Source organism: Canis lupus, chromosome 9, assembly GCF_048164855.1.
Source record: "Canis lupus baileyi chromosome 9, mCanLup2.hap1, whole genome shotgun sequence".
Taxonomy (NCBI): domain Eukaryota; kingdom Metazoa; phylum Chordata; class Mammalia; order Carnivora; family Canidae; genus Canis; species Canis lupus.
In genome coordinates, this window is record NC_132846.1 from 49,815,525 (window position 1) to 50,036,409 (window position 220,885).

The window sequence follows — 220,885 nt, forward strand, 5'->3', positions numbered from 1 at the left end:
CTTCTGAGCTCATTCTGGTTGTCACAGACTTTATTTCCTCATGATTGTATACCTAAGGCCTGACTTTCTGCTGGCTGTTGGCCAGAGGCCACTGTCAGGTCATGGAGGCTGCTTCCTCAATATGGCCACTCACTTCGTGAAGCTTGTGAGGAGAACCTACTAGTGTGTGCTGGTAAGATAGACAGATAGATCTCCATTACGTAGAAATAGATATATAAACATTGCATATTACATATCATAGGAGTAACATCCCATCACCTTTGCTATATTCTATTGCTGAGACCTAAGTCTTAGGTTCCACCTATACTCAAGGGAAGGGAATTCCACAAAGGCATGGACACCAGGAGATAGGAATTACTAGGGTCATCCAAGGGTCTGTCTTCCATAAAGGGTCACATTATCTGCTGAGAATTTATTTATTTTTTTAAATTTTTAAAAATTTTTTATTTATTTATGATAGTCACAGAGAGAGAGAGAGAGAGAGAGAGGCAGAGACATAGGCAGAGGGAGAAGCAGGCTCCATGTCCCGGGAGCCCGACGTGGGATTCGATCCCGGGTCTCCAGGATCGCGCCCTGGGCCAAAGGCAGGCGCCAAACCGCTACACCACCCAGGGATCCCGAGAATTTAAAAGTAATAAAAAATCCAAATAAAGTTGGTTTGCTTTATTAATGCCACAAACTGCCAATTTTAGATATGACGAAATACTCCTTCCTGAAAAAAGTCTTTTGTTTGAACAGTTGCTGGGAGGGCTGTTGAGTTTTCATAATGCATAGGTAAGCTTCATTTTAAAAATTACTTATCCTTTAACACCTTGTATTCTACATGGAAGTAAACTCCCAGTTATACTAAGAGTTGGTCCCCAACACATGGACTTAGGTATATGCCTTCACTTTAAGAGTAAGTCTGTGATGGTTCAGAGTCATTTGAGATTGTTTTGGGTGCCAGGCCCGTCTCCAGCGTTATGGTACTACACGGTACTGTGTTTATTTTTTATTTTTATTTTTTAAAGATTTTATTTATTTATTCATGAGAGACACAGAGAGAGCCAGAGACATAGAGGGAGAAGCAGGCTCCCTGAGGGGAGCCTGAAGCGGGACTTGATCCCAGGACCTGGGATCACCACCTGAGTCAAAGGCAGATGCTGAACCACTGAGCAGCCCAGGCATCCCAGTACTGCGTTTAAAGAGGTCTGAAAAAAATGGGGGCAACAATGATTGGAAAGACTGAGAAACTGAACAGGAGTTCCTTCGGTTCTGTTATTATATATGACCGTGTGGAGTTTTTGTGTTTGAAACTTAATACTGTAAAGCGATGCAAACTGAGACGAGTGATGTTTTTATTTGGGAAATGCACATCTCAGTTGACACAGGAAACACTTTCCTAAACTTTATTTTTTTTTTCCTCCTAAACTTTAATATTAACTTTAGGATGGAAAATTCCTTTACAGTGACTTACTGTAAAACTGAAAAACGAATCGAGAAGACAAAACATTACAACACTATGATTTAGCAGTTGCCTAATACTCGATGAGCTACTGTTTTGCTGCTCAGGAATAAAAATAGCTAGCACTGATTTGGCTCACCATGTGCTAGACTCTTCCAAACACACACGGACACACGCTCCTATTTGTAATAACTCGTGAAAACAACCCTAGCAGGTAAGTCCTGCTATGAATCTTACAAAAATAATCCGACGCACAGAAGGATGGTGACCTGCTCAGGATCATCCAACTAGGGTGGCAGCGCTGGAATGTGAGCCGGGGTCATGCGGCTCCAATCCCTGAATTCTTAGCCGCTGGTGAGACCAGACAAAGCGAAACCAAGCTCCCCAGCAACCCTGCAGGCCGATGGGAGCCCTTCCAGAAAGGACAGGAAGGCTTCTTTGCTTCCATCCAGGAGGGCTCCTTCCTATTCCAGACCGGCCCCTGCTGGCTCCGGGGCAGAGGGAGAGCCGGCTCCCCGCAGCCGCCCCCCCCCTCCCCCCTCCCCCCTCCCCCGCCCCCGGCCAGACCCAGGTCTCTCCTGGCCCTTCCCAGCTTCCGGCCGTCCGCTCCAGGCCAGGTCGCCGGCAGGGTCAGGCGCTGCCAGGAGCTCGCGAGTCCTCTATTTACTGTTTGGTTTCCATGGTGACACGTCGGGCGCCGTCAGCGCCTCCCGTCACAGGCCCCGCAGCGCGGCCCCCACCCGGCGCCGTGACGTCAGCCGCCGCTTCCGTTCTGCCCATATTTGGCGCAGCCGGCGCGTCGCCCGGGGAGGAGGCTGGGAGCCGGCCTCCCGCCTCGCCGCGCCCCCGGTTCCCGACCACGCCCCCGCGGGGTGCTGGCTGCGGCCCCGCGTCACGCGCCCCCCGCCCCCCCGCCCCCGCCTCTCCCGCGCGCAGACCCCAGGTGTGGGGGGCGGGGGACGAGGGCGTTAGGGACCCCTAGAGAGGGCGTGGCCGATGGGACGCGCTCGGAGGTCCCCCGCGCTCCTGGACTCGGGAGGCCGCTCACGAAGACCGAGGGCTGTGTCGTCCGTCCCGGGTGGGTGAGCTCGCAGCACCATGTCCTCGCCCGGCGCCGGAAGTCCTGGAAACAGCCCTCTCTCGCCTAAGTCTGTTTTATGTTTATGGGCTCGAAGCTGACATCTCGCCCGTGGCGCAGCGGAGAGCTTTGGGGCCGGAGGAGCTGGGATCAGTGTTGTCCCTTGGGGGAGGAGTGACCTTGGGAAGGTCCTTCCCGTGCCCGGCCTGGTAAACTGAGCTGTGGGCGTGGGTGCAGGGAGCGTAACGCCCGCGCAGTGTCAGCGAGGCCGGCGAGGGTGTGTGGGGTCGTCCGTCCCCTCCGACCCACCCCCTGTCCCCTGTCCCTGACCTGACCGGGAGGTCAGAGGAGCTCTGGGGGCCCCGGCAATCCTGAGCCGCGTGCACAGTAGGCGCATTTGTGCGGCTCTTGGCTCTTGGAGCCTTGCTCCTAGGAGGCGCTTAATGAACTCCGTCAACTGATTATTGAATGAATCCCGGGCACATTCCCTCCGGATTTCACCTTCATAAATCCGGATCCCCGCAATTCCTCTTACAGGCGGAAGGAAGAATATTGCGATGATTAATAATCGCGCAGCAGGGTTGCTGATGTAAAGCGATTTGCAGATGTAAAGGGCAATAAGCATTCCTGGGAGGAATCCAACGAGATTCCAGAAATCTCCGAGGGAGGGAGGGAGGGAGGGAGGGAGCGAGCCGTGGGTGTGTGCCCGGCCGTGGGCCGTGGGGCCGGGGGTGGGGCAGGCAGTGCTGCAGAGGCCGCGGCTGGGGCCTCGGGCCTCGGAACTGGCGTCTGGGGCTGACCCTTGAGCGGCTCGCCTGCGCCCCCCTCACCCCCCTCCTCCAATTCCTCAGTTTCCTTGGCCAGAGAACTGTGTGTTTTCCAGAATAGCAGAGCTGGAACGCACGTCAGACATTTCCCCCTAATCCTGCCCCCCCCTTTTTTTTAATCTCACAAATGGGAAAACAAAGGTTCAGAGATGTTGGTTCATCCATCCAAACTTGCACAGCTAGTGCACTTAGGGACATAAAGAGGATTTCTGGCTTCAAACTAGAGTTCTTTCTGCCTCACCTCTAACCTCTTGTGCTCTTGTGTCTTGGGGACCCTGCTGCCTGGCTCAGATGAGGGGGTGTGTGCAGTAAAGCTAAATACTGATTGCAGGGGATCCCTGGGTGGCTCAGCCGTTTGGTGCCTGCCTTCCGCCCAGGGCCTGATCCTGGAGACCCAGGATCAAGTCCCTGCATGGAGCCTGCTTCTCTCTCTGCCTGTGTCTCTGCCTCTCTCTCTCATGAATAAGTAAAATCTTAAAAAAAATAAAAATAAAAATAAATGCTGACTGCAGGCCTCCTGAAGGAGGCCAGGGGCACACCTGCTGCTCCACACAGCCCACAGCCCCACAGCAGGGCCTGTGGCGCTGGCCAGGAGGTGTGTGCTTCCAAAGCCACAAGCATTCCTCCTAAGGTAGCTGGAATGGCTTCTTGTCTAGGGAGCCCGAGGTGGCTGTCCTGAAACCATCTTAGACTAGCATAGTTACCCAAGCCTTGCGTTAATTAAGCTTTTCTCAGCCAAAACGAACAGCAGAAGATGCGTAGCCTGAACCCGTGGGAACCCTTTTCTGCTCATCGGAGGGTCTTTTCATGGGGCTTGGAGGTTAGATTCTGGAGGGGGAATGCCTCTCGAACGTCTCTGTCTCTCTTCCCCTCATGTCTCAACCAACTTCTCTTACATCCTACATTCTATTTCTTCCCTGATGTCTAGACTGAGCCAGAAGGCAGCTCAGACTGAGAAGGCTGGTGCCCACGGCTGGCCTCAGTCACCCCAACCGGCTGATTGGAGGAGTCTGGGCCAAAGCGGTAGAAGCAGAGGCTCTCCCCCCGGTGGACACGGGAGGCACAGCGCCCTTCTCCAGTGCAGAAGCAGCATAGTGGTGCAGTAGAGGAAGTACTCTGTTCGCTCTGATACAAAGAGCAAAATTTGGCAGAAGAAAAATAATCCCAGCCCTTGCTTTTTAAAAATATTTTATTTATTTATTCATGAGACACACACACACACACACACAGAGGCAGAGACACAGGCAGAGGGAGAAGCAGCCTTCCTGCAGCGAGCCTGATGTGGGACTCGATCCCAGGACAGCTGGGATCATAACTGAGCCAAAGGCAGACATTCAACCACTGAGCCACCCAGGTGCCCCAATCCCAGCCGTTTCGCTTTCTAGTGTATTTCTGAGGATCTGGTCAATTGGGATGCAGAAGAGACTTCTGTTGTTTCTCTTGCCTGGACTGTATTTTTCCTTCCTACTATCCAAACCCTGTCCCCTTTTCAGCCCCTATGTCAAGTTCTACCTCTTTCATAACAGCTTTTCTGACTCTCCCGTTCTGTATATCTTCTAAATACAGCTGTACACAGACCCACACACAGAAGGCACCCTTATCTATCATTAGCGTTGTTTCCCTGTGGGTGGGAGCCACGTTTTCTGTGGCTTCATGTTCATAGACTCCGTAGTGCCCAGCACAGGGCTGGGGACAGAAAGTGCTCTCAACAAGCTCTTGCTGATTAACTGATATATTAACCGATTAATCTATGCAAAAGCAAACTCTAAGCCTTCGCTTCGACAAACCTTCCAGAACTTAGTTCTTTGGGGGAATCTAGGTAGTGACCTAATTAAATATAGCCTTGCACAATAAGTGGTTCCACCAAACAATTTCACAAGAGAACACCACCGCCACCCAGAGAGGGATGAGGAAGTTTGGAGTGGACTCTCAGACACAGAGGAGGGTGACACTGTGGAAAGGTCAAGGGATGAAGGATTAGGAGGGAGGTCCCTACTCCTGGGTTCAGACAGGCAGCAGAAGCTCTGGATCCAGGTTTATATCCAGATTGCGCCACCTGCTGTGTAGCCTCAGACAAGTTTACTCCCCTCTCTGTGTGTCACTTTCTCATCTGTAAAAATAAGTACCTAGCTTCTTAGCAATATGATGAGGATAAATTGAGTTGATATTTGCAAAGTGCCTGGCACATAAGTGCTAAGTGCTATGTAACAGTTTGTAAATTAATTTTCCAGCTCAGGTGCCTTGTAAATGGGATGGGGAACATGATAGGATCTCTCGATTCCTTTCTGTCCCAGCCTTCCAGGACAGTGCATGCACTTTAGGGTCAGGCAGGCCTGAGTTGACTCTTGTCCCTGTCAGCAGTTGCGTGACTTTGGGCAAATCACTTTACTTCTTGGAGCCCCGGTTTTCTCATCTGTGAAATGAGGATAGTTGTATCTAGATTAAAATGCTGTCCAATTGCACGCTGGTAAAATACCCGTCATATAAGGAGCTTAAGAAACAGAAGCGATGGTTATTATTGATGAGAAGAGCCATATATAAAGGAGAACAGGGTCTCCAAAATCTTTGAAGTTTCAAGAATGAGTGAGCATATCGAATGGCGATGAGATCATCTCAACCGTGGAGCTCAGGGTGGAGGGGAGGCCCTGGGTCTGGGCCATGACTGGATATCACAGGCTCTGAAGAATGGTTTTACTTGCACACAAGCTCTAGGAACATTTTCTGCCCAAGGGTGCACTGAGGGTGTGGACGCAGTGGGGCTAGATGCCAGCTCTAGGCCTTTCTACCTCCTTCCCAGGAGAAGTGACTTTAGTAAGAGAGGGTGTGGGCAGGGTGGGCCTTGGAAACCTGTTGTTGTGGAGTGTGTGTGTGTGTGTGTGTGTGTGTGTGTGTGTGAATGGCCCAGGGACATCCTGCCCTGTGACCCGGACTTCCAGGACTGGTGTGGCCTCCTTCACAGCAGAACCTGTTGGCACAGCTCCTGGAAGCTGCCATTCCCAAACCTGTCTGAGGACACCTGGGACAGGTGCCGGCTCTTCTCCAAGGGGTGGGGGAGTGGGGGGAAGAGGGGTGATGATAGTCTTAAAGCCAAATTAACCTTACTTCCCTTCAGCTGCATGTGTGGAAAAGTACTAAGTGGGAGATGCAAATGTTGCTTGTAGTCCTTTGAGTTCTTTTCAAAGAGGGGGAAGGAGGGTTGCAAAATCCAACAATGATAGGGTGTTGCAATCCCAAACACGCTGGGAATCACTCTTGTGGTCCTCACACTTGATGGCTCTTGCCCTGTGACCCACAAGAAGCTGTGTGCTCCCCAGTGGCAGGGTCTATACTAAGGGAGTCACTATTCCGGGATCTCAGACACAATCTGGGACCTGGACAATCTGCCTTACGGGCTGTTTGGGGATCACACAGGAATCTGTAAGTCCCCTTCCAGCCTCATATGGCTCGTGATGGCAACAGGGTGGGCCCCAGTGACTAGCATCTCGAGCAGAATTCAAAGAAATTGTCTGTAAAAAAACAGGACCTATGCAGAGTCACAAAGGTGCTAGTATTGGTTGTCTGCGGGGAAGAGGGAATATGTTTTTGTTCTTTTTGCCTGTTTGTACTTTCTGATTTTTTATTTTTGGCAAGCGCCCATTGCTTTTGTAAGAAGAAAAGATTTTTTTTTTAAATGTTCCCAGCAGAGTGGTTTGTTTGTTTTTTTTTTTTTAAAGATAATAAATGAGAAGGTTCAAATACCTTCTGATTTTTTCTTTTTCCTTTTCCTCTCTCTCCAAAAGAAAAAATGCTCATGGTGAAAGCTTTGAAAAATCAGACAATCAAAATAAAAAATAAAAAATCACTTGTAGTCTCATCACAGAGATAATGACTGTCATTACTTTTTATTCTACCTTTCCTGTACACTTTAGTTTTATACTCTCTAGTTTCTATGCTGTGGTTTTTATGGAAATAGGGTCACGCTGTAATAATGTTTTGTAATCTGCTTTTTCTATACTGTAGATCATGAACATATTTTTCTTTTTCTTTCTTTCTTTTTTTTTAATTTATTTATGACAGTCACAGAGAGAGAGAGAGAGAGAGGCAGAGATACAGGCAGAGGGAGAAGCAGGCTCCATGCACCGGGAGCCCGACGTGGGACTCGATCCCGGGTCTCCAGGATCGCGCCCCGGGCCAAAGGCAGGCGCCAAACCGCTGCTCCACCCAGGGATCCCTTTTTTTTTTTTTTAAAGATAATTCATGAGAGACACACGGAAAGAGGCGGAGACACAGGCAGAAGGAGAAGCAGACTCCATGCAGGGAGCCCAATACGGGACTCCATCCTGGGACCCCAGGATCACGCCCTGGGCCGAAGGCAGACCCCCAACCGCTGAGCCACTCAGGTGTCCCATGAACATACTTTTCTACGTGATCAAATTTAATAGCTAGTTACATAGGAGTCTAGTTATAAGTGTCCCGCAATTTAACCAATTCTGCATTGTTGAAATATAACCTTCAGGTGGTTCCATACTTTTTTGCTATTGTAGACAAGGCTGCAAATATCTTCACGGCTAATTTTTTTGTGTGTGTACTTTTGGGGCGGGCCAAGGGTGCCCTCCTTCTTAAGGCTTTTGAATTGCAGCTGCTTGGTCAGTACAGACAGGGTCACATAGTAGAGTGCCCAGTGACAAATGGGAAGGTAGTATTGGCTCAACCAATTTACAGCTGTGTAACTGTAAAAATTATTTACCTTTTTGACACTTCAATTTCCTCAACTATAAAACTGAAATGATAGTAGTTATGTAGTTAAGACAGTTGTCAGGACCGGCTGGAAAAAATGTGTGAAGTGGTGGCTGGCACAGCACTTGAGGATCCCTCCATACGTGGAGCCCTCAGTAAACTTGTGGTTTTTGATGTATGGATTGTCGTTTCTTCTGGGGAAGAAGTTGTCCCGAAATCGAGGTCTGGTTGCCTGGAATGGTTGGAGGGGGGATCTCAGGCAGGTTTAAATGGTAAATGGTGAACATGTTAGAGAGGGGAAGGTAGAGGTCGATGAGTAGCAGAGGAGTGGCTGGTGGAGAGGAGGGTGAGGAAGGGTTAGAAGAGGAGAGAGTGGGCTGTCAGGGAGAATGGGACTCTGTGGGCAGGGCTGAGATGTCCACATGGATGTTGGTAGCAGGGCTGTGCACCAGTCACTCTGGGGGGAAGGAGAAGGAGGGGGGGATGCAGAGCCTCTACCCTCCACTCCAGTCGCCTCCCAGGCTGCTTTCTGCCTCTCTTGGAGCCCCACATTGCTTCACTCCTTGCCAGTCTTCTTTCAGTTCCTTGAGTGCGATGCTCCCCTCTGTCGTGTGACCTTTGTACATTCTCTTCCCCTCTGCCAGGAGCTCCTCCTCTCTGCCTGGCTAACTTTTAGGCAGCATCAGAGTGCAAGCTTAAAAGCTCACTTCCTCAGAGAGGCCTTCCCTGACCGTTTGGTATAAACCAGCTCCCTTCCCTCTGGTGACTGTCTCCTGGCCCTCGGTACCCACAACAATGATAGCAACATCAAGGTTTGCAGTTATGTGTGTGATGATTCTCCCGTAGCATCCCCACCAGGCTGAAAGCTCCACGAGGGTCTTTTTTTTGCTCACTATCGTATCCCTGATGCCCAGGACATAGTAGGGCCTCAATAAGTATTTATCAAAATGGAAGAAGCAACCCAATGCTTTGTGACCTGTAAAATGCTTTTACACCCATCCTGTGGCTTCAGTCCCCTCTTGATTGATGCTGGCTGATTGGCTGAAGGAACAGGAGATGTGGGGACTGGAAGGGATGCTTTTAGCCAGTTCCTCTCCCATCCTCCTTTCCCTGGAGGAAGTGGGCTTCTCTTTCTCAGACTAGAGACTTAAAATCAGTGCTTCTTGGGGATCCCTGGGTGGCTCAGTGATTGAGCGTCTGCCTTCAGCCCAGGGCATGATCCTGAAGTCCTGGGATTGAATCCCACATCCGGCTCCCTGCGTGGAGCCTGCTTCTCTTTCTGCCTATGTCTCTGCCTCTCTCTCATGACTAAATAAAATCTTTTAAAAAAAAAATCAGTGTTTTTTAAAAAAATATTTTATTTATTTATTTATTTATTTATTCATTCATTCATTCATTCATTCATTCATGAGAGAGAAGCAGAGATATAGGCAGAGGGAGAAGCAGGCTCCCCATGGGATCCCATTGTGGGGCTTGATTCCAGGATCCCAGGATTACCCTGAGCCCAACGCAGATGCTCAACCCCTGAGCCACCCAGATGTCCTTTAAAATCAGTGCTTCTTTAAGTTATGTTGTATATCAATTACCTGGGGATCTTCCTCACATGTGAATTGTGATCATGGGGGTCTAGGATCCTCCCTAGGCTCGGGTCCAAGATTCTGCATCTCTAACAAGCAACCAGATCAGGCCCCAGTTGTTGAACAGCGAGGCTTTCTATTCCGGGGGCCTCTGTGATGCCCAGGCTGAATGTTGAGTCTCTCTGCCCTCTGTCGGCCACTGCCGGGCATGGCAGTCCTTGACCAAGTAGATCAAGGGCGCCTACTGGAATTTCTAAGTCACACCAAGTTCTTGGGGGACAAGATCTTCTGCTAAAAGCAGATGGCACACAGATTCTGAAAGCAATAGGAAATGTACTGTTAATGCACCCTGGGGGCGCCTGGGTGGTGCGACTGACTCTTGGTTTCAGCTCAGGTCCTGATCTCAGGGTCATGGGATCCAGTTGGACTCGGCACCCAGCCCAGAGTCTGCTGGAGATTGTCTCTCCCTCTACCTCTTCTCCTCCTCCTGCTCGTGCCTGCGCACTCTCTCTCTCTCTAAAATAACTCAATCTTAAAAAAAAAAATTGCTCTCTGTAAAGGATCCTGCCATACTGAGGCAAAAGGAATTCCCTGAACTGAAGGATGTTAGGGCTAGGAGGGACCCTAACACTTAGCTAGTGACTGACTTTCTTCTCTCATTACTGTTTGCTCCCCCACTCCCTTTCTCCTTTTTTTTTTTTTTTAAATTAGCAGAGGCCTTTCTTTTTCTTTTTCTTTTTCTTTTTTTATTTTTTTAGCAGAGGCCTTTCTTCATATGGGCTGCATAAAGACTTCATGGGCCCTAGGTGCTTTTGGTCTCTGTGGGCTCCTTCCTCTAAAAAAATTAATTGAAAATTGTATTTTATGATTGTATTGGTATAAAGATAAATATGTTAACATATATAATATATTATAATTTTTCAGTGTGTTAATCTTTTTCTTCTGATTTTCAAAAGAAATTAGAACATTTCCTTGGATTTGTGAAAATATCATGGGCCTTCAACATCAGGCCTTTTGTATCAGCCCTTTTCTCCCCGCAGTGCCCAGGTTATATCTCTCTACCATGCCCAAGGCTGTAGGAGATGCCTCGAGGGCCAGATTGCTTTTAAAGCAGGTGACAAGGAATGCCTGGATGGCTCAGTGGTTGATCATCTGCCTTCAGCTCAGGTCATGATCCCGGGGTCCTGGAATCGAGTCCCACATCGGGCTTCCTGCATGGAGCCTGCTTCTCCTTCTGCATATGTCTCTGCCTCTCTCTCTGTATCTCTCATGAATAAATAAATAAAATATTTAAAAAAGAAATAAAGCAGGTGACCAGATAGGACATGTTAAAGGACTTATACAAAATATGAAGTGTTTACTATATACCAAGTGCTTGAAACATACTCTTTAAGTTTCAGAAAAGCCTTGTGAGATAGGAGTTACTACCCATGTTGTGCCCCCAGGGGGAAGTCAGAGTTGAGAAGGTGATGTCACTTTCTTGACATCACAGCCTAGTAGGTGGCAGATCTGGGATTTGAACTCCAGGTTGGTCTGATCCATCCAAAGACCATGCCCTTAGACAGGATGTACATTAAAGTTCCTGCCTGGATATCTTACCACATGTATATTACAGTAGCAGGGATGCTGGAGGGTAAGATGTTCAGGGGGGGCCAGAGGCTCTTTGGAAAGAGGGAGAATTGAGACTGGCTTTGGAGCAATCACTGCAGTGCTGAAGTGGCAAGACAAGGCACTTGAGGCCACAGAGATAGACAGGTGGGGGCCCTTGGTTCGGGGGACCATGAGGAGATTTCCCAAGCAGGAGGGAACTGAAAGTTAAGAAGTAGAGGGCGAGGAGGCAGGGTGTGGTTACAGAGAGTGAGGAATTTGGGCCCAATCTCATGTTCAGTGGGAGGTTTTTTTGTTTCCTTGTGCCCTAAAAACGAGTCCCAAATTATCAATAATGGGGGTGCCCTGGTGGCTCAGTCAGCTAAGCATCCACCTTCAGTTCAGGTCATGATCCCAGGGTTGTGGAATTGAGTCCTGCATCGAGCTCCTTGCTCCATGGGGAGCCTGCTTCTCCCCCTGCCCTCTGCCTGCTGCTCCCCCTGCTCGTGCTCTCTCTCTGTCAAATAAATAAATAAAATAAATATTTTGATAACGTAGTAAAGTTCTATCTGCCGATCCTGACTCAGTTAAGATCTTATCCATCAAGGGCAGCCCCGGTGGCCCAGAGGTTTAGCGCTGCCTCCAGCCTGGGGTGTGATCCTGGAGACCTGGGATCGAGTCCCATGTTGGGCTCCCAGCGTGGAGCCTGCTTCTCTCTCTGCCTCTCTCTCTCTCTCTCTCTCTCTCTCTCTCTGTGTCTCTCATGAATAAATAAATAAAATCTTAAAAAAAAAAATCTTATCTGTCAAGTGGGAGTTCTGAACTTTGCCCCACACTCTCAGAGTTGTTAGGAAGTTCAAATGAGCATCAGCTCCATAAGGATGGGGAAGCCCATGTCTGATTCAGGTGGTATCTCCAGGGCCTGGCACTCAGCCCTTGGTTCATGAAAGACTGGTGGACCTCGATTCTACACATCTCTCTTTTTTTTTTTAATTTTTTTTATTTTACACATCTCTTTAAAAGCAGTAAGTAGGGAAGTAGCTGGCTGGAGAAAGGGCCCTTAGCCAGAAGAGGGCGCTGTTCAGCGAAACAAGGTTTGGTATTAGGAGCCGCCTGGATCTTCAGGATTGCAGATGGAGAATTTGCATCTCTGGGTTTTGCTCTAAACTCGGGGATTTAGGTGATCAAATCATTCTACATTCTTATATTAACTCTTCTTTTTTTTTTTTTTAAGATTTTATGTATTTATTCATGAGAGACACAGAGAGAGAGAGAGAGAGAGAGAGAGAGAGAGAGGCAGAGACACAGGCAGAGGGAGAAGCAGGCTCCACGCAGGGAGCCGGACTTGGGACTCCATCCCAGGGCTCCAGGATCACCCCCCCGGGCCGACGGCAGGCACTAAACTGCTGAGCCACCCAGGCGTCCCTTAACTCTTGTCTTCTAACTAGGAAAAGTGGCTAAGATGCTGTTTAGTCCCTCTATTTCATGTTCTCTTAATGCTTTAGGCACTTAATAACGTGAAATTATTTTTTTGGGGAACAGTACCTAAAACAGCAACCAGTTTATTATATCTCGAGATTTTGTGAGTTAGGAATTAAGACAGGCATTAGCTAGGAAGTTCTGTTCAGTATGGCACAGACTGATGATGTCCTCTGTGGTATTTGGCTGGGAGGTGGGCTGGTTTGGAGGGTCTACAACACAGATGTAATTTTACATTTTGTGTGATTATTTTTGTGTCTGTCTCTCTCACTAGTGCAGAAGCTACCAAGGCACTGGAACTGTGTGTGTTTCTATCACTTTATCACTAGTGGCTAGCAAAGCGCCTGGCCAGTTGAGACTTAGTAAATATTTGTTAAATAAGTATTTGTTGAATCAATGATGTAATTTTTATAAAGAGTGTCAGGATCCTCAGAAAACAGGCATCGGTGGAAGTCGATGATGATAATTGCTCAGTAAGTGCCAAGACTAAGCTAAGTATTCTACAACCTGGGTAGCTGGCATAATTCACCCCTGTTTTATAGACGAGGAGCTGAGGCTGACTGACCTGACACAGCTTCAAAAGGTGACACACGAGAAGCCCCTTTTATACCACAAATCAGAGAATCTGGGGATAAACTCAGGAACCCTGGAGTCCAAGCAAGTTACTAAAATGAGTTATTTGGGAGAGAATGACCTGATGAAATGGCAAAAGGCTAGTCAGTGTGGTTTCAGATTGGTCCCAAACAACGTTCCAGATTCCTGCTTCTAGAGTTATCCAAATAGTAGAAGCAAAACCACCCCAAATGTTGAGGGGAAAATTCACTTGGATGTCTATTGCTACATTCACCTTCCACTGTTCCTCAGAAATCCACATAATTGTTTCTTCTTCTTGGTTTTATTTATTTATTTATTTATTTATTTAAAAAGATTTTATTTATTTATTCATGAGAGGCACAGAGAGAGGCAGAGACAGGCAGAGGGAGAAGCAGGCTCCCTGCAGGGACCCTGATGTGGGACTCGATCCCAGGACCTGGGATCACACCCTGAGCCGAAGGCAGATGCTTGGCCACTGAGCCACTCAGGTGCCTCTGGTTTTATTTATTTTTGATGTTAATGCATAGTTGGATTGTTCTGTCAACATGGTGTGCTGCTTCTTCAGTTTCATGAAACAATGAGCTGGCCTTTGGTCATGAGTGTGGCATCAGAAAACCAAGACGAGTCAGTAGGAGTGTCGTTGATTGAAGTTGTCCCAAGGATCAGAGAATTAATGGATTCTCTGATACCTCGGCTTCCTATAGGCTTTGCTTTGCCTGAAAGGCTCTTCTAGCTCTCCCTACTGTGATGGGGAAATACCCCAGGGTGCCAGGAAATTCCTGCCTGGGCAGGGAGCTGACTTCCTGGTTAGTAACCCAGGGAGTCTAAGCCCAGCCCCCTGCAACCAATCAGCAGCAGAGATGCCTCAAACTGACAAGCAAAACGAAGCCCAACAAAAGCAGCTGGAACTTGAACAAACAGATTTGGGTGAGGCTGGGAGGGGAGTCAGGCCTGGCGTCATCCAGGCTCTAGGCCAGGCCGTTGTCTTGGTGACAGCCAGCCCGTTTACCAGCGGGCAGCAGAGCCAGTTTTCTGAGGGGGAAGCCTAGGGAGGGGGGCTGGGGTGCCCAAGGTGGCCTGCACTTCTCTAAGTAATGGTAATCCAGAGAAGGCAGGGCCACTTCCAGAGAGTAGTGCCTTCTCACAGGACCTGGGTGGGTGACCTGGGGTGCCAGGCAGTGGGCTGGGAGAGGCTGGCCAGCTTGGGAGGGAGGGAAGTGGCCACTGAACTAGCAAAGAGGCCTTTGGAAAGGCTGGAAGGCTTTCCGGGCAGAAAGGATTTGCAGCTGTTTTAGCTTTCTTGGTGAAACATGAATTGAAGTAGATCACAGAGTTCTCTAAAACAAAACAAAAACACAAAACAACACAACAACAACAACACACACACACAGGCCACTGGATGGGGGTGTGTGTCTTTGGGAATCTCAGAGGTGAGAATGTCTTGTATCCCTCTCTAGGAGCTCTTTTGCTTTTCCTTTTTTTCTCCCCTCCTCTCCCCTTCCCTTCCCTCCCCTCTGATCCTCCCCTCCCCTCTCCTGTGTCCCCTGTCATAACTACCTCCCCTGTTCTCCCCCCACCCTTTTCTTTTTTGCTGATGTCCGCAAGTCAAGTAATTACTCGGAGGGCAAGAGGAACGAACAGCATTCAGCGTAAAACAAATGTTAGCAAACATCTGCTTTGCAGCGCAGGGCCTGTGAGGTGTTCGCGTCCATGAGGGTAGGTTACTTTAGGGTAAAGAGTAGACACCTTTCTGCCCTCCGAGACATTGCAGATGTGGTGGCTGCTGTGTCACACTTGTGTCATTAGGTGGCAGAAAGAGAAGCTTGTCTACGCTGAGTGTTCTGGCCCATGAACATCTGGATAATTAATAGTCTGACACTTGACTAAAAAAAAAAAAGGCATTCTTTCTGGCTAATGTGCAATATTAGCAAAACAAATGCAGTGGAGGAAAGAATCCTGGTATGTCCTCCTAGAAATCTTGCTGCTAAAGCGTCTGCCACGCCAAAGGACAAGCACTGTGTGAGTCCTCTTAAGGGAGGGACCTAGAGCAGGACCTTTGCAGAGACAAGATGTAGAAAGGTGGTTCGCAGGGGTCAGGGAAGGGAAGGTGGGGGTTAGTGCTTCATGGGTCAGAGTTTCAGTTTGGGAAGGTGAAAGGGGTTGTGGAGATGGATGGTGGTGAGGGCTGCCCAGCACTGTGAATGTGCTTAATGCCACTGAGCTGTACACTTGACAATGATCAAAATGGTCAATTCTGTGTTACTAGATTTTATCACAATTTAAAATGTCAATTAGAGGGGCACCTGGGTGGCTCAGTGGTTGAGTGTGTCTGCCTTTGGCTCGGGTTGTGATCTCCCGGGTCCTGGGATCGAGTCCCGCATCAGGCTCCCTCCAGGGAGCCTGCTTCTCCCTCTTCTATGTCTCTGCCTCTCTCTCTGTGTCTCTCATGAATAAATAAAATCTTGGGCAGCCCGGGTGGCTCAGCGGTTTAGTGCCGCCTTCAGTCCAGGGTCTGATCCCGGAGGCCTGGGATCGAGTCCCACGTCGGGCTACCTGCACGGAGCCTGCGTCTCCCTCTTCCTGTGTCTCTGCCTCTCTCTCTCTGTGTCTCTCATGAATAAATAAATAAAACCTTTAAAAATAAATAAATAAATAAATAAATAAATAAATAAATAAATAAAATCTTAAAAAAAATGTCAAGTAGAGACTGCCTTCTCATTGTACCAGGAGACAGGGGCATTTGTTTGAAGGCCGATGCCTGGGGTTTGCTGGTTTACCTCCTGTGCCTTGGCTGTGCCATCACAGAGAGGACTTTCGTCTCCCTTCAGCCAGTAATGAGGAATGGACTTGAAAGCACCGAGTGAGCAGAAAGGCACCACAAGGACGTGAAATATGGCTAAGATATTATTTCAAAGCTCCTTGTTAAGGTACCCAAATGCCCGGGGGGGAAGCTGAAGGGAGGAAAGGGAAGCTTTGGAGGAAACGAAGGAAAGCATGATATTTGGCAATCACAGGGGCTGGAAAAAGCCCAAACACCATGGGAGAGGGAGAAGAGAACTTGGGGCTCCTTCTTAGGGACCAGAAGGTAGGACCGACTTGGGCTATCACAGCGATTTAAAACACTTCTCCCTTTTGCCTGGCCTAAATTGAGAAACAAGTTAAGCCCACCCATAAGGAGGAAATGAAACGAAATGAAACAATGTCAAAACATCACCTCTCAAATTTCATGAAGGGAAATGGTACAGTTACAAAACGATGCTGGGTCAAAGTTTATGGGTCTGGAACCCAAATGTGCTGGTGGAACTCAAGTCACCATCGGTTTCATTAACAGTTAACAGTTTAGTCAGAGTGACTTTTTTTCATCCTGAAAGAAATACTCAAATTCATCACCACCACCATTTACCCACCACATGTTATGTTAGCATATATTAGGATGTGCTCAGCACTCATCTAAATGTGGTTCATACCTTATCTTTTCATTTCTTTTTTTTTTTTTTTATCTTTTCATTTCTTATAACAACCATGCAAGGTACATCTTTGAGGATAACAACATGAGAGTCCTGTTTAGCGTTTGTTCTTTTTGGTTCTTTGTTTCCTCATCTATAAAATGAGGAAACTAGCTAGCTAACAGCTAGAGTAGTTTAGCAGCTTGCCCCTAGTCACACAGTTGGTAAGTAGTAATGGCAGGATTTGAACTCATGTCTGACTCCAGAGCTCTCCACCAGAACACCACACTACACTGGAGAAGACACTATTGCTGAAAAGCTTCTTTTCTTTTCTTTTCTTTTTTTTCTTTTCTTTTCTTCTTTTCTTTTCTTTCCTTTTCTTTTTTTCTTCTTTTCTTTCTTTCTTTTTAAAGATTTTATTTATTTATTCATGACAGACACGCAGAGAGGGAGAGAGAGAGGCAGAGACACAGGCAGAGGGAGAAGCAGGCTCCCTGCAGGGAGCCTAATGTGGGACTCGATCCCAGGACCCTGGGATCATGACCTGAGCCGAAGGCAGATGCTCAACCACTGAGCCACCCAGGTGCCCCTCTGAGAAGCTTCTGAAACAAACTGGTAATGAATATTTTGCTCTGGGAGCAATTTGAATGAGCAATTGGTAAATTGCTTTATCGTAACATTGCATGATGTCACATTGACATACAATGGGGAAGAGCAATGAGTACCATGAGTGTGTCTTCACAGCAATCTGGCTCTAAAGTTGCATGAAACCACCAAGTACAGAGTATAGAAAAATGCTTGGCTGTGTTATGTGTGTACATGTGCATGTGTTGTGGTGTCTTCTATGTGTTATTCTGTGTTGTATGTTGTATGTGTTACGTGTGTTATGCATATATCACATGTATATCAGTGAGTTGTGTAAGTGAAGGAGACTTGCCTGATGCCTGATTTCTTCAACACTGAAGACCAGACGTTCCAGCAGCCAACACTTTCTTGGTGCTCGCTATGAGCCAGGCACTCCTCTCAGTGCTTCACATGTAATCACTTGTTCATCTTTGCAACAGTCCTGAGCAGTAGTTACTAATAGTATCCTCATTTGATGAATAAGGAAGTGGAGACACAGAAGCATCAATTACCTTACTCTAAACCACCCAATAGTAAAAAGTGGAGCTGGGATTGGAACCCAGGGAGATTGGCTTCAAACTATGTGGTCTTTTTTTTTTTTTTTTTTTTCTTTATCTTAACTGGTGCTCCCAAATCACCATGCAGAAGAGGACAGAATTATCCTCATTCTGTGGTGAAGAGCCTGTGGACCATGTGAACACAGGTTGACTGAGACAATCAGCACTCTCCAGTTAGACGTTAGCCGAGGTGAGACAGTCATTGCTGGCCTCGCAGCGCATGTGTGATTGCTATCAATTTAATGATTATTAAGAATTGAGAAGGATTGTTGTCAAAAATCACACTTGTGAAATCTGTACAGACAAAATGGTTTCATTGATTTGTTTCCTCTTAAACTCTACCTAGAGATGACAAGTATCTATGGATCAGATGTTCTCTGGTTCATGAGGATGGACTGTGATTTATTTGAGATAGGATGGCATTTCTTCTCTTGTCTTTCTTCACTTGCCTTTCTGGGGCCTGTCACTTGGAAGTTGAGGATAACAGAAAAAGGTCTTTGGTAATGCCATTCAAACATTTTTTTTTTATTTTTTTAATTTATTTATGATAGGCACACAGTGAGAGAGAGAGAGGCAGAGACACAGGCAGAGGGAGAAGCAGGCTCCATGCACCGGGAGCCCGATGTGGGATTCGATCCCAGGTCTCCAGGATCGCGCCCTGGGTCAAAGGCAGGCGCCAAACCGCTGCGCCACCCAGGGATCCCGGTAATGCCATTCAAAGTGGAGGAGGAGACGGAGCCTGTTATATAACAACACAAAGGCAGTGGTTATCCATCCATCCATCCTTCGATCCATCGATCCATCCATCCATCCATCCAACAAATGTCTACTGAGCACCTGTTTTATGTCAGGTACTGTTTTAGGTGACAAACACTCAGAGATGAATGAGATAAAGTAGTTGCTTTTGTGGAGCATCTATTCTTGTGGAGAAAGAAGACATCAAACAACTGAATAAATATAAACACAAGAGAAGTCTAGACAGAGATAAGGGCTATGAAGAAAATAAAGCAGGGGAAGGGGAGAAGAGAGTATGGCACGTGGCCACAGGGGATTATCTGAGGCTCTGCAATGTGGTTAATCTAGCTATGTAAAGAATTATCTTAAAAAAAAAAAAAAGAATTATCTTAAACATCCCAAGCCTAGACCCCACTCTCAGTGGACTGCTTTCTTCTTGTTTCCCTCCTCCCACAGGATCTGAGGGTAACCCATGTTCTAAGCCCTCAGTGGCAGAATGGAGGTAGACGAGGGACATTTAAGCAGGGAATGAGGAGAAGGAAAAGCTAGACCCTAGCGAGGGGAGCAAAGCATTCGAGGGCTTGGGGCCCAGGGGTTGAAGCGTCAGTGGTTGTTCATTGATTGCCTACTCAATATCCATTCCTCTTCTCTGTAATTCCTACTAGCACTCATATCTGCCTCCTAGGTTTGGGCGGGATATCAAGGGGGTTCCTGACTGTCCTAGTGATCAGCATAATCTCAATCCTTTTGTCTCCGTGATCAGTTCAGACTGGGAAGTGTGACACTTGAGTCTTCTGATGGGTAAAGAAGTGAAGTTCTCTCCCCTCCTGGTGTAAGTACAGATACAGGTAGCCCCGAGACCATCTTATGACCTTCATGGAAGCCACCTTGAGGACAAAGCCAACACATGGAAGAAGGCAGCGAGCAGAGAAGTAGAGCCAGGCTTCCAGTTGCTCTTGAAATGCATAGCATTGGATTTTTCCCCTTGTGAACCGATTCATGCATTCACAACATTTTGAGTGCTTATGATGTGCTCAACACTGTTCTACGTGTTGTTTGGGAAAAATCCCTGTCCAGTTTTTGTTGGTTTTTCTTTTACTAGCATGGGAGGGGGGGTGGGCAGATGATCATCAGAGTCAGTCTGCCTAGGTTTTAATTGTGGCTCCACGTCTCCGTGGCTGTGTGACATCAGACAAATTATTAAATCTCTCTGTGCATCAGTTTCCACATACAAAAAGGAGATAATTCTAGTGCCTACCTCATAGGATGGTTGACTATACTCTCACTTAATTTAAGTGGGGATTAAGTGAGAGAATGTGAAGGGTGTAGGACAAGACTGGACATGTAGTATGTGCTTGCTGTGGGGGCTCTGATGTGTCACCCAGTCCACACTTTGGGAATAGAAGACTTATTTCCCCCAACCACTGGGAGTCTTTTAGAAGTATTGTCCCAGGGGAAGATGACCTTGTTACCCTAAGGCCAGGGTCTCTTTCCGGGAGCAGTCTACATCCAATGACTGATCTATGAGGAAGTATAAATGGTTAGATCCCTTGCCTCAACTTGGGACAACTCTGGAAGGTCACACAGGTCCTGGACCTCTCCCTGGGGTGAATGGAAGCCTTTGTTGGGCTTCCTTCTTAGCTCAGCTTCTCCCTCTGCCCACTTCTGCTTCTTTTTCTTCCCTTTCTGTGGACATGGATCCAAGCAGCACATCGTGCATGCTACTCTTTGAGTTTCTTCTCAGGAACCCAATGTCTGACTCAATAAATGTTAGTTGTTATCCTCACCCCCATCCTCATCTAAAAGCATCCTAAGTTATAGAGAAAATAAGAGAAAGTGTATAAAGGGGAAAGGCCTTCCTACCAACTAGGAAAGGGTGACCACATGGTGCGATGCAGAATGGCAAGAACAAAAACCCCATACCTTTTGGGGTATGAGCTGAGGGGTTGTGCCTGGAGTAGGGAGTCCTTCCCAATCCTCATCTCCAGTTCTGTGTGGATTGGAATTGGTGGCATGAACCTCAACTAGAGCTCTGTGTATGAGCTAGACTGGCCAACAGTAAGATTTTTATTTCTTAATGGATTGTACCACCCTCTCCCTTCCAATATTAAGGGTGTAGTACAGGGTTACACTTTTACCTTGTTATTCAATTTCCTGCCACGGCTATTCTGGGAATTTGGCAAGCGCTTTTCACCTATAAAAGCTCAGCTTTTAGTGCTGTGATGGGTGGACTGGTTGGAAAGGGACAGAGGCTCCTGGTTTTATAGTCACACGGGGGCAGGAGTTTGCTTTCTTGAATCTGGAGAGCTATCAGGACACTGGTATTCACAGGCTGAATCTGGCAAATGAAAACCAGGATTTAGCACATACCCCATTCATAGCTTTGCTGGAGGGGGAAGCTTCTTTCTGTCCTCTGGATTTTTAAAGCCAAGTGATGGTGACACAGGAAAGCAAACTGGTTGTGCTCTCTCGAACGTGCTAATGGATACAACTGAACCCCACAACATCTTTCAAGGGCTCACCACGGGCAAGCACTGTGTGTGTGCATGTGTGTCCGTGTGCGTGTGTGTAAGACAGAGAGAGAAGACAGGTCCCTACCATCTGTAGGGGTGGTAAGCCATGTTGCTAAACAACATGTTACCCGGCACAATGGATTTAGAACCAAACAGATCAGTGCTCAAAACCGGAGTCGAACCCGAGTCAAGTTCTAGCTCTGTTATTGAAAGATGCAGTTTTATATTTGGGGCGACATAAAGCTCTGGCGACCAGTGGGTAGGAGAGGTTAACCCTGGAGAAAGGAACTGTCTTGTTTGCCATGTTATTTATGAATATTCAATTTTGCTATAGAAAATGAGAGAAATTAAATATAGAAGCAAGTAGCTTATGAGATTTTTTTTTTTTTTAGACAGAGTTAAAATAAATAGAACATATATGGGCTGGATATAGATCAAATCAGAATGTTACTTATAGACAAGGGATGAGAAGACCAAGTAAACCTTAAATATTTATAAGGCACGGATCACGTCTTCTCCAGATTGAAGCAATGTGACTCCTCTGTTGGCCGCTCAGTGGTGATGCTCCAAGAAACCTAGCTAAAACCCACAGCTGCTCAGCAGCTTACTTGGGGTGCTGTAGTGTGAACAGGTGTACTTGGCCCTGAGTCGTCCCAATAGGAGCTCTTTTGTGTGTTTATTTCAGGTGCCACCTTCAGCTGTTCCCGGGGCTTGCCCTCAACACTGACCTCCGTAGCCACACCAGCAGGAGAGAAGGCTGCTGTGGCAGAGAGAGAACAACATCTGTGGACGTTGTGTGACCCAGGACTGAGGTAGGGCAGGCCTTTTACCTGCTTGCCCTCATCCTAAGTGTGTTCACCCGTCCCATCTCTTTGCCTTGCTTCTTTTCAGTGCGTGCTCTAAGTTGATGAAACGAATGGTGTGATTGAAGCATCTTAATTTGGCCCATGAGCCTTTGTGTTCTGTGACCTCTGGTATAGGCGGCCTGGAAGGAGAGTTAGAAGCTATCATTGCCTTCAGGTAACTTCTCAAATGGCACAGGAGTCGTAGCTTGGGTTTTCTGGAAGCATTAGCTCAGGCTTCCTGGAAGCAAAGCCCAAGACATCAATTCTTGTGCAAGTGATTTATGAGGGGGCTCCGTCTGGAGAAAAAGTCTGTGAGGAAGTGAGAAAGACAGGGTGGGAGAAGGGAAGAGGTCACACAAAGATGAGGTCCAATTGAAGTAAAACCTCAGTCTGGCCCCAGGGAGAGCTCTGAAGCATGGATGGCACTGCAGGTTTGAGCTTCCTTGAGGCAAGAAGGCCAGCCTTTTGTACCTTGTGTCAGGGAATGGATGCACCAGCCGAGGGAAGGAGGTTTGGGGGGGGGGGGGGCACACCAGTGGCATCTGCTACATGTGGTTGATCTAAACTCCCTCCCGGGTGGCTTCTGGTGGCAAGGGAGTGAAGAAAGAGCTTAGTAGGTTGGGAACGTTGTGGGAGAAAGGACTGGAGATGGATGGTACAATATGACTTGGAAGGGTCTGAAGCCAGAGGCAGGAGTCATGGGCAGGAAGCCATAGGGAGCCACGGTGTGTTCTTGAGCATATGTACGATTTGGAGCAATGCTTAGGAAGAGAGCCATGTGACATTGGTATGTGTTGCAAGGAAGCTGCTGGCAAAGAGGGCAGCTGGGCCTGGTCTGGGCACTACTACAGGTAGCTTGAAAGTATCTCTCTCCTCTGTAGCCTTTGGGCAGCTCTATATGCTCAGAAGCCTACTTTACCAGGGTCTAGTTTTGCAGCCCACTTCCTGGTCTTAATCTCCCATGATTCCCTTGTCCCGAAGGAAAAGGGACAGATACCACATGCCTAGGAGGTGGGCCTCCCTAGACCAGTGTAGGGTGGGCGGGGTGGGGAGAGGTGCATTGCTGGAGGTTCTCCCTTGGAGAACACCTCATAAAAAGCTCAGCAGAGATCTAGGCGGGCTACAGAGGGCTGATGAATGCTGGAGTCCTACAAACCGATCTGGCTCCAAGTAAGGTTACCTGATCTCCAAGTAATACAGAGCTTTTAAGCCTCTGGCTTTTGTCCGAGGCACTGTAGCCACCTGATCAGCAGCAGGCTGGAGATTCTTGGCTTCAGACCCAGCCAGCCTCCAAGCAATGATCCCTCCTCAGGGCAGAGGTTTTGATTGTCTATCAAAACTTTAAGGGCAGTGGTCCCTCAACTCTAACATGCAAGAGCACTACCTGGAATGCTTTCTGAAAGCACAGACTTCTGGGCCTCACCTGCAGAGATTCAGACTTGGTAGGTCTAGCGTGGGGGTGAGGAATTTGCAGTTGAAGTAGGCACCCCCATGACCGGGAACAGGCTGTTGCAAGGGTCATCAGTGGAGAGGGGGGAGATCCAGCACAGATTTACTCAGGAAACCACGCAGCCCTGTGAAGTAGGTGATATGATTTTCAGTCTTCTCAATTTATAGATGGATAAACTTAGGCTCAAAGGATTTAGCTAAGCTTCCCAAACTCTCAAAACTAGTAAATGACAAAGCTCAGATTCTAATCCACTTACGTAGAGACTGTGCTGCTGTCTGAGATCTGGAGAAAGAATCATAGGGGGTCTAGCCGCATCCACATCTAGGCTCATCTCCCGACACCCCCCAATATGAGCCTTCCGGAGCCAGGCCAATGGTATCAGGGAGGAACAGGCGAAGTTGTGCCGCAGTAACAAAGGAGCCATGGGGTTCCTTTCTTGTCCACACTACGTGGCCATTCAGACCAGCAGGGGGCTCCATTCATTATAGTCACTCAGGCATCCAGGCTCATAGAAGCTCTACGTTGGCATGTGTTTCCTCGAAGATCAGATCGAAGATCGCAGAGGTAGAGAAAGAGGACACTGGCTCCTGAACCATGCACTTCTGTGGAAGTGAATTGGTGTCACTTCTACTCAAATTTCAGCAGCCACGGAAGTCCCACAGCCCTGTCTGAATTCATCGGGGTGTGGAAATGTCAACAAGAACATGGTCCACCACACCAGTATCCACTCATAAGAGCTGAATGTGCTTTTTATTTTATTTTGATTTATTTTATTATTTAAAAAATATTTTATTTATTTATTCATGACACACACACACACACACACACACACACAGAAGCAGAGACACAGGCAGAGGGAGAAGCAGGGTCCATGCAGGGAGCCCGACACGTGACTTGATCCCGGGTCTCCAGGATCACACCCTAGGCTGAAGGCAGGTGCTAAACCGCTGAGCCACCTGGGCTGCCCCCCCCCTTTTTTTTAAAGATTTCATTTAGGGATCCCTGGGTGGCGCAGAGGTTTGGCGCCTGCCTTTGGCCCAGGGCGCGATCCTGGAGACCCGGGATCGAATCCCACGTCAGGCTCCCGGTGCATGGAGCCTGCTTCTCCTTCTGCCTGTGTCTCTGCCTCTCTCTCTCTCTCTCTCTCTCTGTGTGTGACTATCATAAAAAAAAAAGATTTCATTTATTCATGAGAGACATATACAGAGAGAGGCAGAGACGCAGGCAGAGGGAGAAGCAGGCTCCATGCAGGGAGCCCGATGCGGGACTCAATTCTGAGGCTCCAGGATCACGCCCTGGGCTGAAGGCAGGCACTCAACCGCTGAGCCACCCAGGCATCCCATGAATGAGCTTTCTTTTCTTATGTCTTTGCACATGCTGTTCCATCTGCCTGTTCCATCTGTCCTGTCCCTGCTTCTCATCAACTCAGTGTCTAATTCTAGACTCCCCTGCCATCAGCTCTGGGCAGCCTTTCCTGAACTGTCCTGGCCTCCAGCCACCAACCCCCCCCCCGCCCTCCCGCCCCACAGCCCTGAGCTGATCTCTGTTAGGACGTATGTCATATTACATTGCAACTGTCAGTCTGTCTGTCCCCCACCTACTGGACCGTGGGCTCCTGGGAGACGAGAACATGTAGTAGAGACAAGCCCCACAACCTCCAGCCCCTGGGAGGCAGGAGGTGTGCAGATGCTCAGGGGCAGAATAAGGACGGAGGAAGAGCTGGATTCTGGAGGTTTCGTGAACCGCCTCCTCCTTTTCCCACAGGAATAGGGTGTCAGAAAATGGGGAAGAGGAAGGTAAGAATTCTGTGACTTCAGGATGAGCCATCTCATGTAGGAGAAGGAAACCCCCTGCAGCAGGGGGCTTTTTCCAAAGCTTCATTGCCCCATCATGGAAAGACTCACCTCAAGCCTGAGTTAGTCACTGCCCGGAGCTGGCTGTGTCACCACAGGGGTGAATTTCAAGAGACCCAGAAGAGGACATTCTGCAGCTGGGGAAAAATCCTTGTTGTCCCCGCTCTGGGGCCCCTGGGGCCCATCAGAGGTCATTGTTAGCCAAGGGGCAGGTGTTCATGGGCTTTCCAGTGGAGTTTGCCTGGGTCCTGTCCCACCACAGCCTCTAGCATTGGGGGAAGGCCATTTGGGTTCTCAGGGACAGGGGATCAAGTCCTGTTCAGCAAGGCAGTAACCTGACTCTGATGTGGGGATCTGCAAGGTCTAGGTTGCTTGTGGGGTGCCCATACCTGGAGTGGCCACAAGAGCGAGGCAAAGGAGCCCAGAACTGTGGGTAGAAATGAAGTTTCTGCAGTCCTGGGCTGCTCCAGGCGGGATCCATTACTGCCAACCCGACCTCTGGGGGCTCAGTCTTCTCCCCACTTCCCGCCTCACGTCTCTGGAGGATGAACTTGTTTTCAGTTCTTGGGATACCCCCATGCTCTCTCACGTCAGGGCCTAGGTGTGCATTAACCCCGACACACATCTCCACGTCCTCAATCCATTTCTCATAAGAAACTAAACTCTTCGAGTGTCTTGCCTCTTTGTGGTGTGGCTTTTCCTGAGGTCGGAGGGAGGGGACCATTCAGGGTAAGAGCCCTTGGGCAGTGCCCAGCACTCAACTCCACTCCCTCTTCCTTGCCACCCCTCCTCCACCTGGATGCCCACAGCTCCCAGCCCCTCCCTCCATCCTTGAAAGCCTCGGGGTTGCACCCCCTGGACTTAGAGGTATCTTGATTCAAGACCTTTTCCTGAAGACAAAATTATTCTTCCCCAATAATACTGTTCCCGTTCAGCTGCTGAGATAACACATATCCGCCTCCTGGTATCGATTTCCTTTGCCTGGTCCTGGGGTCCCACTAGACCTTGCTATGCCCCACCCCGTTGGTCTCAGCCCACCAGGGTGCCTTGAAAGAACCCATTGTTCAATTTTCAGGAATTTTGCGGGCTGGTTGTTAAACTCGGCCATTACTCAAATTCAAGTATGGTAATAAATACTAAAAAGTCGCCATTTCCTAATCACTTTTAGTACATCTTGCTATTACCCATGCCCTTGAAATTCCATCTCTTGTATCCATAGGCTGGAAAATACTATATATGTTTTGTAGGCTGCTGTGCACCTCTTCCCAAATCTTCCTTCAGTGGATTACACTGTCTTAGTCTGTTCTGGCTTCTATAACAAAATACCATAGATGGGGTAGTTTATAGACAACAGAAATGTATTTCTCACAGTTGCAGAGGCTGGAAATCCAAGATCAAGGTACCAAGCTGGTTGTCCTCTGGTGAGGGCCCTCTTCCTGGTTTATAGCCAGTGCTTTCTTTCTTGTGTGTCCTCACATGGTAGACGGGGTGAGGGATCCCTCTGGAGTCTCTTGTGAGGGTACTAATCCCATTCTTGAGGGCTCCACTTTCATGACCTAACCACCTCCCAAAGGTTCCACGTCCTAATACCATCACTTTGGGGGTTAGGATTTCAACATATGAATACTCAGACCATAGTCCACTGATAGCTTGAAATCAGTCTTTGTATGTATATCTACACCGTGAAAGCCAGCAAAGCCTATTAACTGGGGATTAATTTACTGTTGTGCTGATTGTCTAAACTTAAGGAAGTGATGGAGAAAACACAGATTTAAACTCAAAAGTGTGTTTGTAGCCATGGTATTGTGACTAGCACACACACAAAAAAATCAAGAAACTACTCATTTGGCATTTAAAAACTACTATCTAGTTCTGCAAAAATGTTCATGTCACTGACAAATAGGTGAAGTTCCACTATATGTTTTTTATCTCAATTTTGTCTTTCTTATTAACATAAACAAGAATGTCAGCAAATATTCTGTTGCAATCACACCTGCTCATCAAATCCAACTAATAGATTGGCTCCAGATTCACGTGTTAGCAAAAGTCAACAAAAGTATTCTGTGAAAATCAATTGGTTGTATGGAATTTACAATATAGAGTACTGTATATTTGTTATTATTTATTTGTAAATTATGTGCTATACGTCTTTCATGGCAGTAAAACTCATAAACACACACATAGTTTTCTGGAGAGCCAGTTGCTAAATATTTGCCAGTACACTACAACCCAGAGTCTCCCATCTTGCCCCCATGGTAGAACTTACCTGCTGTGCCTACAGGAAGTATTTGCTTGTTGGTATCCCCTCAGGACTGTGGGCTCTGGGGTGGGGAGGGTGATCTTATTAATGTGTGGATACTCACGTACTAATCAGGACTGAATGCTCAGGCGTCACTCAATCCATACCCGTTTCATGAATACAGTAAAGGCAAAAATACTTCTGGCTCCTAATGGAAAGACAATGATTCTTGTCCTGTGTGTTGGCCCATGAAGTGGAGGTGGGCATTTAATCACGGTGTCTTGCATGACAGGTCCTACAGCTGGTGGCCATACAGGCTGTCCCTTCTCTCTGCTTTTCTGTCCAGATCCAGAAAGTGGCCCAGGGTTGAGTGGGCTCTCTGAAGTATCCTACCTGCAGCCGGATGATTCTGAGACCAATGTGGGGCTGGTGAGGAGAATTCAGGATAGCAAGTACATGTATGTGGACACGAATGGGATACAGTGGTCCCAGGGCCAAGCTGCAAGCCCGTTGAGGGCTGAGGGCAGATATCATTACTGTCTCATCTCTCAGACCTGTCCTGACAAGGGCCAACATGGTCCTACAAAATGGAGCCCACTCCTCCTTCTGCTCGCCTCTGCTTACCTCTTCTGGCCTCGTCTCCCCCTCTCCTTTCCGCTGCGGGCATATTGACTCATGGCTCTTCCTGTATCATGTGTCCTCCTGCCTACTATTCCTGAACTGCTCTTCCCCAGAAATCCACATGGCTAGTCAATGAAGTCCGGGTTCTGTCCAAATCTCACCTTATCAGAGAAGTCTTTGTGACCAGCATGGGCTTTGGTCGATGTGTCCTGTTTCTGTTGTCCCGCTTAACTTTTCCTCACTGGCCTCTCCCCACTGAGGGAGTATGCACTGGGTTATTTTCCACTGTCTCTCTCTCAACTGTAAACTCTATGGAACAGTATTTTTTCTGTTCTGTCGCTGGCTTTATCCCCAGGGTCTAGCATGGTATCAGTAAATGTACAGTCATCACTGAAGTGATGTCTGCTGACTGACTCAGCCCACGAAAATAAAGGGTCTGTGGTTAGAGAAAACTAGATACCATTCTCGCCCTTGGCTGTCTTGTCCAATTTGGACTTAGCCCGTGTTCTTCTCTGACCTGTAATCTGAAGACCTGTATATCTTTTCTTATTTCTCTGGAGTTACCTCCCCAGCCCAATGGGAAGTGTCCTCTCTTTTCTAGGGAGACCTGAAATCCATGACACTACCAGGCAGCATTTGCAAGAGGCACTTCTGGATAGGCTGGGTGGCCCAACCCTGACCCAGGTGACCCCTGAGGCCTAGGGCTCAGGCTGGTTGGCCACACTCAGCCTGGGGGGGTGTTCTGGTCGACCCGCCTGCCTTCATTTGATTTCACCATTAAGGTGAATCCAACATTCAGAAGTGGAGCCATTTCACAAGACAGTCAGTAGACCCGGCCACGGTGGGCCTGCATTCAGGCATGGCACAGCCCTCGGAGCTGAAAAGCTGGCCCTGGTTCAGCTCAGCTCTCCGATTTGCCATGGTCCTCACCACTCATGCATAATTTGTTTTGGTGCCATCTGAAATAAAGTCCACACATGGTAGCTGCTTTCCTCACACGAACCATGGGATTTGAGCAAGACTCTTAAATTCCCGAGACCCCTTCATCTGCAAGTCAGAGTTCCCAATGACCCTCTGAGCCCGTGGTGAGGCTTGGGTGGGAAATTCCTTGGTAAGCAGAAGCACTCTGCCCCTCCCCCAAGTGCTGCTTTGCCACTTCCTCTTCTTTTAGGTCCCCTTCCCAGATGCCACCCCTTCTGTCCTTGGACGCTGCTGTTTAGCCAGCCCAGGTGGGTCCTTGCTTAGCAGCTAAATCTGCCTTCCCAGGTGGGGAGAGATGCAGGCTGCCACTTACTGCTACACCTGCATCAGTGTGAGGTCTCCATTCAGGGAGGACGCATATGTCGCACTGATAGCGTGATGGGATACAGGAGGGCTCGGAGTCCTAGCAGTGCTTGGCCTCAGAACAATGAAAAATGAGATTTGAGCCGCCAGATGGGTGATTGCCACTGAAAAGTCTTCTTTCTTCAGTCCTAAGATCTTTGTTCTAGAACCAGGTGTCACAGCAACTGCCTGTGAAGTCAGCTGGGTTTGCTCAGTTTTACTAGAAAAAGCTACTTCTTCCCTCCTGGGGCTATTAAGCTCGTGCACCTTTTTAAAAGGTTTTAAACTTTTATTGCTTCTTTGAAATAAAGCATTCCTCTCATTCCAAAATGAAATGCATTGCAAATGGATTTCATAAGATTTTATTTTGATTACAAAAGTAATCTGTCCATGGTTTTTATAGAAAAATTGGGGAAATATATAAAGATGCAGAAGGAAATGAAAGCCTCCTATAATCACTGTTAATATTTTGGTTTATGTCACTCTAGACTTTTCTGTATACTCCAATCATTCATATATATGTACTACACACACACATATATACATGTATTTACCACATATGATGTTAGAGTTTTATTATATATGCTATTTTATAATGCACAGCATAAGATTTGGAAAACAGTAGACAATAAATAAATATTGTCACTGTTAGCAAGTATCATTTATTGAATGTCTGTGATATGATATGCCAGGCATGATGTTAGGTGTTTTATATGCACTGTCTAACTTAATCCTCAGAATGGTCCTATGGCACAGGAACTGTCTTCCTCATGTTTTATAGACAAGAAGCTTGAGGCCCAGAGAGATTATGTTACTTATCAAAAGTTACAAAGGTTGTCAATGAGATAGACAACTACGTGTTTCTCTCTTTTTGTATGAACAAAGTACACATTTACAGGTTTAAAAGTTTTTCAGAAGTTGATTTAAGAAGCACCTTACTGCCACTCAGATGGGAGTTTTCACTGAGAATGATGTAAAAACAGATTTTGGTCTTGGAGACAGGAAATCTGGCTCTGCCACTGACTACTTGTATGATCTGGAGCAAGTAACTTAACCTCCCTGACCCACAGAATGGGATTTGTGTGGAAAGAAGGGTTAGCCCTGTGCCCAGGATATAGGTGTCTTTGAAATGATTAACAAAAGTTGATGGCGATTGGAAAATGCGAAGAAACTGCAAAAGCATATAACACAAAGCTTGCTTTGAAAAAGTTCACTCATGCTACTTCATGGAAATATTAGCCAACGTGGAGCTGGTGGGTGTGACCTTGGTCAAGTGTAAGTCTCGGTGAGACTGTGCTTACTTCCTAGGGAGGAATGCTGGGCTGCAAAAAGACTGCTTATCAATGTGTCATTGAAAAACAGGTAATCTATGGTATCTAAATATGCCCAGCTCCTAAAATAGCACATTTGTGTCCCTAAAATCTTTGCGGCTCAAGCAAATATCAGTGGCAAGGGGAAAATGAAAATGCACAGTTATCTGAATCTGAATGAGCTTGAATGGTGTGGGAATTAGGGGTCTCCCAATTTTACCCTTTTTCCATGGTATGTTAACTTCTCTGAGCTCCAGGTTTGCCAAGGGTCAACTGGGAGTTGTAATACCTTCTCTCCAGAATAGCGTGGTGATGAAAAACAGTCTGTGTAAAGGTGTTAGCTCAGAGTCTTGGTCATAACAATACCCTTTATGAGGCCATATATATGAGGGGTCTGGACAGGCTCTGAGGTTAGACATGAGTTAGAATCCTGCATCTGCCATTCACCAGCTCTGTCACCCTGGGCTTTTTATTGAGCCTCTCTGAGCCAATCTCATGAGGTTTGTAAAAACTAAGCACTAATGTTTGTGCTACTCGGTGCAAAGCAGGCATCCAACATCAAATATTACAGTGAGGTCCTCCTTGCTTTCCCCTGGTCACATGACTCTTGCCTTTTTGATCCTTTTAAAGCCTGAACCGCATAATGTAGCACTTGATTATATGCTGCCTTGTACTGTCCTCTAGTTTTTTTCTCACGTGTTCACTCTGGTTTTTTTCATGGGCCTCCGACCCTTGAGGGCACCATCTGGGACATAGATTTCTTTAGTATTCCTTCTGGGGACTCATGTATGTGCATGCTCAATAAATCTTTGCTGCCTTGCATCGCATCTGATTGATGGCTCTTTCCCTGCTGACTTCTCAAGGTTTCACCCAGATTGAACTGAAACCCTTGGGAAAAATTGCAGCAGCCTGTCCCGGTCCCCAGAGACCTGAGCTCTTGGCTCTGCTGAGAATGACAAATGGAGGAGCTGAAGGACCCAAGTGCCACTGCAAGCATCTGACAGCTAAAGAGAGGGGGCCCTTCAGCACCCCCTCCGTGCCCCTCCCAACCACCTGACTCAACAGCAGTGCCTGTGGCTTTGTGGGACAGCTGTGGCCTTACATGGCACCAGAGCTTAAGCTGCTTCCCTTATTTACATAGCTTCTGTTTTAAAGCCTGGAACATGTCCTTCTGCATTCCCAGTAGGTAACGGGGAGGAAGAGTTAGACATGAAGGAAGACGGGGAGGGGCTGAGGAAGGACCTGGTTGTAGATTCTCAACATTTGTGCTGAGTATAAGTCACTGAAAAGGGGAGCTTGCCACCCTCCCGGTTGCTCAGTTATCCCAATGGTTTATTATTAAAAGAGGGACTAAAGACTCATTAAAGTAATACAATTGACCTTTGATATAGGGCAGCCCTGAGGAAGGGAGCTGTGTTAATTTGTCTATCAATAGTTTTCTGTGAGTATAGTTTCATAACTCATGGCTGTTTATGAGTATCGGGTTCCTTTTTAGATCTCATTTTTTTTTTTTTGCTTGTTTGATTTTAGGGGTTGCAAAGTCACACATTAGTTCATTTAACAAATATTTATTGAACTATGGACTAGGTCCCATGAATACAAAGTTTCCTGCTGGGTGAATATTGGCTCAATATCCTACATGCAGGCTCCATGTCGGGTGCTGGGGAGAGAGCTATGGCCAACATAGACATGGGTCCTAGCTTTGCTGACCTGCAGCGGAACGTGAGTCAAATGAATGACTAGTTATAACATGAAGTGCAAAGTGCCATGTTACAGGATGGGATGGAAGTTCTTAGCAAGAGTCCCATACTGAGACTTGGGAGTCCAGGAGAAAAGGACAATCAAGCTAAGGCTGATAGGAAAATAGAAGTTGGCCAGGTGTGCAGGTGAGTGGTAGAGAGCCAGTATGGAAAATCCTTATAGGTGGAGCGGAGAGTATATGAAAAGAACTGGAGGGGATACGGTAGGTGATACCACAGGACAAGAAAACCTCACAAACTCCAGGTCGCCTAACACAAGGAAAGCCTGTTTCTCATTCAAGCAAAGTTGGATTTGCATTCAGAGCAACTGGCCTCTTAGGGACTTAGTGATCTAGGATACTTTCAGCTTGAGACCTCATCAACTCAACATATGGTCAGGAAGACAAAGAGAGAGCAGGGAGGTACACTGGAGGTGAGCTGCTTTAGCCTGGGAGTAAGCACATTACTTCTGCTGCTCTCAACCCATTGGCCAGAACTAGTCACATGGCTGCATGCAATTGCTGCCAGGTTAGAAATGTAGGAAGAGTAATCCTTTGGGAAACTACCCGTTGTTCTGAGGGGCGGGGCCTTATTGCATGTGTGTATTGGGGGCTGGTAGGCAGGGGTGGGGAGGGAAATTACAGGGAGATAAGCTGAGACCAGTCACCAAGGGCCCTGCAAGCCATGTTACATGTTGAGGAATTTGGACTTTAGGGAGGCACAGAAGAATTTTCCTAGGGCGTGATAGAATTATATTGACATTTTGGAAAGATTATCTTAGAAAGATCAGGCTTGGGCACTTGGGTGGCTCAGTGGTTGAGCGTCTGCCTTAGGCTCAGGTCATGATCCCAGGTCCTAGGATCCAGTCCCACATCAGGCTCTCTGCAGGGAGCCTGCTTCTCCCTCTGCTGTGTCTCTGCCTTTCTCTCTCTCTCTCTCTCTGTCGGTCATGGATAAATAAATAAAATCTTTAAAGAAAAAAAAAAAGAAAGAAAGATCAGGCTTTCTGTGGAGAGTGGATGGAGGGAGCACAAGTAGAGGACAGTTAGGAAGATTTTGCACTGCCCAGCTGAGAGATGATGGTTCTCAAGTAAGGAAGGGTTTGTGAGCATGGTGGAGGTGGGCACATCCAAGAACTATGTGGGATGTGGAATCAACAGGGGGGCTGAAGGAGAGGCGAGGTGCAGGGGGAAGCCCAGATGTGTGGGTTCAGCAGCAGGATGGAGAGTGGATTTGTTCACCTGCAAGGGCTAACAGGAGGAGCAAGTTTAGGAAAAAGACATGTTCAGTTTGGGATCCACTGAATTTTAGGGGTTTAGAATATCCAAGGGGAGAAGTTCAGGGGGCATTGGGATCTTTATCTATGGTTCTGGTGCTTTGGAGAGTCTGGCTCATGATATTAATTTGGGAGTTGTGAATGCATAGGTGGTATTTGAAGTCATGATGATGGAATGTTGAATAAAAAATTATCTCTGCTCTTGAGTAGCCAAGAGTCTAGTGTAAGATGGGGGCCAGGCAAATAAACAAATATTGGAATTCAAGGTGAACAGTATGACACAGAGCCATGTACCAGGTTCAGTGTGGGCACAAAGCCTGGGAGCATCAGAGAAAGCTTGACAGAAAAGGGGCCAAGGCTGAGTTTGGCACGGGTGGGTGAGGGAAGGGTGATTCACATGGAGGGAGCAGCATGTGCAAAGGCATGGAGATATAAAGGCAGCACTGCCTAGCCAAGGAAGTCCTTGAAGCATTTTCTAGAGCATTTCAGTATCCTTGTTTGAGAGAGGAGGCAGCAGTGGCATTTGGAGCCTTTGAGGAAACACCTGTCACCAACATGTAGGCAGTGCACGCCAAGTGCAGCAGAGCAGATTTACACAGTTGAAAAGTCCCTGATAAAGTGACATTCAAAAAAAATTTTAGACTTTTTTTTTTAAATCATAGAAGTTTTCAAATATATATAAAAAAAACAGAGAAAATAATACAGCAACAAACCATAAGAGACTCTTGGGTGCCTGGGTGGCTCAGTCAGTAAAGCATCCTCTTTAGCTCAGGTCATGACCCTTCTTCAGCTCAGCTCACAATTTGGGTCCTGGGATGGAGCCCCACATTGGGCTTCCTGCTCAGCAGAGAGTCTGCTTCTCTCTCCCTCTGCCCCTCCCCACTGCTTGCTCTCTCTCTCTCTCTCAAATAAATAAATCTTTAAAAAAGGAGGAAAATGAATTCATTAAAAAAAAACAACAACACAATAAGAGACTCTTAATCATAGGAAACAAACTGGGGTTGCTGGAGGGGGAGTGGGGGGAAGGGGTAACTGGGTGATGGGCATTAAGGAGGGCATGTGATGTAATGAGCACTGGGTGCTATATGCAAATGATGAATCACTAAATTCTACCCCTAAAACTAATAATACAGTATATGTTAATTAAGAAATTTAAATTAAAAACTAAAACCACATAAAATTTTAAAAATGAAAATAAAAACATAGATCTGACCCTGAAAAAAATACAACAAACCCACGTGTATTCATTACCCAGCTTCAGTGATTATCAACATTCTGTCAATCTTTGTTTACTCATTTCTCTCTTTTTTAAATTTTTTTATTATTTTATTATTTTTAATTTTTATTTTTTTTATTTATGATAGTCACACAGAGAGAGAGAGGCAGAGACACAGGCAGAGGGAGAAGCAGGCTCCATGCACCGGGAGCCCGACGTGGGATTCGATCCCCGGTCTCCAGGATCACGCCCTGGGCCAAAGGCAGGCGCTAAACGGCTGCACCATCCATGGATCCCTCTTTCTCTTTTTTTTTTTAAAGATTTTATTTATTTATTCATGAGAGATACAGAGAGAGAGAGAGAGAGGTAGAGACACAGGCAGAGGGAGAAGCAGGCTCCATGCAGGGAGCCGTACATGGAACTCAATCCCAGGACTCTGGGATCATGCCCTGAGCCAAAGACATCTGTCCTTTTCTTTTTCTTTTCTTTTCTTTTTCTTTTTCTTTTTCTTTTTCTTTTTCTTTTTCTTTCTTTCTTTCTTTCTTTTTTTTTTGGGGGGGGGCTTTGTGTAGACGGGGGATAGTCACTCTGAAGCAAACAAGCGAAATTACTTAGCATATATTTAAAATCACGGGGATCCCTGGGTGGCGCAGCGGTTTAGCACCTGCCTTTGGCCCAGGGTGCGATCCTGGAGACCCGGGATCGAATCCCACATCGGGCTCCCGGTGCATGGAGCCTGCTTCTCCCTCTGCCTGTGTCTCTGCCTCTCTCTCTCTCTCTCTCTGTGACTATCATACATAAATAAATAAAAAAAAATAAAAAAAAAATAAAAAAAAAATAAAATCACAATTGCCCTCTAACAAGGTTGAATCCTATTCAGTGGAGGGTCTGGGACTGACCTGGGTAAGAAGTTTGCAGATAGGCAGCAGGAGAGTCCTGGGGTATTAGAGGGGGGAGCTTTTTTTTTTTTTTAAGATTTATTTATTTATTCATTCAGAGAGAACTAGAGAGAGGCAGAGACACAGGCAGGGGGAGAAGCAGGCTCCATGCAGAGAGCCTGACGTGGGACTCGATCCCGGGTCTCCAGGATCACACCCCGGGCTGCAGGCGGTGCTAAACCGCTGCGCCACCGGGGCTGCCCTAGAAGGGGGAGCTTTAGGAACTCCAGGGCAAGAACTGGGGGGCAGACGAGGAGCAGAGACAGGCAGAAGGAAGATTCACACTTCTGTAAGTAGAGTCCCTCCACCAGCAGCATCAAGATCTCCCAGGAATTTATAGAAATGCACATTCTTAGGCCCTCCCCTGATCAATTGTCAGGAACTCTGGAATGTGTTTGTTTTAACAACCCCTGCAGATACTCAAAGGCTAAGCCACCCAGGCGTCCCATCATTTCTCTCTCTTTTGATTGCCAGAGCACCATTTTAAAACTTTCTATTATGGAGAAAGTAGACAGTGGGGTGTAATAAACTCTCGTGTGCCCATCAGTGAATCCTAGGAGACTTCAGCTGGAGATCATTCCTTCATGTCCAAGCTCCCACCGGCCTGCTCCCCTCCCACTGCAGCATTTCATCTGCAAATATTTCAAAGAATCTATCTCTAATAGATGAGGACTTAAAAACATAACTGCATTATCATTATCACACCCAAGGCAATGGACATTAATTCATAAGGTGGCATTTTGAAGACTTTGGGCAGGTGTTTGCCAGAAAATCCTATGACCATGCAGAAGTGCACTTCAGGTAGCAATTCCGGATGTTCAGGTTGGTATAGACCAGAATCCCTTACCAAGACCCCACTGGACAAGCCAGGTAGAGAAGGAACTAGAGTGAATCTAGGTCAGGAGCAGCTCTGGGGATGCCAAGAGAACCTTCTCAGCTCTCCTGGGTGTCCTGGCAGGCAGGAGGCAACCATCCAAAGGAGAGAAAGTGGCAGAAGAAGGGATGGAGCAGGGAACAGAAAGAAAAGGAGGTGAGAGGAAAGAGGCTGATATTGATAAAGAAAAAGAGGAAGAGAAGAGCAAAAATAATCACAAATACCCACAGCATGCCAGGTGTCAGGTGCACTGCCTCTGCCCCCTCCAGGTTTCCAGGAGAGGGGTTCCCCCAAACCTGCCTCGGCTTCTTGCTCACCCCTTCAGTGAATCACTGTTGGTGGGATGAGAGTAGGGGCAGGTGTGCAGGTTTGTGTGTACTTACGAGGAAGGAGGGTTATGCCAAGGACACAGGGCAGGGCTGCAGCAGTGAGGGCGGGACCTTGGCAGAGCCGAGCAGGTGCCCAGGTGTCTGTGGCCTCTGCAGGATGGCATCTGCCAAAGCAAGGGAGAAGGAAGGCCACGGAAATGAAGGGGTTGGTCCTCGCGTGGGAGGGGTGCCGAGGGGCACCAGTCTGTGCCCAGAGCCTGATAGAAACTGCACCCCAGCGCCCTGCACCCACGGAGGGCGGCCTCCCTGCCTGTGGCCACCGTGACCCTTCTGGGGGGGCGGGAGCAGCACGGGGATAACCTGGGGAAGTAGCGGGTCCTGGGGTTTCTCCTGGGATTTGGGGAAATCGGTGGATCACCGGGAAAGTGTGGAGCTCCAGGCAGGGGCCGGCCCGGGGCGCACCGCGCGGCTGTGGGGGTGCCATCCTGCCCCACGTCCCCCCCGCTGGAAGCGCTGCGGCTGATGTCACCCATGGAAAGGCGAACTTGGACGACTGCCCCGAGGGGCTCAAGCCCCCCCCAGCTCCCGCAGATCCTGAGGAAGTTCTGGGCCCTGCCCCGCCCCCTCCAGCTCCGGGGGTGCAGAGGTGCAGCGGTGGGGGGCAGGGGGGCTTTCTATTCCTTTCAGCCAAGCGCTCATCCTCATCCTCCAATCCCAGGTGGATGCACCCCAGGAGAGCAGAAACTCTGTTCGCCCCCCAGCAGACCCCGTTACTTAATGGCCAGTCCGCCTATTGCCACTGCCCCGCGATTACATTGGTCTGGCGCTTCTTTCTGGGACGTCGTGGGGCGGGGGGGGGGTGGGGGGGGTGGGGGGTGGGGGACGGGCGGTGCAAGAGGCCTGTGGTCCAGTGAGGACCCTGAACCGGAGGGAAATCTCTGCCCTTTCGTACTAGAGGAGTAAGTGGGCTGGAGGTGAGCCGCATTGATTAGAATCTGCACGGTGGCTGGTGGTCACATGCAGCGGGGGGACGGTCTCAGTGGCGAGGCTTCCCATCCCCTAGCTGATGTTGGTGAGCTCACTACAGAAGGACATAGACCCAATAAACCGGATCTGAGGACTTGTCTTCATTGGTGGATAGTGATACCCAACACCTGGAATGCTTCTTATGTGCCGGGCGGCACCGTTCTTAGCATTGCTCTCATGCATCTCATGCGTGTCCTAAACATGCACAATCTAAGTTCATGACATTCCTGATTTTATAGTTGAAGAATCTGAGCCACTAGGAGATGACATCACTTGGCCAAGGTCATAAAGCTTCTGGGGCCAGTGTTCTGTTTTGCCTTTGTGAAGAAGAGGGAACATGGCACTGTGTGTTTCTGAAGCAAAAACAAGCTGATGTCAGGGATTCTTTCAGAAAAGCAAATTTCAGGGCCATTGTTGAGATCACCACCCATTCAGCAAATGTCCCAAACCCTGAATGCACTTCTGTGTCTCAGCCCTTGGCATAACTGATGTTCATCATCATGAGCTTCAACTACCGAAGAAAGGTTAAATTCTATTTTGCAAGCTCTGTTTAATAAAGCAGGGGGAGGGAGGAACAAGCTTTAAAAGGATCTGTAACAAAACCAAATTAGCAAAGTTAAATTGTTAAACGAATTAACCCTTCTCTCTGAAAGGCTTGGTTACTCTGCTAAGTCATTCTAGAGGACCCTTGACTTTAAACACTCTTCCTTCTGGGGACGCCTGGGTGGCTTCGCGGTTGAGCATCTGCCTTTGGCTCAGGGCATAATCCCAGGGTCCTGGGATCGAGTCCTGCATCGGGATCCCTGCGAGGAACTTGCTTCTCCCTCTGCCTCTGTCTCTGCCTCTCTGTCTGTGTCTCTCATGAATAAATAAATAAAATCTTCAAAACAAAAACTGCCCCTCTGGGAGAGACTCTGCCCTTATGCCACTGGTGTCGCCACTGCATCTGTGCGTCAGGAGCCGGCGTATCTCACCGTTATTTCCCTGACAGTACTCTCCGAAGATGGCGGGGATCACATGGCGAAGTTCTCTTTCTTCCCCTGGCCTCGGTCTGAAATTCCCCAAACGCTTGGGGCTCTGCAATGCTGGGCAGCAGGCAGTGTCCCCAGCAGTTGCCCTGGCATCCTGCCCCCTTTATACAAAGCAATCACTGTTGCAGAAAATGAGGGTCCTGTGACCATTTGGCACCATCCCCTGCCTGGCATTCGCGTGGGAGAAGGAACTTTCTCTCTCCCTGACAATAGATTCTGATCACAAACCAGGCCCCTTTTCAGAGAAACGGCTTCCCATAGAATGACTTTGCCTAGAGGTAAGAACCGAGTGAGGGAACAGAAGTGGTTTCTTGCAGGAAGCCTGTTAATGTCACTGAGAGATCACTCAGTCCAGGAGGCCTCAGACAGCCTCTGCCGCCCCCTCCTCGTGGCCATCGCTCTGTCCCTGGCCGCAGTGACACCTGCGGCGCCCTGTAGATCGTGGCCTAGACCATCAGCCTTACCTCTAAATGCAGGTGTGGTGATCCCTTCCTACAGAGAGCATTTCCCTGGGTGACTTTACTGAGAACCTAGCATTGCTCTAATACCATTAACTCAACTACAGATTTTACTGGGATTCCCCCAGTTTTCCTACCAATGTCCTTCTGCTTCAGGATAGCGAATCGCACCAGGTCTCCTGTCGTCTGTGAAGATTTCTCGGTTGTTCCTTTTTTTTTTCTCCCACAACTTTGACATTTTTCACGTATTTTACTGAATGTCCCTTGATTTAGGCGTGTCTGAAGTTTTCTAATGGTTAGGCGAGAGTTGTGAGTTTTCTGAAAGAATACCGCAGAGGTGAAGTGCCCTTGCTTTTCACGCTCTATCAGGAAGTGCATGATATCAACATGACTAATTAGCGGTGAGGTTAACCTTGATCACGTGGTAAGGTGGCTCTACCAGTTTCCGCTGCTGTAAGATTAGCATTTTCCCCTTTCTAGATTCTACGGATTGGAAGTGAATCACTAAGTCCAGCTCCCACTCAAAGGGAGGGAAATGAAGCTCTACTCCCTGGAGGAGGAAGAATTTATGTATATAACTTGGAATTCTATAAAGAACATTTGTCTCCTCTCCTTAATTAATTAATTAAATTGAGAGAGAGATAGATAGAGAGAGAGAGAGAGAGAGAGAGAGAGAATAAGCAGGGGGAGCAGCAGAGGGAGAGGGAGAAGCAGGAAACCCAATACAGGGCTCCATCCCAGGACCCCAGGGTCATGACCTGAGCTGAAGGCAGATGCTTAACTGACTGAGCCACCCAGGTGCCCCCGTTATTTACTTGTCTGTCTATCTATCTATCTATCTATCTATCTACCTAATTCTTTATAGCAATATGGACTTAGGGATATTTATTTTATTATTTGAGTTAGAAATGCAATACTTTTTCAAATCCTTGCTCAAATTGTTCCAGCTTTGGTTACTGGGTTCTGTCTCAGGTTGGCTCCGGTGTCTTTTTCACATGCAACCCCCCTCCCTTTTCCCCACTATCGTACTTTCTGACACTATACAGTGTGCCAGGCTCAGCTGTCTTTTCCCTGCCTTAGAATCAGTTTTTTCTCCAGGGAGCCCTGCTTCCTTTATTGGAAGATGGTCTTTGGAGACCAAGTTCTGAGTGCTGGGTGTGCCCGCTGCTACAGGGTCATTGCTTTATGCCCGCTCAGTGGACACAGGAAGCTTCTTCACGGAGGTTAGCTGATGTATCTGCACATACCTACATTTCTACACCTGTCTCGGTATATACTTAAATAAAAGTAAGTTTGCACCAGTATCTCCAACTCGCATCCAGCACCCCTGGGTTTGTCCTGTCCTTCTGTCTTTCCTTATTGTCCCTCCTTCCTCTGACAGTGCCAAACCTGGCTCCCGGTCTGCAATTTACACACTTACTTGTTCAACTTTACTATGCATGTAGTTTCAGAATTGTTAATCCATAGCCCTATGGAAGAAATTTTTGAGGATACAGTGTTTTCATCTAGTTCTTTTAGTCGTTAGCTTTACAAATCCCTGTCAAAACACTGTTTTCCAAGTTACTTAGCTCATCCCTTTTCCCTTCCTTCATGATGGGTGCATCTTAATATTCTCAAAGCATTTCCATAGGACGCTTCTCCTTTGATCATATTGCTATGGTTGTGTGGGGGAAAAAGTAGCCATGACGTGTAGAGGAGGAGTTGGCTGCTCACGATCAGCTGGATCCATGATGACACCTCGGGACTTGGGGCTTTCCTGGATCTCACTACCTTTCCTTGGAGCTGCTGTTGGCTCGATGGGTCCAGGCTACAGAGACAGCTGTGACACACAATGTCTGGTCAAAGGAGGAGATGAAGTAGGGCTGAGCTGCTGGCCTCTTCCTTTAGGGAGGCAGAATTGTCAACTGTCAGGAAAAAGAAGGCTTGGAGTTCTCGTGGCTCAATTTCCCTCATAGATGGAGAAACTGAGGCCTAGAAAGGCAATGTAACTTGTTCAAGATGAACTAGCTGGCTAGAGCCATAAAGGGGGAACCAGATCCAGGGCTCTGCATTCTCGTGTCTGCACTCTTCTCGCCTCCCTGTGTGGGCTACAGGGCCAGAGGTCACCAGTCTGCAGAAAAAAGCCCCTATGAAATTGTTTAAACAGGTGGGAAAATTCATCACCCATCCCTGAATAGAGAGGTAGATCCTGGAACATCTCTTTGAAAATCTGTGCATTCTGAAATGGGGGGGGGGAGTGGATTTAGAAATGATTGGGGAGTCTGCAAAGTTGGTCCCTGCATGCCACACACCAGTGGCCTCATTCAAAAGTGTCAACATGAAGGATCTCGTGAATTCCAGAGCTACCCTTTTTTAAAAAAAAATTTAAATCAGTGTCATATTCTCTCTCTCTCTCTTTTAAAAAAATATTTCATTTATTTATTTGGTAGAAAGAGCATAAGCAGAGGGAACAGTAGAGGGGGAGGGAGAAGCAGGCTCTCTGCTGAGCAAGGAGCCCGACATGGGGACCGACATGGGGCCCGACATGGGGCCTGATCCCAGGACCCTGGGATCATGACCTGAGCTGATTACAGTCACTTAACCAACTGAGCCACCTAGGTGCCCAATGTCATGTTCTCTCTTAACTGTCATGCCTCCTAGTGCCTAAAAAATGGAGAAGATTCGTGTCTGTCTTGCCCAGGTCAGGGGGTCATTTTAAGGCTCTCTATCTAAATGGAATGAAGGAATCAAACCTTTTTTTTCCTTTTTCTTTACTAACTACTGATTTCCTAATCCCACCATAGTACATGAAACACTGTAGGAATTCAATAAATATTTATGGGATGAATGAATTAAGGATCACATGAGATGTTTCAGGTAAAAGGACTTTTTCATTTCTGAAGCCCTAGACACATGTAAGGGATTGTTAATGGCATTAACTAATGCTCTGAGCTTGGGCAAATTGCCTAACCTCTCTTGACTTCAGTGTCCCAATCTGTCCTGTAAGATGCTCTAGGCTCATCTTGTATTTGGAATTAAACTAGATGATCTCTAAGGTCCCTTAGAGATCAGATTTGTAATTCTGTAATTTTAGTGTTCACTGTTATTATAAAGAATATTGTGAGAATTTCCAGATAGATTTAGGATATAAAAGTATCTCAAATCTTCACGTGATAAAAGTATCACAAAGCAAGGATGACAAACTGATTTCTTTCCCTGTGTGAATTCTAGTTGATTGGTAGTGGCTGCCTGGAATGAAATGTTGAGAAGGACCCTAGATATAGGACTATAATGATTGATTAGTGATGTCTGTCATGGGCACAGAATAGAAGGCAGTAGCAAGCATGTCAAATATCTACATCTCCAACCTAGGTGCTCAAAATAGTAGCTGCCCTAGAATTTCTGAGGGCAATGTTATTTTTATTTGATTTTGCATGATAATGTTGACACCCCTTGGGTGAGGCCAGGGTTCCCTGGAGGTAAACCCAGAGCTCTATAGGCTTATAGTAAAGCACCCTTCTTCCTTTCATTGCTTCTCTTTTTTTATTTATCAGGCAAATAGTGCATATTAACACGATTAATTGATGTTTGAGAAGCGAAATCTAGACTTGGAATCTTTCTACCACCCTGAGACTCAAACAGATATATGGCCTCTGTTCTTGAGAAAATTGAGAATGTGGAATAATATAAAAATTCTACACATAAATATGAACCCATTCACTCAATAAAGAAGTGTTGAACACCTATAGTGTTCAGGCAAATGCATGACACTGAAAACATAGATACTCTTTCCAGAAGTAAAGCCTTTCCTCTTTCTTGTTTCCACTGACCGGTCATTATGTGTGGGTCCATGAGCTTTCTGAATGTAATCTGTGTTTCCCTCCTTCTACCCTCGTGGTAAGGAAGTGGTAAGTTTTGGGTTTAACTCCCAGGATTCCTGAAGGAAATATGCCAGTGACTTGCCTTCTTCTTCTTCCTCCCCTCCTCCTCCTCCTCCTCCTTCTCCTTCTTCTTCTTCAAGATTTTATTTCTTTATGCATGAGAGACACACAGAGAGAAGCAGAGACATAGGCAGAGGGAGAAGCAGGTCCCCTGCAGGGAGCCTGGTGAGGGATTTGATCCTAGGACCCAGGGATCACAAACTGAGCTGATGTTCAACCACCGAGCCACCCAGGTGCCCCCACACAGTGAGGTTTCTTAAGTCTCTCATTGCATGCAAGGGGACGCTACCCAGTCCTGGAGAGACCTTCCCAGCCCTCAGGTATCATCCTGTTGCTCAGTATGCTCTTGAAACCCAAAGATGCTGTGAACATGGGGATGCTCTCATTCTTCCCTATCCCTAGAAAGCCTCTGTGTCTTGCTTTGGGGGTCATGTGTATTGATTCTCACCTGTCATCACTTCATGGTCATCCAGAAATGTGTCTCAGTAGAAGAGGGAGGTAGGCAATCCCGTCCCCTCTTCTCCTTGCTGGGTGGTATGCATTTGCCATAGGAACATTGGCTTCTGGTTACCCTCCCTCAGGACTGGTCTTTCTCCACTCTCTAGGCAGTTCCTAAAAAGGCTGCATAACTGACTGAGTGATTACTTCAGGACTTGAAACAGCTTTTTTCCTGTCCCAGATATGACAGTCACTTCCCTAATAGAGCCATCACTCCAAGAGGAACAGGATGTCCTTGTAACAAAGCCAAGGGGGTCACATGATCAGATAGGCGAGGGGCCTCCTGAGACCTTGTTTTCTCTTAAGCCATTGCCCAGGAATTGTCTACAAAAGCCTATCTATGACAGACCCTGGCAAGCGATTCCCAGTCTGCCCTCTTATAGGGTTTCAGTCCAGAACAATTTCTCCAAGGAATAAATGTTAATGAATGAATGTCTAGTAGGGTGGAGAGAATTTCCGTGGAGCATCTTTGGTGGCCTCATGCATGCACATGGTTCTGCACTAGAAAAATCAAGGGATCCCCATGGCTTGTTACCTTTGCCCCCAACAACACCCCTCGAAGAGGCCATAAAGTTTGGACAGGCAGCCCATCTTGCTGATTGGGGAATTCTTGGCCTAGTTTGGAGCCAGTTGGAGAAGAGAGTATGAAGCAGGGAGAGGAAAGATTTTCCTTAGGATTCAGGGTCAGATGGGAGAGAAAAAGCATCTATGAAGGATGAAGACCAGCCCAACCCCAGGCCCAGACTCCCAGACCTCACAGACATGGCTGAGTTTTGTTGGGAAGTTACCAGGCACTCCAGGAGGAAAATATGACTTAGGCAGCCATACAGGAACAGGGGTGAGAGAACTAAGAAAGGTCTTCAAGAGGCCCAAAGAAGGGGAAAATTAGCTGAGTCAGAAGCCGACAAGAGGAACCTAAACCAGAGGAACTTGGGTCTGTAGAGTCAGAGACAGCCTCACACTGCGAGAGAGAGTGGGGGATTCTCCCCCACTTTTTTTAACTCATGAATTTCCAGGGTCATAAAAATCTGTAGGAAACACAAAGTGATCTTGCATTTACCTAGCTAAACCTTCCAGTTAATGAAAAGTCACCTTTTGGGTGAACGGGAGAGTCCCCCATCAGATTAGGAAAAACCTCCGGAATGCCAGGAGCCTGGGCAGATTTTCCAGGGCCATCTGGTTTTGCTGCTCACCCCCTTCTCTTCTTTCTAAGAGTGAAATAGCAGATAAATCCAAAAGCTCCAGGGATTTTGACCTCTGGAAGAACTGAAGCTGGCTGTCAGCCAGAGGAGGCCACATAACTTCAATTCATCCATGGGATGTGGGGAAAGCTATCAGGGCTGCATTAGAGTGCACAGTTGCAGACAACAGAGTTCACCGTACCTACTCTGAAGCAGGAAGGGATTTAGCTGAGGACATTGGGAAGCTCTCAGAATTGGTACAAGAGCTGGAGGAAAAGGCTCTAGGCTGAACCTCTAGAAACATCTCCCAGAGCCATGCTGTAGGATTGAGTTGGCAGGAAGTTGCTGCTCCAGCCACCTCTGACCTAACAAACCTGTTGTTCCTGCCACCTGCTGAACCCACAAAATATGTGCGTGCATCCCTCCTGTTCCAAATCAAAGTCTCAAGGATGTACATCTAAGTTGCAAAATCTAAGCCGCATGTTTATACTCAGCAGCAAGGGAGGCTGAGAAATGTCTACACATAGGCACACATGTGCACACACACACACATGCACAGACACACATAATGTGAATATCCTTAAAACATGAAGGGATTATACAAAGACTTTCAAGATGTGAGGAATGATGGAGATTGGCTAGAAGGGGTCTGTGAGCTGTGGCCTGGGCTACTCAGGAAAAGGCAATGTGAAAAAAGTGCCCCACAGTGTGGCTGAAGTGATGGATTCCCTGGTAGGCATCCCTCAGTAGAATTATGCTCAATTGGTCTTACGCAAAATGGAGAAGTAAGAAATACTTGTATTCTAGATTCTTCACACAACCGTCATCACCATTCATTCATTTTTAAGATACTTCCAAAAAGAGATTTGAGTCACCAGGATATTGTTTTACATACTATAATACTAGCCCATGGGGCATTCTGAAAGGCACAAACAATTAAACACATGGCTGCTGGTCTTGATGGGGAGCCAGGAAAACAAACTCACACCAACTTTATAGAAATAGCCATGTTATGAAAAGGCACCAAATGAATGGTGCAGACAATGGCAGTCCAGTTGCTCAGAGGAAAGCTGTAGTTTGGGTGGTCAAGATGGCTGGACCCAAGAGGACAGGACAGAAACTTGGCCTTGAATAATGGGAGGATTTAGACAGTCCGGGAGTGTAGGGATCAGGTGAGCATTGCTTGGAGTGGGTGGGTGTGTATTTCAACACGATCCATTGGAGGAATGGTCAGTTATGAACTGACTAGCAGTGCAGGCATGAGTGGAAGAATTGTGGGAGATATAATAATAGAAACTTAAACTGGGACATTGTTTCGGAGAATTTTTTATTTTTTTATATTTTTATTTATTGATTCATGAGAGACACACAGAGAGAAGCAGAGACATAGGTAGAAGGAGAAGTCGGCTCCTCGCAGGGAGCCCGATGTGGGACTCGATCCCTGAACGGGATCATACCCTGAGCCAAAGGCAGATGCTCAACCACTGAGCCACCCAGGAGTTCCTGTTTTGGAGAATCTTGATTGCCCCATGTATTAGTCAGAACTACTTTCATTTCCAGTGATAGAAATCCACTCCAGGGGCACCTGGGTGGCTCAGTGGTTGAGCATCTGCCTTTGGCTCAGGGTGTGAGCCCAGGGTCCTGGGATCGAGTCTCAGGCTCCCCATAGGGAGCCTGCTTCTCCCTCTGCCCATGTCTCTGGCTCTCTCTCTCTGTCTCTCATGAATAAATAAATAAAATCTTAAAAAACCCCAAAGAAAATCCACTCCAAATTAATTTAAGATAAAGGGAATGTATTGTTTCATCTAATTAAAAAGCCAAAGGCATAAGTTTGAAATACGGCTAAATCCAGGTGCTCAGCTGTTGTCAGCACTCAGCTCTGGGTTCATCTGTGTTGGTTTCACTTTCCAGCAGGCCTTCTCCATGTGCTGGTTCCTGGCAACTCCAGGCTTACATCATCTTGGTTCAGCAATCTCTTGCTCAATGTTTCTAGCAGAATTCTCAGAATTCTCAGGGATGAGTCTTGTTGATTGGCTCTCCTGGGTCATGAGCAACTACTCCCTACCCCCATCAGAACTAGAACTATGACCAGGGGAATAAGGGGGCTCTCACTGACCAGGGACATGGCCTGAGAGGACCCATGACCATAGGGAAGGATGGTTACTGTAACAGATGCTGTTGATGCCTCATCCTTATTCCCTTGGCCATTTTATTCCCTTCCCATTTTAGTGGACGTTGGCTCGATTTCCAGCTAACATCAGCATCTCTTTGCCTTGAGGGCTTTCTGTGACCACCAGGGCCCCCCTCCACACATTCAAGACTGGCCAGAAATGCCAGGCAATTAACTGCTTCTAGGAGCAGTCTTCCACCGATGACACACTCTCATCCTCTTGTCTCCTGGATGGGAAAACTCTGAGGTTCTTGATCTATAATGTTTTGCAGAAGTCCCCAGTGGGATTAGTTCTAGTTGTCCAGAGCCATCACTTGAAGGCTAGTGCACCCTTTATTGAGTGCTTCCCCTTTCCCAACCTCACTTTTCTACTTCCCTGCTGGTGTTTCCTGAGATCACCTCCTAAGGAAACCACTCACCCTGGGATCTGCTCATCCAGAGTCTGCTCCTGCAGGAACCTACACTGAGAGATTCCCCAATAGAACAGCAGAGTGCTGTTGCCAGAGTAAAGGGGAATGGATACTGGGTAGGCGGGAGCAATGAATGTCTACTTCCCTTGGTCAAAAGATTGGGCCTCTTTTGTTTTCTTGCCTCTAATTTGTCGACTTCCTCTTAGGAATGGGAAGCGAGTTCCTTGAGAGAAAGGACCCAGCTTGTTGGCTGTTGTGGTGCACAGCAGATGCGAAAACAATGTTTATTGTACTGAGTTGAGTTTTATAGGCAAAGAACAATGACAAAAGAGTTTCCTGAACCCACAACTGGCGGAACATGTTTTGTTTTTCCACTAAGATTAAATGAAGTGGAGACGGTGTGCAATAAACGTTGGAGGGAGGGAATCTAAAGACATACATTCGGCAGCGGTCATAGTAGTTTGGGCTTGAGGTGGTAAAGGTCTCTGGCGTAGTGACTAGCACACCCTAAGTGCTCAATAAATGTTTGTTGAATGAGTGAAGGCTAGCAGTTGTGTAGGGGTCAATGTCATTAAGCGGATACTCAAGACTAGGTTGAAAAGCTGAGGTTGGGCTGCGTGCTTGGGGAGAAGGCTGCAATTCTTCAGGATGTGGGGCCTCCTGGAGAGTCAGGCTGCAATCTGAGCACTGTAGGCTGAGAGCTCTTGGTTGCAGGTTATTGCTATGTGTTCCCCAGCCCCACTTTCTTTCCTCCGAGGCACGTAGCTAGTAGACTACACCCCCAGTCTCTCTTAATTAGGTGGGGACATGAGTGAGTTCTGACCAATGGAAGGTGGGTGACAGTGCCATATACTACCTCTAGCCTTGGTCCCTAAAACAGTTCCTGTGATCAACCATGCTCGCTCTTGTCTTTCATTTGCTAGCTGGATGCTGAGAGGCAGTGCAGGACCCCAAGGCCATAGGAGGTGATAGAGACCCTAGGGTGAAGGGGCGTGGGGCCCTGGATTGCTGGGTGGAACAGAGTTCATCACCCTTAGTTTCTCGCTGGTCTGGAATGAGAATGAGAAATGCACCAATACTCTGTGAAGCCATCCAGATTTCGGATTGCTACAGAGTGGTCATTTGCTACCTTATTACAAAATAACTAATTTGAAAAAACAAAAAAAGAACCTCATTTGAAACTAGGGAGAGGGACGCCTGGGTGGCTCAGCGGTTGAGCGTCTGTCTTCAGCTCAGGGCATGATCCTGGGATCTGGGATCGAGTCCCACATCGGGCTCCTTGTGGCGAGTCTGCTTCTCCCTCTCCCTATGTCTCTGCCTCTCTCTCTCTTTCTATGTTTCTCATAAATAAATAAAATCTTAAAAAAAAAAAAAGAAACTAGGGAGAGAGAGAGTGGAGGCCAGCATCACCAATTAGGACAGAGTCCTGGCTGTGATTTTCCTCCCATAAACTGAAAGCAGACAAACATGCCCATAGACCTAGGGGGTTGGGAGAGAGGGCTGATTATTGGGTAGGTTTGGGGCCCCATCTAAGCATGAAGGCTTTGAGGTGACAGAGTTATACATCCAAGTGGAAGTTCAATGGGAAGTTAAAAAGAGGCCTGAGATATGGTTAGAATCTATCCTTGCAGAAGTGGTCATTGAAGCCAGGAGAGGAGTGATTGACCTGAGGAAGAGCTGGTAAAGGGAGAGTAGTATGGGGTCCCAGATGGAATCTTTGTGACTCTCCAGACTCGACAGATGGCAGAAAGAGGAGCTGGTAAAGGTGTGGTCAGGAGGGTAGGAGATGCCTGTGGGGACACACAGGCTAATGGTAGAGGAAGATACAAAGAGATTATATTTCATCTACTGAAGAGAGCCGGAAAGGGCCTTACTTCTCCATGGACTAAGATGACCTGAGAGGAAGCTCATGATGTGAGAGTGGAAGCAGGAAGGAGCTAAGAAGAGAAAGCAGCCATCTCTGAAACCCAATAAAGCTGCCCATACCACGATCAGCTGGCAAGTGTGTGCAGCAGGAGCTGAGTGATTCTGCTTCACCCTGTTGGCTAAGCTTGTTGGGTGGAGGCTCTGCGGGCATCCCCTGGACTGGTTTGCACCAGGAGACAAGGAATAGGGAGTGGCTTTTTAAAAAAAAGATATCAGAAAGAGGGGAGAGAGAAGGACAAGGGATGGATAATGTTAGGTTCCAGTGAGCAGAAAGTGGCCAGGACTCAGCTAAATTGGGGTATAACTGCTCATGTGCCCTCATGTGGCACACAGAGTCTGGCCAGGTCCTGGAGGCTCCATGGGTTATAAGGCTGGATGAGTATGTAACACAAAGCAAGCTGTTCCACTGTGCACTAGCCGTGTGGATTTAGGCATATTTGATCTTACTAAACCTCAGTTTCTTCTTCCATAAAGTGGGGCCTAACCCAAAGGACCATTGGTAGTATTAAATTCAATAACGTTCAATAATACATATAAAACACACGATGCAAAGTAAGAGATTCAGTAAATGGTAGCTTCATCTCATCTCGCAGCTTGACTTCAGGGGGGTTGGAAATAATAAGTATTAGTAAGTGACATTTTGTGGAGAACTTTGTCTTGTACAAAAATTTTTCATATATATGAAATAATCCTTTGGCTCTGAGATTGTATTCCTTATTTAAAATTCACACAGTGGGGCAGCCTGGGTGGCTCAGTGGTTTAGCGCCTGCCTTCAGCCCAGGGCGTGATCCTGGAGACCCGGGATCGAGTTCCACGTCAGGCTCCCTGCATGGAGCCTGCTTCTCCCTCTGCCTGCGTCTCTACCTCTGTCTCTCTCTGTGTGTCTCTCATGAATAAATAAATCAAATCTTAAAAAAAAATTCACACAGTAGTAGGGGGATGCTGATTTTAAAGAAGACGAAACCTGTAGTCGTTCTGATTCACATCTCCTGAGGTTCAGTTCAGCAGGAAAGGGAGCGTGTGCTCTCCCACAGACCAAAGGGGAGGCCTGTGCTCACTGGTTCTTATGGAGCCATGATCCGTCCTTGGACCAATCGCTGTGGTGAAGAGAATGGAATGTGGTGGTTGGTTGAGACCCAGGTCACATGCTCCACTGAGACACCAGGAGAGGTTTCCTCTGAAGTGTTGGGACTGGGAGCTGGGGAGCAGGTTCTCCAGGGGTAAATCAGGGAACGTTCCTGAATATAAGTGTGAATGAATCTAGGTGGTAAAACCAGCTGATGTTCTTGAGGGTCAGTGCCTTTCAGAAGGGTAAGGGTTGCCATCCGGTTCTTGGATATGTTTTCCTGTTTCTCTAGTACAGGGATGTACTATTAGTAGTCTTTGGATCTCAGCTTCTTGGGTAGGAGCTGAAAGACCTCACACCTTGGCACCAGAGTGCTTAAAAAGGTCAAGGGTCTTATACACAGTGAGATGAAGGTCCTGGAGTCTGTAGCAAACATTTTGAGGTCACTATGTGTGCCAGGCTCTGTGCCAAGGGCTTTTCTGGATTATCATATTGCATTATCATCAGGCACACTCCACAAGGTGGGGACCATTACTCATCTCCACACTGCAGAAGAGAAAGTAGCTCACAGAGATCGAGCAATTTTCCCAGTCAAGGACGCAGGTCAGTCGGTGCCAGATCAAGAACTTGATCCAAATGTTTTGGCTTTGAGACCTCTAAAGACTGATCATCCTGGGCAAACTGAGGCTGCACCTGGGCGATACTGGCTATTGGGGGAGGAGCCTCCTCCCCTCCCAACACATAGGGGATTGCTATGTTGGTTTAAGGCATCTGGAAACAATCTTAAGTAGGCAGCACTTTAGGACAATCAATGACTCCTTTGCAGCTGGTGAAGGAAGGACTTCTGGAAAGTTCATTCACACTCTACCAAACACTCTTTCCGGAGAGGGACAGATAATGAAAACCCACCTCCTCCTCCCCTCCCCATCTCCTCCCACTCTGTGTTAAGTCACAGCTACTAGTTCTAGAGAGTGTCCCACTCTAGACTCAGCCCTCTTAACTCTGGGTATGCTGTGGCCTTCATTAGGGAGGCCTTATCCAATCCTCCAGCCTAGATGGAAGCCTCTTGTTCCCTCCCCTTACTTTATTTTTTCCATGGTACGCGATGTGTTGTACGTTATTGTTTATGTATTATCTGCCTCCCTTAATGGAATGGAAGCTCCAGAGGAACAGGATTTTATTTTGATCAGTTGTATCCCTAGTGCCTAGAACAGTACTTGGCACACAGTAACCACTAATAAATATTTGTTGAATGCGTGCCTGTTTCCCAAGCGCTGTGCTAAGTTCTGCCCATGCATCGTCTCATCGAATCCTCAAAGGCCTGTGGTTTGCCCACACTGGGCTCTGGAACCAGTTTCAGGAGATAGTGAAGTAGATATGACCCCTCACACCCCTCCCTGCGTCCTGCTAGTGGGACCTGGGTGTAAGGAGCCCTAAGGCTGGACCAACCAGAATTCACAGGCTGTGAAACTCACAAGGCTGGGAGTTCAGTGGCCTCCACCCCAGCTGCTGTTAATGGCACCATCTGATCCCAGCACCTTCACACCTCTCTTGGTGTGAAAGTTTTAGGGTACAGGACAATCACAGCTCCCAGAACCTTCTTTCCAGAAATTAGCAACAAATCAAAGAAGAGAGAGCCATCCATGGATGAGTGTGTAGGGGGGGGGACTTCAGCCCCTGCTCCATGTTGACCCTGGGGAGGGTGATCTCAGGACAGTGGGGTTGGGGTGGGGGAGCTTGGAGTGGATAAAGGGAAGTTTTTTGGCTTTCTCCTCTTCTTAATTCTTGCTGCTGCCCTCCACTGCCTCAGCTTTGGGTAGGAGGGCGGGGCGGGGGGGGGGGGAGGAGAGAGAGCTTTGGCCGACCAGTAGTTGCCCCAAGGAGAATTGGAGTGAACTGGCCAGTCCTCACCTAGTGAGGGGCTCCTTTCCAAAGCTGAGCCTTTTCAGAAAGTGGAGTTATCATGTCACACCCTAAGAGCTGATATTTCACCCCCACCCCCCACCATAAAATGTATTTAGAGCTTTGGGTGGCAAACAGCAGCCTAGGGTGGCTCACAAGATTTCTGGGGTGAACGTTTATAGTTCTGGGAAGGGGACACTGATTTGCCATGTAGAGTAGTCCTCTTTCCACTTCCTTCTCAATTTTGACTGTAGTGGTCTCCTTTTCTCTGGCCTGATCCTCCCCATTCACTATTCATTGAAAATAAACTTCCTGGGATGCCTGGGTGACTCAGTGGTTGAGTGTCTGTCTTTGGCTCAGGGCATGATCTTGGGATCCTGGGATCGAGTCCCACATCAGGCCCCCTGCAGGGAGCCTGCTTCTCCCTCTGCCTATGTCTCTGCCCCTCTCTCTGTGTGTCTCTCATGAATAAATAAATAAAATCTTAAAAAAAAAGAAAATAAACTTTCTCTCACTCAAAGGCTACTTGGTTTTTGGTTAATTAACAAACAAACATACAACAAATATTTATTGAAGACTCCTTGGATGTGAAGTTACGCCCACAACAGTGGGTAAGGCTGATGAAACTGTGGCCTTCTTGGGGTTTATAATCCAGGGGAGAGGAATTTCTTCAGCCCCTGCTGCAGGCCTACTTCGGTGTTCTTAGCATATCCTGCTCTGGCCTGGTATGCAGCAGGAACACATCCATAACTTATTAGAATTGTAAAAACGTAACTCAGTCATGCAGAAGCCCCCACCCCCTCCACACACACACTGTCCACAGCACCTCACACAGCTTTCCTCTCTTCCTCTTTAATCCCGGAGGCTGCATTTAGGTTCCATGAACACCAGGGGCTTTTTTCTGACTGTGTGGCCAACACTGCAGCCGGCAGGCATTTTTAGGGGCCGCCCAGCGCTAGCTGCTCCAAGAGGGTGGAAGCTGGAAGAAAAATCCATCCTCACCCTTGCCCTGGGCTTGCTGTCTGGGCCTCCAGGAGTATGAAGTTGGCAGGTGAGAAAAGGAAGAATCATTGGTCTCAGCAAACATCTTCAGCTTTTCCTGCAGTGGGGTGAACATCACACCATGAATTTGCTGTGTGGTTTGGACAAGCTTCCCAAGTTTTATGCCTTTTGTTGTGATACTATCCCCTGTTCCCTCATAGTTTCAGGGTAGGAACAACACTCTGTTTATCCTCTGCAGCACAAAACTCCACGGGTTTGTGTACACAGTAGGCCACCAAATGTCTGGAGAAGGAGGAGTGAGGTGAGAGGGTGCTGACCTTGGCCTAAAGGTCATCATGACCATGGACATCATGACAGCCTAAAGTGACCCGGGCTGGTCAAGAGGTAAACTCCTAGGTGTTCAGCATGGAGCACTCTTAGACATGAATTTGGCTTCCCTCCTGCCTTTTCTCAGAGCAGCAGACTGAGTTTCAGAGAGGGTGAGTGTGACCAACTTAGCCTTGGTCACACAGTCAGTGGGACAGCTGGTCTGGATTTGGGGATGCCTATCCCTTAACTCACTGCGCTTCCATACCCATTGTATATTTGGCCCATAGTAATTTAATGTCATACAGATACATGCCTACATGATCAAAAGTACAAGTAATTTTTTTTTTTGGATAATAGGTTTAAATATTCCCAGGAGCCCCAAAAGAAAAGAATACAACTTTCCCCATTGTTTGCATCACTTCCTCGGAGGGACAATATGACCCCATACAAATGTCAATGGAGCAAAACTTGAACTGGTGTACTGAACAGTGCTTTAAGACCTGGTCCAACTCCTACATCTTTGGGAGGTATGCATGTACCCTATGTGGATACTCATGTGCGCATGTATACATACAACAAAGGGATTTTTTTGTTGTAATAGTTTTAATAGCATCAATATCTCAAGCAAATTTCTGGAAGAACTCACTTCTTCTAAAAGTGACCATTTTTGGAAGAATCTGTTCTTTCGATGCTCAGGTATTCTTCATTGCCAGTGGTGGTCAGTGTTCCCAAGTCTTGCTTTTCACATGTGCAGGCGATACTGGGTAGAAAGTACCCAGCTTTCTATACCAGAAGTTCTATTATAAAGTGGTTATGGGAACTGGGAATACATTTTCTCATTAAAAACAACATTATATATGGCTGTGTGGTTTAGTTAATCCTTGAAACTTGTTTAACTTCATATATAGTTGAAATTTTGCCCATTTGGAATTAATGTGAGTATGAAACACTACTTTTTCACCATCAGTGCTTAAATAGAAAAACTATAAAACCAAATAAGAATTCCTTTTTAATTATCATGAATGTTGGTGGTAGGGGTGAGCACTTTTATTAGTCGCAGTGGCAGATGAAGACTTTCTGAGAATTCTAGATGGGGATTTTAGATATTCTAAGGGCTTTGGGAGTAATGGTCCTGTTTTTTTATTATGGCTCATTTGACTTCTAGACTATGGCTTTCTCTTTCTTCTCTAAGGCACAGCCCCACTGTTTAAGTTAATCAGATGTGATTAGGCTTTGCTGACAAATGGAATAAAATGAAGGAAGAGAAAAAGAGGGAAACATTTTCCCACTTGAGATCACTAGATAGGAGTTGGAAGAAAGTAGGCAAATGAACTGCCTGTGTATGTGAGCAGGGATGCCCTACAATGTATGGATCCCCTGGCACTGATTTTTTTGGAGGGAAAGGGAGGAGGAGAGAGCTAATGCAGAGCCTACTCATGTCTCAAGTCCAATGGTCAGTGGTAGCCCAGAGCCCTGAACTCCCCCCTGTGTCTGATGTGAGTCACCCCAAATCAGCATGTCAGCACCATCGTGGCAGCTCAATCCTATGCAGTCCCATGAAAAAAATATCTTGCTAGCCAAAATGAGTGATCCACTTTCCCTAACGCCTTCCTGAAATGTGAACCCAGTCAGAACCCCAGAACAACTCTATAGACATGAAGTCTGGAGCCCTTCAGGACATCTGATCAACACCATATGTTTGGGGATTGGGAAGAGGATAGGGGAGGAGGTGGATAGAGGGATTTGAGAGCATCCAAAACAGAAGATACAGGATCTGACTCAAGAGAGGTAGACTTAGAAAATTTCCAGTGGGGGCATAGCTGCACTCGTCTAAAGGCAGCACTGTGTGAGAAGCTATCTGGAGGTAGACTTTGAATGGCAAAGAAAGAAAAGGGGAAAAATTGGCATTTCCAATCTTCCCAGTAAGAGAAGAAAGGGACAGAGGAATGAAGTGTGGTCAGTTCTCTGCACTGTCCATCAGCAATATTGGTCCTACCCCTGGCTTGGCTCAAGTTAAAGCAAATAGAATGATGCTTAACTGACATCACAAGTGCTGGTCAGGGAGAAAACAACCACAAACTCATTGTGCTGACAAATGCTGGGGTTAAAGAAATAAGGTTTGATGAGGATGGCCCGAAGGTCATAAAGTTTATCAATTGTTTTCGTTCTTAAAATCTATCCACAAATCACACCAGCTGTGGATCTGAACCACGTGCTTTTTGGTCTCTAGTGGAAATGCTTTTGACAAATTCAGTTTTCTTAAGAAGTCATCAGCCTACATTGAGGGATTTTTTTTTTTATTTTTTATTTATGATAGTCACACAGAGAGAGAGAGAGGCAGAGACACAGGCAGAGGGAGAAGCAGGCTCCATGCACCGGGAGCCCAACGTGGGATTCGATCCCGGGTCTCCAGGATCGCGCCCTAGGCCAAAGGCAGGCGCCAAACCGCTGCGCTACCCAGGGATCCCCTATTGAGGGATATTTTAAGCGACAAAATTGTGGAAGTCCCTGTCATTATAAATGGTAAGAATGTTATATTCTTTATAGTATCCAAGATCTATAAAGAACTTATTAAACTCAACACCTAAGAAACAAAAAATCCAACGTGATATGGGCAGAAGACATGAATAGAAATTTCACCGAGGAGAGACATGGCCAACAAGCATGTGAGAAAATGCTCTGCATCACTTGTCATCAGGGAAATACAAATCAAAACCACAATGAGATACCACCTCACACCAGTGAGAATGGCAAAAATTAACAAGACAGGAAACAACAAATGTTGGAGAGGATGTGGAGAGAGGGGAACCCTCTTGCACTGTTGGTGGGACTGCAAGCTGGGGCAGCTACTCTGGAAGTGTGGAGGTTCCTCAAAGAGTTAAAAATAGAGCTAGCTTATCACCCAGCAATTGCACTACTGGATATTTACCTCAAAGATACAGATGTAGTGAAACGCCAGGACACCTGCACCCCAACGTTGATAGCAGCAATGTCCACAATAGCCAAACTGTGGAAGGAGCCTCGGTGTCCTTCGACAGATGAATGGATAAAGAAGCTGTGGTCTATGTATACAATGGAATATTACTCAGCCATTAGAAACGACAAACACCCACCATTTGCTTCAACGTGGATGGAACTGGAGGGTGTTATGCTGAGTGAAGTAAGTCAATCAGAGAAAGACAATCATCATATGGTCTCACTCATATGGGGAATATAAGAAATAGTGAAAGGAATTAAAAGGGAAAGAAGGTAAAAGGAGTGGGAAAAATTAGAGAGGGAGACAAACTGGGTGATGGACACTGAGGAAGGCACTTAATGGGATGAGCACTGGGTGTTATACTATATATTGGCAAATTGAACTTCAATAAAAACAAAACAAAACAAAAAGAACATTGTATTCTTTATAAGGATCAATGGAAGAAATTTCTCTGAGGTCTTTGTTCTAGGAACAGTTATTTTTCTCCTAAATACCTGGATTTTATTTTATGTATACTCAAAATCATATAACTCACCATGTTTCCTTTTTGATTGCTTATATTAAAATTTGAAGTGATCTTGAGTGAATGTAGAGACCTCACAACCTGCAGAACTAAAATCTCACTGTTTACATATTCATCTTTTTTTTTCTTGTTTCCTTCTTTTCTTTAATTTCCTTAGGTATCTATTGTTTTTGCCTTCATCATATTGCATGTATTTTTAAGAACTCATCTTAAATTATTCTGGGAGCAACATGGTTAACTAAATACAAAGGTGGTGAAGGGGTGCTAGCTCACACAAGTCCATTTGCTGACTGTGGTTGGGTGGCTTGAACAACAGGCTATTCATAAGTACAGGAAATTTGCAAGACTGATGTTAGAAACTCTGGAAGTACCTGCACTATTTATAGTTGCATTTTTAAACAAATTCTTGAATCTGAGTAGTGAATATGTGCCATTCTAACTGGAAAGGTAATTATTAAATACCTTAGTAGTCATTTGGCCATAGTATAGAAGTACCTCTACACTCGGGGGAGCAAGAGACTGGTGATTTCTTTCATCTAAGCAGCACTGTTTTCTTTTTAAGGTTAATTCCATTCAAAGATCAAAGTCTAAATACTTAATCAAAACCACTGATTTTGCAAATCCTCAGCCAATCTTGGACTAGATTTGCAACCACCAAGTAGTGAAGAAAGCAAAATGAAATGGGACCAGGCCCTTAAAAAATACATTGGATATTGAACATTTTTTTTTTTTTCTAGTTAGTACTCAACACTGAACCCTATTGCTCTTCAAGTTATCTTTCTTCTTGACTGGGAAAAGAAACAAGCTAAGCTAGAAATGGCTTGAATGGGGCAAAGAAGGGTGTTTATTTTCTAAATATGGTTTACCCTTGAATAATACAAGTTTGAACTGTACAGGCTCACGTATATATGTTGTTATTTTTATATAAATACAATACACTCCTATAAATGTATTTTCTCTTCCTTATGATTTTCTTAATAATGTTTTCTTTTCTCCAGCTTACTTTATTGTGAGGATGCAGTATATAATATGTATAACATACAAAAAATGTGCCAACCAACTGTTCATGTTATTAGTAAGGCGTCCAGTCAACAGTAGGCTATCAGTAGTTAAGTTTTGGGGGAGTCCAAAGTTGTACATTGATTTTTTACTGTGTGTGGGAGTGGTCACTCTTAATACCCACGTTATTCAAGGCTCAGCTGTATCTTTCCCAGTCCAAGTATCCATTCCGTTTCTCCCTGTGTCATCTGGTCACAGGAGGGAATGGTAAGGAGCCTACCTGTTCACAGATGGTACAAGTATTGGATACAGCTCAGCATCCTGGGGGTGGACAGGACACATGTGTCATTTGGGGAAGGGATTCACTCTTCTTGGGCTTGCTTCCTATAGGACTAACCAACCTGAAGCCAAACTGGGGAGAAGGAAAAGATTGGTCCTCATTCCTTTGGGCCCTTTTCCATTGGGAGTGATTTTGACTCTCACCTGCTTTGAATCTAGGGTGTCAGGGAGATTTTCTGGTACAAATATTAATGGTGCAGAAAATTGGTCCAGAGTATGGAGAGGAGTTGGAGAAGGAAAGAATGAAGTCCACGGTGTTCTTATGACTTTGAAAAAAATCAAACTTGTAATTTCAAAAGACCATCTTCTTTCCAGTTTTTTCTTTATGAGATATAGATATAATAAATACTCCTTTGTACACATTTGCCTTAAGAAAAGACCTTCCGAGGGGTGCCTGGGTAGCTTGGTCGGCTGAGTGTCTGACTCTTGGTTTCAGCTCAGGTCATGATCTCAAAGGTTGTGAGATGGAGCCCCATGTTAGAAGGTTCTCTCCCTTTGCCCCTTTTCTCATTAGCACACAAGAGTAGGCTCTCTCTCTCTTTCTAATATAAGTAAGTCTCAAAAAAAAAAAAAAAAGAAGGAAAAGAAAAGACCCTCTGAAATACATAGTGGTGGGATTTTAGGGGATTGTTTTTCCCTTGTTTGGATCTAAGGTCCAATTTCCCCACAATATATAAGCGACAATATGGTTGGATGTTAAGTGGGGTCAGGTTCTCAAGTCCATAAGTAAAGAAATAAATCATGTCCAGGAAAATTACCTCAGAAGATAATTTCCCTACCACGATAGGATGTATGTGGCTTTGTGCATCACACACTAATTGCTTTCATTTAGGGGCAAAGATGCATGAAAAGATGTGCGTATTTATACACCAGAATCCACTTAAGGTAACAAGCAGTGTTAAGCTTTGTGAGAGCTGAAACTGGTCATGGAAGAGATACCTCCCATCTTGTCCCTCAGCCTGAGAAGCCCATCCTCACGGAGTGAGGGCCTCAGGAAACATCTCAGGGGCCTCAGGAAACATCTCCATTCTTCAAATTGCTCTCTGTCTCTTTCTCTTCGCAGGATGCTGTGTGAGGCCTCATCTTAAAGCTGGGTTTGCAGGACAAGCCATTATAGTCACTTAGATTGCATCTTGGCAGATCAACAAAATTAGCATTTTATTTTCAGGTGGACTTATTTCATGAATTAAATTTATTTTTTTATTTTTATTTTTTTAAAGATTTTATTTATTTATTCATGAGAGACACACACAGATAGAGAGAGAAAGGCAGAGACACAGGCAGAGTGAGAAGCAGGCTCCATGCAGGGAGCCCAACACGGGACTCGATCCCTGGTCCCAGGATCAGGCCCTGGGCTGAAGGCAGCACCGAACCGCTGAGCCACCTGGGCTGCCCTCATGAATTAAATTTAATGTATTAAATTCTAATGTGAATTTATTACCACTTCACCTAAGATTGAGAAAGCCTGAAGGTATGGGGTGGTAGGAACGGAGGAGATCTGGTTATAAATGCAGGGCTTTTTAGGAGGCGATGAGGGTAAAGCCCAACCTGGAAGCTCTGGGCTGTTGCAGCAGTAGAGGTCATCTGTGAGGACGACTCTTAACCATGGCTCACTAACCCTGCTCTGGTTGGGTTGGGGTGGAGTGCAGGAGAAGAGAGGGGTTGAAGGGATGGGACTGAGTCCTTTCTCTGTACCCCTGTACTTTGCTCCCTCATCCCCAAATAGACACAGGTGTCCACAAGACTGGTATGCCACTGAGAGGTGTCTGGGGGCCCAGGCAGAAGGAACATTCACCGAATGCCCAACACATACTGATTGAGCATCTGTGAGGTGTGGGGTGTCTGGGACAAGCATCAAGTTTTCTTGGTGGGGAGCCTGTATAGCTTCCTTCTCCCCTGCCATGGAGGCAGAAACAAGGTGATAGAGACGACACAACTACGGCTGCTCGGTGCCCTCTCATGCAGTGATATGTCCAGCCTTGCTGATCATGTGGAGCATCAGTGGGGTTAGGACGTGGGTTTTGGAGTCAAACAGACCTAGGTTCAAATCCCACTTCTGGTACTCATGGGCTGAGTGATGTCTAACAGGTTATTTGGCCTTTCTGAGCTTCAAGTAAGTTATTGAAATAGTCTGTTAATGGGAATGATACTTACTGAGCACCTGCTATGTGTCAGGTACCAATGTTCTCTGCCCAAGAACCTTACAGACTATGGGGAAGAATGGTATGCGTGTTTATAGGGATGAACAAACCATAGTAAGTGCTCCAAAGGGGAAAAGAAGAATCCTATGAGATCATGTAACCTTGGCCCTAATTTGGGTCTTTTTGGAGAGAGAGCTTTAAGGGAGGGCTCTCTTTTTTTTTCTTTAAGATTTTATTTATTTATTTGAGAGAGGGAGAGAGTGCACATGAGTGGGGTGGTGGGAGGAGGGCAGAGGGAGAAGCAGGCTCCCTGATTTGGGGCTCCATCCCAGGACCCTGAGATCATGTGACCTGAAGGCAGCTACTTAACCAATGGAGCCACCCAGGCACCCCAAGGGAGGGTTCTCTAAAAAACTGTCATCAAATTGAGAGCTGTGAGATGAGAAGGTTGCTAGCTGGAACAGTGAGGGAGAGAACGTTCCAGCAGGATATAAAGGGTTCGACTCACCTCCACTGATGAGACCCCCCTGCCACTTCCCCTGGAGCTAAAAAGAAACTTGCCAAGCCTCTGGGGAAAAAATCCTGTCACTGCCCAGAGCCCTCCAGAGAGACGATTCTGTGGCTCTAACCCTCTGTGTCCCACCCCACAGGATGTGTGGGGCTGGTGGTCCTCAAATGGCAGCCCCCAACCTTCCCAGCTATTTTCACCTCCCTGAGAGCATGTTTCCAGTGAGGCTGGGCTCCCAAGCTGGGCGCCCGCCAGTCAGTCTGGCCAGGGAAGGAACTATTTTGGGAATTTTTATGATGGAACAATATTTTTTTGGTAAACAAATGGAAAGCTGTTAAACAGGGACGCTCACCCCCTAGCTCCTGGTTCACCTTTCCCCATGTAAAGGTGTCACAGAGGCAGCACTGTCCGGTGGGGAGAGTGTCCCAAGGGCTACCTACCTTCAGCGCACACCCCATCATTTCTCTCAGGATACACATCTGCAGAAACTGGGAGGCTGCCCCCTCCTCACACCCTGCCTTGGGTACCTTGGGGAAAAAAACCAAACCTTTAGTGCAGTCAGAGGTGGTAGGGGCCATGTCTGATTAACCCCTTAGGGCTTGAGGATGGCCTGGACTCAGAATGTTAGCTCTCACAGGGACCTGAGAGAACATTGCCACCCCTTTCCTTCCCCCTCTACTGGGAGGGCACTAAGGCCCAGAAAGGGGAGGGCCCTTTCCCAAGGTCACAGACCTCATCAACTGCAAATAAGGCTGGAATCCAGGTACCAGACTCTTAGTCCTCTTCTCTTTCTTCAGGAATAGCAAGCCACACCAACGGTCAGGAAGAGGAAAGAGTGGGCTGCGAGCTTGGTATTTTGTGGGGAGCCCATGAACAGTACACCCATGGTCAATCCTGACTACTAGGGTCCTCAGCACTGACCCCACCCTTGAGCTCACCTGACAGAGGACTCTCTTTACTTTTGAGGACCTGTCCTTGATCCTGGCCCTGTCTTGCCCTGGCTGAGCTTCTCCAGGGGCACTCGTCTCTGACTGGGTGCTGTGGTGGCTGGGACTTTTGGGGCCCAGGACCCTCTCATTGATGCTGGGACTACCCCTACTTGAGCTCTGTCCCTCCAGCAGTTACATCACCTCTTGTTCTACCTACAGCTGTCTGGGCCTCTTTTTCTCAGACGGGGCTGCCGTCATTTTTTATGTTTGAGTTGAGAAAAGTTAATTAGGGTCCCAACTGACAATAGGAGGGATGCATTACCTTTTCCTTACTGGCAGGGCTAAGAGGCCACTGCATTATTATAGTCATGATAGCTACCTCTTACTGAGCCTCCATCGGACCCTTATAGACATGTTTTCATACAGCAGGCATGCCTGCGAGGGATTATTTGACTCGCTTTACAGATGAAGTTACTGAGGGCCAGAGAAACCCCAAATCACATGGCCAATGAGTAAGTAATGAAGCTGGATTCAGTCCGGCCTCCAGGAGAGCTGGCTTTAGGAACAGCTTGATCTAGGATAGTATTTCTTCTTCTCCTCCTCTTGATACCACACGATGGTATCCGTGGTTGCTGGAGCCCCAGAATCATACTCTCTCAGCAGAAAGGGACAATTTTCTTTCATAGCTTCAGTGAGAAAATCACAGAAGGACTCCAGTTAGCTGGCTTAGGTCATGTGCCCATCTCTCACCAATCACTGTAGACAGAGGAATGGAGTCTTCTGATCCCGGAAACGTGCGCCACACAGGATGCACTGCCCACAGGGAAAAGGAGCTTGGGTGGTGGAATGAGGGGAGGAAAAGTATGGAAAGACAGAAACAACAACACCCCTTCCTCTGTAGGCTTGGAGACCAAGAGAGTGTCAGCAGCACTGATGATCAGAGGGAAAATTAGGAGGAAGGGTTACACAGGAATAGTTATACTAACTCTAACAGTACTCGGCAAGATTTATTACTTTACAGCTTACGCAGCCCTTCCGATACCTTATTAGCCCTCATGTAACCCTGCAAGGCAGGTGGAACAGGTGTTGTTACTGACCTCATTTTACAGATGAGGGACAGGTCTGGAGAGGATAAATGATATATGCTTGTGGCTGGCAGGGGGCAGGTCTGAGACCCGGATGGTAGACTCATGCTCACTTTCTCTGAATCCCAATTCAGGAAAGAAGATATGCTGAGTGTGAAGTGCCTGCTATCCTGGAGGAAGATGTTACCTTCAAGGTGGTAGGCGCACCTGAGCATCAGGTCACTTTGGGGTCATTCAGCTTAGTATGGTCCCCTGCTAGGTGTTATGTGCCATGTGGGCAGGGACCTTGTCTAGTTCACTGCTCTACCTTAGTGACGAACATATGCTTAGCACTCAAGAGGCTGAATACAAAGTGATCCAATAGTGCCCTGCTGAGAGGCTGAGTCTCTGCTGGGGGACGGAGGGTGGGGACCAGAGTCACAGGCCAAAGACTGAGCCCTGGGAGGGAATATGGAGCGGGAGCCCAATGTGCAGAGTGGTTGGTCCCAGCTCCAGAAAACCTTTGTCAAATGCACTGCAAGTCTCACATCTGCCGGGCAGACCAAGCTGGCCATGTGGGATCTATGGACTCTGAAAATCCCATTGGTGTAATAGGACTGGGTTGGCACCGGATGTGTTGTGCCTTCTGGGGTCTGTCTTTGCTGCACCTGACTGCACTTCTCTTAAGTGAATCAAGCTCCTCTTATCGAACACCACTATGTGCCAGGCATGTGCATATATAGTGCATGTATGGTGATAAGTAAGATACAATTCTGCCTTTTTAAGTCATTTATTCATTTGACCCTCATTATTTCCCAGGTACTGTGTTAAGCACTTGGGTGTACAAGATTTGGTGAAATTCTGATTTTAGGTAGGTTGACACATTCATGACCAAGTGATCATAATAAATACAATGTATAAGTGGTTTGGTCTACATATAAAAAAGTGCTTTGGGATTATAGAGATAAATGTGACCAATTTTTGTTCAGAGATTCAGGGAACTCTTGATAAGCAGGTGTCTGAGCTAGAATAGTAGAACAAAGGAAAAAGGTAAGTGTGTTCCTGGCATGCTCAGAGGATGGGTTGGTGAGCTGTTTGGGTGGGGAGAGTCGGTACACAGGGGCAGATGGTCGGAAATGGAGGGTGGGCAGCAGGTCAAGCTTGAAGACCAGTCTAGTCCAGGTGTTTTCACTCGATCCTTAGATGCCCTGGTCCCTTGGAAGGGAAACCCTTGCCCGGGATATGTGTCTAGGCTTTGCCTTTTACTCATCTGTTGGTTTCATACTTTGTTCTCTGGTCAGCAGCATGTCCTGTTTGTGTCTAGCTTTGTTGCTTCTTAAACCGTAAGCTCCCAGTGGGCAAGATTTTTCCCAGTTTCCGTGCATTTTTTCTTTGCCCTGAGCTCAGTGACAGCATGGATAATAACCAGGCCCCCTGGTGCTGCTGTGGGCCAGGTATATCACAGGGAGAGGCTGGCCACAAGCTCTGCTCAGTGACTGGGGAGCGAACTCCAGGACAATCAGAGTTGCTGAGAATGAGCTCTCCCTGGGCTTCCCTTACCTACCCATGGGGTCATCCATGGTGTGTATGCTGGAGTGTGCTGCTTGTCCACTGACATAGGTCCCCCCTCATCTGGTGTTAGAACTTCTGAGTTTGAGCTGAGCACACCCCACCCAACCTCCCTTGCACAACTATAGCAAGCCACAGGGATATGAGTGGAAGTGACCCACATTTGAGTTGGCCCTAAAAGGAAGGCATGACCCTTCCCCTGCTTGGTTCCTCTTCCTATAGTAGGGGATGAGGGCCATGGGAGAAGTGATCTTTGACACAGCAGTGGAAGCCGTGTATTGAGGATGGCAGAGTTGCTTATTGGCCTGGACTACCTCTCTATGCACTGGTGTATTCTGAAGCCTCTTTATTACAACAGCTTCGTCTGTACCTAAATCTGTTTAGTGGAAGGAACCTTCTTTGCCCTGTGGTCTTGGACAAATCACCTTATCTTCTTAGACCTCTGTTGCCACACCTGTCAGAGGGGAATATGAATAACTCTTCCCTTGCTCATTGAGAAGCATCTAAGAGCTACAGATGTGGCTCTGATTTGAGAAGTGTGGGAGCAAGGCAAAGGTGTGTGGGAGCGTTTTCAGGGTGACTGAGTGATAGTCTCTGATCAAAGTTTATTGCTTTGCTCTTTCCTCTTTGGGAATGTGTGAGTGGCTCAATTAAACCACTGGCCTAGCTAATCAGAACCAGTGTGTGTGTGTGTGTGTGTGTGTGTGTGTGTGTGTGTGTGTGTGGTGGGGGGGTGGGCTCTGTGTTCACCATCTGCCCAGAATAATTCTCCCCAACCTTTAAAGTGCTCAGAAAACACAAAGTTTGTCTTGGCTGTAATGGGCCAGACCTAAGGAAGTGATCTGGGTCAAAAAGCTTTTACACAATTGTAAGTAATGGAACGTACTGAACCCAGTTGAACCTCATTAAAATGCCATGGCGGGTTGAGTGTTTATGTTTCATGCTCATGATGTTTGAATGTTTAAATTCACATGAAAAACATAAGCACCGAGATGAAATAACTGGCAGGGTCTGGGCCACTATTTCAAGACGAAGCGTACTTGATGGTGACAGCGGTGTTGACAGAACACATGGACTCTGAAGTGCAGGGAGGGCCCGGCTCACACGGGCCCTGGGCTTCCCACTCCGCAACCCGCACGTCAGCACGATTCGCCTCTTCTCGTGGAAACTGGCGCTGTGCAGGGGGCTCGCTCAACACACACCTGGGTGATTTACGATACACGAAGGACAGAGCCCACGTGATTTAGGAGAGGCAGGCAAAGAGCAGAGTTTAGGAAATTTAGGAATCATTCAATTTAGGAAATTGAATGAAAAAGAGGTGGGGGAAAAAGGAAGGATGTCCAGGAAAGAAATAAGACAATGTGTTTGAAAAATTGGAAACAGATTCCTTAAATACCTCACAGTAGAAGATGAGTAAATAAAATTAGGGGCCAGTCACTTATTCCATTTGTGAAACGATATTTGTGTTGTCTGCCGTGCACTGGGGTCCTGGGTCAGTAGATTCTGGGATGAAATCCCCTGACATCAGATTAGGCAGCTATTTAAAGTGATGGTTATGGAGCCTTGGTAACAACTTGGAAAATGCATATCATATGAATTTAGCAGAAGATGCAAGGGTCAAAATTTAGGTACAGTGTGATGACAGCTAGCTTTAAAAAACCCCAGATGTGGTGGAGGAGGAAGCAAAAGGAAGCATGGCTAGCAGGCTGTGCTTATGTTAGGGTGGTGGGGTTAGGCTAACTTGTCTCTATTCTTGAAATTTCTGCGCTGTAGTTGTATTCCATTCATAAATAAATTTTCTTTTCTTTAAGTAAGAAGGGCCATCACCTGACAAACTGACCCTCCCACCCACGTTAACCATCGGTCCAGCTCGCCTTCGAGGAGTACTTCACATGGGACAAGCCCATCCTCCTGTGCCAGCCTGGCTGCTGGCATTCTCCAGGTGTTGGGCCCTGCTGCTAGGAGTCCAAATCAGAGATATTAAAAGTTTGGGAGGAGCCAGGATATGCCAAAGGGCACCCCTGTTCTTAGCGATGGCAAATCTAGCAGCTCGCCAGTGGAAACAGAGAGGCCCCCAATCCGGCACAATGCAGGGGCCGATATTTCCCCCAACTCTCGGGGCCGGGTGCCTGTCCATTTGGGGCACGAGATGAAGGAGTTGGCCAGCTTCCCACCTGGGGAATGGAAGGGCCAGGCATCGCATGCCATGCCCAGGCCAGGCACTCACAGCTGCGCCTGCCTCCACTGGAGAAAGTGAAGGTTCTGTATGTCCTTCTCCAACTAGGCCTGCTTGGGGCATGACTCTGGGATGTGGCTTTGGAATCAGACAGACCCAAATATTTTAAGACTTTACAAATATTGAATTGAAGAACTACATGCACATGGTTAGAAAAATAAAATGGTACAGAAGGGCTTATAGTTCAAAACAGATTTCCATTCCATCCCTTGGATTCAGTCTTACCTCTCAGAGGCTACGGCTTTTCACTGCTTCAGTTTTGGGTTTTGCCAGCTTGCCTTCCTGTCGCTAGGTAATATGTGAATACTGCTGTGTTCTGGTGGATCCTCTGGGGGACATTAGCTGTTGTCTCCCCACTCTGAGAAAGTAGGATTTAGCTCATGCATATACTCGGGGAGACATAGAAAAGCACCATCCAGACTTGCAAAAATGGACTTGCCTCCCAGCTGTAGGGAGCGTGGTCAGCAGATGGCCACCACTGCCAGCTCCCACATGGTCAGCCCCCGAGGTACCGCGAGCCACCTGGCCCCAGGTCGCACCCTTCGTGGGGCTGCCTGCACCCAGCAACCCAGCACAGAGAGGGAATAAGGCCGTTTCAGCCCAACGTGGGGCCCTAACTGGGAATGCTCACTCCAGTGCTCTGGGCCGACTTTGTTGGATAGGCATCACCGTTGACTTCTCTCTCTGCCCAATTTTTTCTTTCCCCTTCTTGTCACGGGTGTCCATCTTTTTTTTTTTCCTTAGATTAATTAATTTATTTATTCATGAGAGACACAGAGAGAGGCAGAGACATAGACAGAGGGAGAAGCAGGCTCCTTGTGGGGAGCCCCATGTGGGACTCGATCCCAGGACCCGGGGATCATGACCTGAGCCAAAGGCAGACACTCAACCACTGAGCCACCCAGGTGCCCTCCCAATACCTTGATGACTCTGTTTCATCAGCTCTGAGTTGTACCCGGCTCCTTACCCTGTAAGGACACCATCCTGTCCTCCAGCCTCTTCAGTCAGGTCATTTTTTTATTGGATTAAATAAAAAAATCCACTAATAGTGTCACTAATAGTGACATCCACTATTATCTTTGTTTCAGGAGTACAAGGTAATAATTTGATATTTCTGTACATTGTGAAATGATCACCACAAGAGGTCTGATTACCATCTGTCATTGTACAGAGGAGTCGCTATGATGTTATTGACGATTTTCCCTGTGCTGGACTTTTTCTTTCTGTGATTCCTTTATTTTATAACTGGAAGTTTACTCTTCTTAAGTCTCTTCACCCATGTCACCCGTCGCCCCTCCACCCCCCTCCCCTCTAGCTACCACCAGTTTGTTTTCTGTGTTTATGAGTCTGCTTTTGTTTTGTTTTGTTTGTTTACTCATTTTTTAGATTTCACACCTAGAGAAATCATATGGTATTTGTCTTTGTCTGCCTTACTTCACTTAGTGTAATACCCTCTAGATCCATCCACCTTGTCACAAAGGGCAAGATTTCATTCTTTCTTATGGCTAATATTCTTTGTGTGTCTATACCACAACTACCTTATCCATTCATCTCTTGATGGACATTTAGGTTGCTAAGTGCTTCTATTAGCTCTTTTTAAATTTCTACATTGTCAGATATGGTCACATCATATCCCGTCCTAAAATCATAGTGAACTTTTCCCTTCTTTGTTCACGGTCAATTTGAAAATTTGAAGACCAATGAATGAGTAACAACCGGAATAGTGCATTTTGTGTGGGTAAATATCACGGGTCCTGGTGATGGCCTCTGATCGTATTTCTTTCCCCGAATGTCCACAGGAAGACACCTGTGTTACTCAAAGGACAACGTTCTGAGCCCCAAGATCAGAGAGATGTTTTATGTGCCACCATTTGCTCAAATTCATCTTACCTCTTTCGTTGTTTCATTTTTGGACTGCAACATTCTTGATTCGTGGCTTGCTTTTCCCAGAGTTTTTGATTACTTTCTTGTTTCTGTTTGGGCAAAGAAAGCTAGGTCTTTGCTGTCGTGCCCCAAATATTTCCTAGCTTTTTACTCATTTTATGTGTGGCTTGGGATCTGTTAGATTCTTCTAAAAGATTTTCTCCTTGGGACCCATTGACATTTTATTGGACACCAATTTCTTTTGAAGCAGCTATCATGCTGGGATTTTTTTTTCCCCCCATTGGACTCTGGTTAATTCCACCATTTCTTGTATTTTTCCATTATCCTTTTGTTCCTTTGATGTTCACTCCAGTTTTGTTGGAGTACCTTCTCATTTTGCAAATCTGCAAAGTATGTACAAGAAGGAAATATCAAGTACTTATTTGGGAATTTAGCTGTGTGACTCAGGGAAGTCCCTAATCAATTTGTACTAGTCTCCTCAACTGTGACATGGGGATTATGTCACCCACGTCGGGGAATCGTGGTGAGGATTGCGTGTGATAACACTGATCGAGTGCCTGATCTTTGGGGCTGAGCAAATTTTGGTTTATCTCCCTAATTAAGCTACCTTATTCGCTAAGAGATCTTAAAATGCTCCCATTGCCTATGGAAGAGTCCAAACTCTTTAGCCTGGCCCAAGACCCTCCACAATTGAATCCCAATTGACCTTTTCAAATTTATTTCCTACTACCACCTTCATATACCCTTTGCCCTGCCAAACTCTCCTGCAGCACATGTGTGTCTTCCAGCCATCAGGCCTTGACTCTGCTCCCTCTGCCTTGAAAGCCGTCCTGAGCATAGCATCTGTGTGAGCAAACCCACTTCCCTTCTCAGGTGCTCCCTCTGCCACCATCCTCCCCTAATCTCCAGCTATACACACAGTCCCACTCTCTCTTCTGGCTTTTGCCCCTTCCCACTGCCTCTGAGAGTTGTTATGGCCACACACTTGGCTGGCTGCCTGTGGATGGACCAAACTCTTTCAATTTTTCTCTGCAGCTGGGGCAGCCACAGTGTTGAATGATCCCCTTTTTGCAGGCTGGGAAGAATCCAGGATGCCTCTAGGCAACGTTTTCAGAGAGCCAAAACCTACTGCTTCCTTCCTCTCTCCTGCCAGTGTAGCTCCCCCACCCACAACAGTCCCTCCCCACCCTCCTGCCCCATGGAAGGGCAAACTTTACTTTTAGGGCAGCCACCTATTTGGTGAAGTCTGATGGCCGTGGGAAAATGCTCTGCCATCAAATATCTCTTCTACTAGGATTTAGTAAGGGAACAAAATGCTCATACCTCTGGGAGGGCATCATATTAAGTATACTTCAGTAGCATTAGCATTTGCTCACTCACTCACTCACTCACTCACTCACTCACTCACTCAAGTGTATTAGATGACTCTGGTGTGCCAGGCACTGTGGAGGGCTTGGGGACACAGAGAGAAGAGATATAATCCCTGCCCACAGGGAAAAAACATGAAGAGCTTCATTTAAGATCACTTTCCAACCATGAGGTGTAGCTGACAGCAGGACATTGGGTTGGGTATGAGGGTTGGGATAGTGCAAGAGTGTGAAGGCCCTGGGCGCCTGAGTGGAAGAGGAGCCACAGAGTAGTGGGGTGCCAGAGACAGATTTTTCTCTGTGCCACAGCTTAGCCCTATGCTATGCTGTCTCCTGAGGCAAGAAGTTGGGGAGAGGATGGAAGGGAATACGATGCGGCCTCTGAGTACAGGGTTGTACCCATCCCATTCATGCTTGATTCTCTCTTGACCCTGAGGGAGACGCCTCCGCCCTGGACAGCTCTTGTCATTGTAGCTGTGAGGAAATACAGAGAAAGGAAAGTCCCTCAGCTCACCGAGATGTGTTCCCAGCCATTTCCGTTCATTTTCAGGATAAGCATGGGAGGAATGGGACAAGAAGGATGGCCCAAGCTGGTGCTCTCCCCAGGCCAGACCCAGTCACTCTGACCTGCACTGATGCGCAGGGCAGCCAGCCCTGGAGGAGCAAAAGCTTGCGGTTGTGTGTTTCTGAGCAGACATTGCAGCCTATGAAAGGTTGAATTCCGTCTGGTGGTCACATCCCGCGCCGGCTGCCCCACGGCACACAAAGCTCCTTTTGTAGCCAGTGGGACCAAGGGAAGGGGGAAGCTGAGTTCTTAATGCGACCAACCAACTTCCAGCTTATATCAATAAATTTCTCCCTGAACCTTTCCAAAACAAAGCTTTGCTAATGTGGAGCGGTGGGAGCCGGCTCAGCTCTCGCAGAGTCCGCAGAGTCCACAGGCCCAGGTCCTCCTTACTCTTGGCAAGAGCCAGCTCTGGCAAAAACGGGGGCTTAGGCTACGGGGAAACTGGTGTGCAAGTTGGTTAAATAACTGCCCACAGGTGGTGGGGCCAGTAAGTCTCTGGTAGAGCTGATTTGAACCCAGATCTATGAAATTCTTCTCATTGGGCTTTTGTGCTACCTGCCCTATCCTGGAGGAAGGCTGTCCAGGGAGCCCACCTATAGTCAAAGACCACAAGTTCTTGCAGCTGGAAGGGTCCTCAGAGCTAGCTGGTCCAACTCTTTTATTTCATGGGGAATGGGGGATTTTGGATCTCTCTGAACTACAGAGACAGTGGTTGGGATGGGGCTCAGCTCCAGGTCTCCCCATTCCATATCAAAACATCTTTTTGCTTACACTACATATCCTTGGGAAATGTGCATGCTTCAAGAGAAGGACAAAAGGCACTTAACTCTAGGGAACCAACAGATGATGGTGGCAGCTAAAACGAAGTTTCCCCACATCATTCTACAGACCACAATCTGGAGACAGAGGGAAGTGACAGTGTCATTCAGTTGGAGTCCAAAAGTCCTGAGAGCCAGGGGAGCCAAGGTTGCAAAGTCCAGCCCAAGGGCAGGAGAATACCAATGTCCCAGCTCAAACAGACAGGCGGGATAGAAAGGGGGCAAAATCCTCCTTTCTCCGCTTTTTGTTCTGTTCAGGCCCACCAATGGATTGGGTGATGCCCACCCACAGTGGAGGGAGCAATCAATTTTTACTGAATTCACCAATTTCAATGCTAATCTCATACAGAAACACTCTCACAGGTACATCCAGAAATCATGTTTTACCAGCCGCCTGGGCATCCCATGGCCCAGACAACTTGACGCATGCAATTAACCATCACAATGTCCTTGCTTTATACCAATGTTGTAAGTCTGCTTTCTTTCTTTCTTTTTTTTTCCCCCGGATGGGAAATTTGAAAAGGAATCAGCTATAATTCTCCTTCCCCACGATACCTTCCACACAGTCTTGGGGCTTCCCAGTGATGCAAGGGCTGACTGGTTGGAAACAAAACCACGGAGCTCACTTATGGCACAATTATAGCTGCAAATACCCTTTGGGAAGTCAAACCTAGCCAGTGGTTCTGTGGCTATGACAGCAAAGAATAGCTTTCTGGGGGCCAAACCAGTAAATCATTTCAAGGTCTTTGTGCACATTGGATGAGGCAATGTAGTCAAATAGTTTAGAGAATTGTCAAGGGAGCCAGGTAAAGATCTGGGTTCAAATCTTGGTTCCGCCATGGTTTACAGGCCCTGTGACCTGTAGACACTTACTTAACCAAGTTGTCTACCAGTTTCCCCATTTGCAAAATGGGGATAATATTAGGATTGGTTAAAAAAAAATATTAGGATTGGTTGGGAAGGTTAAATGAATCCATCCATGTGAAGTCCCTAGAACATTGTCTGGCACATAATAAATGCTCTATATGTGGCAGCTATTATTATTATTGTTATTATTATTATTATTATTATTATTGGAGGAAAAAGTCAATACCATAAACATTTGTTGAGTGTTTGAGTGAGGTTTGTGGATTCCAGGATCTTTAGAAGATACAAGAGTTAGTAAGAATAAGACATGGGCCCTGCTCTCAATGTGCTTTCAATCTACAAGAGGAGAGAAGACACTGATGTGAAAAGGGAGACGTGTCACGCAAGTGAGAACAATAAAGAAACCTGCATTTTGAGAGAGGGAATCAGATCTCAGAATAGGAGGAGCAGAATCAGGCCAGAACTTGAACACTCTGAGCTTTAAGAGATGGGAAAATCACCTTGAGCAATTTGGGGCAGTTGAAAGGAAAGTTTTTTCAGGTTAGAGGCCTAATGTGTGTGTGTGTGTGTGTGTGTGTGTGTGTGTGTACCCACTCACAAAAAAGAAAAGCTACTTTTTTTTTTTTTTTTTTTTTTTAAGAAAAGAGAGAAAAGAACTTTTCCTCCACCTCCCTGTAACCTCATTCCACTAGGCGGCTTCATGAATTCATTAGCACATCAGCTATGGCAACTCTGTTTTAGCAATCCCAGCTCCCAGGGTACGTGAGGGAATTCTGCAAGGCCGGCTTTGACTGTCAGAGAGAAAAGGAGCTGAGCAGAGATTTCCAGGTCAGAGGAGAGCTGGGTGCCTGTCCCTAAAGCAGCAGACTGGGGCCCCTGCTTCCTGGTACCAGGAAGAGTAGGGCCCAGGGGTCATTGACGTGGAACAGGACTTATGCATGAATTTCTAAATTAAGGTTTCTTAAACAACAACTAAGAAAAAGAAAGGAAGACTTCAACCTGATTTAGAATCTCTTCACTCAGTTATTTTCAGCCTGTGTAATAAGACCTCAATTCTTTGGAACCCCAGAGGGATAAGTTGTTCTAAAGGGATAAAACTTGGGTGCCCAAACTTAAATTTAAATCATTTTGATGGGTTTGAAAAAATGTATGCATGCTTTTTTGCTTTGTTTAATAGAATATTTGGAATGTGACTTGGGGTGCCTACTGCAGGACTCTGTTGCCCTTTTGCTCTTGTGTACAGGATGACTTGAGGCCATACTAAGCAGGCTCAGACTACTATGTATTTTAAATTTTTTTGGGAAAAAAACACCACTACCACACCATGGAATTCTAGATTCAGCTCTGGCATATAAAAAGCTTAGATGCTGTCATTCTTGTCCTTATAACAAGAAAAAGCTGTACAAACTAAAAATCAACAATTTTTTTCTTGAACTCATCAGAGAATTGGGGTTGCAGAGCAAATCACCACCTTGAAAGCTGGAGAGATCAGTGAATTCTGGAATGTGTGGCTGGCATCGGCCTACCTGAAGCCAATGCTGCCAGAGCCATAAACTGGCAGGGACACTTACCCAGGTACCACAGCCTGGGTGCCAAAGTCATGTCGTTTAAACTTCTGATGGTCTCATTCCTTCCAGGCTTAGCTATGCTCTGTGCCAAGCTTCACATCTATTCTTATTTTTTAAAAAGATTTTATTTATTATTGATAATTATTTATTTTTTGATTTGAGAGAGAAGAGCAAAGGAGAAGAGCATGAGTAGAGGGAGGAACAGAGGGAGAGGGAGAAGCAGACTCCCCACTGAGCAGGGAGCCTGATGTGGGGCTCAATCCCAGGACCCTGAGATCGTGACTTGAGCCAAAGGCAGATGCCCTACTGACTGAGCCACCCAGATGCCCTATATCTGTTCTTAATGCAGATAAGGTAGTTAGCAAATGGGTGATGGGTGGCAGTGAGCAGCAGACAGACAGACAGGCAGATGGACAAAGCCAGAGGCAGAGTTAGATTTTGGGTCTTGGTTTCTGATCACCTCTCAGCTTTACATGGTTCAATAGTTTGATATTATCAGTTTAGATGAAAGTAACCAGTGCCAGGGAAGCATCATCCCATAGAAATATGGCTGCCATACATGTACTTCAAAATTTTCTAGAGGTAATATTTTTTCAAAATAAAAAGAATAGATTAACCCAATATATTTCAAATGTTATCATTTCAACATACACTCAATATGAAAGTCATTAATGAGATACTTTACATTCTTTTTTGGTATAAAGTCAAAATGCAGTGTGGACTTCTCAATTTGTCCTGGCCACATTTCAAGTGCTCAAAAGCCACATACATGTACAGGCCCGTACAGCTCCGGGGGATTCTATGAGGCTAGAATTAGGTTTGGCTGCTAATATCAAAAGTGACTTAACACAGAAATGCATTTCTCTTATATAAAAGTTTGGGTAGGCAATAAGAGCCATGTGATAAGGCACTTTGTATTCAACCCAGGCTCCTTCTTGTTGCTTCTATCATCCATCTTGTCCCCTGATACACGGCTTCATTGTCAAATTCCTCAACAGTCCAAGATGACTGCTTCAGCTCCAGTCAGCACATCCACATTCTAGCCAGAAGGAAAGGAAAAAGGAAGAAGAAATCCTCTATTAATGGTGCTCTAAGAAGTTCCACACATATTACTTTTACTTACATGCCTTTGGCCAGAATTTAGTCAATGACCCTACCCAGCTAGCTGCAAGGGAGCCCAAGAAATGTAATCTAGATTTTTAAGCAACAATGTGACCAGCTAAAATTTGAGGATTTTGTGACTAGGGAAGAAGGAGAGGGCATATATTGAGAATCAACTGGTAGTGTTGGTCTCAGACCAATTCACACTGAAGAAATGCAGATTAGAATGGTAAACCAGAATGCCAATTTATTAAGACTTAATGGGACTGTAATTGCCAGCCAGATGGGAGTGTCTGGGTCTGCTGACTGTTGCAAACTCTTCCCAGTAGGATCATCTAAATGGTTGAAAGATTGGTGGATTAAGATATTATGGCCTGATGGACCCCTTTCCATTTAAGGACTCACCACCCTGACAAGAGAACTGAAACATTCCTGCTAGTCTTGCGGGAGCCCTCTCTCTGGGATAATACTACAGACCCTTGGAAAACTCCTGCCTTCACTGGTCCTTTATCTGAGCTTCAGGGGGCAGGGGGTACTGTCCTTTCCCCATCATAGCTTTACATAGTACAACTCTGCTTACATTTGTTACATTTTAGACTTTGAAAGGACAAGATTTTGAAGATACATGAGCCCCTTGTCAACTTTGGAAGTACTACTGTCTCATCAGCAACACTCACTCACTTGACAAGTATTTATTGAGCATATATTGTGCACCAGATATTCTATTCTGCTGAGAGTCAATGAGAACCTGACTTCTGTCCTTTTTTTAAAAATTTTATTTATTTATTCATGAGAGACACAGAGAGGCAGAGACACAGGCAGAGGGAGAAGCAAGCTCCATGCAGGAAGCTCGATGTGGGACTTGATCCTAGGACCCTGGGATCATGTCCTGAGCCAAAGTCAGATTCTCAACAGCTGAGCCACCCAGGCATCCTCTGACTTCTGTCCTTAGGGTGATCACAATATCTAAAGAATAGGGAAGGTGATGATGGGCAGGGTTAAAAAATAAGTAGGTGTTCACTGAGCAAGAGGAATGAAAAGGCATCCTGGGTAGAAGGAACAGTATATGTAAAGGTTTATAGACATTGAAGAACACAAAGTATTTGGGAGTAGTGCATAGCTGGGTGGGATTTGAGGAGAGGAGGTGCTGGAAGGGTGCTACAGTACACACTGTGGTGGTCTCCTCAACATCCATTCCCTCTTGGTAACTATGCCATTTTCCGTTGGGTATGCACCCTCCCTACACTTCCCACACACTTGAGGAAGGTGATTCCACCCTACCCCTAGGGGTAAAATGAATAGTCCCAGTATAGACTCATCAGCAAAATCCCTTTTTGCCTAAGATGAGCAAGTGACCCACTTCTAACTGAAGAGACTGGGAAAGACTTTTCAGGCAGCTTCAGAGAAAGAATCTCTCTCTTTCTCCCTCTACATGGTGCGGAGTGCGGGTATGAGGTCAGGAATTGTTGCAGCCATTTTGTCACCATGAGGGAAACCTAGCAAAGGATGAAGACAACACCATGGAGGGGAGAGGGAACATCCTGAAAATCAGGGGCTTTGATGACATAGTTGAGCCATTGAGCCAAACTTACCCTGAAGCCCATTCTACCCCTAGGGCTTCAGCAGGTTTAGGTCACAGCATGAGAGAACTTGGGGCTTAGCCTTTATTCTGAGGGCAGGAAAAAACTATAGAAGATTTTCTTTTCTTTTTTTTTCTTCTTTCTCTCCTTCCTTCCTTCCTTCCTTCCTTCCTTCCTTCCTTCCTTCCTTCCTTCCTTCCTTCCTTCCTCTTTCCTTCAACATTGCATGCTTATTAAGGACTTACATGGGCAGGTATTACCCCAAAGAAAATTATATTAGTAAGGAATTCTTAAATGGTCCCTGCAAACTTTATTTCATATAATTATTTATAAGGAGAAAGAAAATAGATTTTTTTGGTACCTTGTTTTGCTTCTTTCACACCTCCATTTGGTCATTTTTCAGGTGCTAATCTCCTCCTGCTTTGTAGCCTCTGTTTTCCTTTCCTCCACCTTCCAACCACAGGTCTGAATATCCTTATGACCATTAATTGCACTTCAGTTTCTGGTCCTCCTACGGCCTCATTGGCTGCCTCTCCTCCCAAGGAAGGCTTTCGAGCAGGGCATGAGCTGACGGACCCACATTGTAGAACGTTGCCTTGGCGTGCTGAGGTCAGAGAGCCTGGACCAAGGCCAGAAATGAGTAGCTGAGCCAAGACTGGAGAAGAGGGGCGAGTTTGAGCACCACTCAGATGATGGAGGCCAGGCTGACTGGACCAGAGGTCGTGAGGACCAGGGTGTGCTTCAGGAAGACTCAAACTCATCACCTGACTATAGGAAGGGAGACACTCTCCTTCCTCCTGCCACCATCATCGTACTCCCATGAAATCACTTCCACTGCCAGATTCTTTATTCTCCTCTCTTGCAGGATTCATGCCTCTGATTATAATTTCTTATGGGCACAGCTGTCTTCTTCCCATCATGCCTCGTCATCTTCCCATCTCCAGGATGTGGCACGTGGTTGGCACTGGGTCAGTGCCAAATTGGATTGATAGCATACTGGTTCTTGCTGAGCTAGGTGTTAGCTGCACCCTCCTCCTGCTCCCAGGGCTGAGTCATCTCTTTCATAAGTAGCCTCCAAAGCTGCAACCACGATACCCAGCTTCCTTGTTGTTGGCAGGTGTTGGCAGCCTGAGTGCCAGAACACCAGGGAGGCAGCCACTAGGAACATGCTGGGGGTTCGGGTGTGGAGAGTGAGCCAAGTAATCAGGCCTCATATACATTGACATGAGGAGTGTGTGTGCTCCCTGGGAGATCTGTAACAACACCCCCTTTCCGGGAAGCAGAAGCCAGGACTCCTTCCTTTCTCTTTTCTCACCTGTCCTGTCTTGTGGCCAGAAGTACATTCACTGGCTTTCCATGCTTCTAAAATAAATTAATTTCAGGACCATAAGCTCCCAAGCTATCCCAGTTTTGCTCCTTGGGAGCATTAACCCCTTACCATCCCACTGGGCCTCCAAGGCTTTGGATCCATTTCACAAAATATTAACACTTTCTCTCCTTTCTGAAGAGGGACCTCAGTTTTCCTGAGAACTGTCTGTTCCCCACCATTTCTCACTCTGCCAATAACTCATCCCATAGAATGCTGTGTTAGGGGATGGTCATGAGCTACATGGCCTTTGAGGGAACAATATTAACCTTTTACAACTTTGCAGGGCACCCCTCCTTATCTCTTTTATATCAACCTCCACTGGGTTCTTGAGATGTTCCTGGTTCCTCCAAACCCCACGTTTTCCTCATCACCTCTCCAAGATTCCAGTTCTTCCCCTGGTCTGTATCATTATGGAAATTCCTGGTCCTGCTAGCCCGCACTTCTTAGCAGGGCTCTGAAATTCAGCTCTCATCTGCCCCACTGTTATGTTGTTTTCCCTGTCGCTATGGCAGGGATTAAGACTCCAGCCAGGGAAGGAGGGTGGAGGGAAGAAAGTTGAGCAGGGAAAAGCAGGAGGATGATGGGAGAGAGCCTGATTGGAGGGTGTCAGAGTAGGAGGAAGCAGAGAGAAATAGGCTGAGCATGTCAAGGGCGGAAGAGGGATTCCTGTTTTGTTCTATTTTGGTTTTGGTGTTTTAGTTTGGGTTTGTTTCCGGAGATGAGGAGACATACATTTAGTGCTGGATCCTGCCCCCGATGCAGAGTCACGGCTAAAGAAATCCTCTCCTATAGTCCGTAATCCAGAGGCAATCTCCAGTCCCCAGATCAAGTAGGAAAAACTCTCAAAATAACTTTTAGTTATTCCTAATTTACTTTATGGACAGGCTGGCTGGGTCAGTGTGACTATGTGATTCAGTACAACCCTGAGACCCAGGTAAGGGGGGCCTGACCTTCGGAGATCCCTGCCCTAGCTTCTTTGCATTTCTGGAGTGAGATATCCTCAGGACTAAGGAAGATGCCCAACCAGAGCCAAAGCCTAGACCCACACCCACCCTGGTCTAGAACTTGCCCCTGGTATTCAGGACCCTAGAATCTCTGCCCACAAGGCCCAAGCCTGCTTCCAGGGCCCATGTGGGCCTATTAGCAAAGTCCTCCCTCCCAAGGGTGGCTTGTGTAGCCTGGAGCCCAGAGGTGGCTACTTGGGGCAGTTGGACAGAATGTGGAAGTGCAGACTGGTGTTAGGAACATGCATGTGGGTAAGGCCCCTCGCTGAGGAGGGAATAAAAGGGAGACTAACCATCATCTGGGATAGCCTGTCCCTGTGGTTCTCACTTTCTGGTGTGAGGAGTCGAGAATTCTAAATTTGCTCTTGGCCTTCCAGAAGTCAAGGAAGGTATGTTTGTTAGGGTAGAAGGATAAGACATGGTTTATTTTATTTTATTTTATTTTATTTTATTTTACTTTATTTTTTTTTTAAAGAGAGAGCGTGCCTGCATGCATGAACCAGGAGGTGGTGGAGCACAGAGGGAGAGGGAGAGAGAGAATCTCAAGCAGACTCCACACTGAGTGCAGAGCCCAACACAGGGCTTGATCTCACCACCCTGATTGTGACCTGAGCTGTAAGCAAGAGTCAGACACTTAACCAACTGAGCCACCCAGGTGCCTGAAGATATTTTATTTAACAATTTGTTAGCTTGACTAATAGTGTTTAAATATTTAGATATATGGTATTTGGGTCTTAATTTGAATTCTTGCCCTAGTCCCACAAGTCTGTGAGAAAATAAAAGATTTGTCCAGTGTGAACACCCCTATTTCCAGCTGTGCCTCCAAATGTCTTTTTCTCCATGTCCCCAGTCCTCTGGCAACTGACTTCATTCAAAGGCTCTAGTGCTGTGTGACTCAGTTACTTAGTTTCCCATAGTTATAGTAAGGGTAGCAGTAATGGAGTAGTGTTCTCTGTTTATTTTTTATGGTTGTCTAGCTTCTGAACCCTCTTTCTGTGTTTGGGAAATATCTCTATCCTGCATGCGTGTTTACACATGTGTACACACACACGCATATGCACACTTTTATGAGCCTTGATAGAGAACAGAGCTCACATCCCAGTCCAGAGGACAAAAATGCTAGGAACTTGCTATATCAGATGCCACCAGTCATCTCCTGTGATATCTATTCTCTTCTTTAGTAAGAGAACCCCCAATTTTTAGTTGGGGACATGGCTACCTGGATGGATCAAAGACTACCTTTCCCAAACTCTTTTCTGCTAGATGTGGCCAAATGATCAAATTTCAACCATTGAAATGTAAGCAATGCATGTGATTTCCAGGAAGTGGTTGTAAAGAGAAAGGGTGGTTCTTTCTCTTTCCTGATAGCTGGGATATGGACTTGATGGCAGGTACTCAAGCAGCCACATTGGTCCATAAGGAAGCATGTGAAGGTCTTCAAAGGTGCTTCAACAGCAATCTTGCACTCTTTGCCTTCACATTTTTTATACAGAGTGAGATACATTTCTATTTTTCTTTAGCCACAGTTATTTTGAGTTTTCCATTATATGGTGTGAAAACCAAGTGTGAATAATGTATTTGTCTTCACAGCGTCTCTTGCAGCTAGGGCACAGCATGTGACCAGGCTCTACCTCAGTCTCTCTGGTCAAGGCAGCCTCAGCAGGGAGCTTGAGTTCCTAGAGTAGTGGTTGCATCCAATGTCCATTGTGAGGCAAGATGAAGTACCCAGTGCTTGGTGATGGCAGCAGGTCTGCACTAGGCCAATTCTGCCTCATGATTTGGGATACTATTCTTGGCTGCATGGTTTCAAGCTGCGTCTTCCAGCAAATTATCCAATCTCCTGTTAATAAATTCCCCTTCTGTTCACATCTGTCAGAGTTGGTCAGTAACCCACAGTCAGCCCCTGTCAAAATACTTTATAGAAGTAAGATTTCACCAAGAATGTTGGTTTTTGCCATCAAATGAGTCCACTGATGAGTCTGTAATCTGTTAACTCAGACTCAACATGAGGCATGAATTTCATTTAAAAGTCAGAATTTTCTAACACACTTGTTTCTAAAGATGCTTCAGATGGGGGCAGAATTAAGTTCTTTTGAATATTTGGTGTCTCTTGTCACAAGGATATGTGCCATCTGCTAGTTGAAGCCACAGTATTTTGGGAAGAGACCAGCAACCAAAATTAAATATGAATTTAATTAAACTTAATACAAAATTAAATCAGAGGCATATTCAAAGGGCAGTAGCACTTCACTTATCCAGAGGTGATTTATACAGCCAACCTCAATTATTTGGAACAGGAAACAGAAAAGGAGCAAAAATAAACAAAACTCCAAAACCGATGAGGAAACAAACAACCACTTTCAAAACAAAACAAAACAAAAGAATATTTGCAGCCAAAATCAATGCCACAGGGCTCATCCCTCACAGTTTATGCATCTATTCAGAGGCAAGCCATTTAGACTCTCCTTTAGTTCTACTCTTTGTGTAGACACAATTCCAGGGAAAATTTGGGTGGTGAAGAACTTCCCATTCCAGAGAAGATTTGAAAAAGCACCTTAGGGGGCAAGGGGGAAGGGAAAGCTGCTGGAGATTGATAGGAAGGAGATGTTTGTTGGTTTGTGTTAAAGGCAGAAACAAGGCAGTAGAGCACAGCACTGCCTCTGAGCCCCTTCAGTATGACAGTAACCACCCTGGGTTACAATCCATCCAAGGGCGGGGGCTGTGTGTGCTGTGGTCCAAATGTTTGTGTGCCCCCCAAATTCATTAGTAACTCCTAATGCCCAAGGTGATGCTATTAGGAGGTGGGGGTCTTTGGGAGGTGATTAGGTAATGAGAGTGGAGCCCTCACAAATGAGATGAACACCCTTACAAAAGAGGCCCCTGAGAGATCCCTAGTCTGGCCACCGTGTGAGGATTTAATAAGGAGTCGGCAGCCTGGACAAGGACCCTCTCCCAACCAGGCTGGCTCCCTGACCTCAGACTCCCAGCCTCCAGAGTGGTGAGAAATAAGTTTCTGTTTTTATATACCACCCAGGCTGTGGTATTTTGTTAGGGCAGCCCAAACAGACCCAAGACAGTGCTATTCAGGAAAACCCTGAGCACCATGGAAAGTTAGGAAAAATTCACAAGTGGGCCAGTATCCAGTGTCGGTGGACACGTAGAGCAATGTGAGTGGATTTCCCCACTGCTGGAGGGAAAATAACCATTTAGGAAACTGGTTTGGTAGCACTTTGGAAAGCCTAGGCTGTCAGAATCCTTGACCCAGCACTTCCTCTCCTACTACATACAGATGGTCCCGACTTACAAGAATTTGACTTATGATAGTTTGACTTATGATGGTTTCGAAGCCATATGCATTCAGTAGAAATCGTACTTTGAATTTTGATTTTGATCTTTTCCTGGGCTAGCATATGTGGCACGATACTCTCTCCTGATGCTAGGCATCAGCAGCAAGCAGCAGCTCTCAGTAAACCATGCAGTTGTGAGGATAAACAACCAATACCCATACAACTATTCTGCTTTTTCACTTTGGAGGATTCAACAAATTTCAGACTAGGCTAAACTGTGATGTTGGGTAGGTTAGGTGTATTAAATGCATTTTCGATTTATGATATTTACAACTTATGATGGATTTATTAGTACATAACCCCACTGTACATTGAGGGAGATCTGTATAGAAAGAACCCATGGCCCATGGTCATGGAAGACATGAGCCAGAATATTCACAACGTTCAATGAAAGGAGCTACTCCTAACAAAACACACAAGTAGGATTCAAGTTACATAAAGCTCAAGAACAGGTGAAACAAATTCTACTGTTTGGGGCTACATTCCCATGTGGTAAAACAATAAAGAAAAGCAAGGACAGGATTAATGGAAAGAGGGGGCTCCTGAGGTACTATAGTGATATTCTTTTTCTTATCTGGGTGGTGGGTCTACTGGTATCTACTTGATTTATATTCTTTAAGTCATATATGCATGTTTTATTCATATATATGATATATCTCACCAACAATGTTTTTAAAAGAAGGAAGAAGAAAAAAAGGAAGAGTCAGGTTTTGTCCAATTTACCCTGTTGAAGAAGGCAAGATAGCACTTAATAACACTAGAAACATTTCTGCCAATACACTTCAAAGGAAAAGGGTTTGGGCACCTGGAGGGCTAAATTTCAGTGATCTGGAAGGTTCATTTAAACACAATAGCTGCTCAGCTGCTTCTCCAAACAATGGAGATTGATTATAGGTAGTGACCTGGAGCCCCATCTCTTTTTCAGTGAATTTCTGAATTTTGCATTGGCTTAAAAAAGAAGGAGGAGTCTTCGTTGGGGCTCCTTGGGGATGGCATGGAGAACTTTCACCAGTCAGCTTCAAGCCTGCATTTTGGCCTCCTTCCCTCTGGCTGCCTCCCCACCTGGAAGCTGGTTATAAATGTAGAATCTCGGGCCCCACCCCAAAGCTACTGGATCAGAATCTACTTTAAATGCACCCTGAAGTGTGAAAAGCACAATTCAAACCTAGACCATGACGGGACCAGATACTGGATTCTTCATAATTTCAGGAAAACCCTCCCTTTAAACAGGCCCAAGGCGGAAACTCTCAGTACTGATCTCCATGCTGCAATAAATAGTACGCCAAAAAATTGGAATGTGTGCATTCATTCAATTAATATTAGGATGAAATTACCATTTTCTTCGTCAAAAATGGTTGAATATGGTCAGTTTGATATGGTTTAGCTCTGAGTATTCATTGAGCTTCTATTATGTGCCAGGCACAATGCTAGTATTAGGGACAGAGCAGTGGGCAAAGCCAGCCTTGGTGGCTGCCTTCATAGACCTCACAGTCTACCAGGAGAGACAGACATGAATTTTTTAAAAAATTTACACAAATCATGTAAAGTCACAACTGTGGCAAATGCTATAAGGTGGAGGTCCCTGGTGCATGGATGGTCCATGAGTTGACATGTTTCACAGTGGCAGGCATGTGGCCAGAACAAAAATCTCACAGGTGAGGATGGCTTGGGAGTGAGAGGTTCCGAGCAGAGGACGCAGCAAGTGCTAAGGCCTCCTGTCATTGATTCTGGGAGGCAGAAACCCTGACCCGAGTGCAGGACCCAGCTGGCTTAGTCTGGATCTCTTCTCTCTCCCAAAAGACAACCAGAGAGGTAGCCGAGTTTGTCCTTGGCACTTGCCCACACTTTCTGCTTTTCCTGCAGCCTCTGTGTTTGAAGAGGTTGCCAGGGCTTTTCTCTCCTCCATGGGAAGGGATTGGAGACCATGGTTAAATGGTCCTAGAGTCAGATTCAGTCACTTCACATCTGTGGGGCCTGCTTTTGATCTTTGTTTGAATAAACTTTGGTGGCCTTGGGAAACTTCTCTCATTCCCTGAATACCCATGATCATCCCTCTTGCCACTAGGACTTCACACTTGCTGGTCCCTCTGCCCAGAGCACTGTATGGACAGCGTGCCCGCCTCTCTCCACTCCAGATACCTGGCTTACCCCTCAGCATTGGCAGCACCCATGCAGGAAGTCCTCTTTCCCCCTCCCCCCAAGTTCCTGTGCTCCTACACATAGTCAGCCAGCACATAGTCAGGCCAAGCATGCATCACCTCAGCACCAAGTGTGATTTTACTCATCAATCTTCCCAGCACCCAGCTCAGGGTACAGTAGATGTTCAACACTCACTTGTTGAAAACACATATGAAACATTATATTTAACCAGATGCACAGCTGTGGCTGACACTGTGGGTTGGCTGGGTTGGCTTATTCAAATGCTCTTTTCTTCTCTTCTCTCTTCTCTTCTCTTCTCTTCTCTTCTCTTCTCTTCTCTTCTCTTCTCTTCTTTCTCTTCTCTTTTCTCTTCTCTTCTTTCTTTCTCTTCTTCCTTTTCATTCTTTCCTTCTTTTGCTGTGATGCTGGAGCTGCAGTAGCCATGTTTTAACCATGAGAGAAAAGCCAACAAAATCAAAGAGACAACAGTACCGTGCCGCAGAACCAGAACCAGTGGCTACTTATCTCTGGATTTCTCCTCATTCAAGGAAAATGAATGCCCATTTAGTCCACTGTTAGATTTTTCTGTTATTTGTAGCTGGTAGAGTGCCTGATAAGATATGTCTCAGTGGCTGCCAGCAAGTGTGTAGGGAGGAGAGACTAGAGAGTCTACTCTTTGGCTTGTCAAAGAAAGAAGTTAACATTTTTTGAACATTTTTACATTCTAGGTTATGACACTAGTTGTTTCATATACATGACATTTAACCTCACAATCCATCCAAGTAGATTTATTCTATCATTACACAGATGAGGCAACAAAGGCCCAAGACCTGTGTGAATCCCCCCTGACACACAGCCGGTGGGGTGGAGATGGTATGGTGGGGCACTGCTCTCTCTACTCTGTCCCACTGGGGCCCCAAGAGAAGGGTGGTGGGCTCTTAGCAGAGTTTGCCAAGTGTTACTGGGGTGAGGGCCGTGGGGGTTTGTCTTAAATCTAGATCTCCCCCAAACTGACTAGGATCCTTCTAGCTCAGCATCCTTTCTGTCTAGCAGCTATTCTAGCTTCGTAAAAGCCAACCATTGTAGTTAGAGCAGAAGTCGATCGCTTTGCGGGATAGCTGGTTCTGCATCACTAACCTTAAAACTGGCGCTGTCACTGTCAGACACATTCTGCAGAGAAACAAGTCCTTTGCCCACAGCTCAAGCATTTTGCTCAACATTGCTTGCGTCTCAGGGGTCCCCAGGTTAAGCAGTGACTGGGCAGGTGGTCCTCACTGCTTCCCTTTCTCTGGTCCCTTTGGCACTTTCTCTCTCTCTCCCTTTCACTAAGTGCCGAGTGTTATCGTGTTTTCTCAGTCTCCTCCATGGAGAGGAAAAAACCAAATTTATAAACATAATTGCAACAGAGTGTTGACTATTTAATTTGTTCCCTCTTTCAGGTCCTCTAGCACAGGTTTCCATCCCTGGGAGCTGGATGTAGTGCTCCTGGTAAACACCCAGCCCAAGTCCAGACTGTCAGAAGCAATCCTTGTCTTTGGCTGGGGGTGGACAACAGTCTTCTTGGCTGGTCCTACTTTGAGGCCTTAGACATTGGGCCAGGCTCTGTGCCAGGCTTTGTGTTAACAGCAATATGACTTAAGTCTTATGAGTCCATTTTAGAGACATGAGAACTGAGTCTCTTACCTAAGGTCCATACATGGGAGAACTTAAAGCCAAGCTTCTTGGACCTCAGACCTGAACTATATAGTCTTTTTGGTAAGGGCACTTCTCACTTGGTCTTGCCGCCACCATCCCCCTACTACTCCTCCACACCATCACTCCCAGGGAGCCCAAAGCCCAAACCCCATTAAAAGACTTATGCCTTGAGGCTGAAAGCATTTTGATTTTTCCAGAGTGTCTGTTGAAATGCAAAAGTCCCAGGGAAGTGTAATCCCCTCAACCTTTATAATATCAAAGTAGGGAGAGTTTAATGGGCCAGCCCTGGGGGAGGTCACAAGTGAGGCCTGGGGGCATGGAGGAGGGGGACAGAATAAAAGTATTTAATTGGCCCAGGGCCCCTTTCCCCTGGGGTCTTAATGAGACCAAGGTTAGCTCTCTACCTGATTCCCAGGGGCCTTAAGGCTGGTCATTTTCAGCAAGCTGCTTGGCGTGGGCAATTATTCTGAGAGCACCTTCATCCCTGTCAGATACAGTTAATAAGGCTTCGTTAGGGAAGGGAGCTTGGAGTTCTCCATGGACAGGTGGCAGCAGGGCCACTTGCTCTCTCCTTGACTATGAAACCCAACTGCTGCAGCGCAGAGAGCCAGGTCCTTCCAAGGTAGGTCTCAGCATGTGTGAGGGGAGGGGTTCAACTCTACCAGCTGACCTAGCATTCTGGGTTGTTACGGCAACCTCTCCTTGAACCAATCTCAGATGATGTGGATGTTTCTGGAGGCAAGCTGATAACTCAATGGCTGACAGCATTGATTTAGGCTGGACCTAAAGACCTTCTAGGTTAAGGGACCATCGCATTTCTGGCTTTGTCACCTTGGGCTTCCAGAACTCAACCTTAAGAAACAATATTTGTGGGATCCCTGTGTGGCTCAGCGGTTGAGCGACTGGCTTCGGCTCAGGGCATGATCCTGGAGACCCGGGATCGAGTCCCACATCGGGCTCCCTGCATGGAGCCTGCTTCTCCCTCTGCCTGTGTCTCCTCTCTCTCTCTCTCTCTCTCTGTGTGTGTGTCTCTCATGAAGAAATAAATAAAATATTTTTTAAAAAAAGAATTAATATTTATATTTCTGCCTTGGCACGGAAGTCCCTTTGCTGACCAGCAGGCATAAAACTGCCCTTCCACACTCTGAGTCAGGGCCTAAAGGCAGGTGAAAAACAGCCCCCCCCCCCCAATTGGGGGAGCGATGTTTCTTGGATTCCCCTTTGCTGGCTCCCTTCCTCCTTGCTTTGGTACTGGATCCATGTTGACTGCTCCCTTTCCTTGCATATTTTCCAGGAAATAGGATGCAAGTTATCCTCATGAGGACTAAGCAATAGTTTATCCACATGCTGGGCATTGTGAGAAGCAATTTACACGCCTCATTTACCCTCTCACTACAGCCTCAGAACGTACAGGGGAGACCTTGTGTTGCAGGGTGGGGGGCACCGATGTTCAATGTTAGGGGAGAGTAAGTGGTTTGCCGGGGGTCAAGGAGCCAGGCTGTGGAAGGAACCTGGAATTGAGCCCAGGGTGTCTGACTGTCCGGGCTGGAACTGCCAGCACTGCCTCTCAGTGTGAGTCCTGTGAGCAGACCCACAGGGCAGCAAGTGGTATATTTACAGGGAGATGGATAAATGTAGCCTGGGGAAATACAAAGGTGACCCAGGTTAGAGGGGCCTTCCCTGTTGCTGCCATTGTGCCTTGCAGGCCCTGTGGAGAAAATGTGTAAGAGGCACCCCGCCCAGGATTTAATTATCTGGAATAAATATCAACTTGCCTCCTCCAAAGTTCAAATTTGGTTTAAAATAGCAACACAGTGATTTCCAGTCTTTTTAGATTTGTAATGCTCTGTTGCTTTTGCTTGTTTCTTGTTTCTTTCCTTCTTTCTTTCGATTTTGTAAAAAATCCCTTTTGTTAACAGACATTTATCTGTGATGTGAAATTTCATTAAAAAATGTTTGCAGGGGATCCCTGGGTGGCTCAGCGGTTTAGCGCCTGCCTTTGGCCCAGGGCACGATCCTGGAGACTCGGGATCAAGTCCCACGTCAGGCTCCCGGCTTCTCCCTCATCCTGTGTCTCTGCCTCTCTCTCTCTCTCTCTCTCTCTCTCTCTATGTCTATCATAAATAAATAAATAAATCTTAAAAAAAAATGTTTGCCTTACGGTGACTGGGTGGCTCAGTCAGTTAAGCATCTGACTCTTGATTTCAGCTCAGGTTGTGATCTCAGGGTTGTGAGATGGAGCCCTGCGTCAGGCTCTGTGCTTAGCGTGGAGTCTGCTTGAGATCCTCTCTCTCTGTCTCCCTCGGCCTGCTCACATGCTCTCTCTCTCAAATAAATAAATAGGGGTGCCTGGGTGGCTCAATCGGTTAAGTGTCTGCCTTTGGCTCAGGTCATGATCCCAGGGTCTTGGGATCGAGCCCCGCAATTGGGCTCCTTGCTCAGCAGAGAGCCTGCTTCTACCTCTCCCTCTCCCTCTGCTGCTCCCCCTGCTTGGGTTTTCTCTCTCTCTCTCTCTCTCTCTGTCAAATAAATAAATACAATCTTTTTTTTAATAAATAAAATCTTTAAAAAAATGAAATATATACATCTTTAAAAAAACTTTGCTTTGAAATCTTCAGTGAAACCCCTTAAGATAATGGGGAGACGCCTAAAGCTGCCGTTAACTAAACTAAGTGGACCAGGTTACTAGGTGTGTCCACCTTGTGAACATTCATCGAGTTGCACACTTAGGATCTGTGACTTCCATGGTTGTTTGTTATACTTCAGTAAAACATTCACTTAAAGTACAGAAAAATAAAAGAGCAAGGGCCCGCTCTGAACAATGTGCAAATGAGAATGAAGGTATGGGCATCTACGATCTCAGTTTTTTTGGTAGAGCTGATGCTGGAGCTCTGGGCCTCCTGTATAGCTCTCAGGGCCCCTCTAAGGCTTGCCTTACAGTCACACCTTTGTGAAGACTTTTCTCATGACAGCCTGCTGGGGCCCCATATCCCTGCCTTGTAGCTTTCAGGGGCTCGAAACAGAGTTTGTACAGAGTTAAGTATAAAGACCTCAGAGCACATGTGTACTTGCACACACGTGTGCAAAACAAAGAGGCTGGCCAGCAATTCTGAAAGCAGATAGATTGTTTTTATTTGGGGGGCAGCTATAGCACATAGTAGCTATGTGACCCTGGAGTTCCTCAACCTTTCTGAAACATAGTTTCCTCATTTGCAGAGTGGGGATGGTAATAGGGCCCATATCATAGAATTGCAGAAAGAAGAATTATGTAGGATAATTCACACAAAGGGCTTAGCTCAGGATCTGGTACACATAATCAACACTAACAATGCATGGAATCAGAATACCCAGGAATGGGGCTCAGGCATCCAGTTCTTAACAAGCTCTGTAGGTGAGGCTGACACACAGCCAAGCTTAGGATTACTCTTGGACCTGGCCTCTGCCCCCACCACTGCATGTGGGAGATCTAGAATGTTCATTCCCTTCTCTCCCTCTCTCACAGATTAAAGCAGAGGTCAGAGGGGCCTTCCCTTTGGAAAGGGTGCATGGATGCCAAAGGAACGTCATTCCTTCCTTCCTCCCACAAGCACTCACTGAATGTGTGCCAAACACCGTGTGGGGGAAGGACAGGCAGATGGTCAGGTGTGACTCTTGTCCGTGGGGGGCTAAATGCTCACAAAGGAAACTGCCTGATGACATGCACTGTGGTGAAGGAGCACAGAGTCCCTGGGCTCTGGTTCCAGATTTGCCCCATTTGAGCTTCTCTGAGCTGTTGTTTTTACATCTGGAAAATGAGGGGGATGGACTGGATGATTTTTGAGGCCTTTCCATTCCCGAAATTCTGTGAATCCATAAGTGCATCCCTAAAAACACTGTATGATAAAACTCAATGCAAAGAAAATATCAACTTAATTAAAAATGGCCAAAAGATCTGAATGGACACCTCAACAAGAAAGATACACAGATGGTAAATAAGCATACGAAAAGATGCTCCACATCTCAGATGATTACAAATTGCAAATTAAAACAACAGTAAGATACCACTGCACACCTATTAGATTGGCCAAAACCCAAAACACCAATGACACCAAATGCCGGCATTATGCAGAATGTGGAGCAAAAGGAGCCCTCATTTGAAGCTGATGGGAAGGCAAAAATGGTACTGCCGCTTTGGAAGACAGTTCAGCTGTTCCTTATAAAGAGAAACATCATCTTATCAGACAACCTAGCAATTGGTAGTCCTTGGCATTTGCCCAAATGAGTTGGAAAATTATGTCTACACAAAAGCCTGCATGAGAAATGCTTATAGCAGTTTTGTTCCGAAACTCAGAAGCAACCAAGATGCCCTTCCATAGGCAAATGGACAAATTGTGGTATATCTGGATAATGGAATATTATTCAGTGTTAAAAAGAACTGGGCTATCAAACCATGACATGGAAGAAATTTAAATGAATATTGCTAAGTGAAGGAAACCGATCTGGGAAGGCTATATACTGTATGAGTCCAACTATATGATATTCTAGAAAAGGCAAAATTATGAAGCCAGTTAAAGGATCAGTGGTTGCCAAGAGTTAGCAGGGAAGGAGAATGAATAAGGGTAACACTGGGAATTTTTTCGGACAGTGAAACTATTCTGGATAATACTGTTGGCAGATATATGTCATGTATTTGTCCAAATTTATAGGATATACAATGCCATGAGTACACCCTAAGGTAAACCATGGACTTTGAGTGATAAGGATGTGTCACTGTATGTTCATCCATGTAACAGGTTCCATTCTGGTAGGGGTGTTGTAATGGGGGAGACTGTTGGGAGTGTACAGAGAGTATAGTTGACCCTTGAATAACACAGTTTGAAACTACGTGGGTCCGCTTATACATAGATTTTTTTCAATAAATATAGTACAGTATATAAATGGATCCTCTCTTCCCTATGATTTTCTTAATAATATTTTCTTTTCTGTAGCTTACTTTATTGTAAGAACACTGTATATAATACATATAACACATAAAGTAGGTGTTGACTACATTTTCGGTAAGGCTTCTGGTCAACAGCAGCCTATTAGTAAAGTTTTTGGAGAGTCCAAATTTATATGCAGATTTTCAACTGCATGGAGGTCAGTGTCCCTGACTCCCAAATTGTTCAAGGGTCAACTATAAGTGGGAAATATTTGTGCCTTCTGCTCAATATTGCTGTGAACCTAAACCATTCTAAAAAATAAAGTCTATAAAAAAATCAAAACCAAAAACAAATAAAATGCCAAATAGTGTATGGTTAAGGCTTTGGAGTTCAACTGTTTGAGTTTGAGGCCTGGCTCTACCTAACTAGCTGTGACCAATAGCAAATTAGCTCAACATTCTGTGCCTCGGTTTCCTCATCCTTAAGATGGGGATGATAATAGTGCCTGCTTCATGAGTTTTTGTACAGATTAAATGATTTAATAAATCTAAAGCACTTAGCACAGTGCTTGGCATTGGGTAAGTGCTCAATCAATATTAGCTGCTGTTAAAAGATAAGCGAACCTTTGAAAGAACTGATTCCAATTGATTGGTTGCCTTTTGACCATAGTAATCCTTTGGATTGTTTATCCCTTAGGATAAATAATCAGATGCCTCATGGGATGACTTCTCTTTGCTGTATGTTGGGGTAGAAGATCTTTTTAAGAGCCAGAGCTTCCAAGCCCATACATGTTCTGAGGCCCAGAGAGCATGCCTCTAGATGGGACTATGCCAATGAACCAGGCAGAAAAAGGAGTGATGTATCTATGTCTCATTGGCCTGAGTGACCTGGCAAATCCCCCTGTCCCCATTCTTTCCTTCACCAACCAAGCATTGTTGTGTTTCTGATGTTACTCTGGGAAAGAAAGCTCTGTGCTTGATTAAACTAAGATTGGTATTTAAGCTTAAAGTCATCTTACTATCTTTTGACTGTAGCAACTGGCCTTGAGCACCATGGGCCGTGAGGCATGAACTCATCAACCAGTGATGAACTTGGGACACTGTGTTGCATACTTAAAATGCATTTAATAGTTATTAGACATTTTCCCAAATAGTTCTAATGGCATTATTGTGTTTGGAAATTATGCATATATACACCAATACAAGTAGTTTGCATTTCGATTTAGGATTTTTTTTTTTTAAAGGAAATGTTCTTTTTGGCCGTAAGAATCTTAAATGATATATAGTGCTTATTGAAGTAATTAAGAATTGTAGGCACCACCGTTGACTTTGGCCAAAAAGGGTCACCTTACACATTGAGTAGGGAAAAGAAACTGTCTTTTTTCTCTGACAGGCAGAATTCTATATTTCCCCTGGATTTATTTTATTTCAATCCTACTTTGTGTGCTCATGGTCCTCTTTTGAAGAGCACCTGGCTACCTTCTTTTGAGTCTGGGCCTGTAGGCCTTGGCTCATCTCTGGATGACTCCCAGCCTGGGTCTATGGTTTGATGGCACTTGGCAGCATCTGCACATGGGCCAGAGGCAGGGAGCTCCCGCTACCCTTGGCAGAAGGTACGGCTGTGCAGGCTGGATGTGCCTGAGTGGCTGGCCCAAGGGTAGCATTGTGGACTCCGGCCCCCCATTGCTCTCAGAGGAGTCTGAGAACCAAGCCCCTGACCACGGAGGCACTTCACCCTGATGCTTTGGTAACAATGGGAGGAGGGGTGACAGATGATGATGCCCTCTTTCAGTGAGCTTCCTCTGTGAGACCATGATTACTAAGCACTGTGGCTTGGAAAAACCCTTTCTTCTTTGAGAGGCCCCATCCCAAATAAGAAACCTCCCAAAATCAGAAACTAAGGTTTTACACATGGACCTCAACACTTCTGTTCCTAGTACCTTGGCCAGTTTCCCAAATGGGTTTAGCAATCTCCATTGGAGGGTAACATTAACAGCACAGAACGATTGCATGGAATTTCTATTTCCAGAGTGAGTCTTCTATTGGTTCACTTTATTCTTTTGTCAAGCCAATAAGAAGGTAAGGAATTATCAACAAGTCCTGTGACACTGGGAAATGCCCTTATGAATACATACCCAACCATCCGCAGACAGTGGGTTAGGCACATCATATGTGGCCTCATTAGTCCTCATGGTGCCCCTACACAGTAGGAATTCCTACCTTCACTTTACCTAAGAGTATAACGAATCCCAGAGAAGAGACTAAGTCTTGGGGCTGGGATCTGAATCTTGCCCCTGCTGTGCATGTCACATGACATTTCTGGGTCTCAATTTCCTTACATGGAAAATAAGGGGCTTATTTTTTTTAAAAAATATTTATTCATGACAGACACAGAGAGAGAGAGAGAGAGGTAGAGACATAGGCAGAGGGAGAAGCAGGCTCCATGCAGGGAGCCTGACACGGGACTCGATCCCCGGTCTCCAGGATCATGCCCTGGGCAGGGGGCGGCACTAAACCGCTGGGCCACAGGAGCTGCCCTAAATAAGGGGCTTATAATATGGATGCTCTAAGGTTTTTTTTTTTTTTAAACTTTTTTTTTTAAAATTATTTATTTATTTATGATAGTCACACAGAGAGAGAGAGGCAGAGACACAGGCAGAGGGAGAAGCAGGCTCCATGCACCGGGAGCCCGATGTGGGATTCAATCCCGGGTCTCCAGGATCGCGCCCTGGGCCAAGGGCAAGCGCCAAACCGCTGCGCCACCCAGGGATCCCTGTAAGGTTAATTTTACTTCAAACTCCATGATTCTATGAATATTATCCTCTGCCATAAAAAAATGGAATTGAAGTATAGAAATGATCTTCACCTACTGCCACATAAAAAGCTAGAGGGGTAAGTGAGTCCTCCTCCAAACCAGATCTCTGGGTTCCCTTCTTCTTGCTCTAGCGATGAACAGTTGGAGTGGCTCCTGGTATTAGGGAATTGAGATCGATGTGTTGCATATCCAGTTGGCTTCAGTGCCCTTGTCTGTTTAGCTTCTGGGCAGTCTTCATTGCTGCCAGTACCTTGTCTCTTTTAAAAAGTTCTGGCCTCTCCTCCCAGGCAGGCAGCAGCCTGAGACTCTGACCCAGGCTAGGTTCCAGGAGCCAAGGCTGGACACCTTATCAGGGGCGATCCAAACTCTAACATTCAAGAGCTCCCTTCCTGGGGTGCCTGGTGGCTCAATCAGTGGAACATGTGACTCTTGATCTCAGGGTCATGAATTTGAGCCCCATGTTGGGTGTGGAGCCTACTTAATACAAAATAAAATATATTATAAAAAAAAAAGAGCTCCCTTCCTGAGCCCTTACTTATTTTAAGCACTGTTCCAAGAGCTTTCCAGGAAGTAACTCTTTATATATTAATATATAAATATATGTATATCTTTATAATACCTCTATGAATTGGGTATTATTACACTCACCTCATTTTAATATTAATGAAATTGAACACAGAGAGGTTAGGTAACTTGCCCAAGGCCACAACAGCTAGTATGCATCAAAGACAGGAACAGGGATAGTCTGGTTCTGGAGCTCACTATGCTATATTGCCTTGCACGATGCACTAGCCTTAAAAGACCAGGTTAGCTACCTGAAAACCACACCTATGGCCATGGATGACAACCTGAGACACCAAGACAGTGAACAAGTCTGAGAGCATTAGGGCTAGGCAGTGGAGTCTGAAGAGATACCCTGGAGCACTAACTCTTTGAACTAAGTGTCCAGGAAGGAGACTTTTTTTAAAGTGGCTCCACACCCACCGAGGAGCCTAACACAGGGCTTGAACTCACAACCCTGAGATTAAGACCTGAGTTGAAATCAAGAGTCAGATGCTTAACCAACTGAGCCACCCAGGTGCCCCTCCAGAAAGGGTTTTTTTTTTTTTTTTCCAGAAAGGCTTTAAAAAATTTATTTATTTATTCATGAGAGAGAGAGAGAGAGAGAGAGAGAGAGGCAGAGATACAGGCAGAGGGAGAAGCAGGCTCCACGCAGTGAGCCTGAAGTGGGACTCAATCCCGGGTCTCTAGGATCAGGCCCTGGGCTGAAGGCGGTGCTAAACCACTGAGCCACTAGGGCTGCCCCAGAAAGGCTTTTTAAAGTACATTTCCCCCTAAGTTCGTGAGTGGGATAAGCCTGGGGCACCAACCTGATTTGGATTAGAGTTTCTGACAAATTGAGGAAGGTTGATTCTGATGGTTTCTCTATCTGTCTCATAACACCCCTTAATTCTCCTTTGCACACGTGCATTCATGTAGTTAATTAGCTAATGATTCATTCACCAAAGAACTGGGCCAATCTTGTTCATAACTGTATTGCTATAGCCCTGCACGTACAGATAATCCAGTATTTGTTGAATGAATGAATGAATGAATGAGTGAATGAATGAATGAATGAATAAGTGAAAGTCCGGCCCTGTGGTCTGAAGTGTCCTTTCAGCCAGAGCTCTTGGGGAAGGCTTTTGGAGGGGAGGGTGCAAAAACAACAAGCTGGCATTTAAGGAAGTATTTGAAAGGAAAGGCAGGCTTTAAAAAAGAGGAAGGAGAGGATTAGGGAGGTGTATTTAAGAGATAGAGAAACACTGGTGGAGGCGAGGGTAGGGAAATGTGGGCATAAAACCTGAAAGGGAGCCTGTGAGCCTGGCCAGGGCTACCAAAGGAGCCCTTGTCCAGAAGCCTCCCTCTGTGGGACTGGACGCGTGGCCTCCCTCGAGCCTTGTCCTGAGGCCAGCCCAGAGATTTCTCCTGCTACAGAAGTGAGTTCTAATCGTAACTTTCTTCTCCTCAACTGCCCAAGGACACCAGATTCCCCCTAGGTTCCTGACGTGGTAAACTTTTTTGGTCCCTGGGTGAGTTTCCTTGAGTCTGGCCTGGGGACTCCCCCAGCCCAGGTACCAGAGCTGCCAGAGGGGCTCTCTGGAAAGCACAATCGGGCCAATTGAGGGCAGCAGCTTGCTTAGAAAAGCAGGCACCAAAACCTGGTCTGGATTTCCTTGGAGCAGGAAGAGCTTTCCTAGAAGTGAAAATCCCAACCCTCCCCCACTGACCGGGCCCACACAACAGCCCAGTCATTGGGCCCCCTTGGCTCCTTCCCACACCTCTCTCTACCACACCACCAAATTGTTGAGTGTAAGAGGAAACACCACCTCCCGCAGAAAACCTAGGGGACTTTTTTTCCCCTTTAATAAACATTTGCTGAAATAACTTTTTATTGGTGGTTGTTTTAAAACACATAGCATGAAAAGCGTCCTGAGAATTATTCCCATCATAACTTTTGTCTGGCTAGATCTGTGTCATCAATGGGGGGCCTCCATTTCCTCGCCTATAAAATATGGTCCCTTTCTCATGTAATATCCTACCAGCGTACACTGCACCAGGAGTGACTGGTCATTGCATTCTGCTCAGCACCTGTTCAGTGAATTTTCTTTAAGTGCCAAGGGCCTAGACTGCTTTCAGCATTATTGGAGATACAAAAGAAGTTATGTGTTATTTCTTATCCCCTGCTCTTCATTTATTGGAATGCCAAGTGTAAACTCAGTACATGATAGGTGCTATTGAAGTTAAAAATGTAAGTTGTTGGGCACCTGGGTGGCTCAGTAGTTGAGCATCTGCCTTCTGCTCAGATCATGATCCTGGGGTCCTGGGATTGAGTCCTGCATCAGGCTTCTTGTAGGCAACCTGCTTCTCCCTCTGCCTGTGTCTCTGCTTCTCTCTCTCTCTGTCTCTCATGAATAAATAAATAAAATCTTTTTAAAAAATGTAAGATGTTGGGCAGCCCGGGTGGCTCTGCGGTTTAGTGCCACCTTCAGCCCAGGGCCGGATCTTGGAGACCCAGGATCGAGTCCCACGTCGGGCTCCCTGCATGGAGCCTGCTTCTCCCTCTGCCTGTGTCTCTGCCTCTCTCTCTCCCTCTCTGTGTGTCTGTCATGAATAAATAAATAAAATCTTAAAAAAAAAAGTAAGATGCTGTCACTACCTGTGAGGGAACTTCAAGCTCACTGGAATGACCATACATGTATGAAATAGAATCATTTGAAATAGTGTATGATTTTGTTTTTTTAAGGAGATAGAAGTTTATTGAATACACTGGAGGGAGTGATGCGCAGGATAGTAGAGGAGAGGCTGTCTGCAAAAATAGCATATGATTAATGTTAGATGGACAGGGAAGTGCTACTTAAGTTTAGAAGACGGAGAGATCACTGTGAGTCTGATAGATCTAAGAAGACTCCATAGAAGCAGGGCTTGGGTTGGCTAAAGTGTGATGTTGATGGTGGTGGTGGTGCTGCTGCTGAATATAGCCACAGTTATTGAACTCCCAGCATGTGGCAGCTATTGATATGGTGCTTAATAAGTATCTCATTTAAGCTTCCCACCAACCCACTAATGTAGGTACCATCATTACCCCATTTAACAGATGGGGGAACTGCAGTCCACATGTTTTATTGAGGAATCTGACCAAACTATAGTAACACCTTCTGGGAGCAAAGGAGGCAGGGATTAAGAAGGAAGGAAAGAATGGAGAAGGGTCTTCAATCCCTCTAGAAGCAGTATTAATATGGATTCTAGGTGGAAACAACTTTGTAGCATAATGACTACATTTGCAGACTAAAATCCCTCTTTTAAAAATGGCTTGAGGCTTTTTGAATATGCATCCCTACGGTAATAATGTACCTTTCAGATCTGAACAAATGCAACCGACTCATCTTCAATCTGATGTCTCTGTGATATTTGACCATACTGACAACACACTTTGGTTTCCCTGGCAGTGGAAAGCCTATACCACTCCTGTTGTTGAGGGAGGGAAGATTTGAGGAACCTTGAGGTTTTATGATCCTTCCTTTCTTCTCTCTTCTGCGGCTCCCTTTGTCTGCTAACTTCTTTGCTTCCTCTTATTTCTCCAGTTTGTTCATTATTAGCATCTCCTAAGACTGAGTCATAGACCAGCTTCTGTTTACTCATTCATTAACTCAGAATTTGTTAATCACCTGTTATTTGAAATTTCAGATTTCTAAAAATCATCTTTGATCTGAAGGCGCTTGGTGATTCTATCTAACAATCCTGTTGTTAATCTCAGGGAGCACCAGTATATGAATGCCTTACACAACACCACCCCCAACATGGATCTTTCATCTTTCTCCCCGGGTGTTTTCAGAACAATTTTGAGATATAATATTCTGAGTGCAGCATGTATCACATTTTCCTTAAAGCACTCAGGTCCTTATTTTCCCCATTTTTGTGAACATCATTCATCTTCCTGGGCCTCTAGTCTGTCATCCTTTCTAGGCAGGGATGATACCTTCTTTTTGCTTTGCCTTCTCAAACAGAATGGCAAATGGTGTGTGGTTCATAGCAAACATTCAAACAAGGTTGTCTGACTAAATTATTTAAATGACTAACTGAACCCTGAGCTGTAAAAAGACAGCTCGGTGCAGTTCTGTATTTAGTCTCGGATGGTTGAGTGGCATTTGATGGATGAGGCAGGAATAGTAAGCAGATAAAATTCCCCAGTGTCAGTTCAGCTGTCCTTTATAAGCTTGACTTTGGGGCCATTTTATTCATGTATTCTTCAGCTTTTTTTTTTTTTTTTTTTGGTGGCAAGTGTCAGAAAATCCAACTTAAAGTATCTTAGCAAGCAAGAGAAAGGAGATGTATTGATTCCATCACTGTGAAGTCCAAAGACTTAATTCAACATAGTCTCATGGCATGTTAGGTTCAGGGACTCATGATGATCTCACAGCTGTTTCTCTTTTTGTATGTGTTGGCTCTCTTTTCTGTGTGTTGATTCTGTGCTCAGTCAGATTCTTGTCACATGACAGGAAAGATAGCCACCAATGGCCACCAACTACATTCTCACACTGGTGTTTTCAAGGAGAGGAGTGCCCCTCTTCCTTAACATTCACATATCAAATCTCAGGGAAGACTCAGATTGGCTCTGTTTGGGTCACGCGCCCATCCCTGAATCAATCACCACAGCTTTGAAAATGGACTACTCTAATTGGGCAGCTCTGGTCACATACCCATATTTGGTAGAGGTGGTGAAGGGGCACCAGGATTGAGACTCCTCCAGGGCCACAGAGAGAAGGAGAGAAGTGGTTCTTCAAAAAAAAGGAATGCTGAAGAGAACAACATACACCCACTACACTTCTCTCCCTAATTCCACCTGGCCCAGAATTTTAACCGGAGAATTTACCGTCTCTTCACCCTCCAAAGACTTATTGTGTTAGATTAAGGAGAAAGTGCTGGGCTTTCCCCAGAAATGTCTACATTTCTATGGGTGCCAATTTATTATTAAACTTTTAGACATGGGAGTCTGGATGGCTCAGTAGGTTAAGCACCTGACTTTGGCTCAGGTCATGATTTCAGGATTCTGGGATCAAGCCCCATATCAGGAGTCTGCTTGTTCCTCTGCCCCTGCCCTCTCATGCTTGCACACACACACACACTCTCTCTCTCTCAAGTAAATAAGATCTTTTTTTAAAAAAAATTGTTTAGACATACCTGTTGTTTTATAAAATTCTCATTGATTATTGGAAGAAAAGCCTTCTCATTCTCAACTCACAAATTTTCTTCTCCAATACTTCAGCCTTGGAAAAAATATAACATATATATTTAATATATATCATATATGATAATATATTTCAATAATATATAATATATAAATGTATATTTTATATGTTATATATATTTAAATATATCACATATATGTATCTTTTAAAACTTTAAATCAAACCACTCCTCAAAATCACTACCATGGAATTTCTTCTCTCACCCTAGGAAAGAGTGTGGGAGGCTTATTTCTCCTGGTAGGTGTTTGCTTGAGCAAGGGAAGGGCAGGAGGAAGAAACCATCATGAACAGGTCTCTGTAATTTGCAATATTTAACAGCTAGTTTCAACTTCTTGTTTGATTTCATAATACCATCCTGCCCTTCAGCATAGAATTCTTTATGGCATTTTCTTTAAAATTAGCAAATTAAAAAAAATACCCATTTTTGAAAAATTTGTGATAACTCCATGAATGACCAGGGACACAGAAAAATTAATGCTGAAATTGGCTTTGTGTGTACCAGGAACTGCAAAATCAAATGCCCCCAGGGGCCCAGCAGGTCCTGTAAATGACCTGGCAGGCTGGGTGGAGACAGTGTCAAGCTGGGCTGTTTAAGTCCCATCTCAAGGAGGCGGCTTCTAGTGGGCTGCAACCCACCGCTGCCATTCAGGAGTACATTCTGTGGTGGATATTAATTATTCACTCCTACATGATTTCTTTCTCCTCCATGGTACCTGGGATGACTGAGCTTCCTTATCTCTTTGAGATTAAAAAATGGTCATGTGACTTGCTTTGGCCAACATAAGCTAGAGCGACATGTTTCACTCCAGGAGGAAACCTTTAACTGCTGGTGCCTGGTCCTCTCCACCTCTCTCTCTTTCCCTGCCACTGTGGCCATGGATAACACCTGTTGATACGATGGGGCAATACTGAGCCATCACCGTAGGACTTCTGCCCTGGACAATTACCTGAATCCACAGATGTCTCAGGTAGGTAAAAAATAAGCCTTTTTTTGTGTTGAGCAGCTGAATTTTGGAGGATGTTTGTTAATATGGCATAACCTATTTCATCCTATTAAATGTTTCCTGACTCATCTTTCTTGACAGAAGTTAGAGATCTAGAGTTTTGTGTGAAATCTTTGGTACGTTAAAAAAAAAAAAAAAAAAAAAAGTAAGGTTGAGTCAGCAAAGCCAAATTCAACCTGCCAGTTTGTAATTTTTGGCCTACACGGTTTGAATGGAACAACTGATGAATGTTTTTTCTATGGTGCAGCAATCTTGTCGGGACTCCTACAGTGCTTATCATCTGTGTCACATAATCAGTTCTTCGTTACTCTCAGCCTTGCTGTTTGTTGGTGTTCAAGACCTTATTCCTAACTAGATAGGAGGTGGGGACAAATGAGGAATCACATCTTAAACCTTGTGTACCTCACAGGCACATGACTAGTTGCTTGGTTGATTTCTCAGAACTTCCTTCTTTAATGTTGGAGAAACAGTTCTAGCCATTTCACTTTTTTCCTGTCTGCAAAGAGCTTTGGAGTCACTAATGTCCATTAAACTTTCAAAGGCAATTGTCCAAATAAGTCAGAGATGCAAAACTCAATGTGTTAATCAGGACTTTTCTAGTTGCACTACAGATCTTGCTTGACTTCCAGTGGGGTTACATCCCAATAAACCCGTCATGAGTTGAAAATATCAAAAGTTGAAAATGCATTTAATACACCTAACCTACTGAACAGCATAGCTTAGCCTAGCCTTAAACTTGCTCAAACACTTACATTAGACTACAGTTGGGCAAAGTTACCTAACACAAAACCTATTTAATAATAAAGTGTTGAGGGTACCTGGGTGGCTCAGTCAGTTAAGAGGCTGCCTTCGGCTAAGGTCATGATCTCAGGGTCCTGGGATCGAGCCCCACATCAGGTTCCCTGCTCAGCAGGGAGTCCGGTTCTGCTTCTCCCTCTGCCCCCTGCTCACATTCTCTCTCAAACCAGTCAATCAATAAATAAAATCTTAAAAATAGTAAAGTTTTGGATGGCTCATGTAATTTGTTGAGTACTGTACTGAGAATGAAAAACAGAATGGTTGTATGGGTACAGAATAGTTGTCAGTGTATTGGTTGTTTACCCTGGTGATCAAGTGGCTGACTGGGATCTGTGACTGTCAATGCCCAGAGTCACGAGAGAGTATGGTGAGCATATCACTAGCCCTGGAAAAGATCAAAACTCAGACTCTAGTTTCTAATGAATGCGTGTGGATTTTCTACCATCATAACACTGAAAAATCATAAGTCAAACCATCATAAGTTAAGGACTGTCGTAATAGGAAATCTAAATTCAAACTGCCTTAGTTAGGTTGGATATAATTTACTGATTCCTTCAGCTAAAAATTCCAGAGGGAATGATGACGTCAGGCACGGCTGGCAATGCCATCTGAGCTTGATGTGTCTCACTCTCTCTTGCTTGGCTATCCTCTACTCTTCTTTGCATTAGCTTCACTCTCAGTAGTGCACCTCTGGCAGTTTCAAGTCAAGCTTCTGGCAGCTTCTCTTCCCAGCAGATCCTCAACATTCCTAGCCTCATCAGACCCACTTAGGATATGTGATAATCTCTCAGTTTGGCCATTGGCCAGGGTTTATTAATCAGGCCTTTTGTAGTTGCCAGTGATAGGAAAGCTACATTTAAACTGTCTTAGGCTGGGTCTCTTGCCTGTCCCTAAGAGCCAGTGGTAGGTCAGCTCCATCCAGCAGGGTTGGAAGAAGTAGGCCAATATCTCCATAAACAAGTTGGTGTATGGCCTCTCCCTCCAGCTACTTCTAGAGGCAATGACTAGGTAGAGATCTGGGAGGGGGCAATGTGGCTGGAAGGGAGAGCTTGAAGCTGTGTTTACATGGCATTTCATATACAGCTGAAAAACATCTGTATGAAATAATGGAGAAGACCTAATGGATAGGACAGGGAGGTGGAGGGGGCTAAAGATCGCCAAGTTACTCCTGGGTGCCACCCCTGTAGCGTATTTAATTCGTGGGGGAAGCAAAGGCCCAGCAGGACTGCCGGTGGCCCAGCTATGTCCAAAGCAGGCCCTGGAGAGGACTTGCTCTAACCACACACACTAATTATTAGCCCCCACACATAGATCAGTTTAGTTTTTTCAAAGCCCCAGACGAAGACGCATAAAGTAACGTTGCCCCTGTTCAATGTTTTCTTCCATATAAACGTCCAGACCTCATTTTCGTAGGGAAACATCATAAGGCAGTTTCATAGTACCCACTTTGATCTCTGTGCTGTAGTAAAGGTGTAGTTGGCCTTTCTGGGGCTCAGCGTCATGTTCTTCCACAAGACTATCGGATTTCTACTCATTTTCCACTGTATATTCTTTCAGGACCTTACTTTGTTTTTACTTGCTAACTTCAATGTTTTGAGGGAGACTGCTGATGGTGAAGGTGAGAAGGGTCAGTCAGTGTCATGGGTGCTCGATCCTGCCCCCACGTTCCCCAGCGAGACCAGTCCTCTCATCCAGAAAGCTTCCACCGCCCGCACTGGGAAATAAGCAGAATAAAACCTGACTGTACTCACACCGAAGAGACAGGCTCATTCCGTTTTGCTCATCTGCTCCCATCTGTCTCAAGTCTTGTTGTTTCTTTCACTCTGAGCATCTGTGCTCCAAGAAGGCATGAACTTTTTCTTTCACTTCCTTTCTTCTCTGGGTGATGACCTGACATCACTCTGGGAAGGAGGCTGAAGGTTACTGAATATAAACACTGTCACTCACTCCCATCTGGCTTAGGCAGAAAGGTAGGCTGGGCATGCCGGGGGCTTGGAGGTAGGCAATGCCAACCGTGGTGCCAAGGCCTTGGGAGCCGCGTGTATGCAGGAGGGCTCGGTGTCTCGGTGCCTTTACGTCCTGGAGGGCGCATTTCCTCTGGAGTCGCCATTAACCATCGACCACTCGAGGAGGATGAAAGGTGGGAGTGGGTTGGCCGTGGAAGCCCTAATGGGGGCAGAAGGCCCCCGGGTGGGCCGAGGGCTGGGTCTGCTCGGGGCAGTGTCCCGAGCCGAAGGGAGCCCGCAGGGGCCGGACGGGAAGCCCAGGGGTCAGCCTGCGGCGTCCCAGGGAGCGCAGCGGGGTCGGCCGCAGGCCCGGAGGAGGGCAGCCCGCTGCGGGCAGCCCCGGGGCTGAAGGGCGCCCGCGCCGCCAGGTGGGCTAAGGTGGGGGTGATCCCTCCGCCCACCCGGCCTTCGCCCCGGCTCGCCACGTCCTCCCCTCACTCGCCCTCGGTCCTGCCACGTCCGAGGAGGGGAACATGCCGGAATGCCCTCAGGCGGGGGGCGAGCGCTGGGGCGGCCGAGGGCCCGGCGAGGCTGGGATGCTGCCGGGCCCGTCCCGCCGCGCCTTCCGCTGCCTCTCCCGGGCGCCGGCGGCCGCGTCTCGCTGGGAGCCCCGCGCGGGGATGCTCTTACATAACCGCCGCCGCGTCCCGCTTCCCCGGGGGTGGGCGCCCGGGGCGGCGCGCGGGGCGGCGGGCGGCGGGCGGAGGGCGCCCGGGGCGGCGGGGGAGGTGAAGGTCAGCGGGTGTGAGCTCCGGATCCACACCCCCTCCTCCCTGTCCCCTCCTTCCCTTCCTCTCCGTCCCCCTCTGACGTCTGGAGCTGGCAGCTCGGCGGGTTCCGCATTCCCGACCCCTCCCCGCCGCCCAGGGGCCGCTATATAGCCGGGGCTGATGCAACCCGTCCCGCCGCCCGCCACAGCCTGCGGGAGGGACGCTCGGCGGCCGCGACGGGGGGCGCTGGCGGCGGCGGACGCTGCAGCGGCGGCGGGGCTGGCGCCGCGGCGGCTCCCGGGCCGGGACGGGCCTGGGCACCGGGCGGAGCTCGGCGGCCGGGCGGCAGCGGCGCTGCGTGGGCACGGCGCCTGCAGCCGGGCCCCGGCCCCGGGGGCGCCGCCTCCGCCTCCGCCCGCGGCTTGTGCACGGTGGGTGCGAGGGCGCGCGCCGGGGGGCGCCGGGCCGGGCCGGGCGGGGCGGGGCGGGGCGGGCCGCGCGGGGCGGGAGCGGCGGGAGGGGCGGGAGGGGCGCGCCGGCCGCGGGCACCTGGGGACCGAGGCTCCCGCAGCCGCCGGGGCCCGCGAGCTCCGTCCCGGCGGGGGGCGCTGCAGCACGGGCCTCTCCCGCCGGGCGCCGCGCCGGGGAGCCGCTGGCTGCCCTTTGGTTCCCGCCCTGGGACGGGAGGCTCCGTCCGCTCCGCGAGCACCCGGGGCGCTCCCTCCGCCTCCCCCCCGCGCTCTCCTCCCCCGTCCGTTTGCAGGGAGGTGCTCCCTTCGGGCGGCCGGGAACACGGGTGAGTGGGGGAGCAAGCCGCCCGGGGTGGGGGTGGGGGTGGGGGTGGGGGTGGGGGGAGACGGGCGGTGGGACGTGGGGTGGAGGCCGAAAGGCCAGGGAGGTGCAGGGTGCCGGCGGTGGAGGGGTGACAGGGACCTGCTGGCAAGTCGTGCCGGCCCCCACCCCCCTCGCTGGGAGGAAGCGCTGCTCTTACAGGACCTGGAGAAGCGCTGGGGCTCTCGGTCCAATGAAGAGGGCTCCTCTCAGGGCCATTGCTCTGGGGTTCCGGGCAGGGAGCGGGCCTGGGGGCGGCCCGGGGGCCCTGTGGGCTCCCCCTGGCTCCCAAGCCAGGTTACATAAGGAAGGAAGCCTGCTCCCCTAGGTAACCTGCCCCTCCTCTGCTGCCCAGCCCAGTTTAGAAGACTGTCTTCTGCCCCGCCCCTCAAAGGAGCTAGAGGGATTGGGCCATAGGGCCTGGATCCCTAGACCCTGGGGTGGCCGACCCAGGCTTTGCCTGGGTCAGTGGGAGGAGCTGGGGAGATGGGAGGTCTTGGCTCTCCTGGAGGGATGGATGGGCCATCCTCGTAGCTGGAGAGGCTGGTGGAAGAGGAACTCAACTGACCGCTTGATTCAGCTCCAGTTGCAACGTTGCCTGACCCTTGCTCAGTGTAAGGCTCTCGCTACAGTGTAAGTCCAGGGCATCCAGCTATGACCTGACCGCATGTGCTCAGGGCAGACGTGCTGGGGTCTGTCTCTCAGAAAAAGGGCTTGCGGACTGTGAGGGTATGTGTACCCAGGTGTCAGTCTTGGTGGACTCTCCTCAGGGTCTCACTCTGAGGAGCATCTCATCTGAAGCTTTGAACTGTGATTGGGTGCCTGCTTGTCCTGTAAGCCCTTGCTATGAACTGTGTTCCCATATCATCTCCCTTCCCCACCCCAGCCCACCTCCTTTCCCTGAGGGTTTTTAAAAACACCTCCCATTGCTTTCATCTTTCCAGCAAATCTGGCTGCAGCTTGGATGGACGCCTTATCTTCCTTTGCAGGTTTCTAGGGGAGAGTTTAACTAGGTATCAGGTGTGAGCATGGCTCTGGTTTTATATATAAACCTGAGGACTGGGGCCGAGAAGCAAGATCTATTCTCGTGGTGCCTCTGGCTGGTGAAGGTTTTGCCTTGTTTAAAATAGGGAGGACAGATTTCTCAAAGACTCTTCTGTTCCTCTTCTTCTTTGGCTTTGGTTCAGAGCTGCCAGCAGCTCCAGAATCTTCCTGAAGAGCTGGGTGCTGTGAGATTTTGAAGGGCTGTTGGAAGGCATGCGTGTTGAGGCCTCTGACTTTCCTCCTAGGTTGGTTGCAGTCACCTCCAAGGAGATGTGTTGGTAAGTGCTAACAGTGTCCCCTAAAGAAGGATTTGGTCGAGGATCTCTCTACTCAATAACTAGCTTTTGCGGCCACCAGGGTGTGTTGTCTCCCCTACCTGTTTGCAGGACCTGTGGGCATCTTTTCCAACCTGCAGAATCCTTGGCAGGATGGGCAGGGCTAGGCTCTCTGGGCCTTGTTTGTCGCGGGGCTGCTGGTATTGCAGCAGGCCGCCTCTCGCACCGGTGTCTCTGTTTCCAGCTGCGCTCTGGAAGAGAGGGGCCCGTGCGATTCCAGGTTGGCCTGCTCTGTGTTCATTCTGCCCAGCTCAACTTGAGCAACTAGAGCCAGGGCTGAGGGCAAGCTACATTCTTTTCTGCTTTTCTGCTGCAGGATGCAGTTTGCTTTTTTCCATGCGAATGAATTATGTTTGAAACCGAAATGGGAGGAAGAGAAAAATACAGTGAATGTGTATGGGTATGTGTGTGTGCATACCTATATAGGCTGGGGGGGTGGGGTGGTTAGCAGACACATTATTTTTCCATTTTCCTTTAATTAAGGCTCTGTGGAGGTGTGTTTGAAAACAGAGGGTCTCCTATGCCTTTGAGGAGGGTGAGAACACTGTTTTGGCTGCGTCCCGGGCCATATGCAGCATATGGTGGCCAATGAAACTGGGCCTGGCTCGTTCTGTTGCTTGTCTTGGCAGTCGGTTCCGTGGCTTGTGTTACCAGCTCTGGAACTTACGGGCTGCCAAGCTCTGTGTGCCTGTGTGTGTGTGTGTGTGCGTGTGCGTGTGCGCGCGTGTGCACTCTTGTGCGTGTGTGTGGTTTGGCCTCTCCAAGCTCAGCAGAGACAAATGCCTTAGCGACCCAGGGTTGGATTTTTCAGTCTGTGTTTCTTTACACTCATTGCTAGCTGTGGGAGGCCCGGCCAGAGCTCACCGTTCTGGCTTTTTTTTTTTTTTTTTTTTTTGTATTTTATTTATTTATTTTTAGTCTGTTTTCTTGCTGCAGCCTATGGGATTCCATTTGTGGAGTTGCATTTCCAAAGCTTTAGCTAGCCAATGGTATTTTTTAAAAAGGGCCAAGAATTTGTCACACACTATGTGCCTGTCTGTGTTATGTATCATACTATGAACTATTCACACCGATGAGCAGAGATGGGGTGAGTTGGGAAGAGAGGATGGAAAGCTTACCCAATGGTAATCTTCTCACTCTTCGCTATTTAGGACAAGGATCTTGGCAGAAATGCCTTAATGTGTATTTATTGAGCATCTACGATAGGCAGGGGAGAAAGCTGTGTTTACAGGCAGGGCCTGATCAAAAGCATGTCTCTGGTCTCCAGGGAAGAATCTTTCCTGGGGGGAGATGTTCCAGTTTCTTCCATGGCTAGATGGTTCTGCCAGGGTCATGCATGCCAGTGTGTCACTCGGGTGGCTTCTCCCAATCCCTGCCATCCCTATCACCCCTCTCCTTGGTGAGGATATAAGGACTGACCCCTCCTAAGCAGTGCAGGAATACAGTAGGTCCAAGGACACAGAAGATGCTGGCCCTCTGCCTCTAGAGGCAAAGGTGGAAGACACTGGTCGTGTCTTATTGCCAGTGATCTCTGCCCCTGGAGGAAACCTTAGGAGAAACCAAGGCAAAGGACAGATGCTGGGCCTCCTTCCTGCAATTTTGTACCCAGTGCTGATCTGGCATCCTTTTTCCTTTTTTTAAGATTTTATTTATTTATTTAAGTGAGAGAGAGCGCAAGCAAGGGGACAGCAAGAGAGAGAGAGAGAGAGAGAGAGAGAGAGAAGCAGACCCCCTGCTGAACAGGGAGCCTGACGAAGGGCTCCATCCCAAGATCCTGGGATCATGACCTGAGCCAAAGGCAGACGCTCTCTCGATGGAGCCACCCAGGCGCCCCGATCTGGCATCCTTTGTTTCTCTTCTGCAGTACTGGCCTGGATGCAGGATGGTCTTGCAGGTTGGGGTTTACAGCTGCAAAGTGGGATGGCAGAGAGCCCTCTGGGGAAGAATCCTCTTCACAGCCATAGGAGAGGGAGATCTATGCTAGGTGGGAAGTGTGAGGAAGGGATGTCGAGGGGTCATCCAGCACTGATATCCCTCCAGGAAGGAAGGCCTTCATGACTACACTGACTTCACGCTCACTAGGTGCAGGCGCGGTTCCAGGTACTTTCCAAGTATTAGCTAATTTAATCCACTTCTCAGCCTTACAGGGCAAATAACATTATTTATGACTCCCACTTTACAGCTGAGGAAAGTGAGATGCGGGGACATTAGGGAACTCGCCCAAGGTCACACAGCTAGCACAGGGCAGAGATTGCAGTCACCCTCAGCTGATCGGGCTTCAAAGTTCTTACTCTTAACCGGCAACCTCCGCCCCCCCCCCCCCCCCCCCCCCCGCAGAGTTGAGGCAACCATCGGAGACCCTTGTGCCGCCGCCCCTGTTCTCAGTCTCACAGATTTCTCCATTCTTTTCCTCCTTGCCTTCTGGATCATCTTATCTTTTGGAAACTGATTTACCCACATCATTTCAGATTCCAGGAGAGAGATCATTCTGGATGATTCCGTAGCTCCAAGAACAGGTTTGCTATTTAACTCTCTGAGATTCACGATAGTTAGTACTATGTTTTGTGATCACTGGCCTGCTGCTCACACCCCTTCCTGCCCAGGGACTTCTGTCCCCTCCCTTCCCATTTTCCTCCTGGGAATCTATCTTCCCAGGCTCTGGCTCCCAAGAGCTCCCCCCCCCCCCCTCGCTGATTCTCAGTTGCTGGTTACCTGCCCTTGACTTCTAACTGCCCTAGAGTCCCTGGGGCCTGACCTGGAGCAGCCTTACTCCTTAACTTGCCCCCCCACTCACTTCCACTTTCTCTTAATGCTGAGCTTTGTGGCTTTGGGCCTTTTGCGCTCATCACACACCCAATTCCTGGCTCCTGACGCCAGGCCAGGCCAGTGATTTGCCTGGGTGAGGGGGTGCGGGGCCGGCCTTCTCAAAAGAGGCCCAGGGACCTTCAAGCTTCCCTTAAACTTTTACTTCTATGGACAGAGAGTTCAGGATGTGGATTCTAACTTTCTCTTAATCTGCCCTCGTCCCCTTTTCGTCCGTCTTTGCCGTTCTATTTGATGATGACGATTACTGGGCACTTTCTAACAAGAATAGCCACCACTTGACCCACCACTGCAAGATTGTTACTTATTTGTAGATATTTGCATTGAAAAAAATTTGATGTCTTACAGGGTTATATACAGTAACCAAGAGAGGAAAATCAGAGGAGAAAACTTAGGTTACCTCTACCTCTCCTTTCAGCCAAATTGACTGTTCATATTAGGATCTTTCAAGGCGACCCAATATCTGGAACTGAAGTGTATTATGGCTTTTCTTCTGCTTGTATAAGGCAGCACCCTGACAGCGTGCCTGTGAGCCCCCAAGGACGTCAGAACAGGGAAAGACAGATGTCACATCTGTCACATCTTTGTTTTAGGTTCTTACCTCTTAGACCCGTCTGGTCCCTGTCTTTTCCAGGCCCACTTTTAGGGAGCTACGTCACATTTCTCCGAATCTTAGGCTCAAGAACAGCTCAGGGTCCACTATGACCTCCTGAGCATTTTCTATCTCATCCATGCCTTACTTGTCAGTCTCATTCAGATCCTTGCATTACCCAGTTTTTCTTCGCTGGCTAGTTTCCAAGTTGTTCCTGGTCAATGTCCCCAGTCGCCCAGATCTTTTTGGATTCTGGGCCTGTCTTTTGAGGTCAACCCCCATCTGCCAATTTTGGTCTTCTGGCAACATATAGAGCTTGCTCTTTATTTATGCATCACAGTTACTAATGGAGACATGGAGCATATTTATCTTCCATTCCGACCTTCTGGGCCCTGAAGGGAAAAATCTCCGGGTTCTTCCCCTAAAGCTTTTAGTGCGTAGCTCTCCTTTTCCTCCTAAATTGTTTCCGTATGGAACAAGCAGTGGGGGAGATGATTTCACCTCTTGTCATCTTTCCTATGTCTTCCTTGAAGTGGGTAAATTCCTCCTGGCTGCTGTTGGGTCTCTGCCACTGCCCCCCGCCCCCATTTTTATAGATCCCTAAATCACATCAAATTGTTTTATTTTTCAAATCACCAAAGTTGCCTTTCAACCTTGGATCGTCAGCCAGCTTTTCCAGTTAATGAGGACCCGGTTATGAAAGGCAGCCGCTCCAGCTCCTCCATCTTCTGCCCCAACACCCCCCCACCCCCACCCCAGAGCCGTTTAGGATGACTTCGCGCTGGTGAATGTCAGCTGTTGTGATTGTCTGCTAGGAATGGCATGTGTTAAGGACTTTGTGGTTTGTATCTGAGCAGTTAGGGGCGCCCTTGTTGGGGGGAGGAAAAGGAGCGGGATTTTTTGCTTCTGCAGAGGAAAGCGTGGCGTCTGATCCTCTGAGGCTTGCCACTGGGATGGGTTCATGGGGGAGCAAGAATGGCAAGAATTTATGGGGCTGCTGCTCCCAGGGGGTACTAACCCCTCTGAGGGGGTTCCACAGTAGCAAAGAATCCATTATATTTTGGGATCATTTGTTAGTGTCTCATTTATACCATCTGTATGAAAATAAACAGAAGCTGCAAGCAGAGCCTATCATTCCCGGAATAGAGTGGGGTCTGGCTTCCATCTTCCTGAGATGGCTTAGGCAGGGGAAACATACAGAAGCCTCTGGAGTATTTTTCTTGGGGTCTACTGTGGGAACAAATAATCTGGAGGTGGATAATGAGCATCTAAACTCCCAGAGATAGATCCTTACCCCACTTACTGAATTTTGCCCCACCATGACTTCTTTATTGTTTGTTCATTCATTCATTCACTCATTCATTCATTCATTTTAATTTATGCATTAGCTCAGCAAGTATTTGTTAATTACCCTTTCTGTGCCAGCAATGATGCTAGGCACTGGGGTGCCATGGGACAGCAACCAGCCATGACTGGGGCTTCTGCCTTGAAATCACCCCTATGCTTGCTGAGTGGCCACATGGCATCTTTTGCCCCCACAGGAATTGGCTCTTATAGTATGAGAAGGTTCTGGGGCTTCTGGCCAAGCAGGAGATTTTGCTCTGTATTTTTGCTTGGCTGCACACCGGAGGTGTGGTGTCCCCATCCCATTAAGTGTTTGTGTCTATCTGAAGTACCAGGCACAGAGCATTTCCCAGCCTTTCATTGCCTGTCTGTTTTGACTAACTCAAGCATCCTTTTGGGGGTGGTGGTGGGATCACTGACTCCTTGTGGCATCAGTTCAGGTCTGGCAGAGCAGATTTTGGAAGGTTCTCTCCTCTTCTGGAAACGCGATATGAATGACCTTTGTCAGTTTAGATCAGATAGCCTGAAATCACTCCCCTCTGCTTGCGAAGTGTTCACATGGCTGGGCCCAGGCATCACTTTGCCACCTAGGAATGAATCCTTCCATTGGCCCCTTTCTCATTCTCCCTGGAGGAGGCCTTGGGAAACATGTAGCTCATCCACTCTGCTCCAGAGCCACTTTCTGGTGTGGAAACCTGCAGCCCTCTCTGCATTGCAGGCCTGGCTCTGGAGTGTGGCGGGGTGACTTCAGTCCAGTTCAGGTTTAGGGAGGGTCATAACACCTTGACCCAGCACATATGAGATGTCTCAGGGGCCATGTCTAGGCTCCCACCCAGGCTACCTCTGAGTGAGGCTTGCCACTGGGATGGGTTCACAGGGGAGCAGGAATGGCAAGAATTTATGGGGCTGCTGCTCCCAGGGGGTGCTTACCCCTTTGAAGGGGTTCCACAGTAGCAAAGAATCCATTATATTTTGGGATCATTTGTTAGTATCTCATTTACACCATCTGTATGAAAATAAACAGAAGCTGAGTTGGTTGTACCATGGGGTTATTCAGGGAATTTCCTAAACTTAGATCTGCATGGAAGGCAGAGTAGAGGGTCCTCTGTACAAGAGAGTGATCTTCTATTAGGGGCTAGTGTCTCAAAGTCCATCATTAAAAGGTCATTAATATCTGCATATATATCTCTTGAACCCTAGGAGGGGAGACAGAAAGGACAGGGTGAGAAAGCTTTGGTTCTAAAACCCAGGGACCAGGAGTCCAGCCCTGGCTTTTCCCCCCTGTGTTACCTTGGGCAAGTCATTTCACCTCTCTGAGCTTTAATTTCCTCATGTGCAAAATGAGGATGTGGTTTAGATAAGTACAGGGTCTCCTCCAGCTCTAAGACTATAACTTGATGTGAATGAGTCTCAGATCCTTTTCTGAGATGGCCCGAGGGACACTAGGTGCTAAGGAGGGGAGAGGACCTGGGTGTGGGAGGCAGAGCAGGTGGAGAACAGACAAAGGGCTTGGGGTACCTCGTGAACTCAGGTATGCAGCAGCTTCTGTAAACAGCTTCATAGGCAGGTGCCCTGGGGTACTGTTGGTGAAATGGCAGGTCCGCTGTTCACTCACATGCATGTGTCTTTAAGGAAAGTGATGTCCAGCAGAAGTCTTTGTGTTTTGAGGGTACAAACCCCTCTCATGCTTTTCCCATCAGAGTGCAGGACCTATTGAGAAAGGGACACAGGGTTGTACAGGGAACCAAATTTCACCTTTGTTTATTATTATTATTTAAAGATTTCATTTATTTAGAGAGCAAAAGAGCACAAGTGGAGTGGGGGTGGGGGGCAGAGGGAGAGGGAGAAGGAGACTCCCCCCTGGGCAGGGAGCCCACCATGGGGCTCCATCCCAGGACCCTGAGGTCCTGACCTGACCCAAAGGCAAACACTGAATGGACTGAGCCACCCAGGTGCTCCCGTTTCACCTTTAAAAGAGAAACAGAGATGGAGAACATGGTATGCACTTGTGGCCAAAAGGGGCTCCCTAGTGGACCCCTCTCCTGCAATCTAGATCTGGAAGCCTTCATGGGGAAAGAGAGTTGTGGGTTATCCCCCCAAGGCCACTCTTATGGGAGGCAGTAAGCCCAAGACAGTGGCCATATGAGAACATTAATGCCGCCCAGGAGGGAAGTGTGGTCCAATGGATATCACATCTCCCCTGTCCCACCAGATACATCCCTCTCCATGGGAAGAGACTGATGGAGATGGAAGGGTAGGACAAAGCTCCCCCAGGATTTCCAGGCCAGTTGAGGTTTTGATTTTCTGGCCCTGTGCAGAGAGGTGGGAAGGGAGAGACATTCCCTTTGCAGGACTGGAATCCAGGAGCAGCTTTGTACTAAAATGTGCCTTACCAGGCTGTACACATCTGATCTCCATATTCTCAGTGCCTCCTGGCTCTTGGTGGTCAACAATGGGAAGGATGGGTGGATAGATGGATGGATGGTTGGATGGATGGATAGATATGAGCCCTGTAAAGGACCAGAGAAGCCTGGATTTCTGGGCAGACATGCTCTCTTTACTGCCGTGTCCTGAAGTGACCATTTCTTATCCGCGAGCTTCTCCCAGCAGAAAGACGGAATAAGAATTCTCTGGTATTGCCGTGTTTAACTTAGTCCTTTCTTTCATGCCTGAATCTGTCTTCCTTTGCACACCTCCTGGGTCTGGCAGAGCAAGAATATGTATTTGCTTTGAGAAAGAAGGGACTGGGAGGACTTTTCTGATCCCCGGGCTCCACTGGGAAAGCACATGCTCATGTACTTCATCTTTGCCTCAGTATCTTCCCCATAGACACCAGATGCACACACTCACACACACACTTACCTTGAACTTCGATTTGCTTCATTTCGTATTCAGGGTGTCTTAACAAGTATGCAGAAAGGGATGTGTGATTTGAGGGGAGGCACCGTGCCAGAGCAAAAAATAGCTCCCTCTCAAACAGGTGCGAAGGTGCTTGAGATCCCACCATTGTAACCCGTTTTCTTTGGCGGCAGTATGTTGCAGTTTAAATCCTGGCCACTCCACTTTCAACTGTGTACAGTCTTGAGCGAGTTATCTAAGCCTTGGCTTCTTCCTCTGTGTGATGGGTCTGATTCCGTCTCGTGGGGCTATTGGAAGGGTTACCGCAGTGCCAAGCACATAGCAAATACTGAATCGATGTGGCCTGTGCTTGGGTTAAGCGTTGCCTTCCGTGCCATGAAGAACTTTGATGGGAATTAATTGATCAGAGCTCCCCTCTATAACAGAATGGACTTAAGGGCAGGAGGAGCAACTGGGTGGGGAAGGGGTTCAGGGCAACGTTAGTAAAAGGAAAGAAGAGACCCCAGCCAGGCGTGGGGGCTGAAGCCCCTCATGGATCCCCAGACCTGGCTGACGATGTATGTCCTGTCTTCTCCCACCCACTCCAGGCTGGGCTGCCGCTCCTCCTGCTATGATGCCTGGGCAGATTCCAGACCCTTCCGTGACTGCGGGCTCTCTGCCAGGGCTCGGCCCCTTGACCGGACTCCCTGGCTCGGCTTTGACTGCAGAGGAGCTGAAATACGCCGACATCCGTAACATTGGGGCCATGATCGCTCCCTTGCACTTCCTGGAGGTGAAACTGGGCAAGAGGCCCCAACCCGTGAAAAGTGAGGTGAGCAAGCCTTGTTCCTCCCGGCAGAATCCAAGCATAGGACGCCCGGGTTACAGCCCCAGTGTCTAGCCCACGTTCACCGAGTGACCTAAGCATTGCTGCTCAGCGTGGGGTCTGAGGACCAGTAGAATCGATGTCACCCTGCAGCTCGTTAGAGATGCAGCATCTCGGCCCCGCTCCAGAACCTCTGCATCAGAATCTGCATTTTAGCAATCTCCCCCCGGGGGAATTCATGGACGTGTTACCGTTTCAGAAGCTCTGGGCTAGGACAGGATGCTGAACCTGTGTCTGGTTCTTCCAGGGGCAAAGAGTGATTAATAACAGTAATGAGTAATGATATATTGGCAGTCTCTCTGCGATGTTGGGAGGATCAGGGGAGATCGTGGAAACATGCACATGCTTTGGAAACTATACAAGAGAATGCCAATCGTGGATTATCTTTAAAGATTATTATTTTTAGTCACATCATTGCCTCTACCCCTCTTGGCCACAGGCTGGAGTTGAAGGTAGGCACTTGGGGAAGGGGTGGTGTGGCATCTCTTCCCCCAGCAGCTGCCAGGGATGGGCATGGTGGCGGTCACTCAGCACCATCTGCTTTAGATGATGTTTGTAGAGGACCCACAGGTGAAGCACTCCCTCCTCGGGTCCCTTGAGGCTGCAGCTCCCACAAGCCTTCCTTGCAGAAGAGCAGCGTTTCTCTGGGGACTGGTGAGAAGCAGAAGTCCTCAGCGTGGGTGAGCTTCAGTGCTGTACACGCCCCCAGCCACTTCCCCAGGGGTGGCAGTTTGTCCGGAGACCTGCCCCACTGAAGTCCCCAGCAAGGCCATTTCTTTAGAGCCTGCAGAATAGCTGCCGACTTGGAAGGGAGAAGGGGCCAATGGTGGGAGAGGGAGGAGGGGAGGAGGATGTGGGAAGCCGCTAAGCATAGGTGCTCATTCATAGGCGAAGGTGCAGCTGGATGTGGGTCCATCCCATGGCATGGAGCACAGAGGGCTGGACATTCAGGAGAGAGGGACTCTTGAGTGGGTAATGGTGTCTGGGTACTGCATAGGGTTTATTATGCAGCTACTGCTCTGCTCACCCTGCCCCAAACCCCAGGAGTACCATCAAAACTGCAAAGAGGGGCCACTGGGGGCTTGGTCAGAGGGTGGCAGACTGGCCCTTTGCGAGCTGGATCTGGCTCTCAGATGTGTTTTGTTTGGCCCGCACAGTGTTTTAAAAGAAACCTGAACCAACATTTCACCTCCAAATTTGGATTTTAATCTTTGATTAAGAAATTGGGAGATCTGGTCACATTGTACCCCGTGCGGGCCTGGCAATAGCTACATGGAAGGCAGAGTCCCACCTCACCTCTTTCCTCCCTCCAGTTTGCCACAGGTCCTGCGCCTCCTTATTGTTCTTGATTTTGTTTACAATGCTGGTTTTGCTTTTGTTACCACAAGCTGCCTTCCTTTACCTTACTGGGCTTGGCTCCCGCTGGAGACATTTGCGCTGAAGACACCTGGATGAGGTGCATTGTAGGTGCCCATTAAAGACTGTTAAGTACAAGATGAAAGTTGATAGTGATTATATTATTCTTCTGAGTTGATTTTGTAAATCAATGTGCTGTTAATAGCACTTCCTGGCTTTTTTAGTGCTCTGTTTTCTTTATGGAGGGCCCCTGTCTTTGGTCTTTTGCTATTCCCCTTCCCAGGCTCATAACTTGAAAGCATCCGTTTCTGGGTCGTTACAGTATAATTGCTGTTTAAAACCAGCAGCTGAGCAGTTTCACTGGGGTGCTGAGGCTGTGGGACCAATAGAAGAGCCAGGTGCCTTGGTCAGGGGCTGGCCCAGCAGGGATTTGCCTGGGGGCTGAGTTACCACCTCTTCCCTTTCTGCAAAGGGCGCCGGAGGAGCTTTCTTTTTCTTTGGAAAAGGGCTTTATTTGGGTTGGGTATTTTTACATTTCACAGCCTCCCCCAGATTGGTGGCATATGCCCTGTACCTGACAGTGACGTGCTGTCTTCACAGGCACCCACAAACGCCGCACCATCCAGGCCGTGAAAATAACAAGCCGTTTTTAGGGCGTATTTGCATGTCCCCTCCCTCGCTGTCAGACTGCGGCACCGTGGGGGCGAAGAGGCAGATGGAGCAGCGCAGATTGTGCTGGCGTGGAGCGAGGTCAGCCCGCACTGGGCACTGACCTCCAAATGCTTCCTAGGTCAGACCGAAGATTGGGGGAGGGTCCTTCTTAGAGCAACTAAAAAATAAAGGAGACGGGGAGAGAAACTTGCAGCTGGAGAACCTTCTGTCCCCAAGATTTATTTGCATATGGCGAACTGCCTTTGGAAGATTTTCACATTGGCGTTTTAGACTAGTAGAAGTTTCTTGAAGAATAATAAGATACTAGTACCCAATTATTAAGCATTTAAGATGCACCAGGCCCGGTGCTAAGTGCTGAAGTTATGATTTTTAAAAATATATATACTTTTTTTTTTAAGATTTCATTTATTTATTCATGAGAGACACAGGGACACAGGCAGAGGGAGAAGCAGGATCCCTACCAGGAACCTGATGTGGGACTCGATCCTGGGGATCACGACCTGAGCCAAAGGCAGATGCTCAACCACTGAGCCACCCAGGTGTCCCTGAACTTATGATCTTGTTTATTCCTCTTTACTCCATCCTGGCGATTATGTTCTCCCTGTTTGAAAGAAGAGGGATTTGAGGTCCAGGGAGGAAGAGGTCAAGCCACTCAGGATCACTCCGCTGGAACGAGGCAGAGCGGGGCTGTCTGGGGGTGCTGCTGCTGCTGCTGCTGCTAGAGTGGTGCTGTCTCTGTTGCTGGGAGACACGCACTGGGCATGGTGCTGGGTGCTCTTTGTGAAGTGTCTCATTGAACACTTTGGATTGTTATTGTCATGGTTTATGCCCACATTACAGATGAGGTCAACAAGACTTAGCGAGGTCAAGGTCATGTAGCTGGGAAATCAGCCCAGCAGTCTGACTTTAGAGAGCCAGAGCATTCACTTTATGCTGTGTCGCCCACCCACTCCAGGCTCTCTATAGCCTTGCATGCTTCTAATCAGCCTGCTGTTGTGCTGGGGAGGCCGGACGAACCTGGCTCCACAACACTCGATCATTTTGATGACATGGCCCCATTAGTGCTGAGCCCTGCAACTCCTGCAGCCTTGTCGTCGTCGTCGTCTCCCAGGCCCAGGAGAGAGAGCCAGCCCGGCTGCTGTGCAGGCAGCTCTGTCCGAGCTGGCTCGCAGGTGGTCCACCTTGCAGAGGCCAGCGGTCTCCTGGGCCGTGGCCAAACACACGAAGCAGTTTGGTAAAAGAAAATTGGGGGAATTAAGTTAAACGACAGGTTTTGTAAATGATAAAGTGCTTTGTGCTGATGTTGTTATTATTGTGTGGCTGACACTTAAACTATTTTGGTGCCAAGAGGCTGGCTGCAGTCCATTTGTCCAGCAGATATTGCTAAGCAACTACTATGTGCTCAGTACTGTGCCAAGCCCTGCGAACTGAACCACAAACAAAGTAAATGAAGCCCCCTTCTCTTGGAGCTGCACATCAGAGTTGGGGGCATCCAGAAATACAAATACACAAAGTAATATATAATGTAAAAGGTCAGGTAGTGGTCAGTATTGTGAAGACAGATTCAGGCAAGCAAGCAGATGGAGAGTGGCCAGAGGGCTCATTTGGCTGGCTGGCTGGCTGGGGAATCTGGGGATGTCATATTCTGGAGGATGGGATTTTTAGAGCTGATTCTTCTTCCTGGCCTCTTTGTTCTTCTTGCCTTTCCAATATTCCTTTTCAAGACAGGGTGCTCTTGAGCTTTCTCTAGAGTTTTCTTTCCTTTCCTTTTTAATTATATAGCCCCTTCTAGCCGGGACTCCTCAACCAGCCAGCCCCTACTGGCCTGAAGATCGTGGTCCTCCCCAGGGCATCTCCGAGTGTGCTGCTGCAGCCACACCCTGTGCCTGGAATCCCTTTCCAGTAGGGAAGGCAGGGAGGCCAGAAGCCCCACCCTTACACACATATGGGCACACACACACACATACGCACACGCACATACCCCAAGCTCTTAACTTGCTGGATGGGACTGACCCCTCACCCTCACCCTCTGTGCCACTCTGCCAGGCTCTAGAGGACATTTGAGTTCAAGGGAGTTTGGACTGGGTGACCTTTTAGGAAAGAGGCTGCAAACTGTCATTCCATGGGCAGGAGTCAGCCTACGGATGAATCTCATTTGGCCCTGATGATGTGGTTTTCTTTCTTGCTCTTTTGCTTTTTTTTTTAATTGAATGAGTTGTTATATTTAAAAGCCAGGAAATGTGGACTTTCTGGCTCCTTAAAAAAAAAAAAAAATCCAGAAGATCTGGCCTCTCTAGGCCCACACCCTTATAAGCACCAAGAAGCTGGAGCTGAGTAGCAAGTGCTCACCATATTAGCACCTTCAATTTGCCACAGTCTCCACTACTCCCTGTTGCCTTCCACACAGCCTGCTTTTGAGCCTGAGTCATGTGTTTAGGCCCCCAAGACAGGCAGGACATCTTACATTTCCTTTTATTTCTACTAGACTGTGTGCAGTGCCTTGTATAGACTGCATGTTGGATACGTGCTTGTTGGCTTAAACATTAATTAGCTATGTTGATTTAACAAGTCACTTAAACTTTCTATTCCTTGATTTCTATATCTTTCATTCTTATCTCCAAGCACTGTCCATTTGTTTTTCTACTACTGCACTTAAGTGACTTTAGGCAGGAAAAAAAAAAAAAGGAACACAATGAAAAACCAATTAGTTCTAAAACTTGGCTAATCATCAAAACTGCTTGGAAAACTTTTAATAAATACAGATTTCCAGGTCCACACCCTGGGTGCATGGGCTCAGAAACTATGAGGGCAGAGTCCAGGGAGGGTGTATATTTAGTAGGCTCAGAGATTCCTCAGCTACATTTGGGAACCTGACTTTCACCGTTCATACCTCTCCTCCGGCTCTTCTGATCCTTGTCAGGGAGCATTCCAAGGGCTTCACCTTGAGGACTCAGGTGTGCACATTCCATCATGGACAGCCTTTCCAGCCTGTATTCCACATGTCGACTGGATCCATGTCCTTGTCATCTTCAGGGCAGGGGAGACTTCGCTGTTTGCAATTTCACACTGGTCACTTCCCGACTTCTGTAGGGGCCCTACAGAACAGCTATGGGGGGTTCACCTTTGACAGGGTGTGAATTTGAGTCCATGGACTATAGGGGGCTCTTGGAAGGTGTGCTCATTCTCAGCCACAGGTGGTCGTCCCAGAGTTTGTTCACCAAAATGTTCGCCTATGTTTAGCCTGAGCATACAGAGTTGCCCCAAATCATCTGATGTGCTGGGTAAATGTTGGCGTAAGCACGCTTGTGTTTTTAGTGATTTAAAACATAAAGGCAGCCCACTGACATTTTTTTTAGCAAGCTTTGCATAATTGGTTTTTAATTTGTGGCTCTTTGAAATAGCATTGGCCTTCTTCCCCCTGACTCAGACACTTTTTCTGTCTCATACTTGTTTGGCAGAGAGATCCAATCTGTCCCTTCTTGGAACAGGAATCTCCCAGCTCATCTTTGAAATCCTGAGTTTCCACTTTAGTGCTGTCACTTTGTTAGCACATTGTCAAAAGCCGTTAGCTTTTTAAATTTCCTTTAATAGCTTAATTGGAGGGAGAGCAAGCAAGAGCTAAGGGCCGCTCTGGATGTATTTACCATTGGCCCCTCTGCTACTGAGTCCTCGTCGACGCAGTACCCTAAGCTTTCACAAGGGTTCTGACACTCCTGTTTTATATCATAGGTTGGTCACACCTGCTGTCGTTCTTGGACAGGGTCCCTTGGAGAGATGGTGGTGGGGACATGGCTGGATCTGTGTGTCCTTAGAAATCAGACACCTCTGCAAAGTTCAAGGAGTCTGGTGCTCCCTTCTTAGATTCTCTATCTTAAATTGAAGATGATACTAGTACCTACTTCTTAGTGCTGCTCTGATGATCAAGTGAACTAACGCAGGTCAAAGGTCTCACGTAATGCCTGGCCCTCAGTAAGATACACAATAAATGCAAGGTATGAATGGGATCCACTTTTGCAATGTGTCAATTATGCAAGTTAGTTTTTGTAATTGATTCAAACGCTGTTCCTTGAGCTTTCATCTCCTCTAGGGTATTTTGCCTTTGGACATGATGAGTGAGGTCCCAAGTGTCATGGGTTCAGGGCACCATCCTAGTTTCCTAACCAGAGGGGCTGCTTCTGGGTCCGGGGAAGAACTCTGGACTCAGGCTCAAGCTTCTGGGTTCAAAGTCTGACTCCTTCACTCATTCCCTGTTCGACCTTGGATAAGTCAGCTGTCTTGTTGAGCACTGGTTTCCTCAGCTATAAAAGGAGGAAACTCATACTCAACTGAGTTGCATCATGAAGATTAATGGAGGCACTGTGTGAAGAGATGACCTTGACTCCAGCACAATATAGCTGTAAACTGCCTCTTCTAGGGGCTGCAGCCCATGTGCAGTGAATCACACCACAAATTCTGACAGCACTGGCCTTTCCAATGTGTTATACCTTTGACCTGGATTTCAGGATAGCAAGCCGACCTTCCTATTTCTGGTTGTTCATTCGGGTTTAATGCAGCCAATTTTAGTTACCATTGCAAACTGTAAACGAGAAGGCCCTTCAACCCTCTGTTTTCCCCTAAGCTGCTTTGTGTGACCCCTATCTTGTTTCCTGTGGTGTTAAGATCACTGCTGGATTCCCGTGAACCATTTTTTAGCAGCCATACAAAGTGGCCTCTTGCATCAATGCTGGCCATCTCTCTTTGGTGTCCCATGGTCCACTGGCAGCATGGACTCAGACTTGGGAAACTGGGTCATCTCACTGGTGAGCTCTGGCTGAACAACTCTGAGGCCAGCCAAGTCTCTCTCAATTCTACTGTGCCCCAAGGCACAAGACCACCTGGCCTGAGGTTGGAGCTCTGAGACCTGGGACTTACTGGCAGATTCAGGCCGGCTGCAGAGGTGCTGGGAGTCAGGTCGTAGGCTTCCTCTGGGTTTAGTGTCCCCTTGAGCCTGCGCACATCCTTGCCCCATGCTGGGGCTCAGTGTGCTCTGCTCCGTGGCTGTGGCTTTTACTAAGCTACAGCTAAGGGGCATGGAGTTTCTTTACTAAGCACAGTGTCTGTGCATGTTCTGGATGGAGAGCCCCTGCACAGTTTGCCTCCATAGCCCTTCTTCCTGTCCCTTCGCCCAGCCACCACCAATTAAAAACAAAACAAAACAAAACAAAACAAAACAAAACAAAACAGAAACCTTGGCTCTTTGGAAGCATTGTATCAAAGCAGGATTGGCTGCATTAGAACAGTGTGGCTCTGGAGAGGTTACTAGACATTTGAGCTTCAGTTTGTGCCCTTCTAAAAATGGGGGAGGCAGATCCCTATCTCACACCATATACAAAAACTAACTCAAAGGCTTAGTATAAGAGCTAAAACTATAAAACTCTTAGAAGGAAATAGCTGTTAAGCTCTGTGAACTTAGATTAGGCAATGATTTCTTCGATAGTACACCAAGCCACAAGGAACAAAATAAAAAATAGATAAATTTGACATCATCAAAATTAAAAACTTTTGTGCTTCAAGGGACACAGAGGAAAAAGTCCACAGAACAAGAGCAAATTTGTGCACATTATAGATCCAATAAAGGACTCACATATAGAATATGTAAAGAACTATTGCAAATTTTTTTTTAAGATTTTATTTATTTATTCATGAAAGACACACACAGAGAGAGAGAGGCGGAGACACAGGCAGAGGGAGAAGCAGGCTCCATGCAGGGAGCCTGACATGGGACTCAATCCCAGGACTCCAGGATCATGCCCTAGGCTGAAGGCAGGCGCTAAACCGCTGAGCCACCCAGGGATTCCCTATTGCAACTTAATAATAAAAATGAGCAATGCACATTTCTCCAGACAAGATATATGAATGTCTAATAAGCACGTGGAAAGATGCTCAGCATCATTAGCCATCAAAGACATACAAATCAAAACCACTGAGATACCATGGCACACTTAATTGGATGACTCTAATACAAAAGAAAAATTGTAACAAATGTTAGTGATGATGTGGAGAAGTCGTAATCCTCATGCAATGCTGGTGGGGATGTAAAATGGTACAACCACTTCAGAAAACAATCCTCAAAAGATTAATTCCACTCCTAGATACATAGCCAATAGAAAGAAGCACATGTCCACACAAAAACTTGTGCATGAGTGTTCATAGCAGTATTATTTATAATATCTCGAAAGTGGAAACAACCCAAATGTCCATAAATTGATGAGTGGATAAATAAAATATGATATATCCATGCAGTGGAATATTACTTGCTCATAGAAAGGAATAAAGTACTGATACTTGCTATACATGGATGAACCTTGAAAACAATTATGTTTAGCGAAAGAAGCCAGTCACAAAGAACCACATACTGCAAGATTCCATTGATAGGAAATGTCCAGAATAGGCAAATCCATAGAGACCGGAAGGAGAACCACTTCCCTGGTGCCTGGGGCTGGGGGAGATGGGAGAGATGGGGCGGGGGTAACAGCTAAGGGGCATGGAGTTTCTTTTGGAGTTAATGAAAATGCTCTAAAATTTATTGTAGTGATATTCACACAACTTTGTGAATTCACAATAGCTATTGAGTAGTGTACTTAAAGAGGGCAAATTGGTATGTGAATTTATCTCAATAAAGCTACTTTTTAAATGAGGAAGAATAATATCCGTGTCACATAGGTGTGAGGAGGGTTCAAGGACATAACCATGTAAATCATCTGGCATGTAGCAGGGCTCCAGAATTAGTAGCCAGAATGATTAAAATGCCCTCTTAAGCCAACAGAAGTGAAAAAGCCAGGATCTGGTTGGGGGCATTTTCTCCTCTTTCCTCTTTATTGCTAGCGGCCATCCAGAAGCAATGAGAGCAATCTGGCAGGATTTTGTATGGAACTTGGGAGGAAATATGGAGTAATCCTGGCTACTCATTAGAGTCCCCTGGAGAGTGTTTTAAAAAAAATATTGACATGGAGCCTAGAGATTCTGATTCAATTGGTCTGGGTGGGGCCGGCAGGTGGTTCTAGCCTATGGCCCTTGGTTGAAACCTCTGGTACAATATAAACCGGTGCAGGTCTTTGAAGGAGTGAGGACATCTGGGTCCAGGATAGAAGGCTCGTGTAAGCAATGCACTTTATAGTGGGCAAACTGCTTTTGTAGACCTTATCTCTTTTGATCTGTTTAACAACAGTACAGAGGTAGGTGTCATTAGGGCCATTCGTTGGGAGAGAACTGAGATTTGGAGAGGTTAAGTCATTTTTAAAGCATAATTTTGTTGTTGTTTAAGGCAAGATCCACACACATGCTCATACCTATTGGCTATCAAATCCAACACCTTGGGGGAGCACCTCCAAGTTAATGCCTGGTGCCAGGTTAATCTATTTTGTGTAGACTTCAGAGCTTTTTCTGCTACTCCTCTTTAACTGATGAGCATCTTGAGAATACAGGGCAAGCTGATATGTTATTTACGTATGTCCATAGTCACACACACGCCACTTGTAATTACTGATCCGTGTGTGCAAGGGAACCATGAGATGGAAATAATTTCGATCCTGGGGCTGTCAGAAACCTGTAGCTGCTCCTCATAATCTCTGAGTGAAAGGTTTTTATCAATCACATCTTATTGTTCTCATTGAATGACTATAATAAGTCTATGATACAATGTGAGCCCCTTAATAAAATACCATCTATCTACTTAGTATATTGTGGTATCATTTGAGCAAGAGACTTCTGCTGAAACCAATCTGAAATCCACTGGCTTACATTGGTGCTACTCAAAGTGGAGGCCGCAGAGCAGTGGCACCAGCATCTGGGAGAGCATTAAAAATTCTTGGGTCTCAGGGCACTTGGGTGGCTCAGGGGTTGAGCATCTGCCTTTGGCTCAGGTCGTGATCCCGGGGTCCTGGGATCGAGTCCCGCATCAGGCTCCCCACAGGGAGCCTGCTTCTCCCTCTATCTATGTCCCTGGCTCTCTTTCTGTGTCTCTCATGAGTAAATAAATCTTTTAAAAAAATTCTTGGATCTCACCCCAAGACTACTAAAGCAGACGCTCTAGAGGGTGGAGTCCAGAAATCTGTGATGAAACAAACCCTCAGGGGCATTCTGATGCTCACTGAAGGTTTAGATGACCCGTAATGTCCTCTCCAGCTCCGACAGGCAATGAGTCTCTGAGAATGCTTACCAGGGTCTAAGGCCACATTTTTCTCCAAAGCGATCTCAAACTTTCTGGAGGGACCGGCACACCATCAGCTGTCCATTAATGTGTGTGCTACCTGAATTTGTGTAAGGCAAGGCTGCAATCTGAGTCAGCAGACATTTCCAAACTAGTTATTTCCAGGTATTGAGATCCTCCCAGCTGCCAACCTTCACACCCTAAGGGACTTCCCAATTATTGAAGCTGCCGAGCTTGTCAATAGGCCGGCTCCTTTATAGTTTTGGAAGGGAGGATCAGATAAGCTGTTCATTGCTGTAGCTGGCTGGAGTTCTCCACGGCTGCTCTGGTCTGAGAACTTGGGGCTGGGAGAGCTGTCTGCCTCCACCCCACCCCCACCTCCACCTGCCTGGGTCCTGCAAAGCCTTTCCTTTCCCATCTCTCAACTTTTATTGCATCCATTTCATTACATATATTACTCATGATAAAACCCTTCCATCCTCCAGGCCAGGTATCCTTGGTTGTGAATTCATCTGGCCATGTCACTTGGGTGGGATTTTTATTAGCCAGAGTTCAATACCCACGAAATAGAGGTCGCCTGTTCTGCTCAGTGATTTGTCTGTTATCTGTGCCTTATGCCTGAAAGAAATTGGCTGAAATCCGTGTTTTAGCTGCACACTCTGCATACAGATTAAACCGAACTGCATTGGTGGAGAATAATTAAGCCAAGGACCTTGTTTTTCACCTTCATGATGAAAGACAAATGACTTCCAAGGCTTTAATAGGATGATGGCACTTGAAATGTTCTTCTACTTTGGCCAACTCGGGACTTTCAGAACAGCCCTGTTCATGAATATTCTTTGCAACAACTGCATTTTCATTTAATTGTAGGCAGTCATTTTGCAGGAGCTCTTGTCTCTTTTTTTTTTTTTTTGCCCCAATATAATCAAGGCATATTACACTGCTGTTGTTAAAGAATCAGTTTCAACTGTATTATTAACTCTTTTTGAGAAAATTGATTTTCCCTGCCAGTCTTTTGAGGGTGGGGGAGGGAGAGTCTTGTGGGGACCACTATTTTCTCCCTTTCTCATCTTTTGAATCGAATGTCAATTGGGCAAGAAAATTGATTGATGGCTTAGTGGGAAACCAAACCTCACCAAACCATAAATATGAAACAGGCCTGAAATAGATAGACATATTTCAACAAAAGCCATCATTCTTCAAATAGCTCTTCTCCAGCAAAAAGGATTTCCCAGCAATCATCAGCTCCTTTCTCTTTAATGCTAGGCTTTCGGTCCCAGCCAAGGTGATTTTTCCTATGTCTCCTGGCCTCTCTAGCTCCCTTTTGCAGGAACAGTGTTGGCTCTTTCCACAGCAGGACCATCCACAAATGGGTGTCACCTTGCCCAGCTGGCTGTTTCAGGCTTTGTTCCAAACACAATGCTGTCTTTTCTTAGCAGTGGAAATGGGCTGTTCTCCACTGCTCTCTGAGAGAATGGTCCTTCCCTATTCTGCTCATATAAACCAGCCCCAAGTGTCAGCAGCCTATTGTTTTATGGGTTCTCTTAACCCAGAAGGTTCTTACTGAGGACAGGGGGCTGGGAGGGCCAAGGTCAGGGGAATGCCTTGTCTTGCTGAGATGTGAGAAGTTGGTTCTGTTTGGATAGATTCCCCCTGTGAGTACTGATGGCAGAGCGTCAGGCTTTCAGTTCAGAACAAAAGTGTTCCCTGCCTCTAGAAGGTATTCCAGGAAGCGGTGGTGTTCGGGTTGGTTCTGCCACCATCCATGCGGGGACAGAGGCAGACTTATGCCCCTGCTTTGAACTTGAGCTTCCTGCTCTGTGGGTGCTGCAGAGTGCTAAGATCTCTAGGTCTTCTCAGTTCCAGAACCTCAGGATGGGGCTTGGTTTATAGCCCCCCCCAACCATTTCCTGTAGATGCCCAGTGCGCTGAGCAATTATCTACCCACCTGCGCCCCCAGCCAGCAGAGCCGAGTGAATCATCTTGGCAGGTGGAGCCATTGCCTCTGGCGGCTCTTGTTCAAAGCCTTCACCTGGTGGTTGGCTGGGCTGGTTTGATGCTTTGAGTGAGCATGGCATCCACCATGTGGGTTTGTTCCTAGGTGAATGTGTTTGATTATAGCCTGGCTTGGGGGCATCTGGAGCGAAGTGGAAAGGGCACCAGACTGGGAGTCAGGAGTCTTGCCCAGATCACCAGCTCTGTGGATCAGATCTCCCTTTAGCAAACATTTATTGAACACTCCCAGTGCTCACAAACTCAGCAAGGTGCAGAGCACACACAAAGGCAGTAAGAGACAGACTGTGCTCTCATAGGATTCCCAGTTTAGTGGAGGGGGCAGAAACTAAAGTCAGAAGAGAGCACGGGGTGGGGGGAGGGCAGCGTAAGCTCAGAGTTCTATGGGAGCCCAGAGCCCCTGCTCAGAAGAAATGAGAACCAAGAGGGCTTCCTGTAGGTGGTGATGCTTGAGCTGAATATACAGGGTGAAAGGAAGCCAAGGAGACAGCAAGGGCAAAGACATGTGGCCAGGGGAGTGTGAGGTATAGAGAGGCTCAGGGTTGCAGGAACATGGAGTGTGGGGTAGGATAGATGAGAACTAAGACCACATCTTGTGGGGCCAAGTCACAGGTACCCTTACTTGACACATTTAAGAGCTTAAGCTCTATCCTGAGGGTGATGAGAACCAAAGACCAGTAACTGGATCAGATTTGCATTTTAGAAGGATCCCCTCCAATGGCTGGGATGGAGCATGGCCATGTGGGGTTAGGAGGCCTCCTAGGAGGTGGTCCGGGAGACAGAGAAAGAAGGCCTGGGAAGTGGCGCTAGGGAAGAGGAATGGGGAGCAAATATGAGGAGGATTCAGAATGTAGAATGGGATGGCTTGGATAGCCAAAATTGGACATAAAGAGGACAAGTGAGCAAGCAGGGAGGGCTGAATGTCTAAGTCCAGTGAACGGGTAGGCAGTGGTGCCAGCCTGGGGTAGAGAGTAGACACGAAGTAGCCAATCGGGGATAGAGACATTGAGAGGCTAAGGGACATCCAGATTGAATGTCCGGCTGGCAGTTGGATGTTTTGGCTGGAGCATGAAGATGTGGTTGGCATTCATATATAGGTGGTCGTTGAAACCACACAAGTAGATAAAAACGATGATCCATAGGTGGTACACGTGGAATGAGAAAAGCAGCAGGCGAAGGATAGGACCCTGGGAGACATCAGCCTGAAAGAGATGGGAAGAGATGGAAAAGGAAGGCAAGGGATAGAAAAGGAGAGGCCAGAGAAATAGGAGGGGGACAGACAAGGTCAGTGTTATGCATCCAAGAGCATAGAGAATTCTAGAAAGAGGGAGTCAGGCAGAACCAGGAGGCCCCGGAAGGCTGACCAGGCACTGTCCTTTGGACTTGTTCATGAGGACCCAGGCCCTACCCTCAAGTGCGAGCCTTGGAGCAATCTACTTCCTTCCCCGGGACTCAGTTTCCTCATCTGTCAAATGTGGGATTTTGGCCTAGGGGCTTCCCCTTTCTGGCTCTAAGAGTCTGTGAAGTGACTATTTCTGAAACTTGTTAAAAGGGAAAAGGTGTCCTTCTCCTCTCACCCAGCCAAGCCAACACTGCCCTTGAAGGTGGGTGAATGAAAACCCAGGGACCTCAGAGCTAGCCAGGACTTGGGGGGGCTTTCAGTGGCACTCACTGTTGGAAGGCAACATGACGGAGCGGAGTTGGGCCCCTGTCTGTTCCCGGCTTGGTGACCTTGGGCAGACATTTCACCTTGTTTCCTTACCCGTGAGATGAGGCCCCTAAAACCGACCTTGCAGAGGCGTTTGAAGGTTAGTGAGAACGAGGAGCTCTTGTGTCTGTTTGAGATGGGCCCCAGGACGGGAGACATGAACTGATGGGCCCGTGGTCACGGCGTGGGACATCTCAGTGACTAGAACCAGGTGTCTGATGACCAAGCCCGTTGGGGTCTGTCTCCTACTGCGGGTGGTCAGTCAGCAGCCTGGGGGCTGGTGCAGCCCACAGATGTTTGGCCCACGAAGTGTTCTTTTCAAGATGGAATTCGTTGTCAATGCTGAAAACTGGAAGATTTTACTTAAAAACTCATATTTTCGGCCAGGCTTGAAAACTTGGAAGATTTGTCAAGGCTGAGCCCACGCTGCCGCAGTGGGGCCGGTTGGGGTGCCCTTTCTGCAGGCCTCAGGCCCATGCAGCCCTCCTCCTCACTAAGGGTTACTTGCTTGATCCCTGGGGAGGACTTGAGTTTGCAGCTCGAGCCTTACTTAGCCTGACCATTTGGCTTGAATTTTCACTTCCAGCCCTGCCCACTGTTTGCTGAAACTGCTCCGTATTTCACAGCTGAGGTCCAGACCGTGGCTATTTAGAGAGGGGGAGGCTTGCTGGAGAAGGCAGGAGAGGCAGGCAGAAGGGTTCCAAGGGCTCAGCCCCCTGGGGAGATGCTGATGGGGAAGGGCCTGGCCCCTGTGGGGTCCCCAGGGGGGTGGGGGTGGGGTCAGCGAGGGTGTTGGAAGGAGGCCCCTGGGCTTTCCTCATTCCTCCCCGGGAGAAGGGGGGAACTGTGGGCCTCACCCTGCTGGCTTGCAGAGGTCTTGCCCCCGAAATGCCCTACTTTGTGGATGCGTGGCCGGACAGGGGAGTGGCGAGGAACCGCAGCCCCTGGCTCAGTGCAGCCCTGTTTATGTGGGGGAATGTCTGGTATGTTTGGTATTTGGGTGTTTACTTCCCAGGGTGCTCATGGGTCCCTGGTGTTGAAATGTGGCTCCTCCGTGCAGTGTGGCTCCTGGCGGGGGGACTCTAGTGGGTCTGGCCAGGGCTAGCTTTGGAGCCCTGTTACTCAGGCCTGCTCATTGACAGCTTGTGTGCCTTGAAGCATTCCCTATGCCCCCGCCCCCCCTTCCCAGGTCTCCTCTGCCAGATTCTGCCCTATGGGAGGTGGTGTGTGCCCCAGGCTGTACTAACACTGCCTTCCTGCCTCACCTGGGAAGGCAGGCCCGCAATCTGGACCTTAGAGAAGGCTCCCTGTGTCCCAGGCTCTGGATTGGAACTGAGTCCTTGTTACAACCTTGTGCTGCTGTGCTCACTGCTTGCCTTGTACAGGTGAGGTGCAGAGGCTCAGGGAGGGCAAGTGACTTGCCTGGGGGCACACAGGCCACTCAGACCCTAAAGCCTATGCCGACAATCCTGATGCCCTGAGTCTCAGCTAAGCCTGGTTCTCTCCATCCATGCTACAGTTCTTCTTCTTTTTTAAAAAGATTTTATTTATTTATTCATTAAAGACACACACAGAGAGAGACAGAGACATAGGCAGAGGAGAAGCAGGCTCCCTGTGGGGAGCCTGATGCGGAACTCGATTCCAGGACCCCGGGATCATGACCTGAGCCGAAGGCAGACGCTCAATCACAGAGCCACCTCGGTGTCCCCATGCTACAGTTCTTACTGTAAGATAAGGCCTTCTAGACCTTTGCCACTCTGACGAGTGCTAAGGGCTTGTTTTGGGGCTTCCCCCCGCCCCGGTTTCTGCTCGTCTCCAGCTTCGTTGCTCTTGTCTTGGTTGCTTCATCCTTGTGAGTCTGTCCATATTTTCAATGCCTCAGGTTAAAAAGGGTCATTGCTCTTTTTCATCCTATCCCTTTGTGGGCCCTGCAAGATATATTTTTGGAAATGCTTATGAAATATCAGAATTCAAAATCAAGTCTGGGCGAAGGTTGCCAGCATGTGAAAGCCACATGGCCTGCAAGAGAGGAGTGGGGACGGGGGGCCCTCCTGTAAACCAGTCAGTTTTATTGTTACACATTCAGTGTTACTTGTGCAATACACTGTTTTTATTTTAAAAGCCCAAATAGGAAAAAAACAACATAGTCATTGCCCTCAGAGTCAGAAGCTTCTGTGGCTGCTCTACAGTCCCATCACCAGGATGGAGCTGAAAGGACAGGGGGCCTGTTACCCTATGTGTGTGGAGGGGGGAGGGGGGCACACATAGAGCACCAGCCCTTCAAAGAGCAGGAGGCGGTTGGGCCCTAGGGCCAAAAGGCCTGGATTGGAAACTGTCACTGACCTTCCCGGCAGCCTTGATCTCTTTAGTTTGCTCATTTGTAAAAGTGTGGGGCCGTGGGGTAGTAGGGCTGTCCTAGATGGTTTACCAAGACCATTTGGCCTGCTGAGACTCCTAGGCCAGAGGATTTGATGCTTGCTGAGGTGGGTACCTCTGTTTGCCCAAGCCCTTCTGTATCCAGGCTCTGCTATTTTCCCAGCTGTTCTAGAGGCATGGCTCCTGGGTAGCAGTGATTCTCCACCCCCTACTCTTAATCCCTGGGGACCACCTTCTGCTCCTCCCTTATCACGTGGCATCACCTGACTTCACAAGGATGGGCCCCTGGTGTCCCACAGGCAGAAACCTCCTCAAATTCCCTCCCAGGCAGGAGGAGGAAGTTTTCAGGACAGATTCAGGGGTATGGATCATGGATCCTTGGGTAGGACATGTAGGTCACCCCAGGGGTGGAACCCAGAGGATTCTCCGTGTGCTTCCTATCTGTCCCCTGGGCCCGACTGAACTGCGGCCCTCTGCTCATGCCTCTGTGCTTCTCCTTCTAATGGCTCTGCCTCTTTGTCTCTCTGTGTCTCTTTTCCCTCTCCATCTCTGTCTCTACCTTCTCTGTCTGGCGTTCCCTCCCTCTCTCAGCACCTGGACCAGGGTGAGGCAACAGGATCCCCTGCAACACAGCATTTAAGGAGGCAATCCAGCTTGGGTGCTGATCCTGCCCTGGCATGAGCTCTAGAGTGAGTGTGTCCATCCTGGGCACGGCACTGGCCCCACCCTGGCCCAGGCTCTGCTTTTCTCTCTGTCACCCATTCCTCTTTTTGTCTTTCCGACGCCCCTCTTTGGCGAAGTGTTTGTTTCTCTCCTGCCACGTGGTCTTTGGTTTCTGCTCATCTCTACACAGCAGCAGCCTGATCTTGCCGCTTCTCTGGGCCACAGGACTGAAGCTGGCTGCCCCCTGGTCCAGCAGATCTGATTTCAGATTTTCAGGAGGCGACTACAGCCCAGCTTGGTCTGCCGTTCACACCTCGTCCAGTCAGCTGTGGTCAGGGGCTCGAGTCCCCCTGCCCACAAGCAGAGCCCTGAGAACAGTCTCTCTGAGGAGGGACTGCTTAACATGAGGACCCTCTTGGCCCTGGGTCCCCTAGTCTGTCCCTCACTTCTAGGGGCATGTGTGACATGTGGCACAGAGGTACCCCTCACTTCTCACCCCAGAACACAGACAGCTTTACCCTGGGCCTTCCTGGGAATCCGGGGGAAACAGAGCCTACATCTCGTGGGTCTTTAAATGTATCTAGTGTCAAGCTGCCTCCTTCTTTAATATTCCTGTTCTTCCAGCTGTATCTGCAGAAAAAAAATCATCATGCCCCATTTTGGGGTTCCAGTTTTAGATGTCTGAACTGTGTGTGGTGAAAACACTGCTGGCTCACCCCCTCCCAGTCGAGTGCTTTAGAGACTCTGGCAAACATCAAGGAGCTGGGGCAGCAGCCTTGATGCTGTGGTGAGGGAAGGCCGGGAGGAGGCTGGTGGCGGTGGTGGCGGCGGCGCGGGGGGTCTCCAGTGGGGCTCAGGCAGGAGCCACAGGCAGCCCGCAGGGATGAGAAAGCTGAAGGGCACTGCCCAGCACCCCTCTTATTTCCGGCAGGACCTCAGCAGCTGTTTTCCAAATTTCCTGGGGTGGCTTTTACATAGCAGCAGGAGAAGTTGGGGAAGATGCAGCACAGTGTCAATGGGGAAGATGTCGTAATGGGGCTTTGGGGCCATTTCTTGCCTTACTGAGAGATGTCAGCTGAGGTGGAGCATGGCTGCAGAAGCCTGGGGATGGGCGGGGAGGCTACGGGGTGGAGGTGGGGTGTGGAGCTTTAGCAGGGGGTTAGGCTGAAGTGCACAGCCTAGACTGTGTCAGGATTTGTGCAGACCTGCCATAGCCATCAGGAGTTTGCCCTTGATCGAGGCTCTGCCTGGTCAGTGTGCTTCTGGGGAGGACAGGACCCCGCCCCCAAGCTTTGCTGGCCTCCTGCAGACAGAAGAGGCCAGGCCTGGTGCAAAAGGCTCCTTATTAGCACCAGGGAAAAGCTTATGCAGGAGCAAACATAGGCAACACATCGTTTTTATAATTATAGAATCCAAGCCTGTGCCATCTTTCCCTGGAATCTTTTTTTTTTTATTAAGATTTTATTTATTTATTTGACAGAGAGTGAGAGAGAGCATGAGTAGAGGAAGGGGCAGAGGCATAACAGGCTCCCCCCGAGTGGGACTCGATCCTAGGACCTTGGGATCATGACCTGAGCTGAAAGCAGACGCTTAACTGACTGAGCCACCCAGGTGCCCCTCCCTGGAATCTTTTATTTCACTCCTTCGACGCACATTTGCTGAGCCCCTGTGAAGTGCCATGTTCTGTCCAGGTGTTGGGGATGCTCAGGTCCCCCATCCTTCAGCCTAGCAGGGAAGACAGAAGCCTACACAAACAGAGAACTATGATGGGATGTGATAGAGACTCTCACAGTGCAGTCCTCAAAGAGCTGTGGCAGCACAGTCAAAGCAGTTAATTCTATCTGGGGAGTCCAAATAGCCTTCCTGAGAGAGGTGACATTTGCTCTTGAAGGTTGAGTAAGAGTTTACCAAGGGGGAAAGGAAGGTCATCTCAGGAGGGCCCAGCTGGCTTGGAGAAGAGGAGACATTTGGAGACAGAGGGTGATGGCTGGAGGGATTTACGGGGCTGGACAGGGAGGCTGGAGCAGCCCCCTGACACGGGCATCGGCCTGGCCCTCTTGAGCTCTTAAACTCCCAGCATTGAGCCTCTTTGTATCTGCTGCTGGAGCAGCTTCCCTTCGCCCCTGGCTCTGTACAGGGCTGGGGTGGAGTGCGGGGTGTTGGAAGACAGAGGTTGTATCTCCCAGGAAGCAGCCACTCTGCCAGAACCCGGGCTTGCTCCAGGCCCTGTGAGCCCTGAAGTGCCCGGGTTGCACACATCACCTTGGCAGTTTGTGGGCAAACCCTCTGGGCCGAGGGGAGATTGCACTGCCAGCCACTTCCTCTAGTTCCTTCCCTCTGCCTGTCGTCACGGTTACCTTGGCCTTGTTGAGGGTGAGGTTGAGGTTGGGTGGAATCAATTTTGTCCAGGTTTCTATTTTCCCAGATGCAGGTCAGCCAGAGGAGCTGTCACTTCTGGTTCTGTTTCAAGGGAGGCCAAGGGGCTGGGAGGTGCTTGGGTGTGGCGGTGTTGACAAGGTGCCTCTCCAGCCAGCCTCCCAGGAGGGGTGGGAGCGGGGCAGGGAGAAGCTCAGAGGTGGTGGAGGAGACAGGGCTGCCTTACCAATAGGCCTGTGCTCATGGCCATGGGTGCTTGGTCTCTGGCCAGGCTCTGGGTCCTAAGCTCCTAGAGCATGCTGGGAGTGCACGGAGAGAGGCTGTTTATTTTCCTGGCCTAGAGCCCTTTCGGCTGAGACCTTGTTCCAGGCCTCAGGCTGCCAGATTCACCCCCACTGGCTCAAGAAGTGAGAGAGTTGGCAAGCCCAGAGCAATCCAACGACTTCACTAGTGGCCTCTGACTCTGGGCTGTCCCCAGCCCAGCTGGCCCTGTGTGTCCTCTAGATCCTCCTGGTAGCTCACAGACAGCCAGAGGCACCACATCGAAGTGATCCTGATGGGTCAGGGCTGTGAGGGCTGGTGGTCAGTCAAGAGCAGGAAGATTGAAGTCTGAGAAATCCGTGTTGGAATCCCAGCTGTGTCATTTCTTAGTTTGGGTGGCCTTGGGCAGATGGAATCCTGCAGCTCAGTCCCACCAACTGTCGAATGGGACAATAATAGTACCTTCCTCATTGATTGTGAGGGTAATGTGACCTGTGTGGAAAGCATTTAACAAATAGGCATGAAACAATAAGATGTGGAAAGCATTTAACAGATGTGATAAATAAAATAAATAATAAAATGTGATTTAAAAATAAATCACCGAGGGACACCTGGGGTGGCTTAGCGGTTGAGCATCTGCGTTTGGCTCAGGGCATGATCCTGGGCTCCTGGGATCGTGTCCTGCATCAGGCACCCCGCATGGAGCCTGCTTCTCCCTCTGCCTGTGTCTCTGCCTCTCTCTCAGTGTGTCTGTCATGAATACATAAATAAAATCTTAAAAAAAAAATCACAGAAAGTCAGGGTTGGTGGGCAGTGAGTTTCCTCCTTCCTGTTTAATGGTCCCTGTCTTTTGCATGGTGAATTTTCTAACGTGTCCTGGGGGAGAAGCAAGCAAACCTGGAGACTCAGGGAGCCCCTCTGCCTGTGTCCCGCACAGGGCACTCCTGGGATCTTTGGATACAGGGGGGTGTCATGGGGACAGAGCCTCAAGTGCAGAAGCAGGGAAAACAATCAAAGCCAGCTGAGGAGGCCGGGGAAGGTGGTTTAGGAGCACCAGGAGGTAGATCGGAGCCTCTGGGAGGACCAAGAGGGAGGCTCCCCCCGGGGAGGTGGAAGTGCGTGGGGGTAGCATGTGAAACCTGTGTCCATGCCCAAGGCATTTTTAAAGGAAGTGCCTGGGAACCGCTGGCCTGGAAAATAGTGCCCAGAAGGCTTGGGCTGGGCAAGAGGACAGACCGTCACCGCCCACTGGGTGTCACCTCCGTGTGAGTGGCCTTGCCAGGCTCCGAGCCTCCTGAACTCTGGCAGAACCCTCCAGAGGCCTGCCCTCCGGGCCACTGGCCCGCCCGGCCTTGCCCACCTGCTCCGGGAGGACCGGGGCGCCGCGTGGGTGCGGCCGGGCTCGTCCATCTGTCCGCGTGGGGCGGGGAGCCGTCCCCCAGGCCCGCCTCCACGTCTGACCGGTGGCTCTCTGCCCTCACAGCTAGATGAGGAAGAGGAGCGGAGGAAAAGGCGCCGGGAGAAGAACAAAGTGGCGGCGGCCCGATGCCGGAACAAGAAGAAGGAGCGGACGGAGTTTCTGCAGCGGGTGAGCGGGCCGGGCGGGCGGGCGGGCGCCCATCTCGTTCTTCCGAGCGGCCGGGGCACCTGCGGGCCCGCAGACGGCACCCAAGCCTGCGGATGGAATGCACGGGCACCTGCTGGCATCTGGCCAAGCCGCAGCCAGCCCTCGGTTCCTCCCTGCCTCCCACCCACTGCCCTTTCCCCCACCCAAGGGCAGCCGGCCTCAGGTCCCACCCACCCAGGGCCCCCAAGGCCAGAGGAGGTGGGAGGAGCCAAGTCCCCTCTACCAGGTCACACCTGGTGCTGCTGATTGACCCTTGTGGCCGCGGACTGCTACTACTCATTTCAAAACCCTGGTGGCTGCAAGAGTTGTCTAGGGTGGATGCTAATGACCTAGGTGACAACCGCCAAGTGTGCGCAGTGGATGCAGCACCTGGCAAGAGAGAAGCTCCTCCCTTCGCTGCAGGGGGCTCTTCCAACCCTGCATCCCCTCTGGCTGGCCTCAGCCCTGCTGGAGGGGGCCCCCAAGCCTCTGCCCCCAGGGAGCAGAGGTCAGCTCTGCCTGTGAAGGCCAGCAGAAGGGGTCGCCTTCCCCTCCCTCCCCCACCTGGCCCTCAGAGCGGGTCTCTGCCCTTTCATGTGGACTGTGCCAAGCAGTCCCCCCAACCCCCCTAGAGTCCCATCTCTTAGGCCTTCGCTGCTTCTCAACAATGATAGACAGCAGTGAAGGGACATGACCAGGAAAGCTAATCAGTCCAGCTTGGTAGTCTCTGGCCTCTCCACTCTGGATCACTTGTTCATTACTAAAGAATAATAGTAACAATAACAATCCATGGGTCTGGCTCTGTTCTATAGCATGCAACAAGTAACCGTGGTTGCTAACATTTGTAAGGTTGGGAGGTGTGCAAAATACTGTAAATATATTATCTCTTTATAGGCATAACAACTGTATGAGGTTATTGTCTTCCTACAGATGGGGAAACTAAGGCATGGTGAGGTTAAGTTACTTGCCCAGGTCCCTCAGCAACTAAGTGGTAGAACTGGGATTCAAGCCTGAGGCTAACTTGAAAGCATTTGTTCTTAATACTCTGCTATGCTAGCTCTAATTCATTTGTTCATTTGTTCATTCTTTCACTCATTTGTTGATTCATTGGCAAGCATTTTTATACACGTGCTAAATGCCCAGCACTGTGCCAGGTGTACTGAGGGACACACAGGAAGGAGCAGACATAGACCGTCCCACGGGAGCTGGAGAGACAAGGCTGATGTGGCCTCTGGTTTCTCTAATGCTGGGGAATATATGGGTCTCTTCTCACACTCTCAACAAGCAGAGAGAAAACCCGAGGTCACAGGTGTAGACAGTGTGGGGCCGTGTGTACACCAGCAAGCTCTGAGCATCTGGGGTAGGTGAATGGCCATTACAGGTGAGAGTTAGACTCCCAAGAGCTGGGAGCTTCCTTGGAAGAGTTGGGGGATCAACACTGGGCTGGAAGTTTTCAAAAAGTTTCTAAGATACAGGTCTGACACGGGCCTTTAAGGTGGTTGGAGTGTCCCGCACCTCATTTCCAGCCCTGAGCACCTGCAGAGCCAAGTAAGGCATTCGAGTGAGATAAACATTAGTTATCCCCATTGTAGGAATTGACCTCTAGCTCAGAAGAGGTCAAGTTATTTGCCCAAAGTCACACTGCTAGCAAGTGTGAGCTGGGATTCATTTATTCCTTTGCTTATCCATCCATCCATCCATCCATCCATCCATCCAACCAATCAGTGTGTTGTGAGTACCTGCTATTGCACAGCAGACAAGCAAGTGATGTCTGCATAGGATTGGCAGAGAGAAGTGGGGAGTGGTAATGTGTGCTGCGAGTTGTGTTGGGCCAGCTTGGCGGGCTGTGAGAACACACCATGAGGCCCTATCTTAGTCTAGGCTGAGGAGAGACTGCTTACTGAGCCACAGAAGAGGAGTAGGAGCTAACGAGATGAAGGACAGGGATGTGGGGGGTTAGCAGGAACAGTGCAAGCAAAGGCCAGAGGCAAGAAGTGTTTAAGGATGTGATTAAGAAATTGAGAAGAATGTCAGTGTGGCTGGAGTTTAGAGTACCATGGAGAGAGTGGAGGGGCAGGCAGCCCCCCTGGTCCTTGCTAGGTCTGTGCTGCGATGTCTGGGGCAATCCTCCTTTATGCCTCTGGTCCTGGCCTACTTACTAATATCACTTGTTTTACTCTCACAAATGTCTCCATCTCCATGATTATGTAGTCATGGAGAGCGATGGAACGTTTCAGTTGGAGGGAGACACACCTTGGAAAGATCCTCCTGGCTGCAGTGTGTGGCAAGGATTGGGGCAGTGGGAAGACCAGTTATATGACTGGGGTGGTGTCCTTGGACGCTCGGGGTCTAGGAGGGGGGTTTGGGTAGTTCCATCCCAGTCCTCCTCTTCTCCCATGCTCCTCTCTTCCCCTCTGGCCTTAGAAACACAGTTGGGCGTGAGGTTTAGGACACAGATGCAGATGGCTGTGTTGATGGCCAGTGCCCACAGACCTGAAGAATTCTCTTATAATTCAGTCGTTTATTATTTTTTAAAGATTTATGTATTACTGGAGATAGAGAGAGAGAGAGAGAGAGAGAGAGAGAGAGAGAGAGAGAGAAGGGGCAGAGGAAGAGAATCCCAAGCAGACTCCCCACTGAGCATGGAGCCTGCCATGGGGCTTGATCTCATAACCCTAAGATTATGACCTGAGCTGAAATCAAGTCAGACGCTTTACTGACTGAGCCACCCAGGTGACTCTTGTACTCTATTTTTTACCAGATAAAATATTTATAAGGCTCAGAGGTACAAAAGGATATGTGTGTACACACACCCACACACGTATGTATAATGTAGAAAGTCACCCACCCATCCTTGACCCCTGGATGCCTAGATCCACTCTGGGAGATTCTTAGAGCCTCTCAGAGTTCGCCTGCCTGGACCAGCCGAGTTCCTGAGGCAACCAGGGTGACCTCAGTACCTCCTGTGTCCACAATTACATGTAGCAGCCCCTGCACTTCTCCCTTCTGTAACCCTGGCCTCTGTAACTGCTGCGCTTAACGCAGGTTCATTCCCTGGGCTTTGGTAGCAGTAACCCCATCTCATACTCCCATGGTGCACTGCACTGTTCATGGCCATTCTCTCCTTGATGGCCACAAGAAGAAGGTGGCTCTGGGAGGAGATGAGGCAGTGCCCACTCCACTAATGAGGATTCTGAGACTCAGAGGAATGAAAGTTTGCTCAAGGCCCCACAGCAGCTGAGGTGGGACTCGAACCCAGGGCTTCCTTTGTTGCCCAGCATGCTGTTCAGGTTGCCCCGGCTCAGGGAAATTGGGGATATGGTTCACAGTGACATAGCTAAAGTGGCAGAGTCAGGATTTTAATTCAGACAGGTCTTTTGGACTCAGAAGAGGCCACACCAGCCTTCTACCCAATACTTACCAAAAGAGTTGTGAAATAGAACTCTATTTTAAGTGCATTAAGGTTACTTGTTTTTAAAAGATAAAATCAGGGATGCCTGGGTGGCTCAGTGGTTGAGCGTCTGCCTTTGACCCAGGGCATGATCCTGGAGTCCTGGGATCGAGTCCCACATCTGGCTCCCTGCATGGAGCCTGCTTCTCCCTCTGCCTGTGTCTCTGCCTCTCTCTGTGTGTCTTTCATGAATAAATAAATTTGAAAAACCTTTAAAAAAAAAAAGATAAAATCAGAGAATCTTAATGCTTAAAGTCCCCTGGGCCAATCATTATATTTTCTGGGAGGGGACTGAAGCCCCGAGAAGAGAATTGACTTGGCCAAGGTCACACAGCCAGTATGAAAAGCCAGAACACGCAGCCCCTTTGTATTTTTTCTCCTGCCTTTGCTGAACACAGTGAAAGAGACAGAATGTTCATTCACTTCCACTAATTCTACTCTAGAACGACAAATGGAGGCAGCTGGGTGGCTCAGCTGGGTAAGCATCTGCCTTCGGCTCATGTCATGATCTCAGGGGCCTGGGATCGAGTCCCACATGGGGCTCCCTGCTGGGCAGGAAGTCTGCTCCTCCCTCTCCCTCTGCTGCTCCTCCCCGCTTGTGCTCTCTTATTCTCTCTCTCTCCCTCAAATAAATAAAATTTTTAGAACGAAACAATAACAACAACAAATGGTTTCATTTTCTCCAGGGCAATAAATATCTACCAGAAGACAAAATAATAAGCAAAAATGCAAGCAGAGTTATTGACTTCTGTGATTAACATGTATCTTGATTAGGGAAACAGATCAGGTAATTGCTGCTACAAAACCACAGACAACTTCTACGATCATGGTTAAAAAAAAAGAAAAAGATTCTTCGGAACTCAACTTCTACTTATGCAATTAATAAAGATGTAGCACCACCCAAGAAAACAGAAGGAAATAAAAGTAAAAAGCAGTCACATTCTGACAGCCAGCTGGGCAGAATTTAGGGTATTCCATGATATGCTCTAACCTTTTAAAACCAACAGAATGCAGTGCCATTCTGCTGAATGGTGACTGTATGTGTGAAGCCACATGCCTACTTGGGTCTCTGTGTGATACGGACGTTCGTACGTGAAGTTGGTTGGACACACAGTCATTTCGAGGCATTAGATTGGTGTGTAGTACTGAATGCCGTGTGCCTGGACGCTGGCCCTTGCATTGGCACCTTTAACGCCCACTCATGTGCCACTCAACTGCTTCCTTGCCATCCCCCAAACAGCAGCCCCCTTGGGCCCTTCCCCTCGGGCCCACAGGCAGCCTCTTTCATTCTCCAGATGGAGCCAGTCACCAGGATCTGCCAGGCGTCTTTGAACCATCCTCCTCTGCTGCTTCTCCTTCTCTTTCTCCATGGGCCCTTGCTCAAAGCTTAAAGTATCCATTCCTTAAGCCTCCCTAAGCCTTCAGTTTATAAGGTGCCTTTCCCATGTGAGTTCACTTAATCCCCGCGAGCATCATCATTTTATATTTTAGATAGCTGAGACTCCGTGTAGCTAAGGAACTTACTCCTGACTCTGGTTCCAAACCCTAAAGTTTTGCCTAACGTGGCTCTAACTCCACCTTCCTGGCTCTCTACCTTCTGTCCTAAAGTGACCTATGGTCACAATGGAGGATTTCTTCTCCTAAACACATCTGTAGCTTATTTCCCATGTCTGTGTCTTTGTCCACTCAGGGCCGCCTTCCTCATGTCCCACCCCCTCCACTGGAGGGGCCAACTGGCCTTCTCAACCCAACCATTTTTTAAACTTGAGGCCAGACCTAGCCATTTAGGCCTCTTGGAAGGTCTTCCAGTCCCTGCAGTGCTGATGGGCACATAGTAAGCTCTTTCCCGCTGTATGGATCCTGATTCCCCCAGACATTCGTTGTACACGAATGTCCTCAAGCAAATGCAAATGGGTGGATTGAACAGAAACTCCTAGAGACAGAGGGTCAGAGGATTTGAACTTGGAGTTAAAATGTTGGCTCAGGGGAACCAGATGGTCAGAGGGTTTGTGAAGAGTCCCCAAAGTCATGAGTTCATCAGACCCGGTGAGCAGGCAGCTAAGATTAGCACCCAACTGGCTCAGACTGATCGGTCATGGACCCATGGTTTCACGTGGGTCTCTCTCCTGGCCTTCAGAGATGACTTCACCCGGAATTCTGAGAGCAGGGGACAGGGCCAGCCTCCCCCTTTGGCTTCATCCTGTTGAACCAGAAACAACCATAGCTGGTTTTTAATATTTTTCCCTTGAGCATTTTTTTCCTTTTTTCAAGGCTGTTCTCCTGCAGTGTTTGGTCACGAGGTTTGCACGTGTCAGCAGTCCAGTTCCCTGGGCCACTCATGCTGCGTCCTCAGAGATGAGCACAAGGCAGGCCAGTGGGTGGGAGAAAGAATAGCAGCCCTGGGATGTGTGTGGGCCCCACTGAGGGCCCTGAAGACCACCAAAGGAGGCTGCTCGGCCTGGCCCTGACAGGTGGAGGGCAAGCCTCTAGACCCAAGCCAGGGTTCCCCAGCTCAGTTGTGGAACATGTAATCATAACCACAGCTTGTCCTTTGCCTGATACAGGTTGCTCAACTTCAGCTGTTGACATTTTGTCTAGATAGTTCTTATTGTGGGGCCATCCTGTGCGGGATGTTTATGAGCATCTCTAGCCTCTACCCACTACCCCTAGCCTCTACCCACTAAATGTGGGTAGCAACCTTCTCCCCAGTTGCAACAACCAAAAATGTCTCCAGACATTGTCAAATGTCTTCTAGTAGGCCAAATCGCTCCGAGTTGAGCACCACTGGGCTAAAACTTTGCTGGCTCTTGAGTAAATTTCAACCCTTGAGCTGCTTGCCAGTTTTCAGACACAGTCCAATAAAAATCATTCAGGAGCCTTCCTGTCTTACTGTTTTGACCCCAAGCCTTGAACTGGTATGCCCATCACCTATCCACACTCTAGACATGCGAACTCCCCCTGAAATCAAATAGCCAGCATTGCTTCTTTCCCTTGGAGTCTCTCCCACTGAGCTGGAAGTTCATTGGGAATCTCACTTGAGATTTGAAACTTTATTTTAGATCCAGAAGGATGACAGTTGATTGCCCCCCAATGGGCAAAGCTTCTAGATAACAGGGGATAAAGAGGAGGGTGTTTAATAATTTGGGGCTAATAACCAGGCAGCACGTGTTTTAGGAAGAATGACATGATTACCCTGGGCATGTGATCCCACAGGCCAATATCCCCAATGTACAATGACACATCACACATCAAAGCACTTTGCCACTGCACTGCCAGCTGTGGGTCACGTGTGACCCCCTCTGGACCCTTCATGCACCTGCTCTAGTGCCACTGGGCCACTATTCTTCTCCCACCCTTTGTTTCTTTGGGCCAGGGTCAGGAGGCAGGAGAGTATTGGCATATTTGAGCAATTGCAAGGAAGTCACTGTGGCTGGAGTAGATTGAGCGAGGGGAGGGAAGGGGGACCTGACACAGGCTGGCCCCAGAATATAACCTGGTTCATCCCGCTTTGACACAGGCCAGTGTCACAGGAGTGACGGGCACGGCTGCAGAAAGTCAGTTACCCCAGGGACTCAATAGCAGGTTCTGTGCTTTCTCCAGTGGGAGGCTGGCAGGCAGAAAACAGGCGGACGCCCGATGGGAGTGCCTTGTAGCTCCCCAGAGGCAGAGCTGGTCCCCAGTGAGCGCTTACAGCCCTGTCTCTGTTTCCACGCACCAGGAATCTGAGCGGCTGGAGCTCATGAACGCGGAGCTGAAGACCCAGATCGAGGAGCTGAAGCAGGAGCGGCAGCAGCTCATTCTGATGCTGAACCGGCATCGCCCCACCTGCATCGTCCGGACGGACAGCGTCAAGACCCCCGAGTCCGAAGGCAACCCGCTGTTGGAGCAGCTAGAGAAGAAGTGACCATGGGCTGGGCGAAGGAAGAGGAGGAAGAGGAGGAGGAGGAGGAGGATTTGGGAAGAGGGTAGAGGACGAGGGGTCCCAGAGGGCCCTTCCTCGCTGCATGACAAACTTGACAAGGAGGCTCAGCACAGCCAGCGCGGGCCGGGCCTTTTTTGTGAAACTCAGATCAGCCACACGAGGGGCAGAACGGCTGAGGGAACTAGAAGGACCAAGCGCTGAGACCAAAGCAGACCCTCGGGCGGGGCTGGCCTGCTGGGGCCCAGCTCGAAGGAGGCAGCACAGAGACCAGAGACGGCCAGCGAGAGACACCCCAACCCAATGGCCTCGGGCACTTCCCGGCCCCCCCACCGGGCCCACTGAGGGACCTGGGAGCAGCCAGGAAAAGCCATGAGTTGCAAACAAAACGCGGCTGGGGACGAACTCCGAGTCCAACTGCAGCCTGCCGGCCCCCAGCCCTGCCTGCCGACCCTGAAGCCCGGCTGGACGGGGTGCCATGCGGGGCCCTGCCGTCCCCGCCCCCTGGGCCCAGCGTGGGGGGCCCCCCCGGGAGCGGCAGCCGGGGCGCACCCTCGCCCGCCCTGCTGGAGTTTGCTGTGGGCACGAGGCGCGGGCGCCCTTCCAAAGCACATACTCACCGAATGTTTACAGACTGGCTGTCCTGGCAGGGCTTTCAACTGCACATGTTTTTTATACTTTCTTTTTTTTTTTTTTAATATTTTTTACAAAAAAAAAAGATTTTATACAAGCAATATATATATGGATTTCTATAATCACTCGATGTGATATAGTATAAATATGCTATGGTTTGTTTGTTACGAACAGATATCCAGCAGTTATGGCCATTGTGTGTAACTCCTAAGTACTGTAGTAGTCTCTGGGTGTTGGGGGTGGCCGGGGCGGGCATGGGGTGCATTTCCATCCTGGTAAACCCTTCCTAGTACTCAGTCCTGTATCGCTCAGTAAACGTTACTCTTACTTACTCGGCTGCCTCTTGTGGTGTCTGCCTAGGGAATGGGGTGCAAGGCACGCCCGGTGGGCTTCCCGGTTGCGGTGTCAGAGGATGTTTGGAGCGTCTGCTGTAGGCCCTGGGTTTTCACAACAGCCCTCCCAGGTAAGTGATTATATGCCCATTTTACAGATGAGGAAGTCGAGGTTCAGAGAAGTCAAAGAAATCTGTGGTACTTCCTTTGTTCACTCCACGAGTGTACTGAGTGCCTGCCCTGTGTGTGCCAGGCAATCTACAAGGGGCCGAGTCGTCACCATAAAATGATAATTATCTTGTTCTCTGCTAGTGTGGATAGTTGTTGATATTTACTACATAGTGCAAATGATTTAATATCTTTTATTCTCTAAAGGTGGCTGCAGAGTTTGTGTCCTGGCCACGTACCCAGTTCCTATAGTGACAAATGCTGGGATCCAGGATTCCCGGGTTCATTGGGCTCCTGCATGGCCACAGTCATCTGTGTTGGGCTCACCATCCCCCTCCTCGGGCCTCCCTAGGATTTCCTGTCAGGTGGTCACAAGTAAGGCCTGTGCCCAGAGTTGCTCTGAGAATCAACTGTGCAACCTATAAGAAGGACAAGACCCATTAGCAATCAGATGGGCACAAACTAGTATGTGTTGGTTGGGATACGAATTAAAGGGAACTTACATATGCCAGGAGTGGGAAATCCGTGTGACTCCTGTGCAAAGCAATTTAGCAATAACCAGTGATGCTAAAGCTAAACACATCCTTTGACCTAGCAATTTCCCTCTGAAGTATATACCCTGGAGGAACTCCAGCACAGGGGCCCAAGGAAATGGACAAGACTTCCACTGAAGCTTTGTTTGTAATAAAGAGAAACTGAAAACAACCTAAATACCTATGAATAGAAGAGCAGATAAACCGTATTTTTATAAAATCAAATATTATGCAGCAGTTAAAAAGAATGAACCAGAGCTACAGGTATCGATGTGAATAAATCTCAGGAATGCAGTGTTGAGCTGGAGGAGAGGACAGCAAGTTGCAGTGTACCATTTATGTAATCTTTCTGGACATGTAAACTGATATTTTACTGTTTGCGGGTACACACAGAACTGGATAGTAGAGGTGCAAAGGCATGCACAGGACTGCTATCAAAATCAAATATCAAAATCAGTGATGGGGAATGCTCCTGGGGAGGGGGGCGGGCAGCATCTACAAGACCAAGAAGGACACTGGGTTTCAACTGTACCTGTAATATTTCATTTACTTTAAAGAATCTGAATCAAATGTAGAACAATGTTAGAATTTGTCAGAGGTGAGTGATACTCTTCACATTCTTCTGTATGCTTGGTATATTTCATAATAAAAGAGAACAAGCCACAGCACAAATAGGTTTTGTTTTTCCATTCTTTCCTTAGCAAACTCAGGAAATAAAAACAAAATCTGAAGTTACAATGGAGTTCCAGCATATGCTCCTTGAATTGATGCAAATTTCGTTAAGTGTCTAGAGGGAAAGAGAGAGAGAGAGATACAATTCCAAGGGTGTAATTATTGTTTCCCTGGCCCTTGTAGTCGGTAAGCCCAAGCCCTGGGGTGAGGGTGTCCAGGGAAGAGGGCACCTTGGGGAGTGTTGATCTGCTTCTTTCAGTGGGTCCTGGTCCCTGCTCTCTGCAAAATGAGCAAGGGAAGGCATACATTTTCTCCTTAAATGCTGACTTTTCATCCCAATCCCTCTGTAAAATGCAATCCACTGCACCTTTAAGGCTAGAAGCAAAGCAAAGGGGAGACATTTTAAAGACATGAGAGCAGTTTTCACAGGTATATTTATTTCTTCTTGTGCCAACAAATCATCACAGATTTTCTGGTTTAAAGCCACACAAATTTTAGTATCTTAAAATTCTAGAAATCAGAAGTCCAAAATGGGTCTCAATGGATTAAAATCAAGGTGTCAGCTGGTCTACGTTCCACTTGCAGGCTCGTGTGGGGGACAATCTGCTTCCTGGCCCTTTCCGGTTAGTGGAAGCTGCCCACACTCCTTGGCTCGTGGCCCCTTTCATCTTTAAAGCCAGCAATGTCCGGCTGAGTCACATCACATCACTCTGACACTGACTCTTCTGTGTCTTCCATCTTTTAAGGACCTTCGTGATTATATTGGGCCCACCTGGATAATAAGAATAATCTTATTTTAAGGTCAACTGATTAGCAACTTTAATTCCATATGCAACCTTAATTCCCCCTTCCCATGTAACAGAACATATTCACAGATTCCATCCTTGGAAGGCCATTACTCTGTCGACTGCAATAGGAATTTAAGAGTTGGAGGTTCTTACAGCTCTCCTCATTCCCTGGCAAATTAGGCTGTTTTCCATGGAAGCACTGTGAGGATAGATTCTCTACATGGGACGTCTCCAGTGCCTGGCACTCTGCTTGGCACAGATGGTCAACACACACAACCCATGAATGCCATACGCACAGACGCACAAACTCACAGATATACTCACAGATGTGTGTGACACAGTATAGACACAAACACATCTATACACAACACACGGATACACAGACACACACATTTATTCATGTAAGGTGTGACTGAGCATACAGTAATGAGACTGATGCCAGTCTTACTTAGTGCTTTATGTTACATTTCTGTAATTTTGGAATGAACTTCTTTTCCATACTGGTAAATCCTCTTTCTATGAGAAGAGCTAAATAAATCATGGTTAATGACAATGTCAATTAAGCTGGGTACACTGTTTTGGCTTAAAAACTTAAGTATGTCAGATACTGAGTTTCGGGTTTGGTTTCTATCCTGCTTTGTGGACAATTCCTAAAGAAATGAGTTGTGATGCTTTGGACCATCTGTGGTGAAATTAACATTGCGGCGTCAGCCTCTACTGCTCTGTGTGATCATACTCACCTGGGTGGACAGTACTGGTACCTGTCACGCCCCATTTAAAATCGTCCAACTCCAGTTCTATTGCATGTTCAGATCTGAGAAAGTGTGAACAACCTCACACAGGTACAAACTGACAATGTCTCTCCCACCTGCCATTCCCTGGCATGCCATGTACCTCCCACTTCCTATCCTGGGGGACATCCATGGTGATCTCTCCCTGGCACTTAAACATATGCAACCTGGAAATCTGGGGGAGTTGATGCCTGTAGGATCTCCATTGACTAGCTAGGGGATGGGAACAATGGATAAATGCTTTTCCCTTTCATCCTCCGGGTGCAGAGTTCTAGGATGTACTTCCTAAGCTTCCTCAAAAGGTCTTGCAGGATTAATCGAGACCCATAGAAATGACCTGCAGAGTTGGCTCAACTCACTAGTGTGTCTTGTATTGGTTTTCTCTCCTGCCCTGTTTCACTCCCCTGTTCCCTGGGATCACTTCCCAAATAAACCCCCTGAGCACAAGCATTGGTCTCAGGCTCTGCTTTTGGGGGAACCCAGGTGAAAAGAGTTAGGGTCCCCCTAGAGGGATGCCTGGGTGGCTCAGTGGTTGAGCATCTGCCTTTGGCCCAGGGCGTGATCCTGGATTCCTGGGATCGAGTCCCACATTGGGCTCCTTGCATGGAGCCTGCTTCTCCTCCCTCTGCCTGTGTCTCTGCCTCTCTGTGTCTCTCATGAATAAGTAAATAAAATCTTTTTTAAAAAATTACTCTAGAAGTAGCCCTAGAAATCAGCCCCTCAGAATGGAATATATGGAGGGATTCACTTGCCAGCCAGATGGCAGTGGGATGGAGAGAATCCCTGACCTACCGAAGCATCATAGTTACTTGGGTTGTCTCCTGTGTGGATTGCGATGTGATATATAGGTGGGAAGGGAAGTGGTTATCTGTGGCACCTGTATGGTATGAGGATGAGGTTATAAAGTTTGAATGGATGGCCTTTTGTTAACTGTGTTGGAAGTCTTGGGGGAAAAATGCAAAGCTTAGTTTGGCCAACCATAAACTTAAGACATGCACAAAACTGGAAAACATCTTTGGCAGTATTTAAGGAGATGCTTAGTTCTTCCAGTCCCAAACACTGTGCTGAGAATCAGGCCCAGAATCTAATTGCAAAAGTGGAAGACTCATTAAAGAGAATGAATGTTTACCCTTACATTTTTTTTTCCATATCAAAGTCAGTGTGCTAAAGGGAAAAAGGACCATGAGACTTGAAATGGGGCCATTTGGGTAAACAAGACTCTTGAAACCCTAGAATCTCTTGAACCCTCTGGACTGGCAAAAGCAGCCCCCTGCCCCATACTAGAGGGGAGCAGCTTCCCTGTGCTTGGAGACCCTACAAAGATTGCACTCGAAGCAGGTACCCTGCAGCGTGATGTTCATCCTTAAGATCCACCTCTCCCACACTCATGACCGCCAGGCAGATAGACAGGATCACATGTCAGGACAGTTTGAGTAGGAGAAATACAGTCGTTCCATAAGAAAATCACTTATTCGTTGAAGGAACTGGAGGACCTGGCTGATATGGATTCACAAACACCAGGGGAGACAAATGGGAATGATTGTGCCTTAGGGTATTGGACCAAGAGAGCCTGGATATCAGTCTGGGAAGGAGAGACCTGTACATGGGAGCACCCACCTATGACTCTGGGTTCAAAGCCATGGCATTGACGCCGGGAATATACCTTAGTACGTTGTCAGTGTTGCTTCTTGAAGCTTACTCATGGCATGAACCCACAGTAAGTAAAGTGGAGATACTGAACCGTCCTTGGCAGAGAATTAAGGAAGAGATCAGAAGGTCCAGGGAGGAGGCTATGTTCACATGGGTTTGTTATATGAGACTGGAGACCCCATCACCTGACTGTGCTCCTCAGGAGGACCAGAGGAGTGTTCACGATGAGCTACTGGAGAGGGGCCCTAGCATGCTGCAGAAGCTGTGAATGGTCCAGGGTTGACAGGAGGAGAGGCTGCTGTAGAGCTGGGGCTCCCTAGGATCAGTGGGGATTATGGAGTTCCAGAATGGTAGAAGCCAGGAGAAGGCAATTAACTGGCATTGTGGACAGCAAGGCCCTCATCCACTTTCTAGATCTAAGTCAGTTCACAGAGCCAGGAACCACTGACTGCAGGGCAGGCTAGGTCCCTTTGAGGAAGACCCTGCATTACCATTACACATAATAAAATATTCAGGAAGCTTCCTAAAGAGTAACTAGACAGTGGGGTGAGGAAAGGGGAATTCTCACATCTTTTGAGCACAGTTGCATCCACCATCCCCATCGTGTTGGGCAGTGGTGGGCTATGGTGAGCTTCACCCAGTGGTACTCCGTGTCACCACTGACATGTTTGATGCATTAGCGTTAGGACAGATGGTCCAGCCTCTGGCGTTTGGTAAGCAGCTGTTAGTCGGTAGATGCCTTCTTCTTAATTCCCATCAATAAGGAGAATCAAAAACAGCTCACTTTTACTACAAGGCAGGCAGAGAAATAGCGCTCACTGGCAGGCGGGCAGGGGCCATTGACTCTCCAGCTCCCCATCGGAATATGATCTTTCAAGTTTTGATCTTTCTGTCACTCCACAGAATCCAACTGCTCGCATGATGTTGATGGCATGATGCTAATAGGACCCATAGAGCAGGACGTGGCCAGATCTCTAGATGCCCTCGTGAGGCACATGAGCACTAAACCATGGGAAAGAAATCCCATGGAGGATTCAGGTGCCTGCCACATGGGTGGAGTTTTTTGTGGTCCTGTGCTCTGGCACAGGATTTCAAAGCATCCCCTTCAAGATAAAAGACAGGTAATCGCACCTTGCACCCCACCACTGAGAAAGAGGGTCAGGGCCTGGGGAACCTCTGGATTTTGGAGGCAACAGATGTACCTCACTTAGGAATACTGCTCCGACCCCTTTTGCAGTGACTTGGAAAGCCACCAGTGTTGAGTGGGGCTCTGTAGCAGTCCAGGCTGCGGTCCAACTGTCCTGGCATTCGTACCATGTCCCCATGTGCTCCGCCACCATATCACCTGGCACACCCCATGGAGCTCGAGGTTTCCACGGTGCATAAGAAGCGGCTGTTTTGAATGCACAACCCACGGTAAATTAAAATATAACTTTATGTGTTATCTCCCACGGTCCCTGTGAAGTGTATCCAGTGAGGATCACCTTTCCTTGTCTTCCAGTCTAAGATAAAACCAAAACCTTAAAGTTTTTATGTTCAGATCTTCTCTCCTCGCCAGCACAGGCCTGCTTCAGTCTGAGAGCCTGCAGCCCGAGGGAGCAGTGGTGAAGGGCCTAATGACCTTGAACTGTTTGAGTTCTAGGCTGGCTTTGGTCATGCTAGTCTTAGCAAATGTTTAAAGCTGATTCTTTCATGAGTTCTTTTCTGGGTCCTCCTGAGGTTTCTGTCTCCAGGGACTTCTTTCCTGCATGACCATCCACTGGGCAGATGTATCTGTAGGAAGCACTGTCCTCAGGCCCAGGAGGGGCCTCCAGCTTCCTTCTGGTACACCCCAGCATCTTCTAGATGGTCTTATTAGACAGACCCAGGCCAGCTACACCAGCCCACACTGGCCTTGCTCTCCATCATGCCCTGCCAGAGACACTCTCCATCATGCCCTGCCCAGAGACACTCAGGGCTTATAGACCTGGCCCAACACAACCACTCTTCCAAGGGGTTCCAAGGTAGCTCCCCCCACCCCAGTTGGCTCTAAGGAAAGGGGGCACCAGCCCCTTCCTCCCGCCTGGCTGAGAGCAAGGACTCCACATTGCCACACTTTCCTCCAAACCAATGGTTCTATAGATGTTTTTCCCATCTCTACATCAGGAGCCCTCTTTTACTTTTTAAAAAGATTTTTATTTATTTGAGAAAGAGAGAGAGAGCACAACCGGGGGAGCAGGGGGAGAGAGAGAAGCAGACTCCCCACTGAGCCAGACATGGGGCTCGATCCCAGGACCCCGGGATCCTGATGTGAGCCGGAGGCAGACACTTAAATGAACCACCAAGGTGCCCCTGGGGCCTTTTTCATACTTTCAAACTGGAGAAGGTCTAATCATCCTGGAACCCATTCTTTAAAATTTGTAAAGTCTGCACTTGCTGATGTGGCTTCCCATCTATTGTGCTTTAGTGTTTCAATCAAAACTTTAATATCCTGGGTACGTTGTTTCCCCAGTTAAAGGGCTGGCCCGGATTATAAAGGCTCCCAGACTCCTGTGACTCAGCTATAAAAAAAGATGTTGCTGCACCCCAGGAGCAGATGGTATGGTTCACCAATGAACTAAAGGACGGCTACGTATTTTTATTAAGCATCAACCATATGCTCTTGTGAGGTGGGTGTTACAGCTTTAAGTCCCATTTTATTGAGGAGGAAACTGAGGCAGCACCACTGGATTCAATCCAAGTAAGACTTACTGAGCCAGGCTGGAAGACAGATTTGGACCTGATACAAAATCCCTGCCTTTAAGGAGAACAGTCCCTTGGGGAGAGACAGAGCAACAAGTACGGAGAGTCTAGCTCCTGTCGGGTGACCCTGGAGCTGTGTCCTTTATTCCTGAGGGAAAATAAAACCCCATTTTGGCTGAGCATACACCACGATTTGGTGACCATCTTATTTTACTCCCCTAAAGTAGCTTTCATGTTAGTGTTTTAATCTTTGGTAACTGCCCTGGCACCTCTGAGCCTCTCTTAGGTGGCCAAGGGGCTGCCCTGCAGTGGTGGCTGAGTCCTCAGGGAGGCTTTTCTGATTGGTGCCCATTAGGGTCACTCAGTCCCCGCTTCTACTGCCCTTCTGTGAGAAGAAACCCTGACACACCAGCCACAGGCCTCACAGCAGATTCAAGCTCCCTGAAGGCCCCAAATCCTTCCCTTCCAGCCCTATTACTGTGGTATTTATAGCCCAAATGTGAAGGGTATTATTATTCTCCTCCTCTGCCTTTCTTTGCCTGAAATAAAGACTCAGTCCACTCTTCTATTAAGCCAGATTTGCATAACATGGCCTGGGAAGAAATCTCCTCAGAGCCCAGGGACCAGAGCCTCTGAGCTCTGTCTTTATACAGGGTTTCTGAAAAAGCTCTGTTCCTCTTTGAAGGTACAGGGGAAAACCAGGAGAGACTTCCCTCAAATGCATTCCCTTCAAGTAGCGGAACCTTTGCATTTCTAAAGCAGCTTCTACCCCAGGCTCTAGAGATTTCCCTTCCCTCATTAGAAAGGAAAGCGTGGGTGAGTCCAAGGTCACTGCTTGTGGGTCTCATGAAATAAGCTCAAGTAAAACGTTCGCTTTCTGGGGCACCGATTTGTGGGGCTCCGCTCTGCATCAGGTAGGTGGAGGGAGAGGCACCCCCCCCACACAATTGGCCTCCATCTCTAACTGGGCTCCCCACCAAGGGGCAGATGACCCACATGGGTCCCCTGGTGTCCACAAGGTCCACAATGTCCCCTCCCAAATACCAGACTGCCGTTTCTTTCCCTAGGTCTTTGCAGAAAAAAGAGGTGGGGGGATTCCTTTCATCATCAACTATAAACAATTAATGGGATTTACTAAATCTGTTACCTAAATACAAAAACTGTTTACAAGCATAATACATAGGTGTGGATTTCATTTTGCTGCCAATTCCTCCTCGCTAGGAATTAGTATTAGTCGTCCAGCCAGGCAAAGGGGGTCAAAGTAGGTCATTCCTGTTCACCTTCATCTTCTCTACTTGAACATTAACTTGAAAAACACACAAAAAGTGTTTAAATGACCTATAATTAAGAGAATGAAAAGACAAGCCACAGACTGGGAAAAAATATTTATAAAACACATATCTGAAAAAGGACTTGTATCCAAAATACACAAAGAACTCTCAAAACTCAACCATAAGGGGGAAGAAAAAACTATTAGAAAATGGACAAAAGATTTGAACTGACACCTCTCCAAAGAAGATACACAGCCGACAAACAGGAAAAGATGCCAGTGTCATATATGTCACTAGGGAATCACAAATTAAAACAATAAGGAGGTACTTCTACACATCTGTTAGAATGGCCAGGATCCAAAACACTGGTCACACCAAATCCTGATGAGGATATGGAGCAGCAAGAACTGGTGGCGGCATTCATTGCTGGTGGCCAAGTGAACCGGCAAGTTTCTCTGGAAGATAGTGTGGCAGTTTCTTACACAGCTCAACATATTAAACAACCCAGCAACCGAGCTCCTTACTATTTACCCAAACCAGCTGAAAACTTATGTCCGCCCAAAAGTTTAGAGCAGCTTTATTCACAATTGCCAGAAATTGAAAGCCCCCAAGATGTCCTTCAATGGGTGAAGGGATAAACAAACTGATACATCCAGATGATGGGATATTATTTAGCAACCGAAAGAGATGAGCTGTCAATTCATGAAAAGATGTGGAGGAAATTTAAATGCATATTACAAAGTGAAGGAAGCCAGCAGGAAAGGGCTACATAGTGTATTGTATCAGTTATATGATGTTCTGGAAAAGGCAAAACTATAGGAAGAATAATAAGTGAGTGGGTGCCTGGGGCTGGGGCGGGAGGAGGGAGGGAGGGAAGGAGGAAAGGTGGAGCACGGGGGATTATTAGGGTGGGGAACTATTCTGCATGATACTGAAATGGGGGATAATGGTGCAGCTATGACATTACACCTTTGTAAAAACCTACAGTCTGTACAACACAGAGTGAACTCTCATGTAAACTATAGACTTTAATAACATGTATTAATATTGGATTACCAGTTGTAATAAGTGTGCCAAATTAACACAAGATATTAATAATGCAGAAACTGGGCAGCCCCAGTGGTTTAGCGGTTTAGCATCGCCTTCGGCCCAGGGCCTGATCCTGGAGACCCGGGATCGAGTTCCACATCGGGCTCCCTGCATGGAGCCTGCTTCTCCCTCTGCCTGTGTCTCTGCCTCTCTCTCTCTGTGTCTCTCATGAATAAATAAATAAAATATTTTTTTAATGTTAAAAAAATAATGCAGAAACTATTGGGGAGGAGTGTAGTGTGGCAGGAAGAGGGAGTATAGGGGAATATGTGTACTTTCTGCTCAACTTTCCTGTTAACTTAAAAGTGCTTTTTAGGGTGCTTGGGTGGCTCAGTCAGTTAGGCATCTGCCTTCAGCTCAGGTCATGATCTCGGGGTCCTGGGATTGAGTCTCACATGCTGAGTAGGGAGCCCATTTCTCCCTCTCTTTCTGCCTGCCATTCCCCCTGCTTGTGCTCTCTCTCGGTTAACTATATAAATAAAATCTTTCATTTTTAAGTGCTTTTAAAAAATCTATTAATTAAAAAAACTATAATTCCACCTTTACAAAATCACATAAAATAAGAAGACATTCCAGTCTATTTCATTCCCCCAGTCTACACACCCCCAATAAGGTAAGCACTGTTTATAATTAGCTGTGCATGCTTCCTGATTTTTTCCCCTAAGTTTCTACAAATATATCTATATATCTATATTTGTATCTAGCTCTCTATAGCATCACACATTAAAAAAATAAAAATGAAATCATGCCTTCCATACTATATTAGTTTGCAACTTGCTTATTTTACTTACGTTATGGGCCTCTTTCCAGGCTGTACATGTAGATCTAACTCTTTTTTTGGAAACTGTCCCATCCGATCTATTTGATTGCTAAAGAAGATTCACAAGATCCCGATTGACAATGCTTGCACATCTACAGTATATTGCAGGAAAAGCATTACAAGCACTGAAGCGAGACAGCAAGGAGTCCAGAGAGGTCAGGTGTAAGCTTCAATGGTCTTTCCCTGCAAGAGCCATACAGATGCACTTTCTCTCTTGGATTACAGAACACCTTAGCTCCAAGAAGCCCCAAATGAAGTTGCCACAGGGCCTTCTCATTCCCTGCTAGCAGTATAGAAATATTTCATTCTGTATTACAGCAGCCCCAGCAGCAGAGACCTCCGGGGTCTCACCAAAGCTGCGTACAAATCATTAATTTCACTGCTATCAAGGAATAATGCTGAAAATAAAAATAAAAATAAAAACAAACACTGCTGACAAGCTGGTAAAAGCCACTTTGAAACTCCTGAGACCCATGGTTATGAAACAACACTATTAATTAGTACCATTAACTCCTGGACCAGGGGGTCTGCACTATTAGGAACATCTTCTATTTCAGTTAATCAGCTCATGCCCATCCCCGGCCTGCTGGAATGAACCTGTGGAGTACACCGTGGTATGGACAAACACACTCTGTTCCACCATTCCCACAGGGGTGGGTAGGAGTCCCGCCCGCCCCGCCAATCCCTCGCTGTGATTATAAACCTGGCCACAGTGGACATCTTCACACATACATGCTTTTATGTATTCGTATATTTATTTCTGCAGCATACGTCCCTCAAGTGATGTGGACAAATCACTTTGCTTTTCTTGATCTGTCTTTTGTGTCTTCTTTTCTCTGTATTTTAGGAGGATAGGGACTCACTGCGTGGTACTGCTGTGCTCAGAGGCTCACATTCCTGTCAGGGTTTTGCTGTGCTCTCTCTGCACCTGCTCTGGTACCCCGCTGTCCTCTGGCTTTGTGTGTCTTGATTCTCTTAGTCTCTCCTTCCAAGCCACAAGGAATGTGGTTACTTCTCTTTGGGATCAGGGCTCTCCACTATGTGAAAGGGATCATTTCTCTAGGGCGATTCCATTTTTATATTTTATTTTTTTTAAAGAAGACTGCTACCTAATAGAACATACACCCACAGGCAAGGCCTAAGAAAATGAAACAAATCTCCTACTTTAGGTGCTAATTAGGTGCTGAAACAGATGATCTCCATGCCTCGACAGCTTGATTTAAGAAAAGTTCAATTCTCCTCTTGTAAAGCCCCAAACGTCACAGAGTAGGGAGTTCTGCTCTGTGTCCTCACTCAGGTATCCGGGTCCCTTCAGTCCTATAGGACTTCAGAGTTCTTCCCATTCAGACAGCTGATGGGGAAAGAGAGAGAGAGGGGGGAGGACCGCACAGGGGTTTTCATGGCTACAACTGAAGGCTTAGCAGATTGTGGTGGTCTTGAAATATATCCACAGATTCCTTAAAATTCTTTCCCTCAAGAGCTAGAGCTCGATTCTCTTCCCTTTGAGTGTGGGCTGGACTTAGTGACTCACTTCTAACAGATAGAAGTCAGAAGTAATGGGCAAATCTGGTCGAAAAAAGATTGCAGCTTCTGTCTTCAGTGCTGTCTCTCTGTCTCTGTTCATCTCTCTCTCATCTCTCACTTTTTAAAAAAGACTGCCTTTTAGGGATCCCTGGGTGGCGCAGCGGTTTGGCGCCTGCCTTTGGCCTAGGGCGCAATCCTGGAGACCCGGGATCGAATCCCACGTCGGGCTCCCGGTGCATGGAGCCTGCTTCTCACTCTGCCTGTGTCTCTGCCTCTCTCTCTCTCTCTGTGACTATCATAAATAAATTTAAAAAAAAATTAAAAACATTAAAAAAAAAGACTGTCTTTTGCAAAAAAAGATTATTTATTTATTTGAGAAATAGAGAGAGCACAAGAGGGGGGAGCTGCCAAGGGAGAGGGAGAAGCAGACTCCTTGCTGAGGAGGGAGCCTGATGCATAACTGGACCCCAGGACCCCCAGATCATGACCTGAGCTGAAGGCAGATGCTTAACCTCCTGAGCCACCCAGGAGCCCCTGAGGGGAGCCATGTCTTAGGAACCCAAGCACTGTGCCAGCAGTCACGTGAGTGATCCTGAACGTGGAATCTCCAGTTCAATCAGATCTTCGGAGGCTGCAGCTCCAACCAATATACTGATTTTGACCTAGTGAGGGACCCTGAGCCAGAACCAGCCAGGGAAGCCACTCCTGGGTTCCTGACTCTCAGAAACTGTGTGATATAATAATTTTTTTGTGGTTTTGGGGGGTAAACTGTTAACTTTGGGGGTAATTTGTTATACAGCAATAGATAATACACCTGCCCACCTGCATTTCATTGGCCAGAATTCAGTCCCATGGCCACACCTCACTGCGGAGAGGCTGGGGAATGATCCGGTCATGTCCCCAGAAGGAAAAGGAGAAGGGTTTGCTGAATATCCAACTTGTGTCTGCTATACCATGGAACTTCTGGGATTCTTCTCCCGCTTGGCAGAAATGAGGGTCAATTCCATCAATTCCTAAGACATGGTAAGAGCCAAAGGTCTCACTTTTGACTACTTGTTCCCTATTTTATGTGAACAACAGCCTTGGATTATCTAGGAGGAAATAAGGAATGCTAATCCCAAATTTACATTTTATTTCATATATTTTAGTGATAGTACAATACTTCTAAATATTTTGTTGATGATTTTGCTTAAAGCTTCTACCAACCACATAGTTTACAAAATGCGCATTATGTATGATATCAATATTACAGGGAGAAATATGCATTCATATGCAATGAAAAAATACTGTGAAGAAATATACCGAAATACAAAACAAGATAATTCCTGTGTGGTGAGGGAATCAGTGACTTTCACTTAGTTTGTGTGCATAGGGATTAGTGTTTTTCCAGCTTTTCTTCCTTTTTTTCCAACTTTTCTAAGATGAAGATGTTTGTTATTTTGTAATCAGAAAAGATAATTATAATAAAAGCAATCATTATGAAAATAATATAAATGTTATAAAAAAGCAATCCCTCTATACGTGGGGCAGGGCCAACTGAGAAGCATCTGTTTCGTTCACGTTGAGTCTGGACAACTGGACAACCACGCTTGAGCTCTGGGGAGCCCCCTCTGGGCTTGTTAGTTCTCTTACCTCACAAAGAACAGAGGTAACCGACTTCCCAGGGTGACTAAGCCTTTGATCCATCCTGAGGAGAATCCCTGTTGTGCTCCATGTGGTCAGATCATCCTCTCTACCTAAACTCTTCCCCCTTCAGGAATGGAAAACATTTGTCCTCTAGGAAGACTTCTCCCTAATGACCTCTGCCTCCCCGATTTCACAGCCACCCACTCAGAAACAAATTTTCATTTCAGTTTATCAGAATCACATAGACAGGTGGCTTCCTCTGGGCCTGAGGTTCAAACCCTAACACCCACCTGCTCACACACACCCACCCGTGCACACACACACACACACACACACACATGCACACTGACACGCTTCCTCTTGTATGATGAAGGGCAAGTCAGTTAACCACTTAGCCTTAGTTTCTTCATCTGTGAAAGGGGCTAAAACCCTTCATAACTGATGTCACACCTCAAAAGCATATAGGATGATGCAGGGCACGTAGTAGGAGTGTTGTAAAAGCTACGTGTGGGAATCTTGAAGGTAGACGTAATTCCTGTCCTTATGGAGCTTACTGCTTAGTGGGAAAAGACAGCCGTTAGATACATAGTTAGAGGTGTATTGAGCCATTTAAAAAAAAAAAAAGGAGGGAAGGTAGAATTTAATGACATAGGTAGGATCATCAGATGGCCCTTTCTTCAGATGGAGAAACTCAGCTCAGGGAAATTAGGTCACACTTTTAGCCAAGTGGTACAGCTGGGACCAGACTTGATCTGTCTCATATCCAGCCCCTAATTTCAGGGGTTGCACGGGGACTGCCCAGAACCCAAGGAACTGTGCCTTTGCAGGTTCCTTCTTCCATTAAAAAATATATTAAAAATTATATTTTTACAACTGTATTGATATAAAGACAACTATGACCCCGGCTGGATTATATTCATTTTTTCCTTCTTTTTAAAGATGATTTATTTATTTATTTATTTATTTATTTATTTATTTATTTATTCATGAGAGACAGAGAGAGAGAGAGAGGCAGAGGGAGAAGCAGGCTCCCTGTAAGGAGCCTGATGTGGGACTCGATTCTAGGGCCCCAGGATCATGCCCTGGGCTGAAGGCAGATGCTCAACCACTGAGCCACCCAGGCACCCCTCATTTTTTTCCTTCTGATCTTAAAAGAAATTATAACATTTTCATGGCCTCCTAAAGGTATCATTGGCCCCAGGCACTGTCCATGTGCTTATCATAGGAAGTTGAGTAGAATATAATCTGGTCCCCTAAGGAGGCCAGTGGAAGAGACATAAAAAGAGAACAACTAATATTAGTAACAGTAATTCTAGTTTGGGTGTATTAAGTGCTTGTTCATCTCATTTAAGTCTCTTAATAAACTAAGAATTAATAAACAACATTAGTTTCACTTGGCAGACAAGGAAATTGAGACCCAGAATGCTGCCATCGCTTGCCCACAGTGATGCACTTGTTGGGGACAGGTGTTGGGATCCAGTCTGCAATTCCTTTTTTTCTTAATATTATTTATTTATTTATTTATTTATTTATTTATTTATTTATTTATAGGAGATGGGGGGTGGGGTAGAGAGGCAGAGACACAGGCAGAGGGAGAAGCAGGCTCCACGCAGGGAGCCGGACGTGGGACTCAATCCGGGTCTCCAGGATCAGGCTCTGGGCCAAAGGCGGCGCTAAACCGCTGAGCCACCCGGGCTGCCCCAGTCTGCAATTCTTTCCGGATTCTTCCTTGTCTGGATTCTCACCTGTCATGCTGTGTCTCAACTGCAGTGCAGACAGTGGATGGAATACCCACTAGAGAGAGGCATGAGCAAGACGGTCCGATTCCATGGCCAATGTCATCAGAGACATTGTGTGCACTGAGTTCTGGGGAGACTTGGCCTCTGACCATTGTCTCTCTACTCCTTACCCAGATGTCCCCAACCACCATGTTGGGGGCTTCTTTCCTTTCCTCCCACTGGCTTACCCTCTGCCCCTTACCCCACATTGGCTAGTCCAAAGCATGCTCACCAAGAGCAAAGCCTTTGAGCTGTGGCAGAACCGGACACGCTGGGAATATTTTATGGGCATGGCCTGGTTGAGGAGTCACGTGGGAAACCCTGCCTACACCTGGGAGCTGATCATCCTCAGCCAAATATTCAAGAGGATGATGCCAGTGACGTATGTTTCTAGCTTACAAAGACTTTCCTCAAACATCTTTTGTTGCTTTTACCATGACCCTTGTGAAATTGGTAGACAGATCATATTACATATTATTGCATGATTTAACCCTTAAAATCCTGCCATGGCTCCTGCTGGCCTTCCCTGGTGGGCATTGGGGGCCACCCTCCTGGCTCCCTCCTGCTCTGCTCCTCATTCTCCACTCCAGCCAGGCTGAACAGCGCATGCTTCCTCCAAAACTGTTCCAACCATTTCACCTCGACCCTACCCTAGAATGACCTGGGTTATGTGACTTGCCTGAGGACACACAACTAGGAAGTGATGAAGCTGATTCAAAACTAGATTTGTCTCACTCCAAAGCACATGCCAAACAGAATTCCCTTAAGGGATCAGTGGTGTCCCAATCTAGTCATGTGAATTAGGCAAGTGTGGCTTATAAATCCAGCTGGTGCGGTGCCCTCCCCCACAATCCCTTCACCTGGGGAACACCTGTGTCTTACTTTAGACTCAATTCAAGCACCACTACACTTTCAGTGGGTTTTTCAGGTTTGAAGCTCATGTAACAATGATGGAGGGAGTTGCAGAGTAAGGATGCAACACTTTTCTTTAGAGAGAGATGTCACACCTGAAGATGAGGAAATGGTGTGGAGGCTTTGCCTCTGGAGAGAACAGGCATGCCCGTGGCTGCTGCCTGGACTCCCAGCCACGGCACTCCTGTTCTGGGGGGAAGAATGAAGTGCTGGCGTGGAAGCAGGAAGTGGTAACTCCTTAAAACTTCTCACTCCTTCACACCTTCTGTGTGACTCATTTTGATGAAATTCAACGAACTCTGAGCACCTGCTCACTACTTGTAGTCTTTTTCAGCTAGAAAACTCCACAACTCCCCTCCCCCAGGATTTCAGGAGCTGAGACCCAGAATGTGAAAGACCCAGCAGAGTGGCCAGTGGACATTAGAGGACATGGCTCCTGCCCTGCCAACCCTCACCTTGCCTGTGCCCCGACCCCTGTGCGGTGACAGGGCGACTGGCTTTCAGGGCTTGAACGGGTGAGCAAGTGAAAGACACTTGGGCCAAAGAATGCTATATATAGCTACACATATTTTTGTTGCTATTGTTGAATTTTTAAAAAAGGACAACCAATGTGTGTATGAATAATAATAATGGTTATTATTATGAATAATAATAATGGTTATTATTATGAATAATAATAATGGTTATTATTATTCATGATGATCCATTTCATGAAGCCAAAAAATATGTAAACCTATATGTGCTTCTGCATCTAAATCTACATCAACGTCTACACCTATCCAGAAGGATCAAACATCAATGATGTTAAAACAAACATTTTAACATCAAAATGTTAACTAAAAGCAAGTTTTCTCTAGGTGGTGGCATTACAGTGGTTTGCTTGATGTGTTTCTGTATTTTCCATTTTTTTTTTTTTTTACAATTACCATGCATTAATTAGGCGATCTGAACAGCAAGTTCAAGGCCAATTCTCTTTTAAATGGCTAGGATCCCATGGGAGACCTGGGTGGCTCAGGGGTTGAATGTCTGCCTTCAGCTCAGGTCATGATCCTGGAGTCCCAGGATCGAGTCTTGCGTCGAGCTCTCTGCATGGCTGATTCTCCCTCTGCCTATGTCTCTGTGTCTCTCATGAATAAACAAGTAAAATCTTTTTTAAAAAATGGCTAAGATCCCAAGCCTAGGAAATGCTCTTTGAGTGATGCAGGAGGCCCTTTCTCATTTTTTGTGTTCTTCCCTCCTTCCAGGTTGGAAGAATCTCAAGCAAGCCTCTGCCTCTCTGGCCAATGCCTTTGCTGCCCTCTGGTGGTCACTCGGGACCTCAGCAAGTGCGCCAACCAACCCACCCCCGCCCACCCACGGTGGACGGTTGCTTCTGTTTCAGGTTAGCCCTCTGAAGTTCCATTTCTTAGAACTGTTCCTCCCCCCGCCCCACGCCAAGGTTGAGCATCCTAAAGTCAGTGTCACCCCCCCCCCACTAAGGTTGAGCATCCTTAAGGTTGAGCATACTTTTTTTTTTTTTTAATTTATTCATGAGAGACACAGAGAGACAGAGACACCGGCAGAGGGAGAAGCAGGCTCCATGCAGGGAGCCTGATGTGGGACTCGATCCTCGGACTCCAGGATCAGGCCCTGGGCCCAAGGCAGGTGCCAAACCGCTGAGCCACCCAGGGATCCCCAGCATCCTTTTAAAACCAGTGAGGTTTGCTCCGGTCTAAGCTTTAAAGCTGGTGGACATGTCATTTTTGCAAAAGCCAAAGCCCCTGGGCCTTTATTCCACAGCCGCAGGGCTTGAGTTCCAGCGGCAGACAGGCCCTGGGGTGCGCTCACCTGCTGCTTTCTCAGGGTTGCCGAAAGCAGCCTTTGGTTTTGGTCAGCATTGTGACTGCCAAAGCCACCAGCCTGCCTGCAAAAGGACGGTGCTTCTCACGGTCCGAGAATGCTGCTCTGTTCTCCACCAGAATCATAAGTAGTGTGTCTACGGCCCCCAACCTGGGCCGCTTTGAGACTGTGTGGCTTTAAGCAAATTGTGTCACCTCTCTGTTCATTCAGCTGTAACATGGGAATTGTCATCATGCCTGCCTGGATTTTACCAGGCCCTGCCACTTGTTAGCTGTTAACCTGGAACACATTACTTAACATTTCTGTGCCTCGGTTTCCTCATTTGTAACATTGGGGGGAAAGTGGTGCCTAATTCACAGGGCTGCGAGGGCGGAATTAATTAATTCGTGCGGGTGATTAGATCAGTACCTGGAACATAATTAGCTCTTAATGTTTTATTATTATTGTTACCATTGCCGGTTACCAAAGCATATTATTAGTTCAATGTCATCCTAAGAATGCATAGAGTTTAGAGTAAGGGATTCATTCTTTGTGAAGCCTTTCATGTATTAGGAACTATTGTGGGTGCTATTTAATATTCACTGAAACCCTTCAAGGAAGGTGTTAATCTTCATTTTACAAGCGAGGAAGTTGATCTTCAGAGAGGTTAAGTAATTCACCCAAGGTCACACAGCTAGGAAATACAGAATATGAATTCGATTCCTTTGGTTTGGCTCTGGAGCCTCTGTTCTTTCCTGTCTGTGTGGTTGACTGCTACCTCCTAAGGGTAGCTTGTTTTTACTAATCTTTTTTTTTTCTAGAATACTTTATCCTCCACTCAACATAACACAAACCTCAACGTCCATGGCTTTACACACTAGAACTTTATTTCTCAGGAGTGCAGTAACTCATGAGGTCATTCCCATTTGGTGAGAAGGCCTTCCACGTGGTGATTCAGAGACCTAGGCTCCTCCCATCTAGCGGTCTTATTCTTCCCTGGGGCTTTGGAATCCTCTGTATTCAACTGGTGAGTGAGCAAAGAACATGGAACCGGCTTGAAAGTGGTCCTCATCAACCCTGTCCATAGTCCATTAACCTAACACTCAGTCACAGGGGAGGCTGGGAAATGGAGCTTTACTCCATGTTTGAAGGCAATGGAATGATGACCCACCAGCCAGCCTCTGCCACACCTGACTTATGTCAAACATCCTTGAGACCTGGGTTTAAATTTTAATTCCCCTGGTAAGAAATCTTGACCCCCTCAGGTCTGGATTGGGGCCCCTCCTCTGTACTTCCTTTCTTGTGGCATCCATTGCACAGAATTACTAAGTATTGCCTCATCTATCCTTCCATTCTTCTGTGGGCTGCACTAGGGCAGGGGTCATGCCTGTCTCCCTCACAGCTGAATTCCCACTGTTTACATGGAGCCTAGCACACAGTCGGTGCTCAATAGTTGCTCAATGGATGATGTCTGGGCAAGTGGCTTGAGGGGGCAGAGGATGTGGGTGGGAGTGGTCGACAGCAAGTTTTAAAACCATGAATGGGAACAGGGCTGGAAAGCCCTCTGAGGTTGAGGTTGGGGCGTCTGTTCTCTAAGAGTGGAACCGAGACAACAAGTGTGGTCACAGGTTGTCTGTGTCTCGGCACCTGCCCCAGAGAAGAACCCCACACAGACGTCTCTTGCCTCAGTTGGTTCCAGTACGTATACCCTACAGGGCCTGGTTTTGAGCTTAGGAAACAAACCACTCCCATCATGATGAAATGCGGCATCACGTTTACTTATTTATGATTTATATCCCATCTGTTTCCCGAGAAACTTGGAAGTAGCTTTAAAATGAATACAATAAGAGAGAGACACCTGAATGATAGGGAGACTAGTCAAGGTGATATTAGATCATTGAAAATTGAAAATCAACTGACTCTGGAAATAACAAGATAAATGTTTCTTCCTTACAAGCCAGGTCTTTATTTTGGGACAATATTTAGTGTTTTTTACATTGGTCTTTTGATGTTTTTTTTCCCCCTCACTGTCCCTGGGCGTCTGGCCTATAGCTGAGATTGGTTTTGAGGAGGGACTGCGATGAACTCATGGCCCCTCTTTTCAGGGTTGCAAGACGCTTTTCAGCTCTGCCCTGTCGGGCTCATCGCTGCTCCTCTGCTGGACTACAAATCTCCTTCCACAGCCTGATGTTAAGACGAAGATCATATCCATGAACAAAAACCACCCAGTAGAACTGCCCTTATATGAAAAACCTGAGTTAACAAGACAGAGGGGGATGGTCTAACTTGGTGATGGGGCAAGAATCCCCACCTGGCTCCTTTGGCTGATGGCCTCGACAAGTCACTCAATGGTTCTGAGCCTCCATCGGCTCATCTATGAAATGGGATCATTGAGCCCAGATACCCTGGGTGGGTATGAGAGTTCGATGACACAAAATGCCCTCAGAGGGGTAACGTGTTACATTAGACGGCTGAACAAGGGCAAGTGTATCGGGGTACTGCCCTCAGTACCACCCAGGGATGGGGGACCCAGAGCCTGTGGGAGGGTAGGGATGGGGATGGACTTCAGGGTCAGGGCTCTTCTTGGAGGGAAGGCCAGGGTAGTCTCACAATATCCCAAGGAAAGCCAAGTTTTGGGGACCACCGTCTCCCTGCTACCTTCTCCACTCAGAAGGCATGTGAATTACAGGTGACCTGCAGGTCGCTTCTGGGATCAGGGGGGACTGGGAGCTTGTCTCTGGGTGCAGGATTCTGGGGACAGGAGGCAGCTGGGAGCCTGGGATGAAGCCCAGCCAGTGCAGGCAGGGGGTCTGTGGGCCAAGGAGCACTAGGACCTCTGTAAGATTTGTATTCCAGAAGCCTCTCTGGCCCATATAGGCCAATTCTGTGCTGATTCATAAAAGGGAAGGGAAAAACCCCCCTAAGTTCCAGGTTCCAAAGGAACAAATTTGCAGTAAGTTTAAAAAAGAACCAAAGCCAATCTGAACTGGAGAAGGGGTTTCCCCTAAACTGTCCCTCCACATACTCAGCAATCGACAAAGATGCTGAGAAAGCGCGGGTAGGTGGCCTGGGTGGGGACGGGCAGCTGGGGCTTCATTGCCAGGCTGATGGTCCATGGCCCCTTCCCACAGGCTTCTCTGCCGTCACCCCTGAGAAGGGTGACATCAGCCTCTACCCCGTGGTGCAACACGCCACTGCACGAAAACAACAGAGATGTTTGCCAAGGAGAAAAAAATCCCCGTGACCTTATCATCCCATCAAATCAACTGTTTTCATTTTTCTGGGCTTCTTCCATTCCAGTCTTCACCGTTTGATCGTAGTTCCACTGCCCTTACCATCTTAACTGTCTTTCTCTTCCTTGACATGGGGTGATGTTGGGCAAATTCCAGTTTCCTCATCCGTGCAATGGGAAACTCACAGCACCTATGGCATAGAGGGGTGTGAGTCTGGTATGAGATCATCCCCGTAAAGTGCACGGTACATAGTAGGTGCTTAGCAAACGGTAGCTGCAGTTATGATTTCCGGCAGCACCTCTTTGGTTTTCTTTTCTTTTTTTTTTTTTAAGATTTTATTTATTTATTTGACAGAGTGAGTGAGCATAAGCAGGGGGAGCAGCAGGCAGAGGGAGAGGGAGAAGAAGACACCCCAGTGAGCAGGGAGCCAGACACGGGACTTGATCCCAGGATCCTGGGATCATGACCTGAGCTGAAAGCAATTGTTCAACCAATTGAGCCACTCAGGTGCCTCTCTTTGGTTTTCATAATACATACTATTGCACTATTAGAATTTTTCAACTTTTTTTTTTTTTTTAATTTATGATAGACACAGAGAGAGAGAGAGAGGCAGAGACACAGGCAGAGGGAGAAGCAGGCTCCATGCACTGGGAGCCCGATGTGGGATTCGATCCCGGGTCTCCAGGATCGCGCCCTGGGCCAAAGGCAGGCGCTAAACCGCTGCACCACCCAGGGATCCCCAGAATTTTTCAACTTTTTATATGTGTTAATGTGATAAAATTGGAACAACTTATTTTTTTAAGACTTTATTTATTTATTCATGAGAGACAGAGAGAGGCAGAGACACAGGCAGAGGGAGAAGCAGGCTCCATGCAGGGAGCCCGACGTGGGACTCGATCCCCCGACTCCAGGATCACACCCTGGGCCGAAGGCAGGCGCTAAACCCCTGAGCCACCCAGGGATCCCCTGGAACAACCTATTTTAAAAGAAGCCTGTTCATGGTGAAATATCTTTTATGATTAGCCTTTAAAGATTGGCATTAGCAGACACACATGCGCCCCACTCTTCTGTACCTGGGGGACCCAGTATGTGCCCATGCTCATTGTGACCTGAGAAAATTCTGCTGGGGCACTGGGTGGGGGAGCCTCATTACAGCTGAGGCCTTTTCTGGCCCTAGCGGACAGAAAAGCAGGGCATGTTGAGACTGCCTTTCTTCAACTGCAGAATCCACCCCCACCCCTGTTCCTGTGATAAGGCTCCTGGGAATCCCAGGGCAGCTGCCCACTCTCGGTGTCTCTTGGAAAAGTGACCTGTCATCCCGGGTGCGGGGAAATCCAAGTGCTGGGCCTTCTCTATCAGGCAGCAGAGAAGGGGCAGTGTTGGGAAAGCGCTAATGGTGGATCTTTGCGTAGGCGAGAGGCTGAGTTGGAACATGTGCTGCTGGGGGCTCTTTCTGATTTCAATTGTGGTTTTGGCGAGCCAGAGTCTCCCGGGATTGATGTCTACTGCAGGTGTCCTTGCGGCATTTCCCGTCTACCTAGGGCACATCCAGGAGGCTGATGGAAAAAAGGAAATAACATGTAGAGTTTAAGACTCAAGACGATCACTCCAGACAAGGCCTCTCTCGGCCTCTGTCCTCTCATCGGTGCCACACAACCTGCAAAACGGACCAGTTGTGGAATTCAATTATTCTCAGCTCTGGGGAGGGAACTGGGAGGTCGCTGGACATTTGCTCTGGAGACTGGTCACATGACCTAAGAGCTCCTCGCCCCCTTGGACTCTACACCTTGGTCGTGGCTTCATCAGTTCACTGTGTGCCTGGACTGCGCTGGGCGCCGCAATGACCAAGATGGGGCCCCACCCTTGGGACCACACAGTCAACTCCAGAGGAGAGACAGGATGCTGCCTGTGGTCATATTCACCATGGCAGTGGCTGCGGTCCCCCCGAGTGCACCGAATGCAAAATCTCATGGAACCCTCCGAACGGCTGCATGATGTCTACCCTGGTAATATCCTTATTTTTCAGGTGAGGAAGACAAAGGTGCTGAAGCATGAACTAATCTGCCCCAAGTCACAGAGCTCGCAGGTGGCACAGCTGTGATTCCATTCAGTCATCAGGCTCTAGATCCTCCCCCACAACCCCCTCCTTTCTTTTTTTGGGCAAGGGGGTGGGGGGCTATCGTACAACTTTCTTGATTTCATTTAACACAATTTCAAATTAAGTCTGTGCATAGATGGCCATAAGAGATAGCTCAAATCTCAAGGTAGAAGGGTTTCCTTTTGTGGTACCCCTCTGAGTACTTTCAAGGCTCCTCCAGTGTGCTGACATGTGGCATTTGACACCTTAAGATTTTATCTAGGGGCACAGAAAGCAGCAATATCATCAATATTCACAGCCCCAGGTGTGTGAGGTTGCCTTGGTACTGTATTAGACTCACTGCCCAGGCCAGAGGCCCAGGGGCAGGGGGTGGGGGTGGGGGCAGTTGGTTAGTGATTTTTTTCTTTGTCTCTAATCTTAGTTGTCATTTTCTTGGTTACCTGTCCTCATCTCCCTGTTCGATATTTCTTCTCCTCCTTCGCCCCTAGTCCTTCCCCTTCTTCACTTACCACTTCCCCTCCTCCTCCTCTTTCTCTTCTTGTATGAAGTATCAAGATATTGGAAAATACTTAGGACCTCTGTTCTCATCTTTCTTCACACATTTAAGTAATGGAAGCTGGCCAATTTCCAGTCCCACAATGGTCCAAACAGACATGCGATATCATTGGTGAGATTTATTTAACATGAATAAGGTTTGGCAACGATCCTGGTACCAGCAATAGAGGCTCAGGCTTACATTTTCCAGAATTGTAAGGCCTTGCGCCATAAAGCCAGTCAAGGTCCAGATGTAGCAGGGAAAGTACAGATGTTACTTGCATCATCCAGAGCTGATAGGCTCCCAGGTGTGGGAGGCCTTCTCCTTTTGCAAATCCTGTGAAACAGCCAGTCCATTCTAGATCATTCTGCAATGAGAAGAGACCTCAGCATAGACAAGTTGCATCTTCAGAGTCCATGCTCTTAACCAATGTACATAGTACATTTTTCACCTTGAAACAATTTATAATGAGACACAATGGGAAAAACAACTGTGTTGCACAGACTTTATATTCTACAGAAATTCCAAGGAGTTGGAGATTAAAACTTTCATAGACTCAAAGTTTTAAGGCTCCACATAGATCAAATTTCCTCAGCCCATCGAGGAAACAACAGAGGCTGGATGAATGGTACCCTCAAGGTCACACAGCTAGTTAGTTGGTGGCAGAGGGAGAACCAGGTCCCTGGTGACTGATTCTAAGTTCTTGGCCCTCTCTGTCACACCACATGACCAAAGCACATGTGGTGAGAAAGCCTCCCCTGAGGAGGAGGAATGTGACCGGGGCCTGAAGGGACAGAAGTGGTGCGAGCACGGCCTTGGAAGAGGGGCCAGGCTCCCTGATGCCAGTTTTAGGCTCCTTTGTGAACACTGACGGTTCAGCTAACTGAACCATCAACTCCTCAATGGTAAGCATTTGTCTCTTCCATTTTCTGCCCCATTGCAGAGTTCCTGATATGGGGCTTGCACAAAGGGATACTTGGGGAACTGGATGAGACTCGATTCTTCACACCCTCTCTGAGATCAGACTCCTTGTTTTAAGAACTTGGCACCAAACAGAAACTCAGCCTATTTCCTTTCTATTTCCTTCTTTACTTCCCATGGTTGATACTTTCGAGAGTGTGTGCCTGAGCCACAACCTCTGAAATGAGCTAGCTGCCGGCAGCCATGTTTGTAAGACCAACCCCAGGCCCGCTGTGAGTGGCTGAGTGGCCCAGGAATGGGCTCCTGACTAAGACGGATCCATGAGAGCCTCTCTCTCAATTTGGAACTGTGTCCCGAGGGGCTCCTCAGCCTCCTCTGATGACGTGAACTGAGGTGGAGTAGTTCAGGAACAGGGAACCAACCATCCATCTTCAGGGATATGGAGGTGGCCAGTGCAGAGATGGAGGGAAGTGAAGCAGATTTTGAGAGGGCAGCAGCAAGGAGAAACCCCAGGACCCTACAGAGAAACCCCGAGAAGCCAACTGCCCTGTGCCTGGGGAGGCCCCTGCCCAGAGGAGGCCTTCACCTCGTTTGGAGACGCCTCCTCCAGTCACACAAGAAGGACAGTCTGTTGCCTGGAACCCTTACCATAGTCTGATGTTATCAAGTTTCTGCAGAAGGAGCTCACTCAGCCAGGGCTCTGACAGAGCCATTAGGGGAAGTCCTTGGTTATGCTTTGTGCTGGAGGAACCACAGTCCGGAAACAGGGCATGTTGTTGAAGGGGAACTTTCTGCTCTTTCTTAAAGGGAGACCCTAGGCCTGGGGGGGTCACAGTTTGACCCAGGCTCCAGAAGGAATGGGACTTCAGAGAAGATGTTAATCCTTTTTTGTTTGTTTGTTTTCTTTGCAAAGATTTTTAGTCAGCGTTCTTCACAGCAGCATGAATGGGAGAGGAGAGACCCCCGTGGTCACTTTAGCCATCACGCTAGGTACTGGAGAACAGAGATGAGAGAATACATTTCCACCTCACAGTGAGTGAGATGGACATGGGGGTACGATTGCACAGCCATGAGATGTAAATGCCACGATAAAGCAATGCACAAGCAAGAAGGGTCCCTGAAGAACATCCAACCTGGTGGATCAGAGGATGTTTCCTGGCAGGGATGACAGCTGAGTGGAGCAAACAGGAGTTGACCAGGCCAGAGAGGGTAAGGGACAATCCAGAGGAAACGGCGAGTACAGAAGAGCAGTGTTGAGAGACACAATGGTGGCTTCCGAGAAGTACAAGTGGCTGAAGCAGCTGGAGCGTGAAGTCTCTAGGCTTTGGCCAGAAAGCAAGAAGAGTGACCTGCAGAGCTGTGCTCTCCTAACCTCTTTGTGTGCTCCATCTGTTAAATTTTTTTGAGCATGCAAAAAATGTCTATGTATATTTATAACGTAGATATACAACATGTTTACGAAGCAGTATATGTATATATATTTACAAAATACATAATTGCCTTTATAGTAATATGTTAAATATGATTGTAGCTTCTTAATTTCCTTCTTACGTTTTTTTTTTTAAATAAAAATACACACAGAAATTCTAAAATATTCTCCCCACCCCACAGTGCATGTGGAGAACTGCTCCGCAGACGTGATCAGGTCTGGGGCAACCATCTCCTCCTCAGAATCAACCAGATGTGTAGCCGTGGCCTGAGCTGTCACAGCCACAGCTGATAGTCCCTGCGCTGAGTGATTCTGATCATGAAACCTCAGGAGCAACAGCCTAGACTTCTAGAAACCTCTGTGCCTGGTGATTCCCAATCTGAATTTCTGGATGTGCACACCCCTGTGACAGGGCTTTTTTCTTTTTCTGAGAAGGTAGCTGAAATTTGGACCTCATGGCTTGAGGGCGGTCAACAGAAAAATGTAGACCTCACTAGAGCTGCTCTCTTCCTGTCAACCTTCCCTTTTTGTTGCCTCTGGCCTGAGAGTTAGGGCTTCCTGAAGCCCTGGAGCCTCCTCTTGTGCTTGGGGCTGAGCTCCTCCCAGATGGAATGCCTAACTAGGGCTCCCAGAGGACAACCCCCTGAGCTTTAAACAACAGCACGACACCAGTACACCCTATGATGTGTGTGGAGTGGCGACCACCTGAACAGTGCTAAATTCTTTATAGTCATTTTCTCCTCCAACTCCCACAGCAACACCATGGGTGGCGGGAGAGGGGTGCTGCTCCTAGGATCCCCACTTCTCAGACAGGAAATGGGCATGGGAGAGCCTTACTTCCTTAGGAGTCATGTCAAGGCAGACCCCGGATAGTCAGGATTTCCAACCTCAGGCCTGGCTGCTCTCCCCACAGTAGGAAGGTCCAAGGACTGAACTTTGGATCCCCACCTTCTGTTGCCATGCCTTTGCAAGCTGCCACCCTTCTTAGGTTCTGCTCATCAAGCCAGGACTAGAGTCAGATGCAAAAAGGGTGGCCTGATGGTATTTACTCAGAATTGGTGGGCAAAAAATGATTATGTAAATAAATATTTTAAATGGTAAAAAATTGTTTAAATTATTGCTTTGTTGAGGTATAATTCATATACAAAAATGTACATAATTAATGTATGTGTACATTTGGATGAGTTTTGACATATGCATATACCCTGATAGCACCACCACAGCCAAGGTAATAAATATATCTAGCACTTCCAAAGGACTCCCTGTATCCTCTTGCTCTGTGTGTTTGTGGATGTGTGTGTGTTAAGAACAGTTAACGTGAGCTATAGCCTCTCAACAAGTTTTTTTTTTAAGATTTTATTTTTAAGTACTCTCTATACATAGTGTGGGGCTCGAACCCACAACCCCTGAGATCAAGAGTCACAGGCTTTACTGACTGAACCATCCAGGTGCCCCTCAACAAGTTTTTAAGTGCACAACACCATATTGTTAATTATAGGCACTATGTGGTATGGTATATCTCTAGAACTTATTCATCTTGTACAACCGTTAACTTTATACCCACTGAACAACTAGCTCTTCTTTCTCTTCCCCCCACCCCCTGACAACCACCATTCTCTTTTCTGCTTAAATAGTTAAATATAATATTTTTTAAAAATGAAACTGTAGGGTGCCTTATAAGCCCAGTTCTTGCTTTCCTGGCAGTGCTTTCCCACCAGGAATGAGGTGGGATAAGCCATAGGATAAATTCATCTGTTGGATGGAGGTAAAAGGAGAAACTTTGTCCACAAGATTACTAGAATGGAGTTCTGTTGTTCTTGCTATAAAAATGACTCATGAATGTGGTAATAAAATTTCAAACAATTATAAAAAAGATAAAGAAAATGTGAAAGTTTTCTGCATCTCTGGGCCTCTACTCATAGACCTACTCTCTAGAAGTAAATGTTTAAAATCATATTTGGGTTTTGTGCTTCTCGTGGTTATGTCCAGAATGGTAAAATATGTTTGTACTTCTCTTCCTCAACTTATTCCCTTTAGATATTATTTAAAGACCACCTCCCACTCTAAATATTAAAGAATTTAATTCAGTTATATTTTACCTCATTTACCCACCTCCTGATTTTTACTTGTATTTTTTTATTTTTGGTCTATTAGTAGTCTTTATCACTTTAGACAATTTACTTAAGTCTGTATTTCTTGGTCTGTCATCTTCTTTTTTTTTTAACTTTTATTTATTTATGATAGTCACAGAGAGAGAGAGAGAGAGGCAGAGACATAGGCAGAGGGAGAAGCAGGCTCCATGCACCGGGAGCCCGATGTGGGATTCGATCCCGGGTCTCCAGGATCGCGCCCTGGGCCGAAGGCAGGCGCCAAACCGCTGCGCCACCCAGGGATCCCTGTCATCTTCTATAGAGTCCTTTTTACAGTAACTCTTGCTCACTATATGTAAGTCATTTGCAAGTCATTTCAATGGGATTTTCCTGTCAGTCACACGGGCTCAGTCCATCCTAAATCTAGTTTTAGAAGTAATCTTGGGGGTGCCTGGGGGGCTCAGTTGGTGAAGTGTCTGCCTTCAGTTCAGGTCATGATCCTGGGGCCCTAGGATTGAGTCCTGTGTCAGGCCCCCTGCTCAGTGAGGAGCATGCTTCTCTCTCTCCCTCTGCCCCTTCCCCAGCTTGTGCGCTTTCTTTCTCAAATAAATAAATAAAATCTTAAATAAAATAAATAAAGTAAAATAAAATAATAGAATAAAATAAAATAAAAGTAACCTTGGGGTGCCTGGGTGATTCAGGGGGTTAAGTGTCCAACTCTTGATTTTGGATCAGGTCATGATCTCAGGGTCATGAAACTGAGCTCTACATTGCACTCTGCACTAAGTATGAGTCTCTCCTTCACCCTCTGCCCCTACCACTCCCGCTAATACTTTCTCTCTCTCTCTCTCCCCTCCCAAAAAAAAGTTTAATAGTAATCTTCAGATTCTAACAAAATTGGAAAACCCACTGGTACATCTGTATTTCAGCACCTAACCCTAATCCTACCATAGGTCTTCATGGATCCAAGGAAGCTACACTGACAGTAGAAAGAGAAAGGGATAAGAATTTTGTATCCTTTTAGACATACCTTGGGGGTGATAGTGGGCACACAGGGGCTGTCATATATTCTATCTCACTTATGTCCAGAGAAGTAATACAAATCAAATGTCTCCTAAATTAATTTCACAGTTAAATCAGATTCTCTTTATAATATATTCATGAGAGATTTCTCACTTATGTGAATTCTTGTCTATTTAAAAGAATGGCTTACTGGGAAAATGAGTCCCTCCCTCCGTGTGTGGCACTTAGTAAGGCGTTATGTGGGTCTGGCCATTAGATTTGTCACCTAAGTTTCTGAAGATGATTACCTCCACCATTGGTAGAGACTAGATTAAAGGAAAGTTGGAAGATCACAGAGAACATGGGCAGTATGGAAACATGTCTATCCAAACATAGAGACTCTATAAGTTAAGACAAATCATACTGTTTGCTGAGGAACCAGAGTGATGAAAGAGTTTCATGTGACATGAATTGGGAAACTTGACACATATATAGCTGAAGCTCACAAAGAGGAGGGAGGCCAGTCTGCTGTGAGTTCATCTGTTTTACTGAGCTATACAAACCACCCACCTGTCTAATACTGCCATTCCTCCCACAGCAGCCACAGTCTTAGAAATGTATGGAGATATTTGAAAATTTCAGTCTCTTGTAGGTATGTAATAGTTGAAAGTCACTTTTATTATAATCACGGTATACGTATTTGCTAGAGAAAATAGTGAGATAGTCATTGTTAACATAGTTAACAGTGTGTAGTCTCCTGATTAAATACAGAAATGTATTTTCTTAAGAAAAATAGGAACATGCTAAAGATAATGTTTTTTAAACCCACTTTTTATTTTTACATGTTAAATGCCTTTGTATGTCATTAATTTTTAAATTAAATATTCTTTTGTAATTATTTGTCACAGAGGCACAGTGTTCTATCGAACCATTGTCTCTCTGGTCAGTCTCCTTTCGTGTGCTAAATAGGATTTTTGCTTATTAGCTAAAGAATGCACATTTCCAACTTTTTTTTCAGTCTTCCAGAAATACATCAGAGCCTCTGGTCTCCAATATCTTCTCCTTCCATGATCGATTTTGTTATGAGTCAACTCCTTACTGCACTTCTTTCTTACTGCTGCCATTTCAACAGGGATTGGGGAAGGGGGGCTATTTGGTGATTCTCCCAGCCAGCCAGCAGTTCAATCTCAGCAGCCTTGCCTCTTTGTATAGTCTTTTTTGTTCAATTATTTACTATTCTGTTGCATGTTGTATAATGGTTAATTTTGTGTATCAACTTGATTAGGCCATGAGGGTCCCAGGTATTTGGTCAAACATTATTGTGAGAGGTTTTTTTGTGAGGGTGTTTCTGGATGAATTTAACATTTAAATTGATAGACTTAATAAAACAGATTACCCTCTTGTTGAGAGTTTAGTTAAATTACTTCATGGCATTACTGCCTTGGCATCCATTTTCTTTGGCCAAGTGGCCTGTAGGGGCTTAAAGCCAACACTAGCCCCTCATGCCAGCACATTTCCTAGATGTAGCCCATAGAGTCACAAATGTAAGTTCCTGATGTGACTCCCCCAGCAGTGCTGTGATCAACAGTCCCCTTACCTCCCAGGGTCTTCCTCTTGTGTACTCCTTAGATAAGATCCCCATGGATCTTACCAAAACCCTGCTCTTCTTGGTTTAAATTGGCCAATCTGGCTTCTTTCTGGGAACTCCAAAGCACTTTACCCACAGATTCTAATAAAGGCCCATGCCACAGGCCCTATCTCTGCTTATACCCTGCCTTGATCTCTCAACATGACTCCTTGAAGTGTACTGTATAAATCCTCTAGGACCTGTGAATAATAAACTCTTTCTCAATTTCTCTTGTGTCTCTCCATTCCATACACTGAGCTTCAGTTAACAAATGTTAATTTTACAAAGTCCTAGCACCTCCTTAATGTGGTGGGCTTCATTTAATTAATTGGAGGCCTGAAGAAAACAAAAAGGCCAACACTCTCCCAGATATGAGGGAATTCCTACTACCTGCAAGCTAGGACATTGTTTTATCCTGCCTTCAGACTCAAATTGAAATATCTGTTCTTCCTGGGTTTCAAGCCTACTACTGCCTTAGGACTGGAACTACACTACTGGCTCCCCTGTCTCTCAGGCCTTCCAATTTGGATTGGATCTACACGTCAGCAATCCTGGATCTCCAGCTTGCTGATTACAGATCTTGTTGAGCCAATTCCTTATAATAAATTTCCCCCTCTTTCTCCCTCTCTTATTATACATACACATCTATTGGTTCTGTTTCTCTGGAGAACCCCAACTATTACATACTATACATCTATAAGAGACATTGCCTTTTTCCTTAAAAAGCTGTTAAAAATAAAGGGGAATGTGATACATCCCCAGGTAAACAAAACCTGAGAAAATTTATTACCAGCAGGCCTACCCCAGAAGAAATGCTAAAAGGAATTTTTCAGGTTGAAATGAAAGAATGCTAGATAGTAACTTGAATCTGTATGAAGAAATCAAAAGCCGTGGCAATTATAACTATAGTGATTAAAAGACAATATAAATGTGTATTTTGTTTATAACACTTACTTTTATCTTTAATCTTATTTAAAGGAGAACTGCATAAAGCAATAATTATAAATCGGTTTTGATAGGCATAGAATATATAAAGTAGTAATTTGTATGATAATATTAGCACAAAGTAGGAAGGGATGGAGTTTATAGGAGAATATTTATTTGTATATTATTGCAATTAAGTTTGTATTAACTCAAACTGGATAGCTAGAATATGTTAATTATAATCCCCAGAGCTGCCACTAAGAAAATAACTCAAAAGATATTGTAAAAAGAAAATAAGGACATTAAAATTGTACACTAGAAAATATCTATTTAACATAAAGGCAAGGAGTAATGAAGAAATAGAGGCCCCCCAAAAATAAGGCATGTAGAAAACAAGTAGCAAAATGGCAGATATAAATCCTACCTTATTGGCAATTACATTAAATTTGAATGCATTAAACACTCCAATCAAAAAAGCAGCAATTGGCAAAATGGACTTAAAAAATAAAGAATCAACCATATGCTATCTAAGGAACACACTAGATTCAAAGACAAAAACAGGGTGGATATAATAGAATCAGAAAACATATACTATACAAACAGTAGCCAAAAGAAAGATGGATGGCTATGCTAATAACAGACAAATAGACCTGAAGATAACTATCACTACCGTGGCAAAGGACATTTTATGATAATAAAAGAGTCTCCATTAAGAAGACATAATTATAAACATATACACATCTAACAACAAAGTCTGTAAAATGCAGGAAGCAGGGACACCTGGGTGGCTCAGTCAGTGGGCTGAATATCTGACTCTTGGTCTCAGCTTGGGTCTTGATGTCAAGGTCATGAGTTTAAGCTCCATGCTGGGCGCCATGCTGGGTGTGGAGTAAAATAAAATAAAATAAAATAAAATAAAATAAAATAAAATACAAGAAGCAAAACCTGGCAAAATTAAAGGGAGAAACAGACAATTCAAAAATAATAATTGAAGACTCTAGGACTCTACTTTCATTAATAGATAGAACAACTAGATATAAGATTAAGGGGGAAAAAAAAAGAAAACTTGAACAACATTCCAGACCAATTAAAGCAGGCATCAATAGAACATTCCACCCAACAAAATTTTGCAGAATACACATTCTTCTCTAGTATACCACAGAAGATTTTCCAGAATGGACCATTTGGGTTTTTCTTCTTTTCTTTTTAAAGATTTATTTATTTATTTATTTGAGGGCATGGGGCATGGGGAGAGGGAGAGAGAGAAATTGAAGCAGACTCCCTGCTGAGCAGGGTTTGATCTCATTACTCTGAGATCATGCCCTGAGCTAAAATCAAGAATTGGACACTTAACCAACTGAGCCACCCAGGCACCCCAAGAATAGACTATAAAAGTTATAAAGCTAGAAATCATACAAAGTGTGTTCTCCAATCACAATGGAATGAAATTGGAAATCAGTAACAGTAAAAAGTTGGGAAATTAACAAGTATGTACAAAATAATACACTCCTGAATTACAAATATATCAAAGAAGTCACAGGAAACTAGAAAATACTTTCAGATGAATGAAAACAAAAACTTAACAACCCAAAACTTATAAGATGCAGCTAAAGCCATACTTAGAGGGAAATTTATAGCTGTACATGCCTATATTAGAAAATAAAAATCTTGTATCAGTAACCTAACCCTCCACCTTAAGAAATTAGAAAAAGAAGGGCAAGCTTACCTAAAGGAAGCACAAGGAGAGAAATAAAAATAATTAAAGCAGACATAAATGAAATAGAGAATAGAAAAAAAATAGAAAAACTCAATGAAACCGAAAGCTGGTCCTTTGAAAAGATCTACATAGTTGAAAAACCACTAGCTAGTCTGACTGAGAAAAAAGAGATAGAAGACTCAAATTACTAAAATCAAGACTGAGAAAGGGATACGCTTTTGCTTTTACAGAAATAAAAAGGATTAGGATTGTAAGAGAATATTATGAACAATTGTATGCAAACAAATTGGATAACCTAGATAAAATGGAAAAATTCCTAGAAAGATGCAAATTACTGAAACTTAGTCAAGAAGAAATAGAAAACTAAAAAGACTGAAAATAAATAATGGGACTGAATTAGTAGTCAAGAACTTGCCACAAAGAAAAGCCTAGGACCAAATGGCTTCACTGACAAATTCTACCAAATGTTTAAAGAACAATTAACCAAAATTAGAGGAAGGAGAAAATTAGAAGAGGAGAGAATACTTCTCAACTCATTTGAGGCTAGTATTACCCTGATACCTAAGCTAGAGAAATAAATCACAAGAAAATAATACTACAGACCTCTATCCTGTAGATGCAAAAATCCTCAACAGAATACTAGCAAATTGAATCTGACAAGGTATGAAAAGGATAGTACACGATGACCAGGTGGAATTTATCTCAGGAATGAAAAGTTGGTTCAACATCTAAAAAGTAATCAGCATAACACACCATATTAAAAGAATATGGAACAAAACCCACATAATCATCTCAATAGATGGAGAAAAAGTCTTTGACAAATCCAACAGCTGGGATGCCTGGGTGGCCTCAGTCGGTTAAGCATCTACCTTCAGTTCAGGTCATGATCCCAGAATCCTGAGATCGAGTTCTACATCAGGCTCCTTGCTCAGCAGTGAGTCTGATTCTCCCTCTCCCTCTGCCTGCTGCTCCCTCTGCTTGTTCTCTCTCTCTCTCTCTGTCAAATAAATAAATAAATAAATAAATAAAATCTTTAAAAAAAAAAACAACCCAAATCCATCAGCTTTTCATGATAACCTCAACAAACCTGAAGTAAAAGAGAACTTCCCAACATAATAAAAAATGTCCATGAAAAACCCACAGCTAACATTATGCTTAATAGTGAAAATCTGACTGAAAGTTTTCCCACTAAGATCAGGAACCAAAAAAGGATATCCTCTCTCAGCACTTCTATTCAACAGTGTACTGGAATTTTTAGCCAGGGAAGTTAGGCAAGAAAAAGAAATTAAAAACATCCAGATTGGAAAGAAAAAAGTAAAAGTATCTCTATCTATAGATGACATAATCTTTTATAGAGAAAATCCTAAGGAATAAAGAACATACACACACACATGCACATGCACGCACGCGCAATTGTAAAAGCTAATAAAGAAGTTCAACAAGGTTGCAGAATACAAGATCAATATATGAAAATCAATTATATTGCTATACATTAACAATGAATGGTACAAAAATGAAATGGAGAAAATAATTCTATTTATAGCAGCACCAAAAAGAATAAAATACTTAGAACTAAAGTTAACCAAAAAAGTATAAGCCTTATATACTAAAAACTATAAAATATCACTGAAAGAAGTGAAAGGAGACCCAGATAAGTGGAAAGACATGCCATGTTCATAGATTGGAGGACTTACTATTGTTAAGAGGGCAATGCTTTCCAAACTGATCTACAGCTCTGATGCAATCCATATCATTTTCCATCCACATTTTAGGACAAGCTGGTCCTAAAATTCATATGGTATTACAAGGGTTCCAGAATAGCCTAAAAAATATTGAAAAAAAAAAAAGAATAAAGTTGGAGACTCACATTTCTCAATTTCAAAACTTAATTCAAGACAGGGTGGTATTAGCATATAGATAGATATATAAATCAATAGAAGAGATTTTATTTTTAAAAAGGATTTTATTTATTTATTCATGAGAGAGAAAGAGGCAGACACACAGGCAGAGGGAGAAGCAGGCTCCTTGCAAGGAGCTTGATGTGGGACTTGATCCCAGAACCCCAGGATCACTTCCTGAGCGGCAGGCAGACATTCAACCACTGAGCCACCCAGGTGTCCCAATAGAAGACATTTTAGAGTCCAGAAACAAATCTTTATATTTATAGTTAATTGATTTTTGACAAAGGTGCCAAAAATCATTCAATAAAGAATAGTCTTTTTAAAAAAATAGTGCTAGAACAATTGTATGTTCATATGCAAAAGAAAGTTTGGACTACTATCACATAATTAACTCAAAATGGATCAAAAACCTAAATATAAGATTTAAGACTACAAAACTCAGAGAAGAAAATGTTGGTGTAAATCTTTGTGACTTTGGGTTTAGCAGCAGTTTCTTAGATACAACACCAAAAGCACAAACGACAAAAGGGAAAAAAATACATAACTTGGACTTAATTATAATTTAAAATGTTTGCATTCAAAATAATACTATCAACAAAGTGAAAGATATTATTTCAACAAAAAAAGTAAGTAAGTCATCAAGCTCAGGTTTAACTAATTTCAGGAGGAGCAAACAGTAGTTGTAATTAAACTTGGAAGAAGAGTTCAATTCATTTCCCTACAGTTTTGTGATTAAAATCATTCCTTCCAAATTATTCCAAAATCTTGTTCCAACTATCATAAAATGATTACACCATGTTCAACAATTGCCAGAACCTCATTAAAAAGCCGGCGTAGAATATAGTATAATCAATCTGGTAAAATCCTCTATACTCTATACCTAAAATTTGTAACACAATATAGCATAAATTAAAAAAAAAAAGTAGGAATACCTGGGTGGTTGAGTCTGTTGAGTGTTCAACTATTGATTTTGGCTCAGGTCATGATCTCAGGGTTGTGAGATGGAGCCCCACATCAGGTTCATCACTCAGTGGAGAGTCTGCTTGAGATTCTCTCTCTTCCTCCTCTTCTGCCCCTCCCCCTCACTCATGCTCTCTCTTGTTTTCTCTCAAATACATAAATCTTAAAAAAAGAAAGTAGGGATCCCTGGGTGGCACAGCGGTTTGGCGCCTGCCTTTGGCCCAGGGCGCGATCCTGGAGACTCGGGATCGAATCCCACATCGGGCTCCCGGTGCATGGAGCCTGCTTCTCCCTCTGCCTGTGTTTCTGCCTTTCTCTCTCTCTCTCTCTCTCTCTGTGACTATCATAAATAAAAAAAAAAGAAAGAAAGTAAAAGGCAAACCACAAAAAATATTTGTGAATAATATACTATAAAGATCTAGCATCCAGAATATACAAAGAAGTCTCACAACTCAACAATAAAAAAGCCCAGAAGTCCATTTTTTACATGAGCAAAGGATTAAGAACAGACATTTCTCAAAGATGATATATGAATGGCCAATAAGCATAAGAAAAGTTATTCAACATCATTAGTCATAGGCAAATGCAAGTCAAAATCATAATGAGATGCCACTTCACACCTAGTAGGATAACTGTAGTAAAAAAGATGGATAACAAATGTTGATGAAGATGTGAAGAACTAGAAATCTTCATAGATGGCTAGGGAATGTAAAATGGGGCAGCTCCTGTTCAAACTTGTCTGATAGTTTCTCAAAAGCTAAGCATAGAGTGACATATGACCCAGCAATGCCACTCCTACGTGTATGCCCAAGAGAACTGAAAATATATGTCCATGCAAAAACTTGTACACAGATGTTTGCAGCAGCATTATTCGTAATAGCCAAAGTGTAGAAACAACCCATATGTCCATGAAGTGGTAAATGGACAAACAAAATATAGTATGTCTATACAATTGAATATTGTTGGGCTATGGAAAGGAGTGAAGTTCTGACACATGTTACAATGTAGAAAATGTTATGTCAAATGAAAGAAGCTAGTCACAAAAGGCCACATACAATTCCATATATATGAAATGTTCAAGGATTGGAGGGAGAAGGCAATAAAGAGTAGTTGGTAACAAGTACTGAATTTCTTTTGGGGGTAATAAAAATGTTCTGAAATTAGATAGTGATGGTTGCACAGTTTTGTGAATATACTAAAAACCACTGGATTGTGCATTTTCAAAGGGTAAATTTCATGGTAGGTGAATTATAGCTCAATTTAAAAATATGCTAAGGAATATGAGCAAGTAGAGTGCATCCTAGGAATGCAAGGTTGGTTTAACATTTAAGAATCAATTGATGTGAGGTGCCTGGGTGGCTCAGTCAGTTAAGCATCTAACTCTTGATTTCAGCTCAGGTCATGATCTCAAGGTCATGAGATAGAGCCATGAGTGGGGCTCTAAGCTCAGTGGGAAATCTGTTGAAGATTCCTCTCCCTCTCCCTCTGCCCCTTCCCCCACTCATGCACACACACACACTCTCTCTTTCTCTCTCTCTCTTAAATAAATAAATAAATAAAGGAGAGAGAAAAAGAATCAATTGATGTGATTCATCCCAATAATGGAATAAAGTGGGGGAAACCAAGAATCTGTATCAATAGATTCAGAAAAGGCATTTGACAAAATTCAATACACATTCATGATGAAGGCTATCAGCCATCTAGAAATAGAAGGGAATTTCCTCAACCCGATAAAACAGAACCTATAAAAATAAACCCGTAGTTTACATTAGACTTAATGATAGAAGACTGAGGGCTTTTGGCTCTTATGATCAGAAGGCAGGGATGTTTACTTTCAACCCCTTTCTTCCACATTGCACTGTACAAAAGAGAAATGCAATAAAGCAAGGAGAAAAGTCAAAGGTGTCAGCTGGGAAAGAGTAAAACCATCTTCACCCAAGACAATGTAAGCATCTGAGAAAATCCTGAGGAATCCACATGAAAGCAACTAGAACTCACAAATGACTAGACCAAGATTGCTGGTATTTTCTTCTAGGTATTTGCCCAAGAGAAAGGAAGGCATTTGGCCCCCTGAAGACTTAAACATGCATATGTGTAGCCACTTTATTTTTAATCGTCAAAACCCAAAGACAGATCAAAATGTCCACCAGTAGGTGAACAGCTAACAAGTGGCCCTTGGAGGAGGGTCTCTTGGTTCTGGCCCTGTAGCTATGGAACCTCTGCTGGAGGAGCTAGAGAGGCAGATGATGGAAACAAAAGGTAGACCACTTCTCACCTGGTCTTGGAGATGTCCCGCTGAGGAGCAGCGCACACTTGGTTGGGAGGTAGAGACGAGGGTTGTCCAGCAGGAGACAACCTGTGAAGGTCACAGACCTTCTGTGGGGCTGTGGGGCCCGGGAAGCAGAAACAGAGAAAGTATAGACTGGCACAATAAACACGAGGAGGGTGACTTTGGGAAAAAAATGTATAGAGTGGATTTTCAGAACGTTGGTACATGATGTGATTCCCTCTTCTCAATGTTTCTTTTGGATGAGACACAGTACCAGGATGCACCCTGAAATAAATATCACAGCAATAATGGCTATGAGTACTGCATGCCTACGAAGCACAAGTACTGAGTGCTATATGTCCCAATATGTCCCAGTCTGGGAGGTGGGTACTGTACCCCCATTACATAGAGCGTGGCACAGAGTTTCAAATGTGCTGCCCAAGATGGTGTTACTAAGTGGCAGAGCCAGAACATTCCATTTTGTATTCAAACCTAGAGCTGAGAAGTCATTTCCCTTATTCTGACCTTCTTTCCTGGCCACGGCCCCCTCCACACCCTCTCAAGGTTGGGTGGGTCGGGGACAGGTGCCCCAAAATGATTTGGTTCAGGCCTCACATTCCCCGTACACCTTAACTCCAAACAAGGGTATATGTCCAATCAGAGACTCTCGGCCAGGTCTGAGAGGAGGGAGATTCTTTCTCACTGTCTGACACTACCACCTCCAATGAGTCATGAATTAATAATTCTATAAATCTCATAATTACCTAGTTCTAGCACAAGTACATTGCTTTTAAAATATACCGTAATATTTGTTAACTCATTTTGATATAGGTTCGTTTTTACTCTGGTGGAAAACTAGAAACAGGAGTGGTCTTTGACGACCTTTGAGAGGCCTTGCTCCCTCCTATCTGAAGGAAGCAGGAAGAGGGGAATGTACCAGAAACAACCACGCTGATGCCCACTCTGGGAGCTGCCAGTGGCTCTGCTGTCAGCATGGCCACACACACAGAGGCGTTGAGGGCATTTGTGAGGAAGCTACCAGGTCCAGATTGACTGAAAAACGTGGCTTTTGGGTGCTTGTTCTTTTTTTAAAAAAAGATTTTATTTATTTATTCCTGAGAGATGGAGAGAGAGAGAGAGAGAGGCAGAGAGAGAGGCAGAGGGAGAAGTAGGTTCCCTGTGGAGAGCCCCATGTGGGACTTGATCCTGGGACCCTGGGATCACTCCTTGTGCCGGAGGCAGGGGCTCAACCACTGAGCCACCCAGGTGCCCCTGGCTGCTTGTTCTTTTAATTCAGTGGTTCTCACTGGGGGTCATGTTGGTCCCTTCCCCAAAGGGCATCTGGCCAGGTCTGGAAACTTTTTTGATTTTCACAAGTGTGGGGAGGGGGTTACTGGCATCTAGCGGGTAGAGACCAGAGATGCACCAGAGCATCCCACAATACCCAGTTCAGCCCCGACAACCAGGAATCATCTATGTAAAATGTCAAAGTGCCACGGCTGAGAAACTCTGCTTCAAACCCTTGGAGGCCCACTGGGAGCAGGGCTGTCATGCCCTTCTAAGAAGCTTCTACAAGTTCTCATTTGGGCTGGAAGCCAGAGAGGTTTGGACTATAGGCCATGCCCCTTGGGGAATTCCCCTGTCTTCACCTGGCCACCCCCTCTGGGCCCTCTGCTGGAGAGCTCTGCCCTCAGGTAAATGTTTTCCCTACATGTTTGGGAAACTTCAAGAAAAATCCCCTTTAGCCCTCTTGTAAGCGGTGAAGACGTACTGTACGGTGAAAAAAAAATTAAGACAGCTAGGGGATTTTTATTATTTAAGTCAAATAAATAAAAGTGGCAGTTGACCCTTCAGATTTCACAGGTGACACATCTATCAATTGGCCCTCAAAATGGCACTCAGAGGGAACTGGGGGTGGGAAGAGTGGGTTTCGTATTCATGAGTTCCTGTTCTACCCTGGGCTGCTGTAACCTGGGAATTGTGACCGTGGGGGAGCAGCCTGAGGGGGGGTGGGCAGCAGCTGGCGGGAAAGGCCGCCCACTCCTCCCCCAGCTGCCAGCCGCCACCTCAGTGTGGGGCCCCTGGGGAAAGTCTAGTCTTTTCTAACTCGAGAGTGGGCTCTTAGGGAACACAAGGCAAAACACCCTTGAAAGCGAACTGCCTCTCAGTGGAAAAAGCACAGGGACCCAAGGTTCAGAGGGTGGCCTCGTGGCTGACTACACTGAGCACCTACCAGGACAGGGGAGGGCTGCCGACACTTCCTGACCCTCAGTGCCCCTCAGGCCCTGGGTCTTGGGCAGCATGCTTTGGTGGACTTGACCCTAGGGTGAACTTAAATGGGCCTCTTACTGGCTCCAAGCAGGTGATGAGAACAGATTAGAAACCAGTTAACTTGAGGTCGCTGGAATCTGGCTGTTGTCTGTGTGCCCCCGGGCAGCTGAGAGAGTGACCAGAGAGACCAGAGAGCCAGGCGGGCATCTCTTCCTTCTGGGCCTGGAAGCCTACCTGGATCTGGAGGCCACAAATGGGCCATCCTGGAGAAATGGGCTTCAAGATTTCCCCTAGTCAGGGATGCCTGGGTGGCTCAGTGGTTGAGTGCCTTCAGCTCAGGGCGTGATCCTGGGGTCCGGGGATCAAGTCCCAACTATGCCTCTGCCTCTCTCTCTCTCTCTCTCTCTCTCTCTCACTCTGTCTTTCATGAATAATTAAATCTTTACAAAAAAAAAAAATTTCCCTTACTGAGAAGGCTGCCTACTAGAACCACCTCAGGGAGCTTTAGAAAAATACCCCGGCTCAGACCAATTAGATGGGATTATCTGACCGTGCATCCCAAGCGAGTATTTCCTTCCTTCTTTTCGGCCTTGGGAGATTTTTGCACCTCCTTCCAGGGAGGGAAGCCTGACTTCTGAAATGACTCTCTTGAAGGAAAAGCACCTATTCTATAGGCAGCCTCCCACCTTACAGGGGGAGGCACACCACAAACACACGGGAGGTTTCTGCTCTGTTTCAGCTCATTGCCTTCACGACTTGGTCACAGCATCTTTGCTCTTGTTAAACATAGGTCAGTTAGATCCCAAAGGCTTGGAAACGAGCTGAGTCAGGAGGGATTAGACTGAAGTTGAGTTGAGTTGACCCTTGAATAACTTTGGGGTTGGGGTGCTGACCCCCGTGCCCGATTGAAAATCCACATATAATTTCTTGCTCCCCTAAAACTTCACTACTAACAGCCTGCTGTTGACTAGCACCCTTACCCATAAACAGTCTGTTCACACCTATTTTGTATATTACAGATATTATACACTGCATTCTTACGAAAAAATAAGCCGGGGGATCCCTGGGTGGCTCAGCGGTTTGGCACCTGCCTTCAGCCCAAGGTGTGATCCTGGAGTCCCGGGATCGAGTTCCACATTGGGCTTCCTCCATGGAGCCTGCTTCTCCCTCTGCCTGTGTCTCTGCCTCTCTCTCTGTGTCTCTCATGAATAAGTAAATAAAATCTTAAAAAAGAAAAAAGAAAAAAGAAACCGGAGAAATGTTGTGTGAAAGGTTATAAGGAAGAGAAAATACATTTATAGCACTATACTGTATCCCCTCCCCCAAATCTGCATATCGGGGACCCATGCAGTTCAAACCCATGCTGTTCAAGGGCCAACTGTACATATCTGTCCTGGCCCTAGGAACAGCTAAGGAATAGGAGAATTGAACTGGTGGGAAGATAGCAAGTATGTGCATTCAACACCATCTATTTTCAATTACTTTGAGGAGCACATTTACCTCCAACACATTCTGCTCACCTGAAACAAGGCTGGTCCGATAGGCACCAGTGTTATGGCACCAGTTACTAAAATGCTGAAATACAAACTGGCAAACAGATGCTGTCTTGAATTCTTAGAGTCCCTCCTCCCCTCTCCTTCTCCTTTCTCTTCCTTCAGGACCACCCCCTTTCTTGCCTCCCATGATCGAGCTCCTCAAAGTTTATTTGCTCAATACAGCGGTGGCCCAGATCTGTTCTGACTGCTGGATGCCCACATGGTACAGGTTGTCACATGTGTCATCCTTGATTTTATTTTTATTTTTATTAAAAAAAAATTTTTTTTCATCCTTGATTTTAAACCATCTCAATCTACTCACAAGAGCAGCTTGCTCCAAGGCTGTCTGCTTGCCATATTCAGTGAGGGCAATACAAGTTTGTTCTTTTAACAAAGACTCCTATAATGGTACTGTCCTGAGAACTTCACAAATGTGGATTTATTTCATCCTTGTAACGACCCTATGAGATCGGTAATGTTATATTCTCCCGTGTTATAGATGTGGAAGTCAAGGTACAGACGGGTTGAGTAACTTAGCCTCAAGGTCACCAGCTGATAAGGGGAGAGTTGGGCTTGTAGGTCAATCGGGCCACAGAGTCCGCTACTCTCAACCTGAGAAAAGACAGTCATGAGCTAGTGTGGTGGGGCTTTTTTCCTTTGCCAAACTTAGATTAAGAGAGTAAACTAGAATTTCCTCCTCTCTTGCATTCCCTGCCACCAAGTGAGCACCCGGGGAGAGGGAAAGGGACCTTCCTAAGGTCACAAAGTGATTGGGTACAGAGCTAGGAGCAAACAAAATGCTGCCCCTTGATTCCCTCCTGGTCTCACAGCAGATTGCTTGCATCCAGCTAAATATCCCCTCAGAAATCAGTTTGGAGAGCAGCCCACGTGGCTCAGCGGTTGGTGCCGCCTTCAGCCCAGGGCATGATCCTGAAGACTTGGGATCGAGTCCCACATCGGGCTCCCTGCATGGAGTCTGCTTCTCCCTGTGCCGTTTCTCTGCCCCTCTCTCTCTCATGAATAAATAAAATCTTAAAAAAAAAAAAAAAGAAAGAAATCAGTATGGAAAAGTGTTGTGTCCACAAGTTCTTGAATATTCCCCCCTTTGAGAGATGGAGCCTCCTTTGCCTCCCCTCAAGTGTGGCCTGAACTTAGAGTCTCACTTCTACCAAATATAATAAAGCAGAAGTGTTGGGGGGTTAGGTCATAAAAGATATTGCCACATCCTCCTCCTCCTTCTCTCTCTCTCTCAGATTGATTGTTCTGGGGAAAGTTAGCTGCCAGTATGACCTTGAAAAATTTACTTAACTTCTCTATACCTTAGGATTTCACAGCCATAATATTACCTCCTAGGACTATTTTGAGAATGGGATGAATCAATGTATTGTCTGGCATATAGTAAATGATCTATAGCAAGGATGCTGGGCACAATTGTACAAACTATTGACTGTTCAAGAGCCTCAACCTTAGAAGTCAAATAGGGGCTCGTCAGTCCCTGCCCTTTGGCCTCAGATTGCCTACCAAGAGGTGGCACTGTTTTCTAAATTGTACAGGGCCAAACATGAGCCAACAACTAGCCTGATACGTGTTCTTGTCAGCATAAGGGATTTAAGTGTCTAGTAAATGCTACCGTAGCATTATCCTGAGGCTTTGGGCTGATGTTTAGTGAGTTGCTGCTGGCTGTAGTACAACTGTTACTTGGTGGCTTTGTGGAGTTCTCTGGAAAAACCTCAGGAGGATGTCAATATCCCAAGCCTTGCCATGACCTTTCAGGTATAGATACAGATAAAAACTAAAAATTAAATGTAAAAATATTGACAATGTAAAAAACTTAAAACCATGCATGTCAACACTATGCGTTGCTTTGGGTATGTGTATAGATATGGTTCAAGTATAGAGACATGTGTGGCACTATTAAGACCATGTTCTGGAAAATAGTTATGTGGGTGGGGAGGAAATGAGGTTAGGTAGGGATATACAGGGGCCTTCAGCTCTATTCATAGTTTATTTCTTATGCTTAATGGTAGATATGCAAGTGTTTTTTCTTTAATCTTAAGTATGTAAAAATCATTCATAATCAGTACTCTTGAAAGAAACCATCTTTCCATGTAAGAGATAATTTTTTACTTTTCTCTTCTTTAGTCTCTGTTAAGTATTAAATCAGTATATTGATTCGGAACCACAGAATCAAGCAATCATTCAGCCAACAAGTATTTACTACTGAATGATAGAATGCTCAAAGAGCAAAGAACTTCATCTGAACATTATAACACTGATAATAACCTATTTGGTTATTTGACTACTTCCCCTTCTTCCTATGAGGACAGAGGCTCTGTCTTATTACTGTGTATGATTTCGGCCACATGATAGGTATTAATAAATGTTAAATTGAAGAAAACATAAATATGATAGTTTTTATCCTTATAGAGCTTTCTATACACTAAGGGTGAGAAAAGATAGAGGATAATGCAGGTCATGATAAGTGCCCTAAGTATGAGCCAAGTTCTGTGGGAATTTATTCATACATGTATTCACTTGACAACTATTTATTAGGCACCTACTAGGCGCTGGGCATGCAATTGTTAACAAGAGAGACACAGTCATTGGTTTTTACATGATAAAAAACCAATTTCACTTCACTGGCCTATGCCACCAACATCTTTTACTTGGATTATTACAATAATAATAAAACCCAATTCCGTAAAAAAAAAAAAAAAAAAAAAAAAAAAAAAAAAAAAAAACCCAATTCCGTAATCCTGACTAGTCTCTCTACTTCCACTTTGTTCCTCTACAGTAAAAGCTCAACTGCTCAACTGCATCCAGAAAATCTTGTTAAAACCCAAGTTAGAGCTCATCACTCCTCTGCTCTAAAACCTGTGGGAGATTGCAGGAATGGCCACAAGTCTTTAAATCTCTCTCTCTCTCTCTTTTTTTTAAAGATTTTATTTATTTATTCATGAGAGACACAGAGAGAGAGGCAGAGACATAGGCAGTGGGAGAAGCAGGCTCCATTCAGGGAGCCCGACGTGGGACTCGATTCTGGGGCTCCAGGATCATGCCCTGGGCCGAAGGCAGGTGCTAAACCACTGAGCCACCTGGGCTGCCCAAGTCTTTAAATCTCTTATTGAGAGGTTTATCTCAAATCTCAAACCCTGAGTCTGGGCTGGCCTTGGGACGTTCTTTGTCTAGCAGAGTGTGGCAGAAGGAACAATTCCAAGCCCAGGCCTCAGAAGGTTTAAACACCTCCGTGCTTACCTTTGGAATCCTGCACCTGCTAGATAAACAAGCCTGTTGGAGGGATGAGAGATCACATGGAGCAGAGCTGACCCAGCTAAGACTAATTATCAGCCAACCTTCCAGCTGTCTGAGGACACAGACAGAGCCCAGCCTTGCTCAGTCTTTACCAGAAGAACCTTCCAGATGACCCATGAGCTAAATAAATAGTTGTTTTATGCCATTGAATTTCTTTTGTGGTTTGTTAGGCAGCAAAAGCAAATGGATTCACCATCTTGTTCAGGGAAAAAGTCAAAGCACTAACTGTATCTCCTGTACTCACAACATTGCCTGTACATGGTAGGTGCTCAATAAACATATGTTGAATTAAATTCATAAAAGGATTCTTTTTTTTTTTCATAAAAGGATTCTAAAGAGCGAAACAGGGAAAAAAAACCTAACTAGTAAAATGCTCACAAAATTTGCTAAGTGCTATGAAGGACACAAATAATGGCTGGGGTAGAGAACCACAGAGTGGAAGTGGGAAGGGGTATTTCTGAGGCTCTCCGTGTCTTTCAGAATGAAAGCCAAAATCTTTATCATGGCTTCCAAGGCCCTCCATGACCTGGCCCTGACCCTGCCGACTTCATCTTCTGCCCCTCACTGTCTCACTGCTAACACACCAAACACTTACACCTCAGGTCCTTGCTGGAATGTTCCCTTCCCAATGTGACTGAATGTTCAAGTCACTATTCAGATGCCCTCCTTTCAGTAAGATCTTCCTGACCACCCTGTAGAAACAGCAACGCACTGACCCCCAGAATTCCCTACCCCGGCCCCCTCTGCTTTATCTTTCTCCACGGCACTTGTCACCAGCTGACGAATTATATATTAACTTCTTTGTTTACTGTCTTTTTTTTTTTTGAAATTTCAATACTTCATTCTCAATAATGAATAGAACAATCAGAGGATAAGAAAAAAATGTGGGCTTAATTAACAGAACAAACCAACCAGATCAAACATATACAGAATATTCTACCCTAGAACAACAGCACACACATTCTTCTCAAATGCACAGGGGACATTTTTACAGGATATGTTAGGCCACGATTAAGAATTAATATTTTTAGAAAGATATATATTATACAAAATATCTTCTGCCAAAATGGGATGAGGTTAGAGACCAAACCCATTAAAAGGAAATAAAGGTAGAAAGTTCACAGATCCGTAGGAATTAAACAACAAACTCTTAAACAACCAATGGATCAAAGGAGAAATTAGAAGGAATATTACAAAGAAGAAATGACAAGGGATATTTAAAAATACTTAGAGATGAACAAAAACTACAATACAAGAAAACTTATGGGATATATACAACGGAATATCACTTTGTTTATTGTCTGCCTCTTCCGCTCGAATATAACTTCCAGGAGGAAAGGAATTTTGTTTTGCTCAATATATCCTATGGGACAATATTGCCTTCAGACAGAAATTCCCACCAGTGGATACAAAATCCTTTAGGGGCCATGCTTCCTAGCTTTCCTAAGACTAAGCAAGGCAAGCATTTGGCTTTGAGCCATACTGGGAATAAAGCAAGGGCTTTTTTTTTTAAAGCCAAAATGCCCCCGTGAGGGTTGGATTGCTTACTGAGAACTCCACAAATGTGCTCATGGCAAGGCTAATAGCACAAGTAACACCTGTCTTCACAGCATATTTTACCGCCTACTAGGGGCGTTCTAATCCACGCTTACCCACTTGCTTCTGGAAACAGCCCAAGAAGTGGGCAGGGAGGATTTTATTGCGCTCCATTTACAGGTGGAGGTAGAGGGGCGTAGAGCTCAGGTGAGCTACCCAAGGCCACCGGCGTTCTGGAAAGTCAGAATGCAAGTCCCCGGTACAGTGCTCATTTCACTGTTTCTTACGGTTCCTCCATTCTGGGCTTTGACCCGGTGACGCACTTGAATCATGAAGATTCGAAGCCCATCCTGAGCTCCTGAAAGACCCTGGACGAGAGAAGCAGCCCTTCCCCAAAGACAGCACGCTGCTGAGGGGCCGAGGTGACGGGCAGATGTTGGGAACACGCACGGCAGAGCCTGTCGCCGGCCTTCAGGTCTCTCCGGGCCTCTTCTGCCGGGTAGTCGGGCAAGGCCCAGGCCCACCACGGGGCAGGTTGGGCGGCTGCTTTGGGGTAAAAAAAACAAAACACACACACACACACACACACAAACAACAGAAAGAAATCCCAATCTCATTGCTTTATTTTGGTTCAAAAATCAAGTCGGCTGATAATGGAAACTCTTTCCCTCTGCCCTCCTGCCCGTGTTGACGGGAGGCGGCCTTGCTAATTCGGGCTGGGGTTTTTCCCTGCCCGGGCTGTTTTTCTCTTTTATCTTCATCAATTGAAGAGAGCTGTGCTGCCTTTCAAACAGTCGGAAGGTATCTGGGGTTTTGTGTATTTTTTTTTCTTCCTTTCATATAATTCTGCGGGTCTTTTCCCAGATATGTATTTTCTCTCAAATTAACTTCTAACTTGTTTAAGTTTCCGCCCATGTGACTTCCAGTGTGAGTTACCAGAAACCACAAGAGAGAGAGCGCGCGCACGAGCCCCAAAGCGAGCGACATGTCCCTGTGGGGAGCAGTGCCTCTGCACCCCAGAGTGAGGAGGACGCAGGGGCCAGAGGCGGCGGCGCGGGCACAGGAGCCACCTGCGCAGGGGGCTGGGCCGCTGGCCTGGGAGCCGGCAGCCAGGGACGCCCGCTGGTGACCCAGAGCCCAGGGGCGCCTGGGGCGGTGCGGGGAGCCCGGAAGACTGCAGCCATGCCTCACAGCTCCGACAGCAGCGACTCCAGCTTCAGCCGCTCTCCTCCCCCTGGCAAACAGGTAGAGCCCCTTCCCCTGCAGCCCACCTTCTCCCTCTCTGGGGAGGGACGGGGGTGGGGGCGTCGGAGGGCCAGGCTCCCTCGGCCTGTCCAGGGGCCCAGCGAGCGAGGAAGTGGCTGGTGGCAGGAGCAGCCTGTCACGCTGGCGACCTGGTCCTTGCAATGAAGCGGCCGGGACCCTGGCCCTGCACCTGTTCTACCCAGGACCCTTTACCTCTCTGCTCCCGCTGCCTGCCTCCCCCGGGTCCCCACCCCACCGAGCTTTCTAGGAAGCCCGGAGGAGAATGTGCACCAAAGAGCCCTGGTCTCTCAAAGGAGGAGGTCCCCCTTGCTCCGAGGCAGTAGGAACGGGAGAGGCACAGCATCACAGGGCTGGGCCGGCCTGTGCCTTCGGGGGAGGGGGCCATCAGGGCAAGAGAGGGAAGTGTCAGGGAAAAGGAAAGGAGAAAAAAAAAAAAAAAGCAAGTTAGAGGAGGAAGCCAGGCAAGCCTAGAAGAATCTCTCTTATCTACTGGGGCACTGCCCCTGCTGCTAGCACAGCCAGCAGAGACGGATGCCGGAGCTGCCACCAAGCCTCTTCCGCCCGTGGCTTCTGGACCTGAGGAAAGAATCAGGAGAGGGCGTTGGAGCTTCCTGGAGACACTCACTAGAAGCTTGGCTCGGCTCGGGGGGGAAACCACAGTGATGGAGGTAGAGAGTCTGGGAGTGTTTGGAATCTAGATTGTGACTTCCAAGTCCAAAGTTTTCAGCTTGAGGCTTGCCAAGAAATAGGGCACCCTGCCTTCCCCCAAAGCTTCTGGAGCTTTGTCTTCTCCGCATTTCTTGGCATTCCTCTCCAGAGAAAGGCTTCTTCATTCTCACCCAATACCTCAAAGGATTAAAACTTCTTCTCCAACTTTGTGGTTTAAAAGCCACATTCTTTCCTTAGCACAGTTATCCAAGAGGGCTTCCAAGATGCTGCAGCTGAAATAAGAGTATATAAACGTCTAATACAGCATCTGTCATAAATGTTGCACAGAGGAGCAGCAGGTTGGAAGGAGTTATAGTGGAGACCTCTAGAGGGCAACCAGTCCAGGCCTCTGCTCCAGATGGTATCACGATGGGTCAGGCTGCCTGGAAGTCTGTACTCTTCTTAGGAAGGAAATTACTCATGGCTTCCATGGTAACCTGGTTCCCCATGCCGCTTAGAGCAAAGCACTTCCTTCCCATCTAACACCATGCCCTCCTGCTGCAATGGCCTGGAAGTGCTGGGCACGCTGCTGAGACTTATGCTTGGTGAGCACAGAGTCTTGCCCGGGAAATAGTGTCCCTGTCTCCTGTGTGGGTGTGAGAGGGAACAGGGCAGGAGCTGCAGAAGGGTCTTACTCAAACTCCTATACTTATCCTGCAGTATCTAGGGGAATGCTGGAGCTAACCTCTCTGCCCAAGCAGAGGACATGTCCGTCTGTGGGATATACTTAGAGGACACCCGGAGGTCCTCCTGTGCTAAGCACCCATTCAGTACCTGCCACAGCCAGGTAATCTCCACCATTAAAGCTGTTCTTGGCTACTGGTTTCTATTAGGCATTGTGCTCAGGACCATAGGGAAGGTCAACATCACTGAGCATAATGAAGGGAATGTAAGGAGAAAAGAATGCGGGAGAAAAGATCTGGGATGGGGACCTCAGCCCAGGTATGTGGTGGAAGACATGTGGGTACAAACCAGTGAGGGGCGGGGAGTGGCTTGGAAAGGCATCAGACTTAGCATCAGAAGACACAAGGCCCCAGATTACCTAGGCTCCTCGGCAAGCCCTTTGAGCCTCACTCAGTCTCCTCACATATAAGATAGAAACAATAATATCAACTTCACAGAACTGAGGAATTAAACCAGAGCAACTCTGAAAAAGCACTTGTGCAGAAGTTGGCATATTGTAGGTCCTCGGCAAAGTTTTGGAAAAAAAAAAAAAAGGCAAGAAAATGCTAGTCCAAAAAAAAAAAAAAAAAGAGAGTAAGGGTGGAGCAGCCCTGAAGAGGAGAGGTGATGAACACACTTCATCGCCTTGACCATTTTTTTCCAAATACAGCCCTATCGAGGCCCCAGGGTCTTTTTCCTCTTCCTGTAGCTTTTGGCCAAAACAGCTATAGGGACCTAAGGGAGCGTAACAGAGTGTGGGGAAGAGTTCTCTTGCAGGCTCAGCATTTTGGTAAGCAGGGGGTGAAGGGGCAAATGAAAAGATGAAGAAACGGAAGGATGCACAGATGGATACCAAACAGCATGAGAACCTGCTTTAATCCAAAAGAGAGAACACACTCACCTAATTCCCATCGTTTCTGCTTCCCAGGACTCCTCCGATGATGTGAGAAAAGTTCAGAGAAGGGAGAAAAATCGCATTGCTGCCCAGAAGAGCCGACAGAGGCAGACGCAGAAAGCTGACACCCTGCACTTGGTGAGTGTTCAGACATTTTTTCAACCTCCTGAGCTATAGGCTCCCTACCACCCAGAGATGCTTGGACCATAGCTTTGAGGCTGCCTGCATATGAATGTGTGTGTTGAGGGGGGGGGGGCTGTTAAGTGGGGGGAAGAAGGCTACAGGGTGCAGTGCAGAGGAGAGATTCTCCTTTGGGTGTATTGAGAAGATTTAGTAGCAAGATTTAAGAGCTGGGGGACTGAAAAAGAGCCTTTCTTCCTGATCCCCAAGAGGGCACAAGGTGTAAATGAGTTGATCATGCAAAGCCCAGAAGAAGGTTGGGTGGAAGCAGAACCACTTGCTCAGAGATGGAGTAGCCAGAGAGAACTCTATCCCTCTTGAACCTAGAGAGCAGGAGGCAGGACTGTCTTTGGAGGAACTTAGAAGGTGGTAGGCACTTTGGGGGAGCCCATGATCCCAGTGTTAGGAACGCATGTGGTCCCATCCCCTAGGAGGCCGGTTGGCAGCCACCCTGGTCCCTGTATTTGGGATGAGGAGGTCCATAGGGTGCTGTCCCTTACTCCTCTCTCCTGAACATCATTAAGGTTTTATTTAGAAATCTCTTTCATCATATCCCAAAGGATCTATGAAAGATGCAGCTTCAAGGGCACGCATCTGGATGGTCCCTATTTTGGTTGAGTTGCCTCCAGTCTCAAACTTTTTAGAGGAGGCCTTGACTGCTGGCTTGAGCAGGAGTCTTGGGTAATGCTGAACTGTCAGTCCACTGGAGGACCAAGGCCCTGGTCAGCATTTCTGAATTCTGGCCACGTGCTTCACTGAGCGTGCATCGTCCTGGTCTCCCATACCTTACCACCTTAGCTCTCTTCATTCTGCCTCTTCCTTTGGTCCTTGATCAATTGACTCTTAATTCTCTGGCTCCTTCCTCTTATACCCTCTCTCCTCCCCCTAGCCACTCTCCCCTTCCTGTCCATCCTCCTGAACCATTCTCAAACCTCTAGCATCCTAGTAATTCACCTTAATGGTCAAAAGGGCAATTGGTACACAAAATTAGTATGTTTGTGTTTATTTGAAAGATTACCATGGCAGCCAGCCCGTTAGAATAGTTGTCTTAAATTTTTAAAAATTTATTTGAGAGAGAGAGAGCGCGCACTTATGTGTGTGGGGGGGGTGGGGGGTGGGGGGAGAGGGAGAAGCATACCATCATCCCTCTCCTGCTGAGCAGGAAACCTGATTCGGGCCTTGATCCCAGGACCTGAGATCATGACCTGAGCTGAGCCAAAGGTAGATGCTTGACCGACTGAGCCACCCAGGAGCCCCTAGAATAGTCATTTCAATTTCATCAAAAAAGAGTAAGATTTTGGGGGCGGGAATGTAGGGAGCCTGCTCAGTGGGGAGACTGCTTCCCCTCTCCTTCTGCCCTCCCCAACCCTCACGAGTGCTCTTTCTCTCTCAAATAAATAAATAAAAAAAATCTTTTTTAAAAAAAGAGTAAGATGTAATTTTAGGGGGGGAAAGATGCTTCTTTTAGCTTTGTAAGGAAACAGAGAAAGATCTGCGCCAACATTCTGACTAGATGCTTGTGTTTTATTAGAAATATATTCAGCATACCTTCCATTGCATTCCAACCTCATTGTACATTCATAAATATTTGTCAGATTGAAAAAAAGGAATGAATGAACACCAAATTCTTTCTTCTCTTTGATGATAATATGATCAGCTGCCTAAATGTTGTCAATGACCCTGCTACTTATATGTCCTCTGTGATTTCATTTTGGCTTAGAGTCTTAACACACTCCAGTTTACTATTTGAAGCTTGAAAATCTATAATCACTCACTTGTCTCTATAGAGTCTCATTCTAATTAAATATTCTTTAGAGCAAGCAAACAAAAATTGGAAAGGATAAAACCTTTTTTGTCTAAGTAGACAATGTCTTGAGACTGTAAAACTACTATAAACTTTATAAGTTTGTAATATTTAAAAAAAAGTAAAAATTAAGCATAGCTCAGTGGCTCTGCAGTCAGAAGGACAGGGTTTGATCCTAGCTCCTCCGTTTTCATCTGTGTGACAGATCTTAGAGACATTGGTAACCTCCCTTAGACTCAGTTTCCCTATCTATAGGATGGGAAATGATAGTAACTACCTCATAGAGATATTGCATATAAAAAGCTCCAACACAGTGCCTACCATATAACACTCAAAAAATCAAATATAATAGGAGTAATTTTAATAATAGTTGTTACTATAGAAACAAATAAGTAATCACAACTGGGGCACTTGGGTGGCTCAGTTGGTTAAGTGTCGGACTCTTAATTTCAGCTCAGGTCATGATCTCGGGGTTGTGAGATCAAGCCCCTCAAAGGGCTCTGAGCTCAGTCGGGTGTCTGCTTCTCTCCTCCCTCTCCCTCTGTCCTTCCCTCTGCTTGTGTCTGTGCATACACGCTCTCTCTTTCAAAATAAACAAAACTTTAAAAAAATCACAACTAAAATCTATCAATAATATATATATAATTGATCATATATATATATATCATAGACTCTCAGGGCCGAGAGATTTCTTAACAGCTGGAAAGTTCAGACACACTTTTGATGCTTGAGATTCGTCTACACACTCTCCCCCCACATACCCCTGCCTCTCCACTGAAATGGTCCCCAACGGATGCCTGCTCACTTCTAACGAGAGAGAGCTCCTTTCCTCCTGACATGAGCAGAGGAGTCATGCCTATCTTGAGCTGCACCACTGTTTCCCTGTAAATTCAACCCACTAGTGTTCGTTCAAGCCCAGGGGGACATATCAAGGTGGGGGACATATATGTTTCTTTGCTGTGGTGAGGTTTTCAATGGACTCAAGTTTCTCTTTTTCTCTGTAAAACAAGAGCTAGATCCAGAAGAGTTGGCCCATCTTGATTATACTAGCCATGACTAGATTGACATGATCTCTAGAGCTTGGAGTACATGGAGCCCCCAGTGAGGCAGTCACTATCCTCACACCCACACCTCCAGCCTCAGACTCTAGAATATTCCCATCTTCCTCCCCTCTGGACACAAACTCCTCCCCATTCTTTTCTTTTGAGCACCACAGCATTTATCTTCACTTTTTGCCTGGTGAGTAGGTCACATTGGTTTACCAGCTTGCCTGAGGGTTGCAGCCAGTTCAGCTTGTTTCTTGACTTTGGGTAAAAGCTTTTGGCAGCAACATATAAATCTGCCACCATCAAACAGAGTGTTTGGCTGTGGTCTGAAATGTTCATTTCCTCCCAGACATAATCACCCATCTTCTCCATCCATTATCCTCATAATTATGTTTGTGATTCAGGTAGAAAATCTTCTGGTTTACCACTAGCATTCTGAGGGTTGAGAGTTTGGTTTACCCTTGATTCCATGCTTGGCTCCACATGATGAGGTCCTGGAACTATTCTCTGGCCCTCAGACATAGCCATAGGACCCATCTACCAATATTCTAAAGACCAGCTACTGAGAGTACTATATTAAATAAGGACCGTGTTTGTATTACTGTGCTAGCTTCATAGGCTGGGGTAATGTTTTCTCGGTTTCAGCTTTGTCATTATTATCTCTCTCAAAATACCAAAAGCATAACTTCATTTCTCCAGTGAGAGTGTGGGATACTTACTATTTAACATTTGCAGTATCTATCCTATAAACGGTTTATAATAAAACACTGTACACTGATTGCTTTTAAAACGCAGAGTAGGGTAGGAGCCTCCTTCCACGATTATTTAATCTTATGCCAATTTTGTAACATCCTTGGCATTGACTACTGCTCGCACAAATTGGATCAAGTGCTTCTTTTCATAATCACGATATCAACAGAGTCCACATTTTGCTTTAATTCTCCTTTGTTGGATGTTTCACACAAGCCCCTACTATGCTTATTTCCTTTCCTCCCGCAGACAACCATAAAATCCGTGAGGCATAGTAAATGCATTGATTAAAAAGGAGAAAGGCACATAGTTTTTTTTAATTAAAATTTTATATTTTTAAGTTTTTATTTAAATTCCGGTTCATTAACATCTGGACCAGTTCATCATCTCCAAAAGACATCAGGAGCTAATAAGTGGATCCAAGATAACCAGCTGAAAAACTATTAAAAATAATAAGGGAATCCTGTCAGCTTTCAAAGTTAACAGAGAAAGTAATAACATTCCTATATATATAAACCATAACCAATTAGAAAATTTAATGGGAGGAAAGATTCCATTTATAATACCAACACTGGCAAATGGAAAGAAGTAATATAATTAACAAAAATATGTAGGGCTTAATTTTTAAAAACTTTAAAATTATTCTAAATGACTTCAAAAACACTCAAATAAGTGGAAAGATATACCTATATAAAAATAGCAATTTTACAAAATCTATAAATTTAATTTAACTTAATGTGATCCCCAAAAAAACCCAATATGACTTTCTAGCAGTTAGAGGAGACTTAGATTAGCTATTCTAAGTTCTTAGTGAAAAACAACTGGGGCGCCTGGGTGGCTCAGTCAGTTAAATGTCTGCCTTGGCTCAGGTCATGATTTGAGGGTCCTGGGACCAAACTCTGCATTGGGCTCCCTGCTCAGCAGGGAGTCTGCTTCTCCTCCCTCTGCCACTCCTCCTACTTGTGCCTTCTCTCTCCCTCTGTCTCTCTGTCAAATAAATAAATCTTTAAAAGACACCACCGTATGACAATTTCCAGGAAAATTTTAGAGGAGGGTAATTAAAGATTAGCGGAACAAGATATTAAAGTGAATTATAAATATAGAAGTCAAAACAATGTGGAAAAGACAGAGAATTGGGCAGAACAGAATACAGAAAGAGACCCCAAAGCAAACTGAAATTTAAGACCCAAGTACATATGTCAATTCCTAAAACAAGACACAACAAATGCAAAATGATGATAATGGCATTTTAAACCAATGAAGAAAACCTGAATTATTCAATACGTAGAATTGGGACAACTGGCTAGCCATTTGGGGAGGAATAAACTAGAGTATTCATTTCTCATACAACACGTATATGGATTAAATGTTAAAAAAAGAACACTAAAGAAATTTGGGGGAAAAAAGAGCATTGAAAGATTATTTTGTAATGAAGACTTTCTGAGACAAAGTATAAAACCCTGAAACCATATAGGAAAAAAACTGATATATATTACCTTTATACATAAAAAGTGAAAATTTCTATATAGCTCAAAATACTATATGCAAAATCAAAGCAAATGACAGATTGGGGAAAATATCTGTAACACATATGACCAAAAAAGGGCATATTTACTTCATATATGAGACCTCTTATGAATAAGAAAATGAATAACCCAAAAGAAAAATGAGCAATGATTATGAATAGGCAATTTACAGAAAGACATAAATAGCAAATAAATATGGAAAAGATTATAGGCCTCACTTAGGGAAATGACAATTAAAGGAACAGTGAGATTCCCTGCCAGACTAGCAAAGACAAAAAATGTTGCTAATATATAATGTTGCCAAGACAATGGAGACGCAGGCACTCCCACACACTTACTAGTAGGAGTGTGTTGGTACAACTCCATTAGAGGGCAATTTAACCATGTCTATCAAAATTATAAGTGCACATGCTCTGTAACTTGGCAAGTTTACAACTAGAAGTCTATTTACAAATGTACCCACTGATTATATAACTATATACATGTGAAGATAATCATTGCTGCATTGTTTGTTATAGTAAAGACTGGAAACAAGCTAAATATCCACGGATGAGGAACTAATTAAATAAACTATACTTTGTTCATTCAGTGGAATACTATGGAGTTGTTATAAAATAAATTACATCTGAATTTTGTTAATCTGAAAAGATTATTAAGCGTCTATACTCTTAAGTGGAGTATGTTTTAAACCAAAAGCATATATGTGCATATGTGTATGAACTTAGAATTTTTCAAATAGGTTTTCCCCCAAGGTTAATATTTATTTCTGAAAAGTAGGATGAAAGGTCTAAAGCAGAAGAGAGATGCTTTGCATTCTTTCCTTTCTTATATAGTTTGGATGTTTTTATCATGTGCTTTTATTTTTATAATGCAGATATTTACATTCTCAACACCAATCACTACAACATATGCATTAGGATGATTTCTAATTTTGATTTCAAACATTGAATAGTCTTCCTCTGTGATATTTGATCTCTTGAACATCCTGCATAAATATCTCAGTCCTTTGGGAGAATCAAATGTCAGTTGGGATTTGTAAAGAGTTTTCCTAAAGTCTATAGTACTAGATAAGCTACTATAAGGGATGGCAAATCAGTGTCACTTGTATGGCAAGTTGATGGCAGTGGCTCAGAGGATTTCAAGTCAATGTCCTAGGTCAGTGGGAAAGAGAGTTAAGATCAGTTGAGAAGCTTTGTTCATGAAAAGGCTAAAAGTAGAAGAGGTGGTGGGCAAATAGTAATATAACCCCAGAGTTATGCCTTTGACAAGTCAGATCTGGCCTCAAGGGTGGAACTGGAAGCAAGGTGGAGTAACAAGGCCAGATCTGAAAGCTGGAACTTGGGTCCTCCCTTACCTAGGGGTGGGAAAGGTGCTTTCCTGGAGCTGACTCCTGAGGGAGTCTCATACTAGTCTAAAAAAAGAGAAAGCTTTACAGGTTCCAGGATATATTTTAATGCCATATATAACAAACATCATGAGTATAAATTATGCATGAAATGAAGCTTTAAGCTGTTACTGTGAGAAGGTATTTACAATCAGAGGGAAAATGAGTCATGGAGGAAAAACAGCTCAACAAAGATGTCAACCCCCGAGGCCTCCTTAGAATGACACTCTAGTCTTCTAGGGGAGCCTGGAAGAGAATGCTGTTTGTGGTGCTTTTTCACTCCTGGAGTTCTTTTTCCTTCTCTCTGGGAGACCATGTCTTAAGGTGTTTTGGCATAGAGAAGACATAGGTTGAAAACAAAAACACAAGGAATGTTCTGACTAGCTCCACCCTTAAAAAATTCAGTGAAAATCAGTGAGCCATCTGTGGAAAAGAGGCATCTGTCTTGGTTCTGTATTGCTATGAATTTCTTTTTATTAAAAACATATTAAATGCTAAACATTACTTAAATTTGTGTTTAAAACATATGTTTAAAACATAAAACATATGTTTTAAAAACATTGAATACATATACATGACTATGTACAGGCGCTGTGTGTTAAGTGCTCTGCCTATAGTATTTCATTTAATCTATACAAAAACTGTGTTTTATAACTCTTGTATTAGGTTAAGTAACTTGCCCAAGGTCACACAGCTTGTACCTAGCTCTGCCTGACTTTATTTTTTTTTTAAATTTTTATTTATTTATGATAGTCACACACAGAGAGAGAGAGAGAGAGGCAGAGACACAGGCAGAGGGAGAAGCAGGCTCCATGTACCGGGAGCCCGACGTGGGATTCGATCCCGGGTCTCCAGGATCGCGCCCTGGGCCAAAGTCAGGCGCTAAACCGCTGCGCCACCCAGGGATCCCTCTGCCTGACTTTAAATAGAGCCCAGCTCCCTAACCACGACACTGAACTGCCTCTCCCTTTGGACTCTCATCCATCTTCCGTGATATCCTCCCTTAGTCTCTTCCTGACTTGACTTTTTTGTCCTTAAGCAACATCCTCCAAAATGCACACTTGGTCCTTCCCTGTTATTAGGTCTAGTCGTGAAAGTAAGAAAGTAAAGTCTCTATGTAATATTATAATATAGCCATTGAAACTCTTTTTAAAGAAAGCTGTATAGCAGTAAATATTAGCTCATGTGAGAATACTCTTTGGCACTTGTACGAGTTTGAAGAAAAAATGATGCACAAAGATGTTCAATTCATCACGAATAGTAAACACTTTATCGATATTATAAAATTGGACATATGCCCAATAATAGATGATTAAGCATATTATGATACATTCAGACACTAGAATTTTATGCTGCCACTAAAAATGACTATGTAAATCTGTATCACCCAAAGATGTCAGTGACATAACACTGAGGGAAAAACAGCAACTTCCAAAGAATATGAAGAGTATAATCCTGTTAATATAAAATTTGTGGGTTTGAGGTATGTTTGCATGCGTAAAGAAATATCTGGAGAGATATACTCCAAAATGCTAATAGTGGTTCTTTCTGAGTGGTTAATTTTTGAGTAGCTTTCCTTACCCTAGTATTTTTCTCTATTTTTTTTATTGTAATGAACATGTACCATTTTATTTTATTTTATTATTTTATTTTATTTTTTAAAGATTTTATTTATTCATGAGAGACAGAGAGAGAGAGAGAGAGAGGCAGAGACACAGGCGGAGAGAGAGGCAGGCTCCATACAGGGAGCCCGATGTGGGACTCGATCCCAGGACTCTAGGATCATGCCCTGGCCTGAAGGCAGGTGCTCAACCACTGAGCCACCCAGGTGTCCCAACATGTACCATTTTAAAAATCAAATAACAAAGTTAGACTCTTCATTTGGGAAAGAAAAACATGTCACGGCAATCCACCACCTGTAAGTACTTGTACCACTGATGATGAGTCAGTGTGGTTAAGTTTGCGAGGCATATTTGAAAGGAGGCCAGCTCCACCCCAATCTTGACATTTATGAAGAATTTCTGTTCAAATGAGATTACAGGTCCCAGATCACAAATTAACAGTGCTCATTCAAGCAGGAGTCTTCACAAAGCTGCCATCAACAGCACCCAAACGTCCTTCTCTTGAAAGAATGGGAGTCTCACCAAAAAGTCCTTTCCCAAGCTGCTTGGGGATTTTCTTAGTTTCCTCCTTTGGATTCAGTCTGGCACCCTGCTTCCTAGGGGGAATAGATTGGTTCCAAAGGACAAAGTCCCCTTCAGATTGTGGAATATCTGTAGACATTCTCATTATGGGTCCACATGGTAGCTTGGGGCGGGGGGCTAACAAAATTATGGTCATATTCCCTTGTTTATAGGATCACAGAATTAAAAGAAAACTCAGAGATGCTGTAGACTAACCTGCCATGTAACCAATGGGGACACTGAGGTCTTTCTCAGGACATCTAAGAACGCAAACCTCTTACCTGCCCAACATTTGCTTTTGTTTTGTACCATCTTGTTGAACAGGACTTTGCTCTGCAGATGGTGTTGCTCTTACATGTCCTTTTGCAAAGGGTAAGCCAAAAAGTAAGCTATTAACCAGAAGGTCTGAATAATCTAGACAATCTTTAGTAATATAACTCAAGCTTACACAGCAAGAGATGAGAAAGTCCAAGTTTGAGAGAGGCTGAAGTTTAAACTTCCTTTATTTTAAAAAGGTCTTAAAGGTGTGATCCATAATTAAAAGGCCAATAATACATCAGGGGAAAATATTTGCATCAAATTAAATAAATGTAGATTTTATATTTATACCATAGAAAGAACATCCTTTTTAAGAAAAACATCAAGGCTCCAATAGGTAAGTGGGCAGAAGCTAGGAGCAGAAAGCTTATGTAATGTTTTTCCTACCAAAATGAAAACAACCCAATTTTCTATTCTGATTGTGAAAATGATACACACTAAGGGTTTCTCAGCCTCGGCACTATCGACATTTTGGGTCGCATAATTCTTTGCTCAGGAGGGGGGATGCTGTGCACTGTAGAATCTAAAATCTACCCACTAGATACCAGTAGTAGCACTTCACCTCACAGGTGTGACAATGAAAAATATTTCCATTTGACATTTCTTGTCAAATGTCCCCTGGGAAGCAAAATTGTTCCTGGTTGGGAATGTTGTACCAGGGAATAGACGCATAGAAAACTCTTCCTCCTTCGTAATCAATAACTTTTAACATTACAATGAAATTGAGAAACCTGGGGCACCTGGGTGGCTCAGTCAGTTAAGCATCTGCCTTTGGCTCAGGTCATATCCTGGGATTGAGCCCTGTGTTGGGCTCTCTGCTTCACAATGGGTCTGCTTCTCCCTCTTTTTCTTCCCCTCCCCTTGTTTGTGTGCTCTCTCTCTCTCTCAAATAAATAAAATCCTTTAAAAAAAAAAAAAAGAAATTAAGAAAACTTCAAGAGGCTAATTGGCAAAATAAATTACTTAAAATTATACTGCCTAGGGCAGCCCCGGTGGCGCAGTGGTTTGGCGCTGCCTGCAGCCTGGGGTGTGATCCTGGAGACCCAGGATCGAGTCCCACATCGGGCTTCCTGCATGGAGCCTGCTTCTCCCTCTGCCTGTGTCTCTGCCTCTCTCTCTCTCTCTCTCTCTCTCTCTCTCTCTCTCTGTGTCTATGAATAAATAAATAAAATCTTTTTAAAAAATAAAATTATACTGCCTAAATGCCAAAGGTGTTGTAGTAAAATTGACACGTGTTCACTGCTGGTGACACTGTATACTTACGTAATCTTTTTACAGCAATGCAACCATGAACTGGAAGACGGGTCGTGCCCTTTGTCCCACTAATCTTATTCCTTCAAATTTATCCTAGGAAATAATTGAACAAAACCCAGTATGGATCAAGATGTTCACTGTAGCATTACTTATAATAGCAACATTTTGATAGGAACCAAAATGTCTGACATTAAAAAGCCATTTTGGGTAAATTGTGGATCTTCCATTTGATGATGTAGCCATTAAAAGTGATAATTATGTAGATGTCACAAAGTTATGACAGAGCAAAATACAAATTGTATTACGTACAATGATTGAAATTTTATACGTATCTGTGTTTCTTAAAAAGGACAAGATGGCAAGATGTGCAAATGAAAACAGTTGTGTTCAAAGTACTAGGATCATGGGTGGGTATGATTTTTTAAAAAAAATATCTTAAATGTAGTTATATTGTATATTTTTTATTTAAAAATATGAAAATGGTCAGATAGAGGTCTGAGAACTCTGGAGGACAAGGACAGAGATGATACCATTGAGCTAGAATTTGGGGATCAGGTTTTAGTAAATCTTACCATTTATCCTCCAAACCAGAACACTTTTAGAAGTGAAAAGAGCACTAGTAAGAATGACACCCAGGACAACAGGGATTGACTGGGACTGTCCCAGTACACATCTCATCACCCTCAGTTTAGGAAAACCAAGGAGGATGACCTGGAGATCTTATAAAGTAAGATATTTATTCAAAAGTAGAATAAAGGGATCCCTGGGTGGCGCAGCGGTTTGGCGCCTGCCTTTGGCCCAGGGCACAATCCTGGAGACCCGGGATCGAATCCCATGTCGGGCTCCAGGTGCATGGAGCCTGCTTCTCCCTCTGCCTGTGTCTCTGCCTCTCTCTCTCTGTGTGACTATCATAAATAAATAAAGATAAAAAAAAAAGTAGAATAAAGTTCAGAGCCAAGCGGAGTAGACTGGATTCCTAGGGCCAAAATGTAATTTCTTGCAACTGAGGATCCTCTAACCAAAATGTTTTCTGGGTCCTCAGCTGGTAAAAGAACATGCCTTACTGCTAAAGGTGTAGGGAGGTCTAGAAAATTCTAAACATACACACACAAAAAAAATTCTAAACGCAAAGGCCATATTCCCAGTACTAGATCCAATGTTAGCTGAAATGATTCATCCACATATTAGCCTCCTACGTGCCAGGTATGGTTTATTCTGGGCACTAAGAATACAGCAGGGACAAGACAGAGTCCCTGAATTCATGGACCTTACATTCACCAGGAAGTCACACTGGAAAATAGGCAAATAAATGAACAGGGTAATCACACCATGTGAAGAGTACTTCAAATAAAATCAAATAGTGCAATGTTGAACGTGGCTAAGGGACAGGGTGGGGACAATGATCAAGGAAGTTCTGAGACCCCGACATTTGAGATCGAATAGTGGTCAGTGAAGGAGATTGGGAAGATCTGGGAAAAGGGTGTGCTCAGCAGAACCTTGAGGCCAAACTACGTGTGGCCAAAGGTTGGAAAGATGCCTTGTGGACGGGGCCTCTGAGAACATGAACAGGAGCTCAGGAACAGGGATGATGGTGCTGCAGGGAGCAGAAACCAGATCGGGGTAGGGTAGGGCTGGGGGTATGTGGGTCAACCAAACTAATTCAGGTCTGCCTGGGTCTGATCTACAAAATGGGAAGTATGTCACTGGGCTGTTAAGAGTTAAATGACAGAGCAAATATAAAAACAAAGCAATATTGGATTCGTTTGGTTTTGCATTGGGGAGAAGGTTATATTTATTCATGCATTAGAATAAAAATCACTTGGCATTTTCCTATAAATCCACCAGATGAAGATATCAGAAGTACTATTATATATGAAAACACATGCCCTTCTTTCCAGTTATTTATAAGAACTTTAAGAGCACTAATTGTTTCACCGGCCTGGCTTTTCACCACCGCTGGTCAAGTCTCCTTCATTTGGTATAGATGGGGAAAGTCAAGTTCCAGCTAAGGAAACCATATGTAGAGTTCTTAAATTAAAATGCTATTAATTCTGCTACTCCCACCCACAGCTTCAGTTTGGAGAACAAAAGTACTGCTAAGTAGGGATCTGACCTGGGCCCTTTTTTAAACAGTGAATCTCTTACACTCATTTGTAACTATATAAAGTAGAAGCTATAAAAGCTATTAAGGGCTTGGTTAAACACTCCCTTGGAAGATTCATGGACGTTACAAATTTACTTAGAAGACTTTTCATATGCAGGCTTTGGTAAATTATTACAGAGTCCAAGTTGGCAGTCAAGCAACATGAGTTTATTGAATACTTACTATGTGCCAAGCACTGTCCTAGTCAAAGATGACAGAACAATGAAGACAGTTGATAGACCCTCAAGGAGCTCAGCAATCTAAAGGGTAACCAGTTTGATAAAGTTGTCATTAATGAGATTCTAATAGATAACCTACCTCCTTGTCCATCAAAAAACGAACTGTTCTGGACTACTTGAAATTGTTTTCATCAAATATAATAGCAATGTGACAGTGAGACACTTTCCCTTAAACAGACATTTACTTTCAGAAGATTTTTTTGACTTAGAAACATTCTTCCACTTCTCTAAAGTTATTTACATTATATTTACATTATGTATCCTATATATTATAGGATCATATAAGTTATAAAATAAAAAATTTAATAAAACAAAAATATAAATATATAAATTTAATAAAATTAAACATTGCCTATATCTATATTATATATAGTATTTTAATTATTTTGTTTAGATTCAATTTAGTTAACATATACTGTATTGGTTTTAGGGGTAGAATTTAGTGCTTCATCAGTTGCATATCACACCCAGTACTCATTACACCAAGTGCCCTCCTTAGTGCCCATCACCCAGTTACCCCTTGCCTCAACATACCTCCCCTCCAGCAACCCTCAATTTGTTTCCTAGAGTTAAGAGACTCTTGTGGTTTGCCTCCCCCTTTATTTTCCTCTTATTTTTCCTTCTTTTCCGCTATGGTCATCTGTTTTGTGTCTTAAATTCCATACACGAGTGAAATCATATTGTGTTTGTCTTTCTCTGACTTATTTCACTTAGTATGATACCCTCTAGTTCCATCCACATTGTGGCAAATGGCAAGATTTTATTCTTTTTGATGGCTGAGTAATATTCCATTGTATATATAGCACATCTTCATTGATTCATCTGTCAGTGGACTCCTATATTTTGAAGAGGATTCAGCTATGAACAGGATTCTCAAGCTAGTTGCTCACTAAGCTCACCTGCAAAATACTTTCTTTTAAAGTCTTGATGTCTAAGACCCACTCCAGAACAATCAAATTAGAACCTGTCATACGGGTGAAGTTCAGGAATTAAACTTTTTGAAGCTCGTCAGGTGACTTCACTGTGTAGCTGGTGTGTGTGATAGAATGTGTGGAGTGACTTTGGGGTAATTATGGGCGTCTATATACCCAGACACTGTCCGCAGAGGCCTGGCAGGCTTAAAATTTTTTTTTAATTCAAACCTCTGTGTTCATGGCAATTATTAGTTGTTTGTTTTTTGGAATTGAGCTTACTAGTGATAACCTTTCTAACTCGAGATATCAGTCAGGATTGCATTCAGCTACCAGTAATAGAAGGATTATCAAACAGGCATCACTAAGTCACAGTTTATCTTTCTCATATCACAAGGAATTCAAGTGAACAGACCAGGGCTAGGGCAATATTGTCATCAAAGAACAAACTACTTCTCTCTGTGTGCGGGTATCCTCAGTATGTGGCTTTCATCCTCAGGGCTGCAAGATAGCTGCTGGACCTCCAAGCATCAATCTGTGTTGAGGGAGGGTGGCTTTTGTGCTGGAGAAGCTTTGTCTTCTTAATTGAAAAGCTCCACCCCCAGGTATTTCTGCTTACATCGTATTGGTCAGAATCTGTCACATGGTCTTGTCTAGCTGCAAGGGAAGCTGAGAATTTGATAAATTCTTTTTCTAGCTATCTAGAGGAAAGTAAACAAGGGAAAGGAGTTTAGGATGGTGAGAAAGTAAAGATTTTTCCAGGATCAGACTTGTTCATTATTCAGTGCAGATACCTGTGGTTTAATGATTTCTCTCTTTTCATTGGGTGAGGAAGAGGAGTTGGGCTAATTTCCCCAGGGTTGGTGGGAAGAGGTAGGCATAGATCCTACCCAGGCTTGGGAAATGGCCTATGTCAGTTTTCAGACTTCTCCTGAGGGCTTTACTCTGTATCTGCATTTGGTGGAAGAGGATTGGTAACTTCTGGAGTTTGAACACAGCTGGATGTAAGGGATAAGCTTTGCTCACTACTCTCATGTTTAAGTGTAGGTGGGAGCTAAAAGGCCACCCAATCAATAAGTGACTACATGTTCTGTTGAGGAGGAACACACAAGGACTATTTTCACTCTTCCAGAAATTTGATTAGAAAATTCAAGGAGAGGGTCAAGGCACTAAGTCAGAGCTGGCAGGAAGGAGAACTAATGCCCTCCTCAGAATGCCCAGAGAGTGCCTGCCAGAGCCTTGGCCCAGAGCCTGTCCTTGGCCTTGGTCCTAACTGGCTTCCCTGTGGGTAAGAGAACTGTGTGGGGATTCCCCATCATTCAAGAGCTCTTTGAGTGACCCCCTTTCAGCCCCTCCAGTAGGGAATTTCCCAGAATGTTCCCACACCCCCATGAAGCCTCTTCCTTAGCCACCCCCAAGCTACTCATAGTTCATGATAGGGTAGCTTTAGAAATGAGAGTGGATTGTGAACATTATCATCTGGATTTGCAAGAGGTAGGAAAAGAGGGAAGATGGAATTGGAAAGCCAACAGGGCTGAGGCTTCCCAGGAGCTAATTACCAAACATCATAAGATATAAACAAACATCATAAGATATAAACAAAGAGCACAGACTCTGAACCCAGACTGCCTCATTCAAGTTGTGGTGTTGGCACTTACAAGCTGTGTAACCTCGAATGAGTTATTTAACTTCCCTGTACTTGAGGTTGTCCTATCTGTAAAATGTGGGTAATTGTATTATCTGCCACATACGGTTGTTGCAAAGATTACATATACTAATAACTAAAACACGTAGAAAAGTGATCAGCACATGGTAGCATTCAATAAATGTTAGTTATTAAGCCAAGTTAGACTATTCTTTTAAAAATTTGGTTTCCACTAATTTTTCTCCTATAAGTTGAATCTATATCCCTCTGTCCCTGACAATCTTCTCCCTGACATGCACACCCCTTCCCAACAAGTGGGGGTTAAAGTCTAATATACTCAGGTATTTAGTTCAGAATCTGAAATATTTGAGAGTTGAAGAGGGCTTGGAGATTTTTCTAAGCTAATGGTTCCTTCTAATGATTTTCAGTGTTCACTGCACATTACAATCCTCTGGGAGCCTTTACCAACCCAACTCCGGGCTGCACCCCACACTGCTTACATCAGAATCAGGCACCTGTATGGGTGAAGCTCCCCCGGGGATACCAATGATCCCAACGTGTGGCCAAGGTTGAGAATCATTGTTGTGGTCCAGTCTTCCTGTTCTAACAGGAACTGGGGCTCAGAGAGGGGAAAGTGAGTCACAGAGGCTCACCTTGCCAGGACCTCAGTCCCCAGTTACTGTTGATGCAGCCCACTATTCCCATATGTTTTGGAACTCATTCTGCATGTGGACAAAGGCCTGACCTTGAGTGAGCCCTCTAAAAGAGTACCTTGGACAGGGGACACCTGGGTGGCTCAGTCGGTTAAGCATCTGCCTTCAGCTCAGGTCATGATCCCAGGGTCCTGAGACAGAACCCCTTGTTGGGCTCCCTGCTCAGCAGGGAATCTGCTTCTCCCTCTCCCCCTCCCCCTGCTCATGCACTCTCTCCCCTTCTTTCTCTCTCAAAAATAAAATCTTTTAAAAAATTTTAAAAAGGAGTAGCTGGATGGGAAATTCCCTCTCAACTCTGGGCAGGAGGCAGACAATCAGCTCTGTGATTAGAAGAGTGTGACCAACTCAGGGTTCCAGTGTGGTGTTGAAAGACCACCAAAATCAAGACCCAGTGTTCACTTGGGAGACTATAGGCAGCTGAGGACTTCTTAGTAATCTCTGAAGACCTTTAGTCACTTAAGTCACCAGTCTCTCGGGGAAAGCATTGGGTGTGCCAGAAGAAGAATGGGGCTGGAGAAGCCTTGAGCCAAACCCTGCTCTGCTCCTATGTGGTTATGCGGCTTTGGGTCAATGGCTGAAGTGTCTGGACCTCTGAGAAAATCAATGTCTTGAGGTGAATTCCAAAGCCCTTTCTCCCAGGAGCTGCTGCCACCAGCCTGGGGTCACTTTGAGGGGTATCTGGGGGCAGGTTTGTCTTAGGATCTCAGTTGGCCTCACTTGAAAAATAGAGGTCACGGGAACGGCTGGCCTCCCACGTCCACCTCAGGGGGATACTGTGAGGAGCCTGAAGGACTGAAAGGAATTCTGAAAAGTAGAAAGCAGGTGACACAGAAGCCCTGGTGCGGGCTTAGTGCTCCCTTACTAGGAACAGAGGACGTGCATGCGAGAGGCCACAATTTCTTTCCCAAACATTCTTCTCTTCTCCCCACTCATTGAGTCCTGTTTCCAGCCACCACTGGGAAGTGAACGGAAGTCGGGAGATGTGATCATTGTACCTCTGAGTAAACAGCTGCTCCGTGGCCACCTTTGCCAGCTGTCCCTGTGTGAGTCTGAGTCCTTTCCAGGGCGTGACTGCCCCAGGGACGACGGTCAGGGTGGCCTGAGCCCTGGCAGGTGGGGAACATGCTGCGAGGAGGCCCCAGCTCAGCCACTTCCTCCTGCAAGGGAAGTCAAACTCTTCCTCTTGCCAGTGGCTGGCTGGCCGCATGGTTCCTCTGGGGCCCTAGCAGGAAGCAGTCTTGCTTCCCAAGGTAAAGACAAATTTCTTGTCACAAGTAGTTGTTTTCTGGTTAGAGGCCGCTGTGGTTGTGAACCCCCTCCTAGAGCTCTGGGATCTGCAAGCCAGGGGGGCAGGGAGAGAAAGCTAGAGAGAGCTCAGCGGAGCTTGCCTGGGGAGGAAGAACCTGCTGTCACTTCCCGAAAGCGGGGCCTGCCTCTAGGCGGGGAGAAGGTCAGAGCGGTTGGTCCCTGTGGCCCGCCTACCCCACCCCTCCCTTCTGCCTCGGGGTTTGCCCAGGCTCTTTAGAGCACAGAATTTACAGTAAACGTTGTCACCAGTGGAAACTCTCAGAGGGGGCGAGGAAAGGGCTAGAAGAAGGGGCCAGGACTCCCGGCCCCCAGTTCCCGTCTTACCAACCACCCCCCACCCTGTCTCGTGTTGCTTTCTCTTACCTTTCGGTAAAGAGGGGATGCCCTACCTCTGGGATATGCCTGGAAACAACCAAATGGTACAATAAGTGAGCCAGCCATACCTTGCAGAAGCAGCAGCCAGTGCCTCCGACTCCACCGTCGTGGGTCTGAGTGTCCCACCCACCCCCACCCCATTTTAGAGATGGGAGTTTCCTTTGTACTGACCTAGGCACATTTTCTAGCTCAAAGCCACAGACAGGAAATGCCAGGCTGGGGCTGAGCATGCTTGCGTCTGTCCTTCACAAATGGTTGGAAGCTGGCTTGATGGGTAAGATCACAGCCATACACTCCTCTACCACTTAAAAAAGGACTCCTGGGTTCATGGATTAAGGCAGTTGGAAGTGTACCTGGTTCACTCATTAGACCACAGCTCACGCTCCTGATGGGTTGTATAAGGCACCTCTTAAATGCCACCCTATCGTATATCTGCCCACTGCCCACCATGGTTTTGAGTCAACTTCTAGTCCAAAAAATTGGAGTCATCAGCCAGTCGAGCAGCAGACATTTGAGCTCATACTATGTCCCAGGTCCTTAACAGATAGGCACTTAAGAAGTACTTGACTAGTTAAGACAAATGTAATATTGTATTTAATTTTTTTTTTTTATTTATGACAGTCACACACAGAGAGAGAGAGAGAGAGAGAGGCAGAGACACAGGCAGAGGGAGAAGCAGGCTCCATGCACCGGGAGCCTGACGTGGGATTCGATCCCGGGTCTCCAGGATCGCGCCCTGGGCCAAAGGCAGGCGCCAAACCGCTGCGCCACCCAGGGATCCCGTAATATTGTATTTAACTTGTGTTTTCAAACTTGCCCAATCATTAGAGTGACTTGGGGCACTTGTTAAAAATTCAGTGAATTCCCAGATTTTACCCAAAATCCCAAACCACTTGAGTTCAAATCTCTAGATCCCAAGAACAGCCTGAAACTCTAACAAGCCCTCAAACTAATTCTAATACTCTGGCAAGTTTGGAAAATGCTGAGCTAAGTTGAATAGAACTAGAAAAATTAAGGCCTGGATGCCAACTCTGAGATTGCTTTTTGAACTGAAATGTAATTTATTTGCATCTCCAATGCCAGTTTCCCTGCCTCTGTTGCACCAGTGATTAGATTCGTCAATCTATTTGATTGACTCAAGGAACCTTGAAAAACCTTAAAAGCACATTGGAAATGCAATTCCCCTAGGCCGCATTGTTTTCCAGTAAACACTAATTGCCAGAGTGGAATCGTTGATTAATTAATGATGTGATCAGTAATTAGCACTCTTTGACGCAGAATTTGCCTGATTGGCGTATATCAGATGGTACTCCTAGACAACAGGGGAAAGGTGATTCTGGGGGAAAAAAGCACGCGCATGGGTGGGACATACCCCAAATGCTCTAAACAAGGCTCTCGGGTGAGCAGAATGGAGTGGAATCGGACATTGGGGTGGATTCTGACTATTTGATATTTACAAAGACCCTAGTGTTCTAGAATTTTATTTCATTTTATTATTATTTTTTTATTTATGATAGTCACACACACACAGAGAGAGAGGCAGAGACACAGGCAGAGGGAGAAGCAGGCTCCATGCACCGGGAGCCCGACGTGGGACTCGATCCCGGGTCTCCAGGATTGCGCCCTGGGCCACAGGCAGGTGCCAAACCGCTGCGCCACCCAGGGATCCCGTGTTCTAGAATTTAGTTAACGGGACACCTGGGTGGCTCAGAGGTTGAGCGCCTGCCTTTGGCTCAGGGTGTGATCCTGGATCCCGGGTTCGAGTCCCACATCGGGCTCCCTGCATGGAGCCTGCTTCTCCCTTTGCCTGTGTGTCTGCCTCTCTCTACATATCTCTCATGAGTAAATAAATAAAATCTTAAAAAAAGAATCTGGTTAAGCAGTTAACCATGGCCTCCGTAAGTCTGAAAGCCGATACTGGGAGCATTTGGAGAACTCGTGGCCTAACCTAGGGTGGAAAAGCGTGAAAGTAGTAGAAGCTGTTCTCGCAAACTCTTTTCCATTTTTTCAGGCTTTGACCTGCCAGCCAGTTTCCCTTCACATGCATTTGCCACTCTCAACCCACGTACACACTCACAGAGAACCATGGACACACACACACACACAGGAGCGTACTCCCATACGAACCTGCTATCCTTATAGGTCAGACAGATATCAGTAATTTCATGGGTTTGACCTAGTGTCTATACACACATGTGCGTGTGTAAATGCACCCACACCCACATACGACACACACAAATACACACACACACACATGCAGAAAAATTCACCGACGCTCTTCCCTGTGGTTGTGCCAGTGAGACCCCGAGCCGAACTCCTCCTGCACCCCCTTCCTCCCACCCTGTGCCTTCCTTGCTGCTAATCTCGGATGCTGACCTTCCTCCTCACAGGAGAGCGAAGACCTAGAGAAACAGAATGCGGCTCTGCGCAAGGAGATCAAGCAGCTCACGGAAGAGATGAAGTATTTCACGTCGGTGCTGAGCAGCCATGAGCCCCTGTGCTCGGTGCTGGCCGCCAGCACGCCCTCGCCCCCCGACGTGGTGTACAGCGCCCACGCCTTCCACCAGCCTCACGTCAGCTCGCCTCGCTTCCAGCCCTGACTCTCCGGAGATGGGGTGGTGGGGGACCCAGCCGCCCGCCCCCAGCTGCCCTGGCGGGCGTCAGGAGGGGCACACAGACTGTGGCCAGGCTGCCCTCGCCCCTCAGGATCCTGTCTCCATCCGGACACCCCGAGGCGGAGGAGGCCTGGACAAGGATTGAGCACAAGACTGGAGCAGCTGAGAGCGTGTGAGGCCACCCAGTGGCCTGGCCGCCCGTCAGTGTGTGCCGAGCCCCCATGCAGGTGGGAGGCCCAGTCCAGAGTTCTATCATACATGATGCCCAAGTCCCCTGGCACAGAGGGGGGAGGGCAGGGGAGGGTTATTTTTCTAAATAAATTTCTTAAAAGAAACCAGTTTGGCAGTTTCCCTCTGTTACACAGTTCTTTGAAACCCTAAGTTCTGTGGGGTTGGCGCCTTCTTTTGTTCTTGGTCTCGAGAGCCCTCAAAGCTCTGGAGACTGCTAGTATCTCTTCTCTTCCATGGTTTGTTAACCTACTCGGGAAGCTGGGTTTTTTCAAAGTATCTTCAATCCTCCCTGTAGGCATCTTCTGTTTCCTCCCCCAATCACTTCACTATGACCTCCCCACTTTCCATTCCTCACCACCTCATACTTTGTGGATTGTCAAAGGGCCACGCTCCAGGCAGAGGAGAAGGGCCAGTATGAGATGCCGTTCAGAGAAGGGGTCATTTGGGTTGATACTACCACCCATACAACTACACCTACTCAGCTCTGTGCAGCCAGCCAGCCAGCCCTGGATAACGCTGCGTGCCAGGCCCCATGCAACGTGTTCCAGTAACCCAAGGGCAACACAAGGAATGCACTACCTTATGCTCTCATGAGGCAGCATGTGGAGTGGGTCCATGGGGACTCTCCTGCCAATGTGCCTACATGTCCTGTTAAAGACTCTACCTCCCTTGGGAAGCTATGATAAAGCACACGCAACTTTGCCTATCTCCATTGGGCTCCACAGGCTGCCATTTTGAGCAGTTTGAGGGCAGCAGTGCCCCATCAGCACAGGGTTGTCTTCAGGCCTTCAAATTCACTAGTTTGGGAGGCACCTGGGGGACTCAGTAGTTGAGTGTCTGCCTTCAGCTCAGGGTGTGATTCCAGGGTCCTGGGACTGAGTCCTGCATCAGGCTCCGCTCAGGGAGCCTGCTTCTCCTTCTGCCTATGTCTCTACCTCTCTGTGTGTGTCTGTCATGAATAGATAAATCTTTTTTTAAAGAAAGCAAGAACAAAAACAAAATTCACTAATTTGGGCAGAGCCTGAAGCCGGTATGCTCTGGTTCCCCAGCTTCAATGTCCACCTGCTCCTCACAGCTCCCTAGGCCTGCACAGCACACACGGCCTCACCCAATGGCAGGGCCTGCCCATACCCACAGCTTCCATTGAGTCAGCTGGGATCAAAAGTGACAGGGAAGTGTCTCATTCAGTTCCTTCAGCCACCACCTCAAACTCATCCCTTCGTCCTTCAGAGGGACTACCATGGTCCGTGGTCTCCCTGTTGGCACCCCATCTTGGGATGTGATGACCACAGGGAAAAAGAAGAACAGCTCCTCCTCAACCTGCCAGGTCGACAGCTGTGGTTGGTTTGATGCAAAGTCTCAACTCTGGGCCTCCCCTGCCCAAGTCTCCCCTATCTTGCTAGGATCACACCAGTGTGGGCCTAGTGTGACTATTGAACTCTGCAGAGGTCTGCAAAACTGGGGTGCCAGCGTGTGGTCACCTGACCTCCTTGTAGCCCATCTACGGGAGGAGTCCAACCCAAGGGCCTCTGGAGGCACGTGGCCACCATTGGGTGCCTCAACCCTGAAGATGATGCTCGGGGACGCCCAGAGTGTGGGAACGGCCCTCAGAGTCTGCTGGAGACAGCTCAGAAGACCTTCCCCAAATATCAGCACTGCTTCCAATGCAGAATCTGACATTTTAACCTGCGGTCTCCTAACATGCTTGGTAAATGGGGCTTCCTCTTCCTGAGTGGACTCAGTGTGGACTTGGATATGTGATGAGGGGCTGCAACCCACTTACCGGTTTCCTAGGGTCTGGGCAGAGCAAAGAAGCCAGGGGTCACTGCAGATGTTACATGCATTGAAAAGAATTCATTTGGCTTTCACATTCTTAGGAAGCAGACAGTAAGGCCCTGCTTTTTCTGCAGCCAGCTGTGTCAAGGCCTGGCCTCGCATGGGAGGTTGGGGCAGGCTTCCTTCCAATCAGAGATTTTCCTCCCCCCTGCCGTCTCCAGCACTGTGACTTTCCCCCAGAAAGCCCCACAGAAGGCACATGACCTGTGCTGGGCATCTACTGAATGACACTCAGGGCCCCAACTAGAAATGCAGAGCTCACGTGCGTGGTTCCCATCTCTCGACAAGGACCGCTCTTCCTCTTTCATTCTTTACTTTCTAATGACCCCAGGCAGTTCCACTTCTCCTTTCTGGTCAGTCTGGTAGAGAAAGCATCAGGCTGAGCCTAGGGTGAGTGCTGGTGCTGACTTCATCTCCACACAGGAACGTTGGAGGGGCAGCTATGAATAAATTTGAACTTCCAGAGCTCTGACCATGGAGGTCTCACCCACCAGCTTTGTCCCAGCTCTGTCCTACCCCAGACAGGGACCGCTCCCTCAGGACCCACACTCAAATGCCTCCATGGCTCAGGCAGCCACTGTAAATACATGAAGCTCACCAGATGTAGGACAGTTGGGAGTAGTGGGGAGTGTGGCAAACTGAAGAGTAAGTGCTTGTCTGCTAAAAGCAGGCAGCTGCCCCTCCATTCTACCCCATGCTACCATGTGGGAGTTCCAGCCCAGTGTTGCCATATCTTCTGATGTGTCCAGGAAAGCCCAAATTAGAATTTATACCCGGAAATTTCCCAATTTTTAAAACACTCCGCAGACCAAACAAAATATGTTTGTGAAGCAGGTTGGCTCCTAGCATTTGCAGGGCCTGAGGCAAGAGCACAAACAGAGGCCACATACCATGTGTCTAAAATATTTACACATTATAAGCCAAGCTTACAAAATAAATATGTCGAGCAAAAATGTTCTTTTGTTCTACAAATATATCTATATAACAACATGGAAGGTGAGGTTTGAATTTAGACTTCTTAGACACTTCAGAATTTTGTGTTCGCACAAGGAAGCACAGGGACAAACAGCTCCAAGACTTCAGCCTGTCCTCTTCTTGTCCCTCCTCTGGCTCCTCCTCAGTGGTTTCGGGTTCCTGTAGGTACACATACCAACCTGCAAGACTTGGTTCCCTCTCCACACCTCCCCCACAGACAGCCATCCCTTGGCCATCCCTGGGGTGCAGGGGTGCATATACCAGTGGTCTGGTCTTCCCTAAAGAAGAAGCATTAAGGGAAGGGGCCCACATCTCCTGGAAAGCCAGCTTAGGGTCACTCAAGTGGGGAATTCTGGGATTTCTTGGGTAGATGGAGCATGCTTGAGAAAGGACAGAGGGGGAGCCTGGGTGGCTCCATCGGTTGAGACTCTGACTCTTGATTTTGCTCAGGTCATGATCTTAGGGTCATGAGATCGAGCCCCACATCAGATTCCATGCTCAGCACAGTCTACTTGAGATTCTCTTTTCCCTCTACCCCTCCTCCTGTTGTCTCTCTTTCTCTCTCTCTCTCTCTCTCTCTCTCTTTCTCAAATAAGTAAATAAATAAAATCTTTAAAAAATAAAAGTTAAAAGGGGACAGAGGGCCCTGGGTAGGCATGACCCTTTGGGTCTAAGGACTCCTTGCCCTGTGTGGAGGGGTCTAACAGGAGGGCCAGTGCCATTCCTGTAGGGTGGGGAGAAGAGGCTGAGGACCTCTTCCCTGTGGGGCTGAGGCAGCCCTGCAGAGGTCTGCCGGTTTCATTCTAACCTTGGTCAGTGATGTCTCCCCGGAAAGCCCAGGCTAAAGGAAAGCTCCGTGCAGCCAGAAATGGGCATATGACAGCGTCATCATTATCTGTGACTTTGACATGAAGCTTCCTGGGGAATATTTATCCGTGCCCCTCCACCCCACCACCACCCTCTGTGTTTGTCTCTTACCAGCAGTGTTAATCCCTAAGTTAGTGTCAAAACAAATTACAGGAAAGCCAGATTTTTAGTCTTCAGGTTGAGAAGTGTGGGTGGGGAGAGAAAGGGAGGCAAAGTCAACTGAAAGGTCATGGGGTTGCCATCTGCTGGACCCAAACTTACCAGCAGTGTTTATTAATACCTCTGACCCAAGTCCCAGTGTGGCTGCAGCTTTACAGTAAAGGAGGAGAACCTGCTGGGTGCCCCACTTCTTTTCAGTAAAACATGCCATCTCTCTCTTCTCCCCTAGCCACCTCTCCCGCACGGATTTAGGTGCCCCACATCCCTGTTGCTCAGGAATTCCAAGGAAGGAAAGGGCTAGTGAACTGAGACCCACATGAGGGGGTGGATTAAATAATCTTTTCTCCCTGCCAGAGAGGACTGGCATGCTAAGAGGCACCCAGAAAGAATAACACCTGACACCAGGAGTGAGTGCCTAATGGT

At 46.5% G+C, this 220,885-nt stretch overlaps 2 protein-coding genes, 3 long non-coding RNA genes and 1 other non-coding gene across 14 annotated transcripts; 4 read left to right on the plus strand and 2 right to left on the minus strand.

The window, feature by feature from the left end:
* The first annotated feature begins 2,394 nt into the window (after nt 1–2,394).
* On the plus strand, nt 2,395–146,320 carry JDP2 (Jun dimerization protein 2). Of its 9 annotated transcripts, XR_012036910.1 has the most exons (6): nt 103,969–104,124; nt 115,116–115,339; nt 136,490–136,594; nt 143,782–144,811; nt 144,976–145,078; nt 145,323–146,320. XR_012036910.1 is itself a non-coding variant. In XM_072839354.1 (5 exons), exons 3-5 carry the CDS (start codon nt 115,139–115,141, stop codon nt 143,965–143,967), a joined length of 492 nt encoding a protein of 163 aa, XP_072695455.1. In that variant the 5' UTR covers nt 2,395–2,522; nt 21,863–21,989; nt 115,116–115,138; the 3' UTR covers nt 143,968–146,320. The 9 variants fall into 9 exon arrangements, 6 of the variants coding, with proteins under 6 accessions (XP_072695455.1, XP_072695454.1, XP_072695450.1 ...); XM_072839354.1 differs by lacking the exon at nt 103,969–104,124 and adding exons at nt 2,395–2,522; nt 21,863–21,989 and having other exon boundaries at nt 143,782–146,320; XR_012036908.1 differs by having other exon boundaries at nt 143,782–145,078.
* Nucleotides 15,052–15,182, plus strand: LOC140640787 (small nucleolar RNA SNORA17). Its single transcript, XR_012037420.1, has one exon. It is a non-coding gene; the product is annotated as a small nucleolar RNA SNORA17 (small nucleolar RNA).
* Nucleotides 75,055–104,571, minus strand: LOC140640258 (uncharacterized). The gene is made up of 3 exons (XR_012036911.1): nt 103,736–104,571; nt 100,115–100,200; nt 75,055–75,485 (listed from the first exon to the last, which is right to left on the minus strand). It is a non-coding gene; the product is annotated as an uncharacterized lncRNA (long non-coding RNA).
* Nucleotides 116,627–118,140, minus strand: LOC140640260 (uncharacterized). Its single transcript, XR_012036913.1, has 3 exons — nt 117,883–118,140; nt 117,324–117,578; nt 116,627–116,874 (listed from the first exon to the last, which is right to left on the minus strand). It is a non-coding gene; the product is annotated as an uncharacterized lncRNA (long non-coding RNA).
* A 15,315-nt stretch (nt 146,321–161,635) lies between the features above and the next one.
* LOC140640259 (uncharacterized) lies at nt 161,636–173,452 on the plus strand. The gene is made up of 3 exons (XR_012036912.1): nt 161,636–161,805; nt 162,535–162,671; nt 169,918–173,452. It is a non-coding gene; the product is annotated as an uncharacterized lncRNA (long non-coding RNA).
* A 19,736-nt stretch (nt 173,453–193,188) lies between these two features.
* BATF (basic leucine zipper ATF-like transcription factor) lies at nt 193,189–216,729 on the plus strand. The gene is made up of 3 exons (XM_072837737.1): nt 193,189–193,713; nt 196,034–196,138; nt 216,170–216,729. Exons 1-3 carry the CDS (start codon nt 193,651–193,653, stop codon nt 216,377–216,379), a joined length of 378 nt encoding a protein of 125 aa, XP_072693838.1. The 5' UTR covers nt 193,189–193,650; the 3' UTR covers nt 216,380–216,729.
* The last annotated feature ends 4,156 nt before the right edge of the window (nt 216,730–220,885 follow it).

Coding starts and splice junctions, on each gene's coding strand:
- JDP2 (XM_072839348.1), top strand. CDS start 104,028: ATGCAGGAGGGCTCGGTGTCTCGGTGCCTTTACGTCCTGGAGGGCGCA. Junction 115,340..136,489: donor CCCAACCCGTGAAAAGTGAG/GTGAGCAAGCCT, acceptor CTGCCCTCACAG/CTAGATGAGGAAGAGGAGCG. Junction 136,595..143,781: donor GGACGGAGTTTCTGCAGCGG/GTGAGCGGGCCG, acceptor TCCACGCACCAG/GAATCTGAGCGGCTGGAGCT.
- BATF (XM_072837737.1), top strand. CDS start 193,651: ATGCCTCACAGCTCCGACAGCAGCGACTCCAGCTTCAGCCGCTCTCCT. Junction 193,714..196,033: donor CTCCTCCCCCTGGCAAACAG/GTAGAGCCCCTT, acceptor TCTGCTTCCCAG/GACTCCTCCGATGATGTGAG. Junction 196,139..216,169: donor AAGCTGACACCCTGCACTTG/GTGAGTGTTCAG, acceptor TCCTCCTCACAG/GAGAGCGAAGACCTAGAGAA.